At 42.7% G+C, this 243,793-nt stretch overlaps 16 protein-coding genes across 28 annotated transcripts; 5 read left to right on the top strand and 11 right to left on the bottom strand.

The window, feature by feature from the left end:
• Positions 1–455: 455 nt before the first annotated feature.
• On the bottom strand, positions 456–1,635 carry hoxa9b (homeobox A9b). The gene is made up of 3 exons (XM_030102281.1): positions 1,118–1,635; positions 806–813; positions 456–694 (listed from the first exon to the last, which is right to left on the bottom strand). The coding sequence occupies exons 1-3, from the start codon at positions 1,633–1,635 to the stop codon at positions 456–458; spliced, it is 765 nt and encodes a 254-aa protein (XP_029958141.1).
• Positions 1,636–4,135: 2,500 nt separating this feature from the next.
• On the bottom strand, positions 4,136–6,083 carry hoxa10b (homeobox A10b). Its single transcript, XM_030102562.1, has 2 exons — positions 5,306–6,083; positions 4,136–4,410 (listed from the first exon to the last, which is right to left on the bottom strand). The coding sequence occupies exons 1-2, from the start codon at positions 6,081–6,083 to the stop codon at positions 4,136–4,138; spliced, it is 1,053 nt and encodes a 350-aa protein (XP_029958422.1).
• A 4,024-nt stretch (positions 6,084–10,107) lies between these two features.
• On the bottom strand, positions 10,108–12,063 carry hoxa11b (homeobox A11b). The gene is given in 4 exon segments (XM_030102565.1): positions 10,108–10,340; positions 11,306–11,950; positions 11,953–12,048; positions 12,051–12,063. Coding segments are annotated over 4 exon segments (987 nt in total).
• Positions 12,064–18,012: 5,949 nt separating this feature from the next.
• Positions 18,013–19,073, bottom strand: hoxa13b (homeobox A13b). The gene is made up of 2 exons (XM_030102569.1): positions 18,440–19,073; positions 18,013–18,251 (listed from the first exon to the last, which is right to left on the bottom strand). The coding sequence occupies exons 1-2, from the start codon at positions 19,071–19,073 to the stop codon at positions 18,013–18,015; spliced, it is 873 nt and encodes a 290-aa protein (XP_029958429.1).
• Positions 19,074–22,392: 3,319 nt separating this feature from the next.
• Positions 22,393–30,186, bottom strand: hibadhb (3-hydroxyisobutyrate dehydrogenase b). The gene is made up of 8 exons (XM_030102563.1): positions 30,095–30,186; positions 27,990–28,150; positions 27,790–27,899; positions 27,588–27,709; positions 24,010–24,143; positions 23,759–23,835; positions 23,521–23,677; positions 22,393–23,031 (listed from the first exon to the last, which is right to left on the bottom strand). The coding sequence occupies exons 1-8, from the start codon at positions 30,162–30,164 to the stop codon at positions 22,873–22,875; spliced, it is 990 nt and encodes a 329-aa protein (XP_029958423.1). The 5' UTR covers positions 30,165–30,186; the 3' UTR covers positions 22,393–22,872.
• A 4,168-nt stretch (positions 30,187–34,354) lies between these two features.
• Positions 34,355–49,556, top strand: tax1bp1b (Tax1 (human T-cell leukemia virus type I) binding protein 1b). 6 transcript variants are annotated; one of them, XM_030102518.1, is made up of 18 exons: positions 34,355–34,492; positions 36,034–36,227; positions 39,834–39,936; positions 40,400–40,590; positions 41,158–41,316; positions 42,057–42,205; positions 42,600–42,690; positions 43,413–43,598; positions 43,763–44,014; positions 44,736–44,906; positions 45,858–45,930; positions 46,049–46,167; positions 46,249–46,374; positions 46,857–46,943; positions 47,782–47,983; positions 48,360–48,514; positions 48,606–48,691; positions 48,819–49,556. In XM_030102518.1, exons 2-18 carry the CDS (start codon positions 36,090–36,092, stop codon positions 49,015–49,017), a joined length of 2,487 nt encoding a protein of 828 aa, XP_029958378.1. In that variant the 5' UTR covers positions 34,355–34,492; positions 36,034–36,089; the 3' UTR covers positions 49,018–49,556. The 6 variants fall into 6 exon arrangements, with proteins under 6 accessions (XP_029958378.1, XP_029958374.1, XP_029958376.1 ...); XM_030102514.1 differs by having other exon boundaries at positions 45,855–45,930; XM_030102516.1 differs by having other exon boundaries at positions 44,733–44,906.
• Positions 49,557–49,902: 346 nt separating this feature from the next.
• jazf1b (JAZF zinc finger 1b) lies at positions 49,903–65,890 on the bottom strand. The gene is made up of 5 exons (XM_030102573.1): positions 65,546–65,890; positions 54,201–54,273; positions 53,319–53,515; positions 52,323–52,492; positions 49,903–51,827 (listed from the first exon to the last, which is right to left on the bottom strand). Exons 1-5 carry the CDS (start codon positions 65,658–65,660, stop codon positions 51,651–51,653), a joined length of 732 nt encoding a protein of 243 aa, XP_029958433.1. The 5' UTR covers positions 65,661–65,890; the 3' UTR covers positions 49,903–51,650.
• Positions 65,891–73,336: 7,446 nt separating this feature from the next.
• On the top strand, positions 73,337–110,722 carry creb5b (cAMP responsive element binding protein 5b). 2 transcript variants are annotated; one of them, XM_030102534.1, is made up of 11 exons: positions 73,337–73,399; positions 78,559–78,636; positions 78,960–79,053; positions 81,256–81,377; positions 82,802–82,959; positions 94,753–94,879; positions 96,201–96,311; positions 107,176–107,499; positions 108,764–108,991; positions 109,267–109,375; positions 110,292–110,722. In XM_030102534.1, the coding sequence occupies exons 2-11, from the start codon at positions 78,583–78,585 to the stop codon at positions 110,444–110,446; spliced, it is 1,482 nt and encodes a 493-aa protein (XP_029958394.1). In that variant the 5' UTR covers positions 73,337–73,399; positions 78,559–78,582; the 3' UTR covers positions 110,447–110,722. The 2 variants fall into 2 exon arrangements, with proteins under 2 accessions (XP_029958394.1, XP_029958393.1); XM_030102533.1 differs by having other exon boundaries at positions 73,365–73,451.
• Positions 110,723–114,323: 3,601 nt separating this feature from the next.
• On the bottom strand, positions 114,324–120,926 carry cpvl (carboxypeptidase vitellogenic like). Its single transcript, XM_030102541.1, has 13 exons — positions 120,794–120,926; positions 120,502–120,680; positions 118,650–118,771; positions 117,367–117,478; positions 117,230–117,288; positions 117,056–117,135; positions 116,878–116,944; positions 116,555–116,677; positions 116,333–116,464; positions 116,127–116,225; positions 115,739–115,912; positions 115,441–115,623; positions 114,324–115,336 (listed from the first exon to the last, which is right to left on the bottom strand). The coding sequence occupies exons 1-13, from the start codon at positions 120,796–120,798 to the stop codon at positions 115,238–115,240; spliced, it is 1,434 nt and encodes a 477-aa protein (XP_029958401.1). The 5' UTR covers positions 120,799–120,926; the 3' UTR covers positions 114,324–115,237.
• Positions 120,927–122,893: 1,967 nt separating this feature from the next.
• chn2 (chimerin 2) lies at positions 122,894–144,477 on the top strand. Its single transcript, XM_030102543.1, has 13 exons — positions 122,894–123,441; positions 129,647–129,685; positions 131,302–131,357; positions 134,227–134,258; positions 134,567–134,680; positions 134,844–135,114; positions 139,640–139,723; positions 140,757–140,841; positions 142,151–142,324; positions 142,528–142,605; positions 142,801–142,938; positions 143,015–143,120; positions 143,579–144,477. Exons 1-13 carry the CDS (start codon positions 123,393–123,395, stop codon positions 143,748–143,750), a joined length of 1,398 nt encoding a protein of 465 aa, XP_029958403.1. The 5' UTR covers positions 122,894–123,392; the 3' UTR covers positions 143,751–144,477.
• Positions 144,478–151,972: 7,495 nt separating this feature from the next.
• fkbp14 (FKBP prolyl isomerase 14) lies at positions 151,973–153,286 on the bottom strand. The gene is made up of 4 exons (XM_030102574.1): positions 153,000–153,286; positions 152,771–152,922; positions 152,563–152,690; positions 151,973–152,472 (listed from the first exon to the last, which is right to left on the bottom strand). The coding sequence occupies exons 1-4, from the start codon at positions 153,194–153,196 to the stop codon at positions 152,314–152,316; spliced, it is 636 nt and encodes a 211-aa protein (XP_029958434.1). The 5' UTR covers positions 153,197–153,286; the 3' UTR covers positions 151,973–152,313.
• Positions 153,287–153,514: 228 nt separating this feature from the next.
• plekha8 (pleckstrin homology domain containing, family A (phosphoinositide binding specific) member 8) lies at positions 153,515–161,040 on the top strand. The gene is made up of 14 exons (XM_030102529.1): positions 153,515–153,703; positions 154,133–154,249; positions 154,372–154,527; positions 154,640–154,758; positions 154,994–155,152; positions 155,247–155,287; positions 155,449–155,567; positions 156,783–156,827; positions 157,030–157,372; positions 158,120–158,205; positions 158,942–159,000; positions 159,285–159,486; positions 159,559–159,620; positions 159,726–161,040. The coding sequence occupies exons 1-14, from the start codon at positions 153,664–153,666 to the stop codon at positions 159,921–159,923; spliced, it is 1,746 nt and encodes a 581-aa protein (XP_029958389.1). The 5' UTR covers positions 153,515–153,663; the 3' UTR covers positions 159,924–161,040.
• A 1,739-nt stretch (positions 161,041–162,779) lies between these two features.
• colq (collagen-like tail subunit (single strand of homotrimer) of asymmetric acetylcholinesterase) lies at positions 162,780–171,867 on the bottom strand. Its single transcript, XM_030103569.1, has 17 exons — positions 171,045–171,867; positions 170,380–170,489; positions 170,048–170,146; positions 169,132–169,176; positions 168,978–169,004; positions 168,023–168,094; positions 167,725–167,787; positions 167,597–167,623; positions 167,475–167,519; positions 167,359–167,394; positions 167,185–167,265; positions 166,592–166,688; positions 166,044–166,174; positions 165,344–165,463; positions 165,097–165,238; positions 164,895–164,997; positions 162,780–164,813 (listed from the first exon to the last, which is right to left on the bottom strand). Exons 1-17 carry the CDS (start codon positions 171,139–171,141, stop codon positions 164,744–164,746), a joined length of 1,365 nt encoding a protein of 454 aa, XP_029959429.1. The 5' UTR covers positions 171,142–171,867; the 3' UTR covers positions 162,780–164,743.
• A 77-nt stretch (positions 171,868–171,944) lies between these two features.
• hacl1 (2-hydroxyacyl-CoA lyase 1) lies at positions 171,945–177,079 on the bottom strand. 2 transcript variants are annotated; one of them, XM_030102254.1, is made up of 17 exons: positions 176,937–177,079; positions 176,649–176,753; positions 176,515–176,555; positions 176,345–176,425; positions 176,183–176,255; positions 176,027–176,104; positions 175,786–175,880; positions 175,536–175,648; positions 175,299–175,434; positions 175,013–175,118; positions 174,734–174,817; positions 174,487–174,588; positions 174,084–174,238; positions 173,797–173,955; positions 173,613–173,720; positions 173,310–173,496; positions 171,945–172,415 (listed from the first exon to the last, which is right to left on the bottom strand). In XM_030102254.1, the coding sequence occupies exons 1-17, from the start codon at positions 176,985–176,987 to the stop codon at positions 172,383–172,385; spliced, it is 1,707 nt and encodes a 568-aa protein (XP_029958114.1). In that variant the 5' UTR covers positions 176,988–177,079; the 3' UTR covers positions 171,945–172,382. The 2 variants fall into 2 exon arrangements, with proteins under 2 accessions (XP_029958114.1, XP_029958115.1); XM_030102255.1 differs by lacking the exon at positions 176,345–176,425.
• Positions 177,080–177,684: 605 nt separating this feature from the next.
• On the bottom strand, positions 177,685–198,570 carry ankrd28b (ankyrin repeat domain 28b). The gene is made up of 28 exons (XM_030102253.1): positions 198,383–198,570; positions 191,559–191,642; positions 190,410–190,488; positions 189,826–189,896; positions 189,517–189,717; positions 188,784–188,871; positions 188,522–188,664; positions 188,179–188,391; positions 187,946–188,024; positions 187,689–187,803; positions 187,452–187,534; positions 185,125–185,188; positions 184,953–185,021; positions 184,735–184,875; positions 184,487–184,598; positions 184,352–184,378; positions 183,867–183,941; positions 183,585–183,786; positions 183,406–183,493; positions 183,206–183,323; positions 182,022–182,241; positions 181,671–181,758; positions 181,497–181,580; positions 181,202–181,347; positions 181,000–181,082; positions 180,437–180,519; positions 180,207–180,298; positions 177,685–179,336 (listed from the first exon to the last, which is right to left on the bottom strand). The coding sequence occupies exons 1-28, from the start codon at positions 198,407–198,409 to the stop codon at positions 179,050–179,052; spliced, it is 3,162 nt and encodes a 1,053-aa protein (XP_029958113.1). The 5' UTR covers positions 198,410–198,570; the 3' UTR covers positions 177,685–179,049.
• Positions 198,571–219,037: 20,467 nt separating this feature from the next.
• On the top strand, positions 219,038–242,661 carry hdac9b (histone deacetylase 9b). Of its 6 annotated transcripts, none has more exons than XM_030102135.1 (11): positions 219,038–219,783; positions 226,738–226,979; positions 227,299–227,467; positions 229,063–229,180; positions 229,281–229,402; positions 234,893–235,021; positions 235,366–235,481; positions 236,998–237,120; positions 237,667–237,841; positions 237,959–238,173; positions 240,973–242,661. In XM_030102135.1, exons 1-11 carry the CDS (start codon positions 219,675–219,677, stop codon positions 241,300–241,302), a joined length of 1,848 nt encoding a protein of 615 aa, XP_029957995.1. In that variant the 5' UTR covers positions 219,038–219,674; the 3' UTR covers positions 241,303–242,661. The 6 variants fall into 6 exon arrangements, with proteins under 6 accessions (XP_029957995.1, XP_029957992.1, XP_029957994.1 ...); XM_030102132.1 differs by having other exon boundaries at positions 229,054–229,180; XM_030102134.1 differs by having other exon boundaries at positions 219,039–219,783; positions 229,063–229,186.
• The last annotated feature ends 1,132 nt before the right edge of the window (positions 242,662–243,793 follow it).

Here is a 243,793-nt window from a genome sequence, read left to right as displayed (position 1 = left end):
TGTCTTTTTGGGCTATACAAACTACACTTTATTTATCTTGAAATTAAGAATCACGAGGTATTAACGTGTGCGTAATGGGGTTTTTTTTCACAAATGCATCAAAAATCTAACAGTTAGAAAACATTTAAAGTTGCAAAAACAATAAGTTAAACAATGCAAATAGGTAGCAGAAGGACATTCAGGTAGTCAAGGATCATTTCATGCAAATAACAAATGGCCTAAGTTGGACTATCTGTGTGCGCAAAGTACAACATCTAATATTCTGACCAGACATTTTGTCCTCTCACAAACATTACACGCTGAATAGAAAAAAAAACAAACATCCAGCATTGTTTTAACAGCACTAACTTTACAACAACATGTGTAACAGGTTAGGAATATTAAGGGAATACCCCCCCATCACCCTCCCCCTCCCCCTTCTCTCAGGCTCTAATCCACCATCCGTCCAAACCCAGTTAACTGTCTCTCCTCCGGTCTTTGTTTTCTTTCTTCATCTTCATCCTGCGGTTCTGAAACCAGATTTTCACCTGTCTCTCGGTCAAATTCAGGACTCTGGCTACTTCGTATCTACGGTCCCGGGGGAGGTACATGTTAAACAGAAACTCCTTTTCCAGTTCGAGGATTTGGTGTTTTGTGTACGGACAGCGCTTTTTTCTGGTGGGCTTTGCGTGAAGCCAGTTGGATGACGGGTTATCTGGAGACAGGGGATCAAAAAATGTTGAGACAGCAGAGTTAATGGCCTCAGAATAGAAATTAAAACACAACTGTAGTTTGTTCACTTCATTGGTATTTAAGGATAACACACCCTGGCAACTCTGTTGTCTTAAAGTCTTTGTTATATTATTTATTTATTTTAGTCTGCACTAAGGAATTTGGACATTAGGGAAAACTAGTCACACCAGACATGTTTTTTCCACAGTGCACTGCATCATTCGCAATGGAGAATGTTCACGTTTCATTATGGCTCTGGACTCCCTCGCCATTATAATTATACTAAAGCCATAATGCAAATTGTGCAATTTTAAAACCAGTTCTCCTCACGCTCAAGCAATTACTTGCTGTTTACGCCATCTAAATCAGTCCAAAATGTGAGTACAAAGAAATAACACTTCATAACCTACTTGCATCATTCTCCCCCTTCTCCTCTCCTGCTGGGTTTTCTTCAGTCGCTTTACCGGACGAGCTCTCGCAGGGAATCTCCGGCAGGGACGCTCCGTTTTCAATGTCAGACAAAAGAGGTGTGTGTGTATCCAAAGTCGTACATTCAGCACTCCCAATCAGAGGCTCGGGCTTTATTTCATAATGCATGCCTGTCGATGGTAATCCCGTCAAGCACAGGGACGCAGAGACCGGGTCCAACGCCCAGGAGCGCGTAAACATGCCATCGCTGTCCCCGCTTGTATAATGGTGATGAATATAGGTCGGGGCTGTCGTGTTTGGCGGGTGGGAAGGGATGGTACTCCATGATCCACCAAAAATAGAAGATTTCGCCTGCAAAGGGCAAGACTCCTGTCCGCCATATTCAGTGACCACAGCCTGCTCCACCCCTGCAGCTGATGAGTACCTCGGTGCCATATCTTCCTGCTCGGGAAGAATGCGCGAGTCAACGTAATAACTGGTTCCTAACGTCGACATTGCAAAGCATGCAAAGGCTTAAAAAAACCCCCAACAACGCGTTACTGTCCTGCAGTGTTTGGAAAAGCCGTCTTCATTGCATGATAAGGCGCCGCTTTCGTTCACCAGCAAGACGCTCAATGCGTCCAGTAAGTTGAACCTTGCCCAAGACTGGATAGGGCGCCCCAAACACGTGACCGTGGGACAGAACAATAAATAATAAATCAGCCTACTCCTCAGCTAAATGGCCACCATTTTCCCCACCATATTTTAATAGCAAATCCCCGCGCCTTTATTGGGAAATATTTGGTTTTATAAGCAATAAACGTTATGATTTTTGTCAGACGATCCTCTGTGAGTGCAATCGAACACAGTTGAGACCGGGGGCAGGGGCAATATTACTTTAACGCGTCCATTTGTGAAATCATCACACACTGTCTTCCCTTTAAAAGTGTATCTACATAAAACCCTAATGGGGTTATTAATCCTCCAAAATAAAAAAAAAAAAGAAGAAGAAGCTTGTAATAATTTAACGACCTCTGATTATAAAACTCTTTCTTTGGGAAAATCTGGTTACTGGTGTGACAAATATTTCAAGACCTTCACTTCTTTTATGTAACTAAGATGTCATTGAAATGTGGATTTTTTTTTCCCCCTTCTTTTTACATAATCTGAATGTCTGGGGACAGATTCCAAGATGCACAAAGCTCCGTCTGGGTCCACTTTGAAGGCAATCCTTAACGGAAAGTGGGGTGAGGTTATTTGGGTGCTATATAACGGTCCCTTTTTATCACGGGCAATTGGGTTGTTTTTCTTAAGGTTACAACCTGGCTGTCTAAGCTAAATATCACCAATAAAGCTCAGCCTTTGTGTCCTTTCTCTGGCGCAAGCAGACGCATCCGGCATTTCGAGGCAACTGGCAGACTGCAATGATCATAACCGAGGCCTTGTCTGCCCTTCCCTCTCCTCCTGGACAAGTCTTAATCCTTTCATTTCCCAGCCTACATTCTCACTTCCTGCTGTTGGGATCACACACATGCACCACATGCACCCCAAAGCCTACAGTTCGCCTCAAACACCCCGAACTCATTGTATCTCTTCAAAAAAAAAAAAAAAAACAAAAAAAAAACATAAATGTAATCAGGTCCAGAGAGTACTATGACTTCATCTGATAATAAAAAATAAAAACTACTTAAGAAATAAAGAAAAAAAAAATCTCAGAAGCATTCTTTTTACGCACGTCAATAAAACGTTATGGCACTTTTTGGAATACTTATTTTTATGTGCTTGAAGGAGTCTGTGTCTAATTATTAATAAATGCAATCAGTAATTAAGAGTGATTCACTTTTCATGATGCGACGAGTTTTACTGAGGTAATCAAGGCAGTTTCGTGTTGTGGGAGAAATAATATAGCCCAACAACATGAGACTACCTAAACCACTCAACAGCCCGATCTCCTCTTCAGGGTTTTTTTTGGAGTGCAAATTATGTCGTTAATCGGTGCAAAAAAAAAAAAAAAAAAGGAAAAATCTGATAGAAACCATTATAGCAAAGAGATAAAGGCGCAGGAGACATTGAGTAGACATTTTTCATTAGTTATATAGCAAAAAACATAAATGACTATTTCATGCGCAACAATTTCTCAGACGTTTCAGTTTTTTTTTTTGTCAAATAAGCCATAATATTCTTTAGGCTTTAAATTAATTCATTTTAACATTGAAAAAGTGTAACTAGTATTTTCTTTAGGTTTTTACTACAAGACACAATGTATTCGTAATTTAAAATACTTCAAATTAAAACACTGCACCATTTTCTGCGCACTACATTAACGTCTGATGTCAAGGACAAAAAAAAAGCAGCTTCGAGTGCACAGCGGCCGCAAATCTATTAGTGGCCCAAACTATCAAGGACATAATCCACTATACTACTGCAACAATATTTACTGTGCACGGAGCGCACCCGGTCCAAACTCAAAGGCATTTGCACTGTACCTGTGCCAGCTGCAGGATTTAAACACCACGCAGCTCTTAGTCTGTCTCTGTGAATGAAATAAGAAGTCTGCAGTCGCAGGGATGGTTTTATTAATTTGACCAGCAAAAATGTGCAAATATTCATGAGACCTCTTGGGTTCTTTAGCTGTCACATGAAGGCCTACATGGAACTGTAACACAAGTATTACCAAGGGTTCGTCCAGCATGCAAATTCCAATGGTTCACTCAGGTTGAATATACAATATGTACAAAGCCTGACGCTATGAAACATTGTGGTCACATTCTGAACATCTGAAATGGATCAACGTTACAAATGTTACCATTTATAAATACAAATCCACGACAAAAAGAAAAACAAAAAATAAGAACCAGACGTGAAAAACAAATTATTCTCGAAAGAACAACAATCAATAAGTTAGCAGTAGGGTCCTATTTTCCATGGACATTCTCACAGTTGGGTGGGTGGGTGGGGGGCTCTGCACAGGCGTCCTTGCCATGGATGGAGGAGGGCGCCAATAACACAGACAGTCTCATGAGAAACTGAAGTTGCTGGAGAGCTCTCGGATCCTGTTCTCTCGGCTCATTTTTTTCAGTTTCATCCTCCTGTTTTGGAACCAGATTTTGACTTGCCTGTCAGTGAGGTGCACACTGCGGCTGATCTCAAGGCGACGCTCTCTAGTCAAGTACATGTTGAAGAGAAACTCCTTCTCCAGCTCCAGAGTCTGGTGCTTGGTGTAGGGGCAGCGCTTCTTCCGACCACTCTTAGCTGTGAGCCAGTTAGCCGTACTTTCCATTTTTCCATCTCCTGAAATTGAAAATAATGAAAAAAGAATAGGTCATTAGGCAACAGGTGTGGTAAACATCATCCATCCAGGCTTTGCGTGTTGCTAGAAGGTCAACTCTAAACACATCCAAACACCATAAAATCCTAAAACATATATTAATTAAATCTGAATGAATCCAGTGTTTTAATATAACATTATATTCGCAGAATTTGTTGAAGGTCACACCAGCTATACACCCAGACCGAAAAAGCCAGCAGATTGTAAAGCGTTTGTGTCTTACTTCTTCTTAAATAATATTTTACGCACAATCAAATACATCAGTGACTACTGCAAATCAGCATTTTACCGGAAAGTGGCGCTTGCCCCGTTAAGTTGCGTTAACCACAGCTGCCTGTAGCCAACTGCATCTTTATTAAGACATAAAACACAGCTGCATAGTCTGCTGAAAGTGTAGCCTGTAACAAGGCCTATGCCTTTGATGGCTGGACACGTGAAATCAGAGTCGCGCACAACATAAGTAGGCAGGATCGGATTGGCCTTACATTGGCCTTGCTGATGAAAACAGTTACTATTAACAGTTATTTGTTATTTTTCTGAATGCACATTTTTTTTTATTATCCTGTCTAAAATGTCATATTGTTTGGATTTGGTATAAATGGTGCGCACCCTTTATATAAAAGCAACCGTGTCAACACAATAGCACATATCCTCTCCTCTGATTGGTTCAATCACATTCAATTTCGCCTCGTGTCCGGTAAACCGGTAAATACCAGACATGCACAGAAGTGGGAATAACCTAGAAAAAAAAAAGCCCCAGCCTTCCGCATGCATTGTTGTACAGATGCAGAACAATAGACACGTGAAAATGCCACGTCGGTGCGGTTCGCGGCACATTTTCTACCGCGAGCTCTTCACCTTTGACGGGCTTTTCTGGACACTCCGCACCGCACGTCTCGGCGGGCTCGGGGGAGGATGAGCTCTCCGAGGAGAGGCGGCTGTCCTCGTCCCTGGCCGCCGGGGCGCAGGGCGCGGACACCGGCGCCTCCTCGTGGCTCTCCGCGCGCTCCGGCTCTGCGGCGGCAGGCGGCGGCTGGGAAGGCTGGCTGTCCAGGCGGGCAGGTCGCTGCAGACTGAAGTGATTCATGTTAGGCTGGACGTCATGGTAGAGCCGGGAGGACGCGTATGTCTGAGACAGGCGGAAGTAGCCCGGGACCGGCACGGTGCTGCCGGTGACCGGGCACGACGCAGCCGAGTAGGATATGTCATCTACCGTGGCTCCTTTGGAACATTTGTCAGACTCATAAAGGCAATACGCGCTCTCCTCCTTTATGCTCGGCGAGAACGAACACTGAGCCATATGCTGCGCGCTCTGCTGGTCCACCCGGCACGATCTCGACGTTTCCAGCCACGTTTCCATCCCTTGCACATACGGAGCAGAAGAGGGGATCACGCTCTGGGTCGTTGGCTCGTTGCGTTTACCGATCCCCGGGAAACAGGCGCCACCGGAGAGTCCATATGAATATTCCGAAGCCGGTGGCAGATACACGCTGTTACTTTGGTAATAAGAACCGCTGTCGGTTCTCACGTTGATTAAAGAGTCCACGAAAAATGAATTTCCAGCCTGGTTGTTGGGGCATGTCATCGTTGTGGTATAATTTGACGGAGGATGAAGATAGCCCTTTCTGGCTGACATTTCTTGTGCAAAACATTGCTGAATAATTACTGATACTCACGCTTCTCACTGTAGCCTGCAGCCAATTAAAACACCAGGAGACTACAGACTCCTCCCAGTCCAACCGGGCTACTCCACTCTGCCGTATATTTTGTTTTAGGCTAAGTAAAGAGAAAAGTGTGAGGGAAAGTGGCGCATCAGATGAGCTCCAGGAAAATATTTTCATCCCCTTTTTCATATTCCTCCATCAGCCTCTGCGAGCCCGCCGCCGCCGCATATGTAAATGTTCACCACAACAACCCCAATTTGACAACACGGCTGTTGAAAGCTGTCCTTTACAATTATGTAGAAAGCATAGCTTTATGGCCAGTTTTACAGCACTGTAAAAATGGAGGGTTCTGGAGGTGCCTCCGAGAAACTCGGGGCGCATCAAAGATCCAAAATGTCCTGAGTGACTCTTTTGCCGAGGGACTGCTAACCTTCCTCGTGCTGCTCTAATGATTATTATTGGCCTCTACTTTTAAAATTCCTCATGGACTGTCCAACAGCGGTGTCGACAATATTTCATCTTGTCGCATTGCTGCTCCTGCCAATACAAAGTCACTTCTCTCAGAGCTATCGAGCTTATCTAATTGCGGTGTGAATATTGTGGGTGCAAAAAGCCACGATTGAGTCCAGACAAGTTTTATTGCAAAGTATAAAGGTGACACGCAGGCACAGTGAAGCGCTGCGCCTGAACAATACCCTGGAGCTACATTCGCTTAATGATCGTCTAATTTTGGCAGGACTGCACAGAAGTTAGCTCTTTTCTGATTAGATTACATTAGAACTTGTTAATTTGCCTATATGTCCTCAAAGTACCGCGTGAGATTTCCATTACGCATTTTCAGAAAACACACACCTATGCGCTTAAATCCCACTGTCTCGAATCGACTTGAACTCTTATATCGAGACTTGAATTTAAAAAAAAATATATGTTTGACAAAAAAATCATCACAATTGATCTTTCTGTAGTATTTATTTTCACGATTTCTCTTATTTATTTTCATTGGGTCCTTTGTTTTGTGAAAATACAGAGTTCATATTCATCCAAATCAATTCGCCTGCAAGAGGTGCACAAAACCTTCTATTACACAAAATTATTGTGTTTTTATTTTAATTCTACCTATAAAGGAAAATCTTGGACACAACACCACCTTACATGCAAAAAAAAAAAAAAAAAAAAACTCCATTAGCAGCTTTTAATCAAAGAGGCAAAGGCAAATCACTGGCCTGCAGAGCAGCTTTTAAAAAGAAGAAATACACGAACACAGGCCTCCTTTAAATACGGCCAGGGCTGGAGGTTTACAGCCAACACAGGCCTGCAGATTTAGGTCAGCCTAAAACGTGTCTGAAGGTGGGGTTTGCTCTAAAATACAACACCGGTTACGTCCATCTTCACTTTAAGTCTGGAGCCATAAAGTCTAGAAATCAGTGCTGCAGTTTATGTACAGCCATTTAATATGGCGTCAAACCTGCAGCAGTCTAGCAGCAATGAATCAGAATAACCATTAACCCCACCGGATTATTTCCTGTCATGTTTCAGAGTTGGCTGTGGGTCAGATGTCCTTTCATTATCACCCCCTACATTAATCCATTATAAAAAATGAATCACAGAGCGAAGGTTGATTTGATTTTAAATACGCGCAAGGATTTTGATTTAAATTCTAATAGATTTCGTGAAATGTTTCACACCTGTATTTACCAGCGATTAAACACAATAACACACAAGGTCACACACACGGATGAACTCAACTTTCCATTTTTAATGTTTCTGTTGTTCTCAGCACAGCCACGTAAATCAGATTTAGTCTACATAAATGATGCATCGCCGACCTTTCAAACGGTTGGATGATTATAACAAATATTGGGCACTAAAATTCTTGAAATATGCAAACTTTCGGGTTTATTTCTCAGTCGCCATGCCTTTAAGTTCTGTAGTTTACAACCCGAGAATCCACCACAAAATCTGATGTCCAAAGAAAACATCTACTGGCTCGTTTTTTTTTTTTTTTTCTGGCTATTTTCCATCCATGCTTTCATTACTTCATAGTGCACAATGAGAAACAGCAGATTAGTGATTTACAGATGGAAATGATCAGGGATATTAAGAGATTAAAAAAAAATCTCCTAAAATCAAATTTTCAAAAATAAATCCTGCACACGACAGCATTGCTGTGCCTACCTTAGTGAATCCCTGAGACGGTGATTTAGTATTTTAAAGCAGCTGAACGGCGAGTCAAACTTCTGTTATATCTCAATTCACGGCAATGACATTGATCTGAGGAGCGCCACCCAGTGGCCGCGGACGCCGCAGCACAACACGGGCCGAATATTCCTGCCACTGTAAGATGCTGAAAGAAATGACGCAGGAAGGGTCCGTGAACACAACTTTCAATGCTTCCAGCCGTTGTTTTGCAGCCCCTTAGTCACAGTTAATAACCTTGGTCTCAGACGCTTTATTGCACTACACTCCAAATGCTCCAGACGAATCCGCGTTTTATGGCCAAGTTACTGGAGCAACTGGGAGGATGTGCTGCAATCAAAGCGGAATTCCTGGGAGCCTCACAGGATGCACAGTATAAGGAAGGCACAAGGACCCCTATTAGCTTATGACAGGCCATTCAAGCTCTTCTCAAGAGCCTGATGGTGGACAGTGACACAAAGCCACCTGAAACCAACGTTTGCATTTTTTTTTAAATGTGCCATTTCCTTCATTTGCAAATTAACACACTTATTCATAAAGTGACTTTATTGCTTGTTCATAAACAATTTTATTTATTTTCTTTTTTTGTATTTAAACCCTTCAGATAATAAATGAATGAGGAGTTTGTTGTGGCTGCATGAATGATGGAAGGCTCTGCATTTATTTTTATTCATCTCAGTGCCAATGCTTGATGGATCAAGATTCAGCTTACTCTTGATTTTGAGAAGATGTGTTTGTTGGATGTGAAACGTGTGTCAAAACTGCTTCAGTGGGCTCCAACAGTCGTGGTAGGTTTTTAAAAAACACAGCCAGTGGACACCCCACCCCCCAAAGAAATGAATCAACCCTTTGTAATGGATATCAAAAAATAGCTTCAGCAGATCCTATTTCCAGCCATTAAGGAATAAAAAAGCATCAGACACAGATCTCACGCATCTGATACAATCCACGTGCTGGCATATAAAACAGAATATGGGATTATGTTTCATTTGGGGATTTTGTCCTTTTACCAGCGGTTTGCCCTTTTGGATGAAGTTGGGGAATAATCCAACTTTACGGCGAAGAGCTCAACAAAGCGCTTGTGTTGAGAATGAGACAAAGATGTTAAATATCACATAGTCTTATATTTAAATGCAGGAGACGAGCAAACTGTCTCTGTGTGGGATTATACCTTAACTCGTTTAATTCTGACCGGTATTATTCGAAGCGGCTGCGTCACGATGAGACTCCAAAAATACGCAAAAAAGATTTCCACCAAATTTGTATTTGCGTATTGACCAAGGCTTAGACGAATGAAAATAAATGTCCTCTTGTACGTTTCGTGTTAAAAATGTCTTTCTGAAAAGATGCATGTGCGTGCGTAAAGTGGGGAAATAAAGTGTCAAAAGAAGTTGGACTTTTTTTTAATGAAAAAATACAAGAAAAACGTGTAAGTGCGCAAAACTGGGAAGCAAATTTTAATTTCGTGGGGAAAAATCGTGGTGCTTTTTTTCCTTTGAGAAGGAAATACACACGTTACTGTGTGTTATTAAATAACGTCAAGAAAATTCAAAGACACATCTGGTTTTCTGCGTAAACACAACATACACACAACTCATTTCAAAATGTGGAAAATAGCTGTCAAGTAGAATAATAATAATAATAATAATAATAATAATAATAATAATAATAATAATAATAGTTTGGCACATTAAAACCTGATCATATCTCCAGGTAATGCTAATGGTATAGATGTGTGTCAATGAGTTGGGTGCGTGGCTGCAGTCTTTGTTCAGTTTTTTTTTTTTTTTTTTTTTTTTTTTATAGGAGGGGGTTCGTGGTGTAGTACTGTAAACGGTCTCTGTTCAGTTTCTTCTCCTTCATCCTCCTGTTTTGAAACCAAATTTTGACCTGGCGATCTGTCAGATTGAGCATCCGTGAGAGCTGCAGACGCTTCTCCTTGTTGATGTAAACGCTGAAAAAGAATTCCCTCTCCAGTTCTCTGATCTGATACTTGGAGTATGGACATCTCTTCTTGCGCGTCCTCTGGCCATCTGTAACACAATGAAATAAAAAAAAAAGACAGATTCAAAGTTCACGTTGTCAGATATCACATACAGTCAGTGTGGAATCATTTGTCACTTTGACTCAGTGGTGGTGGTCTCTGGAGTTCAAGTGTCTCCCTCTCCTCTCGTCTCGGGCCCTGCAGCACCGGCGTTTGTAAACAAAGCTTGATAGTGGAACATGTTGGGCACGAGGGATTGTGTGTCGGAAGTTGTGAAAACTTGGTTAAAAAAAGAAATATGTAAAACCATACTTGGGTTTTAGGAGTTTGGGCATGGGCCTGACCCAAACATGGGGGATCATGTATCTGATACGCTTTTAGGGTGCGTTTTTTATTTCACCCGGGGTATAAGAGATGTTGTTTTAGTCTTAGTGAAGCAAATTCCGTCACGGAAAAACAGTTGTTGGATTAAATCCTCGCAAATCCAGTGAATGTGTAAATATTTGTCTTAGGAAGCTGAGTTAAAACTCAAATCTTGTCCAAAGTCAGGGGGAAATGCTTACTGAGCTATCCTTTGCCCAGCACGAATAAATCAAATCCTAAATGAAAAACTAAACACATGAGACGTGCTTCAGAAATCCCCTCAGCCTACACACACACACACAAATGTGGCAGACTTCGCTGGAAATGTTTACATTGTTGTTTTACTGACATTTAGGTAAAAAATAAACAATCTAGCATGAGAGTTGTTTTTTACAGGCTCATTTTACAGGCGGACATATGGAGGTAAACGTGGAGATCTTGTTTGAAATCTTCAAGACAAGCTTAACGCCAAAGTCTTCACGGCCAATTTCAATCCCAAGCACGTGATCTTGTAGTTTATAACATAGTTTTGTTATAGGGTAAATCTGCAGGCCCTCCATAAACCTTACGTGCTTATAAAAGTGCATATAAAAGGCTTTTAAGAGCACCGCGTTGGGTTTGTTTCTGCGTGCGTGAAGCAGGTCGACTCACTGCTGCTCTTGCTCTGCTTCTCCTCGCTGTGTCCGGAGGAGGACTTGGGGCTGCAGCTCTCCGCCGTGTCCGAGCCCGGGTGCGCGGGAGCGGGGCTCGCCCTGGCGTGTCTGTCCGTGTCCGCCGCCGCCGCCGCCGCCGCCTGCGCCGCGTGCGTCGCCGCGCCGCCGGTCTCCGCGCTCCCGTAGGCCGTGTCGAAGAACTGGTCGAACGCCTGCGGCAGGACGCCGTTCCTGCCGACGCTGCCGTAGAAGCCCGGCGCCGGGTTGGAGGAGCCCGGGTGGCTGGCGCCGGAGCCGCTTTTCACCAGGATCTCCCCTCCCCGAGAGGCCGGGCTCGTCCAGCTGTCCCTGTGCACGATGTCCTCAGCGTAGCAATGCGATAGGCTCCCCCTGCTGTGGTGCCATTTACTTGAAGTATCAATGCCATAGTCTCTGAAAGCCACATCTCTGACGGACGGGACCTGTGGCAGCGCTGAGGACTGGTAGGAGTAGGTCATGGGGCAAGAGGACTGGCTCTGGGTTAAATAATGAGGGAGACCCGGGAAGTCCGCTCCGGAGACGTAGTAAGTGCAGCTCGGTAAATACATATTGGAGCCAGAAATCCGCTCATCAAAATCCATATTCTGCTGTGAGAACCTGCTATAATAATCCGCGCATAGTTCCTCCGCGACGCTGCGCTCCAGTCACTTTGAGGCAGACTGGTGGAGCAGAAATCCTTAGACGTACAAGCTGACGTGGGGATCCATCTCTATCCATTCCTGAGGGCCAAAGCCATGTGACCACTGGCACAAAATGACAGATAGCCTACGTCTCGACGTGTAGACTACAAGAGAGTCAAAGAGTTTATAAAGTAGACCTTTGCCTGTGTGGATAAATACTGAAAGGGAACTTTTTGCTCAGGAAGATTTTGAGAGTTATTGAAGGAGCCGGATCAAGCTTTGACTGTGGATTTTTCTCTCGGGATCTTTATTTCTGTCCGTGCCTGTAACTGTTGTTGTTAAAATTATCATATTACACGGTGGGAAAAGGCTGGGAAGTGTATTTAATTTCACGCCAAGCTGCTTAACCTGGAATTTATGCTGATAAGTTTTTAAACCTAACCCTCAACTTAACCCTCACCTTAACCTCCGAGGACACATCTGATCGCTTTTAAAGATGAAGATCGCTTTTTTTTTTCCACCATGAAGGCAACAGCATGATGCAGACTTTGCTTTTCAGACTTTGTGGCACAGATGACAACCATAGCAGATCCATTTTCGAACTTGAGGCTTTACCACAACACACATGCGCAGTTTTTTTTTGCGAGATATTCGGGATTAATTAAGTCTCGCTTTTACTTAGAATTATTTTAATTGCGCTGCCACAGAAAGGTTATGAATCCGCCGTGTGACCATGAAGATTTAATATAGTTACCAGGTTATATATAGACCAATCTAGTGCACAAGTGGTGGAGCAGTGTGAGTCATACTGCACTTTTGTCAGGCACCAGTCCAGGTTCGTACCCAGGAACAAAAAGACAATAGATTGTAAAGTGAGGCTTGTTTATCCCCTTCTCATTGTTACTGTGCGTTTGTCTCCATCGGCATTTTGAGGCTCACTGAACCATCCCAGGTCTAGACTCTTGCATTATCCTTACATATATGACCACATGCATGAGAATTTATCTGTTTTTTTTTTATGCAAAAAAAGAAAAAAAAAAGTGCACGCATGTCTGTTTTGAACGGGTAAACTTGTGCGCAATGACGCGTTCAGCTGGATTCCTTGCATACTTAAATAAAGTGTCTGTGTAAAATTAGAAGAAGGTCAGGGGCACTGTTGAAGAAGTTCATATAAGGTTAATCCGCTGATGGTTTCTTGGTGAAACAGGCATTAATGTAGACGCATATAAGCTGTTCACGAGCTATGAAAAATAGAAGCATTTGCCGGAGGGGCTCCGGTCTTTGCATCGCCTGCTCTCTCTTTGCAACGCCCAATATATAAACCTTTGGACACGGGCTATTTCCCACACTCCAATCCATTTTCATTTGTCATCACTGTTGAGTGTAAGTGGACACATGTGTCACATATCACTAATCCTGTTATGCAGCCAATTTTGGAATTTAGTCGAAATTCACGTTTTGCACATCAAAGCCTGGGAATTTGTCATCTGCAGGGAAGCATTAGGAGACTGTAATATTTCACTCTGGCCAAGTGCTTGGCTGCTTGGCTTCAAGGGAGTGACCTTCACCCATTGTGTGGGTTATAACTGTGAAAGTGCTATTCTTTAATCGAAGAAAATGGTGATATGTGCATTTTTTTGTGTGTGTAATCTTGACATAGGCAGCAGGAGGAATACAGCAGGAGATCAGCAGTTTGTCACAAGTAACTTTTTTTTCTGTAGTTGTACCCACAAAAGTAAATTAAATGCTTATGAAGTCCAGATATTTACTTTGTTTGAAATAAATAGGACATTTTGATGATTGGGTGAGCCACAGCAATTTTATACTCACTCTAGGGTGGGAGTGACAGGATATGTAAATTTATAGTTATTTCAATCTTTTTTTTTCTCACTGGTTTCATTTCATTGGATATCAAGTCGAAATATTATGAAAAAGTTTCCTCCCCTCCTGTAGCCCAACAATAATACAGTATGGACGTTTTTCTAAATTGGGCTACAAAGAAAGTAGATGGAGGCCGCATGTGGTCCGCGGGCCACCGGGTGCACGTCTGCTATAGGAGGAGTGAGCCACGTTATTAGTCGCAAGCTGCATGGGCATTTTTTTTTTCTGGACTCAAAACGGTCAAGATCTTTTTTTGAAATCACGTAGATTCATTTCGCCTTGGATAATAATCAGGTGTACTGCCTCAAAAAATTAGGACGCATTAAAGCAGATGATCAGATTACATTTTACAGCTCCCCAAATGTTGATATTAAAATATTAATATTGATATTTTGTTAAAATATGAATATTAATATCAGAAAAAAGTGAAAGCTTATCTTATCAATATTTTCACAACACACAAAAACGTGACACTCACTGTTGGTCAGTGTGAGGGGAATGTTTTTGAAAATACAAACTGTTTACTTGGGTTTCCCAGAAATTTGGGCCCACACTTTGGGAGGAATGTGGTTTCTTTTAACGGCCTGAAAAAGTGGCCTGCAGCTCCTGCTTTTCCTGGCTCCTGGGGTTTGTTCCACAACGGAGCCCTTTCTAATGTTTCTGCAAAAATCCCCCGAAATGTGCGAAGTAAACCCAGAACAACAGAGAGATGATGGAGTGATTGTTGGTTTTTCTTCAGATCTGTGACACATCTATTGTTTCAAAGCAAAAATAGATATATTCAATATATTGCTGTTTTTAAATTACATTTCAAATAGTTTAAATGTTTAAAATACTTTTTTTCGATGCAGTGTTTTGCACACTTGTTAAATAATGTGAATTTTGTGCGTTGTGTGCGACTTCAAGTAATCGTTAAAAAGAAAAACAAACTTTTCAGAATTTTGAAAAAAATCTCAAAGTTATTTAATGAATAAGAACCAAAAAAAAATGTCTTGACGATTCTTCTTTTTCTGATCGTTTTCATGCGCCGAAATAATAACTGCAAAACACACAAACTTATGGAAAGCCATCTTCTGCGATCAGGCTGCAGAGACAAGCAGTAATAGATGGAGGAGTCTGACAACATCTGGGGGGCCGAGGCGGAAACTGGGCACTTTTTAGGAGGTGGGGGGGTCACAGCTGACGCTGCACGCTGTAAAAAAATCACCTAACGAGAAGCCTTAAAAAAAAAAAAAATCACCGATTCTCTGATTTATCCAGAGTCGAGTGTGTCATAAAAGCAGAAACAGTGAGCTCAGTTTAATGGAGTAGAACAGAGAATGTCTTCACTTGAAGTGTGATTTTTGGGCGTGCGCCTCTGTTGTGTTTGCGCGCTGAAGCAGCTTTATTGGATCACAACTTTGCAGGAAAACAAGTTTTTGTGTATGGAAATGAGGAGTTTGCAGGTGGACAAAAAAAAAAAATCTAACACTTTTATATTAAAAAGATGAAACAGTAAATTGGCATCTTTCTCGTTAAAATATGTTCTTTTTCAAATACTCTGCATTAATTGTTTGCATGTGCTTGTATTTGTGGGTGTACTCTGATATTTAATATCCCCACTTGCAATAAACACTTTATTCTTGCGTGAAGTTCATTTGCAATTTAAACAACACAAAACATTGCAAAGTGTCATGAATACATATAAAATATTTATAGATATATTTGTTTGATATTTCTATTACTGTATTCATCTTAATTTGAGGGCTTTTGTTGCTGCGTTGAGACTTTTATGAAGTTATTGTGCATTTTTCAATTCCTCTATTTGCATTAAACTAACAACAGAAGAAATGCTGTCTCCCTGGAGTGGATTTTTATGAAAAGTTTATGTTTTCAAGATGATGCCTCTGTGCTCCTCAGGCCAGCAGCAGCGTGCAGGATGGATTTTGAGGGTAAAGATGCAGTTTTCAATGTGACTGTTAGGTGGAGCAATAACACAGATCGACATGAGAGGACCCCATATCTGCAGAGGATCTCACACACAGTCAGGTTTTCTGACTTCACCTCAAGATTAAATAATATTTACTCCAGAAAACCCTCCCATCTGGAGCCCGAACAAGCCCGCTGAAAGCAGCTGAAACACTTGATAAACCATTTGACGCCCCCCGAATGACACCATGGAGAAGGCCACTCTATCCAAAGCAGCCTGGCCTTGAGCGAGACGATAAACTTGTCTGCGTCTGTTTGTTTGGTGACTTTAACATTGTGCCCGAGCTGAGAGGGTGACGCTCACCAGAGGGTGCTGCCTGGTTACTGTAAAAATATGCCCCTCTTTAATGGCCCTGCTTCATCCTTCATACTCAGCGCGGGGCAGAGCGAGGAGCGGACACGGTTATTTTTACCCTGGCACCCCTTCTTTTTGGCCTGGAGCACCATTACATGATTTATCTGCTTCAAGACAGAATTTTTTTTTTTAAGTGAGGGGCACGAAATTATATTTCCCGGTACAAATAGCTGAGTTGGTTAAGCTTAATTCAACTTTGATTACTTGAAGTGTAACCAATCATGAGCCGAAAATCTGTGCGTAAAAGTCAACACGCAGTTCCATGATTGCGCACGTTTGCTTGGAAACATTTTACTGTTTTAATGTTTGATTTTGATCTTAAATTTACAAGACAAAACAAAGTAGTACATCTTTATCTTAAACTGATCTAATCTGAAAAAGTATTACATTTTCAAGCGCCGAGTTTTGAAAATTACGCAACAAATAATTATAATTTTGGACAAATTTTAGGGTTCTGATTCAGTGTTCATTTATTTTAGAATAAATTAGCCTTAGTTATTATTTAGAAATAATTATATATACATTTTAATAATCACTTGAAATGAAAACGTTTTTTACAGTTGCATTCGCTTTTAAGTTAATTTAGATTATGAGATTTGAAATGAAAGCTCAAAACAGAAACAAAGAGAGAAGAAGAAAACAGCTGTTAATGACTTCACAATTTAGCATTAATCAAGACTTGTACTTTCCAAAGTAAACAAAAAGCACATAACGGAGGTTCTTTCTCTCACACACGAAACTTTTAAAGAGGTGCTGTACTACCAGAGTCTCGCCACTAGATGGCGACACACTCCTGCCGGCTGCAGGCTGCCGCTCTCCTCTGCAGGCCCACATGACCACAAACACCATTTTCACCATAAAATATCGAGAAGTTGCAAGTTTAGCAGACATTTCCCACTGAGGCTGATATTTAGTCTGTTTTCGGATCGATCGAGCATTTTTGTAGAATTTCGAACAAAAAAAATGAGGAATGAAAAAAAAATAAAAAGAAGCTCACACTGCGTCTCTCAAAGATTTATTTATGGAAAAAAACTTTGGCTATTTGCAGTCAAAAACTGGAGGATAGATAATTGCAGTCGTAGTATTTACAAGTTTAAATATAAGCTTCGGCATTATTCTGTGAAATCTTTCTTCAGTGAGAGGCAGAAATTGTAAAAGGCTGGCAGGCAAAGTTATTCTGAGCGAGAACAAATATCAAAACCCTGTATTCAGAAGGAAATCATGTGGAAAAGTGTGCATCAAAATGTTGAAGTAATCTCAGAGATTTCTGTTTCATAATATGAAGTTATAAAAGCTGTTTTTATGTTGAAATGGTTAAAATTTTAAACTTCAAGATTTCAAACTCAGCCATTTAGTTTTTTTTCAGAAATTGAAATTGTTGTGATGAAACAATTAATTTAATTGTGATTTTTTTTTTCTAACTTGATTTTTTTTTGTGCTACAGTAACCACGGAGAGGATACCTTTGTGTTTACAGTGCTATCAACTCGAAAAACGAATCCTTCGTTTCTCTTTTGGCTTCGTTAGATTAAAAAACAAACACAGGTCGGAGGATCTCGTGTTTACAGGCTGAATATCTCATTGTTCAGTGGAAATGATTGCGTCCCACGCAGAGAACCTTAACGATCAGCATGATCCAAACCATTTCCGATCTTCTGTCAAACAGGCCCCATCGACTGGTTCCAATTAAAAAAAAAAAAAGTGAGGAGGGAAATGTGAGGATCAAAAAACAGCCGCTCTGATGGCAACCAAATAGTTCATAAGGTAATAAATTAGAGCAGAGTTTCTGGATGAGAAGGGCATCCGTGTCCGCCTTTCACTTCCTGTTACAGTGTCTCCAGAGCTAACTGGAGCTCTTGAATTTATTGACGACTTTTTTCTCCTTTACGCGCCGGTTCTGGAACCAGATTGTCACTTGTCTCTCTGTCAGGTTCGTCTGCGCGGAAATCCTTCTCCTTTTGTCCTTGGTGATGAATTTATTGGTGGCATACTCTCTCTCCAGTTCTTTCAGCTGCACCTTAGTGTATGGCACACGTTTTTTCCTCCCACGGCGCATCGAGCTGTCTCCACCAGAAATAGAGTCTGTAGACAGAAATGCAGAGTTAGATTTATACCTGACTGGACAACATAGCAAAAGGAAGAATTAAAATCACATATTAAATGTGCTTTTCCCAAATATTTCACTCTCGCTTTGCATGCACGTGTTCTTGCAGGGATTACTGCACAATTTTTTTAATTTTTTTAGGAGGGATTAAAAACACCCACAGTACCTTGTAGCGAGGATTTCCACAGGGGGTTTGACTGTGGTTGCTCCTTGGTGCAGTAAACCTGACCGCTCCACCCGTTGGTGATGGTCCACGGCTGGTAAGGCTCCATGGGCAGCAGCGACTCGTGCCTGGGCTCAGATGGAGCGCTGAGCGCAGGTACGACGGGGACGTCCAGGTAGCTGGGCTGGTACGGGCCCGAGGAATAACCCTGATAGAACGCAAATTCTTTCGCCCTGGTGGAGAACTCCTCACCGGAGACCGACGAGTCCACGTATTTGTCGCCATAGGCGGAGGGCTGCGCGCACGCCTTGACGCCGCTGTGTGACATCCTGCACGGGTAATAGCTGCTGCCAAAGTATCCGTAGGGCAGAGATGCGTTGGGCGAGCTCTGCGTGGCAGAACAGGGGCTGCACTGTTTGCCAGGCTCCCCCATGCCAGACACTGGCACCTCGCTCGCTGTGTAGGTGGTGCTGGGAGCCAGCGAGGTTGGATGCGCTAACAAATTCCTGCACTGGTTTGCAGCAAAATTGCCTCCGGTAAATCCCTCCATGTTCTTGCTTCTTTCATCCAAGCCGTTGTCGTAGAGAAACATCACCGGGTCAATCCAGTGCGAGTGGAGGAGCAGCGAGGCGGTCATAGCATGCCCTACATTGAGACGACCAACTCTTTTTCAAAATCCCCTCGACTGAGCAGAGACAGGGACTCCGGCAGAGTAACGATACCAACACGCCTGAGTACATAAAGATCGCGAGGTTATTGGCCGGGGCCAAGCACGTGATATGCAAAGGAGATGATAAACGTCTAGACATCAGATAATGCAGATCAGGCTGCGTGTTAGTGGAGATACTGAACATCAGTGGGGTTTTTTTTTAAACCAATAAGACCAGAGAGGCTTATAATTTCAGAATATATTAAGATATGGTATTTTGATAGGGATTGAATGTCAACACTTATATTACTGCAAAACAAACGTTTTCTTAATAAACTGGTAATAGATAACCAGAGAAATAAAGAGAGTGATATATTATCTGTATTTTTACGCAGGTTTGTAGTGAAGTGTGCCAGTTTGCTCCTTTTGCGGATAATGTGTAAAAGCTTTCGAATGCCACTTGTTTCTAGTTTCGCATTAAAATAGTTGTACTTTCTTGCACTTCAGGGAAGTCTGCGGATTTCAACGACACTTCATTTTACGCACTTTATTTTTTTTATTTTTTTGTGAACTGGTTGTTAAGTTGTGGATGTATGCGCAATCATTACGCAGGGATATTTACACAATTTTAATTTATTTAAAATGCGCTCTATGGAATCATTTCTAGTATAACTCTACCCCCCACATTTTGCGCAACGACGGGCAGACGCAAATGCGAGTATATTGTTACCAAAAACGTGTCCACATTTTGCTGAGCTCTTTCTCAGGCGAGTTTGACGCGTCTGGAGGCCAAGGTCAAGTTGAATGTTTCAGCCTTGCCAAGCAGGCACTTTTAGAGAGAAGGGAAAAGAGCAAAACGCACGACTGGAGCCTACATGGACAGACTCAACTGGATTTCTTTTTCTTTCTTTCTTTCTTTTTTTTTTTTTTATGACGAGTAACTTTAATTCGGCTCCTTCTTCATTCGGCAGACTTTGCAAATAAGCAGGCCGGAGAGGAAAATCCAGTGGCACGACAAATGCAAATTAAAGCTGAAATATTTCTGAGTAAAAAGAGACTTTGGGGATTAATGTCATTCCAGAAGTTATTTAGGTGGACTCGTTTAAAAAAAAAAACTCCCTTAAATCTTACATTAAAACCACACATAAACAACACAAATACACACAAGCGTTTGCATCTAAATAAATTCCTTCAGTTTTTTTTTCTCACAGCTGCGTGGGAGCACTGTGTGGTCAATATGGGCCTGAGTGACTAACAAACTGTTTTACCATTCAAAATTTCATTTTTTACCCCCACATCAGTATTTAAAGTCGAGACCACAGAAGCAGGCGAATGTGTACCCAACTAAATTTGAGCACCTTTTTATTTTTAATAGAGTTTTCCCACCTTTTTAGGCTGTAAATCTTTATGGCCCAAGTTCATAGCTCGTAGGCAAGAGTGAGTAGTCCAGTCTGCACACAGAAGAAAAGAGCATCATGTTTTTAGTATTTTTTTTTCTTTTTGGTAAGTGCATGTTCTCGATTTTTTTCGGTTTTTATTGCATTGTCTTGGTAAACGAGCCGAAAGCCGCTGTTTATTGAACACTACGCCGCGTAGGATGTAGTGAACAAAGCGGACGCACGGGATAAGTTTGGTTATAAAAGCGTCCGAGAGCAAAAAAAAAAAAAAAAAAAGAAAAAAAAAAGAGTGAGAGCTGGATGAGAGTGAGCCAGGATGTTCACACATCTGATGGCTTTCTGGACGCAGCGCAGCGCGCGCATGGCGCAAAGCGTGCGCAATTCATCCAAGAATCAGTCCCCAAACAGGGCCCATTTTATATCAACACACCACACACACACACACACACACACACACACACACACACACACACACACACACACACACACACACACACACACACACACACACACACACAACTCACTAAATGTTAGGCTGCTATGGAAGCACAGACCAACACAAATATGATCCACGACTAAATTTATCACACGCAACGATCAGATTTCTGATTTATATGTAATCATTAAAGGTGTTGTCTGGTTTTTAAAAAGACGTATCAATTTAATCTGAGACATTTCGTCACGTTACAATCAATAACATGTTGAACTCGTGGAATCAGACAACTTAACACTTTTTTACTTGCGTCAAAAAAACACATTAGACTTTTTTTGCGGTTTATATCTGCAAAGTTCATAAATCCAGCAGAATTTGACACTTTCAAAACCGGATTAAGAAACAGATAATTTATAAACGTATTTAAATCCTGCAACAGTAAATAAGTTTCTTGACTTGTTAGGATGATTTTTTTCCCTTCCACATAAACTGTTTGACCAACATTTCTGCAAAGATGCGCGTATTTTTCGGCACACGTTTGAATTTCCATACAATCATGTACACCAGCAAAGTTTAGGAAACACGATCAGGCTCGTGAATGCAGATCCTGTTGAAAACAGTGAAGATGATATAACTTGGAGTGTGTGTGAGTGTGTGTGTGTGCGCTGGAGGCCTGAGACCAAAGTGCTGCTCTGTTTGCAGCACCCATCAAGCAGATGACAACCCGGCTCTCGGCCAACAGTGCTTAATGGACTTTTTATGGGTTTGTCTTGTGATCGGCTGACCTGTGGCACCTTGGCCCCTCGGTGGTTCTTGGGGAGCTGCAGATCAGAAACATTCCGCCCTCCTTCTCTGGTGTTGGGGACAGAAAAGAAGAACAGATCCCCAAATTAATGAGGCGGGCTGCACGATGCAAAGGGAGACGCCTGCACGGGTTTGGAGGTAAACTGAGAAGGCCAGGATGCAAAAAAAAAAAAAAAACAAAAAAAAAAACGGGGCACATTTATATTAGAAGGGACATCGGCTTCAGATTTCTATCAGTTTGGGGAAATGAAGGTAAATTCTTACCTGTGATCCTAAATTAGCACAATGAAATCTAACATTTGAGAACCATTTACTGGCTCTCAGACTGACTGGAGTAAAATATGTGCAGCACCAAGCTGAACAGACCTCATTTACAATTTAAATCGCCATTGTATGAAGCAGGAAGGGTTTTTCTTCGTCTGCTTTTGCAGTCTGGCTTCATTTTGATGAAAGTTTGTGGCATACAATTGTTCAGGATTTCCAAAAAATAAGAAAAAAAAAGTTCATCCAAAGTCTTTCTGTATCAGTTGAGAGACAAATAACCAAAAATACTGAAAAAAATGAAGTTCAATCTTCTTTTTATGTGTATGTAAACATTTAATGTCAAGTAAACATGAAAATGAGGACAGTGAAGTCATTCATGTCAACAATTAACACAAGTGCAAATTTTTTTCCTTATTTATTAATCAGTAATGATATGACACACAGAGTAACAATTCCAAAGTCATGTCCCCTATGACCAGAGAAAAACAAAAACAGGAAAAAAAAAAAACAACAGCATAAAGAAATGACAAACAAATGATAAATATGTGACAGACTGAACTGTTTGTAGTGGTGCAGCCTGCAGAGACAGTGACCGGGGAGCTGAACAAACATTTCCTAAAACCTGACAATCGGAGTGTTTCGTGATTTCTTTTCTTTCCCTAAAAATCTATATCAATATATGCGTGATTTCTCACGAGAGAGAGAGAGAGAGAGGAGATCTCGTTAGCTGTCACACAGTGTGGGGAGCTCTCCGGCCTTCATTTCTTTCACGACACCTCGGGGAAAAAGAAAGAGCTCCCTGTGGTGAAACGCACCCTGACTATGCTACGTTAGTCCTGTGCACGGCTGGGCATGGCAGAAAAGGCTGTGGACGGAGTGGAGGCGGACTTCACTGGCCCTCCTCCTCGCGCAGGAACTGGAATACGGAGGAGAAGTCTTTACTGGCGTAGCCGCGCGCGCACATCATACGGTAGATCTGATGGGCCAGGGAGCCCAGCGGGACCGGGGTCTTTGTGTTGGTGGCTGTGTTCTGCGCGAGGCCCAAGTCCTGACGGAGAAAAGCAAACATACATTAGAAGAGCCGACTCAACTGAAAATTAAATTCTGAAACCAAAACCACAAGTCCGCACACACCAAAGAGCGTCGCTCTGTGTTGTAATAATTCGGGGCCTGGTCCCTTTCAGAAGGCATGTAAACGACTGCCGAATAGCTCAACGGATTATTTTAAGTATTATGGCCGACATAGAAGCTCTTTATTGTAACACTGTCAATGAAATAACTATTAAATACACAATATATGAGACAAGTGTGCGCATGCCCACACACACACACACACACACACACGCACACGCACACGCACACGCACACACACAAACGAGAGCAGGGTTATTTCATGCAGAATTAATACATTTCCTATCTTGTCTGGTCCAAAAATAACACAACCTTCAACAGTAAAGTCTCTTCAGATTACTAAGAGGAAACTGTAAGTTTTACAACCACAAAATCATATCTGTGCTGCCAAGATTTGTCAGCGGACCTTCGCCATGAGCTGCGTGCCAAAGCCTCCCTGGTAGTTGTTTCCCGAGGGGACGCCCTCCATGACTCCCGGCACCGGGTTGTAAGTGTCGCTGGACCAACACCGGCCTGAACTCATGTTCAGGATTTTGGCCAGAAGTTTTGGATCCAGGCCAAGTCTGGGAATAGAAATAACATTTAGCTTCACATCATGATGGTTTCTTATCAATTCAGCGAGAGCAGAAAGAAGTTTGAGTCACCTGATTCCCAAGTTCATCGTTTCTGACGTCCCAATCATTCCAATAGCTAAGAGCATGTTGTTACAGATTTTAGCAGCCTGCAAAAGCAGAAGACCATAAATTGTAAGTAAATAAGTCAAGCAGTCAATTGAAGAATACATTAACCGGCTGAATAATGGCTTACAGACACAACCACTTATGAAACCACGCAGTCAATCTGAATTACAAATCCATTCAGACAGTTCCTGGCCAACATGGGTTTCTGCTCACACCTGTCCGGTTCCAACTTGACCACAGTAGACCACATTCGCTCCCATGCAGCTGAGCAGCTCTTTGGCAGCAGTAAATTCCTCCTCTGCTCCTCCGACCATGAAAGTCAGTTTACCCGAGCTGGCAGCGCCGACACCTGGGAGGGGGGGGGAGACACGCAGACGTTACGCATGCTTCAAGTTCAAGTCAAATAAACAAAGTGAATATAATCAGATTATTGAGCTTAAAATAAATACTGTTAATCAAAAATAGTTTTCTAAAGTAACTGCATTTGTTGTTTGATTAGCAGAAGCAGGGCATGGTTTGAATAGGTTGTGTTAGCAAGGCTTTATTTACGTTCAAGTTTCAGTAAAATACAGATTCTTGAACATGAAAAGTCCGTTCAAGCTCTCCAGGAACCAAAGTGCTTTCACTATATTTCTACCTTTAAACATAAAATGTTTAAGACATGTTGTGAGTAAAACCAGCTGGAGAGTAAAGTAACACACTACAGACATTATAAAGGAGAGTCTTTATATCCTCTGACATTCTATAGTACCACGAAAAACTAATGGGGAGAAAAAACCTGCAAACAACCACAAAAGTGACAAAATAGGTGTGTGCACTTTAACATGAATTAGACTTCATGATTTTAGAGTGAAAATGTGTTTATACTTATCTTTATAGGAAAAGCACATTATCAGACCAAAATAATTCAAATAAAGTATAAAGTATTTTCTCTGCAAGTCTGAAACATAAAACAAAGAGTTTGAAAAAAAAAAGACAAAGAAAAAATAATTTAGTTATGCTAAATAAATGAAACCAGATGAACCTATATGGTCTGATCTCACTCTGCTCATTAAAAAAAAAAAAAAAAAAAAAAAAAAAGTTCAGTCATTGTTTCCTGAATCTGGAAACAGCTGTGTCTGCATTTCTGGGTACGTCTGAGGATGCATTCAGGTTCACATGGGGTTAGATGCTTCTTAGCAATCGACCAAAACCAGGTGGAAGCTAACAAGGCTGCCAAGAAATTAACCAACGGAGTCTTATAATTAATGTGGAACTTTACAGGAAGCCAACGCGGAGTGGCCGAGATGGGTGCAAAGCGTTTCCCCTCCCTAATCCGCCTGAGCGGTTTGCCTGCAGCATTTTCAATTCAAAGGGTTGAAACGCAGCCTGAGCTGGACGTTATGACAGGAAGAGGTAGAAGAGAAGCACGAGTAAGGGATTCAAAAACCATCTTGAAGAGCTGTAATTCCACATAGAAGAAATCCAGAGTTGTAAATTCACAAGATTGAACAATTGGGTTCATATTTCTAAAGCTGAGGTTTAAGCTTTCAGCCGTTCACTGCGGGGAAAAAAAAGTACTTTCTATCTTTAAGAAATTAAGACAATGAACCCTCGCCAAGCAAAAAAAAAGTCAAATTCAGGGATGAAAAACTGAATAAACGTGTATTTTTCCTCAAATGTAATTCCTTCATTAAAACATCTTTCTCAGTTAAAGCATACCAGAACATGTAGGAGTCCGTCTCCACTTCAGCGAAGCCTTCACCTGAAGTCTGCTCGTCACATTTCAAACTCAACCCTCCTCCTCAGATTTCACCCAGTAAAAAAAATTCCTGCTGACACACATTTCTCACCTCTTCCTTCACTATAGTTGATCATTACCAACCTCTACTGTCGCTATGAGTAAATCAACTAGTTTTCCCCAAGGGTCAAATTGCCATTCTGTCAACTGCATCAACCTAAGAAAACTACTTCGAGACACATGCTGTCTCAATTATGTCGTCTTCTCCATATGTGCTTTCAAGTTTCGGCCTCGACCACACTGCCACTTCTTTTGATTACTGTGAGACGACCGGAGATGTTCGGGCCGTTTCATTTAGGCTCTAAGGGGCTGGTGACTGACGTGCGGTATCAAAGTATGACACGCAGTCGGGTTTGCACCGGTTAAAGTGCCGCCACCGCACACAGAAGTTCAAGGGAGACAGCGGGGCGAGTTTAATCCATGTGCACTGCCATGGGACGGAAGTGTATAAATCATTAGTAATCTTTAGAGCCAGACTTAAAAAAAAAAAAAAGGGCGACTTTGACTCGAAGAAAGTGGCTGTCTTGACATTGACGAGGCCAAGTTCAAACAAACTGTGAATCTGTGTGGAACCCAAAGAAAACCAGAGCGAGTTCTGCAACTAGACGACTGATGTTGCTCCTCTTCTTCCTTCACTGCTGGCTGCTGTTGATACTTTAATAAGCAAACACTTTCACACACTGCGACACTTCACTTTCCTCAATAAAACTTTTAAACATGCTTTTGCTCGGTTACATCAAGTAAAATGAATGAAGATGTCGATGAATCTGCATTTTAATAGTGTAATATTGCAGAGTGGTTTAGGAAAAAACTTGAGAAACATCATTATGATAAGAACGAAGTGACACAAGAAAACCAAATGTAGAAATGAGCTGCAAAAACAAGAAATACGGCCAATAAAAGGAAAGTGATGCATATGGGAAACAACTTAACTAAACACAAAATACACACAGCAAAAATTAAATACTTAACCAAACACAGAAATACTGCCAGCAGCACATAAAACCGAAATTTGTTTGACATCAATTGTTCCCATGTTTGTTTCAAAAGAGAAAAACTTAGCAGCAGATTGATGCTGCAGCGGTCTGTGACTCAGGATTTTAATGAATAGGGGCAAAAACCTAATAACTCTGCCTCATTGCAATAGTTTTTAAAAGCAATGTGTCACAGATTTGTTTTTTAGACCTCCTCCAGTTTAATTTATTTGCATGTTTATTGGTGATGTCAAGCTTTAAGACCCATGCTGGGATGTTTTTGTTCAAAGGCACTTGCAAACTAAGACACAAAGATTTGAATGTACTTCTTCGAAAGTTAAAAAAAAAAAATAATGTATAAAAGCATCCGATAACTACAGAAATGCTAAATTTAACACGCTGTTTTTGTCACATAAAAAAAGGTGCAGTTTCAGGTTTTTTTCTTGTTCAGCTTTTGACAATACCGAGTCTGGCTCTTGAGATGTGACAATAAAAAAAAAGATGCTGCCTGAAGGTTTTCATTACTGCACAATAAAAACTAAACAACTCAGAGTTTTAACACCTGCTTCATGTTGACATTTTGGACTGAGAAGTCACTCGATCGGACCTGGGAATAGTTGGGCTCATTGACCATCAATGAATAGCTGACAGACATCAATGACAAGTTATGAGTGTGGTTAAAACTTATGTGCCTTCTATCTGTAAAGCCACTGGTTTGCACTAAATTTGAGGGCAAACAAAGGTAATAATCCTTAGTATTCCATATGGCCCCACTGGTTAAATGAATAGCGCTTCCCTGCACTGGATCCTGGAGTGACTCAGTATATCATCTTGTGGTAGACAGTGGCGTTAGAAGGCCACACAGTAGCTTCCTACCCTCAGTTTTAAATTGCTGAAGCACGATGCAGAGTTAACTTTTATTCTTCTGGCAAACTTCTTGCATCTTCTAATTCTTAAGGTAGAGATGAGGAACACAAATCTGAGCTATTTCTTTTTTTGTGGTTGCAGAAAAGCATGATTACACAGTGAAAGACATCACCTCCTGATACTGGTGCATCCATAAAAACGGCCCCCATCTTCTCTGCAGCCGCAGCCATTTCTTTGGAAACTGCAGGATCGATGGTGCTGGAGTCAATAAGCAGGGAGCCTTTCTTTACCTTCCTGTTGAGAAAGACAGAGTGTGTTGAATTTAGAGAAGGTGCATGCCATTATCAGCCACGCAGTCTGAGAGCAGTGCGTACTTGAGAATGCCATTGGGTCCAGTGTATACGTCTATGACGTTGGGGCTAGAGGGAAGCATGGTGATAATACGGTCAGCCTTGTCCGCCACCTCAGCAGGATTATCCACAATCTGAGAAACAACAACATCACAGCATTAGAAGAGAGGAGTAAGGAGGAAATCAGTATGCAGAAAGAAGTGAACTCATTCAGCTTGCACTACCTGAGCGCCCAGCTCTTGCAGATCTTTGCAAGACTCTGGAAACACATCCGTAGCAATGACTGGGTATCCATGCTTCAGCAGGTTTTTTGCCATTGGGTTTCCCATATTTCCAAGACCAACAAAGCCCACCTGTGTCTTTGACGCCATAGATCTTCTGGAGACTAGAAAATAAACGCCAAAGGAATTAGAACCAATAACCTGGATCATTATACAGAGAAAACACAGGGTGAAAATTGACACGCATTGAAATACTCAATTTACAGCACGAGTGTCAAAAAAAGGTCAGAAGGCCAAAAACTGGCCCACAAGAGGTTCCAATCTGGCCTGCCAAACCACCAGGAAAATTAATTAAAAAACATTCAAAGAAAAAAACTTTTTTAAAAACACTTTTTTTTTTGTATGAGTAATGGAGACAACAAAACACTGAGATCTGAGCTGAGATACTGGTGATGTTGTCATGAAAATTAGCAAACTAATCTGAAAGACATGCTGTCAGGATGAGTTTGTGAAAAGATGCATAATGCTACTGCTACAGGAGATATTTTTAGGAAGTTTCACTATATTTTACACGGGAACGTTTCATTAAAATGGCTTCATGTTTAGATTGTAGTCTTAATTGTGAAAATATAGACATTGTGATCATGTGTAATCTATGCCAAAGCAAAGAAAAACTTTCAAGTTTAAATTTAAATGTTATTATGGCACCATTTTACTGGTTCGGTCCCCTCAAGATGAAACTGGGTTGTATGTGGCCACTGAACTAAGATCAGCTTGACATCTGTGATTTGCAGGGTTTGAACCACGTGGTAACCTCCAGACCTCAACCCTTGGCATAGCACAAAGCTTTGTCTCCTGGAAATGACCGTTTTGTCATTTCCATCAAAAGATATTACTCTGTAAAGTTGTTGGCATCCATAAGCAATGAAAACTTTTACTCTTTTCATCCTCGATACCATTTTGAAATAACTGATTTCATTGTCCATTAATTTGATGGCAATAGTTTTCCTAAGTAAGAAAATAAGCTTGAGTCTTTTGTGACCCTAAGTTGGAAAAAGCAGCATAGAAAGTGGATGACTTATTCTCGAAAAGGTAAAACAGAATGAGCATCTCAAGCTCCCTGATGCTTCGCGGGATGCGTGGGAGGGTGCAGGGCAGTTTATCACACTTTAAAACCCACCAAATTGAAACATTTATACTTCCTTGAGCAAGAAAACATGAAACTCTAGAATACAGCTGAACAGCGTCAAAATTCTAACATGCAGACTTGACGAGAGGTAGGACAAACATTTTGAATTCAACTGAATTTGGCCTTTGTGAAACAATCTATTTGTATCAAAGGTTGCTTTTCACTGTGTGCTCAAACATGAGTTCACTGAGGGACATTTGACTGGTACACTCCCAACCGATCACTTGTTCATCCCAGGACAAACACAAACAACCACACATGCACATACACACACGTAGCTAGGGGCAAAATAGAGTCACCTCAGCCCCAAGCACATGTTTTTTGGAATGGGAGAAATTCACATATGCACAGGAAGGTCGTGCAAACCTCATACATCCACCGCGAGCTCAAAATCACACTAGATATCATCTCTCTGAGGTGGTGCAAAACACTGCAGCACCATGCCTGCTCTTGGGTTTTAGTAAAGATACAACCGGCCTGAAAGCGGGTTGAATTTGGTAATAAAGTGATAGTATGCTAGTATGAAGCTCCTCTGACATTTCCCATAGGTTCCACTGCTTCTCCAAAGTGGAGGTGACACTCATTACATAACATACCTCAAAGGAAAAACCCGCAGCAAAGATCATGTGGGGATCATTTAAACCCGTTTTAAAACATCATAAACGATAAACTCAACCAAGCTGTCGACCAAACAAGAAGCATGCTGTACAGTAAAGAGTCGTAGAAAGTACACACTCACACACAAGAACACACACATGAACACACACGGACCGAAAAGTAACTTAAACTTCTCTCACAATATTTCAGACTATCCTCTAGCTTTTCAATTCACAAAGGGTGTTCAAAGAGCAACTCGGGTTTCTAGAGAAGGTGTAGAGAGTCGTATAACACGGGCACGGTGTCAGTTTACTCTCCTTACCAAGTGCAAAGTCAACATGCTTGCAGCAGCTCCCCACCAGGAACCGAGACCCTCTCAACACAGCGGCCATGCTTCTTTCCTCTTGACCTGACGCCTGACGTCACTATGCGTACTGTAATGACGGCGGCTTCGTCCAATCAGGTAAGAGATATTTACAGTTTTCCCGCCCCCTTCAGACATTTTCATCCAATCAGATACTGGGGAGGGTTCACAGAGTATTTACTGTATAATCCCAGTGTACACAGAATCAACTCTAGAAAGCAGACTGGAAACGGAACTCAGTTCTTTAAATAATCAAAATGACAAACTGAACTAAAAGCAGGTCTATTCATGGATAAAATATAATGAAAAAATAAAAGAAACATTTTAATTTATAAAACAAGTAATTGCTGTCATTGCTGCTATTCCCTATTTTTTCAAGACATCCTAGAAAACAGTTATAACTGTTTAAAGGCCCTACCTACAAGATCAAAATACATACTTCAGCACTGGTTGTCATGCAAATACAGACAAAATTTGAAGACAAAAAGAATGATAAAATGAGCTCCTCTGAACAACCATAAGTGGGACAGGTATGACAGTGGGAGGCTCGTTTTACAGCAAGTGTCCTGCACTGCCTGCTTTTGGATGTCAACAGCTGTTTGGTAGTGTAAAGTAAAATTAATGAGTAGCTCATTAAAATTCTGTTTTTTTCATGCTTGTTAGGAAAAGTACTTTTAATCACTGTGAGATGAAGATTAATTCAATCTGATATAAAATATATTAAAAAATTGTACCCTGCACACATGCAATCAGATGTATACAAATAATTAATTACACAGTCATATAGGGACAACAAGCACAAAAATAGTTGTAATAAAAAGAACTCAGCTGTAATACTGAGTTGGGTGATAGATAGATAGATAGATAGATAGATAGATAGATAAGACTTTGTAAAAATTGAGTTTTTCACATAATAAATACAAATAATTCATACAATAAAATAATACCACCAATTTACAACAGTGGGAAACACATGACGAGGTGACTATTTTCAAATGTGCAAATGCAAATGTGGAACAGTGTTCCGATAATAATAATAATAATAAATTTAATTTCACAGCACCTTTCTGGGCACTCAAGGACACTTTACAATAAAGATTAAAAACACATTACAAATAAATACAACAACAGACAACATGACACAGAAAACTAAAAAGAGCGATTGAGGCTACAGATGATAAGCAGATTGAAACAGATGAGTTTTGAGTCTGGATTGGAATTGAGGGAGAGAATCAATGTTGCGGATGTCAGGTGGGAGAGAGTTGGGGGGCAGAGCGGCTGAATGCTCTGCTCCCCATGGTGCTGAGGCGGGTGGAGGGCACAGAGAGGTGGAGAGAGGAGGAAGACCTGAGGGAACGTGAGGGGGTGGCAACATGTATGAGATCAGATCGGTAGAGGAGGAAGAGATTGTGGATGGCTTTAAATGTAAACAGAAGTATTTTGAAAATTATCCGGACTTTGACAGGGAGCCAATGGAGCTGCTGGAGGACGGGGGTGATATGGTGAAAGGAAGAGGTTTTGGTGATGATGCGAGCTGCTGCGTTTTGGACCAGTTGGAGCTTATGGAGAGATTTGTGGGGGACACCAAAGAGGACTGAGTTGCAGTAGTCGAGGCGGGAGGTGACGAGGCTGTGAACCAGGATGGCAGAGGTCTGAGGGGTGAGAGAGGGGCGGAGGCGATTTATATTACGTAGGTGGAAGTATGCACACCGAGTAATGTTATTAATGTGGGAGTGAAAAGAAAGTGAGCTGTCGAGGATGACACCCAGACTCTTCACCTGAGGGGAGGGGGACACTGTGGAGCTGTCAATAATGAGGGAAAACCTGTTAGATTTGGAGAGTGTGGACTTGGTGCCAACAAGAAGAAGTTCTGTTTTATCACTGTTTAATTTAAGAAAGTTTGAGGTAAACCAGGATTTGATTTCAGAGATACAGAGGGTGGAGTTTGGTTTGCTGGAGAGATAGAGCTGGGTGTCATCCGCGTAGCAGTGAAAATTAATGCCATGTTTCCGGAAAATGTTGCTGAGAGGAAGGAGGTATATGATGAAGAGGAGGGCCGCAGGACGGAACCCTGGGGTACACCAGAAGAGACGGGGGAGGGCTGAGAGGTGAAGGACTTGAGCTGGATGAACTGAGTGCGGCCAGTGAGGTAGGAGTGAAACCAGTGAAGGGGGGTGATGCCAATGGAGGAGAGTGTATTGAGCAGGATGGAGTGAGAAACGGTGTCGAAGGCTGCACTCAGATCGAGGAGGATGAGGATGGAGATCAAACTGGAATCAGCTGCCATTAAAAGGTCATCTGTGATCTTTATTAGTGCTGATTCGGTGCTGTGGCGGGGACGGAAACCGGACTAGAAACGTTTATAATGACTGTAGTGGGTGAGATGGGAGTGGAGTTGAGAGGCAACAATTTTCTCTAAGATTTTGGAGATGAAGGGAAGGTGAGAAATGGGGCAGAGGTTATTGAAGTTGTTGGGGTCTAAACCAGGTTTCTTCAGAATGGGGCTGACAGCTGCAGATTTAAAAGTAATAATGGACAACTACCATGAGGACTGTGACAACAAACAGTGAATTGAGTGTGAATTTGGTGGCATACAGGAAATGGAAGTTCAATTTAAAACTGCACATAAGTAAATAAGTATTGTCAGCTGTGTTCACAAGCATTAAGGGCTGCATGGTGGTGGTGTAGTTAATGCTCTCGCTTTATAGCGAGAAGGTTGTGGGTTCATAGGCATAGCTCTCTGTGTGAAGTTTGCATGTTAGGCCCCTACATGCCTGGTTATTTTTTCTGAGTATTCTGGTTTCCTGTTACAGTCCAAAGACATGCCTATATGAAATTGACTGATTTCTTTAAATTGCTGTTGATGTTAACATGAGTGTGTGTGTGAATGCCTGTCTCTCTGTGTTTGCTCTGTGTGTGAGTGATGAGTTGTCCAGGGTGTGCCCTACCTTCACCCTTTGTTAGCTGGGATTAGATCCAAAAGCTGGACGGATGCAAGGCTACACTGATGTATAGTGTGGTAGACAGGTTAACTTTGAGTATATGCCAGTCAACAAAACAAACTGACGGCGTCTTGTAATGGTGTAGCTCCACATATTTAAAAAAAAAAACACTAGTGATTAAAGGTGAAAAGTGAATGGAGTGATGAATTGTGTACAGAGTTGGAATGTATGGCTCAGTTGCTTGCAGTCCACAGAACAGACTCATTGGGCATATACCCTGGGGAACAAGGAGTTAGACAGACCTATCCTTAACAACAAATGTGACACATTTCATAAAAAAAAGCCAAAATGTTGTGGCAAATAGATTTAAAACAAATCGAAATAATCCCAATAAGACTTACGGCCCCTTGTGTGACCTAAACCACATGGCAGACTGGCTAAAAGAAGATGGATGTGGATCTAGCAATCCTGTTCAAAGAATGTTGAACATTAAGAACAACACAGTCACAGAATTCAAATGAAAAAATATTAACATCCATCCATCCATTTTCTACCGCTTATCCGGGACCAGGTCGCGGGGGCAGCAGTTTAAGTAAAAAATATTAACAGATATGCAATATATGCAAAATCGGCATATCAATCAAGTTAAGCAGCTCAAACTGTTGTGTTTTAACTGTAAATCAATTTCCATGCATTTATTTAAACCTTGCACATATTAATATTTAATATTTCAATTTTATTCTGATTTATTCTATTCTAATTGTTATATCCCATCTATAAGATAAACAGCAGATATAATGAATCACATAGAAATGCATATAAATGTATATACATATACATGACGGACACAAATTGACCAACTGAACCATAAAATGAATACTAAGAGATTATAAACACTCAAAATAAGAAACAAAATGATGGAAGCACATAAAAGTATTCATTCATCCACTGTGAGATAAAATGATCAAAAATCAATCGTGTGATCATGAATAATTGGCTGCTTCTTTTTTTTGTTTTTGTTTGTGTTTTGTTTTTTTTTATCAGTGGTAATTTTTATGTTTTGTAACTTTTGCTAGGGAGGTCAGAGCCCAGGGGACAGCCCCTTTCATGATCCACCCATGATTGCAATGATAGATAAAACATATTCAAATAGAAAAAGAAGCATTTGAAAAATATTATCTTTAAACCACAATGACCCCACGATGTGTATTCACCCTGTGATAGTAGTTATTAACTGTTTGTTTCTGGGTTTATTACAGTATTGCAGTGTTTCTGAAGCAGGCCCAAGTCTCCACCGGAAGTGACGCAGTATTGTTATTATTCCAGGAAGAGGACACGGGAAAGCACTGAACTGCGTCAACAATTGTTTCTGTTATACATTTGGGTTTTAGCTTCGATACGGCATGTCAGCCAGGTAGGTTCACTCTTAATCCGAATCAATGTGTCTGAGATTTGAAGAAGTGACGGTCCCGGCCGCTCGACATGTGCTCGGAGTCGCACCGTGCGGAGTGTTTACGTTAGCTGTAACCTTGTCCTCCAGCTGATACAGCTCCCGACTCAAACAGGCTGCTTCGCTTCGGTCCGGGGCGTCGTGCTCGGGGCGAGGTGAAACGTAACCTATTTGAAAACCTAGAGTGAATATGTCGCTCGGGGGGTTAAACATTTCTCTGGCCGGTTAGCCTCGCTATCAACGTGTAATCGAAGTACGAAGCTAGCATTAGCGAGCTAGCCGCCAAGCTACGTTAGCCTGATAGGATCGCAGTTTTCATTTTTAGGCCTCGAAGCTTGTTTCAGACAGTGTGATCGAAAACCACAGACTTTTACCCAACTATCCGTCATCATTAAGCATCAGGTAGAGATTGTTATTATTGCTGTTGATGATAGTTCTGTAATGAGATATTTGGGAGTGTTTTGATGGTTACAGGCCGAATTACGTCGAGCTAAAATACATCAGTTTAGGCCCAAATCAAAAATCCCACCTGATATAGACCTTTTTTCATGTGTTTTGTCAGTTATTAATTTACATGAATGTTTGCTGCTCGATGACGAGTGCGTATCTGAATATTTGTGTAATATATAAGCTGGATACAATCTTCTTCATCTTAATGGTTGACACTTAGTTGGACTCAGTGTGAAGTTATCTTGTCATGTCGTTAAAATTCAATTCATTTTTATATTGTAAATGGGTTATTTAAGTACTTATATATTTCTCACAAACCTACCTTATGAAGCACGATTATAACAAAGAAGTCACATCTAATGGCTAAATCACGAAATATAGGATTGTCAAATTGCAGCAAAACAAATTCAAAACAAAGTATTCTCACAACCAAACTATTTGTTTATCTTTTACAAATCACTTATTGCTGCAGAGTGTTGATTTGGAAAAAAGGCATTTAGCAAAACATATAGCACTGAAAATATTTAAAATGTTAAGGGAAAAGTCATTTTACATTACAGTTAGTAAGACTTCATCAGTCGCGTAAAACTACTCTGTATTACAACAGTCTATTCAGATCCTCTGTTATCATGTCAACAGTCTAATCCTGACTGACTCTAATCTTCACTGAAATTCCAAGAGAAGACAGAAAAAGTTCATGGTCAGTTTTTAATAGAGGATCTCATAAACGACATTATGAGTACACAGTGTGCTGACTGACAGCTTTTTATTCAAGTATAAATTTGGCAAAAATGTTGTATAAGAGTTAACAATAGCAAATACCATAATCTTGTTGCTGTACCGGTTGTTTTGTGTGTTGCGTGATTTAACTAATACATTGTGACGTAGTTGAAAGCTTGCCCGTCATGTGACTTCTTTGGGTTTTTTGAAGCAACTTAGTCTTTTGGGAGGCAAATGGGACACAACAGCAGACTCCACACAAATACTGGTGCACTCATTTGACTATGTCCAAATTTAAAATGCAAATGTCTCCATTGTTGTTTCTTCCTGTACAGTCACTGCTGAGTAATTTACGACAGTGTTCCTGGACGGGACTTTACCAAGCAACGACATGGACACATCAAACTTTGCCCACGTGATTTTTCAGAATGTGGGGAAGAGCTATTTGCCCCATGCGGCCCTGGAGTGTCACTATACCCTGACACAGTTCATCAAGCCACATCCAAAGGACTGGGTTGGCATATTCAAGGTGAGAAACCCTCTTGTTGTGCTATGAAAAGCTTTGAACCAGGCACAAAAATAGACACAGTGATATTTTAGTATGTGGCGCAGGAATAGTTGAGACTTGTGATTCTTATAACTTGAGTGTGTCATCATGAAAGGTGAATTTGCTGTCTCTTAAATATCTGATTCGTATTTCAGAGCCATGACTCCCTTCTCATGTGATGTCAAAATTGGAAATCTCTGCCAAGACCTGATTGAGACAAGATTAAGCTGTTTTACACAATTGAGTGTAATTACGTTATATTTACACACATAAAAAATAAAGATTATAACAAAGTGTTAATATAGTTATAAGAAAGACTGAGAGGCGTTGAGCTGGAGCCATTATCATGTTTAAAAAATGGGCTTGGCAAAGGGAGTGGAACATTCTGACCTCTGTAACAAGATGGAGTGTCCCAGATGGATCTTGTTATTGAAGCATGTTAAAATCCAGCACAATGGCAGCAATACATTGTAGCCTCATCTGCAATGAATTGTGAATGGTTTCAGGCTGTTTCAGAGAAACACACCCTCATCTACCGGGGATGACATGGAAAGTTGGGACTAAATCACAACACATCAAAAAAAATCTTCGCCCCACGATTTCTCTGTTTGCTTAACATGTATCGAGGATTTAATGTAAACAAAAGGAATGGATAATCATCAGAAATCCATAGCTTTGCTTTTGCATTATATTTCTACATTTGTACCAGCTAAAGCATATTTGGTGACTGAGATGAAAATAAAAAAAAACAAACCACATTGATATTGATATGCAAGGGTCAAAATGTTTCCTTGGTTTCAAGAACAAGTGTCTGCTGGTCGGACCAGGCCTGTAAGCATGTAGTAATCTGTGTTTTCGATATTGCTATTTATCTGAAGGGTGAAGAGTGTGGTGTTTCCTCTTTCAAACATTACATAGACTAATTTTGAGAACACAGACATTACGCCACCCCACATTTTCAAATACACGTGCCTTGTTGTGTGATTGTTGTATTGGATTACTCTGGCTTGTGCACGTGTGCTTGATAAACTGGTGTATCAAGTAATGTGCATGCAGTCACGTGTGACTTCATACACATTGATTTAGTTTAAAATGATTTAGTTTTGGACATGAAGTGGAGGTCAGAATACATCTGTTTCATGGTTTACTTTTAATTGTGTGCTGTGAAATCATTTCATATAGTCTGCAGATGGGAAACTTTGTGTTGATGATTCCTATGTCAGATGCTTGTGATTCTTAGTGCGCAGGATTTTCCCTCAAACTCAGTCAAAATTGAGGTCAGGTTAGGATAGAGAAGGTGGATCAGGTATTTTCTCCAGGCTCTTCAAATCCTAGATTCAGCACTCTTTTGTAACTGGATACCACATCACATGGCGATTAGCCGCAGGGTAGGCACCAACTGGCAGTATAGATCTTTAAATCACTAATTTCTTTGAGTTTCCAAACTACAGAGCTTGACTGGAAGGGGCTGAGCGCTCAATAGTAAATCTTGTAAATGTTCCTGACAGTGATGACAGATCAGACGCTTGCTGCCAAGCTTTTTTTTTTACTTGTATGCAGAGAAATACCTGGATAGGTAATGCGTCAGTGTTTGATCCATGAGTCACTCCTAGCTGCTTTTGAATCCAACTCGGTTGAAACTGAATTTTCCCTCTATTGTTTGGAATATAGAGTGTCATCTCTTTTTTGTTTTTTTGCTCTGAATGCACAGTTGTCATCAGACTAGTTCAGGGACATATTATAGTTGTTGTTGTTGACATTAAAAAAGGTTTAGTTTGCTGAAATGGTTTTCCTGCAAGACAGTCTGTGCAAAAAAGTGCTCAGACAAAATGTAGTGCTGAAGATAAATCAATGTGGGACAGATTTTTTGTTGTGGTGTGCACAAAAGCAGCCTTTGACCCTGTGTTGTTGGAACGTTTGAGCTGTGAGCTTGCCTTTATACAGGAATGTTGTTGGGACAGGTTGTCAGTGTGGCCTAGGAGAAAGCAAACCCAGCTTTATAATTAACCTGTCTTTGAGCACAACCTCTTTGCGTGATTCATGATCAAGTCACTCCTGAATTCAAACAGGCTGACTGGCACACGGACAATACATTACCTCCTGCAGCCATATCACCACAGGCTCTTTCAGTTTTCTTGCACAAGTACGACTCTGTTGGAATGTTGCAGAAAAGTCAAGTGGAAACTGGAGCGTTCATTCCATCGATGGCTCTGTTTAGCATGCAAAGCTTAGGAGCTTGTCTAATCCATTTGTTGTTGGAATTATGCTGCTATGTTGATAGACGGTGATATGCACCCTTTCAACTCGTCAGTCTCACAGAGCGCGACAGATTGAAATGTGTTGCCCTTCACAACAAACTCCGCCAGGTTTCTTCTGTTTGTCTTCCTACGTGCTGTTTGTCTTCCGTATCAGGATGTGCAGATCACCTCGCCCCGCTGCCGTCTGGCGGCTCTGTAAACATGAAGGACTTGATCAACTCAATTATGTTTATTTGTACTTTTTTCAATCTAGTTTCAGTCAAACTAACACAGTTAGGGTTTTTCTTCGATGTTCTGTAAATGCAATGGGTGTTGCGCGTGTTATTATTTTAGTAACCAGTCCAGTGTTTTTTTAAGTGTGCAGACCAGTCGGTGGTGAATTCCTCTCAGAGCTTTCACCCACCACCTCTCCAACTCTAATGAGTGGACTGGTGAGGGCTAGCCTTCAGTAATGACACTCACTAACTAGGTGCATGTTTTAATTGCTTCCTGTTCTTTACTGCTGGAGGCTGGAGCTGCAGTGGGAACAATTGGGGGTTTTGGAGCACCACTGCCTTCTATCTCTGGCTCTGATGAACACTCGCAGTATTGGAGCTGTAGGCTGTTTGGACTCATTTGAGAAAACAAGCCGCTTTCCTTGCAAAACAAGGAAGTACTACCTGTTTTAAACTGCGCAAAAGATAAGTAACTTGTCTTCGCACGTAACTTTTTTTTTTTAAGTAATGCCCAAGTCTCACCACATGATAACGCTTTGGGGCAGAGTCTGGTGTAATAGGCGAGTTTTGCCGAGCATGTTGTGGATGCATGTGTGTGCCTGCGAGTGCTCACCAAAAACCAGCCAGCTGGATGTGACACTGATTTTGTTTGACAGTTTTATGGCACCAGTCTGAAGTTATGGATGTATTTTCTGCACTTCCCCCTCATCAGCCATCAGTTAACAACACATAAAATACGTATAATTACATTTTGGTTTTCATTTTCAAGTCGCCTATGTATAAAATTTTCACCTATTTCCCTCTTCCTGTTAGGAGTGAGTTGTAGCTGCATTTCCTCAGTCGGGCTTGTTCATGACAAGGCCCAGGCCACATGGTGACCAGGAGTGGTTTCCAGATGATAATTCCTCTTCAGACATCTCAGTGGGCGTGTTCCTACACTATCATCCTGACATAGATTAAAAAGCTCACGATTACTGTAATAAATCCGAGGGAGATAGTTGGAAGTGACACTCGGTGGATTCGGGGAAGTTTCCCAGTTCGCTCTTCATTGTTGTTTTCTCACACTGATGTGGTGAGCGTGTCTGCTTGAATGGATTCCCCTCCATGTCTCACAGGTTGGTTGGAGCACAGCGAGGGACTATTACACATTCTTGTGGTCGCCTCTTCCTGAGAACTATGTGGAAGGCACCGCAGTCAACAGAACAGTGGTCTTTCAGGGTAAGATCATAGCATAGTTTTCTATAACTTTGACACCTTTTAATAACCACAAATCAGAGGCCTGTTTGGAGGATTGTTAACATTTTAATACTGAGTCAATGGACAGATTGTAATTAGACACTTTTCCATGGACCTTTTTTTCTGGTGTTAACGACATTGAAGTTTATGTTCTTTTTAAAATTCTTTTATACCACTCTTTTAAAGTCATGGAAACTGATACCAAGGAAAGAAAGACACATCTGATTTGTTTTCAGATTCAGATCAACGGCTTGACAAATATGCAATGTGTGCTCCAGATGACTCAGTTTCTGCATCGCAGCTACTTCTGCCTGTTTTTCCCACTTCTTTGTTTCAACCTTTGAGATAAACGTGTTTGGACCGAGAGGTGTTTAGGATTGTCTTTTCCTCTCGCTTCCCCATCACGTGCGTTGAACCCGCTGCCTGCGCTGTGACTCTTCATCAGGATATTATGTGCCCAATGACGACGGCGAGTTCTACCAGTTTTGTTACGTGACCCACAAAGGGGAGATCCGGGGGGCCAGCACGCCCTTCCAGTTCCGCGCCAACAGCCCGACAGAGGACGAGCTGCTGACTGTGGAGGATGAATGTAACTCTGACATCCTGGTGGTGACCACGAAGGCCGGCTTCCTGGAGGTACAGTCCGCCTGAGCATCAGCAGAGAGTTCAGAAGCGTTGACGCGTCTTCTTTAACTTTCATGTCCAGCTCTGCCTGTTTCAGTCACGTTTGAGGAAAAAGTCTCTCCAACTGAGCAGCATCATACAGACAAATCTCAAAACATTTGATTGCATTGGAGGAGTGCAATTATTTCCATAACTGAATTCAAATAGTAAAGCTTCCATATGCTTGAAATGGTTTTTTTTAATCTTTTAATTAAATTCTGTATCATTTTAGCTTATGAGTCACCAAAATCAAAGCTAGTGTCCCATGAGATCAGATGTTTTTCCCATTCATTTTAGACACAGGCTGTAGTTATCATACATGAAATGTAAAAAAAAAAACAAACTTATATGCATTTTAGTTTATATGAGTGTCCATCTGACACACTCACATTCACTCCTGTAGCAATTTAGAGTCACAGATTGAAACCAAGCTATCGTCAAACTGGGGACCCATTAACTTTTCAATGATATTCTGAAATGCAAAGAAACAAGAGGTTTGATTTTCTTTTGCTATCTTCGTTTTTTTATTCTCGTTTGCAGCAAAAGGTGGAGGAAGCCCAGAGAGAGAAAGATGAGCTGCTTAAAAAAATGTCGCTGGTGCAGCAGGAGAAGGAGCAGCTGGAGGCCGAGAAGGAGAGTCTGCAGAAGGAGTGTGAGCAGGAGAAAGAGACGTGTGCCCAGCTGAGGAGAGAGAATCAAGTAAGCGGCGAGCTCGCCCAGCCGGCGTTCAAAGCCACTCTTAAAACCAGTCAAGAACACCCTCTTTAAACTTTAATATTGTTGTGGAGCACATAAGTGTATGAGTGATAGTCTTCTTTCTCAGTGACTCTCTGGACTTTCTTTAATTGGCTGAACAGTCTTTTAGCACCCCCTAGTGAAGGAGTCCAAGCCTGCAGAGATACACTGAAAGAATAAATCACCCTCTGACAGATATGCATGTCTGTATTATCAGAGTTGTAATTCCACTTTTTATAGCATAACATTAGGTCCTAAAAGCATAGTCAGTAATAATTCACGTCGTCGTCCTCTGCAGTAAATCTGCGAGTTTCAAAACGACTTTCAGATGAAAGCATGATTACAGATTTTCATGGCTGTTAATTTTATGACTATACTTTTATGTGATTTTTTTTTATGTGGTGTGAAAATAAAGATTCCAAAATTCAGACTATAAAGAAATTGCTGGGAAAAAAAAGTTTTGATTTTTCTCTTTTTTTTCTCCTTTTTTTGATGTGATCTTTCAACTTTGGAACTCTTCACTGAGTTGTAATGTTCACATTGATTTACAGGCACAACATTTTAATTTTACATGAATTTGGAGTCAAAGAAGGACATAAAAATTTAGACACTAGTATTATTTTGTCATGGAAGATTTTAGATGAATACAGCTGTTTAATCACAAATGTTTGGTATTTTACACCATCTTTTTTCTTTTCGCCCAGGAGGTACATCACTCTTCACAGGCCCTGCTGGAGGAGAAAGAGGAGATCAAGACGAGACTAGAGGAGGCCACTGCGAGAGTCGTACAGCTGGAAGAGGATCTGATCGGTGTGACACAGAAGGGCCTTCAGAAAGAAACCGAACTGGACAGGTGAGTTTTCAGTGAAGAGGCTGCTGCACATTCACTGGACTGCTGGTAGCAACTCACTTTATTTTTCTCATGCCGTCTTAATAAGTCAGAGGTAATCATTTCTTAAAACTGGCTTGTTCCATCTTTTAACCACTAGAGAGGAACATTTAACGTTCCAGTGATTGAGTCAAAGCAGCTGAAAGTAAAAGTTATTTATACTGAAGCTGCAGAAGTTCACAGATTTAAATCAAACATTCAATAATCGTTGAATTCCAAAACATCCTGTTGCAGTTTCACAAATAAAAGTTCAGCATTTATTTCATTTAGTATCCAGACAGTATTTTTTTTTTGTTTACTGCTCCATTTTTTAACAATGACTCTGTGAGATGTAAAATGATTATTTTTCTGTGCTTAGCCTCAAGGACAGGTTAAAGAAGTTCACTGCAGAGAAGGAGTCACTGGAATCCCATCTGAAGAATGAAAAAGATGAGAAGGAGCTCTACAAGGTAAATTCGCTGTTAAAGTTTACAAATATCTTCTCTCAAAATATGGAAATTTGAATAAATACTTCGTTCTGTGGCAGTCCTGAAAGAAATGCAGTTGTCACTTAAAGATCAGTGGAAAATAAAGACTTGGAGGTCCAAGCAGGAAGCGGCTAAATCATTTCCAGTCACACATCCATGGTGTCAGTGGCGCAGTGGACTGCTAAGTTAGCGACAGCTTTGCAGTCTGTAATTAAAAAAAATTCAGTTTCTTTCCTGTTTTTCACTTGGGGGATTATTTTGCATACCCTTGCCCAACGTTTAAGTCTAAACAGGGAATGCCTTATTCCGTCCTCCGGGCCGTCTGGTGTTTGTGTGTCTCTGTTGTGGTGAGCGCTGCACAGGAACTGGGAGCGCCACACACTGCACTGTCGCCACAGTAATGTAGCCAAAGAGCCATACCTAATTTAACCCTCGCCCTCACGTGGCGCTCGTTCACTCGAGGATAACTTTCTTTTCCAATCTGAGTGTCTGTCTTGAAAATTGAGGTCGTGCTAAATTAACTTAATGGTCCCTTTTTTATATCTATTATTTCATGTAGAATTGTGATTGATCTCTTGTCAATTATGGAAAAGTCAACAACTTTATCTTTTGTAATTGTGTGTGTGTGTGTGTGTGTGTGTGTGTGTGTGTGTGTGTGTGTGTGTGTGTGTGTGTGTGTGTGTGTGTGTGTGCACGCGCTTCAGATTCACCTGAAAAACCGGGAGCTGGAGAACACCAAGCTGAGCGCAGAGCTGCAGATGCTGAAGTCTGTGGATGTAAACAAAGAAAACACCATTGCCCAGTTTAAAGAGGAAGTGGGGCGGCTGCAGACGTGCCTCAACGAGAAAGAGAAGCAGTACAAAGAGATCCTGGCCAAAGTTTCTCCTTTGGTATGAACACTTCTATTTACAGGTTTCCAAAATGAAAGTTGACCAGATTATGAAAACAAAGCACTTGTTTTTCTTTCTTTTTACCTCATTGATGACGTAACGGGCAATAATAGGATACATGTGCTGCATTAGAAGTCACCTTTACTGTGTTTTGTTTCTGACAGGGAGAAATGAAAGCCCTGAAAGAGCAGTTGAGACAGAAGGAGGAGCAGCTCCAGGCCAACCAGCAGCAGTCCTCCTTGTTGGCCGCCGAGCTGCGGGACGCCTCCAGCGCACGTGACCGGACCATGTCGGAGCTGTACCACATGAAGCTGGAGGTCGATGCCCTCCGCCAGGCCAAGGCCGAAGCCCAGACCCAGTGCGCCCGCCTGGAGCGCCTGGTGGAGCAGATGAAGGCCGAGGCCAAGCAGGAAGCTGTAAGGATGCCGACCGCAGACTGTGGCAGGATTTTCGGTTTCATTTCAGTCAAAATAACACATTTAATATGCAGTACTTTTATTAAAGAAAATAATCAACCTTGAGAGAGCCGCTTGAGTCTGGAAAATCTCATAATCATTCCAGAACTGCTCTCAAAAATAATTAGAATGCGAAAGAAAAGTTTATCTTCCTGTAATTTGTTCAGTGAACTCTTCATATATTCTACATTAATTACACATTTTTTTAATCTGACTTTGACACTCAAAATCGTATAATTAGCAAATGAAAGGAAAATTCTCTTCAACTAATATCTGAAAATGATGATAATATCCTAAATATCAAATCAGAATACGGAAACATTTAGATTTATATGCAAAATATAACAATAAAATAATTGTTCAGCAGTCTTGCCATGGTTTGCTGAAGACATTTAGACCTTTAATAGGTTGCGTAGAGAGTTGAAGAGAAAGTTTCTACCTCATGGGGTTTTACTGCTCCTCACTTTAAAGGAGGCTGTAATTCTGTGTTTTATTGATCGGTAGTCATCTGCTGAATATAATGGCACCCCTCAGTATTAAAACGTGGTTAATGATTCTAGTGATTCATTGACAAAATGTGTTTTTTTAATTTATTTTTTTTAATAGGGATTTCCCTTCTGCCTGCAGTGTCATAGTGATGTCGTCTCATTAACGTCTGATCTGTAACGTTTCACATCGACAGGCCAAAGCTGAGGAGGAAGCTGCGGCGGATCCCGCGGCCGTCGCCGAGCTGCAGAGAGAGGTGGACGACCTGAAGCTGCGGCTGCACATGGCTGCCGAACACTACAAGGAGAAATACAAGGAATGCCAGCGGCTGCAAAAACAAGTGCTGAAACTCTCCGAACAGCAAGGGGTAGGTCCCACCCGAGAGTCCAGAGCTCAGGGCACGAGCTGCATGGGGTGGTATATGTCCAGCGGCAGCCCTGTGTATGTATTCACACTGCTAAATTATTCATACAGCAGGGGAAAGATACTGTTCATCCCTACTTCATAGTGATGAACGCTTCTGCACCAGCAGATCAGCAAAAACTGCAAGTCTTAAAGTCTCTTCCAACTTTCCCTCTGAGCTCACATGCTGCACACACTATTTCAGGTTGAATTGTAATTTTTTGGCTTGATGTGGGAATTATGTGTATTTTCACAATAAAAATAAAACACTAGTTGTGGCCTTTGGTATCCAAAGAGAACAAAACAGCCAGCTAGAGGCTTTTAAGGAGTCAGATTTATCTCGATATGAAGCCTGTTAGAGATTGGATATGTGAGTCCTATGGTTTAAATTATTTTTATGTTTACAAGATAAAAAGTGCTGTCAATGCCTTTTATTTTATTTGTATATATGTGTATATATATATATATATATATATATATATATATATATATATATATATATATATATATATATATATATGTGTGTATATATACATGGAACTCTTCCACTCTGTAGCATGATTCCTTCTTAAAATTTACATCAGGAAAATGGTCTAGTCCCTGATTGGATGTTTTTACTGCAGTTTCTCTGCTTCCAGTGTAAATACTGGAGGTTGTTTTTCCCCTTTATTTCCTGCTGGGGATTTCTTATCTGAAACGATCAGCAAAAACCAAACAGCTTATTTGTATTTGCATTAAGTTTGTCAGGATGAGATGTTAAGTTGCCTGTTTTGAAATTATATTTTGTTTATGTTCACTAACATGCATTTTATGTTAATATTTGGAGCCTCCACACTCATGTGAGAGTTTAGCTTGCTTGTGACATTATTTATCACTAGTTGGGTAAGTTTGTGTTTGGTTTCTCTGTTTTCAGCAGGAGTTGAAGAGAAGCTCAACACAAGAGGCCGCAGCCATCCCTGCATCAGTGAGTCCGGACACTTCCGTGCCAGGTACTTTGGTCTCATTATCCTAAATTGTGCGTTCGGTGTTTAACCACTGCACTCAGATTGGATTCAGCAGGTTACAGCAGCGCGTCTTATGTTGGTTTTCAATGGAAAAACCTTGCAGGGAGTCCAGGTTCTGCTGATCCCATGCTGGAGGCCATCATCCAGGAGAAACTGAAAGGCATCAGCAGGGAGGCGTCCGACAGGAACGACAAGTACAGAAAATGCAAGCAGATGCTGATGGTGAGACATCTCTCTACAGATTCACAACACATGATGCGGTTTGATACAAACTGGCCCCGCTCACTGCCTGTCGCTCCGCAGGAAGAGAAAGAGCGAAGCTGCATGTTCGCCGACGAGCTGGCCAAGATGGAGGCCAAATTTAAGGAACAACTGAAGACCAACGAGACCCTGAAGCTGCAGCTGGCAGCGGAGGAAGACCGTTACAAGGTCGGTACAGAGAAGCTCAGGCTGTCCTCAGACTCTCCCGTGCCTTTTTACCTCTGTGCATGGCTGGTCTAGCTCAAGCACCGAGCCTTTGATGCTATCGCTCCCCTTGAAAACAGTTGCTCTGACATTGTTGTTTATGAGCGGGCCGATCCGCGAGACGACGTTTTACTGCTGTTTATGTCAGGCTCTGGAGACAAGCAAAGCCGGGCTCTCAGGAGTCATCTCTGGTTGCCTGGCTAATGCCGTGCTTGGCTCGGGTCAGGCGGATATTTGCTTAATGTCTCGGAGGGATTCAAACAGGTTGTTTTGCTTTGAGCACAATTGTACATAAATCAGCGCGGCTGCGAAGGGAAGCCTTTTATGGCTCCGATCAATTAAAGTCGCAGGTGAAACTCCGTCTGCGTTTCATTGATGCGTTTTTCAATCGGCAGCAGATGATGGTTCGAGAGCGGCGATATTTACATTTGTTGTGTTTCCTTCAGAGCCAGGTGGCTGAGAAGGGACGCGAGCTGAAGGAGGTGAAGGACACGCTCACTCTCCTCCTGAAGGAGAAGGACAAACCGGAGGGGGTCAGTCACAGCCGTCATCGTCTCTTTGCTACTCTAAAAATCCCCTGAAATGTCCCATACCTCTGCCCCAATCTGGTTTGTGTGCGTTTAATATGCTTTTAATTGTAGAAGCAAAGTAAATGAGTTCTTATTTTCCATTGCATTGCTTTGGGTCGTAGTCAGGGTCCTCACTGGCCTAAAATATTGCTTGGAGGTAATGGAGTTACAGTCAAGAGGAGTCGAATGACCCAATTTGAGGTTTAGACTGTAAATTAACTTGGCGTCTGCGAGTAGCATCCATAAAACACAGTCTCGTTCCCTTTGAAAAGGAAAACAGTTTCTTTTTTTAATTAGGGTGCTAATTAAACTGCTTGTGTGAGCGAGACTGAAACCCAGTTCTCAGCTCGGCTTCACGTCTGCGAGCGGTGATGTACGGCCGGCCTTATCGGACGGGGAGGCGCGGAAATCGGATCTGAGTCAGTGGCGGCTTCAAGGTTATTAAAGCGAACGCGTCGTCTGAGAGGCTGCCGCTTCCACTGAGATCAGCGACTTGGTGGCTTTATGGAGAGACTGAAGCAGTTGCTGTGGCGGTGCCGTGAATGTGAGTGAGACCTTCCTGAAAAACATGGAAAAAAACATTCAAAGTGGAAGATGGGGAAAATTCTAAAATCACTTGGATAGCACAGGCGATTAAATAAGTTATCAGAACATCTAAACTCAGACGTAGGAAGAAGGAAAGACTGTATACTGAACTCTTCACAAACTAGCAAATAAGAACATCGATGAATAAAGTGACCAGAGAGGCGGTGGCTGTTTGAAGGGTCCCATCGGTCTGACTCTGTTGCGTTTCTTCCTCCAGGACGTCCAGAAAGGCGGCAGCAGCAAGAAGGCCGAGCAGGGCGGCAGTGAGAAGAGCAGTTTGGAGAACCTCCAGTCCAGTGTGCCTTTGTTCCTGCAGTACCCGGTCCCCTACGCCCAGGACGCCCCCACCCCCCTGCTGGTCTCTCAGAGCCCCAGCAAGCTGCAGTTCGGAAACCCGTACTCCGTCACCGACTCTAAAGGTCGGTGCTCCTTTAGTGTTAGTAGTATCAATGCTCCTCATGAGCACCGAACACACAGCCGAGTCTTGATACGCTTTGAACAGATTCTGCTGTTTTACATCTTTTATCCGTTTCATAATGTGTCAGGGAAACGCTGAGCTGCTAGAAGCTCCACCACAGTAATCCGGCATGCACTGTGTTGTGTTTTCTCAGCACTGTGAATGTTGTGAGTCTGGTTGAGGACAGCGGTCCAGCATGTCCTCGTCTCCATGTATTTTGTTGCGATGCCAGTGTTGCGCGTGAAGCCAAACCAGACCCGAGTGCAAACATCTGGCAGAGTCCAGCGCAGCGCAGCCTTTCTTAACGGCAGCCGCTTTTCTCCCGCCGCTCCCCGCAGACGAGGCCGACGAGGAGTTCTCAGACGAGCAGCCGCTCAGACTGCCCCCAGTCGGCCCGCCCTCCTGGGACAGCAACGTGGTGTGTATCCAGCCCACCCGCAACCACAGCCGGCCAGAGGGCCACGAGGAGTCAGAGGAGAAGCAAAACAACAACGTAAGACGCGGCGGGGAACCGTCGGCTCGCGTTCTTGTGTGCGGACAGTTTTATGTCGTCGTAACTGAAGATGTTTGTCTCCGCTTCTCAGGGAAATACCAATGAACAGACCACAGCAATCGAAAGCCACAGTCCCTTTGTAAACGACGGACAGACCGCCTTCTGCTTTGATCCCAGGTAACCGTTCTCCACATGCGCCGCAATCGCTGAACCTGTGTTCAGTGTTTAGAAGCAGCAGCCCACCTACGTCGCAGTAGACGCACACCCTCCCCCCGCCTGTTAACCATCTCCTCCGTCTTCCCAGCATGGACATGAAGCGGTGTCCACTCTGCGAGGTCATCTTCCCGCCCAACTACGACCAGAGCAAGTTCGAGGAGCACGTGGAGAGCCACTGGAAGATCTGCCCCATGTGCAGCGAGCAGTTCCCGCTGGACTGCGACCAGAAGGTGTTCGAGAACCACGTGCTGACCCACTTCGACGGCCACCCGCTCAACTTCGATTAGAGGCGCGCAGAGCCAGCACATCCAGTCTGCCAACTTCCCGTCGACCACTAAAAACAAGTCTCTCTCTGCACTCTCCTCTGCATGTAACGGTGTGAAGATCCTCTTTAGGATTATACTGACTCTCGCTTTCTTAATCGATTTAGAGAAATACTTTGAGGTGACCTTCTAATTCAGTGTTTTAACGCAGGGCTACTGAATTCATTTGCAAACCGAAAGGTTTTGTTTTTTTAAATAAGAGAAAATTTCTTTCCATTTGGATTAAAAAAAAAAAAACGGGGGGGGGGGAAGACTGTTGTGCATAGAGAAATTGACTCGTCCCTCACAGATCTGTTAAACTGCAGGATGTAATGAATCAGGGAAAGAGATAAGTGTTTACCAAACTTCCGTTTAAAACATGCAAACAAATGCCCCCAACCCCCCGCCGCCGCCCCCCCCAGCATCACTGTACAAGTCATCTGGTCATTCTTTCTAGAAAGCAGCCTTGGTGCACTATATGCAGTCAGGGAGAATCTTCACTGATACATGATTATACAGTATATCATCAGATCATCTATTTTAGAATAATTAAAGCCAACAATATTGTGACAGCCTTGATACTTTGTGTATGATATAGATTTGTTTTTGTTAAGTTTCCTTTAGTTGAGATTTGAATCCTTCAGTACTTTCTTATTGGTTAGCTGATCAGTGCATGCTGAGCTTCTGTTCGATTTCCCTCTTCTTTTCTCTCCTCTTTTACAGTATTAAGTTATTTCATTCGAAGAAACGTCTCACTAGTTCAGTGACTTTCATGTATCTAAAATGAACTAATAAAGTCTGTTTGAAACTCAACTGTGTTCCAGACGAGTAAATAACTTCAGCAGTCTGAGGAAAAGAGGAACTTTTATTCTGAATGTAACCAAAGTTGACATGAAGCAGCTTTTTTTTCCCCACGGAATACAGTTTATCACCACCTGTGGTTTCACCTTTTAAAACACACATTTTCATACTCAACGTCTTTTGTAACCTCAGAAACATATGAAAATATAAAGCTCTTAAACACACGACAATACATTCACTGTACACAATATCAAATAGGTTTGTCTGCACTGGCAGTACGATACCGATACAGTTCTCTCAGGAGATCAACATCCATGCTGTGATTACTCTCGGTGATGATAGCTTTAAAATTTTGTGGCATCTTTTAAAATCTTCATTATAGTCGGGTCTTCACAGATGACTTGCGTTACATTATGGCACAAAGGAAGAGGAGGCTCCTTGGGTTTGTCCTCACAGCAGAACGGTGAGATCGTCGCTGTGCTGAATGAGCGGCTCCTCTCATCTACGACAACGACAATCAAACAGTTCGATGGAGCCGCCGAGCAGCTGGAAGATTCACTGCATTTTGGAATGGTTTTACAATTCAAGGCAACGACTGTCGGTACAGAAATCTCACAATACTGAAAATGTCTCAGGACCGTTGATGATCGCGTGCCTGTACACACACACACACACACACACACACACACTGTAATTACACCCGGAGCAGGATATTGGCAAAAATGCTGATTGGTTTGGCAACTTTTACAAAAAGTGCATCAGTTCTTTGTTAAAACGGCGAGAAGAGCCCGCTTCAGACGTGAGGGACTCCGATGACGCACAGATTCCCTGACCCCAGCATCAATACTATCAGAAGACTTGGGCAGGACTGTGGTGCTGAAATGCTTTCAGAAATCACCTGAGATTTTCAATTCATGCTCACACACACACACACACACACTTGCAGTTTACCTAATCAAGAGAAGTTTTGAATTCTTGTGATATGAAAGGTAAAGTAATATCAGCCGGTCCAACTACAGATAATTCATGTCTGATGGAGAATGAAAAATATACAAATGTTTTTCATGATGACTCATGCCTGAACACACATTCATGTATTTTTTTTTTATTTGCCTCTGTCACAGTCTGGGCTTCCTCTGGGCAACATCTGACAGAGGCAAGCTCTTGGTGCCTTCATTTAAAAAAAAAAAAATCAAATAAAAAAAACATCACCGCTCCTAAGTTTCCCTTTACAACAGAGAGCCCTCATGAACATACAAGGCTGCTTGTGACTTGGCCTTTATGGAGTGACTGCAACGCGCCCCAAAGCAGCGGTTCCCAACATGGCTGTCCTTAAAGCTCCGCCTCCAGAAGAGCGTTTGAGTGAAGCCAAATACCGAACGCTGCCGCCTTCACTAACGTTAACGGAAAGTAACTGGAAGTTTCCCCGGGTCTCCTTGAGACCCTGGAAAGTCTATTTCTCCTTTCTCTGACGTGCAAACTTAACTTTTAGAACGAGCTTCGTTGTTCAACAGTCACCCTGAACCTCCAGGTGGGAACGGCTGCTCTGAACAGCAGTGTGAGCACCAAATGAGAGGAAAAAAAAAAAAAAAAAAAAGATTGATAAACGAAAGCTTCGATGTGCAAAATACAAAACTGTGAACAATATAAAGCTTCAACACTCCGAAATGAAACTAAGGTGGAGTAATAACAACACGCCGTGACACCATGCAGGGGGAAACCGTGTCGTACTGTGAAGTGGAGGAGGAGGTGAAGGAAAAGTGCGCAGAGGGAGGTTAAAGGAGGAGGGAGGAGCGGGAAACTCGCTCGCTCCGGCTCTACTGCTGCATCTTGCGGATGATGTCGGCGGAGATGGGGGGGTGGAAGTTGATGGTGTGGTGGCGGAGGCCCTGAGACGTTTTGTAGCTCTTCCCACACCGGCACTTGAAGGGCTTGCGGACCCTGATCTGGGTCCGGTGGCCGTTCTTGGCGTGGTACTTGATTCCGTTCACATTCTGTAAAACAAGGAGGATTCAGCACACTTCTGTCAGCGCTTGCAGGTTTTTTTTTTCTTTTTTTTTTTTTTTTTTAAACAGAAAAAGTTTATCAGTCTAAATTAGGGAAACAAAATGCCTCTTTGCTCCGAACTGATCTCTGTCTGCCGCCAAGCGGATGCTGAACGCTGCCTCAGAATGAGTCCTCGCCTGTAACTCTGTCATTCACGTCAGCAATGCAATTTTCTCAGGCTGCATGTAATTTATTCCAACCACACACACACCAGATGTGGATGGAAAATCCCATAAAAGCCCACATCACTGCAGTGGACGAGATGTATGCATTTATGCTGCTGTAACGCTCCAGAAAGAACCGTTTTCCATCGACAGCAGCACATTTGATATGATCCATTTATTTATATCGCACTCAGTGCAGAGGGAGGCAGATTTATCCGCTGTCCGTCCTCCTCTCTCTCTCTCAGGTGAGGTAAACACATCTCCAGAGTGACGTTTTACCTTATATCTCTTCTTACAGCCCGGGACGGGGCAGGCGAAGGGTTTCTCGTCTCCTCCGTTCATGCACATGGAGCTGAGGATGGACTCCGAGCTGATGGCGCTCTCGGTGGTCCACGACTCGTCGCTGTCGGACTCCTCGAAGTCCACCTCCTCCTCGTCACACTCGCTACCTGCAGGAGGATTATTGCCATCAACGCGCGCTGGGAGACCTGATTTAAGAGCATCGCTGACTCATCTGTGGCAGCAACATCCTGGCCTCGGGGCCCTCGGGCCCCCCGGGCCGCCGGGCTGGCAGACCCGGGCCGTTCACAGCGCCTGTCCTCAGGCGCAGTTCCCATAATCTGTACTTCATGAGTTTTTTGAAAAGACTGAAGTGTGCCAATCGTGGGAAAGAATTCAAGCATTTCGCTGAGGTCTGGGGGCAAGAAGCAATTCATTAAAGATGTTTTGCCAGAAGGGTGCATACTTTAAGAAAATAAATAAATAAATAAAAGGACACAACTACATGGGAATAAGATATGCAGAAGAAAAAAAAACAAAAAAAAAAACGGTTATACAACATGCACTGTAGTGAATTCAACAAGTTAGCTGGAAGCGGAGCCGTCCCTGATTTCCCTTGGCAGGAGAGCAGCTCTGTCCAGCTGCAGGTCAGGAGTATTTACTTACAGGATCAGTCATGTGGACGGCCGCATAAAGACGGAACAATACGATCCTAACATCTCAAACATGTGTGAAAGTCATTTATTAGTGAAATATTATCTCTTGGAGTAGAAATCAAAACCAACTGAAAGAACTGAAAGTTGCTTCCAAGCAATTAAAAAACAATATATCTTCATTTTCTGGGGGGGAAAAAAGAAATGTGTGACGTGAAGACGTTTCATTTGGGAAAATTCATGATGAGAACCTGGCAGGTTCTCATGGTTCTAATCGGCAGGAGACGTCTGCTGTCACTTTCTGCTTGATGGAGCAACGCGGCACGTTCAGCGCGGCGATTACCTGTGGGCGTGCTGCTGCGGAAGGAGGAGGACGGCGTGATCGGCGGGGTGACGGGCGGGGTGAGGTTCCCGCTGGCGTGGCGGGGCGGCGTGGCGACGCTGCTGCGCGACAGGCCGCCCGTCAGGGGCAGCGTCAGCTTGGGCTGCGCCTTCTTCTTCAGCGTCTCGTGCTCGCGCCGCGCCGCGTCCGTCATGAACCTGGCGAGCGCAGAGCAGAGAACATGTTCACCTCGTCGGGGTTTACGGCCGACATCTTGCCGCTCCTGGTTTCTCAGACACGTTTGCTACTGTAGAGCACATGGAAAAAAAAAAAAAAAAAAAAAAAAAGCCGGCTGGCTACCGTCCCATCAAAGAAAAGCTCTCGGGGTTTATGATGGATAGTAAAGTCTCGGCTAAATGTGTATCATAAAAATGAAATGTTAACATAGACATTGTTAAAGCAAAAGTGGAATTAACAAATTAAGTGATAGCCACATCAAGATGTGTTTGTGAAGGCAGGGAGACAGAGGCAGGCCGTCTTGTTCGCCGGCTTGTTGCATAAGGCTTTTAAAAGCACCATATCAAAGACAACTGGGATGAACCCCGCGCAATAAAACAGAGAGAAGAAGAAGAAAAAAAACACCAACTGCCTACTGCTGCAGAAATTTATGTAAGTAATCCAGCAGACGACATTACAGAACCTCACAGGAGCACACACACTTCACAAGATACTGTAGTAATGCTTTGTGATGTGGAGACTTTGGGAGATAAATCTTTACGGCCTGGGAGCATCAAGGTTATATGAGCATGTTTGATTTTTGGAAATGGATCGAGTTGATTTATATAAACATAATAAACAATATTCAGAGAGGTTTTTTTTTTTTTTTTTTGTCGTCATCTTCACCTGTTGATGTAGCTGAGGGCAACATATGTCGGCTGCTGCTGCTCCTGCTTCTCCAGAAGACAGGGGTCCGTATCTGAAAGTGTCGGAAAAGCAGAGAGGGAGAATCAGACGACGCGGGGATCCGACAGAACTGCACATTTCACAATCAACCACAGTGGAGAGGAAAACAATCCTTTGTAAAAGAAACAACTCCAAGATTGTAGCAATCGCAACTGCTTGGCGTTGCGAAAAACTGTATTTCCATCACACACACTCAGCACCACAACAAAGAAAAAGTTTAAATTTAAAGGGAATTATGGCGCTGTTTTACCCATCAGGCCATTCAGGACAGAATGTGCTTGACAACTCCCCCCCCCCCCGGTTTACACAGTTAATTGAGTAATTTTACCAAAATGACTGTTGGGAGGCATGAATGTCATGCAGTGCAATAAAGCGGACGATGCTGGACTCTTCCAGACTCACAGCTGTTAAATGTCTTTAATGACAACAATAACACATCATCTCAGCTGGACAGCAAAACCATCATGACATGTTTCTCTCAATTGTTGCACATGGAACAGAAATACATTGTAAAAAACGTATACGACTCACAGGAGCAGTGTGAAGTTGTGTCGAAATACAAAGGAAAAGGAATACTTTGAGCTTTAGTGTTTTTGTTGACAGAGACAAAAGTGATCTTTGTTTTTGCTGCAGTTAACCAATAAATAGCATTACTGTAATTATTGGAATAACTGTGTTGTTTTAGTGCAAATCTGAATCTCATTCCAGTTGATCAGTATGCCATTTTGATATTTCAATAGTATTTTATTGATTGTTTTCAGTTGACAGTTTTTGACATTTAGACTGGATCTAAGTGATTTTTCTGATAATCCATCATTTATTATAAACCAAATATAGTTTTGGCCCACGGGCCTTATGTTTGACAGCCCTGCTCTAAGGACTGGCGGCCTTCGGCTTCCAGTCGGCTCGGTTTGGCGTCTCGACTCTCACTTTGGATGAAGAGGTACTGAAATCCGATGGTCGGATTTCCAGTTATAGCTTTGAAAAACTGGTATTACAGCAGGTCAGTTAATCGCCCCATAAAAATAAAACTCTAAAACCGCTTGATAAGTTCATAAATGTGAAGGAGCCACTTTAAAGGCCTGCATATATGTAATGTCATTCATGTTTTATGTACTTTTACAAAATTATACATACCTGTAACACGACTAGAGGTCTGTCAGAGGAATGGATTTTCAGTGAATTTAAAGAGACAAGTTAACTCAGTTCGGTTATGGGTGATTAAAAGCATCTCGCTGAACAGAGACTGTTGTGGGACATTGTGGATATTCAGACCTCCCTGCACCATCAGGCTCTGCTGCGTGGTGCCACATCCACCCGCTCCCTCAACAAGCACATAAACCCCAGCAGGGATGACTTGCACACAGTGGCGAGAATCCCGGAGCGCTTTACCGCCAGCCAGCAGTTTTCAGGAAAGTGCCGGGTCAGGCTGGAAGTGGTGCTGCTGCCCAATCTGCTAAAGCCTCTGTGGTTCAGTGTTTCTGGCAGGAACAGAGGAAAAGGTGCAACCAGATGCGTTACTGTGCTGACTTGTTGGTTTATAAAGAAGGTGGAAGCAAGCTTTACAAAGACTGAAACAATCCGCTTACATGCATGGAACCAAAAGGCCAAAATATTTGAGTCGAACCAAACAAAACGGTGCCAAAGACCAAAGATCTGAGTCCACTGATGAGTGCAGGTACACTAAACCAGCTTTTATTAACTTTACCCTTTTCTGCTACACATGGGAGGCTCTCAAAGGGGTGTCAAACATAAGGCCCGTGGGCCAAAACCGGCCCAACAGATGCTCCAAACCACCCTGTAAATTGTAGAGATTTCTAAGAAAGAACAGATTTTTTTTAACAACTATCATAAGAGTTTTTGTGAACAACACAATGCTGAGCTATCGATGATGCTGCCATGAAAACGAAGTATTAGCCTCAAAGCTGTGCTGTCAGAGTGAGTTTGTAAAAACGTGCATAATGCTACAATTTTTTTTTTTGACATTTTATTGCATTTTATACCAGAAAGTTTCAATAAAATTGGATTAATCTTGAATTGTCGCCATTTTTGGTAGTACTGTTTTGCTTTGCTAAAATACAGACGTCTTTATCACGTGTGATCTGCTTTTGACTCTTCTGATCTAAAGAAAATTAAGAAGCAGCTGGTTTGATCCTTGAACGTGAAATACCTGTGAAGACTTTATATAAAGCCCGCGACTGCCACAACTGTTACACTAACTGTTCTGCTCATCGATTCTTACAGTGAAATCAGTTCCAAAACTATATTTTATCAACATAATTAATGTTTCACCCTCCACTTGTTTCTCTCAATTGTCCCAGTTTGAAAACCACTGGTTAAAAACACAGACAGTTGCATCTTAAGAGCCTCTCTTTTTAATTCCCCTGCGCTTTTTTTTTTTTTTTTTGTATGTGTTGAGCCGCTCAGTGAACGCCACATTGCTCACGCATGACCACACTGGAAACACACTGCGCCGCTTTGCATGCGGGGCTCCAGACATTCATCCCGCTCAGCGGTGCTGGATGAGCAACAATAGCCAATCTCCACACCCCGAGGTGCAGCGGGTCCCACTTCAAACGCTCTTCGCCGCCGCTGTCCATGTGGGAGAAGAGAGACGGCCCATAAAACAGCAGCTTCTCCCGCCTCCCAGCTGAGCCGCCCTGCCTACCTCTGACAGCGCCGTGGAGGCCTGCCACCACCGCCATGTGGCGAAAACTACCGCTTCTTTCCGTCCGCACGCCGGTTTTCTGCTTTAACGGCTTCGACTCATTGGCTAAGAAACAGTGATGTCTATAACAATGCTACTATTAATACTCCGACTGATATTAATCTTGAAAATCTGGTTCCAGTTGGAATAATAAAAAAAAAAAAAAAGGGACTGCGGCGATGAGATAAAAATACGTGGAAAAAGTATAATTAAAGTTCTTGCTGAAGGAGTAAGCAACACCTTAGATGGGCTGTAATAAAAATCCTTGAGTCACACTCATTATTGGCTCCATGGCTTGAGGCTTTTACTCATGTTTGTTATTTGTTTCTTTGCTTATATAGTGCAGCAAAAAGGAAAGAAAAAAAAAACGATAAACTGATTTCCACGAAGAGTTTTCTTTCACACAGGTGTTTCCTATTAAGACACTGATTTCTGGCTCACTTGGATTTTTTTTTTTGAAGCAGAACACTTGAATGGAAAAAGATGAGAGTTTAAAAGAGATGAATGTAAAATCCAGCTGAAACACAGTAGCTACAAGCCTGAAGGAATGGAAGGTGAGGCACTTTCCCCTTTCAGGGAATGGACAGTATAGACGACACACTGCATCTTTAAGTCTGTCATGAAGTTATAACGGGCCGGTAAAGCTCATCTGCAGCACATCGAAGCATCCGTGAGAGGGTTCGATCCACGAGAAATTAAAGTCAACACAGCCATGTCAGCACTGCTTTAAATAGACGTGGGTGTCAAGCGACAGGCCGCAGTTTGGATTGAGCGCTTAGAGCCAAACTTCTTGGTTAGCTTGGATAAAATAGTGGCAGCGTGTTACGACACTGGCAGATAGAGCAGCTCAAATCTCAGCGCCTGAGACCCGGGAGGTTTCCCTCAGCGCCTCAGTCGTAAGCAAGTGTTTCATTAACAGTGGATTTATCCCGAGCGGGAGGGACAGCACACCTCTCTTTGCTCTGCAGCCAGAGTCATGGAAACGCAGAGTCGGAGAGACACATTCATTACGACACCGCTCAACTGCCAGAAACCAAAGGCACTGTAGTGGTATATGTGTGTGTGTGTGTGTGTGAGTGTGTACCAGAAATCCCTCCTAACATCCCTAATGAGCCTCGGGGAGTGGAGTGGCTGCCTGCTCAAACAGCAGTGGATCAGTCTGCTCCCACACGCCGTAAATCACACACACCTCAGGTGGGGACTGGGGAGGAGGCCTGCAGGGGCCGCCCCCCCCCCCTCGGCCTCCGCTGTTCCTCTGGGGCCACCGGCAGGCAGCGATCAGGATGGAGGCGCCTCCGCTGGAGATGGGAACCCCTCTAATCAAACTACACAGGTGGTCCACCATGGTGGCCGACGCCCGGAAAAAACAACAAAACAGGGCATTTATCAACCGCGTCACGTTCCAGAGGTAAACCGACACCTGAAGCAAGCGGGAGACTCGGGCGTGGAAGAGAGAGGATCGGGAGACAAGCAGGATACTGCTCATGTGGAGCATTTGGTGTTTCATAAAAAGGTTTCAATTTCAATTTTCTCTAAAATCTCAACTATTTTATCTCTAAAGAAATAAAACATCTATTTTCATCTAATTTCAGGATTCTTGTAACAAACAGCAGGATAAATTACCTTGACAGTTCAAATAAAAACCCTCCATGTCAAGCAGTGAATTTTTTTACTTTTTAAGAAATATCTTTAACTCGTTTTCATTGATCAGCTTTGCCTCATGATATGCCGGACACATCTCACAAAGCAACCTTTATCGTTTGCGTCCATGAATGAAGCTTGTTCCTCTGTGCAAAGTGAATGAAGCAGTAACACACTCCAGATAGGGCGCCTGCGATGGTCTGCTACAGGAAGCTGAGGGACGATCACACAAACGGACCTTCCTGAGGCTACGGGGGGAAGTGACGCCTGCTACCCGCTCGTAACGCCGACCAAGCTTCCTCACACACACACACACACCAGACGCACAAGTCCCTCTCTCATTTCCACCAGTGTCTGGCTCTCCGCCCTCGTGGCCAAATGCACTGTGGGGTAGAGTGGAGTGGTGAGCATTATGGTGACATGTTTATGGCGGCTCTGAGCAGCGGGGAACATTACCAGGAGTGGTGGCACAGGTAATTCATTACAATGTGACCTCTGAGGAGGAAATGAGACAGAGTCCAGCTCCGTGTGTAAGCGGCCTTTGCGGGTTACTGAAAAAACACGAGGTTAAAATGATCCATTATAAATAGGGTTCGCGCACACGGCGAGTGAAACGCACTCCAACAGACCTGTTTGCACCAACGCGCAGCGAAGCACACAAAGGTACACATTCATTTCCACGACTCCAATTCATTAATCTGTTGAATAATCAATATTCTTATGGGGGAAAAATATTCCAAATAATGAGCTACAGCAATTTTGAAGATGCTTGTTTGTCATGAAATTGCTTGTTTTGTTAGATGAATGGTTTATTAGAATTATGTAAATCAAATGAAAGCGAGCAAATGATCACTACGACAAAGAAGACCACTTGTAGTTTCGCAATTTTACTAGAAAACAGCTGCAGAAATAAACTGATTTCAGTCATTACTGTAAATTTAAACAATGAATGAAGTAATCTCTGGACATGCTCATTCAGTTTGCCCTGTCTGCTTTTCAAAACAGATTCTATTCTATTGAAAGGAAAAGAAAATGCCATCTATAAATTGGATTTATTCACGTTCCAATTGCTGTGCTCTGGTCTCTTTTTAAAGAAAATACATCACTGATTTCCCTGAAATCCCAAATTGATTCAGTGAGCTGTCACTCCCCATTTGCACAACAATAACTGAAAAAATAACCATAACCATTAAATTATTAAAAATACTGTTTCAGGACAGCAGTAAGTTTCTTGAATACTACAGACTGCACCTAAATCTACAATCTTAATCCCGGGCAACAGTGGTTCAAAAACTTTTACAAAGAGAAAAACATTCCGTTTTGTTTGAGCTCTTTGTGCAGATTTTAACTGAATTTTATGTCATATCTGATGCAGTTGTGGGTCAGACTGTAAGGAAGCTAAAATGTTACAAACCCAGTTCACTTTGATGCAGCTGCTGTATCGCAAATTCAAAAACTTTGGTATTGATTGTTTTTACCTGAGTGGATTTGTCTAAATATTGTGTTGAAACATTTTTTTTCTGTCTTCTTCACTTATGACATATGTTTGGTTAGTGTGCATGGAGTTACCTGGGATTACAATCTGAATTTAGCCTGTTTATGGAATCAATTTCTCCACATTTGTTGCATGTTGAGAATTTTGGTGAAACCTCAGTTTCAACACACGAAAATTAGCCAGTAGGGGTCAATTCTGGCATATTTCAGAATTTAATTTTCTTTTAATTGATGAGCATAATCCTTATCAAATGCAATGCATGATGGAAAAACTGAATCTTGAATGATGATGAGAATATAATGAGAAAAAGGTATAGCGTGTGATATGAATACAAGACGACACTTCATCCACAATGAGAACAAAATGGAAAACAAACTAAATTCTTCACAGAAGAAAAAAGCAGTAAACTTCCTGATCACACGTCTTTGCTGTGTAATGTCTGCTCGCTGTCTCTTGTAAATGCTCCATCAAGTATGGGAACCGCTCACGTCTCCGTCCCCACACAGGAACAGGAGCTGCAGTGTCGGGGGGGGGGGGGGGGGGGGGGGGGGGGGATGGGGAAATGTAATTAGGCCCACCAGGTGCACAGATCAGGGAACTAGTTACCGTTTTCCCAAATTTATTACTTCCGTACAGATTTTGGGGGTGCACAGCAAAAGTGAGGCTCCAGTGAGGATCGGCAACAAGCGGACTCATTGTTCCTGCGGCGGGACGCTTCAGCCCATCAGTCCGCTGCGCACTCACAGCTCTGAACAACACGATCGCTATTTGCTTCTGGACTACTGTGGCCCGGTCGTTCAGTAACAGAGTAAACATTTCAGTGTGTGCTGTTTTTATACCACACAAGAGCACAGGGCCATTGAGGAGCACTTTCAGGCTTAACAGCTTTCCTCTGGTTCTGACGCCGCTTTCTGGGCCTCATTAGCATGTGTTCTCTTAAAGTTCAATGAATTTGTTCACAAAGGTCTAAGCAGACCACCCAACACTGGTGTTATCAACTGGAAACTGCTGGGAGAAACGAAAAGCTCATCACTAAATCTGAGCTGGCTGTTGACATACAGTATATTTAAATATCAGTTTATATTTCTTTAAATGGAATTCTATATTTTTAGAGCCAAGTGTTTCTCTAACAGCTTTTATATACATACAGTATTAAAATATGACCAAATAAATCTTATTTTTACAGAAAAACAGAATTGTAATCATCATTTTCATGATGCGACTCATCCTAAAGCATTCCTCTGGTTCTGATCCAGTTTTCTCTTAAGGTTTGCTCAATTTGTTCTAAGATCTTAGCTGATCACCTAGTGTTGGTATCATCAACTTGAAACTGCTATCAGAGAGGAGGATGAACCACACTTCAGTTCACCGAGTTAGAATTTAAATATAATTTGGTTTTGTTTAATGATAGAGAATTGCACAGTTAAATTGTAAACCCAAAACTATGATCAATTAAATCTCATTTTAAGTCAAATTTGACCGTGAGTCATCTGAAAGAAACTTATATCAAATTCTTTTCATTAAATTACATTTTGCTTGCGCAGCTCTCGCCTCCTTGATGTGGTTACTGCACGAGCAACATACATGTGCTTAAAATAAATTGTGGAAGTAACTTCTGGCACCTTATATCCGCCATAGGCTTTTGCTATACAGATCATTTAGTTAAAACAAAAGGGGGGGATGGGGGGGATTGGGGGGGGGGGGGGGGGGGGGGGGGGTGTTGTTAACCTGCAGCAGAGCAGCGCCACCTCTTGGCCACAGACCCGACCTGCAGCCTGTCTCGGGGACTCAGGGACAAGAATGTGTGCTTGTTTTCCAGGCGCCTAATTATAAAGGAGAATGTGCTTTAAGCAGCAGGCCACCAGATGAGGAGGAAGACATGCCAAATCAAGCACTCTCTCTGTAATTATGCTTCACAGGCACTTGGCACAACGCGCAAGATTTCGCACTTTTCAGAGTGAGCGCAGGCCAGCAGACAAAGGAGGGAGGGGGGGGGGAGCAGCAGAGTTTTTCCACTTTGAGCCAACTAATTGCTTCATTATTCCCCAATAAGTCATTTGGAAGTGCTTTTTTTTTCCCTCTTCCTCTTCTTCTTTCTAAGGCTCACACCTCGGACACATGTATATTAGCACACAATGAGTAAAGTAAAGGATATTAAAGCCATCCGAGCAACAAACAAGACCAACAGCGTCTAAAGTCACAGTCTGAAACGTTAGATTAATGTTCAGACAGATGTAGCAACAAGCCCCAGGTCCAACAGCGAGGGGAGAGATTTACTATTGAGGTTAGACTTAAAGCCCGTAACTCATTTTGAAATACTCAAATAGAATATAATGATCATAAAGTCCAGGATGAAAACAAATTAGCTCGTTGTGTCACACATGTAAAGAAAACGTCACTGAAGCTACCTGAAAAAACCCATCTGAATTATTTTCAGCAGTAATTTAACAGAAGAAATATTTTCCACCTGTAACCTTGAGCGTGTAAAAATGACATCTTCAACCCTTTCACTATGACACTGAATTTAATCAGAGTTTAAATCTGGAGCATTATCCAGCAATGTGTAATGAGTGTGTGAAGCACAACTTCAATGTTCAGATTTTTAATATTACTGTGTGTTGGCTATAATGAGAAACTCATGGTACAAAGGAAGTCCTGAGGGGCAAAGCAATGATTAGTTTATGAGTATAAACCTGTATTTCTCTACTTTCTGTTGGTTTTTACATTTTCTAGATATCATAAATTGACTGTAAGAGTTATAGTTATGGGAATAACACGTGATAAATCTTGCCAGTGGTGACAGGACAGCAGTAAAAAGGTTAAATGCAAGTGAACTGTAACCATTTCTGTGAACTTCACATGACTTAAGGAGCATTCACATCAACCAGTTCAGGAAAGCATACATGGACAGGAGATGGTGACTGACTGGGATTCCACCCAGACTTTTTAATTACTTCAGTCGACACCATCTGAAGCTGTAGAAGTCAGACTGTTGCTCTCTAACGGTGCATGAACAAGAGGAGGCGCTGTTGGCTGAGGGAGGGTTGGTAATCTATCAGGAGGGCTGCAGTAATGAGCTGCTGATACCTTTAGGTCTTCAGTAATCATGTGGGTCTGCGCATGGTTCAAATAAAATCTAAATGTGACAACACTGAATATGTTTTATTGACCTGCTACATTTGGCATGAAGCAAAGTTAAGTGGAGACATAACAGCGGGAAACGCCGCGGTCTAAAAATATCAGCTGTGATTTCTTGTCACAAGTTTTTCCAAAAAGTTTTTATCGCATTACCAGATAGGAGCATTTACTATTTCTGCCAAGCCACAGCTTTTTAGGTGGATTGCTTCAATTATGGCTCAAAAGCAGTTGGTTTTAAGGTTAGTTTAGACAGTAATAGCTCTGTAGGGTTTAACTTGTTAAGTAAATATCTGATTAACTACACTAGTTTAAATGAAACAACTACGTTATCAATTTAATACTGGACTGTTTGATGCCGCGTGCTTTTATTTTTGGAGAAAGACATTTCATTTTTTCAGTGTAAAAATTCATGCTTGAAAGCATGTGTTATATGATTTTGAGTCATGGACAAAATTTTATAAGAACACCTCAAGAAAACCATGTAACTAACACCACTTTACATTAAGACATACATTCATAAGGATCACAAGTTTTCACATTCAGGAAACTGACTACCAGAGGCAGACTGATGTGACTGATGTGGTGTTTAGACATCACAAAGAACACACTGTCCACTATTCCTAATTTGTTTAAAAAGTGTGAGGACAGAACAGAACACTAAGACAGAGAACTGAACAACAGATGGCAGCAATGTCTGCATTCAGACTCAGGGAAACCCCACAGCTTCTTTACATGTTTTAAGCTTATGGAGTTGGGGCCCTCTCCTGCTGACATTGGGTGAAAGACCGAGCTCACCTTGAGTAAGACCACCAGAGTGTAACATGGAGGAACAAACAATCACACCTACAGACAAATTAGAGCCACCACTTCATCTAAAAGGCTGCTTGGGATAAAGCGAGAATAAATCATGATCAAGCTGCTTCGTAACTGTGACCGTTGGCTGGAAAGCACAGGCTCCACCTGCAGCATCTGTCAGATCAATCAGTGTGTGTTTGGTCTCCAGACTCCAGAGAATTCCAGGGACAACATAGCAGGAGAACTAAAATCAGTTAGGGGAATGTCTTGTCAAAGCAGGTTTTGTTTTTCTTTTAATTTTTTGTTTTAGATGGAATCAGCTGTCCATCTTCCTCATCGCTTTATCAAACAGTGTTGTGTGCAGGAGCCGAGCCCAACTGAGGACAGAAGAACACAGCACATCATGCACAAGTCATCAATCCATTACTGAGTACACACAGAAAATAACACCCTTGCTCTGGTCGATTTAGAGTCATCAATTAACTTTACACCATGTGTCTGGACCCTGAGAAAATCCATGCATGCACAAGGAGAACATGTAAACTCTGCACAGAAAATCCTCCAAACCTGTGTAGTTTTGTATTTTTGCTGTGTAGTGTGAGTACTAACTACATTAAGAGGGACATGACAGAATAAGTGGATGAATATATGAGGAAGGTGGAACTGTTAATCATTCAATTAATACTGACAGCATGTAAACTGAATTTGGAGATTAATCAAAGCAAATTAAAACCATAAGGTAAAATCAAGTGACCAAAAGCTACAGATGCTACAAACTAGATTATTTCAACTGAAAGCAACAGTGATACAAATTGCTTATTTATGCCATCTGTTCAGTTTTTATACCAATCCAAGCTGACTGAAAAAGCAGGGTACAATCTGGACAAGTTGTCAATATATCACAGTCCAAAACTACTACAGAAAACATGGGAAAAACATGACAATTAACTCCAAATTCATGTTTTTAGACTGTGGGAGGACATGCAGGCAGGACATGCAAACTGTATCAGATAAGCAGTGTTGTATTGGTTCCTGGAGGACGAAAGGTCGCATGTTTGACCTCTCATTGCTCCGACAGACCTGATGTGACGCACGGCGATCAGAAACCCTGACAACTCGTTACAACCACGCGTGCAAGAGCTGGGACACGCGCGGCCCTCTGGGATCAGGATGAAGTGAAGCTTCACGCCACTTTCTCCCGCAGACAAGTTCACACATGACGCCCCGTGCGTGCGCGCGCGGCCCTTTTAGCCACAATAATGTTGCGCCCTGCGGAGCTCCATAAACGGTCTCCTCTGCCACCGCGCGCACGCTGTCCAGCCTGCACCGCAGCCGCGCCGCCAGTTCAGCGGCTCGGATGCACGAATGGAGAGAAACTACCCAGCCATCCACAGCCGCCGCCACCACACCTAGCAACAGGGTTGCCAAGACGCAGGAAATAACTCGCTAGCTCGGCTAAGCTAGCTCCGGCGGCTAGCCGCGGCGCCCGGCCCGCAGCGCGGCTCTTACCGATGTGGTTATCCTCGATGTGCACGATGAGCTCGGACAGGGAGTCGAAGTGAAGCCCGCAGCCTCCGAACCTGCAGGCGTTGGAGAAGAAGGAAGCGGCGGCGATGCCTGTCATGGTCGCTGCCGCATTGGAAACGAGGGCAGGCGGCGGCGGCGGCGGCGGTGGCGGCGGGCGGCGGGGAAGCAGCGGAGGGGGGCGGCGGCGGAGGGGGCGCAGCAGGGGGAACAGCTGGGGGAACAGCTGGAGCGGCGCGCGGACTCCTCCGAGCTGCGTCAGATCAGTTTACAAGACGCGCGAGGAGGGCGGAAGCACGGAGGTGGGACTTTCAGTAGAAAACTGCTTTTAAACTTATTTCGCTTCACACACAAGCTGAAAAACAAATTACAAGTAATGAAATATATCCCAACCCGTAAATATACATAATTTGTAAGGTTTCCTAAAATATAATTTTAGAAAATTTGAAGTAGTTTAGATTTCACAAAATCCTGCTTTATGCAATTTTTCATGATGCAAATATGTCCTCTTTTACTATTCGTCTCAAAAAAACAAAACAAACAAACAAACAACCTAGCTTTGTGCTTTGAGGTCCTGGGTTCACAGATTGGTCAGGCCTTCATGTGTGGAGTATGCATGTTGCGTGTGCTTCCTCAGTGAGTGTGGCTGTCTTGTCTGTCTCAGCGTTTGTCTTGTGATGGAGTGCTGACCTGTCCTGTCTGTAGTGTGTCGCCCCATAAGCTGAAATTGACTTCAGCGCTGTACACAGAATAAACGTGACAGAAGATGTATGAATCTATCTGCCGCAGTATGTACCTCCCAGGGCGATGTGTGTAAAAGCCTTCTCATTTTGCATAATTTCTGCAGCTTTCAGCATGCATGTTTTTACAAATTCACAGTTTAGATCTGTTAATTATCGAACAGTAAAGTGAGCCACCTCCCCCAGCAGCACCATTGATTTGTCATTATTATGTCCATTTCTCTTACTCGGTTATTATAAATGACATGATCAGAGACTTGCAAAAGAAATATCAAATACAATCCATATTTTGAGATTACTTTTTCAAATTTTAAATGCACCAAAACTACCTTACACTGCAACTTTACTCCTTTCTTTTGCCACTCTGGTGCTCTGCTTTAAATAGTCACTGATTTCTAACTTTAAATATACCTTGATGCTTGATTCGAATGCATGTCTGTAAAAATGTAATTCTAATTGTAAATAGCTTGAAAGCATAATCATCAGTTTGGAGATTTTATTTGTAAAATACTAGAGAGGAAGTTGTTTTTTATTTCAGTCTGGTCAACTTAATGCATGCAACAGCTGTCAGCATGCAGGAAGAAAAGAAACTGAGGAACTTTCATCCGAATCAGGTTTTCTATTTATTTTGCGATTATTTTCGAACTTTCTTAGTGTTTTTTAATCTGACTTTGCAGCTTATTGCTGATGCAGTGTCTGAAGGCTGCAGGTGTTTCAACAAAAGCCAAAGCATCTTGAATCGAATGGCACCCATGAATGTATCTTTTACTGTTTTCACCCTATCAATGACTTCAATTTGCATTAAATAGAGAAGCTATTGTTTCATTTGAAAGCAAGATGTCCATTGATCCCGGATCAGTATAAGGTTTAAACGCATCTTGTGGCCACAGAGAGGCAGTGTTGTTCAGGAGATGAATATGAGTCACGTTAGAACTTGATGTTCAGAGAAAAGGCCCCTCTACATTTCTCCATAATAAGCCATGGAGGTGCATGCATGAAGACAAAAACGAGCACTCCCGTATTAAGTTTTGGCCCAACATGTTTTTCTATGTTTTCATTGCATAGCATATTCAATATGCCCAATTCTGTAATAGTATTCATCAATGTGTTTCAGGTAGACAAACCAAAAGTCTTCCCATTCAGTGATCAGTTTCCAGAGTCACGGCTTGTATATAACGGATAGTCTGTGAAAATATTGCTTCAAAGATTAAATCTGACAATTTTCCTGTTTTGATTTGTTTTCAGTAGAGATGGTGAGTTGGAATCACTTGCAGCACGACATCTGTACAATGAATAGGCCACATAGTGACAAAACATTTTACTGCTATGCTGACATTAAGGGTAAATGTCACATTAGACGTAGAAACATTTTTGTCCAGATCTTCATATGTTTGTTCTAGTTATGATCACCCAACATTAACTTTCAGTGTTGACTCTCTTCTTTGCATTAACTGTTCAGAAACCTTCACTGTGTGCCCGATCATGGTGTAATGGCTCATCAGTGGGTGCAGCTTCATTTAGACCAGGCAGGTACCATAGTGATTATAAAACAATCTTTCCAGTAATGCCCGAGAACACTGGGACATTGCTTTGAAAACATTACATCACATGCAGCCTCTTGTTTGAGGACACTGATGGTGATCTGCTAAAATCCTGGCGTCGCCTGTTTTCTTTAATTTGTTGATGGTTTTGCTTGATGGATGTAGTTTTGGCTAATTATTAGTCTTTCGATTTGTTACAGCACATGAACGTAGCTGAGGTAATAGATGTGTTTGTGATTTTCTCGGTCTGCAGAAGAGGTTGTTTAAGTTCTGCGTGGAAACACATGCAAAGGCTAAGTCACATTTAACAGCTGCTGGTAAGTGACCAAACCCTTCAGGTTTGAGCAAAACCAATAACATAATAATTTCCCTACTCCCACATATTACAGTAAAGAAGAGAGCCCAAATTACTCTGGCACCGGCACATTCTCAAGGAGTGGACGCTTATTTCAGCTTACCAAATTACAGTGAAATGAAAATTAACCTCACTTGAATGTAATTCAAGTTTGAATCATTAATGTGTCAATTTAAGAAGAAGCATTTCTAACATGCAATGTTGAACTATCCCTTTTTTGTGTCTACACTTCTTAATGTGCTTTTCTGCTCCCAACACAGCTTCCAATGCTCCGTAGGCTTGTGTTTCTATTGCAATTCCTTGCCTCTCATCTTAATTGCTGCTTCTTGGTTATTTTTATGCTTTTTAGTGTCATTTAATGTCAAAAGTCTTTACACCATGATTGCTTTTCATGTTACTTTTTTACAGATGTGGTTGATCGTCCATTTAAAGGCCAGTTCAGTCATATTTTTGGACAAACTTCTTTTAAAAAGATGCAGACTACTCATATACGAATGCAGAGTATAGGGAAGACAATCTTCCATTGTTATAAATCTATCTGACATGCAGCCACCTATTGTAAACGTTGAGTGTTTAAGTGTGAAGCCATCACTGAGGTTATCTGCTGGAAACCTCCCTGCACATATGTTACGTTGTATCAGCTACTTGGGTGTATGAGCTGGCTCAGAGTGGTGATAGTTGCTCGGCCATATTTCTGGCACAGATGTTTCAGAGTCACGGCACCATGTCTTCAACGATGAAATGGAAATGTACTAAAGCAATTGCATGTACAAGATTGTTTATTTTCAGGTTACCTTATTCTTGTTTTAATTGCTGTATGACTGTTTCCCTTCATAAGGCATGGTTGTTGTTTCTCCGTTTATAAATGTACACACACTATTCTTTTACAAAGAGAAACACATGAGTAGGTTTTTGCATCATAATCCAGATTGACTGACTACAATGTGGACTTTAATACTCTGTAACAGTCTTAAGGTTTGACTCACAATCCATCAACTTACGATCTATTGAACAGTTGACATTTAGAAAAATCTGGGGGAGTGGGAGTGGGGGTGGGGACCACCGCTCTTTCAGTGTCACGTCCATGGGCCTTTCTGCGTGGAGCTTTTATGTTCTGTCACGGTTTCCTCCAGCTACTCCGATTTCCTCCCAATAAGGTTTCACAGTCACAAATTGAAGACATTCTCACAATGAAGTGACAGTTTTGCCCATTAGTGTTAATGTTATCAGACCTCAGACTCCATCCATCCATCCATCCATCCAAGGTGAAGAAGCAGGGTCTTGCTGTGAGGCAGTGCTATACCCCCTTTGGCAATCTTGTTAAATATTACTCTGCAGCTAAAGTTTAATCGTCCTGTCTTGATCCTTTGCCATAATACAATGCTCCAGAGGAAGGAGATGGTTGGATTAAAACTGAATTTGACTGGAATCCTTTGATGGAGCAAACATAAATCAGCTGCTCTGAGATTATTGTTATTATTTCTTTCTTTTTTTTTTGCCAAACTCAAATTCAGGTTTTTTTAAGTCATTCTTTTTGACAATACTGATGACCATGAGGGCAACGTAATGAAGGAGAAAAAGTGATCTCTGTATTACACCAAAACAGTGCAAGCACAAGTCGCAGACAAAACAGTTCTTTGCTGTAATTTCAGCTATTCTTTTGAATCACTTATTATATTTGTGCTGCACTTATAAACCTGACAGCTCCAGATTTCCATCACTTTATCTTTGTCTGCGACAAGAGTAGAAATATCCATCTGCAAATGTTGCATAAAGTATTTGTCAAGGTATTCTATATTTTGTTGACAAATTGAGAACCTGTGCCACACTGACATTATTTTGTCTCCTTAACCCTTCGCACCTGCTGCGACAAAGCATCCTCACCCGTTTTTATCCTCTCAAGGTGATCTTCCCCAAAAGCCTTGCACAAAGGCATAATAATAAAAGGTTTAGTATAATATAGATCAAATCTGCTTTAGTGTGGGTCAGTGACCCAAACTGTATCGGCTCTTTCCTACCTTAATAGTCTGCTCCTCTGGGAGCATAATGTTTGGATTGGTTGGGAAATATATTGGCAATAAAGAGACAAAAGGATGTCATAAACGTTGATTAAAGCTCTGGTTAAAAGACAGAGGCGGAGAGGCTCTGAGTTATGAGGGCTTTTCAGACTGCGTTATTGTTTCAGTGACAGAGCTCTTAGTGTGTCTCGTGGAGTGGTCGCAGGCGAGTGGTAAACATTTCTCAATGTGTGAGGAGTCATTAATCCCCGGAGTCCAGGATGGCTTCACTACCAGCGTCTCTGGCCCTAGAAATCACAGCCAGTTGGCACCAGCAGGTCACGCAGAGTTCCAGCATAAACGCTTTGTACTCCAACGCTGATTGAATCTCGTCTCATGTGCTGTAACTAAAGCACATAGTTTAGCAAATAAATGATCGAACATTAAGTATTTCGTTCACCGAGTGAGCAGTTAGGAATAAATGGATGTTTATGTTTGAGATCTGGGTGTCGATATGCATTCTGCCCTCTTCGACTATAGTTAGCTTCCTTTGGCTCCGGCGCTCAGCTACTCTGAACAGGATGAAGTGATATGGAAGATGGATGGATGACGATAGATTCCAATATTCATTACATTTCATGAGACATAAAAGTTGCCTTTTGTCTTTTTTTTAATTCTGGGTTGGGTTTCAGTATTTCAATTTGTGCTCACAGGCTTCACATTTCTAGATTACTTTATGATTGATTAAATTACCACACAGCAGGTCTTGCATTAAACCATATTACATCATAAAAATGCTTAGTTTCAGTTTCATATGCTTACTTTGAATCCACTTCTCTTATTTAAAAACTTCCATACAAAAAAATGCAACCAAAGGTGCCCTGCATGCAAGAACCAATGGAAAATACAAAAAAAAAAAAAAAAAACATAAGCAGACTTTCTTTTTCAGTTCTCTAACTTCTATTGACTCACAAACTCACAATACAGGCTCGTGGGGAAACCTTTACCACAATTCACCAACTACTTTTGGCAGTAACAAGTTAGTAACGGGTAACTTGGTAACTAATGTGAAATTTGCAACAGTTATTAATACCGTAGAGCTGCTGTCTTTAATGCTCAGTTATCCATCTGTGAGCCTCAGCCTCAGCAGAAGCTGGAGTGTCCAGTAAAAAGCAGCTTTTTGACTGTTTTACATTAAAATCCTCCTCTGGAGAAAGTGATCTTGATTGGTCCAAATGTATCTTATGTCCTCTAACACCAACATGAAAGATATCTAACATTATGTTACATCATTAATATAAACCTCTTCACACTACCTCTCTTACATTAATAACCTTAAACATTAATTCATGTGTCCTGTTGGTTTAAATATTTCCTAAATGATTCCTTAAAAAAAAAAAACCCAGTAACATCCAGATTATATAAAGAATCTTCCTTTAGTCGACTGATGCAACTTTAGTTGTACTTTTGTTGTTTTTTAGTTGCCTTGGAGCTCAGGAATATGAGCTGTTTTGTGTGTTGCAGAAGAAAATACTGTAAAATACGAGAAGACCTTAGGGTTGGGTTCCCAAGGGTAAACTTGAGATCAACATCGGGGCGCAAGAGTTTAATTCTCAATATAGATGCACGCAATGAGACGAGTTAGCATAAATATTGTTCCATTCTTGTTTTACAGCACTTAGAGGTTTTGTGACTGTTGCGATGACTCGCACACACATCTCTACCAGTGTTTTGACACTAGCTTTGAAAAAGTTCTTGCAAAAAAAATATGTCATGTTTTTATTTATACACAGGAAAACGTCACATAAGACAGGAGTAACTCATGTCTTGTCTCTGTTTTCATCCAATTGCAAGAGTGTTTGCTCAACTTTCATCTCACATTTGAGCCCATCGCATGGCAGCCATTGCCACTGGTGTGTGAGAGCGCGCATGAATGGGTGACTGTGGTACATGAAGTCCTTATACCATTCAGAAAGTTGGGCTCTGACACAAATGAAACACCACATAGTGTGGGAATCAATCATAATACAATACAATAATAGAAAAGTGTTAACAGTTGAGTGAGAAAGACAATTACAAGTAACTCAACAGGTCATTCCCCAAGTAACTCACTAATTATTATTTGAAAGGACTCCAATTACTGTTGTTCTTTTAGATAAATAACTGTAATCAAATACTAGTATGAAGTGTGGATGTTCCACTTTGTTTCACGTTGAGGGTAGTGCAGCTCTTCTTTGGAAAAAGAATGAAGAAATGACACACTAATGCTAAAATAGTGCTGTTCCTCTTTTTGCATGAACTGCTGGGGATTCTGTTGAACAGCTTACTAACAGCATTAAAGAAACAGATGTTGAAGAGAACAATGTAGCAAAGAGACAAGTCCAACCTAATACTGATGTGGACAGTGACAATTAAAAAAGTCAGAAGTGCCCATTTAAAAAAAAGGATTGGGAGGAGAGTTCAATTGGTTAGGTGATCCTTACTCAATTGGAAGGTTGCAGGTTCAATATCTCTCTCTCTCCTGTCCACATGTCCACATGTAGAAGTGTCCTTGATCAAGACAGTGAATCCCAAACTGCTCCCATTAGACAGATTAAACACGGCTGCCATGTAAATTTTTTGAGGAGTTTGTCCAAGGGGAAAAATAAAGTATGATCAGTTTACTTTATTAGATAATGGATGGATTGTGCAGGTCATTATTTTTGTCTGGTTTTGCTTCAAAACCAATAGTTTTTTTTTTTGTTTTTTTTTTTTGCCAATTTCAAGTTGGAACATGTGCTGTCAGTGTGAAACAAATATTTCAAGTGCAAATAAATAATAAATTTAAGCGGACAACTCCCTCTCCCCCTCCTGTCTCTCTCAGAGCTGAGCTCCTGCGATGACTGCTGCTGTCAGATGATGCGGCGCTTCGCCCTCCCGGCCGGTACCGGAGATCCGGACGGTGCCGCCGCGCCGCGCCGCGCCGTGCCACACCCACCCCATGTCGCCCAGCGTCCGGCCATGCCTGTGGGCGTGCGTCTCGCGCAGACTCCGCCCCGCTCGCGCCGCCCCACGAGCGGACCGCAATGATTTAGAAGTTCAGGAATCCCACGTGACGTCACCCGGGGGGTGACGTTATGCTTCTCTAAATAGATCGTATTGTAATCTTTTCTCAGTCCAACGTGGTTTCTTCTCAGAGACTGCTTCACATTTTCTACACTTGTTTGGTAAGTTGAACGCCTTGCCACCATGCAGAGGACCGTGCACGCGCCTCTGCAGGTTCGTTGTGTTGGTTAAAAAAGCGTTTCTTCTCACTTTTTTCCTCCCTCCTTTTTTTTTTCATGCAACAGCTTGTTTTCTCGTTCGCTTCAGCGGTCCCGGTGCAGACCTTTTCTTTTCTTTTTTTTTTTTTTTTCAACTCCCATCATTTTGCCCTTGTTCCGAACTCGTCTCGTGTGTGCATCTAGCAGAGATCCGATGCCATGTGAGTTTTGTTTGGCCTGTCTGTTGACTGTTGAAGTTGAAGTCAAGTGCGGCTGCAGCTCGGTCTGGTCCGGTCTGTCTGTCAGGTAGCAGCGGAGACAAATCTGCAGGAATTCAACGCAGAGGATGCTTTTCGTTGGACTTTACGGCAATCCATCTCGTTTCCAAAGTTGTTGTTTTTTTTTTTTTGTCCTTCTTCAAGCAGTCCCAGAGCTGGATCCCCGCATCAGTGTCATGCCTGTCCCATGTCGGGATCCGGAGCCGGTGCTCCGTCCCGGGACTGTGCGTGCTGCGGTTCACCAATGATCGTCTGGAAAATGATAGCCCGGCAGTTCCGCTGTCACGCCGCTTCAAAAGAAAGATTTCACGCGTCTCTTTGCACTAAATTTCCTTTATTTATCCCCCCTTTAACAGCGATGCGAGCAACATTACGTCATTCTGCAGGCTCGTCGATATTTGATTAGATGTGGAGGGTTTTACTTTCAGGAAGGTTGTGCTGACGAGGCGCGCTGAGAAAAAAAGAAGAAAGATGTTTTAATTATTTGATTGCTCTCAGGCCGCTGTCATTATGTTCAGACTGTGTGACAGCACTGTCAATAACCACTTGTTTCTCATGCATGCTCTCAATTATCGTGCAGGCTCCCCGTAGCGTGGCGTCTCTTTTCATTAGCTGTGTTAACAGTAAGTCTTAATGCACTGCTTAGATGGGTCTATTATTCACATTTAATCCAACTTTTGTTTCTAAAAGCTTTTAGGGAGCCAGCAACACAGTAATTGTACATTATAGTGTGGAGGTTTACAGTTTTTCCACACGCAACAGATAAAAACTTTTCTTTTTCTTCCACCTCTTGCACTCCTATAGCTGCAAAGACCTTAACCTAAATGTGTTTTCAATTATCCAGCAAAGCTGATTAGAGCCATATACAAATCCCCACCCCAAACAGTTGGTGACATATTAATAAATCACATTTAAATTTTCACCAAGGTGTCACTTTGTGTAAGTGGCTGAGATATTCAAGGAGAAATGAATATTGCTCACAGCAATTTTAGTAATTCAAATAAAAGTCAAGTGGCAAAGACTGAAAAGTGCTTTTAATTTGAACTCACTTTTGTTTTCCAGATGTATTTCTTCCTATATTTGTCACAATTAAGTTGCAGCTGTGCAATACAATCAGAACAATGTAAGAAAGGACAAAATGCTTTTACCTTAAAATATTTTGCTGTCATTTCTGATACTGGGACATGTTTTACTTGCGTAGACGCGTACAGCTGGAGTAATATGAGTAGTGTTAGTGGTATACCTCTAACAGGGAATTTTCCTATTTATCATAAGTTTACATTTTGCGGAGGAGCTCAATAATTGGAAGCTATTGAGTTTAACATCACAGTAGACTTTCTGTCAAGCATTCGGCTCAATAGCCAAAGTTCAGGGCAGCCATTGTCTGAGAGGGCCGAGCTCCCTGCCTCAGGGCTCGCCGTAATCCCGCCTTGAACTTATGCTGTCAAAAACCCAGGCTATGGGGACCTGGAGATGTGAATTGCTCTGCATGTTTGTGCTTGCTTTAACCTCATATGCCTTTGCACCCCAACCTCCTTTCTTCCCTCACCATATTGTTTAAATTCTAAAATGCGGTCTACCTGGTGAATTCCTCTCCAGTTCCTCTTGAAATTGAATGCTGGACCCTAATCCTTCCCCTCGCTCACATCAGGATATAGTTAATGTAAAGTGTAACCAAATTTCCTTTGCTAAACTAAAACATCTATGTTAAATGAGAGCCAAGTGCCCTTTCCAGGCAGAGGGCGTTGAGTTCTGATAATTTGAAGTGTGAAAGCTGTTGGATAATTCACAGAGGCATTCAGAGAATTAATGCTTGAAAGTTTTATGCATCATATGGTTTGAATTTTCTGGCAAATGTAATGAAATGATCAAGTCCCATTTTAGAAACTGGAACAGGAAGGTAAACATATACTTTTTTGTTACTTTCAAAAAAGTCATGGAAACAATTTTGCGTTTCTCATCTCATTAAAGCTTTCTTGGAGGATCGGCTTCAGTTGCTTAGTGTAACACGTGAGCTTTGTGATGTTTTAGAAAAGAGCTTCACGCAAAAGTGACGAAGAAAACTTGGATTAAAAATATACCCTAAAATGAAATCATGCACGATTGGCAGAATTTCCACGGGCACTCATTCCGGTATTGGTTTTCATCCTTGAGATCAGTGTTGGTTAAGCTTTTTTTTTTTTGCGTGTGAACGGCGGCCAGGTGAGTTTTTAGGGCCTCTGCAGAAGAGAGAGCGAGTGGCCTGGTGACAGAAAGAGAGGCCAGGGCTCATTGCTCCCTGACAGAGAGACCCTGTCCAGACCCTGTTCTGCAGGCTCGGTTATGAAGTACAGCTTGTTAGGAAAACAGCCCTGCTTAGCATAACACAATATTTGAGTGTTTTGACTGTGCTTAAGGAAATAGTCTGTACCCATGAAAACAACACACATGTACACAGTGTATGACGGTATTCATGCTCGGCACTTGACATGTGGCGCTGGCTTGGATTACAGATGCTCTGCAGTGCTTGTCAACTGATGGAGGAGGCAGGAAAAAGAAATAATAATTAAAGTAATAAATGTGCATATGGTGAGTAATAAAAGAAAATTAATGATGTGGTGTCACAGCTGTAAATACTTCAGCGTTTCAGTGTTTTAATCATCATCAAGAGCACAGATGATAAATAAACCAAGCATCTAATGCTAATTATTTCATTATCTGTCTGTCACCACAACACATGGAAGAAGTTGTTTCGATGGCGGAGAACCTACATTACATGTCATTTTTCAACCTAAACATTTTACTCAGAATAGTTCGTGCATTTTTGAGCTTAAGTACAGAATGGCTGTTCTGTGACATCCAGAGCCCAAGTGCTCGTGTGGTCGGTGGGTTTTGAATTCAGGCCTCACGCTGACAGACTGTGGCTTTTCTCTGTGGCTTTTGATTGTGCGGAACCAGAAGACTGATCTGGTGGCTGAGATCACTTCACAGGCTCAAAGCTGTAAACAGTTGTTGGGCGCTGTGCCGCTCTTAGGTGCGGATTAATGATACTAATTTAACATCTGGAATGACATCTGTCTGAACGTGCAGCGCATCAATTGTTCTGGTATGTCTGGAGTACTTGGAAATTGTTCTTTGATGTTGGTTTACATTGTTGTGCTTGACTGCAAAAAGGTGGCTGTCAGTGCTCAGTGCTGATATGATGTACAAAGAATACACATAGTGGTTTATGCTGACTTATTTTATTAATGACAAAAATGACGTCTAATACAATGAGTTTATCTTTCCTCATTCTATTGTTAAAACTGTTATTCTAATGAAAAAAAGTCTGTTTTTACTATTACTGAACAAAAGTTTATTTTCTATTAAATGGAATCTTTTAATGCTTGACATGGTGTGGGATCATAATCAAAATAATTGGACTTGTCTGAATCGCCTATGGGCATTCTTGAGAGGCCAAAAAAGGCTTTTAACAAAAAAGTTGTCTTCTTCTTATTAATTCACCAACTTTGGAATTGCTATGCAGGAATAATCATGAAAGATATTTTTTACAAGAATATGGTTTAAGCATATAAAAGGATCTGTGGCATCATGAATTCGTTAAAAGTTATGATTGATCAAAGGTCGTATCAGAGCCTGTGAATGACTTGTTCCTGGCATTGTTTGAAATCTCTAAAAGCGAGTTAAATTCCACCTATTTTATTTAACATCTTTCAATAAATATATATGAGGGATTTAAAAATATGTTTGTGTTCGAGTTTTTGACTTTGTCTTGATGGAAATGAGGAAGACAGGATGATATTTATTAATTTGTTGCCTTTTCTCTGATTCTTGCTGTATTTTCTATATAGAGCCCAGGTGTGAAGCACACTTCTTTTATGGGAAAACTGTGTTTCACTTTGAATCATTAAAGCTGAAATGATAGCTGAGACCACAGACTTTTGACATAATGCACAGTGATGACTCCAGGGTACTTAGCAATTAATTCTGAAGTACACTTTTGGCAGCAGACGCAGGTGAACAATTATGTTGAGCTCCTATTTGCAATCTTGAAACTTGTATGCATTGAATAACTGCTATTATACACTTCTCTCCCACCACTTTCTTTTCTTCTTCTCACGAAGGCATGTACTCTAATCGAAAAACGAAAAAAAAAAAAAAGAACGGATCCTTTATATGAAGGCCGTATGAGTAAAACCTGAAATCATATCGCTGTAGGAGTGGATATATGTACCATCCACTTAAATTCGTCTTGCACCAGCGCATAGGTACATTACTGAAAAAGAGATTTTTACATTACTGAATAGAAGTTGCATTTGTGTTCGTGTCAAAGTTTTGTGTAAAGTGTTACTAGTCATATCCTGATGGTTGACTGGAAATTGTAAATGCTTTTTAATGTTGTCACTGCAGGCACATGGATGCACTTCCTTTAAACATGCTGTGTTTACATTAATGCTAAATTAATTTGACATTTGTTGTTTTATAAAGTGCATTTATACATTGTGCTTTATTCTTTATTTCATTCATGAATAGCTTTATAGTCCATTATGGTTTAAATGGCTGTATAAGCTAATGGCATTGACATAAAGAAATCAATCCATGTAAGCATGTTGAACTATTTAAAGTTTTTCCTCTGGATCAAAGTGTCTAAATGCACTGTTTCCACGGCCTTAGTGTGAATATGGCTTTAATGGCTCCCCGGTTACCGGAGTGTGAGAAAACCAGTGCAGGTGTGGTGGCAATTTAATGTCTAGCATGACACAAGGAGTGTATTTTTCTTTTTGCGCGCTGGCAAGGAAACTCAAGTCATTCATTTCCACTCCCTGCTTTCTTTTTCTGGTCTTTTTTTCCCCTTTTTCTTTATAGTTTTATGAGAAGCTGGCCAGAGGGATGAACTCGGACCAGGAAAGGCCGTATGTGTGCAACGCTCCTGGCTGTTCCCAGGTGAGGATGTCGACGCAGAGCGACCTAAAGTGAACATCTGCATGCGTGCATGTATGTCTGCCTGTACTGTAATATAAAGAGGAGCAATGAGGAGGCCTGAGGAGTGAGTTTCTGCCTCACGCACTGGGGAGAAACAGAATAGCACGGCACTGAGAGAAACAAACTGTAAATAACCCTTCAGGTTTAAAAGCCTTAAAAAAAAGAAATTTCTTCAATTGCAAAATACTGAATGTAATTAGAAACCTTTGAATTCTGAATTCTTTTGGCAAATGCAGCATACGTATTTGTATGTAGCTCATTCTTACATTCTTCTTTCTCAACAGCGATTTCCCACAGAGGACCATCTAATGATACATCGACACAAACATGAGATGACCCTCAAGTTCCCTTCAATAAAGAATGACAACATGTTATCAGGTGAGTTGCGTCTGCATCAATACGGCCTCAGTCACTGCTCGAGCGGGGATCACAGGGCCCGCGGAGTTTGTTTGCAGGTGTGTGCCTCAGTGACTCACACACAGACACACTTATCTGTCGTCAGACAACTTTTCCGGCGTGTCTACACAAGTTGTTTACAATAATGTAAATGATATGACGCACGTTACCATGGAGTCGAGCTCTATTGGGCGCATGCCACTTGCGCATACTTCAGCAGGAAGCAGACATGCTGACATATAACAGAACAAAGTGACATGTTATGTAAAATTACTTTTCCCTTGAGCTTTTTCCTGTCATTCAAGGCTGTCATTCGTCCAAGGGTCTGCAACCACTTCAGCCCTCCCTGTAGGAGCTCCTTTTAGCTTTCACAAAAACACATGTAAATAAGCTGACAGAGAGTTTGGGGTGAGGCAAATGGAATTTTATACAATGTGGACAGATTTCACTTTTTTCTATCCACATTTTAAGCTTTGATGCTACATTTTGTATTTATTTCATGGATCGCTTTGCCGAACTTGTTCTTGTTCTTGTTTTTTTTTTATATATATATATATTTATGCATTTCTGATGACCCAAATGGGCCTCTATATTTCTGTTATTTTTTTCTGTGCATGTGTTTGTTATCTTCATTTTGAAGTGGAATTTGTTTTATAGTAGTTCCAGACAGATTTTATTTGGTGGGAGGGGTCAAAATCAGCTCAGTTGATTGTCCGCTCTATACAGTGAGAGTCTCGGGGATGCTGAGGCATCAGATCAACAGATGACATGCTCCACATTTATTTATTTAGAGTTCACAGAAACCTCAAATCAAAGAGTGTGTGTTGGCGATATCAGCTCGAGGCCAACTTTTAAGCGTGGTCCTCCATTCCTAGAAGTGACCCTCCCCACCCTGCTCACATTGTCTAGTGATCGCCGCTCTTGCCGAGCCTACTGAGATTGCGTCTTCTTCATTATTTACACTCGGTGGAAGGCCGGATCAGATTTTCTAGGCCAGGTGTCTTTATCGCCTGCTGTCTGACTTACAACTCTGACCACTTCTCTTATAAAGACCTTGAACTGAGGATAAAACATTCAGTAGTTGTACTGTGAACTGCAGCGCCATGCTCCAGTCTGGTCACCAGAACCTGTTGACTTTTAGTAGAACAACTCTTGATCCAAAATTCCCCCTACTCTTGTTTTTGCCTTTCTTTGACTCATATCCTTATCTAAAGGCTGAAAGACTAACATAAAAAAAAGAATCATTTCATTGCAGCCTGTAAATTTTGAAAGGGTGTTTTTGGAATAAAGTGTATTTTGGGTATACAGGTCGTGATGAAGGTTTGAGTCAATCCCCAGTCTAGCCAGAATGGATAAACAGTCCATGAAGTATGCTTTTAGCCTCTGAAACAATCGAGATCCTAAAATCACCTTCGACTGTCTGAAACCTGATCCCTGTGTAGCCCCCACCACGTCAAGTTGAATACCGCAGCTTAACTGAGCTCCGCAAATGAGACCCCCTCTTGGTAGGTGGGATCTGTACTTTGTCAGCTGAAATGGGGCTGTCAGGGTCGGTATCTCTCGCTCGCTAAGTAAATGGAAGTAATGCCTCCCTGAAAAACACAATACGGCAGTGAACATTTTGTTATTCCTGAGGTGGTTCTCCATTCGCTCGCTTCAGGTCTGCACCAGCGTGACGCAGATGACAGGAGATGATAGAAAAGCAATTTGACTTTGTGCAGGAATCAATGGGGATGAGAGATTAATCTCAAACTGCAAACGTAAACAGTAAAATGTCTAATCTGCAGAGTTCAGTGTAATTTCAAACATTTCAGATGTATTTGTTGCTGTGTGTGCATGGTATATTGTCATTGTGGCGTCACACATTTCAGCATTTGTGAATGATGGTGTCCACATGCATATAGTATCTCCTTTATTGGCTTCATCCACTTTTGGGTCCATTCGACTGGAACCTGTCCAAACTCACACTGAGCAAATGGCAGGGGACATGTTGGACAGGTTGCTAGTCTAGCACCGAATTAGACATCACACACACTCGCACACACACACACACTGAAACGTGTTACATTAACATTAAAAGAAATTAATCCAACATCATATTTGCATGTCACTCTACTTATACTTTCATAATATAACATAATATAATAATCCAGGAATAATCAATACTGGCTGTTTCATTTTCAGACCAGACACCCACGCCGACACGATTCTTGAAGAACTGCGAGGAGGTGGGATTGTTTAGCGAGCTGGACTGCTCCATTGAACAGGAGTTCTGCAAAGCCCAAGAAGAAGAGGACAGTAAACAGGTACAACGGAGCAGAGAACAAAGCCCCAGATAAAAAAAAAAGAAAAAAAAAGAAAGAAATACTCAGAAGAAAACAAACCCACAGCCGACCGCAGAAGTTAGGTGTAGTGATGATCTGGTGCGATCATCAGTCATGTCACTAAGAGCTGCTCGCACGGTGAGATGATAAGGCTCTTTTAATAGCTTTCAAACAGGCAGGCCTCACACAGACACACTCTGCTCTCTTGTCAAAAGGCTGATAGCCACAAGTGCTTGTACACCTCAGATATTTTGGGCATATTTTCTTCTTTCCTTTCAAAGTACGCTCATGTGTTGCATTTGCACCCCAGACGCGGCGCACCACGGTGCTCTTCTGTCATGTCAGCAGTGACAGACAGACGAGCAGGTGGAGGTTTGTCACCCACCGCAGGTGAGGAGAGCGGAGATCAGGTTTTCCACCTGTAACTTCAAACAGCTCCACAGCCATCTCTTCGCGAGCGAGTCCTGTTTCACGCCAGAAATATAGACAGAGACCCCCCCCCCCCCCCCCGAGACAACTCGTTGGCAGCAATGAAAGCCTCGGCCTGTTTGTCTCGAATGCGAGCGGAGTCACCGAGCTCTGACATTTGACAAAGGACGTGATCATTTATGCATTATAGATCTGCCCCTGGGCACCTTCACCTGATGCATGGGTACTCGTCAAATCACCACAAGACAGACTGCTTATCTAATGTCTGGGAAGATGTGCAGTGCATGCTGTAGCTAAGCTGATGTCTGGGCGGTTTGGCTCTGCAGCTCGTCTGTGCTCAGGTCAGCCGTGTCTCGCCTGCCCAGCCGGTGCGGTTTATGATGGGAGGCTCTGCTAAGTCAGCAGGAGGCAAGTCAGAGCAAAGCTCCTGGAGTGTGAAATACAATGAGGAGCGATAAGAATTGACAGCAGTCACCCGGCATGAATATAAAATATTCATATTTTCATGTATTAGGAATATTTTAAGCTTTAGTAGAATAAAGAGAGGCCTTGCTGTGGTTGTATTTGTTATTAACATATTCTTTGCTTCTTCATTATTGTAAAGGTACCTATCTTTTTGACTTGATGCAAACAACTTAACTCATGGTTTTTACCTTCTTTTGTGCATTAGGTTCGGTATCAGTTCAGTTGTATATCCATAAGTGTATCCTGCTGGATACATTTTTAAAAAACATGATTGTTTCCCCTAAAGCGACACAAAAAAGCCTGTACATTGTTTACATAGTTCATCAGCTGCTAAAGCTCAGCATTTTCAGCCCAAGGCCACACAATTGCAATGCTTGAGCTGAAAAAAGCAAAACAAAAAACACACTCAAAAAAAAAACAAAAAAAAAACTGCTAGAGGGAATGTCGCACTCAAAACATATTCAGTAACCTTATATGCTCTGATTGCTCTTCTTCTATCTTCCTCGGTGCAGAACATTGCATTGCATGGCCAAGGAGGCCAAGCCCAGCACCAGCAGACCCACTCACGCATGGGAAACCATGATACCAGCATAGTGATCCAGCAGGCCCTGCCCTCGCCTCAGTCCAGCTCCGTCATCACTCAGGCTCCATCCACCAACAGACAGATTGGGTGAGTGGGAAACCAAGATGAAACATCGTCATACACTGCATCTGATTCGTACTGGACAGTGGTGGGATAGTTTTTTTTTTTTTTTTATTTTAACCCTTCCATGGAAGCTTCTCTTTGGTTGTGATGGAACTGCTGCAATGAGTGCGGTGGACAGAGTGTGTCCGCTCACCTCAAGTGTGCCCCTGTTATGGTGACAGCCTCAAGCTCAGCCCGGCCCTTTGTGTTTGTGTCGGCTGTCATCTCTCAGTAGTCTCTGAGGTAATGTCAGTGTTCTGTTACATTTGGAGCAGTGTGTGGAGGCCTGGCGGTCCATGTTTTGCTGTTCATTCAGTATTGTCCCGTAGCGGAGCATGCAGATGAGGGTCCCAGAGGACAAGATGAAGTCACTGTCGTGACGGCCTTTACAGCGGTTTAACATTTCATCTTCTAAAATAGTTCTTTTCACACTAGGGGAATGTCAGACACCTCCAGGCTTAGATTCTCTGACACTTTTGCAGAAAGAGACAATAATTGAATACCAATCTGTGTAGTGTTCTCCTTTCTCATTTCCTTCAGTGTTGCATGGATCCGTTTGTTCATAGTTTCAAATATTGTTTTCATAGCAGCCACAATGACACTGTGTTTATGAGCCACATTTGGAAATTATATGTGATGAGACTATATGAGGCATTGATTCTTTAACATCTGTCAGCTGCTTTGCTGCTGTCAGTTCTTTGTGTCACTCTTCTCTTTCCAACCTCGATATGCCCATATTTCTTTGCTGTACATCAACATAAATGTATTTTCATGAACCTTTATGCAGACATTCTCTTGACCTCAATGCTTCCTCCGTGCCTTAACCTCAAACCTGTGCCAAGGCTTTGTTACTGTAAACCAGGCCTGTGGCGAGCTGGTTAGACATCGAGATGGCTCAGTGTTAGGCCAGCCACTCCGCTGAGCTTGTCCTGTGTAGATTTACAGCTCGAAGAGCTGGTGAATATTGGATGGGAGGCCCATCACTAAGCCTGACTGACGTCCCGTCAGGCTCTTTGTCGAGGACGGGGGTGGAATTTCATCCCCTTGGAGGAGCTGCAATCACTGCCAGTAACGGAGACTTTGCTGAGCCCGCTTCACCTAAGTTTACCTGTCACTGTAAACTCCATGCCTGACGAAAGCGCTGGCTCACTGCTTCACTTCACAACCCTTTATGATCACAAAGCCTTCAATGACTCGTCAAGAGAGTGGCGGTGTTGTAAAATCACGTCACGTGAAATCCAGAGCTGCTGTGCAGTGTGACGGCGATCGGCTGCCAAAAATGACAATCGAGCTTATGTTGTCCATCAGTCTTAATTAGACGTATGCTCTGAGCGGCGTTGTGTCTGCTTCGAGGTGCAGAGGTGTGTGTCACAGCTCAGGACTGGGGAAACCTGACATCAGTAGCATGAGTGGATTCTCACGAGAGAAAACTGATGGGGAAATGTTCATATCAGCAGGAAGGCGGGCTGAGGAAACCCCTCCACTGAAACGCAGTGCTTCCACAGGAAGCCATTAGAGCCTAGCAGAGTCTCCGAGCGCAGGGTCTCTCCACAGGAACTTCCTACACAGAGAACGTGTTGAACACTTCACAGGCTGGATCTGACCTGAGCGGGAGGCTACTGGAGGTCACAGCAGTGGCTCCTTATTGCGACATGTGTTCTAACTGCCTTCTTATCTTGTCAGGTCGCTAAAATAATCTTCATTGTGCTTGATTTCCAATGTGTTTGCGAACATGAGACTATCACGTAAAACTAGAAGCACGGGTTCTTGCTGTGGAAATGTTTGTCTCTAATTTCAATCATAATAATCAAAGAGACACTTAAAAACCAGTTATCCTGGTCGGGATTGGTACAGTTTGTATATGTGATCACTGCGGGCGAATAAATCTTCTAATCTTGACACCCTTTATGGAGCTCTGTGGTGAATATGTCTCCAAATGAGACAAAATCACCAAACAAAATCAGTTTAATCTCACTTCCATCTGCTTCCTCGATCCGTTCCTCGGCTGCATTGAGAGCGCAGCGTGAGCATCCAATGAATTAGGATAACAAGTCATTTTCATTGCTCCACAATGTTTACTAAAGAGCTTTGAGGCTTGGAATCAATTAGGATTGGCTTTCCTCAAGTCCATTTACTTTAGGACTGAGCTCGGCCTGCAGCTGTGAAACCTGAGGACCTCGCTCGCCCTCTCTCTCGCTTGCTCTCGCTCGCTCTCTCTCTCCTCAAACACGATCTTTGGGGAGGTGCACTGACACAAACCAGTGTTAAAATCAGGTATAAGAAACAGCCAGCAGATCCTAATGTCACGGCTATCATTATCATACAAAGGGAAGCTATGTCCAATACCGCTGGATGCTCTCTGCTTTCCAATTATAAACATCTGGTGCTGAGTTATGTCAGAGTTAAACACATTGGACATGACTAGTCAACCATGTGAGATGCAACATTTTGTGGAAAAATCAACTTTTTTTCGTCCTGTAAGTGAGCTGAAGAGAGATGGGTGTGTGCGTAATATATTAGAATTGACAGTCTCGTATTGTGGCTCGTTAGTAGAATTCAGTCAATTGTTTCCATTACATAGTTAGATTGAGCTGAATGCAGCTGGGTTAAGTACAGAGTGATTACAGTACAGATGTGGTAAAACGTTGGAGAGTCAGTTTATTATGATGTGGTCCTTTAAGTACCACTCTCAGTTTTGGCCGTGTATGAAAACAGGTGTTTTTACTACACTTTCTGTGTATAAAAGTGTTCAATACTCTATGGGCCTAAAAGGTGCAGTCCTCAAAACCACAGGCGGTTGATGTCAGTGTTGGTTTTTGATCACTTAACCAAGACAGCTGTTGTCAGATTTTCCTGGACTTTATGGTCCACTTCAGAAACAGAAATTATGTCCCTCTGTTCTTGGACAAATGTCACATCACACTTTATCTTACTTAAAGCAGTCCTCCATATATCCATTTGCAGTTCATTTTGTGTATGCAGCGAGTAACTGAAACCATTTTTCAGGTTTATTGAGCTTTAAATAGATATATCGTTGATGCTTTACCATCCTGGACGTGCAGCATGCGTCTTTTACATGTGGCTGTTTTTATCATTGTGCAGATCTTTGAAGGAAGTAAATTTTTGGTTTTGTTTCCTGCTTTAAATGCACTTTAAGTTCACACCTCAGGGCCCCCGCGGCCTCTTGTGGTTCTGGTCTTTGACTGTTAAGGGAAGTAGCACAAATAGCTGTGGATGTTTTTGCCTTGTGAAAAGCAGCGTTTCCTGCAAAGTGTCTGGTGATACAGATGCAGGTGTGAGCTGATTGTGTTTCTGTGAGGACCTTTGTTGTTGATTGATTTTTAGAGAGTGCTGTGTAACATTTTGCAGATGATCTTTTTCTTTTTGTTAGAACGCATGTAATCTTTCCTTTGTTCTGTTTCATAATTAATGATTGATAAGCTTACCAGATTTGGTTTCATTTTCTAACTATGAGGCTGATGTTGAAACAAACTGATGCAAATTGATATGCTACATTCCACTTTCCTCATGCTGGACTTCCAGGCACTTTGTGTATTTAGTTAATTTAGTTTTTCATGAAAACACCTCTGTAACACCATAAGTACCAGGTGACATAGATACATCTGCACTGTAAGCTTCCATGATTTTGTTATAAGATTTTTTTTTGCAATTCATACTCATGTAGATGGCTTGCGAACCGTTTACGAGGGGGGACCCAAAAGTCACCGGACTGTGGTTATTAAAAAAACCCAAGAATGATTTCAGACTTTTGGCCATTATATGTCGCTATAGCATAGCCTTAAGCATAACTGTGAAAAATTTCACCTCCCAAAGACACACAGGCAGCTCACACGCAGTGTTTATGTTATTACAGTCCCGCCCCCTTCTTCAAAAAATTCGAAAATGGCGGAACCCATCACAGCGAGACCAGCGCAAGACCAGCGCGCTAGCATCAGATTTTGTTTTCTACTGGGAAAAACGGCAACAGAAACACTCACCATGTTCCAGACAGCATACAAAGATGAGGCTCTGGGGAGAACACAGGTCTTCGAGTGGTATGGGCGCTTTAAGAGTGGTCAGATGTCCATTGAAGACTGGCCTCGCTCCGGCCGACCCTCCACCTCCCGCACAGAGGAAAATGTCCGCATAATCGAAGCTGTGGTCACGGCAGATCGACGCAGGACCATCGATGAGATCGGGCATTTGACAGGGATCTCCTGGAGCTCCTGCCAGAGGATCCTTCGTGAGGATTTGGGCTTGAGGCGGGTCGCTGCCAAAATGGTCCCGCGCCTCTTAACCACAGAGCAGAAACAGGCTCGCGTGGACATGTGCCAAGAGCTGAAAAGGCAGCTGGAGGACGATGGAGGGCTGTTTGAGAAGATCATCACTGGGGACGAGACATGGTGCTATGGTTATGATCCGGAGACCAAGCAGCAGTCCACCCAATGGCGCCATCAGGGATCACCACGGCCGAAGAAAGCGCGTCAGGTCAGATCAGCGATTAAGACCACGCTGAACTGCTTTTTTGACATCAGAGGGATGGTCCACAGCGAGTTTGTGCCACCGGGGCAAACCGTCAACCAGGACTTTTACCTCGAAGTGCTGCAGCGGCTCCGGGAGGCGGTCAGGCTGAAGCGGCCGGCGCTGTGGGAGAGTCGGGACTGGTGGCTCCATCATGACAACGCGCCTGCGCGCAGGGCTCTGCGCGTAAAACAGATCCTGGTGAGAAACGGCAAGGCCCTGCTGCCCCATCCGCCATATTCCCCCGATTTAGCCCCGTGCAATTTTTTCTCTTCCCAAGAATGAAAAAGGCACTGAAGGGGCGGACATTTGAGGACGTGGAAGAGGTGCAGAAAAAAATCGAAGGACGCTCTTAAAGCGATCATTATGCACGAGTTTGCAGACTGTTTCGAGCAATGGAAATCCCGGCTGCAGCGCTGTATTCAAGCCGAAGGGGAGTATTTTGAAGGTGACAGTTTTGATTAAATGTGAAAATAAAAAAATAAAAAGTTATAAACAGAGTCCGGTTTCTTTTGGGTCCCCCCTCGTAAGTTGTAAAACAAGTTTGCTCATGTCTTGTAAATTCAATGTAAGTTAAAAACAAACAGGTTCATGCAGACGTTGTCCGTAGGTGCAAGGCTGCTCAAACGGAAATCAATCCATGTTGACGAAAACAAAGTAGGTCTACGTTCCATTTTTATGTTTGCGTTTGTGCTTTTAATCTGATTTCACAGCAACTTGAATGAGGCTTTCGAACAAAAATGTTATTTACGACCACATCTGCCACCGCTGAGTCTGATTGGTGGAATTCACATATAAATACGGGTGTGTGCTGTTTATTAGAAGAAAATAATATTGTCCAGCTCAACATTTGTTGAGGCTCTAAGCACGGTTCGCAAATGTTTCTATTCAATACAAATACTGTTTTACCTATACTGACTGAATTAACCCTGGATAGCTTGGTGGTCCATCACAGGGCAAATCATGGGGTAATGTAGATATAGAACTTAGCCTCAAATGCATGTTTTTGGAGAGGAAAACCAGAGATCCTGGAAAAAAGAATCCATACGTGCACAGGGAAAACATGCAGACTCCACCCACAAACCCAACCTGGACTCAACCAGGGATAATGTCATTATGAGCTGAGAGTGCTAATCACTACATCATTGTGCAGCCTTAAAAATATAGTATGTTCATTGTACCAGTGCAAACGCTGACCTTGAAAGCGCATTGTGGGCATACTATGAACAAAATTTGACCTTGTGAATGTCACAATTGAAACAAAACATCTGTTATTATTGTTTGTGATTACATTGCATTCACAGAGTTGAGATAAGGAGGGAGGCGTGTCCTGCGTGCCATAATGTGGGACCTCCAGGAAAATGCCCGCATGTTCCAGCTTGATAAAAGTTCTTCTGCACAGTTGAGCGTGTGTTGACAATTGGTTTTTAAATTGTCGGGGAATAGAGAAGCAGTAGGTAGACAGAAGTAAACAAAGACACAGAAAAACAAAAGGTGCATGCTGCAATCAATTAAAACACCGAAGAGTGAAAAAGAAAGGAAGAAACCAGGATGTACATCTGAGCTGAATTAAGATGAGCTCATTGTGTACTGCAGTGGGTTTAATAGTGCATTTGTAGAGGAACGCCCAGACTCTGTTCCCTCTCATTCCAGCGGGTCTGTGTCATCCCTGCCCCGAGGCCACCACACATGCAGGCTCCTGCACAAGCAACTCACACACAGGGACATGCCTCACAGCTCTGGGGAGCGCAGGGATCACAACTTGGGGAAGTGTGGAAAAGGGGGATCAGAGGTGGACAGAGAAGAGGAAAAATAGGATCAGAGGTGGATGGAGGAGAGGAAGAGGGTATTAGGAGGTAGATGGAGGAGAGGAAATGAAGGATCAATTGGGTGGAGGAGAGGAGGAGAAATGTGGAGGACGTGCGTTTATACCAGGATGGTGGCTGGCGGACTGGGGGAGAGGATGAAAGACGTGTCTGTGCAAGGAGAGGAAAAGATAGATCATGTTTGGATGGAAGCGTGGACCAATGGCATCAGAAGAATGAAGGTGTGGGAAAAATGTGCTGAGATTATGAAGGGAAAGCGAGGATGGAAAGTTGAATGAGAGGCTGACGGGAGAGGATGAAACCCGCAGGACGGGATGGAAGGAGAAGCTGGCCGAGGAGGAGAGGGTCAAACATGCTAATAAATAGTCAGGTTTTTAGTAGATTAAAAACGGAGGAGGATGAAGTGTCATTGAAAGTGAAAGACGTGGCATAAGCCAAATGTTACAGCAGCAGTCATGTGCTGCTGATAGATGCCAGGTAGGCTCAGAACAAGATGACACAGTTGTTTCTGAAGAGCGTTTTCTGATCCGCTGCTGATGTGACTGCATCGACATGCTTTCCTGGTAAGTGATGGACAAGCCACCGCTGCGGTCTTCGGCCAGCGGCGTCTCGTGAATCAAAGCAGCATCATATTTGGTGAATAAATACCACGACGCTCTTGCTAATTTGCTCCAGAGGATCGTTCGGCACCATTCCTCAGCTGTGCTTTGGCATGGCTTTACTCAGCTCCAGGCACCCTGATGTGAGGACACCCCATCCCAGATCCATTCCGCTGAAGCACCCTCCCAGCATCCATCCCCTCTCTAGCCCGCTAATAAAAGTCAGCCCGTGTCGTAACCCATTACTGCTGATTTATTTGATCAGATTCGTATTATTTCCTCAGTCCAAACCCCATGGCACTCTCCTCCCACCAGTGATTAAAGGCAGTAAATCAGGGGCAGGTCCTGTGTAGTGTTTACTCAGAGAGCCAGGCAGCTGCAAGCTGTTTGAGGCCCTTGTTTCTCCCTGTGTTTACCTCCGTTCCCATGGCGACTGCACCACCATCTCCCAAATGTCTGGAACTTGGCCCTGGGCTGTTTTGGTTACGTTCGAAAGTTTTTAGCTGCTGTGTCTACCCAGAGCTCACAGTGACTTCACCCGGCGAGGAGTGAGAGCAGCGATGTTGGAAGGAGTTGAGGAGGGAAAGAGAGGGAAAAGTGAGAGGACGAGAAGAGGGAGGGACGAAATCTGGGGGTAGGCAGGCACAGGGTGGGGGGAGGGCGAAAAGCCAAGAGCATTACATCATTTCTGGAGCAGAGTCAGAAAGGGAAGGATATGAGTCAGTGGACTGACTGTGCCTCTCTCCCTCGCTCTCTCTCTCTCTCTCTCTCTCTCTCTCTCTCCCCCTCTCTCTCTCTCCCTCTCTCTTTTCTTGGACGTCAGCCAAGCCCCTTGTGCTTTAAGTCCTCAGTACTTGAGCTGGAGTTGGGACTGAGGGGGATCGGGGCGGTAAAGCCTCGTGTGTGTGTGCAGACTCAAGGATTTGTAGGTTAGAGCAGGTAAGTCCAGAGAGGCTTGAGTTGAGGTGTGGGCACCCTGAGGGGTCCAAACGAGAGTTATAGAGGGGATAAAATGAACAATGAACAATTGTTAGCCCTGCTTCATCGGCGCAAGAAGAAAAAAAAAAAGGAGAAAGAAACAGAAACAGCATGTGGAACATGACAGAAAAGCATGAATTAAAAAAAAAAAAAGTTAAAGAGGGATTTTGGGAGGGAGGAGATCTCCTCATGATGTCATGGCCGGGTGGAGGTGGGTGGGTGGGTGGGTGCGTTGGTGGTTCTTGGGCGGGGATTGTGGAGGAAAGCTGAAAGCAAGGCACTCAGTAATGTGAGAGTGCAGGGTCAGGACTGCAGAGTGTCTACCTGCTGTCCCCCGGGGCCCGCAGCCCAGGCTATTATCAATCCCCTCAGTGGAGCCACAACCTGTCATTATTCACTTGCATACACGCACAAGCACATGTCCACACACTGTCTAATGAAGATTCACACTCTGCACATTTTTTTCTCTCCTTCTCCACGCAGAAACACTTTGAGCACGCCACGCTGTATATGTCTTGTGAACGCAGATGTAAACAGAGCAGCTATGAGAGTCAAAATCAATAAACATTCTGATCCCACAATGGACATTTTATTCATAATGGATACCAGTAAGTAACATTATGTACATGTTGTTCATCACTGCATAATTTAAATGTACAAGTTAGTTTTAAGACCACATGGGTTTTATCAGGATGGGGGGAAAAAAAGAGAAACTAATTTGGCCTATAAAATGTTAGACGAGAGAGGACAAAAAGCGCCAAACTCCCATTGTGACATGTTCTGATTTTATAAGAAACAGAGAGAGTCTGGAACCAGACAGCTTTCTGTATAAAGAAATAGGAGATAAATTGTTTTCCATAAGTGGTGCCAAATATCTCCAAACTCTTATGATATCAAACACGTATACGTATTTTATGTTCATGTCATGACATGGTTTTGGATTATTTGTTCTTTTTTAAAAAAAATAAATATGTTCATTGTAAACTCCCATGAACCCCAGCAGTTTTTTTTTTGTTTTTTTTTGGCATGCGTGCATGCATTCAGTCTGAACTGCTTTTAGTTATTAGCCCAGTCAGCAGAAAGCTGCGTTAATCCCCAGAGGAAGTGCTGTCAGATGTTTGTGTTGTTTTTCCTCACGCTGGACAAGCAGGTTGTGTTTTTTTGCTGTGAGCAGTGGTCCTGTTCACATTTCTGACAGACAGGTGCAGACGCACAACCTGTGCCGTCTTCAAAGGAGCCTTTATTCTCTAGGAAGCAAGAATCCCACGTCCTGGCCTCGTGGATCAATTATAAAGTTAAGATCATTAGATACGATATTGAGCAGAGGTCTCTGAAGTGTGTGGACTGTGGTGGGGCAGGGAGAAGGCCTTTCCTCATGTGACCTGTCTTGTTTCATTTTTTCCCATGTGGAAATGTTTGGATTCGCCGTGTTGCTCAGATGTCATACGTGCTGCTAAACGAGTGTGATTGTGATAAATTGGGATGTTAGACAGGCATGACATGCAGTCAGGACGGTAATAGTCCTGTGTGTATGCGGAGCAATCTAAAATGTCTGGAGCGTAAATGCACATATTTAGGTCTGGGAAAATATAGGTATTTATTCAGGTGGTGGAGCGTTTGCTCTGGTACAGCCCTTCATTTGACCATCACTCCTTCACTGCTCACTATTATGGTAATCCAGGCTATGATGTGGTCAGTTGATCACATTAACCCGTTGAACACAGAAAGCCAAAATGGGTCTTGTTTGCCCTAATTCCTAAATGCTGAAGGAAATGGAGCTTTATTGACCCGTGAGTGGCAGCGCTCGTCCCGATGATGCTGATAACTGGAGAATTATTGATTTTTCTGGCGAAGATTATTGAAGAATTATGTCGTGAATGCTGTTGTTTAAGGGTTGCAGTCAGTGGAAGTGACAAATTACTTTTACATAAAATTTGCGACATTTTGCTCAAAAATGAGTATTTCAGTAGTGTCACTGGTTCCTTCTTTAAAACAGGTTCGAGAGATCGTTCATTAATTATTATAATGTAATGTTATCTTCTTTTAAATGCTGTTAAGAACTTTGCGTCGCTTTTATTGTATGAAAGGTGCTTTATAAATAAAGGTTGATTTGATTTGATTTAATATTTGCAATAATGAATTCTATTCCCAACGCAGCGATGTTACCAGATCTGGGCTGTGCTGTACTTGAGTACAAGTGTTGAGTACTCCTCACCTCTGGCTGGAGAGAGTCAACAGTCACAGTTTGGGCGTAGCTGCACCCTGCAAATGGGAATCGGCGTTCTCACAAGCAGGGATTTGGTGGCAGTTGCATCAATGATGTCAGTGTGTGCAGACGTAGCGGTCTTGGATGGCTGCAGCCTCCAGCTAGTGACTGAGACGGGAGTATTGTGAAAAGTTTAAGCTTTTCCTGGACCCACATGTGATTTATTCAATGCGGCCCTGAGTGTGGATAGGCCCGCCGGGCCACACCGTTCTGCGGTCACTGAAGGAGATTTTCCCCACAGGGCTCCCAAAAAGCTGTAGCCGTCTCTAAATGTGATCCTCATCATCTACATCTCATGTGGTTATTGTGACAAATATTATTCATTCGTCGCCAGGATCATTATTCATCCATTGTACTTCATAACATATGGTTTTGTAGAGTGCATCCAAAAACTCCCCAGATGCCCGAACTCCTTAAAGTGCACCCCCCCCCCCCCCCCCCCCCCCCCCCCCCCACACACACACACACACACACACAAACACACACACTTCTTTCTGTGCTGAGTTTGTGGCCACAGAGGTTTAAAGAAACTGTAAACAAAACGAGTTGTGTTGGATGATTTGAAATGACAGATTAGCAATTCTGCTAAATTTGTGTTATGATGTAAGACAAGTTTTATTTAACCGACTCACATTGAAGATTTACAGGAGTTCATTTCAGTGTTTTGCTTGAGAGCCTCTCCTCCGCTCGACAGCGGCATGGACATTTGTTATGTGATTGTGAAAAAAATACGCTTTCCTTGCAACAGAAAATGATTACCGGGAAACTCCTTTTTGGCATCATCTGCTGCGTTTTAAACTGAGTAGTGTTTGGGTGTGTTGAAACCGTCACTTCCCTCTAAACTCTTTTAAGGCAGATTATCAATGTTTGTGGCACTTTTGGTTTTTTTCAGTTTGGTGCCATTGTCTCTTTTATCAATTGTTAAGCCTGTTATAACTCATTCCATTGTGTCATAGACCACGGTTTTCATTGAAATCTATTTAAAAACACATCAGTGAGCAACACAGTTGCACCCCTCGACGCCTCATCTGCAGCTGAAAATAGCCTCTCATATCTGCTGGAAACAGCTCGGCTGTGCAGCTTGCTGTCTCAATGTAAAATGTTTTGGCCTCTGAAAGAGAATCTCTGTCGATAAGAAGGAAAATGCAGGAAAATCGCCTCCTACATCTATGATCAGTAAGTTGTTTGGGAAACATGGTTTATAGAAATTAAGTTGTCGAAGTGTAGCTTTCACAATTCCATGTCCAAGTGAATAAAGAAGGCACTGACTGTAATCTCTGGATCAATGAGATTTAATATTTAATTTCAACAGAATGTACTATAAATCACCTTTATTTACGAATCCACTGTGATCTGGGATAATGTGAAGGCATTCATCTGCCTTTGCTGATGCTATACTGTTGTTTTTCTTCAGATTGTCAGAGAAGTTTTATTTCAGGAACAGGTTCATTTTAAAGGTTGTTTCTTGGTTTTCTTCGTCCTGATATTTGGTTTTATGCTGGTATTTGTCCAAGCAAAACTTCAGTTATTGACGACAGTGCAAAACATGTAATTTTTGGCACGCGTGTGTGTTTGTGTGCGCTTTCAGGCCTGTCCCCGGCTCTCTGTCCTCACTACTGCACCTACGGAACAGACAGAGACAGCCTCTGCCAGCCTCCATGCCTGGAACCCTGCCAGACCCAACCATGCCTGGCTCCTCCGCCGTGTTGATGCCTGTGAGTACAACAACGGATTACAGAGCACATTCACTTACGAGCGCACTCACACATGGAGAGAAGCAAAATCACTCACTCGTGTGATGACAGCCTGCTTTACTTTCCGACTGCGTATAAACTACGCAGGTTCGCAGTCCTGGATGTTTTCTATCACCATTAAAATGACTTACCACGGTATACGAACAAAGTAGTCTTCTGTGGAAATGGACGACGCTTCCTGTGGGTTCGACGATAAACTGCATCACGATTAAGTTGAAAAGATTTAGAAGACCCTTGCTGGAAATGATAACAGCAGAGAAGGCTCCTCCTATCAGGCTTGTAATGATTTAACATATGTTCTCATTGTAACATAAGACAGCCTATGTTTATGGCGAGGAAAAGTCCCTCCCATGTTTATTAAATTAAGAGCTAAGCGATTTTGGGGAAGATTGACGGTTCAGGAAAGGGGTGCAGGTTTGGGTGATATTTTTACACAAAACACACTTACTGCAATTAAGACTGTGTGTCAGGTTCTCGGCCCGAGTCTCCGTGGACCAGGGAGGGGGGCCAGAGAAAGAGGGGCTGCAGAGGGGCCATTCCCCATGGACGGCACCGCACCACCCAGAGTTCAGCAGCTGGGAGGCCAGCGCAGTTCACACATGTGCGCACACACACACACACACACACTCACACACACACAGACACACACAGACGCACGCACACAGGCATGGAGACACTCAAACAAAGGTTTCTTCTTTCCTGCGTACACCACACTGCAAACACTACTCACATTATCACCCGGTGCAGGTGACCTCTCACCCCTGTCAGCTTATCCAGCTGATTTCCTCACATTCAGGTCTCAGCTGTGACACATGACCACACTGACCAGGGTCAGTCGGGCCCAGGCAGCGACCACACAACACACATGAAAACCAGGTTCAGATGATATCTGCAACTAATTCAGCTTTCATTCACTTGTCCAGCATCCGGCTGCGTTGACTGAGGTTTGATGTGCGACTCTGAAAGACGCTCACTGCACTATTATCAGAAATGCACACACCCTCATTGCACTGGCTTCCTGTGTTAAGTCCCTTCGTGCTGGCTTCCTGTTTTGGGTCAGCTCCAGTTATCATCACACAGAGCTGTGCATAGGGCAGCCTGTCATGTGAAATCAGGCTCTCATGTTCTCTCATCTCACGCCCCACCCCACCACCTCAGTCTGCTGGGTTTGAGGATGAGTCTCACACATTAACTACTAGAAACTTTTAAAGAAGCGATTGGATGGGGATTCTTGTCGGAACGATGTGCTTATTCTTGACTGTCGTGTCGCTGTGATCCTCAGATGGAGAGACAAATGTCCATGGGCTCCAACATGATGGGCATGCAGAGCCCGGCCCACAGCAACTCCTGCTCCTCCGCTCACATTCCCTCCATGCACTCAGAGGCCAAATTGGTGAGTATATCCAAGCGCTCGCATGGAGACGTACACATTCGTGCACGCACGTACACAAATGCACACGCGCAAGCTCAAAGTGTTGCAACTTTCTTTTCCACTGCGCTGTGCCAGCAAAGCTGCACTCTTAGGCCTGTGTGGATTTCATCATTTGGTGTGTAATCAAAGCTGTGTCTGAACCTGCCAGTGCAACACTGGAGACTCTGGCTGGAATAATGGGCCCTTTATGTGGTTGTGGCTCGGCTGCCCACCGACTGCCTGATGTATATCTTAATGTACAGAACATGTTCTGTAGGTCCTGCAACTTGTTAGCACTAGTTTAACACAGCGGGGAAAAAAATCAAATGACCTCATCCTTCACAAAGCTGGCAGTTAAAGCAGTGGGAATGAGACTGAGCTGAGCGAGGAGCAAAAACCAAAAAGAAATGAGTTTTGAAAGTTTTTAGAAATACTGAGGAAGAGTGGCAGAGGAAAAGGTTTCATGCGAAGAAACCTTCCACTCGGTTCTTGCATTGCTGCAACAATGATGGCTGACACTGAACTCCTGATTAATGGAGAAAGGCTGAAGAGTTGCACTCAAGGTGATATGAATTGATTAATACTGTAGCAACTGCCAACCTTTGTTTTCAAAATAAATAACGAGAGTGTCACGACTTGGATATCAAAAGAATCACAAACCATAATGAAAAGCTCTGGCTGCTCTTTGTGTTTGGAAAGGTTCAGAGATAGCTAAGTTTACTGGACAGTAACATCTTGGAGAGAGAGAGAGAGAGAGAGAGAGAGAGAGAGAGAGAGAGAGAGAGAGAGAGAAAGAGAGAGAGAGAGAGAGAGAGAGAGAGGAGGTAGCAGAGGTCATTAGAAGAGTTATTGCTCTGATAGAGGAGAGCAGGAGCAGTCCCAGGGCATTTAATTCTCCCTCTTCCTCCTGCTCTCCCAAGATTGATCGTCTTTGTAGTCTTTTGAATCTCTCTTCAACTGTTCCTATGGTAACACACTGGGGTAACACAATATTAGTGTATTAGGCTTATCTCTCCTCTGGCTGTCATCCAGACACATCTTACTTTCCCCCCCTCCCCTCCTATCTGTGTAATTGAATTGTAAATGCTCTGTTAGGCCTCCCATAAACATATGCAGTCACTAAATGGCTACAGGCCCCTTAACCATGCAACTTTCTGGTTAGTTGGCTATTCAGACTTGAGGCTCGGCAACCAAATGGGGATCAATTGAGATTCCGCTCCCTGATGTCTGAATGCAACTGATGGAATTCCATGATTGTGGACAGAAAGTGAGAGACTAATTGTGTTATCCGGGTGCGATCTTCCACCACGGGTTTCATAAGCATAGACGGGGTCTCTAATGTCTGTAATATCCTCGCCCGGGCCAGGTCGATAAATACGGCCTTGCTATCGGATAACTGAACCATGATCAGGCCCATGTGTCCCCTGCGACGTCCTCAATCCGGCCCTAATCGCATTACCCCAACCATGTTGACTTTCCGCCAATGGGAAATCTCCGCACTGTAACCCCACACCTCTGTGGAACCGACCTGGATGCACTCTTCCTGCTCCACGTTTACATTGCGAGTCCAGACAAGGGGATTGAGTGGGACTTTGATAGACATGAAGGAAATAGATAGACAGGCGGAATGAGCTTGGGAGTTGAAAGGAGAGCGATAGTATTGATGTTGTGAGTGCAAGCGAGAAACTGGGAGAATTCTTCCTGAAAACTTGGCATAGCTTCCTTTGTCCTGCTCCGTGCGTGCGTTCAGCGCGCCCGTACGAGTGTGCTTGGGACAGTTTGAGATTTGGTGGTAACTGGAGGCATCGGTAGCAGGATTATCCCTCCCCTGCTAGAGAAAGCATGCCCAGAGCCCGGGCTAATGAAGCCTAATTGATTTTGTGGTGGGCCAGAGCAGTAGGGAGGCCTGTCTCTGGTGTAAATAGTTAATGAGCCAAAGGACTGCTGTGGCCCCTTGGGGACTCATATCTCGCTCTGAGCTCTCTGTTTGTGCTCTCTGGGCCAAAGACTGTATCTGCATCAGTGCCCATCTTTGTTCCCCCGATTTTCTCCTTAAGTGCCGTCGTTTAAGTGGTACAACACAGCCTGATGGTGGAATAATTGGAATGTATGTTTTTCCGTAATGCCTCTGGTTGGTTGTACGGGAGTGTTGCTGAGGGTGGAATGTTTTATTAGTTTTCGTCTGAGTGTTTTTTCTTCTTCCTCTGCTCTTGCGAAGGACTGGGTGCTCACGGTGACGGGTGTGGTTGAGTTCTGCTCTGTTGTGGTCTGGGGAATTGAATGGTGCGTGTTGTGCGCTGGAGGTTGTGGGATAGTTGACCCTCGTAGCGCGGAGGAAACACAGCAGAGAGGAGGCCAAGTTCCACAGCAGGCCGGCCAAAGCATTACGTCACCGCCCGGAGCCAGCTCTCCACAGGGCCTTGCAAACAGCTACACACACGTACACACTCCGACTCACGCTCACACACAATCTGCTGTCGTTTTGTGTCATCCTCCATGTGTAGTGACACATAATCATATAGATACAGACACACCGATGGCGCAGTCCTCAAGTGGCAAATAAGATCAGGCACAGAATATTGGGAGATGCACAAGTTGCATGCAACACCCATGAACACCTGCAGTGCATTTCACTCTAAAGCCTTCCTCTTATTCTCAAATTTCCTCATATCTTTATTGATGTGGCCAAAAGTATTTCCTAGCATTTTTCATCCGCAACAAGAAAATTCCTCGAAAATCGTTATCAAGTTCAGTGCAGAACAAATATCCGTGAATGCCAACTACAGCACATAACTCAGCTCATGTCAGTTTTTCATAGTGGTGGATGTTGGCATTGTTTTTGCCTCTGTTAAAAGCTCTGCACACATCCTACTTGCTCGCTAATTTCGGACAAGAGGGGCCCTGAAACAGTCGGGCGCTTGTGCATGAAAATGTGTTATTTGTTATCTCCCAATTATCTATTGTTTACATTGTTACTAAGGACAATAAATTTGTCACTAAGCATCAGGCTAGGTGCTGAGATTTTTATGAGGTAAACAATACTATATGTTCTTTCATTGTGGGCCGCTCGGCTGCGGAGTTGGCACTGGATTGGTGGATGACATAATTCCTGGCATGCTCTAAATATGCTCCTTTTCACTTGAAAAAGGGGGGAAAAAAAAGTGGTGCGTCTCTTAAAGAAACACTTTTCATTGCACACAGGAGGGCCAATAATCAAAGTATTTCTGCTGCACGAATGTTGCTTTTTATGTGTCTTTTACGCAAGCCTCGCTGCTCTCGTGTTTCAGTACAGTTTCAGGACTTAAAGATCAAGTTTTTCCTCAAACAGCAAACAAGCGACAAAGAGTTGCATGTGTGTTTTGTTCACAAACGCCAGCAAAGTGAAACTTGTGAAGCTGCCACAGATGTGCCAGCTTTCTCCTTCTACTTTCTACCTGCTGATTGATTGAGAGATTAGTTCAATATGAAGTCATTTGTAAGCAGTTAAACCATTAGCCTACATGGTAACCCCATTACGTGTTCCATTCATTTTCTTACACCGTAGTAGGGAAGCACCTCTGGCTACACGTCTTGTTGTGAGGAGGAGCAGCGCGAACAATAGGCGTCTAACTCCAGGTTTTGTAAGCAACATCTGCATGAATGGTGGCATTGTCAGGGTATGAAGTCATTGAGCAGGGACGGTGAGCTAAGAGCACAGCTGAATGCGCAGACTGCTTCGCAACATGTGTATGTCCACTGTATACGTTCATGTGTGCGTTTCTGATTGTGTGTGCAAACAACTCCTTTTCAGTGCAATGGCACCCTCTTTGGTACTCATTGTCCTTGGAGTCAAAACACATCTGCTGCCAAAGTGGACTGAAACAAGCCACAGTGCGAGAGCATGCACGTGGTTTTTGATTCAGATCAGTTACAAGCATATGGATGATTAGAGACACGGACCTGCAGTCAAACGGGGATACAGGACACACGGAGACAGCGTCAGATGCCAGAGCTGCAGCCAGTGCCGCACATGATGAACACACGTTCACATAATTCTCATAACAGTCATAAAGACTAGTGGTGAAAACATAAAAATGGATCAACAGCTACTTGAAATTCTTTTTGTTTTCACCGCTCTAATAACAAATCCCACTTTGAGTTAAATCCGTTATTGCTGGACTGACATAGAAAGGTTTTGTGTAAACATTTTAAAACAAAGTTTAAAAACTGCTGGCAAGTGTAACATAGATACGTTTTGCATATCATACACTAAAAACAGTAAATGATGAGTGTTCCTTAATAAATATAATCAGGTTAATTTACAAGCAAACATTCCGACGATACGTGCAGCAAGATACAGAAGTAAAAGGCAAGTTGTGCTATTTTGTCTTATTTGTCTCACATGCATTTATAAAGTAGCTGCTAAAACAACTGCAAAACTTTAGCAAAATATAGTTTAGAATTAGATTTGAGTTTTAAAAACTATAGTTTTTTTTAATATTAGTTCAACAAATATATGTATATATATATATATATATATATATATATATATATATATATATATATATATATATATATATATATATATATATATATATATATATATAAACATCCTCCGTGTTTATCACTAGCTATTGTTTGATGTACGGCATCTGTGTTGTCATTGCCAAACCCTCTTATATACATGTTGCAACATAAATATCCTGCATAGCCATTATGATGGTGTAGTGCTAAGACATTTTATCTGTTCGATTGATAGAGGACAGTATGCCACAATATTTCATTCACTCTTCCTGTAGTTTATATCCCTGTGCTATCACATAAAAATACTGGATCATTCATTTTATAAACCACTTGTATGTTTGTTCAAGAGTTAACTTGAAAGAAATGACGAAGTGCACTCCTGAACACTCAAAAAGTGTCTTTTTTATCAGTTTTGTGCCTCCGAGTTTAACCCTTTGTACCCCCATTAAAATGACTTTGATCCAGCCCAGAAATTACAAGCAGGCATTGAACTTAGGTGATATTTTGATGCCATACCAGTCAGACCATGAGTTCATATGTGAATTATTATGTAAATTCCATGTAATTACTATTTCTTTTGCCAATTTTTTAAATATTCTAATAGTCTTGTTTTTGTGCTGAAACTCTCATGTGTTTGTTTTCTGTGCTTGGAAACAAGAACAGGGAGGTGACAGTTGTTTCACAGTGTTGCATCTGTTTTTTTTTTTTTTTTTCTTCTGGGATGTTTGTGTTTGGATTTAAGTCTGCTGATGGGGAGGTGTGTGTGAAGGCCATTTGGTCATGGTTCAGAGACAGTGAATGGGACCGGAGTTCAGCAGAAGCCAAGCTTGGGTAAACCAGCTGCCATCACCGCACGGGCCAGACTGCCACCACGAGCCTCCCTCCTGGAGCCAATAAACAAGCCTTTAGAAGGAAAAATAACCTCTGAAACACTGCAGGAGTGATTAGAAAGCGCCTGTTGATTGTCAGACGGATGAGGTTTATTTGATGTGGCCCTCTGAGGTGACAGCCTCATCTTTAAAACAAACTCATGCTTACAGGTTGGAACCATTTTTGTTTTCACTTTGAGGAGAAAATGAATGAAGCCTTAGATGTTTTGACATGTTGCAACACTTGAGGCATCTCATGCCTGTGGGCATCTGAACAATCTGTCGGTCCAATGCAAATACTTATAGAAACTACGTGAACAAAAAGAGCATTTGAAATCACAGGACATGTAAACAGTTGGTGTTTAGTCCTTTTCACACAAATGTAGAAGCTTTAAAGTATGATATTTGAAATCTCTTCAAAATTACATCTATTTCAATCCAATTTTTTTTTACATTTGAATTAATTATATTATCAGAATGTTGTTTTCCTGTCACTTTGCTGTCTAGACTTCAGGTTGTGTTTGTTATTGCATTTACTGTACACACACACTCTGGGGCATTCTCTGCATTCAGGATTGTGACAGTGGGTGTAGTGATAACCATGTAGGCAGCACTTGAGCAGGCTTTACAAGAGAAGGGAACAGTGTGGATATGCAGACTGGAGTCAGAAGCCCATCCATTAACTTGACAGGGTGCAGAAGCTGCCAAGAGTATGAGCGCATGCTTTGGAGCGTTCTCCTCGGTGGGCGTGTGTCTCGCTGCGCCCATACCGCCGCGGTTCCTCTGAGCACCACCAGAGCGTCTGGCCCTGGCAGAACAGCCAGTCTATGTCCATCTCGCCGTCTACGTCTGGAACCACAGGCGAGCTCTCTGTTCAGCTCGGCCCTGATCAGCTTGGCCCAGAACCGGAGGGAGGAGAGAGGGGGCGACATTACAGCCTAGCGCTCCCATCAGACTGTCTGCTCCACCATTCCCTGAGGAAATCAGTTTAACAGTCCCCAGCTCTTGGCAAGCAAAGGGCGAGGGGGTGGAGGAACAGAAAAGAGGTGTGTGCACAAGAGAGGGAGTGTGTGTGTGTGTGTGTGTGTGTGTGTGTGTGTGTGTGAGAGAGAGAGAGAGGGAGAGAGAGAGAGAGCAGGGAGAAGGGGGATGTTACAGCCTCTCTGGGCGAGAGGGAAATCTAATAAAACAGAGCTAATGGGGGAGTGGAGGTTTAGGGGACAGGGAGTGGGTTTTGCAGGCAGGCACTGGTGGGTAATGATGGTGGTGGGGATGAAGAGGATGGAACGGGATCCTCTGAGTGCTTGGCACAGCAGCAGAGGCGAGCTCGTGCTTTTAACTGCAGATGGTGAACCCATGTCGGGTTTAGAGTGTGAATTAAGAAAGCCAAAGCTCACACTGCCAGGAAAGTTAGCAGCTATGATATATTATACAGTTGGAAAGCCGGGCACTAACACACAGTCGCTCAACAAGTTTTGTGTCAGGAAAAAGCTGACAAAGACCCAGGCTTTATTGTTTCTCTGTGGACTCCTTAATGGGAAGCGGAAGATCTCTGTTTGAAACTTTGATCTTTTTGCAGTTAAACTCTGACTCCGCAGACTGGTTATATGTTTTGAAGCCTGCCGGTAGGCGCCATCGGGCCACAGGTCCCCTGATAGTACACTGCACCACTTTTAAGGGGAATAAAAGTGCTCACCCTGACCTCACTGAATTTGATTTACCCATCCTCAGGCAGGCGTGGTCTCCTCCTTTTGTACCTGCTCCGCGCTCTTGCTTTCTCCTCTCAGGGTTAATAGATATGAAGTCATCTGGTGAAGAGAAACCTGAGTGTGTTCTCAGGATGTGCCCGGAGCACTCACAGGGACATCACTCAAAGCACCTTGTGTCAGAGAGGAAGCGACCATTAATAAATATCATTAATGGACAATCACCCGGTATCTCTGAAACCACATAAATGAGAGAGGCCTAAAAAAGGAGTGGGAGTGGAGAGGTCAGAGGGCAAAGGTCTGAGAGAAGATAGCACCCCTCTGGGCAAAAGACGGCTGAATCAGGAAAGGTGCTTTAACACAGTAAAATCAATAACAGCACTACTTTCTGTGTACTGTCAGAATGCATGAAATGTAGCGTGCAGTGTATGTTTTTTGTGCTGCTTTTGGCAGAATTTATGTTGTCACTGAGACCCCTAGGTCTTATTGTCCTCTCTGTGTTTTTTTTTTTCTTCCCCATTTCTAAGAACAGGCAGACAGCGGCAGGACAGGCTCTGTGCCATCCCATTTGCGAGTGCTCTGTAGCGCCACAGGCTAACACTTGCATCAATTTAATGACTGTTTTCTGAGGCAGCCATGTTTCTGCAGGAGAAATGTATACGTATGTGTGTGTGTTATTAGAGTTAAATACACATAGCGGTTAAGTTCTTTTGCTCAGCACTGTCTGGGGAAATACAACCATGTGTTAAGGAATCATTAGGGAGCTGATGAAGGTGTTTGCGCATCACAGCCTGCTCATCATCACTCTGCTAACGTCCCTCAGTTGCGTCACTGTGGTTCTGGATACAAAGACTTAAGTTTTGCCTGAGCTGGGTTTAACTGGGCTGTGTCTACACTCCAGATGGAGCAGGAGCAGAAACGTGTGCAGAGATAGCTGCAGGACTAGGCTTATCTCTCCCGGTAAGGGTTTTCTCTTTTACAGGCCTGGCTTCTCCTCCACTGTTTATACGCGATGTCTTGATCAATTACAGGCTCTTCATTTCGGATTCTACATGCTCCTTTGTGTGCTCAGCTTTAAAATGTTTAAAAGAGAATGCAAAGCCTTAACAGGTTAAACAATCGCAGCCACATGCTGCATCAGAGAAATAGAGAAAAAAAAGATGTTGTTTTAATGCTTTCAAGTTATGAATTTGCAGTCCTGGACTTTTCCATTGATAGTGCGACCTTGGAATAAAAGCAGTGATCTATAGTTTCAGTGTGTTGATGAATTCTAATTGTGAGCTGTGTCAGTTTTTAGATGTTTTATTTTTTTATTTGCTTGTTTTGTAGGGCGGGCTGTTTTTGATCGACTGTACGAGAACGAACCTTTGTCGCATTTCTTTCGGTCGCCTCTGCTTTGTGTCTGTCCTGCTCACGATCATCGCCGCTCCGCCTTGTGGAGCAGCCCCCTCCGCTCTTTGACCTGCGTCTGTACTGTGACACTCCCCGGCCTCTGTGGATGCGGGCTAATTCAATTAACAAACAGATAGCGCTGCGCTGCCAGCTGGACGGCTCTAAAAGACACTGATAAACGAGCAGTCGCCGTCCCGGGCTGATGGTGTGTGGCAAAGAGACACTAGAACTCATCTAATCTCTTCCCACCTCTGCTCTCTTTCTCTCAATACCCTCATTCACCTCTCTTTACCGCCTCTCTCTTTCTTCCCTGGCTCAGGGCTTGCAGGGAACACCGAAGGAGCACACAACTTTTCTCAAGCAATAGAGACAGAAAGTATGAAGGTTTGCATGCAGCCAGCAGACTTCTCTGGCATCTGCTCATTCAGGTGATTGCTATGTGAGTGGCAGGAGCTTGTCAAACCCTGATTGGTTTCCTCTTTCACAAGAGAACCGGACCCCACCTCTCTGGTGCATACTGACAAGCAGATGAAGGAAAGGTGTTTAGTGAGGACTGTCACACTCAGAATTCATGCTGTGCTACGCAGAGGATGCCCTTGTCAACGCTGGTGACTATGATTGATCTGTAAGCTTTTAAAATGCATTTTTTGCTTAACTTTTATTTGCATGTCATTGATCTGACTGTGATTTGTGTACTTTCTTTTCCGTCATGCCAGCTATTCTGTGCAACGACAATTCAAAGCATATGCAGACTGTGACTTGTACAGATCTTCGTAACACAGTTTATTATGCAGTCAGATGCTTTTCTTCACTGCATATTACCAGCAGTAAGCCTGCGATGCTGCAGACAGCTGCAGGCCTGAGGACACCCACTGCGTGTTAGTGTCGACCCTGTGGTATTTTAACACCCTGTCTTGCTGGTCACAAAGAGGAAGAGCCCCTGAGAAGTGAAGCGAGGCTGTGGTGAAGGCGCTTCGCAGGTGAAGGGTTATGACTGTGTTGAGGTAACATTAAGATGTACCACCCATGAGATTCAGCTTCAGAATCGCACTCACATAGCATCAGAAATGTACCTGTGTCACAATGTCAGGCGTTCCTTGGAATGACAAACAGAAACTACGCTCGACCAAAACTGGCTGAGCAAGATCATAATTTCACTGCGCTGGTTTCATGCACAGCTGTGAAGACAACCAGCAGACTCGTATCCCAGTGGAGTTTTTGCTTCGTTCTGACTTCCCCATCTTCCAAAATGATTGATTTGAGTGTGCCTCCTCCCTGCTTGTAAAAAGCTTTCCACTCGCAGACAGTGTGAGAGAGGAGTGCGGGGCTGATGTTTTTGCTCTGGTCATGTCCCAGCATTGTGATCCAGACCAGCTGGATGCCATTCCCTATGGGAATCATGAATGTGAAGGTTGTTAAAAGATATGGAGCCTTGGACTCAGCGTGGACTTACTGACAGCAGCTGGGAGAAGGGGGAAGGGAAGTGAAAGAGAAAAGAGTGCACTGGGAAAGAGAATAGAAAACTTTGTGGAATTCATAACAGTAGCTCTGGTATGAATGTCTTTTGTTTCATTTTTGCTGGTTGATTCTTTGTACAAGTGATTAAGAAACGAAGTGCTTTCTAAATCATTTCTTCAGTAGGATATAAGTTATTAGTTACATCAGCAGAGTGACTTGAAATGTATGTAAATGTAAAATGTGCGTGTCTAGAACATCTACAAGCCTATTAGAAGTTGATGAAATGAAAATACCTGATGCATCTTTTGTTTATGTCTGGGTTTGTGCTCGGTCTCTGCCCCTGTGGTTGTGTCTTAACTCATGCCCAGAAAAGCAGACCCGTGAAGAGACGTGCGTTCAGTCAACACGAGGAGCACAAGCACGCCTTTTAAACAGCCTTTCTCTGGTCTCCGTCCCAGACTGCTTGAAGAGGTGTTACAGTCGTGTCCTAAGTAGACCACACAGTTAAAACAACAAACCTGCTGCTAGGTCAACACCGAGGGAGCCGTCTAAAGCTTACACCTGACCCTGAAGATCCTCTCCTCACCAGACAAGCAGACACATGCACAGACACAGAGGAAATCAGAGAAGCTATTAGGAATATGAATAGAAAAGACTGCTGGGACGGCAATCATGAAAGGTAAAGAGCAGGAACGACGGGATTGAAGGAGAGACAGAGGACAGCCTAAGTGGCTTTGATTTGTTCGCCTGACATGTGGATTTATGGAGTCATTTTTCATGTCATAGTCAGCACACGAATCTGCTCTCTAACTCCTAATCGCCGCCACGACAGAGGCGAGGAGGCACAAACAGAGAGAGGAAACGCTCGCGGAGAATGAAGCCGAACGCTGACTTTTGTGTCCTCTCTCGTCTGCCCAGAGGTTGAAGGCTGCACTTTCACACCATCCCGGTGCCATCGCCAACGGCAACATGAACTCCATGGGCCACATGATGGAGATGATGTCGTCGCGGCAGGAGCAGGGCGCCCACCACCACATGCACTCGCATCCGCACCAGCACCTGCAAGCCCCGCCCCACTCGTACCAGCACCACGGACACCACCATCACAGCCAGGGCCACGGCCAGGGCGGACACCACCACCCGCAGGGACACAATCACCACCACAACTCTCACAACCACCACCTCCACCCCGGGCATCCACACCAGACCTCGCCGCACCCTCCCATGCACTCTGCATCACAGGTAAGCAACGCACGCTCCCAGGAGAGCCCATGCTTTCAGACAGTCCAAAGCCACAATTCAATAACACATTAACTACGCTGTACATTAAAATGTCTCTTGTTTGTGCCATGACTAAAATAAGGCGGTGCTTTAGTAGGCCTTTGAGTAGTTCTGAAGTCAGCTATTAGTGGTTTAGCATAGATGCATTGCTTAAATTATGCTTACAATTCACATAAGTCAGCGGGCAAACTCATTTTCCCTCGCTGTAGTCATAATGCCAAGTAGTTTCCTGGCATGCACCTCAAAGGTATGTTTTTCTCTGTGGTTGGTCAGCTACAGGTCAGCTTTGGACGAGTGCCATAGAGGGAAAGGGTCATAAAGAGGTCGTAACGTGGCAATTATCGAAGATACTCATGGCTGTCTTTTGGAAACTTTGCTCCACACCCTCCTGCACCGCTAAGTTGCAATTATGTAGCCACAGTCTGCTACAGGTACAGAAGGAGTTTTATGAATTCTGGTCCTGGTGGTGACTTGGCCGATAGTCTTGGAACCTCTTAGCTGTGAATATATTTGGTTTGATTTTAATTGAAAGTTTTAAAGTATTGCTCGCAGCATTACGACTAATGTTATGCGGAACACTTTGTCCTTGCATTGTCAAATGCTCTTTGCAATGCCAGGCATTTTCTCATGAAGGACAGTTCGACATCGAGAATATGCAATTCACTGTATGTTCCAAGTGTACCATTAAGGCATTAAAACAACACTCTATGTATGCACAGCGGCCATTAAAGCAACTTGTATTTTCCATGGTTCACATAAAAATGGTAATGATCTAAAGGCTGAAAACACTTGACCTTGCCAAGTATATGTCAAGATCTGTCAGTGCATAGAAATGGGCCTTTTGACTGCGTCTGGCGGTGTTCGTCTGAGTGGAAGTGGGCGTTGGAAAACTGCCTCCTGACACCTCTTTAACAAGGTGGGCAGGCTAGTGAATCAGCCCAGTCACTCGCTCCCAACGCCCAGTTCACAGACATGTGGTGCAACCAGATGTTGTTTTCGGGGAAACGGGCAGACATGAGATAGCCGCAGGGGGTACGGTATAGATGCTTATTTACAGGTACAAAGGCTGAGAAGAAGCAGGAGTGGTGACAGCAGGCAGGTGAATGGGACTGTGGACTGTTATCAGCTGTTTCCTAAAGGGTATATCAGAGTTCGCGTGACGATGAAGGGCAGCAGTCTGATCAGAGACCTCAGCGACGCTCACGCTTCCGTCCGTGTGTTTCAGATGTCGCCTGCGACCCAGCAGATGCAGCCCACGCAGACCCTGCAGTCTCCGCCACCCAGCGGCGGGCGGCGCAGGCGAGTGGTGGACGAGGACCCAGACGAACGCCGACGGAAGTTCCTGGAGCGAAACAGGGCGGCCGCAACGCGATGCAGACAGAAGAGGAAAGTGTGGGTGATGTCGTTAGAGAAGAAAGCGGAGGAGCTCACCCAGACCAACATGCAGCTTCAGGTACATACGGAACTAATGACTCCCAGAGCTTCTAAATCCAAGCGAATTCCTACAAATCTTCTGTGACAGAGATGATGACATTATGTTGGATGAAAGTGAAATGCAACACAGGCTCACTTTCAAAGTGTGTTAGGATGAGTTCTTGAAGCACATTGTGCAACTGCATCCCCACAAAGCTCTCTGTGAGAGGAGCCCCAGCCCGAGCTTTGAAACTACCTAGCCCGAGCTTGGACCCGCTGAAATCATTAAAGTGGTTTCTGTGTTTTCTGTTTCAGAATGAAGTGACCATGCTAAAGAACGAGGTGACCCAGCTAAAGCAGCTTCTCCTCACACACAAGGACTGCCCCATCACCACTATGCAGAAAGAGTCTCAAGGTTACCTCAGTGAGTAACACAAGCATGAATACAGACACACAAACACTCGAGAATCTGATCACAGACACACCTTCATCTGTGTGTCTCAGCCCCACGGCGGAAATGCATAAACCCGTCAGACCCCAGTCTGATGGACGCAACGTGACTACCAAAGTCAAACTGTGCTGGTATCCAGCTCCCACGCTCACTGCAGAACTCCTCCGCTGACATTTGGCTGTAGCACTCCGGTAGCCGACTTGGATCGGTTTTATGAATCCCTGAGACTCATTTTTCCGTCTGACGGCACCTTTGCGCACAGAGGCCGCTCCAGACTCAACGTGAGAAAGACGTGACAGGCTGCACTGTGGCATCCAGACTCTCACGGACGCCCCGGATCTCACCGATTTTTGGACGGTGCCTCAACGCAGACGCACACGGCACCGGAGCCCCACCCTTTGATACGGACCGGAGCGACATGTCAGTGTAATTAGGATGAGGCACCTCCCTGTGTGGCTTCGCACAGGAAAATGCGTCTCACTTCCCCCTTGGCTGAATGGCGCTTTTATACGGGAGAAAACCAACTCCCAGACTGGGCTGGACCGGCTTCGTCGACGAGTCTAGCTTGTGTACAGATGTCACCTTCAATGTGTCCAAAATACATCAGCCGTGTTTATGGAGTTGAGTGATTCAGTTTTCCGTTTTCATGCTATCCGTTACGGTCTATTCTGGGAGGACAGATGAGAGGCTGGGTGGGACTTGACTCTGTCATGTGTATGCATATATGTCTTCATGCTAATAAAACTGTGTTATTTTTACCAGTAATGGAATTTGGTCTGTGTTTATTTTGACATGTTATCCTCTTTGTTCTCGTCTCAAAATTTTGATTTATATTGTACTCGCACAAACTCGACGCAGGCCTTGAATAGTGTCTCTGCTGTCTCCTCAGGTCCAGAGAGCAGCCCGGCAGGCAGTCCATCCCCAGCATGCTCCCAGCAGCAGGTCATCCAGCACAACACCATCACCACCTCCACCACGACCGTAGGGGGCGGCAGCGTGCACGGGCAGGCCAACCACCGCACAGATATTAACCCCATTCATTAATGACAAGACAGAACTATAACCTCAGCTGCAACCAGGAACCCCACCAACCCCACCCCCAACCCCACCCCCACCCCCACCCCCACCGCCACCACCCTTTGCTTTCGGAGGGTCACCAACTGACTTGCTGCCTTCATCCCTCCATCAAAAGAAAAAAAAAATAAAACCTCAAGGGCCTGAGAGGTCGTTCTTTATACAGTAGCTACAGTATCTATTTTTATAGACAAACTCAGTTAATGCATACGTGTTGAATGTTTTTTTTTTTTTGCTTTTTTTTTTTATTTTGACTTGCTTAGAACAAAGGGAGTTTTGCTAACCTCACACTCCATTTCAGTGACATTTCTGTTGTGCAATGGTACAAAAATTGAGAGGAAAAAGTCTCAGACTGTCATCTCTGTAAACAGATCCAACATCTCTTTACGCCGAGTGGACTGAACGAGCAACACCAGAATCCCTGTCACATGCTGACAGTATGTGAGGCATTCGCAGCATGCTAAACACACACAGAACTCGGAACATGTGACTGATGCGTTGCTGCTTTTAGGTCGTTTGATGAACTGAGTCTTGAAGACGAGAGTATGCAAGCAAGTTGTCGTGATTCCCTTTTTTTTTTTTTTTTCCTCCCTAGAAACAAAAAAAATGACTGTTAAGATTCTCCCTGTCAGCAGTATTCTGGAAGAGCTTCATGATATACTGCGTGGCAGAGGAAATACCATATGATCAAGTGGAAGCAATACATCACAGTATCGATCATCTTCTATACTGTGTGCCCACGTCACGATCAGAATGGCCAAGGATATAGGATGTCTCAAGGACATGCGATGCTGTTACAGCTTACAGAACTGTACACTGTGATACCGGTGAGGCAGCTCAGGAGTCGAGAAGGACTCCTCCGCTCTCCAGGACCAACTCAAGCTTTAATCTCTGAGGCCTCTATTTTTGTGTGTGCCGTACGTTTGGATCCACAGTGTGGATTTGGATTTCCATATGTGTCTGCATGTGAATACTGTATATTATGTATTTTGTTCCTTCTTTTCTCTGCAGAACGAAGTTCAGCAGGTGTTTTGAGAAAGAAAAAAAGTGAGGATTTTTGAACGTGATTGTTTTGTTGATTGCCATCTCATTTAAAGAGGAGCAGTTCATGTCTGTATTTTCCAAGATGTCACAATGTGCCTGAATCTTTCCTGAAATGTTTGTCGGTTTACTATAGACAACGTATTTATCTATGCTTTTTTTTTTTTGTCTTTTTGTCTCTGTTGTTGTATGTTGCATGTCAGGCCGAAGCTCCTCTTCCGTTCCTGCCTGACCTTTTCTTTTTTACTACCAGCCTTGCAAAATAATCCTTTCTCACGCTGACCGCGACATCCTCTTTGTTTCCTCTTCCCGATGACCAGGAATGTCAATGAATTAGCATGATGACCACAATGCACTGTGTTTTCCAGTAGGATGAATGAAATACATCCCGCTGAGAGGTGGAGCGATCGCAGAGCTGTCTATGCACTTTGTCCCCTGCTGTGCCAGAGGGCAGAATAGCCATATTAAATTCAGAGTTATTCTCTGTGAACACCCCCCGTTTTAACACACCAGCGAGAAGACTTAACTGGCTTTACCTAGTAGAGTTTGCCTGGCTTGCATCACATGCTTGCAGAGCACCATTTAATGAGTGCTCTCTTTTAGTCCGGTAAATGAAAAAGCAAAATATTGTCAGTGAAATATTGAGAACCCTGAGATGTGATTTAGAAAAAAAAAAAAATCATATTGTGGGTCACATCCTATGTCTTGTGGAGGTATTTGAAGTGTTTATGTAATTTCTTAACGCTGAAATCTGAGTGTGCAGGTCAGTGTGTGTGATGATGAGTCAGAAAAACTGTTGAAAAGGGCTTTGTTGTACCAACCCTCTGAAACTGGACCTTGCCTTTTTGTTTTTTTCTTTCCAAGCCACATTTGGATTAGATCATTGGGTCATGCCTTCATGTATGGGAGAGAAATTGCAATTAAAAGTAGAGAGGAAACTCTTAATTATTTCATTAAAATATCGGTGGGACAGGAGCAGCAAGGAGCAGATGGAAAGTTCTGATATTGTCCATTGATCCCGGCATCCGTTAAGATTAATATTTTACAATATGAAACACATTAGGGAGTCTGGCGTTCAACCAAAAATTTCTACTAGTGTTACAAAGCATGTACAGGGTGAGCGTTGTGGAGAGTGAGGGGGAGGCACGATGTGTTTGGAGCTCTGTGAGTTTGGTGCTTTTCTTCCCATACTTTAAAAACTCCTGCACTAACTCATTCCAAGACCTCAAAAATACTTTCAACTGGAAAAAAATTGGGAGAAGTTAAGGGTTTCCTTTGTGGTAGTCCATTAAAATCCGCAGGCAGACAAAAAAAGGACAGGTGGACGAGCAGTATGAATGTGTGTGTGTGAGTCTGTGTGTGAGGTGCAGAAACATTTCCTACGTATTAACAATGTTGTAATTGTATTATTTTAAATGTAAAACTATAAATATTGTACATAATATCATTAATTTCTATAATCCTGTACATGTAATGCAACCACCTTTCTTTTTGAAGGGAGTATAAATGTGTGGTACGTTTGTACATAATGTTTGCATAGCACTTGTTGCCTTCTGTTGTGTGTCAAGGCTCATTTCAGCGCTTAAATGCATAATGTCAAATACATGTCGTTATGTAATGAACTGATGAATCCATTCTTGCCTGCATAACTTTGTACATTTTTTTTTTCTTTTGTGTGTGTGTCTGTAATTACATTGTCTCCATTTGGTTTTGTATTTGTACAGATGTTAAAGTATCACAGCAGTTCCATTACGGTATGAAAATAAAGCACTTGTTCTGTAACACACAGGTAACTTATGTGACTTCAAGCCCACCGTTGTTGAAATCCTGTGACGGTGTTACGGCCTGCCGGGACTGATCCGCGAGAGGAAAGTGATGTTTCAGTCAAACAATCGACAGCGTTGTCCAATGCTTGTCCTTGAAAAATAACTGCTCATTAAATAGTTAGATGCTTTAAAGGTTTAGAATACTCATTAATTATTGAGCCGTCTAGACAGCTTGATAGATGCCTGATGAAATAACATGGCAGTTAACTTCAGTACACAAACATCTTTGTGGAAACCTGTCAAAATGCCAGATCCCCTCAGATCGATGGATGCAGAACGCCAATTAAATCTTAGCCACAACAACGAAACAAACAAGCAATAAAAAAAAGACTCCACTGTGTAAGAAATTCATTTATTACTGCTTCTGTTGAAACACAGCGCAGCCACTGCAGTCTCTCCATAAACAAGGAGGCCTATTTATCATATTTCAATGCTTACATTAAAATGATGAAAGATGCAATATTATCATAATGTATATGTCTGAAAGCTGTTCTGGGGTTAAAAAGAAGAAGATCCTATTTTTTGTGTTTGCACAACACTGAAACTTTAGATGACAGTGACCCCTGGTGTTTATTTTGTTGATTTAAAAAAAAATCCATTCAGCCTCTATGTGTGAGAGTGGTGTCAACTCAAAACTCATTTTGGTTCAGGGGCCAAAGAGAGTCCCACTGGGTCTCAAATGGAAAATATAATAACTTATTAGTAGCAGTTTTTGTTTAGTGGAAAGGAGCCTTCAGCAGACATATTTCCACAAACTGGAACACAACTCAGTTGCAGTGTAGCACCTCGATTTAATAAAGCATTGCTGAGCTCAGTGTTCTGTCTTATCTATATTGAGGTTGTCAAACATATGGCCCGTGGGCCAAAACCATACGTTCTGGACAGGCCTCCAGTCTATCAGAGGAAGAGTCAGTCTACATTCATCTGAAGAATCGCTGCATGAGGACTCAAGACTGAGAGGATAAAAACTCCACGCAGCATCAGACGAGGCAGCAGCACTAAACCACTATGTCACCGAGACGCCCCCATTGTGTCATTAAAGAAAAACAAACTAATGAGTGCATCACTTCCCTGAAACTGTCCAACTCGGAGTGAAATCCACAAACAATATGGCAACAAGGTGAGCTCCAAAAACATGAAGCACTAAACACGGCAACCGCAGGGCCGATGCCAGCACAGACATCTGCAAACCATTGCGGTAAAGACCGAGTCTTCCCATCGCATGAGGAGAAAGGTTATCGACAGAGAAATTCACGCAGATCTCTGAGAATTAAAAGTGAAGCGGCAGGACTCCTTCACCTCAGAGGACACCAGCCAAGACTCAACAGAAGAAACCTCTCTAGACTGAGGCTGATCACAACTTCTTAACAAACTCAAATGACCAATGAAACCATCTTGGTTGGAGATGCATGACAACCTGATTTAGTTTTCAGTATTCATGACAGATTATTTTTAATTTTATTCATGTTTTTATTTGCCCATTTGAGATGAGAGCCATACTACCCCATCCAAACTGAATTTAAAATCACAACAGTCATGTACCCACAGGGTTGTGTCTGCATCTCTTCCTCATGCACGTACAAAACACACACCCCAAGATCCCAAGAGAGAGAGGAAAAAAAGCATTTCAGTAAAATGTACCATTGACCTTATAATCAGACTGTTTAGTTAATGATAATGGCGTGATTCCAAACGATGTATGCTTGTTTGATCTGGATTTACTCCAAAAAGAATGTAGATTGAAGTCTTCATTCGCGGTGCATTTGGAAATCATCTGTCCCGATCAGGAGGGGAAAAAAAAAAAAAAAAAAAAAAAAAAATCAGCCTCAAAATGTGTACAAAAATAAAACCACGCTGATTTTCAGTTCATGGATCAACATGTTTGATCAGCGTTTCACACCCAGCTCCGCGTGGACAAAAATCTGTCGATCATGTCGAAGGACCTGGCCGGTTGGTCGTAAGGCAGGATGTGGCCGCCCCCTCGTATGATGACCTGCATGACAGGAGGGAAGATCAACACTGCTCATCTCACGTCCTGGTAGATACGGACAAAGACGCATGGATTGAATGTTTTTAGCGTCCCGCCTCTTCGCTCACCTGGTAGAACTCCTTGACTTGTCTGACGTATCCTGCCACCTCCGTGTCTCCCGGCTGGATCTTCCAGTGGAAGCGGGGCGCCGTTTTGTACTCGGCCGCCCCGGTCCAGTTGACCGTCAGCAGGAACCTCTCCGTCAGCGGCGCGGCGACGATCACGTCCAGCTGGCCGCTGTACATCAACACCTGCACACGCAAAATGTATCGGATTGCATAAATGTCTGCCTCAAGTGAAATATCTGTGATTATGCGCTGAAGGCACTCAGAAACCGAGCTTTGTGCGCCCCGCCCTCCTCCTCACCCTGTAGTTGTCCATCAGCACGGCCAGCCACGGCTTGATGCTCTTCATCACGTCCTCCGTCAGGTGCTTCTCCACCTCGGAGCCGTCGTGGAAGGTCAGGTTTCCCACGTGGATGGCCCGGCGCACCCACGGCAGCGTGACAAACTGGGAGAAGTACTCCTGGTCTTCAGGCTCCTGCAGCCGACACGAGGAAATACAGGAAGTGAACTCTGACTGACTCAATCACACTCAGCAGCAACAATTAAAATCTAGTCCAAGAGGAATTATTTTACCCACTTGTTCCTAATAATGTTGCAGATTATTTATTTTACTTGGTTTTAATGCATTGTATATGTAATGTATTCTGTGAATTTTCCAGTTTTTATAAAAAAAAAAAAACCCTGAGTACCTGACACATCAGGTAGTTGTAGTAATTGGTGCAGCCTGTAGCGTTCTGGAAGAAGGACGGATACGGATCCACATCACCATTCAGCAGACTGTCAAACACCTGAAACCAAAGAGGCAGTTTGTGGAATAAACTCAGAAAAGTGTAAGAACTGATTCAGAACTTTGGATTAGAGCAAATCTAGAGGACAGAAACGCAAATCGTCACACCTTAAAGGCCTCCAGCCACTTCTGCTGCCGGATGAGCTGAACGCCGAGGTCCGTCTGCTTGTTGACGTATTGTTTCTGGAAATCGTCGATCATTCCTGTTTGATACAGGAACTCGCCATAGCCGCCCAGCATCTGGGGGGAAAAAACAGATGAAATGTCGCTCTGTATTCACAGAGATTAAAGATCGGTTGTCGGGGAAGAGAAACACTGCTGGACTGGCACCTCTTCTGGATCACAGAGTCCGTCGCCAATCGCCATGCCCTTAAAGTTGATCTTCACCTTGGCTATGGGGTTGTTTTTATGGATGTAATAAGAAATAGCCGGAACGTACTTCCCAGCGTATGACTACATGAAGACAGAAAAAACAGAGAAAAGTGAAAACAAAGATGTGATGATGAAAGTGTGAAAATCAGTGATTCTTCACACATTCTAAATGCAATTTTAATTTAACAAAAAATCTGCGTCAGGTAGTTTCTTCATGAGCATATATAAGACACCACATAAGCCTTTAATCACCACTTAGATAATAGGCAAAAAAGATGTACCTCTCCAGTTGCATAGAAATCATTGGATTGATACTCAGGAAAGATCTGGAAGAACTGTGTCAAAGCACTTGAAAAGAACATGAGAAAAATAAAAGTTATTAAAAATAAAATTAAAAAATTTGAAAATAAAGTTTAAAAAACAAAGGGACTATATCCGAGGTCCCTGACAGTATCTCACCTGTACAGATCTCTGCCAACATCATCCTGGTTCTGAGCAAACCCTTTGTCATCGTCCGTGAAGCTGAAGCCAGTTCCAACCTCAAAGATAAAAACAAAACCACAACTTTTAGTTATACCCTGAGATATATTGGCTTCTTCTTTTTTATCAGTGTGAGATTAAATATATACATACTGGATTATCAATGTACAGAACTGAATATCTGCTGGTCCAGGCATAATCCCTCAATCCAACTGTGGAGACAGAAAGAGAAAGAATTGAACAAACACCATTCATCCACGTCTGCTGCTGTTTGACCTCTGACCTCTGACCTGTCAGGTTCTTGTAGACCACATAAGGTCCATGTTCCACGAAGAGACCGAACAAAGACGTCCCACCGGGTCCACCCTGCAGCCAGAGCAGGACCGGAGCTTTCGCCTCCCCCTGTTGGTCCACAAGAGCAGAGATGAGGCTGAGATCCCAGCACCACCTGCTGGCGGCTTCATTTGATCAGAGCTAAGGAGTTCCTGTGCTTCAATCTGGACTCTTCTGGTTCCTGCTGTGAATATACAGGATGTGAAAAACACTCAGATCTTAAGCATCTAACTTTGTCACCCTACATGTTTTCAAAAAAGTCCTGAAGCATTTCTGAAGAAGAAATCAAACTAAGCAAAAACATTTGTCCCCTTCCTCTCTAGATAACGAAAATGAGGGAATCAAGAAACGTTTCACACCTTTCAGTGTCCGCAGGGACATGTGATACTTTGTATTGTGCCACAGTAAAAGATCAGATATTGGTTACATATTTACAGATATAAAAACCTTCACTTCCCAAAAAAAAAGCTTGCACAGTACAACACACTGCTAACTGTGCAAATGCAGCAGGCATTCAAACGGCAGCTGACCGAACACACACACAGTCTGATCACACGGCGGGACAGGTTTGTTCATAAACACTCGAGGTGCTTCACAACACCTTGGAAAAGTTGAAAATGAAACACTGGAACAACACTTAAAACTGGTTTTGAGCTCGAAAGCTAAAAGTAGATTAGTAAATGGTTAAAATGTCCTTTATAATTTGTATTTATAAAGAAAATGTAACTGCTTCAGATGATTCTGAGAAAAACTCACACATCTACATGTAAGATTGTATTTTAAGCCCCAATTTAAATATGCTGAGAGTTTTAACCAAAATCAAACATTCCGGAGGTTGTTTCGACAGTGATCGCACACAGACTCTGAAAGCTGGACTTTAGAAGTACATGTAACTGAAACCCATTTTCTCAGCTGAATTAACACCCGGATAATGACACTGAAAGTCGATCTGTACTCAGAGCAGTCTGACTGAAACAGGAGAAGGTGATATGCACCAAATTCAGACCTGGAAGGAGAACCAAGTGTAAAATGGTAAACAAGAGCTCAGAAAGAATAAGATTCAGATTATCAACTGCAAACAGAACAAAAACTGGTGCAGTTTGTTTAAACTGATAGTAACTTGCTCGCTCGGTATTGACAGCGGTTGCAGTGTGATGTTCAAATGAGCAGAAAGAGCGCACTGCACTGCACGGACTGTACTGTAACAGAAGCCAGGTATAGAGAAGAAGCTGTGCTTTACCGTGAGTGCGGGGAAGAACCAGAAGAAGAGGTTACTGTTGTACTTCTTGTTGACTGTGAGGTATCCAGCATGGCTCTTCACGTCGGCTCCTGGCAGCTTTCCCACCAGACTCAGCTTCCTGGCTGCAGCAGAGCGGCCGTGCATGAGGACATGAGACGTTCAGGTGAAGCTGACTGCACTTTACTGTGTGATTTGCAAGGTTGGAAGCAATAATTTACAAATACATTAAAGGAATTAATATGTTTAAATGGTTAAATGTACAATTAACATATGTCTATATATGTACTTCTTTGCATTTGTGTCAAACATACAGAACAGGGGTTGAAATCAGGATGGTGATATTTCTCTAGTGCTAGAAACTGTTTCTAGTCAGCTGATGACAGTGAGTTTCTAAAGATATGGCCTGATCACACATAACCCCGAGGTTTCTGACGCTGGGCTTGACAGAGAAACGCAGAGGTTGTAATCCGGCGGATCTTATTGTTGTCAGGTGCAGTGATCAAAGTTTCTGCTTCGTTTGAATTTATCTGCAGGTAGTTTGAGGAGAGCCCGTCTGCGATGCGTGACATAAACATTCCAGGAGCACAGATAAAAAATGAAACTCTGACTCAAGCTGCTCAACCAGCACAGACTGAGCTACAGTATCAAATACAGAGGACGAGTCCAGTAAGGCCAGGACTGTGCAGAGACCGGAGTCTGCAGCCGTCATAATATAGAGCAGTTTCGGTGAATTCTTCAAAATCCTGATTGATATTCATCAAATATAATGTGCTGCTCCAAAAATGAAGTTAGCTGGTTAGCTACTACTTTTTCCAGGTGTTTTTTGACATTTTCTGATATAGGCCTGTAGTTTTTCGGCTTCCCAGGATCAGGATTTGGCTTTTAAAGGATCAGGTTCACCACAGCATGTCTGTAACTGAAGGACGTGTTTGCATATTATGTAGATTCATTTTGGAGTGAAGATTTCAGTGTAACAGGGAGGTAATTCAGTGTAACAGGAAGGCGTCTAAAAAGAGGAAGTTTCAGCCATTTTTCCTCCTTTGGAGCATTCTGGGGACACTAACGGTGGATAATCACTGGAGGGAACGTCGTGAAGAGTATGAAGTGACAGAGCTTCTGATGAATCTTTATCTGGTCCGCTTTGTTTTTTAGTGCAAAATTTATTATATTACATGAAAGGGAACAAAGAGAATGTAATAGATTCAAATGTACACTCATCGGTGATGTATTAAAAGGAAATTGTGGAATTGTTGTAGATTTTTCTTATATACTTTATATATACGAGTATATGTGCACTGGCACTGTCTTCTTGACGTCTATTTGTGGCCCAGAATTTATTCCATCTCTGATTTGTAATCTGATGGAAGATTTTATTTACAGATAAATCAACTTAGATCTCTGCTAAACACCCAAAAGGTTCAAAGGTTACTGACAGCAGTATGTACTCTCCGTTTATACATGAAATGTATGTCGATACAAGAAATATACCTGGCCATCCTGTGTCTTTCTCTTTTTATCCCCTCACCTCAACCAGAACAGCCGAAAGCCGCCACCTCTGAGCCTGGTTCTGCAAAGGGTTCTTCCTTTTAAAGGGGAGTGTTTCCTTTCTACAGTCGCTTATGTTTGCTCATGTGGGTCTGTTGGGTTTTCTCTGTAAAAGTGTCTGGAAATGACTATGTTGCAAATGACACTTTATAAATAAAGCTGAATTGAATCGAGTTGACAGTGACAGTTTATTTTACTGAAAGCCTGAAAGGGTCTCATTTGTGACTGGGACCATGTTCAGCAATGCTACAGCAGATATAGTAAGATTAGAAAGCCGCCCACCCCTCTGAGGCGGTGTGGCTGTTACCTTCATCTATGGCTCCTTTCTCCAGGTAGGGCGTGAGGAACAGCGGGGACCCGGGGTCGACTCCCTGCAGGCCGCTGACCAGCGGAGCCTTCCGGCAGAAGAACGACGAGCAGGGCTTCGACGCCGCGGACTGCAGACACGTCCAGAGCAGGAGGAGACCCAGAGAGTCCTCCAGCAGCCTGCAGAGGTCCGGAGGACGGAGATCAGACCGCAGGGTCAGCCTCCAGCCCCGCAGCTCGCGCTGGTTTATAAAGGTGAAATAAAGAAGTTTGTTTTCAGGATCTGAACTCACCTCATCTTCTCTGCTGTTCCTGAAGCGACGAGACAAACTCCAGCTGGCCGACGGGATCAGGTCAGCCGGTTAAAAAGTGTGTGGAAAACCGTCAGCTCTGTCACATGATCAGCGCTCTCCAGGTCACGTGACATACGGGACCACGTGGGCCGTGATGGTGCAAATGGTGTAATGGTGTACCCTCAGTTTTGTCTCACAGGTAAACTCTGCTCTGAAGGATGGGTGTTTTGTTGTTGTTGTTGTTGTTGTTGTTGTTGTTATATTTATTCCCTAACCAGCAGCTCAGATTCAGCCTTTTGTTCCTTTTGATGATTTTGACTTTGCTCCTTCATTCTTCTTCCTCACGGCTTCATTGTGCAGCTCTGCAGGATGGAGCCACATTGTGAAGCAGCTTAGGAATGAGCTTCAAGAGGATTTCATGGAAATGAAGGGAGGTGTGGGCAGCATTTTCATGAACTGCTACAGTTTATCCACGTTAGATATACACGGGCAGCCCTGTGTTTTGTCTTGCAGGGAACTCAGGTTCTATTCTTACTATGGACAAGTGTTCTGTCTCTCCATTTTTAAGCGTTTTCCACTTTTTACCCACAATTAAATGAAAAACTCCAGGGGGGAGTGGGGTGAAAGTTGGTTGCTTCAGTGTAATTGATTGATGGGGTTGTATTTATAGTTTAGCAGCCTGGCACAGGCAGCACAGATGCACTGAGAAAATAACTCTTTGAAAGATAGCAACACATGTTGCTTCCTGCTTTTGGACACAGTGTTAGGTCTGTTATGCTTCTCATTGTCACCTGAGAGGTTAATGATTTGTAAAAGGAATTTGATGGGAGTGAATGTGATGGTTGCCTGATGATACATTTGAGTATCAGACAAATTCCTATCATTACAATGAAATGTCAAGTTTGGAGTGATTCTACGGCCGGGAAAACGGCCTACAGCTGAAGTTGTCCCCTGCAGCTTTGGTTCATCCATTTTAATACAGCTGAGGTTTATTAATACCATATTTATTTACCATATTTCTCCATTCTTAACATGCACTGTGTGTCTCATCAGTATCTTCAAATTTTTAACATTACACAAAGACACTTTTGAAGAAAATCCAATTTCAAAGAGCAAATATACTATTTTTCTTTAAAAAAAAAAAAAAGTCAATTTATAATTGTTTACTATGGCACTCAGTCAGTTTGACCACTGTTAAAGCTGGAAGTGATTGCCACAGAAAAACCTCAACTTCATGAAGATACATGGAGGTGTGATCAACTTTTCTTTTCTTTTTTAAATGTGTTGTTTGGACTGATACAAATAAAGATACATCTCTCAACAGTGTTGTTTAACAATTGCTGACTGAGATAAGGATGAACACATGAGGATACAGTATATACATACAAAACTGAGCATTAACAGCTGATATGATTGATTTCTTTGGAAACTGATTTTAATCCACCAAATATTGTTGTTTTGTAATTAATTTAGCCAGAAAAACGTTTTTTCTGATACAGTTTTGATGTGAAACAAATATATTTTTCATTTTATCACACAGTATTCACATAGTATTCAGTTGACCCCTTGAAATCAAACACAACTGTAGAGCACAAAGGGAGTTCAATTCAAAGCCACATGCTACAACATTTTCCTGTAACTCATACTAACGTTTATGACCTTTTTTGTGTGTGTAGATATTATAAATGCTGTATTCAAATTCACTTTCATTCCAATCTCTTTGGAAGTTACAGTTCAACTTTTCTCCACCAATCACTCAAAAAAGACAGAAATGCACGTGGACACATGAAAAAATATTAAAGAAATAAAATTCATAGAATCAAATCACATCAAGCCTCCCTCTGCACGTGTTTTTCATGAGTCAGTGCTCTCCCGATGCTGAAGAAAATCCGGCAGATGGCGCAAAAACACTGACATTTTTGTGGGTCTTTGATCGGTGTGAAAATATGCGGAGCCAAATCTGGATTATGCGCTTTCACCCAGTTCACCATTTGGCTTAATTTTATGTTCGCGCGTTTCAAAGAAAAATGTAATAGCTGTTGTGGATTTTGCTGACAGGACTCTATTGGGTGTTTTTTTGGGGGGGAGGATTCCTTACATTGGACAACGCTGACCCAAACTTTCACTTTAAGAAGGCGCGTCTGCGCTGCGGTGTAGTGTGTTTATTACAAATCTTAAAGTGGCACATGGAAACCATCGCTGATTTCTGCACGGAACGCGAATCTACTCCTCCAGATTCTGTCCCGCGAGAGGAAAGGCCTTTGACTAAGTGATCCGGAGGAGCGCGATCCTGTGAGCAGCGTGTTTTTGTGGACGGAGGCGGCGGCGCTGTCAGTGTATTGCTGCAGCGTGGAGCGCGCCTCGCCAGGACGCACGGCGAGCCGACACACACACACACACGCACACACACATAGACGGAGACAGAGGAGAGGGGGATCAGCACAGTCTGACTGACTGGGGGTCGGTGCTGGGCTCCGGAGAAATAATGAAAAGTCGGCCGTGAAGGGGAAAGCAGGGATGGAGTCGCCGCCGGGGAGCAGCCGCCGCTGTGAGCCCAGCTCGGCCAGACGGGAGTAACCGAGTCCGGAAAGTGGCTGGGATGGCAGCATCCAGCAACTCAAGCCTCTCCGGTTCATCTCTGTCCTCTGGTAAGGTTCACTACGCTTACACTGAACAGGAACCGACGTCTCCTGTGGTCTGATAATAATAATAATAATAATAATAATAATAATAATAATAATAATAATAATAATAATAATAATAATGATGTGTTGTCACCACTGTTTTACAAGTTTGCCTTTCTTCTCTGTGTGCTTTGACATTTCTGCTATATCATTAATTGTGACTTCAATGAAAACTTTTTTTTTAATTGCAGCGTGTAATTTAATGCCACCCAAGATATAATATAATTGCGAAAGAAAAGATGTGGCATCTTCCTGTTTTTCCCCCCCCATGCATTACACAACTGCTTCATTTCATTCAGGTAAAATGTGGAGACTGCTGAGATTCGGGCTGAATGGCAACAGAAATGCATTGCCATCTGTCATAACTGGATGCAGCAGTGGAAATGTGAGAGAGAGCAGGAAGCCTCCCATGTGCACCAGGATTAGAAGGCTGTGAGACGCAGTCAGAGGCTGGTTTTGGATGTTATCGTTAGATTGCCAATCATCTTCATAATTCCCTTACCCACTTTCCACTTGGCTGGCTTCAAGGATTATTTTTGGCCTGTGTAGACGACCATTTTCCAAAATTGCAGCAGCAGCAAGATGAGATGCTTTCTGACATAGTAAGAGTCTAACATGCAATGGTTCGGTGGCATGATACAGATCAAAACTTCCACAGTTCTATTCAAATCCATTTAGCATAGAAGGAGCAGGGGGGATTAACACCTACTATATTTTTGGTAAAAGGCTGTTTTCTGTGCTCGTATTTCACAGCAATGAGAAGAGAAAGTGGGTTAGCAGCTGTTCAAATAAACCCTGAATGAGAGAACAGCACCATGCTTGCACATATCCCTCCCTGTGTTGATAAAAGTGCCATGCACATGTTTGCCAGGGTATAAAGTACAAGCTCCACTATCACTGCTCTGTTTGATGTGGAAGCCCCACCAGCAACCAGAGGCTGTGGTGTGTCACAGGGGTCCTACTGAGGGGGGAGGGGGTGTTTAATCCCAGACTCACCACATTAACTTTCTGTTTCTTCTCTGCAAATCCACAATTCCAAAATATTCATAGATGCTTTTTCAACCTCCAAACGCCTGTAAAAACCACAATGTGTGTTAGAGGTTAATCACTTTGTTTAATGGGTTTATTACAGGAGCAAACACACATTCCTCTGTGTTTATTTCACTTTCTTATACCGTCTGTGTGTCCCAGCCACACCACACTGCAACGTCACATTTCCCAAGGTGCTGCCCAGTGGGAGGGACAGGCGGCCGTGTCCAAGCTGATATAGCCGGAGGGAACAACATGCTTCACAAAGCATTATCTCATGTGTGTGTTTCAGAACGCAGTGAGTTTACTGTTTGACCGCTGCCGCTTTAAGAGGAAAGTCTTTTCTTTCTGTGGCATTGGAGGGTTGTCATTACTTTTGGGCTCTCAATATAATTATCAGAGGTTACAAGCTGCGCTGCTGCCAGGGATAGAGTGGTTGTCACAGGGGTATTATTATTTTCATGCAGAGGTCTTTGGCAGCCAGACACAACATTTGAATAATCTTGTCTATGAGGCATACGACCAAAAAAAAAAAAAAAAAAAAAAGAATCTTTATACAGTTTCTGCTCAGAAGTGCTTGTGGTGTAGCTATTTGTGCTCCTTCTAATGAAAGACCCATCTCATAATCTCTTTGGGGAGCTGCTATTCGGGGTCTAAAAAAGTTCTTCCATATTGTTCGAGTGAACAGTGATGGTAGCCTTTTGTGTTGTGGGAATGGTGGCATAATAGTCGAAAGTATTCCTTTGTTTCTGCGTTTTTTAGAAATGATTGAACTATGTGAACCGATATAGTGTAAGTAATGCATTTTATGAAGTGCATTGTTGATACAAAAACAGAATATCAGTGATATTACTGATAAATGTGCCCTGTAACTTTAACCCAGCTATAAAACATTTCCAGACCAACCAAAAAGATTGCGACATGGTTGCAGCATTACGTATATGTTGCAATCCCATCCTTCCCTTGGAAAGATATTTTTCTGGCTCTTAAGTCTTGATCGGGAAGATTCCTTCACGATCTTGGCATGGTGGGCATTGAAGCATGTACTGTACCAGCAGCGCTGCATTTGCCTCACTGCTCCAGGAAAGAAAAGAAAAGCAAAAAGAAAGCTTTGAAAATAAATTGAGGGAGCGAGCATGAAGGTATGTCTTCAGCTCCAACCATAAATGACAAAATTGGTGAGGGAGGCAGAATTACAACCACGTAGTACAAAGCGGCCGTCTGTTTGACACAATCCTGCCACGCTCTTGACAAACGCTGCAGCTCCCTCCAAATTCTTTCCATTACTTAAATTCCCTGTTCCCTTTATGCTGAATGAGATTTGTGTCATGTGCACTGGTATCAAGGTGAGATGGCCCTGTTTATAAGTGCCTGTAAAATTCATTGTAAATCCGTGCAGTGCTAAAAACCAAGAGAGACACTCTCAGCAGCAAATACAAGGAAATGTCAGAATCAGGTTACAGGAACTGCACTTTTCCCATTTCCAACATACCTACTGTTCTTGGTAACAGCACCCTTTCCCTGCGGGTGTCCAGCCCTGCAGCATCACACTCACACACATACACACACACACACACACACACACGCACACAGTAAAACACGGGCACACACACTCAGGAGAAGCACCCTCCATACCTGTCACATGCTATTTGGTCAGCTCTGAGGCAGTTTTCAAATTCTTGTTTTGGATCAGAGCAGTACGCAGATGGTCTCCCTGCTGCATCTCTGTCGCATCCCACTGACATGAGTGTGTGTGTATGTGTGTGCGTGCGTGTGTGAACTTTAAGATGTGTTATTTCTCTTTGCCAGAAATGTATGATTAATTCTCGCCTATATGAGCGTTCAGTACACCAACATTAAACGGTGTCATATTTCCAACGAACACACCATGAAATAATCACTCAAAACACCGTTTCTCAAGTTTCAGCCGTTCAAATCATCCATGCCAGTGTTTTGCAGTTTTAGAAGGTTTCACAAATCAGTGATATGAAGGTGATCATTCATGCTATCTTTGATTCTCGACAGTTGAAATTTGGGAATAGTTTTGAAAAAAGCTGCAGTTCAAAGAGGATTAGGAAGTGAAGGCTCCTGCTGCAGGATCCAAATGCCAGTTCCTTTCCAGAAGTGTGGGCTCTGCACAGTTCATGTAAAGCTCAAAACTTGTTGAAATCTTGTCAGCCACATACGTACTCAATAACCCCTACTGCAAGTCACTATTTCATGGGCAGTTTTTTTTTTTTTTTTCCCCCATGTGCTCAGACTGTAGAGCAGACGTTATCTCCAGGGATGAAAGTCTGAGCTTGATCTTTATTCATCACATATTCTCTTTGTCACCGAAGCAAACACCCGCCGGTAATTATTTTATTGAATGCTTCTGACTGGTGAGTAATGGAGGGCAACACAATTAATAGCTGTTTCTTCGGGGGAAGAGCCCCCTGGCTGCTCCAGAATTTTAAATTCACCCTGATCATCAGACGCCACACGAACTCTGAGCTACTTAGGGATTCTTTTTGATGTTCTCCGGGTTTGTGTGTTCACGTGCTTGTGTGCGCTTGCGTATATGGGTGTGGGTAGGTACCGTGCAGCCCTATGCGTATACAAATATGTATGTTTGTGCAAGCTGGTGCTGGTGTTTGCATCGGAATCAACCATAAAGAGCTGCCTTTTTCTGCTGCTCAAGCTGCTGCAGAATTCCACACTGAAGCCATTCGTCATTAATAAGAATTAGATTGTGGAGGGAAAAAAAGGATATTTGGCAGCTGACCAGACAAAATCACATTCTTTAAATAAGCCGCAGTGGAATAAATCTTTCAGATTGTTGCCAATGCAGTACACAGTGACAAAGCTTCGATGTTAGGACAATGCATTTTCCAAGGCAGCTCAGCCACACAGCAGCAAGCAGAGCCTGAAGGTTGCTCGCTTGTATTTGATCGCTGATGAATACGTGGAACGCTTCAGCTGCAACGTTTATCTTTAAAACAGGAGCGTCTTGCTCTGCCAATTTGTCTTTCCGTCATTTACTCGATTATTTATCTTCTAGTTACATGTAGCTGTCTCGTCTTTGTCATGAAGCGCGCTCTTCCAACAGCAGCGATGACACGATGCAACGAGCAGGTTCGTCTGGATAACACTGCTCTCAGCCTGCAGTCAAACGGCTGCTGCAGTGAGCTGATACGACATGATTTAAATACTCTGATTACATGCTGCGCTGGTGTCATTGCTTAAAACAGATCTTTCAATTTCTTTTTTTTACATTAATGCAAATCTACTGAGTTCTTACTGACAGACTGGCTGTCCAGCACACATATCCAACAAGTACTCACGAGTTGGATTCCCGTCACTTCTGAGGTGTGTTTGAGCTGTTCGCCCTCAGGCTCGGGTGTGGTGCTGCTGATCTGCTGATGAGTACCAACATGAACTACATTTATCTTCTGGGCCAATATTGTTTATTGTTTGCACATGAAATTGAACGTTTCAGGGATAATTTCTCAGCAGTTATTATATATTATATGTTCAAATTCTTTCCAAATGGCCACATACAGGAAAATAAGACTGACATGTAAAGGTGCTGCCCGTTTCATGTGGAACGTATACCTCTTAAGATTCAGTTTCACTGAAATGCAGGTATATTATTGTTGATAATTGCTGGGACTTTGTTCACGGTCACACTGTGACATACCAGCATATTAATGTTGATGATTTTGAGTTTGCAATAAAATGTTTCTTATTAAATAGAATTCACCTGTAAAGCAGGTTTTCAAGGTATTATATTTAGCACCATTCATAACTAATAAATGTTCCTAAATGGGACATATTCCTGTAAACGGTTCTAACATTCTGTTTTGACGCCCCCATTTATAGAAGCCTTATCTAGAGTAGCATGAGTGCTGCACAACATAACGTATGTTTGCCGTCATTGTGATATGAGCCTGGGAATTCAGATGTACGGAATTACAAAACCCAAGCAGAAATTTACAAAAACAACAAAGCCATCACTCTGCTCTGCTTCTGAAACACTGCTGTTGGAAACTGCAGATGGACGTGTGAAATAAAACAATAAAACAACAAAACAAATCATGTTCCAGTCACAGCTGATGAATAAGGACCAAGAGAAAGATCATGGTTAGTTTGAAGTAAAAAATCTCCAAAGCAAAACATAATGTCGTGTTTTTATTTGCAGACTATTGCATGTTTAACTGATACCATGCAGTCTTAATTTGCAGGTATTAGCATGCATTCCATTTCAAATATATGTATTTGTGATCAAATGTGGTCGAACAACTGATGAAGCATTGATCCCTTAAGTATGTTTGATATTTCTACATCTTCAGAGTACTGTGGCTTTCCTCACTTTCTGGAATTTCTTTGCAATGTGACTAAAAACTTGACAAATAATAAGTTTGCCCCTGTTGTTGAGTGATTTGCATCGCAATTGTTCAGATGAAATACACAACAACACTCCATGGTAGTAAGTGTACTACTTTTTAGCATGTTTTGCAGCATTTTTTGACGAATTTAGTGGCACGTTCCAAGACTATTACAAGCCATTACTTTACACAGTCTGAGTTCCAGTAAATTATGGCTTGCTTCAGGGCATTTACTCTCACCTCATGCTCTTTCTCAGGCTAATGTAACAGCACGCTCCATCATATCGTCTGGAGTGAACCCTCACATAATCATAACTCAGCCGACACATTTCCCACAGGAGATCAAGCTGTGGGTGGCGAGATTCAAACTCTGTTTACTTGTGTTGATTGTGATGGACTTGTTTGTATAATCTTATCTCAGAGCGTGGATGTCATGTCATGCCTGTGAAGGTTAATATATAGATCGGCTGTGTTGTCTGCGCTGTGTTTAGCAAAGCGAGCTGGCATTTGTATTGATTGCACGTGAAGCGGAGGTGCTGATTACAAGTGCATTCAATGGCACATCTCAGGCGGCAGCCGCACAGCGTGACGCCAAATGCATAATTATAACAGAGAGATAAACAACGGTGACATAACTATGGAAGGGCTATGTTCAGTCCACTGGGAGACGGATCCAAAATTGAGTTTTTAATGAGGGAAAACAGGGGAGTCTATTAACACGACTGTGAGTTCATCATAGAAACCTGCCTCTTTTTTTTTTCTGTTATCTGCAGACCCGGAGGATTACCAACCGCCAATATGGAAGTCCTACTGTGAGTAATTCCATTCATTTCATACGCTGATTAACTTTAGCCTTCAGTCTACCTTTTGTTTAACTAAAAAATAAAAATAATAAAAATCCTGCACTGTCATGTGTGGCTTGTGAATCACACATAAACCATTTCTAAACTTTGCTTTTGCTATGCATGGTGAAGTCAGATGCTCTGCAGAATCCAAAAGGCTGCATAGACATGTTCGTGAGGCACACACCCGCCCACAGAACGCTTTCACACACGCTCAAACGCAGAGCAGCCGATTCCCAATCTCTTTGTAAAATAGGTTACCAGCACCCAGAAAAATAAGATTTTCTACCTGCAAAGAGGCTCGGCTAAAATAAAGTCCTCAGAACACCCACCTCATTATACAATGTTTCTGCCATGTGGGAGGAAATGGTTTGACTCTCAGTGAATATGTAACGTATTTACTGAGGCTGAGAGGAAATCATTTCAGCTGGAACTCTGCCTGTTTATTTTATTGCAATTGTATTTTTTTTAAAACAAATATTCCTGTGATAGCAGGTCTTATCTAAATATTTTTACAATCAGAAAATCTCCCATCAGACTCCTGTAGTCCTCTGCTGGAGTCTGTTTAGAGGTTTCTGTGTACCATGGGAGTGGAGCAAGCCCACAGCTTGCTGGTCGGCTTAACTCAACCTGACAAAACATGAAAATTCACCGCCAGGACTCCTCCTCTGTCTGTGTGGAGACTGTGTGGCGATGCCTGAGCTCGGCCTCATGCAGCAGTTTCTCTGCTTTTTTTTTTTTTTTTTTTTTGTCTTCTACCCTCATTCACATCTAGCTAGGTTGCCAAACATCGTAGTGAGTGGCTGACAGTGTAAACAGGGAAGATTGTTTTTTTCCATTATTGTCACACTAGTCTGTGCCAGCTGATCAAATGAAAGAGAAAGTGCAGTAGTGGGCACGTTGGACACAGAGAGAGAAATCACATTTCAGCTCCTGATTCGTCTCTTGTGGGAAAACAATGTATCCTCTTTGAAAGACATCCAATTGTTTGAAGAAAAAAAAAAGTGAAACAGTAAGGACTACTTGGCTTCTCAGTTTTTAATCATTAATTAAACATCCTAAATCTTCAAAGTTCCTCAGATGTTTATGGTGATTACTCTTCCTGCCACACATCTCTATGACTGATTTCCAATGAAATCCTGCTGTATGCAAACTGCACCGGTCATACAGAGGCATTTGCACCCTGTGTGTCCACATGTAACACAAAGTACCTTTTGTTATTGAAGTTGCAAGGAATGTATTTAGTTACAGTACACTTTAGCTAAATGGATAGCAGGTCTTATTTCATACAAATGGCTTTTAGATATACAGCCCCTGTCCTGTAAGCCACTCACTGTTTAGCTTTGCATAAATAAGCTAATGGATCCTCTTTTTTTTTTTCTTTTTTTCTTTTTTACCTTGTTACCGCAGCATTCAGAGCAGGGTTCAAAGCCTCATATGGTGGGGGTGTTGTTTCATGTCCAGTGTCTTACGTCTTAATTAATTTTCTTCTCTCTGTCTGCTAACCTTGTTTATTTTTGGAGGCCAGTGTGCAATGTGCATGCAATGGCAGAGCACCTTCATTAACATGCATGTTTCTCTAACAGTATACCAGCTACAGCAGGAAGCCCCGAGGCCAAAGAGGATCACATGTCCCCAGGAGGTCAGTACATCTGTATTTTTACAGCAGAGGACACTTTACAGGGCTAAAGGCGGTTCAGTCATTGTTTATTCACCGCTCAGCATGTAAAGGAAAACTAACAAACAATGAAACAGCTGATCGCAGTGTCAACTTTACTGAAAAAACTCCAGACCACATGAGAGAGATGAAACAATCAGACCTTCAGACAGACATCGAGCAGCGTCTGCACTGAGATTTGCTTGAGCTGGTCAGATCACTAATGATTGCTAAATTTTGCAAAACTGTGAAAGTCACTGAGCAAAAATGTATCGATTAACTGATAGCTATAAACAATGAAGGAACAGTTGTGCTGACTTTTTAAACTTTTTTTTCTTCTTATGCATTAATCATTTTATCGATGATCTAACTGACTTGGGCTTGTTGTATATTAGGGAGTAATTGGCGTTTATAATGCATGTTTTGTTGTTTGATGGCATTCCATTTTTGATGACACTGATAAATCTTCTGATCAATTATTTATGCCTGATATCTGCATATATTTGCTTTGACACAGTGAGAAAGAAATGCAGTTCATTCTGGAGGGAAAACTGAGCGAAATACATACTTTCTCTTATTGTAATTGTAATACAGATGTTAAATACTAAGTTTAATTTGTACACTTTATCAATTTGGCACCTTTCTCTCTATATAATCATCCACTTTCTATATCGTTGCCAACGTTTGACAATGCAAGCGACTTGCCAGTAATATTTGGCATCCCAGGTGTTCCTTATTAAATGAGCTGCAACTAAATGATTCACTATGTTATTAATCCACTAATTCTGGCAGCATGGCAGCCATGTACAGTCTGTAAATGACACGGTCACATAAAGTTGTAATGCACTAAACTATAAACGTTCTGCAGGATAGGTGAGCCAGGCCTTTGCAAACATCCCAATAATCCTTTCTGGATTGTACAGCCAACCTTCACCTGACAAATTAAGTTTTCATCCTCAGGTTTTAGCTTGGAAAATATTCCCTGAGATATGATTGAGTCTGGCAGCTGGAAGCCCGACCAATCAGTAACCACTGGGGAGTAACTCGCTGCTTCTGCAGGCCTCATGAGTAACTGTTTAAAGCCCGCAGTACGCTGGTCTTAATGAATTAGGTGTCATCTACTAACTGAATGATTTATTTTCTTCCTGAACGTTCAGTGGAAACAGATTTTGGAGAATGAAGTTTTGAAGAAATGTGATTTTTAGTGTTCAATACGTCTTTTCCACTTGAAACAAGTTTAGTACGCAATGACCTGACAGCTGGCGTGTTGCTTTCTCTTGTCAGTCGAATGAAAGGTTAGCGCTGACGTCTGTGTGATGAACTGCCGGACATCTGTTGTGTAGCTGTAACACTTCTAAAGTATAGGCTGATCAGCCATAATAATAAGACCACTGACAGGTGAAGTCAGTAACACAATATGTCTTTATTAAGGCCCCGACGTGAGGGTGAGATATTTTCATGCAGTGAACGTTCATTCATCCATCTTCTATACATGCAGGAAGCAGGAAGCTGGAACCAGTCCCAGGTTATAACGGGTGCATCCATACAAAAAGACAACCACACACTCTCTGTCTAACCAACGGTTAGTGTAGAGACAATAATTCACCTCATAAGCATTTGTGCAGAGGAAACGGAAAAGCCCAGAGAAAACCCAGGGAGGGAATAAGAAAACTACACACAGGAATTTATAATACCTTGCTGCCCACACATGTACTTGTTGTCCTCAAAGTTGAGAGAATTCATAAGTTTAATGAGTCGAGCAAGTTTGGAAAAAGCAAAGTAGAGATTGTTAAAAGAATGAATCAGAGAAACTGTAAAGCTGAGACTCTTGCGGCATATTCCTGGTATGAAGTGGTCAGCGCACACCAAAATTCAATTATGGCCAGAGAAATCGTCTCTGTAGCTCAGACTGCTGCAGAAATCACTGCTGATTCTGAGAGAACGGTGGACACACAGTGCATCAGATCTGCAAGGTATCCCATTCCCGATCAGTCATTTTGTTACGGTCGACTGATACACACCAAGGAGAGTCACAAGTGTTTTAGTCGCAGAGACAAAGCGAGAGGACTCCTCGTAATGACGGACAGTAATGCTTTTATTCACTCAGCTGTGTTAATAAAGCTGATGGAACAAGTCGGTACACTTGTCCCTGAAGGTACTGTCAATCTTCTATTATACAACCCACCAGAAACGATGCATGGCTCATCCCATTTTGAGTTCCTCCACACTCTGATGAGCAAAGTGAAAGCTGAGGGCTGGTTATGTGAGATTAGTGGTCCTCCAGCAATTCAATGCAAAATACTGTTTCACACATTTCTAAATCCATTATGGTCATAGCGATAAATTATAAGAGAGGTCCTGCACTATCATCTGAATAACTGCGTGCAGAGACAGTCTGCATAATAAAAAGAAAAAAAAGGTCCATGATTCATTCTTCTTTTTACCTTGAGCTGTAAAATATCAAATCTTTTCGTATGATTTCTGAAAGTCTTCACGGTGACGTCTGTTGTTTTAAATCATCTTCACAATACAATTAGATTCAGATATACAGGATTTGTAAATTGGCACGATGCAGTCCGGAGTGACACACTAACATGCTTGGTGTTAATATTTTGCAGCTGGCCATCCATTACCAGCTGTTTTACTGCGCTGCCTCTAATTCGTCTCCACACTCTGTGATTTGGTTTTATGGTTTGGTAGCTACGAATAGACACAGGGGCACAGATGGAGATAATCTGTCTTGTGGGGCACAGCCCTTTATCTTTTACACAGGCTGTAAGAACAATTTGCAAAGCTATTTAATCGAGCTTTCATATCATATCACAGCAGCCAATGTTTCTTCTGGTTTTTACAGATGGAGAGCAGGCCCAAATTCTATGGCAGAGAGTGAGTGTAACTTAATTACTGTCATCATTTTTATGTTTTTTTTTTTCCCAATATTACTGTGCAGAGAGTGGTTTTATTCATCATTATTGCCTGGCATCAAATGGTGGTTAGGCTTTGAGTGGGTGGATATGTATTTGATGTGAATGTGTGCCTTTGTGCTTTGGCAGAGTGCTGAGAGTAAGACCGAGTCTCACATCAATTTGAATGTTTGTACATGTAAAGATTAAATGGCTCATGTCTGCGTTATAATTATTAATAATGTTATCTTTAATGTCATAATCATTACCATATTATTTTTTTTCCCATAGATTTCATGGCATGATCTCTCGGGAGTATGCAGACGAGCTGCTGTCGGGAGCAGAGGGTTCTTACCTTATCAGAGAGAGCCAAAGACAGCCGGGGTCACACACCCTGGCCTTAAGGTACCTCCATCATCAACATGCGGCCCAGATTCCCTGACGGCTCGGCTCCATCGGCAGCCCGCCGTCACTCTGTCAGCACCGTATTCGCCGGACCTGCTCAAACTCTGCTGTTTTCCTCTTTGTCTCCCCTCAACCACGTCGTCGTCCGTGGATCTCCGTCCAGGTTTGGGCACCAGACCTTCAACTACAGACTGTTTTACGATGGGAAGCACTTTGTTGGGGAGAAACGGTTCGAGTCGGTGCACGACCTCGTGACGGATGCTCTCATCATCCTTTACATTGAGACCAAGGCAGCGGAGTACATCGCCAAAATGACCACTAATCCCATCTATGAACATCTCGGCTATACGTCGCTGCTCAAGGACAAAATGGTGCACAGGCTGAGCCGGGGACGCACAGAACCGCGCAGAGTCACCTTCCAGAGAGACGAGAAGGTGAGTTTTAACAGGTGTCACGGCCACATGCCGGTCATACTGCAGAGGATAAACACATTTAGGTGTTGACAGCCTCAGTTATGACACGACATGTTCAGAGTCCAAGATAAATTCTGCAGAAACTTATGACAATAACCATAAACACAGAAGCAGTGATTAAAAGAAAAAAACCTAACAAGCCGCATGAGTCGTTCAGTATCTGTGATGTCCCGATCTCTCATCTCAGATTTTATGAAGAATGTGAAGACAAAAAGGCTGATTATATGGAGGAAATGAAACATGTTTTCAGGACTGTTCCCACATGTTTATATTGGAAAACAGGGGCTAATTTGGCAAAGACCAATCACACCAGATGAATATTTTACTTTGACTAAATTAATGAATACATTCAGATTATTTCGGGTATAAAACTTTCACACTGGATCACGCATTCTTGTGCGCGCAATGAAAGTATCAATTAAAGTCCAGTTTTCTGCCATGACCCAGGTGAAACAGTTTAATGAGGATGTGTGAGGTGGGAATGAGTGGGAGACCGCCTTTCACCCAGTGTCAGTGGTGATAGGCCTGAGCACTGCTATCCTAGTTTAGATAAGATGGGTTTTGAAGTCAGAGGGATGCAAAGACTTTGGTTTCTCGCAATGCTTCAACATCGCTGTCCTAGCTTACTCCTAATTATTAAGATTTATTTAAGAAAAAACATTCATATGTTGCAGTCCCTGCTACATTTCACCCGGTGCAAAATAAATAAAATAATCCTGATATTTCCAGTAGATTTACAGTAGCTGAGAGTGTTGCTGGGAGGGCACTTTGCGCTGTGAGTAAGACATTCATCCAGCATGGCACTCCAGGGTGTGTTCACTGCGGCCATGCTTCATTGCTTCCTCTGAAAGGTAATGATAACCAAGGGGACCGGGACTTTGCTCAGCCTGCCATCCGTATCAGACACACTTATCATGGGCGGGACACACTGCACATTGTTTTCACTGGCACTCACGAGCTGTTGTCACAACTAATTAATGATTTATCAATGAGGAAGCCTCGTCTGTGAGGAAAACTCTCGTTGGACATCCACTAGGTGGCAATCTTAACTTGCTTCCTTCTGTCTGCCCAGAGTGACGAAGGCTTAAGTCTGTCCCAGGCTCCTCCTTCCATCAGATCCGTGTGCTTTCTCATGTTTTCCTGTCACACTTCATGAGTTGTATTTGTGATTTATCACTAAACTTCGATTGATCGCATCAGGGATTATTAATCTTCAGCATGTCAGCGTACGGTTTGTCAATCAGTGACAGACAGATGACAGTCCTGTCAGTAGGAGCATCATCTGCAGTATTTATATAATCAGTCGTCAGTTTGTGACTGGAGACATGACACATCAGTGCCAACACTTTTTTCCTTGAAGTCTCCCATTCAGTTGGTGGTCCACTAGCTTGTAATTCCCTTTTTAATTAAACTTTGGACTGCCGATGCCCGTGCCAACCCCGCAGGAGGTTCTGGGAGCAGAGAGCTGTCCTCAAAAGTCTTACAAGATATACACACTAAGCTACATTTGCTTAATGCGCAGTGCTTAATTGAACAGCGTCAAGCACTTGTCCCCTCCGCTTGATTTGCGGCCCAGCTTGATGTTCGACATGTCATGGTCTGCTTTCTCCAATAACCCCCCCCCCCCCCCCCCCCCCCCCCGGCAATTAACTCTACAACATGTCGTAAGCTAAATGTCAGGTTGTCAGCTACCGCAGTGCTTTTTGTGGACACAAGGAGTGATGCAGTGATGCTGGCGGCCTTATCGGGCAACAGAACGGCCGTCTTCTGCGTGATACATGGAGACGTACCTGTTGGCTCCAATCTGTGGTCCCTTTTTGAACTTTATGTTTACCAGCCACACCCTGAGACCCTGCCGCCACAGTGGTTTTACTGTAGAGTTAAAATTCACGTGTATTTACTCAGTGTCGGGTTGATACCTATATAATACCATGACTGAGAATGCTTGTGTAATTAAATTGCTGCCGGAAAGTGAAGGAGGGCACTTGACTTGAACTAAATCAACCTCCTCAGGGTTTTCCTTTTTTTTCTTCTTTTGCATGCGCAGGAATTTGCTCTGTGGAGAAATTCTCGGCCACGGTGCTTCTAATACTCACCACACTGCTTTTATCTGAGTGACACCAGTCGGCCTGAGTGCTGTGGAAACCTTTTCAATGAAAATATCAAGTTTTTTAGGAGGATAATAACATGGTCTCCTCGAGGTTTCATTCCATGAAATTGCAAAAAGAGCTATTTATGTCATTTAGCTGTGAAATGTAAAAGACCAATCCAAAAATCAATCCCAGTGTATTTTTTTCTACAAGGTTCAATCCATTATTTTTTTCCATGCACAAACATAGTGGATGTGTTTTCAGTGAACCAGTGCAGACAAAAGTGGCAATTTCCTCCATTTTCAATATCTGCGACTGCTATACGCTTCACAGTACGCCTATTTTTCTATTTGTTAGAGATGTTGTTTGAGCCGTTTTGTCTGCGCTGTGGGTAGTTATGCCCCGTTGTCTCACTGTGTCAGCGCACACTGTGCCGTTTCCTCATAATTCCACTCACAACAGAGTCCACTCAGCTGTGTTCCCACAAAGCCGCGCGGGAATAAAAGAGCCAGGCTACTGAAAAGAGAAGCGGAGTTTGTTGTGTGACCACCTTTTGTGTCCTTTCTTCCAAGCCCTTCTTTAAGAGACAAGAAGCCATCTGCCTGCAGACAAAGAGGCTACGGCCCCCGCCCCCCCTCCCTCCCCGCAGAGCGAAAATATCTCCAAGTGCTCTATTCCTCGTCTGTCCCCACGGACTGAACTGCTGGGCTGAATTGTTTAGCGTGGCATGTGTAGGTCTCTTCAAAGAATGTCAGCCTCATTGACAAATATGTTCACCTGTCCTGTCAGTCTTTCAGAGATGAGTTTGTTCGCCCATACACCCTCCAGACCCACCAGACAAAGCGAAATGTCTGCTACACAAAAAGTCCACAGTCCTATTTCTGCCGTCCTCCTGTGCCTGTCGCCCAGTAAGCTGCCAATCCTTTCATTTTATCTTGGCTTTGCAGTTGCCCTTTGGGTCTTTTTGCTGTGAGCCTCCCCACTCAGTTTTTGCTCCAGTACTTTATCATCCCAAATCCAGTGGCTACCAGCTTCCTGACCTTTCCTCCCCGTGTTAATAAATTAGCTCAACTTTTTTTGCATGGTCTTTCCATGCACGGCCTCAGCTGGGATTGCCGTGTCGTGTGGAGTGGAGGTTGGATTTGTCAGTGTTGTGTATTTTTGACCTTTTTAATGATCACAGTAACATCAAGTGTTGTTTACAAGCAGAGCTAATTGGAACCGATTTGGTGTGAATATTGCTGCAACTCCCCAGGTGCATAGAAAACAGAGCAAAACAAACCCAAAAAAACATATGCCTGCAGACCTCCCAGTGAGCTTCCGATGGGATTTTACTTGGATTTGGGCACTTGGATTATTCCCTGTGTAGGGATTATTGTCGTAATCCTTCCCAATCCGAGTTATTGGTCTGGCGCTGCTGGTCCTTCAAGACAGCTGATGTGATGGGCAGAAGTGGTCTGCAGTCAGACTGTCTGGACGATCCAGTCTGGACGGCCCTGTGGGGATTTCCACCAGCCGACTGGCGTAGCTGGAGGTCAAGATCTGTTTGAATTACGACGACAACACAGCCTGGGCTCTGTCCGGCCGGACAATCTTAGGTCTGTCCCTGAGCAGGCGAGTGACCTGCCTGAACGACCCGGTGCTGGGAGAGCTACCGGCAGTGGAGTATTATACCCAGTTAAGTGAAGTGGAGTGTGTCCGGAAGGCAGCGCGCTAATGGGAGTGTGCTCTGTGCTGTAAAGAGGGCGTCTGCACTATTGATCCAGCTTTAGAGAGCTGTTGAGCTGTGTGAACCGATCCTGACAGCTCCCGACTGCACTCACTCACAACCTCCAGGCCCCTGCCCATTCAGGACCCTGTCCCCTCTCCCTCTCTCTCTCTCTCTCTCTCCCTCCCTCTCTCTCTCTCTCTCTCTCTCTCTCTCTCTGGGCGTGTGAAAGAGCACCATTGTTTGAGGCACACTCCTGCCCTCAGGCCGCCCACTACCAGTCCCGTTCGCCTGCTCTTCTTGCTCTTCGCTGCCACTGGATCCACACCAGATGCAGACTCAGCCCCGTGCTGGTTGTCATCCGTTGCCCTCCCGGGTCAGAGGGGAGTGGAGCGCCGTCGCCGCCTCCGCTCTGGGCTGTTGCCGGCGGCGCCTGCTGCACAGCGCCCACGTCTCCCCTCCACACCTCTATCCCCCAGAGGAGTTGGAGAGCCTTTGGGAACCCGACCGGTCCGGCATGGAGGCTGAGGAGAGCCGGGGAGGCTCGGGAGCAGAGCTGATCACACACAAGGCCAAAAGACAGGAGAGGAAGCGTCAGGAGCTGCTGGCTTTAGCCCTGGGAGTCAAGCTTGGGACCAAGGGGACTCTTCTGTGGAAGCCTATTAAACTGTTGGCCTCTTGTCCACAGATCTCCTCGCCACTGGTGCGGCGGAGTGCCTTGAAAGACACTCCTGAAAAGCAGTGTTTCTATGAAAAGATCCACAACTTCAAGGTAAGGAGATGTAAATATTTAATGCAAACGATCAAGTAAGAGTCAAAATGGAAAGCTTGGTGTTTCTGAGAGGCTGTTTTGTATTAAATTAGTCTGTTAATTTTCTGAATTTCTGATAATAGAGAAAAAAAAATTTCTGCAAGCTTTCCTCATGTAAAGAATAGAAAAATGTCAGAGATTTAATCCATAATTGCACTAAGCCTCCCTGAGTTCTGTGATGAAATGTCGTCTGTTTAGCTGTTTTGGTGAAAACACATGTAGCTGACATCCATATGCACTGGGGGGAACTAATTCTTACACTGTACCACAACCCATTAACAACAGGGCACATTGATTAGCATTGATTTTAAGGCTCTTTGATCAATTCTTGTGTCAGGCCTTTGATTTTTGATAAAAGTGTTATCATTTTGTCGGAGAGTGATGTGAAAAATATAGAACAGAGTTCATTTTTATGGGGAGAGTCGGGGGTTATTTTGCCTCTGGGCACCTCGACATTCTTGCTTTTGTATCTGTGGTTTCAGTTAGCAGGGAGGTTATAAGAACATCCAGCTTTTTGTTTTCTTCCTCTTTGAAAATGAACAAAAACCATCCACACACCACCTGCTGCCTGGCCCTCTCTGACCCATTAGTCCACTGCTACCTATTCAAAGTACCACTGAAGGTGTGTGTGTGTGTGTGTGTACATGTGCACATAATTGTGCCTCCATTTGTCATCTTATCTGTGCTTCTCGGTGCTCGGTGGGTGTACATCTGTTATTTTGACTCTCAGGCTTGCCTCTGTGCCTGCCTGCATGTATCCGATTGCCCAGAAGCAGATGCCAGACACACTGTAGCAAATCCTTTAATCTGTCTTGTATATACAAATGCTCTCATTTGCTGAAGGGTCCCGTCTCATACAGTGGGAGTCACGGTGTAATCACGGTCCTGCACATCCAAGAGGTTCTCCTCTTTGATCTAGACATTGACTTGAAACTGGCCTTTGTTCTTTTTCTTTTCTTTTCTGTTTGAATTAACATGTTATCTTCAACCCCAGGTACACACCTTTCGAGGGCCGCACTGGTGCGAGTATTGTGCCAACTTCATGTGGGGTCTCATTGCTCAAGGCGTCCGCTGCTCAGGTAACGATATTCCTGAACATCAAATCTCAACATGATTGATCGCATTAAAAATTGATGTCTGAGATTCCATGAAACGCTGCTTTAACATGCAAACCTCACTTCCGAAACGTCTTTCAATTTTATTTCAGTTGAATTGAAGTTTGGGATGTGATGAGGTTTCTTTTTTTTTTTTTTTTTTAAATGACAAATCTGCGACAAATAAGTGGAAATCCCCCCGTCAGTGAGTCAGCAAAGCACATTCATTCCCAGTGATGCATAGACGTTTCACTGTAATGAAACTGTGACAGCTATCAGCGTCTTTGAACGATCGTCCCTTCAACAGTTCTTCATCACAGCCAGCTCAAAATGAAAGGAACTCGATGATTTTGCGAGATGTTTTCTGTTTTCCTTGGAACCACGACACTTCAAAGGCACGACATGTGATTCAGCAGGCTGAGAGAAATTCCCTGGAATCGGTCAGCATCAAGGAAGAAGTCACTGAAATGAAAACTGGTCGTTTTTGGATTTTAACCCAGAGATAAACACAGACTAAACACATGTCAGATTAATATAGCAGCAGAACTAAATACACACACACACACACACACACACACACACACACACGCAGCGCAGAGTCCTGAAGCTGAAGTGCACGCTGGTGATGCTCCCTCCTCAAACAGAGTGTTTGTTGTTTAGACATTGGCCATGCTGATAAGCCGGAGGCAAACGCTGGTATCATCAGACACCTCATGTGCTGCGCCAAGCGGGTTACACTTCTTTGTTTTCTCCTACTCGGTGTCTCTCTCCCATTTTTTCTTATCACCTTCTCCCCTCCTTGACTGTGAACGAGGACCCCGATCAGCGGGCCGGCATTATAACACCGCTCAGGCAGTTAAAAACGTCTTTGTGATGAACGATTTGAGGAGAAACGCCCTCGTCTACAAGTGCTGCTTCTTGTTCTTCTTCAGAACCTTCGCTCTGAGCTGCTCCTCCACGCAGGCCCGCGTGCATCTCGCACGCTCTCTGCCCATACCAGCTGTCCTACACGCTCTCTGTAATGAAAAGTACAAGAACCCCTGCCCGCGCTGCCATGTACGCCGCTATCTACCCTCGGCGTGTTACACCAAGACAGCCCTGCTGCAGCTGCGCCGCCCGACAGTGCAGTTTATCACAGGCTCTGGGAAACTTTCCCAAAATGCTGTGTGAATCCTGCAGTGACGATTGTGTTATCGTTACTGTGAGGTCAATCTCTCTCTCTCTCTCTCTCTCTCTCTCTCTCTCTCTCTCTCTCTCACCCTCCCTCTGTTTATCTCACATCTCTGTTTGCTAGATTGTGGGCTGAATGTACACAAACAGTGCTCCAAACTGGTTCCCAGCGACTGCCAGCCAGACCTGCGCAGGATAAAGAAAGTGTTCAGCTGTGACCTGACCACGCTCGTCAAGGCTCACAACACCACACGGCCCATGGTGGTGGACATGTGCATCCGGGAGATTGAACTGAGAGGTAGAATGCCACATTATCAGCCAACACGTTGCTCACCGGCCGTTTCTTTTTAAGTCAGTGCTAAATAGAAAAAGTTTATCTGTAAATTCTTTGAATATAATGACGTTCAATCATTGCAGCTTTTAAAAACATGACTGACCCTTTATTTGAAGTATCTTTTTCTTTTATTTCTTGGAGACATTAAAGAAACTTTTCTTTTGCAGGTATGAAATCTGAAGGTCTCTACAGAGTTTCTGGATTTTCAGAGCACATTGAGGATGTGCGGCTTTCTTTTGACCGAGGTTTGTTGATGACACATCTTTTCGCCTCAGCATTCATTTTTTTCATTTTTTTTTTTTTTTTAGTTCACACAATCTTAACTTTAAATAAGACGATTGTTTGGCACTGCACGAAATAGTCCTCATTATTCCACAGCTTACATGATAATCCTTGAAAACTCTTGATCTCTCTAACATTTTGGTGTTTTATATACCCAGATGGTGAAAAGGCCGACATCAGTGCCAGTGCCTATGCAGACATCAACATCATTGCCGGTGCTTTGAAGCTGTATTTGAGAGACCTCCCCATCCCAGTCATCACATTCGACTTGTACTCCAAGTTTATTCAAGCCGCAAGTAAGAGCTTCTCTCCGGACATCGCCATACCAAGGACCTGTCTGAGGCGTCTAATCATTCTACTTGTGTGATTTAGAAATGCCAAATTCTGACTCCAGACTGGAGGCGATCCATGAGGGGCTGCTGCAGCTCCCGCCGGCCCACTACGAGACCTTACGGTACCTGATGGCTCACCTCAAGAGGTCAGTCACACCATAAATGACTATATACGTATGATCAGGGGGAGATTTCATTTCTCATATACAAATATGTTGTTATATTGATTGTTATGTGCTTAAATCTGAAGAAAATGATATCAGTCTCTTTGTCATAGAGCTCAACACTATTCTTTTAGTAGCATTAACATCATTACAGTAGGTTATTTCGAGTCACTTTCAGTTCAGCTACCATTGAAATCTGGGCTGAATGTGCTAGAAAGAGATAGATTAATATACTGTGGGTTTTAACCATTTTATACAATCTGTTAAAATGAGAGAATGACAGAATAATGTCCGTATTACCCTTGAATTCAATCTTTTTCAGGTGAATCACCACTGTGACCCATGAAAAAAAAAAACTTAAACATTAAATCATTCAGAAATATTTAAGAATATGTCTTCATCGCACTCTCCTCACAGACTCATTATCTCATATTTTTCAGGGTGACAATGTTCGAAAAGGACAATTTGATGAATGCCGAGAACCTGGGAATTATATTCGGCCCAACTCTTATGCAGCCACCGGAGCTGAATGCTTTGACAACCCTGAATGACATGAGGCAACAGAAAGTAGTGGTGCAGCTTCTAATAGAGCATGAAGATGTCTTATTCTGAGAACCGAGGCATCGGGTCCTTGAAACAGAAGCGAAGGACAATTATTTATTCCGTCAAAGAGGAAACTCAAGCCACCATGACTCCAGTGAAGATTCAGAGACTAGTTTGTGTTGAATTGCTTTTCTTTTCTCGCATGAAAATTTTAGTTTGAGTTGGTTTTAGTGTCAACCTTGTCTTGTTACTGTAAGTTTTGGGTTTCTTACTTGGCCAAGACCATCATTTTTATGAAAGGAATGGTTCCTGTGTTTCTAAGTACCTGCGATGCTGTTGGCCGCACTGCAATTTGAAGACTGCCGCTACCTGGTGTAGTCTCAGTCCCGACGGCGGTGCTGCGTTAAATCTGTGCTGAGCAGATTGTCAATCAGTGAGGAACTGGCAGCCTCACAGATCAGCCAAGCTCACGTTCCCACACGGCGTGTCGGGTCCGTACGCACACATTTGTGGGAACACTTGTCAAAAAAATGAAATGGAACAATATGGATTCTTTCATTGTAGATAAAATTAGATCATGTAATGATCGATACTTTACCGTGTGTTCTAAAAGATGAGAAATGAGACAATTTGGCGCTCATGAAGCACTTTTTTGCAGCAAGTGTAAAAAAAATTTTTTGTAAAGATGTTTATTTTGTCTTTTACTCTGCGTTATTCTTTTGTCACAGTAATATATGCTGTTGAGATTAATATTTGTTCAATTGATGTCTGAATTACACAAATTGTTTGCAAAAAATATGAGTCAGAAGAGCAACAGTTTATGGATCTATCACTTCCATTTTCCATTTGGTCTTTTGCGAGAATACGTATATGCAGGTGGGTTATACATACAACACCTCTCATTTCATGTCTGTTTCAGGACTGTAACTCATGAACAAAGCTCGTCTTGACACTTGCCGCTTGGCAGTGTTACAGTGTTTCTGTGCATTTGCTGTGCTTGGGATTATTCTCAAGAGGAAATAAGATTATGGTCCCTTTTTTTTTTCTTTTCTTTCACGCCAGTATCAGTGCTTGGTGCAGCAGGAGTTTTCATTCGTTTCACAAATGCCATTAAAGTTAACTGTGCTATGAGCGCTGTACCAAGCATGTTCCTCTCACTCTTAGTTTAATGTCATTAACTGAATCCTTTCTACAAATCCATCTATCAAAATGTATTTTTGTGACGGTTGCAATTCCAAAAATGTAATTTATGAAATGATGATTTATTAAAAGATGTCAAACTTGAGTTTGAACCGGCGTGACCTGTTTTAGCTTCATGACATCAGTCTGTGTTCTGTTTCAGAGGTATTATGAAAGCTCTATCTATATTCTTTGGTTCTCTTCAGCCCATTAATTCACAATTATTTTGTAAAATCTTGCTTTACCTGGAGTGTTTGATCTATATACAACCCACCCTCGAGCCACATGCACGTCCTGCTGCTCCAGTTTTACCTGCTGCTGCAGTCGGCAGGGTGGAATTTTACCACAGCTGAGGAAGTGATAACATTATTTCAATTCCAATAGCAGTGCTACTTTTTGTGAAAATCGGCATATTTGTATCACAAATGTTCCGCTCTGCCTTGCAACTTACAGGATCATACTCCCCCCTCTCTCTGAAGTGTGTTTGCTGATCCTGAAAATATCAGCAGTCGTGCATGTCAGCCTTAATCTCTGTGTTTGTTCAGCAAGAAAGGGTTGCAGAAACAATGACACCCTCTTTTCTCATACCTCTGCCATGCCGTGAAACGATTAACCCTTTATTGTCCGAGTGACCAGAATTAATAACTTTAGAATCGCTTCTGTGTCTTCAGCATTAAAATTGTGAGTACATGGCAGCTATGATTAGTAATGCATTGCTGCTGCTGTTGGGTTGTGCATGACTTCCTTCCAGTCAGTTAACATGTTGCATTTCACTTGAAAATATAACAGAAACTACTGTGTCATTTTCCAAACATACTCATAAGGGTTCATTTTTGCAAAAAAGGTTCATTATATAAAATAGTGGGACGGTGGTGGTAAATAGTAAATCTCATACAGTAATCCAGTAATAGATGTGTGCATGTATATGGAACAGAAATGTATGTATTCACACTTAAATAACCTTTGAACACACTCTGAGAAGTATTTTGATGGGTGCCCTACAAAGGGTTCTTTCAGAAAGTGAGCGAGTGAAAAGTCACGGTCCCGTGTCTCTGCACGGTGGTGCTACTTGAAAGGGCTCTAAGTTTAGTGTGCTTCGTCATCAAACTGTGTTTGCTGCTCCACACTTAGGAATTGATGGTTGTGTTTGCCTTTGTTAAGAGGAAAAAAGAAACCCTGGATTTACAGCATCATCAGATGACACCTAGAATAAACTGAACCTTAAAACTATCAAGATAAACACCATTAATAGCTGCGTTATCTATGTTCTCTATTTCCAGTAGATCGAGACCGAGGAGGACTATACTAACAGCTCGCTGTATTCTATATTCTCTTCTTTTCTATTCATTCAAAAGATGTTGTTGGTGTGGAGAGAGTGCATGCACAGCCTGCTGATTATTCCCCAAGTCATTGGAAACTTTGAAACATTTGTAGGTTAAATGCAGCTTCAACACCCCTGAAGGCCATTTTATCAATACAGTCTTTTATAGCGGTTGCTCTGGACGATCGATGTAGCTACTGCTTTCTCAAGAAGCATAGACCACTTCCAAATCAACAATCCCATTCACTTAAAAAAAATAACTATGGATTCCTGTATAGAACTATGAACGTGACAAAAATAATTTCACATTAAAGCCGCAAGCGGCATTGGACGGGACCTCGCCCTCTGGCAAGGTGGCCCGACTGAGGTCGTCCTCGTACCTTGATGACCGAAGTGCAAGTCACTGGGAACCTTGCTCCTCCATAGACTTCCAGCACCCTCTCACCCACTAACATGGAGCTGTTAGCATCTCCTATCCGCTGACATGGAGTTGTTAGCATCTCCCGTCCGCTAACATGTAGCTGTTAGCATCTGTCATCCGCTAACATGTAGCTGTTAGCATCTCCCATCCGCTAACAGGTAGCTGTTAGCATCTCCTATCCACTGACATGGAGCTGTTAGCATGTCCCACCCACTAACATGTAGCTGTTAGCATCTCCCATCCGCTAACATGTAGCTGTTAGCATCTTCCATCCGCTAGCATATAGCTGTTAGCATCTCGTATCTCTCACCCGCTAGCATGTAGCTGTTAGCATCTATCATCTGCTAACATGTAGCTGTTAGCATCTTCCATCCACTAACATGTAGCTGTTAGCATCTCCCATCCGCTAGCATGTAGCTGTTAGCATCTTCTTCCCCGCTAACATGTAGCTGTTAGCATCTCTCATCCGCTAACATGTAGCTGTTAGCATCTCCCATCCGCTAAAATGTAGCTGTTAGCATCTCCCATCTGCTAGCATGTAGCTGTTAGCATCTTCCATCCGCTAACATGTAGCTGTTAGCATCTCTCATCCGCTAGCATGTAGCTGTTAGCATGTCCCATCCACTAACATGTAGCTGTTAGCATCTCCCATCCGCTAGCATGTAGCTGTTAGCATCTCCCATCCGCTAGCATGTAGCTGTTAGCATCTTCTTCCCCGCTAACATGTAGCTGTTAGCATCTCTCATCCGCTAACATGTAGCTGTTAGCATCTCCCATCCGCTAACATGTAGCTGTTAGCATCTCCCATCTGCTAGCATGTAGCTGTTAGCATCTTCCATCCGCTAACATGTAGCTGTTAGCATCTCTCATCCGCTAGCATGTAGCTGTTAGCATGTCCCATCCGCTCACATGTAGCTGTTAGCATCTTCCATCCGCTAGCATATAGCTGTTAGCATCTCGTATCTCTCACCCGCTAGCATGTAGCTGTTAGCATCTCTCACCCGCTAGCATGTAGCTGTTAGTATCTGTCATCCGCTAAATGTAGCTGTTAGCATCTCCCATCCGCTAGCATGTAGCTGTTAGCATCTCCCATTCGCTAGCATGTAGCTGTTAGCATCTTCCATCCGCTAGCATATAGCTGTTAGCATCTCGTATCTCTCACCCGCTAGCATGTAGCTGTTAGCATCTCTCACCCGCTAGCATGTAGCTGTTAGCATCTTCCATCCGCTAACATGTAGCTGTTAGCATCTCCCTTACGCTAACATGTAGCTGTTAGCATCTCCCATCCGCTAGCATGTAGCTGTTAGCATCTTGCATCCGCTAACATGTAGCTGTTAGCATCTCTCATCCGCTAACATGGAGTTGTTAGCATGTCCCACCCACTAACATGTAGCTGTTAGCATCTGTCATCCGCTAACATGTAGCTGTTAGCATCTCCCATCCGCTAACATGTAGCTGTTAGCATCTCTCATCCGCTAGCATGTAGCTGTTAGCATCTCCCATCCGCTAACATGTAGCTGTTAGCATCTCCCATCCGCTAACATGTAGCTGTTAGCATCTCCCATCCGCTAACATGTAGCTGTCAGCATCTCCTATCCGCTAACATGGAGTTGTTAGCATGTCCCACCCACTAACATGTAGCTGTTAGCATCTGTCATCCGCTAACATGTAGCTGTTAGCATCTCCCATCCGCTAACATGTAGCTGTTAGCATCTCCCATCCACTAACATGTAGGTGTTAGCATCTGTCATCTGATTCAGCAGGGGCCACGGCATGGATTGCAGTGCGGGAAGCTCCATTGTTGTGGCCCCCGCTGAATCGGTTGGATTTAAATTACTTCTGAAGGAATCCAAGCTGCACCATGTTTGTCTGAGTGAGTATATGAGCAGGCACACACCTATAAATAAGGTCCAGGTATCAAAAAAACCGGAGTTGCCCTTTAACACTGTTGAATTTGAAATTATCCCTGTGCTTTGTTAAAAATGTCATATTTTGCAAAAATATGGGGTGTGAGGCTCTTATTTTGATAGTCATGTCTGCTCCACTATGTCAAACACCAATATATCCATGTGAGTGTGATTCCATACATTCATTTGCCTGTTTGAGCAGCAATCCATCACTCGTGTGATTTATGGTCACGGAGCGCCATCTACTGTGGAAAGCAGGGACAACATGCAGAATGTTTTACAGCAGCTCTCAGATCAGCCCTGAGGCTCAATGCCCATATATGGCTTAAGTAGGTCACATGATGTTAGAGTGTGACTCGGCAGACACACAGTTTCTCTTTGGTAAAAACAGCTGGTTATAGGCATTCCCGTTGCCCAAAATGAAAAAAACACCCTCAAGTTTGATAGGCATTTTAGTTGTCTTTACAAATGTCAAGTTTTCAGAGCATTCAGACTTATAATTTTGACCATGGAAGCCTTAATTGGTGAAGAAGGAGAGAGTTTTTGAGCAAAAATGTACAATAAAAGTGTGAATGAGGCCGCTAGCATGTAGCTGTTAGCATCTCTCACCCGCTAGCATGTAGCTGTTAGTATCTGTCATCCGCTAAATGTAGCTGTTAGCATCTCCCATCCGCTAGCATGTAGCTGTTAGCATCTCCCATTCGCTAGCATGTAGCTGTTAGCATCTTCCATCCGCTAGCATATAGCTGTTAGCATCTCGTATCTCTCACCCGCTAGCATGTAGCTGTTAGCATCTCTCACCCGCTAGCATGTAGCTGTTAGCATCTTCCATCCGCTAACATGTAGCTGTTAGCATCTCCCTTACGCTAACATGTAGCTGTTAGCATCTCCCATCCGCTAGCATGTAGCTGTTAGCATCTTGCATCCGCTAACATGTAGCTGTTAGCATCTCTCATCCGCTAACATGGAGTTGTTAGCATGTCCCACCCACTAACATGTAGCTGTTAGCATCTGTCATCCGCTAACATGTAGCTGTTAGCATCTCCCATCCGCTAACATGTAGCTGTTAGCATCTCTCATCCGCTAGCATGTAGCTGTTAGCATCTCCCATCCGCTAACATGTAGCTGTTAGCATCTCCCATCCGCTAACATGTAGCTGTTAGCATCTCCCATCCGCTAACATGTAGCTGTCAGCATCTCCTATCCGCTAACATGGAGTTGTTAGCATGTCCCACCCACTAACATGTAGCTGTTAGCATCTGTCATCCGCTAACATGTAGCTGTTAGCATCTCCCATCCGCTAACATGTAGCTGTTAGCATCTCCCATCCACTAACATGTAGGTGTTAGCATCTGTCATCTGATTCAGCAGGGGCCACGGCAATGGATTGCAGTGCGGGAAGCTCCATTGTTGTGGCCCCCGCTGAATCGGTTGGATTTAAATTACTTCTGAAGGAATCCAAGCTGCACCATGTTTGTCTGAGTGAGTATATGAGCAGGCACACACCTATAAATAAGGTCCAGGTATCAAAAAAACCGGAGTTGCCCTTTAACACTGTTGAATTTGAAATTATCCCTGTGCTTTGTTAAAAATGTCATATTTTGCAAAAATATGGGGTGTGAGGCTCTTATTTTGATAGTCATGTCTGCTCCACTATGTCAAACACCAATATATCCATGTGAGTGTGATTCCATACATTCATTTGCCTGTTTGAGCAGCAATCCATCACTCGTGTGATTTATGGTCACGGAGCGCCATCTACTGTGGAAAGCAGGGACAACATGCAGAATGTTTTACAGCAGCTCTCAGATCAGCCCTGAGGCTCAATGCCCATATATGGCTTAAGTAGGTCACATGATGTTAGAGTGTGACTCGGCAGACACACAGTTTCTCTTTGGTAAAAACAGCTGGTTATAGGCATTCCCGTTGCCCAAAATGAAAAAAACACCCTCAAGTTTGATAGGCATTTTAGTTGTCTTTACAAATGTCAAGTTTTCAGAGCATTCAGACTTATAATTTTGACCATGGAAGCCTTAATTGGTGAAGAAGGAGAGAGTTTTTGAGCAAAAATGTACAATAAAAGTGTGAATGACGGACTTCCTGTTGCATTTAGGTCATAGGCACGAGTGAGTAAGTTGTAGATCTCGATGAGACGAACGCGTGCATATGTTTCTTTTCTCTGTACCACACTGTGAAGGGTGAAACAGTCCATATTAGTGGTTTTTGAGTGAAAAGTGTTTTGAGGCACATTTGATTTGACAGGAAATAACGGACTTCCTGTTGGATTTAGGTATAGGTATGTCTCTTGGTAAATTGTAGAGCTCGATGAGACGAACTCATCCATGTTGATTTTATTTCTCTGCGACATTCGTGCGGGTCGCACTGTCCATTGTAGTGTTGCAAGTGCGTTTTCAGACTTCAAACTTTAAGGGTTAATAAAATCCACACCCTGAGACTTTTGAAAAAGTTTTTATCAACTTTGTGAGAGACACTTGTCCTCTTTTATTTGGCACTACTCTGACGTCTCCACGACAAGCGGTCTCGGAGCAGATAATTTTTAAAGGAGGAGTCATTTTTTGCCAAATTTTACACTGAAAGGGAAATACCGGACTTCCTGTACGATTTAGGACATTTTTGTCAATGAGAGATTTTTAGATCTTGAGGAGTCGAACGCATCCACATCAATTTGATCTCTCTACGACATTCCTAATGGTTGCTGTGGCTATTTTACTGTTTCTAGGTGGCGCTAGAGAGCCAATTGGGTTATGGGGTTAATTTTTCCACTTTATAAAATTTTTCACCAGTCTGGATGTGCCTGCCAAATTTGGTGAGTTTTCGTGCATGTTGAGGGGCTCAAATAGGCAATTTACTTCCGGGCAGTAAAATAATAATAAGAAACACCGGAAGAACAATAGAGGCCTTGCCCTCAGGCAAGGTGGCCTCAGTTGAGGCCACCTCGCCCTCGGGCTCGGTCCCTAATAATAATGTCAGATGGAGTCCAGCAACACTGCCGTTTATGCATTGAAAAAATGTTCCTTCTTTTGATTTTAAGAAATTCATATGATTTTTTATAAATCATTTTTCATAGAAAAGAATGTTTTTGACACTGCAATGACACTAGTCTACAGACGTCAAGGGCGAGAGTGCCCTCTAGTGGTGACAGAAAGAAAGGTACAGAAGAAACCTATTGGGTATAGAATCACAACAGAGACTCACTGCATGAAATTTAGGATATTAAACCTTAATTATTTCACCTTTTATTTCTGTATTCATTAAATATGAAGTTTAAAGCGTTTCAAAGGTGTTGATTTCATTATGTGTGGCTGCTGGTAAAAAAAGGACAGAAAGTAGAAAGAAACATCTGATATTCTCAGATATTACATTTGGATCTAAAATCATCAATAAAATAGCAGCAAAAGCTTTGAATAATACAGCTGATGTGAAACCAAAATATTTGCTTCACAGTTTTAATTGAATTACATTTCCTGGGGGATGCCAACACATACGTATTCCCTCCTGAGTAAATAGTAAAGCCAATAAATATTAATTTATTTACACATTGCTTTTTATTTCAAAAAAGCATCTTTTGTGAAGACAACATAGAAATCCAATACTCAGCGTGTCTCATTGAAATGATAATACTTTACATGGTCAGTTTAAATAAAACAACACACAACTGAATCAGTGTATCAAACCAATGTAGAAAACTGCAAAAACAACTCATTAACAAATTCACAAATACTCAGTATGCTGTCAATGTGCTGAGTCATCAGTCATTTCAAAAACCTAGAGTAAATGAGTTCGTCAGAGTTCATCGTGCAGGGAGGTGAATTCTCTGACAGATATAAATCCATCTTCATCTTCGTCTTCGTGTTTGAAGATGTCTTCCACCATGTCTTCGTGATGTGTGTCATTAGGTGAGTAGCCATGTTTCTCAAACTCCTTCTTCAAATACTCTTTCACCTGAAGCGTGGACAGACTCAACAGATTAGTGTCACAATGTCTGAGTACTTTTCATACAAACTGTTAATGGTTAATGGAAAACCATCACACCTCCAGTTTGGAGAGTTTCCAGTCATCATTGAGATCCATGTCCCGGAAAGACTCGTGTGATCTGGGACCATTGCGGATCTCCATCAGTTCAATGTCAAAAATGAGGGTACTGCTTGGAGGGATCTTGCCTGGAAGAAAAGAAAAGCACACAGTAATACAGGAAGAAGAGGAGCTTTTCACTTCAAATAAAGGTGTTTCCTTGTGGTACCTTGTCCTTCTTTGCCATATGCCAGTGATGGAGGGACTGTCAGCTTCCTGCGCTCCCCTGTGCACATGTCCTGCAGACCTTTATCCCAGCCTCTGATCACCTCTTTGGTCCCCAGAGTGAACCAAATTGGATTTTTATCCCCATGGGTGCGACTGCAAATAGTGAAAATGAGCCACTGACGTCCAGCACAGGCATTGTGCAGCAATACATGAAGTCAGAGTGCATTTACCTGGAATGAAACATTGTGCCATTACTCTCCAGGAATCCCTCGTAATGAACCAGAAGCATGTCTCCATACTTTGACTTGCGGGAACACAGGAAGGGTTTGTGTATCACTTCAACGTTCACCTCGGGCTCGGGCAGTTTTCCCCCACTCACAAACATAAACAATGACAGCAAAAGCGAACAGAAATTGAAAAAAATCATTTCTCCAGCCCGTTTACCTAAAAGCCCTACAGAAAAATGCAACAAAATAAAGAGCTTAAAATAAAAAATGCCATACGTGGCAGACAACTTTTGCATCTAATGTAGCCCACCGTGATAGTCCGCCCTTCGTCTTCGCTGATTGGATAAGATCCTCCAAAGATCCCGCCTTTTTACCAATATCACTTATTTTATTGGTGAATAACCATGTCAATCAGAAATAATCCCCGCCCTTTTCCCTTAAATCCCTCTGACGTGTGGGGGAGTAACGTAGAAGGCTCGCCTAGTGATCGGTCAATGTGATATTCAGGAAAAAGTTTACGCACTTTAATGTGCGTAGTTGAAATTCACGGCCAGTGTCGCTACTCAGCAAGTTACACTCGGGGCCCGATGGAGTTGCTGCAATCAGCTGAGCATCATAACTTGATACGATAAACAAGTAATGAACGGAAAGGACACATAATAAAACGATGGAGGGGATGCTGTATAAGTGGACCAATTACATAAGTGGTGAGTTCACGGCACAGTCGCTGCCCGTTTTCTGTTTCAGGGCTCGTTGTCAACGCAGCTAGCTAGCATGACAACGAGTTTGCGATAAGGCTGTTACTGACAGGCTAACGTTAGCTTTGAGCTTGTGGAGCGTGCTGTAATTCAAAGGATGTATGATTTCAGAATGTCGTCTTTGGAAATGTTAGGTTCTGCGCAGCAGACGCTGACCTTATAAAAAAAGTGTCACCAGCTAGCGCTTTAGCCAGTTTCTACCATCTGCCATTATAATCGGACTAAACTGATTAGTTGTGGCTAACATAACGCAAGGAAGCGGCGACTCTTATCAAGTTTAAGAGCTAGACAATACTGTTTTTCCGAATAGGTTTTATTCTGACAAAACCTGTGAAACACCACAACTATCCCGATTCACAATTTGAACGACTCCCTCAGGTTGGCAGCCTCGTTGGTTTGTGCTTGATGGAGGAACTTTATCTTACTACGACTCTCAAGAAGATGCCTGGAAAGGCTGCAAGGGCAGCATTAAGATTTCAGTTTGTGAAATCCAAGGTCAGTATAATCCCTTTCCCCACTTGTACACAGCTTTTCTCTCTTTCTTTTCTTTTTTTCTTTTTTTTTTTTTTTTAGTGAGTACTGACACGTGTGCCATCTTTTATGCGTGTGTGTTTTAGTCCATTCCTCTGACTCCACTCGAGTTGACCTGATCATCCCAGGAGAGCAGTATTTTTACCTCAGAGCCATCAATGCAGCAGAGAGGCAGAAGTGGCTGGTGGCCCTGGGGACTGCCAAAGCTTGCCTTACAGATAACCGAACCAAGAGAGAAAAAGGTAACTGGAGGCATTACAACATAAACTTTTTGGATAAAATACCTTTTGCTCAGAAAACACCTGTAAAGCTCTCTAAACTTGAATTATTTCCTTGTATGTGCTTTGATTCCAGAGCTTCAGGAGAACACAGAGGCGTTGAAAACTAAAATGTCAGAGCTCAGATTGTACTGTGACCTTCTCCTCCAGCAAGTAAACAAGATCAAGGAGGATGATGAAGGAGAAATGGCTGAGGTAAGGCAAAGTTTTGGACGAGCCACTGAAATAGGAGAAGCCGTTGTTTGTCTGAATCTGCAGTACACTGTATCCCATTTACAATTTGCTGAATATAAAATTGCTGTGGTAGACCAGTCAAGCACATTTCATCCTCACCTTGTTGCATAACTTCATACTTACCTGTAAAGGTGTTTGAGCCGTTGACAATATGTGTGTATTTGTGTGGGTGTGTGCGCGCATGTGGCTTTTTTAGACGGGCATAGACACTGGAAACATGGTAAAGTCTACATGCACTACCTTCCTCAAGACTCTGGAGGAATGTATGCAGATCGCAAATCGTACTTTTAATACAGACATGGCAACTCAGAGCCCACCAGGAACCCCTCCAGTAGCAGCTATTAAACCTCAGAAGGTATTGTTCTTTCAGTGACACTGAACTATCATTACAGCACCTCTTGTATTATGTTAAAATGCATGTAATTACCTAAAACTGTTTTTCTCAACAGATTAAACCTGTCAATCATTTGAACCAAAACCTTGGAGAAAAGTAGGTTCCTTCTTGCTATTAATGTTTTATGATGTTGCATTGTCATACCCTTCTTAATTTTACATTTCTGTGAAGTCAGACATCATAGCACACCATAATTGTCACCTACAAATGTAATTCCACGATTCTGGATTAACATGTTGTCCCGAAATCGGTTGCAGGTTTCAAAATCTGTCTGAAACCTCAGGAGAAGCAGTTGCACATGACAACCAGAGCCTTGACTCTGGAGCAGAGGGACCAGAGGAACCAGATAAACCAGAGCACCGCGGTTCCCCATCAGGTAAGTCAAGATTCCCCGACGACTCACTTCTCATGCTTCAGGGGTTCCTTCATTCACAAAGGGGAAACCGCAGAGCAAAAGGTTCCGGTTGTTGTTTATATACCATGTGGACTGAAGCGAATAGAATATTGCCGTTTAGTGTGCAGATCCCACAGAAGCTATAGTTCCCTCCCCTCCCATTATGGGGTCAGCAGTTCAGATTGATGCTTTAACTGGCCTGTCATTGATGGCAGAGTCATTTCCCAAAATCAATAAATCATTGGTTTATGGAGTAATGGAAGGACGAATGTCATTTCAATCTGAAATCATGAGAAATACTCTGATTACTGCTTTAATAAATGGATTGGAAATGACAAATGTCAGGGGCTTGCATGTTGATTTAATAAGCATAATTAGGAGACACATGGTTAGTTTTGAATTGAATTATTGGTCATCATTGTCATGTATCTTACTTATTGAAATGCTCAGTCACAATTTGTCCCTCTGGTGATGAGGGTGAAATGTCTGTGGCTCTCACAATGATCGGAGTTGCCCATCCCTGCCCTCAGTGCTCAAAGCACATTGCGTGTTGACTTACCCAGCAATCTGAATGCACTGAGGCAGTCACTGCAGGAAATATAAGCCATAGGTTAATTGTTTAGTCATTCTATTAATCGGTCAATATTTAATTCCTTTACAAATTGATCATGAAAGATATTTGCCAGCATACACACCTGCACATAAATGACTGCAAACACACATAAGCAAATATGGAATCCATTCTAATGGAGCAAATAGTACACAGGCCTGAAGTAGCTGGGCGAAATCAACTAGTCACATAAATCAAATAGATAAATGTATTTCTGAAGCACACAAGGTTAGTGTTGTTTATATATATAATCTCGGAGTTGTTTGATATGATAATGTTACTTAAAACTTGAGATTACAGTAAATTCAAAAGTGACGTAATGAAGTAAAGGTGAACTAGAGCTAAAATCAAAGTAAAAACCTTTATAAAAGACTATAGAATGAAGAAAAATATTGCTGTGAAATTATAAGATTGTAAATTATAAAGTATTGATAAAATCCAGGTTGTAATGTTGCGTTTGGGTTTAGATTTAAAAAATAACTATTATTTATTGTCAGCCTGACCCAGAACGTTATGAAGGCCATTCTAACAGATTGGAGTGTGGAGCCTGAATGCAGCATTACCAAATGTTTTCATTCTACTTTCAGGAACAACTGAGAGCGAGGAACCAGAGGAGCTGACAGGCCGTGCAGGTTTGTAGATCAAGAGAATCAATCAATAAAAATCAGTGTGGAAACAGGTAGTCAGTGTAAAGATTTAAAACTTCTGTTCCCTCGTTTTGCTGTTTTGTTTTTGAATCCGCTGCATTTGATGACTTAACTGCATTCTAAGCATCTGTTTGCTTTTAGTAATATATTTTTTCACATATCCGTGTTCGTCTGTTGTGCCTCGCAGACAGCCACATGGAACAAGCCGTTTCGACTTTACACACTACCCAGGATACCTCTGACAATGAACACTATGACGAACCGCCGGAGGGAGACGAGGAGGACGAGGCCGACGGTCGCACGCAGGCCGACGAAGAGCAGGACCACAACGGTGACCAAAGTCAAGATGTTGAAGTCAGCAGTGGAGAAGGGAATGGCGTTTGTCTCCAGCACCAAGAGGAAGCCCGTTCAGACCAGGCAGAGACTGAGAAAGAAGAAGAAGAAGAGGAAGAGGAAGAGGGTGCAAAAGATTCAGCTGAGGCTGAGGACACAGAGCAGGTGGAAACTTTCTTCAGCACAATGAGTCACAGGTATGAAAATGCTACTCAGGAGGGTCACATCCCTTAAAATGTTTTAGATGGTGTTTAAACATGTTGTACGGTCGTCTGTTACATTTCAGTATTAGGTCAAGCAAAGTTACATGTAGTTTATTTTTAGTATTTTTGTCATTGAGATATTGCACAACTTTTATCTTCTGATCAAACTGTACAGTGAATTCATTTCTTTGAATATATTAATCATAGACTCATTTCAAGACGTTCTGATCAAGTGTTTACGTGAGTGTGTTCTCTCTCGATCACGTGACACAGAGAGGCCCTCATCTGATATTTGGGTTTGTAAATCTTCTTTTGTTAAATCTGTCTTTCAGACGTATTTTACTTTCTATCAGCAACTTTAATGTCAGAGCTGATTAGTGTGTGACGTGTTGTTTCTAATAATCAGTTATGAGGTAAACACTATATTATAATAGAATAATTCACCGTCCCACTAAATCTGTATTTAATAATAACGGCAGAAACATTTCAGAGTTGGTCTTTTAAAGCTGCTGTGACTGTTTCAGCAGCTGTGAAGTGGCAGAGTAGTCTCAGGTATTTTTCAGGCCTAGAATTGCATGACACCCTGTGTGAATCATTTCTCTGGCTTGGTTCTGACGTTTGTATCCTTCCTGTTTTGTTTTCTTTTTCTTTCTTTTTTTTAATCTCTTGCTCAAATAAAACATGAAATGGGATTCTCTCGTCTAATATATTCTCCTGTTTGAATCTGTTCTACTTTTTTAGATTTAGTGATATATCACTGGATGACGACAATGGTATCCCTACACAAGAGTTTTTGGACTCATGCTATGCAATAGTGCCTGTATTAGGTAGGCCGGTTACTTTCAGTCTCTCCTCATCTCAATCTGCTTTGCTCCTCCTTTTTTCCACCTCTGATCATTTCACGCATCGTAACTGACGGAGTAACCCCCCCTCCCCCCTTTGCTTGTTTTCCTGTTATTGGTGCTCGCCCCGTCGTTCCTCCTGTCTGGTATTGATCATGTGGGCTTCTTCTGTCTGGGGGTTGAATTCATCTTTTCCTTTATCGCCCTCATTGTTTCCCCTCTGCACTCGTTTGCCTTTGATTTGAATTGTCGTTTGCAGCCGTTTTATGAGGCAGATTAGCTCGTGCACGTTCCTGTGGCTGTGGTGGGAGTGGTTTCTAAATACAAACACACACACACACACACACACACACACACACACACACACACACACTCACTAAGATTTTCATTCACTGTCATACTAACAGTATGCATAACGTTTATGTCTTTATATAAACAGATTTCTATAAATCAGAGCTGGAATGAGTTCATAGAACTAATAAAACTTCTGTTTTTATATATTTCTTATTTAAATTTGACACATCAGAAATCATCGGCTTATTTTGCAACAGTTAAGTCATCTAACAACTCTTCAGCTGCCTTCGATGCTTGAAGACAAATGTCTGTTTCCTCACTGACTGTTAACCACTGACCGTCTCCATAAAACTCTGCACTACATTAAGATTTTTTTTTTCTCCATTTAGAAGCAACAAAGAATTTATGGTAGATTCTCTCTTCTCAGACAAACTTGGCTCTACAGTGTTTGCTCCGGTTAAAATGGATTTTGTTGGAAATATCAAGGTGAGTGTTCATGAGTTTTCTAAATACTCATCAACAAAATGAGTGACTGTAAAGGGACTTCTTAAAAATGTCTCTAAATATCATCAGACTTTTCTTTTGTGCCCCCTTCTGGTGTATCTTTGAAGTCACCTATCTTTTTTTTTTTATACTAATTCTGTTGCTTTTTCTTTATCATGACTGATTTTGTTTAGATTTATAATTTGCCACATTATAGTATTTTTAAATAAGTCTGATGGGACATGAAATATCTAGCTCACATTTGTCTCGCGACGATCCTCCTGCAGAAGATTCACCAGAAGCTGATGTCCGACCCCGAGAACTACCCGACGCTTCAGTCCATCGTGCTGCACGAGGTCCACACGGGCGTCGCTCAGGTGCGCAACTCTGCCACCGAGGCCCTGCTGTGGCTGCGGCGAGGCCTCAAGTTCCTCAAGGAGTTTCTGTCAGAGGTCAACTCCGGACAGCAGGACATCCAGGGAGCGCTCAGTGAGTCTGTCTTTCCCAGCAAGCTCACGGGGAACGTGGTGAATGTGGAGCTCATCCTGTTGTTTCTCTCAGATAACGCCTACGGAAAGACTCTCCGGCAGTACCACGGATGGGTTGTGCGAGGTGTTTTTGCTGTAGGTTTTTTTTTTTTTTTTTTTTTTTTTGCACTCTCTTCTCGCTTCTGATCTTGAAGGCTGACGGCTCCTTGACATTTTGTTTTTGTTTCCCCCCCCCCCCAGCTGGCGCTCAGAGCGGCTCCGTCCTACCAGAGTTTCACTGCCGCCTTGGTGACGAGAGAAGGCGACGAGCTGCAGAGCAGCTTCGCCAGCGGCATGCACAGAGACCTGGGGGTGTACCTGCCCGCCATGGAGAGGCAGCTGGCCATCCTGGACGCTCTATATGAAGAATACAACCTGGAGTCCGACGAAGTGGTGTGACGCTGGAACAACAGAAGGTGAAAGGTCAAAAAAAGGATTCGTGCCTGTTCGGACCGGTGGAGCAAGAAGCCGACAGATCAACGGACGATACCGGATGCATTTTTACTGCATCTCGTGGAAATGGTGTGTGTGTGTGTGTGTGTGTGTGTGTGTCTGTGTGTGTGTGTTGGGGGGGTCTTCAGTGGATTTTAAACTGTCCAACAGTTGAATGTCCAGGACTGAGGAAGCTGATGAAGTCTGCATTCAGAGGCCCGTCAGGGTGAGATCTTGCAGTAACAAGACATTAAGAGAACTAAGAGATTCAAATCCTTTCAGCCAGAATTATTCATCATGTCATTTGTTGCTGGTTCACAATTTCTTGTAATTATATTGTGGCTTTTTTTTTTAATGTACGCTACATAACCACAAGGTATCCAGTGCCAGTAGCTTCCCTTTTCGATTCTGCGTGGCTCCCGTCGAAGTCCTCAAAATAAGAAGCTACAATTTTTTTTTTTTCTTCCTGTTTTGGGTTTTTCCACAACAGAACTAGCACAAAGCACTCTTGACAGAATATTGTCCCGTTGTTCTAGAACGCCAAGCATTTGCCATAAGTGTGATTAAAAAATGCACAACAGGTCAACTTTTATTTCTTGCACTGGCTTATTAAAGTTGAAGAATTAATAATTATGAATTTATATTCTCTCCTTGACCATGTATTTTAAATCCCGCAGTGTAACAATGTATTGTTGTGTTGAAGGCGTTTTTCTTCTCACATTACTGCTCCGGTGTGTTTCTATGGGACCAAAAAGGAATTATTGAATGGCTTTCGCCTCCGCTGCCTCCAAGTAACAGAACACAAGAATGAAATGATCCAGCCCAGCTGCTGAAGCACTGACCGACTGCTCTCAGTGCGGACAGCCTCTGCACAAACCTATGCATAATGTGCATTTTCACAATGTCTATTTATTGAGTCTTAAGTTATAAAATTCAGAGTAGCGACTTGAGGATCTGTTGTGCGACTGTGTGGATCTTTGAGCATGTTTGTAGACTGCATGTTTTATGTATAAGGTGACTTAGGTGCCAGTGCAAACTGCATATAGGCCAAGGGCTTTAATTTATCCAAGTTACTGTTAGCTAGGATGCATTTGTACTTGAGAATGAGCGGTCCCCCTCAGCTCTGGACTGCTACATCCATCTCCATACAGTTTCTCTTCTCTCCCACCACCTGATCCGTGTCTATGTTCCACATATAGTTGTTACCAGATGTACTTAATCTTTTATGATGTCAATTCAACGCTGAAAGTGAGCGGCAATACTCCACTTTCAGGCCAGGTCAAAGGTTTGAGGTTTGGCCATCGATGCTCTGAGCCATTTAACAAAGCAGGAACATCCACATAGGGCTTTTTTTTTTTCCTTTCTTTATTTCTAATAAAACTTACCACATAGTATTTTTTAAACTTTCAAGTTTTTTTTTTCTCAACCTATACAGTGAAAACATTGTTCAGTAAATGAGTAGTTGGCAGTAGATGTGCATAAAGCTGATTTGCTCTCGCAGATAAGTTTCAGTGTTGACAACATGCTATTGAAAAACCATTACTGAGTGAATTGTTTTTTCTATGATTGTATATAAGATGCTATTTGATTTTTACATAATAAATATAACTGAGTCCTCTCGTGTTGTCGAATGCGTTGCTGTACATATTGACTGACTTTACGGCAAACATCACAGCTTCAGCTCTCACTCGATCAACAAGGCCCCTAAAATAAGCGACGGGTAGTAAATGGTGCGCCGGCATTGCGGGTCGTGTAAACAACGCTGGCGCGGAGCTTCAATAACACCTCGTGTCTGCGTTACAAGGCTGTTCTGCATGTGCAGCAGCGTCTGCTCTGCCAGCGCCACAGCGCTCCGCATGCCAGTGATTCCAGCCTATAGGTCAGGGATTTTCACTTGGCGCGGGCCAACTGCTGGGTCCCGGCCCGCTTCCTTTGCATCGGCCCCCTTGTTCCAAAGCCGTAACGCTACACCGGTCAGCGTGAACTAAAATAACCCCTTTTGTTGGAAAAAGTGTTGGATTTCAGCTCGTCAACCTAATACCTCCGGGGGTTTAAAATAGAAGAAAACTTGATGTGTCCCTGAGAGAAGTGCTCGGAGAGGAAAACCTGTGAAGTCCTCACTTTGTGTGTGGAGTTTACAGGTTCTCTCTCTTGCATGTAGGATGGAGAGGAGCTCTACGGTCTCAGATTCCACCAACTCTCAGCTTCACTTGGAGGATTCCACTGCGGCTGCGGGCCTTTTCATTACAGCTTCTGAGGAATCCGTGTGGCTCCTTCATTTCAGCAAACATTTAGTGCCGTACGGAGACATTCGTGCAACAAATCTGATTGGTCTAGTCGGGGGAATGCACATGATGGGATAAATACGCTAAGGTAGGCTTTTACTTGGGCATCTTGGCAGACAAATGGTTGTGATGTGATTTAGGAAAAGGGATACGGCATGCTAACACGGTTATAAATCCACATCCAGCCTCAAACATTGTGGGTGCTGCACTGGTCAGTTGCCTCGTCTCCAGGAACAGGCTCAGCTCCGACGGGCTTCGATAAACAGGATGGAATGCTTCAAAATCCAATGCTATGTCTGGAAAAAAAAAAATTCTAGTGTCTGGTCTGTTTACGGTTTAGTCTAATGCAGCAGTCTGTCAGAAACTGCTGACAGCATCCTTCATCCCCTGATAGATTTTTTTTTTTTTTTTTTTTACAGTTGGCACTCTGAGAGAACATCAATAATATTCCCAGAGCAGGCAAACCCTGGTTCACAGTATAAAACAGCACAAGCGATCCATATTTCAGATTTTATTTTGCCATTCTTTTTTTTTTTCAAATTGTTCACAGCTACTGTAAAAATCATAACAAAACAAACCGTTTTTTGTACTATCCCAGTCACAGTGCATACTATACTTCACAAAGCCTTACAGTACATTACCACATGCATGTTTCGGCGTCGTTGTGCGTACGCGGTATAGGATAGAGCGCAACAACGCAGCGGCACGGATCACAGATACGACATTTCTGCTTTGTGCATGGCACAGTCCAACACTTATAGTTTGTCACACATACAGTACTCTACAGTAGTGGGCAGAGCAACACACACGTTTCTTAAGACACCGGCTATGCTGATGAATGCAATGTTTACAAAATGATGTCGGACAAAGTCACACCCACTGGAAGATTTACACAAGCATGCGGACACAATATATTAACAGTCTTTCTCTTTTGATTGCTTTGAGTAATCGCTGACAGACACGGACCTGACTACATCTAAGTCTGGCTGAGAAAAGGTCTCCCTTTGGCACTGCCGCTTACGCAGTAGCTTATGGAAAGGGTCAGCTTATATATCGGCACAGTCGTTTGCAGCTTTGGCGCCCGACACACAGCAGACTACATCTACACTCTTAAGTTTACTGTTGAGTTTCTCTGTTGCTGGATATAAGACAGAAAGACTGGATAAAGAGGTATCAGAGTAAATACAGTAATGACCACAGAACAGCCTGGAATTTCCATTCCCCTCCCTTCTAGCAGCTACAGAATCACTCCAGCCTTTCCTGTGCAGTGAGAATATTAAGAACATAACAGTTTCAAGCCTTCACATATCGTGTATTTCGTTTCTTGTTGAAGCACAGGGAAGGAGCCCGATTCTCCGAGGATGCACATTGTCGATGCTTTTAAAGCTTTTTGTGTGAGTTACCTGTGCGCCTCAGTGTACAGTCTCCGTCGACTAACTTACAAAGAGATCGGTGAAAGGATGCATGTGAAAGGTGCTGTGTCGAGCAACATTACCTGTTGGTTCCTGAGACGTTTTTGGATTTATCTGAACTCAATGTCCCTGCAAAGTACAGTACTACCATCACTACAATAATATATTAAAAAACAAAACAAAAAGCAGCTAAAACAACTACTGATGTTTTACAACGAGAGACTTCAAGTTTGGCTTCAAGGTTTAACAGTCTGACTCAGAGATTACATGTGCATAATTCCCTATGTGTACTGTATATCAGCAACGCACCATGACCGCCTGGATAGAAACCCTACTTGTACATTTCCATCTTTACTGTGGACTCGGTTTGAGCTGAGAGTTCGAACTCCTCGCTGTCAACAGAGAAAAGTTGTTGTGACATTAATAAGTAGAGTGATAGGTTACATGCGTGGGTAGTGACAGCTGCCGTCACGGTCTCGGTAATCCCAGCCTCATGCAAAATGCTGCGCGCTGTCATTCGCGCTCCAGGAGAGTACCTGGGGCCACGGCTCTGGACGTCCGACCGCCTCCATTTCTCAACGGTAAACTGGGTCAGGATTGATTTACCCTTCGGTGCCGGCGGCGACCGCTCCTCCGGAACTTCTCCCGCTGGCACCTGACGGAGTCTCTGCATGGCTGTCACACAGCTGTTGCATTCAGAGGCCGGTTCGGGTCCAGTCAGGCGCGGTGGCGGGGGCCAGTGGAAATCCCGCTTCTTAAGACAGAGTGCAGTTGTTCTGTGCATTTTCTACGTTCGGATTTTCCCCCATTCACCGCCTGACTCTGTAACTCCAGGGAGCCTATGTGGCATCTCAGCAGCAATACACATGAGTTCTACGTACGTGTATATAGAAATATATATATATATATATATGTGTGTGTGTGTGTGTGTGTAAGTTTTCTTCGTTTTTTTTTCACCATAGGATGGCTGCCTCCTCCTCTCAGAGTCTCTTGCTTGGAGCGTTTTTGTTCTCTTTTTTTGCATGAAATTCCTGTTATGTGTCAAGCAAACAAGACGCAGACGATCCTGCTGCACCGTCCAGACTCCTCCTCAGGTGAAGTACTTGCAGTTTGTGGAGTCGATCACGCAGTATGGCGTGCACTTCAGGTGACCGTACGACCTGCAAGTAGGAGAAACACTCAGTCGTTCTTACGTCTCGATCTTTTGTCTCCGCGTGCGATCGGCATTTTGCTGCTCTTACCCTGGAAGATACGAATTGCACGTCTGATAGCCAAAGTCCTTCCCGTCGCACTCCTCGGCCCCCTCGTATCGGTATCCGTCCCCGCAGTAGGCGTGTTTACACTCTGGGGTAAGAGGAGACAGCGGCGGTGTGGGGGTCATGTTCTATGTGCACAGCAAAGTACAACTTATGGATCTATTAAAAAACCAGACATATGACTTACTGACGCAGCCGTCTGTGACGACTCTGTTTCTGTCGTCGCACTCTTCCCCGGTGGAGATCTGCACGATCCCGTCGCCACAGTAGCCCTCATCGTCAGGGGCGTTTTCCATGGACTGGAAGGGAGTCAGCTGGAAGGGGAATGTCTGAAGCAAAGTTTTAAAACTTGATCAAAAGAAAATAGTAAATCAACGAGCCTTCATTCCTAACATGAGGTTCTGAAACAAAGGCTCCGCAGCATGCGGTGATACCTGGATGGGTAGCCAGCCGTCGATGTCTTTGAAATACAGAGATCTCTGGTCTTTGCGGAAAGCGAGAGCATTGTCTGTGTGAAGACGCTCCAGCTCCTCCTCGTTGCTCACCACGAAGATCTAAATGACAGGAAGAAGTATGAGGTTGTATTTTTAAGATGGAACACATTTTAAATAAACACAGCCACCTTTTTGGAGTGTGGATTAGAAAAGCTGAAGATCAACATTTGATATCACAGCAAGAAGCATCTGTCTCAGAACACCATACTTTTCATAAAGAAAATTTATTAACGTGTAGTATTACTAATATTATTATTATTATTAATAACTAGCCTCTTTATAAGGCGCTGTTAGGAGCATTTCAAAATAAAACAATCATATTGTAGAGAAAAGACGATATATGAAATTTCCAGGAAATGTGCAAAACTGATCAAAATCTGACAGTCATGCCTCATTCATAACTTACAAATATTCCCTAATGATCTACATTTCTGTAAAGGGTTCTACAGTTACATTTTCACATCCCATTTATAAAAACTACCTAAAAACTTGATTAGCAGCAGTAATAAATAATAATATATATATATATATATTTTTTTTTTTTTCCCCAGTAAGTGTTGTCTGCTTCTGGCTCATACTTCCAAACTAGAAATCACTGTTGCCACTTATATTCAGTAATGTGATGCTGATAGCCCCTCACCGCCGGTACTTTGGGGTAGTTTCCTGTCGACTGATAGTCGTCATACGGAGAAGCACCGAACGAGCCGCAGTTACACTTTCCAGGAGGTCCTGGAGGCCCACGAGCACCTTTTGTTCCGACCATGTAGAGTCCTAAACATACACACAAACAAGAAAAAAAAACGACACAAAAACATATGTTAGGCAGGATACATCATTGTATCTAAATAAATGCGATGTTATTGAATACATCTCAGGTAAATCAGCCTCATTCACACAGAAACGTGACCAAAATAACAATTGTCACTTTAAAGAGGTGGTGACATAATATTCTTGGGGAAGGACGCCATGTGAGTCCATTTTAGCCACATTACATCATGTTGAGAGCGTCCTGTTTCAGCCTGGGAGGTTAAATTACTCCGGGGCTAAATAAGACGACCGGACTGAGAGAAGCTGCCACTGCTCTGAAATCTGCTTTCTTTTGCTGACTCGGCTGTTTGTGTTCCTGTTCACTGGCTGCACAGCTTCTCACACACTACGCTGAAACACATATTTCAGTCGGGGTTTCACCTGTGGCAGGTGATCCGGGTGGTCCGGGGTGTCCCGGGGATCCCTGTGGTCCTGCTGGGCCCATTGGACCAATGATCCCCGGATCCCCCTTTACTCCCTGAAATACAATCAAAACCATATCGGACTGAAACGTTTTCACTTTAAAGTCTTAGAAAGTGACAAGTTCACAAAAAATATCAGTTGCAGATTTGATTAAAGCAGGAAGAGGAAACAGTTTCACTGACGCATGCGACTTTTTTATAGACTGAAAGTTGTGTCAACGCTTCACATTCCGTTCCTTTTGTTCTTTTTGAGATTCTGACTCAGTCTCCCATTTCAGCCTCCTTATCTTCCCCTCCATGTGAGTGATTCTTTCCCTGCCCTGATGTGTTTCACTTGTACCTGTGTGATTGTCTTCATTTTGCGTCTCCTGTGTGAACAGATCCTGAGACTTTTTTTTGTTGGAATAAAAAATGAGTTTCTGTTCCATCGACATGTCTGTCATCCTGAGTCCTCCTCCGAGCTTAATGAATGCTTAATTTCTTTTTTCCTATTCTCAAACAGGTATAACTCTCCAATACTCTCGCACCACACCTCAGAAGCTCCTCACTCACCTGTTTGCCTCTCTTCCCCGGTCGGCCCGTCGGTCCTCTGTTTCCTGAGGTTCCAGGTTCTCCTTTTGGACCCATTTCACCCTGCGGGACGAACCAGATCAACTCAGTCATCAAAAAACATCGGATTAACTCGAGGAGCAGTATTCAGAGGCAGCGGGGAAACCATGAGCTTACTTTCTGTCCAAGCATTCCTGGGAAACCCATCGCACCCTGCAAGTGAAGAACAGTTAAAATACTAAGCACAAACGTCAGATTGTGTTTGTGCAGTGCTGCGGATGCCGTCTGCCCACCTTGTCTCCCTTCAGTCCATTCTCACCTCGATCGCCCCGAGTACCCTGGAGAATCACAAAGCCTCTTAATTTGGCATAAAAACACTTAATTCTTACTAAATTATATTTAAACAGTTCCATACCTTCTCCCCTTTGTATCCAGGTAAACCCTGCAGGAATATATTTGAAAAAAGAAATAAAGGTGAAACAAAGATTGAAGAAGAAAGCTGATGTAATTCAGCAGCAGTGAAGCTTATAGCTCAGATCATACCCTCGGCCCAATTGGTCCTCTGGCTCCAGGCAAACCCATCAGCCCCGGGTCGCCCTTCTCACCCTGAAACACAGAAGAATGATAAAGTTAAAATCAGTGTTCTCCATCTCACTTCTTTTGAACATATCTGGAAAAAAAAAGAGAGACTTTGAACTTGGAAGGTTTATGATTGTGACCAAGAAAAGGTAGATTAAAAAAACAAAGTATTTGTCAGTATGAAAAATAAGACTCTGACACTGCTTCATTCTATTCTCCCTTTATATTAAACGATCTACATGATGGGATCTGACTTACTCACTTTGGCCCCACTTGGTCCCGGCCAGCCAGCTGGTCCCGGCTTCCCGGGGAGTCCAGGAGGCCCGGTCCGACCCTGAGAGCAGACATCAATTTGAACGCGGACCGACATCCAGAAATACCTTACAAAGGACTAATAAAATGACTGCTGGAGCAGCTGAAGGAGCAGTTAGCGCTTTATAAAATCAAGGTCCCTCATGGCTGCTTGCTTTGCACACAGCAAAAGAGAAAACTAAGTGCGGTATTTGCTGCATTAGCTGACAGGCAGCTCACTACAGTATATATATCACACACCGCTGCACATGTAGGGGAAAAATGGCCTTAACGAGCCCTGTCACTTTGCTCCCTTTAATTAAATGATGGTCTGTATATAGAACAGGAGTCTGTGCTTGTGGGAAATAAAATGATTAATGACCTGGCTGAAGCACTAAGCTAAATTGCACTGCAGTGCTGCAAAGCTGCTCAGTCAGGCCGCCGGCCGGCTGGCGAAGCTCTCCCACCGGACCGCTTCCACAGCTCCATCACGGCGGCCGGCGACCGACCGCTCGTGAGGTCTCCTCCATTCTACCTGTGCTTATCAAAAACCGAGTCATCGGCAGGCAGCAGCGCATATCACGGGGCGAGGGTCACTGACAGGGACGTGCGATGCTGGATGGAGATAAGAAGGGAGCGTGCCTCCCCTCTGAGCAAAGGGAGACCGACAGCATGTTAAAGTCCTCGGTTCCAGAAAGAAAAACAGCCTCTCTCAGCAGCCCTGCGCCGCTTTGCTTCCTGTCAATGTGTCTGCTCTGTCTCCTGTCAAGGTTGTGCTTGTTCACAATTTCTTGATGGCAGCGCACATCGAGACCGATGTGGGCAGCGCTCTGACTCGCAGAGAGCCGGCGGGCGGAGGCACTGGATCTCATTTTTGAGTAAATCCACTTAGCTGAGAATATGGAGTGATTAATGGAGACTCTCACCTTTTGCCCAGGTCGTCCGATTTCTCCCTGGCAACAGATGTGGAGGAGGAAGGAGTCAATTAATACACTTTTATTTATGTATTTTTCATTGTGTCAGTCATGAGCAACCGCTCGATTGAATTTACAGCTTATAAAAACCCTCGGGTCAACTCACCTTTTCTCCTTTAGGCCCTGCGATCCCAGGTAATCCAGGTGGACCCTAATAAAGAGAAATATAAACATCCACAATATGCTCATAAATCACAGAGATAATCATTTCAATTACCTGCCCAGAACATCCCAACACAAACTCACTTTACTGCTGAAGCCAGCCGCTGAAGTTTCAATTAACTAAACGCTGAGAGGCCTCTATTGATTCACAAAAGCCTCTCGTGGGTCCCTCACTAAACCGAAACGCTGCTGCAGACGAACCGTGCAAACAACTTAAGGCGAGCAAATACAGCAGCGAGTCAGTGGATGTGGGTTCTGCTGATAAAACAGAGGGGGGGACACTCCAGCCACGTCTCTGTGTCCCCCCATCGGCAGAGAATACAAACACATGGGCACTCGCATGTGTTGGTAATCCCTGGAATTTACGCGACACAGTACGCCCCTCCAAGCAGACCGCCCGTCGAACCATTTCTGAGAATGATGTGTGGCACACTGGCAGGCGGTGGAAAAAGGCTATTTGTGTCCCGGCTAAATGCGGAGCGATAATGGGCTGCTGTGCTGCATGGGAAGGAGAAATCCCCATCTCCTGCCCTGCAGGAACTATCAGGTTGGAAAGGAAGACGGGGAGGAAGACGTCGCCGGAGCACTAATTCTCAACACCTTGAAACCGGAGGTGTTGCCGAGAAGCAGTGAGGTCTGAAGAGCCGAGGTGTGGGAGATGGGTACGAGTATGAACACAATGGCGAGTCCTTACATTTGTGTTTGACATAACTATGTTTTTGCTTTTTTAAATACGACTTTTGAGTTGTATTCTAATTTGCACCCAACCCCCGACGAAGACTATAGAGTGAGAGTCTGACAAAGCAAAGATCACAGGTAAGCGTGAGGACATGAGGTTTTAGATGAGGCTGGTTTCTTACCTGAGGACCCGGGGGACCGGCCGGCCCCAGAGGGCCTTGCACACAGGACGAACCCTTTTCCTGATTAGATTCACCCTCATGATCTCTAGAATCTTCATTCTGTAAATAAATACATGAATTAGGACGTAACAGCTGGAGTTTTTTTGGACTTTGACCAAACCAGAAATCTGTTTCGCCATTGAAATCATCCTTCGATGGCTCCATGGTCTCATTCTCTCAGCCAACATGTTTTGGGGTCAAAGGTGTCTAAATCAAGGGTCCTTTGGATAAAACCCAAGGACACATCAACAGTCAGATATTCCACAATAGAAAGTCACATGACTGGAACTCACATGAGCGTGGCGGCGCCAAAGTGAAGGGGGTGGAGGGAACAGCGGGGGTGGAGGTGGACTCAGTAAACAGCATGGGTTGAATCTCTTCTGCTGCTCCTGGGATCTGAGAGCTGTGCGAAGCGTGCACGCAGTCACAAAATATACCGGGAGTCAAAGTTGGGGAGAGACGGTCAGGGTCATGTGTTGGTTTAACTTCTGCGCCGGCTGAAAAGGGAATCCTGACCTCATTGTCAACATGAGAGCAGAACTGTTGGACTGGTGGGCAACAACCCCAAGACGTCCAGTAAAACCTGGACAAACCGACAATGTGGCGAGACGCAGGAGCGGCACAAGCCACGGGGAGACAGGTGCAAAATATCAGATCGTGACACCCATCCAGCAGGATTCCTCGAGCTGGACACAGATATGAAGCGCCTGTGCCTCTGACTGGAGCACCGGAGCTGGTCTTCTGCTATTTATAGAGGCATTTCCAGTCTACCTCATGGGCAACCAGAAAATATAAACAAGCACAGTGCATAAAGAGGATCTGAACCTTCGTCCCAAAGCTGGATATTTAGAAGCGGTGCTCCAACAGTCCAACCCCCTCAACACCTGTCCCTGCAGAGTACTGTATGTACAGTAGCCTGCAGCCACATGCAAGCCCACAACCACAGCAACACTCTTACCTGCCGGGAGCGGAAGCAGGCTGTCCAGAAAGGAGGACTGAGCCAGGCCGTAGCAGAAACACAGCGGCAGATACAGTCCAAGTGCGAGAAGAGTCATGCTGCTCCCGATAGTTGGCCGACTTTAAATCTGAGCCACAGCAGCCCCTCAACACGCTGCCTGTTCCTCTCGCTCTCCGCTCGCTGTCCTTCCCCTCTGCTCCCCTCCCTCTCGGCTCACTCCGCTCTGTCTCCTTTACGCCCTCACAAGAGGGTACGCTGACCAATACCCATTAAATCTTTCCTCCGCATCAGTGTGCGCTAAAATTACAGGAGACAGCCCGCCAGCTGCCTCTGGTGCCAATATTAGATCTCTACTACTGTAGGGGGGAGCCTTTTGTTGTTTCCACTCCTCTGGGGAGAAATGACCACAGACAAAGTCTCAAAGCAGGATATTGAAATGCATGATGCACACATGCATCCTTTGGTATTTAAGATAATGTTGATTAACTGGGGTTTGGAAAATTTTGAATATATTTCACAAGATGAGAGGTTTTTGTTCTAAAAGATTGATATTTGGTAGTCTCTACAGTTTGACAGTTTACAGATATTTTTTACTATTTTTCTTTTTTATCTTTTTTTTTTTTTTTTTTTTTTTTAACCAGAATTACCACAAATCAGATTTTAGAAAATTAGGAAGAATATAAAAATAACAGATGAAATGATATTCGATTCACATGTTCATGTTGACATTATGGGAGCTCATAATTGTTACATCCATCAGCTGAAAGTAAACATTTGCATTTCACACAATATATGCACGCCATGAAACTGCAGTAGTGTAGAGTTAAACACACAGAATCACATTGTCCAGGTCTGCAAGAGAGACCTGATCACATATTCAAATGAGAGTTAATTTGCTAAAAAAAAAAATTTCCTTGAGCTGATGTAAAGAAAAGTACAGATAAAATCCAGCAAATTAGAAAGTTAAGTTTTATTTTTATCATTCTTTCCACTCAAGCTTATACTTCATAAGAAATGTTTATGGTTCAAGGTTTTCTCTATTTTCCTTTTATCAAAGCAAATCAAGACAAAGTCAGATGTATAATGTAGTGAAATGTATTTACTATTTATTGACACTACATGTACCAAACAATCAAGACAAAAACTGTTCAAGCTGCTCGCAGCTGCAGCCCACTTTATACATATTCTGTTAACATTTGTGCTGCATTGTATAAAATGTCTTGTTATTTTTTATAGTCTAGTTAGAATTATTTCATGGAAATAAATCACATACATGCAAACGCAGCTTCATTTTATGAGTTTCCAGAAGAAAACCGTCACTGTTGTCCTGGATGGAGTCTACAGGTTGGAGCGGGTGAGCCAAGGAAACTCCTGCAATTACACAAAACACAACTTTATATTAGATTATATACACAGCATGGCAAGAAAAAACTATTTATCCTCGAAGAATTTTCTTTTAAGCTTCATCGTAACAGGAGAATTCAGATAAAGGGGGGCGTTTCTGCCGGCTGCAGCCTGCACCCACACGGAGCTGTGCACCATGGCTACAGTCCTCAATACAACCTTCAGCCATGTCTGCGAAGGGTTGCGTGGATACATTCAACATAAACACAGAGGGCCGTGCTTTCTAATTATGGGAGCCCTGAAATAGAAAGGTCAGGTTGGTGTGAGATGGAGGGATTGTGAGGGGAATACAAAAGTTCTGCGCTGCACCTGGACTGGAAAGATTAAAGCTCAGTGATGCACGTCAGTCACACACTGCCCTACAAGGACCGGACACAAGTCGAGTAAACACCAAGCCGTCGGTCGCTGCTGCTTTGCTCCTCTGTGACACTCGACATCGTTCGCTTTCAATTTTACATCTGAGACACATCAAGCAAAAACATCAAAGCCTCGGGCCACTGATACCTCAGCACGAGGATAAATCAGAAGACAGATGGATGGATGGATGGATGATTGGATTATTATATAGACCTATGTAACTTTAGTAGAGGACAGTAGATATTTGATAACCTCTCAATAAAATGTTTTTTTTTTTTTAAAATACAATCCAAAGGAGCCATTCTGACATGGGGAAGTTAACACCGAAAATCTAGTCTGTGGAAGTACTTCAGCTTTCAAAAACTTATCGCAGGTTTCTTGAATAACTGCCCAAGTGATGCTGCATTGTGTGATTAAAAACAAACTGTTTACACTTTATTTCTAAAGGGAGTCTTGCAGCCCATCTTTATAGTGGATCATCACACTCCGAAAAGCTGGAGTTACCTGCTGCTTCCTGTCTGATGAAGGATCAATCAGGACATTGAGGAGGCTCGGCCTGTCCCAGTCACTCAGGCTGCGCTGCAAGGCGTCACGCAGCTCCTGCACCGTCCTCACCAGGTAGCCCTGGCCTCCAAACGCGGTCATGATGAGATCGTAGCGGGCTTCTGGTAACAGCGACACAGGAGGAGCTCTGAGAGGAACCGCAACAAAAGGCAACGATGAATTTACAGCTTCTTCCACAAATGGAAAAAAAAAACCAATCAACTAAATCTACCATTGAAATTTACCCAATACTGCATAACTCACATTGCGGTCAGATCTCCCATCTGTGACATTTCTTTCCACGTCTTAGGATCCATCCCACTGTATATTCCATTATTATTGACCACGATGATGACAACAGGAAGCTGATACCTAATAAAAACCAATAAACATGTAAGACTGAGATGCGTTATGGAGTTAAGATGAAAGAGAGAGAAGTGTCGCCAACCTGCACATGGTTTCCACTTCCATGCCAGAAAATCCAAAAGCGCTGTCTCCCTCCACACAGACCACCCGCCGCCCGCTGTTTGCACTTTTCTCCAAAGCAGCTGCTGCTATCGCAAATCCCAGGCCGACGCCCATCGTGCCAAAGGTGCCCGCATCCAACCTGCACAGCAACAGGAGTGCCATGATAACACACTGAGACTTGGTTTCCTGAAGAGCACATTTTCCTTTTACATTAGTTGCACTGCTGAGACTGAAGTTGTGTGACTAAATCTCTCCTTCCCGCCTCACCTGTGCCGGGGCAGGTAGTTATTCAGCATAGTGCGTCCGATGTCCATGGTGTTGGCGCCCTCGCTGACGATGATGCAGTCCTGGGGCAGCAGCTGCGAAATGTGATGGAACACCATGTAGTAGTTCATCGGCACTCTGACCTCAAGAGCAAGAGCCTGGTGGAGAAAGAGACAGAAGCCCAGCTGGTAAACGAAAGCAGAAACGCATTCATCCATTCCAATAGTTTATTTCTGCAAATGCCATTTTAATAAACAATATTGCCTGCCCTTTTTCTATAAAGCTAAAACAAGTAAACAACTCAAACACAAAGCAAGGATGCACAATGCAGCATCTGAATGGAATAAAAGTATCTTTAAGTTATCAAAAATAAGCACAAACTTCATGTAACTGCATTCTGTGTTACCTTTGATGCTTTGGCATTAGAAACAATCTTCTCCTTCAATGCGCTCCACCACTCTGTGTTTGAGGGATATCGCCAGCCGTCCTTTTGGACACATTTAAGGAGCTGAAAAGATACAAAATAATTTTAAGAAACAGCTCAAACAGGACCGGTCAAATTAAGAGCGCAACTTAAAAATACACAGTAAGTTTAACATGAAAACGACTGCAGGGGAACCAGAAGCCTGTGGGCAGAGGCAAAAACATCGTACCTGGTTGACGATAGCATTGACGTCTCCCAGGAGAGAAACAGCTGGCTTCACATTGTTGCCCATCTCCTCTGCACAAAGGTCGACCTGCAAACAGGAACGGACCTGTTTCGTCATTGAACTAACATTTGTAGCAGAGCGATGCAATGGCAGCGAGCAACCCAAGAAAATGAAACAAAGTATTCACAACAGAGGTGAAATAAGAAATAAATATACTCTGTATAGTTCTGTATAGTTCTGTATGTGCACGAGGATTAGCAAAACAGGATTCATGGAACACACCTGAATGACTTTAACATTTGGATTAAATCTGGGCGGCAGGCCAAAGTGCAAAATCCAGTTGAGTCTGGCCCCAAGCAGAAGCACGACGTCGGCCTGGAGGAGAGCTCTTTACAAAAGACAAGAAAAGATCAAATACTAGAGAATTAAGAATATAATAAAATACTGCACAGCCTATAATAATAATGCATGACAATTCAGTCATAACATCAGCAATGACTTGAAATGAATTTGAAATATAAGCCAACGTTTCGCTCCGCAGCTTTCTTTGGCAGAAAGTGGGGCAGACCTGGAGCGAGCAGCTGCCACACAGTTGGGATGATCATCTGGTAGGACACCTTTTCCCATGGGCGTGGGCAGAAACGGCAGACCAGACATCTCCACAAACTCTCTCAGCGCAGCCTCAGCTCTGCCATAGGCGGCTCCTGTTGGGACATAATTAATCCTGTTATCCTGATTCACCCATTAAACCACACTTATTGAGGTGTAATAGAGTGACTCCCAGTGAATGTTTGTGTTATCTTACCTTTTCCAACAATTACCAAGGGTGATTTTGCTGCTTTTAGCACAGACACGGCTTCTGTGACTGCCTCGTGGTCAGCCACACTCACCGGTGGAGGGGGACAGCAGGACACTTCTCTGGAGGAGAGACATACTTGAATTACCCTGAATTGCCTTACATTTTGAGATAAACAAGTCGTCTCATTGAAACTCATCAGAAATAGTTCATCCTCTCTAAAAAAAAAACAAAAAAGGCTGTAAGGACATCAACAAACCTGACTCTGCTCCTGTCCACTTTAGCATTGACCATGTCCCCAGCAATGTCCACATAGCAGGCACCTGGGCGTCCATATATGCTTGTCCGTACAGCCTGTTAGCAACAGGATACCACAAAGCTTAAGCCCCATTTGTATTTAAATCGTATTTTTGTCTGTATGAGAAAGCAATGTAATACAAATCTATAGGACACATCAAACAAGATGAAACAAAAGGAGGACAATGAGATGGTTCAGATACCTTCTCGATCACTGTGGGAATGGCTTCTAGACTGCTGGGCCTTGCAGAGAACTTGCTGTATAGTCGACACGCCTCCACCTAGCAGCACAACACAACAGCAGCGTTAATGTTAGAAAAACATCACTCGGCACATATCTCCCTGAAAGCATGCATTACTTGAGGGAACTCCTGAAAAGCGCCTGCTGTCTCTTGATTTCTGTCCGAGGACCCTCCAATAACAACCACTGGCCTGAAATAAAATAAAATAAAATACAATCACACTTGAGAAACAAGAGAAGCATAGACCAGATGATGTGACTGACTGAATGAGAGTTATACCAGCAGTTCACATTTGCATTGGCCATTCCCCCCAGAGCATGGATGAGACCTGGTCCGGACACGACCAAGCAGGCACCTGGCCTGGATCCAGACAATCACAGAAACAGGACATGTAACACTGATAATATTCATACATTTGTTTTAAAAATCTGACTGACTTGAGCTTTTACCTCCCAGTCAAATATCCAATGGCACTGGCTGCATAGCAGGCCTGTTGAGTGAAAGTTTACTTGATCAGAACATAAACAGTGTGTGTTAATCGACCCAGAGGTCAGTGGGAATGAAGCAGAGATTAATGTTTTACCGCTTGTTCGTTGCGCATTCCCACAAACTTGATGCCAGCAGCCTGAGCAGCCATGGCCACCTCAATGACAGGGACCCCCACAATCCCAAACATGTAGTCCACTTTCTGCAGGAGCACACAGTAGGTCAAACAAACTTATTTACAACGTGGTTAGTTGACTGAGAATGGAGGCATTAACGATTTATTGTCCACGAAAAAGCAACATGTGAACTTTGACACACTCTCTGGAGCACGTTAGGTACAAACAAGTCTGCGTTTTTCGTGTTAAATGTTTACAAAACAGGTTACCTGCGCTTTCAGCGACTCAGCAATCAGCTGGGCTCCCGTCACTTCGTCCATGGCTCCGTCGGAATAAGCAGATAGAAACTGTTGAATATTAAAAAAGCTGCAGCTTGTTTCTAGTTTTTATGCTCTGACTGTTTCCACATGGACCCGCCCCCTTCGACTCATTTCCGCATTACACACCAATTAGAGGAGTTCCTTCATGTGACGTCACACAAATAGCGCTCCTCCGCCTCAGTGAGGAAAAACACTTCATAACATTCTCTTTTCTTCAGGTTCCTCCTCACAAACAAACGTAAGTAAGAATGACAACCACGGAATACAAGAAAAAACAGCTGCAACATCTACATTTTTATTATTGTGTACGATTTGTAGATTTCATTAAAGAAGAAGATGAGACTCAGCTCGCGAACAGAGCCCAATTATGAGGTGTGGTCTATTTAAATATCGATTCTGATTTAACCAGGAAAATTATTGGTTGATTCATGACTCAAACAATTGTGAACTTTACAACTCAGCTAATTAACTGGAGAACAGAACATTGTGTAGAAAAGTTGGACATATGCCTTCAAAAGTTTAGATGAGAACTCAAAAGTTAACCTGTAACAGACACAATGCATTTTATTTTCATCCTGAAATTCTACTCGAGAGCCGAATGTTCCAAACTTCTTGTGTGTGCATATCAGCGGTTTCTAAATGGTTTACTGTAAATGCATGAAGAAAATGAAAGACAATACTGCATGAAGGACTCACATTCAATATTAAATAACTCATTTCTTTATTACTCATAAAATATACAGCAATCTCAGTACTGAAAGAATTCATTGGAACTTTGAATTCACAGTCAATTTCTATATACACGCTAGTTTCATTCTTCTTCAAGAAAAAGCAAGGAAAAGAAAAAAAAAAAATCCTTTTCACTCTAAAGAACCTAGCAAATGTATTGTACATATTTCCAGTTAAAAGGATTCTCCAGACAGAACTGGGACTTTTTTTTTTTTTTAAATCAAAGTGTAATTGAGTGGTTTCTTCTTTTAGTCATAATTAAAGCAAGCAAAACCTGTCAACGTCCATTGACCGGCAGAAGAACAAAAATATTCAGACCAAAGAAAATCAAATGCCGCCCTCTCATTGGTTTACAGTGTTTGTCCTCACAACGCTGAGCGAAGAGACCTCAGGATTGGATCAGTGCTTATCACAAGTGTTTAAATACTTACCTAGTGCGCATCACTGTACTGTCACAGCTGCCTCTACAAACCCTCGTCTTCGCAGTAAGTAATGAAGGCACGAAATTAACACATGAAAAGAAACCCAAAGTACACAAATAATTTATTCTTCAAAGACTAAACCGCGGATGGACAGGTCAATATACAAAGGTGGGGTGGATCGACTTAATAACCCGGTGCACATATCAAATGTTTCCAACTTACTCGGGACAGTAAGTCAGGTGTTTTTTTGTTTTGTTTTGTTTTTTCTTTCCAAAGAGGAAATTTAAGACATGTAAATGGGTTTATTAAAATTTCTGATTTAAAAAAATAAACGTTTTCCCCCTGTATGACTTACAGACTTGAAGGACAAGTGCATTCTGACAAATGTTAGTGTGCGATTTTCAGCCAATGACAACTGACCCCCACGCCCCCTCTCCCTCCTCCGTCTCCACCGAGCGGTGGACCTGAACACCTCGCCGAGCGTCAGCGCTGCAGTTAAAACTGGGTTAAAATGCATCCGAGTCGTCTTGGTCCCTGCTGGCTCAGCTCTCTGTAAAGTGCGACCGCCCCTCTTCAGCATCTTATTGCTGTGAACAGGTTGTTGTTGCTCTTCCTGACCGGTTTCAGGAAGTCCGCGCTGGTGACGCAGTGGTCTACAGAGGTCCGGGGTGGGCTGGATGAGGTCGGGGTGGGTGTGGACCGGCCTGCTGCACCTCGTCCCTCAACTCGCTCTCTGACCCGGAGGGGAGACGGGGGACTCTTAAGGCTCCTGCAGGGGGAGGGGCTTGTGTCTTACTCTGCCCTCCCAAGCTTGCGGTGGGTGATTCTTTAAGACACAGTGTGTGTGTGTGTGTGTGTGAATGTGTGTGTGAGTGTGTGTATTGATGCATTTGTTGCTTCCTCCCCGTTCCTCAGTACGTCTCCGAGTCGGAGTCATTGAGCTCCTCGTCCTTGTAGAAGCCGTCGTGGTGGCTGATGTTGTTGAAGCTGCAGTAGGAGCTGTGCTCGCCGCGCAGCACGGGCAGGCTGTCGAAGGTCACGCTCTTGGATGGGCTGGTGGTGTAGTGGTTAATGGCACTGAAGGGGAGGGAGGTGGGCGCCGGGGTGCAGGGGGACACAGGCATCATGGTGGCCAGGATGAGGGCGAGGCAGTCTGCTACGTCCTTGTTGGGGGCACAAGCCAAGGCGGGCGTGTAACCTGCAGATATGGCGTCACGTTTACTAGAAATTACAGCTTTAGGATTATCAACGCAACTATGGAAGGAACAAAGAGCTTCCAGCACATTTATGGCTACAATAAAAAAACAACAACTTTTGTTCCAACATAAATACCATAAAAAAGTGGCACATATTTAACCAAACATAAAATAAACAGTTTAACGAGGAGGTAGGAGTACCAACTCAGCTTCCTGATCTTTTTCTCAACTTTGAAGAAATGAACTGTCTTCTTCAATCTCGTAAATTAACAAGAAAAACAATCTCACACACTCACAAAACCAATGAACAATTCAATAAATTATTAGCAAAATGTTATTACATGACTAAGCTGTAGAAAATAGGACTGCATTTCTTAAGAAATCATTTTTATTTCTCTTTATACCCTGAAACAGTCATGATTGTAAAAAAAATATTTTATGACTTTGTTGGCAAGTTCTTAGTAATTGATTTTATGACTATTGGTTGAATCAGGGAGCTCTGGCTGCTCCAGAGTTTTAAGATACACTTGCATGTCTGAGAAAACTCAGAAGATTTTAAAATCCATTTGAACTACACTGCAGGGAGGTTTAACTTCTCAGTATTATTGCGTTCACCTTTTTTTGGCTTCAATGTAAATTATAATCTGTTTCATTTAGAAAAAAAAATCCCTTTTTTCAATTTACTTTAAGATAAAGTTGAATTAAATACATTTCAAAATGCAGAGAGGACCTACAGCTGTTTGTAAGAGCAGTTTTACTTGAGCTGGTCCTTCACTGCTTCTCCACGTCTGTTTCCATGGATGCGAGCGACAGCGGCGCTCGCCACAGCACAAGATCAAGTCACATAAAAGAACAAGCGAAAAGGAATTTACCGTTCTCATCGACTGCAAGGACGCTGGCTCCCTTGGCGAGCAGCTCTTGAACCACCACAGTGAGGCCGTTTCTTGCAGCCACGTGAAGAGGCCTTGAAGGAGAGATACATCTTAGATGTGCCGACAGGCAATCTGTCCTCCAATCATTCAAATCCACACATCCATCGCACCGCTCTGACACTCGGATCCATCAGTCAAAAGGCAGCGAGAGATGCGAGAGCGATACGTACGTCTGTAAGGCGGCGTTAGTGGCATTTATGAGGTTTCTGTCTGTAATCTTCTCCAATATCAACAAGGCACTGGTTTCATGTCCCTGAAGGAAGAAAACACAATCATGTGCATGATGCTTCAAAACGCAGACATGCTATAATTGGACACTGATCAATTACAGAAGCCTGTTTTTAGGATATTTTTTTTCTGAATTAAAAAGTCACAACCCTCTAAACATAAATTTACATGAAGATTTATTTTGAACCCTAAATTAGAAAGTGACTGCTACATGTTATTCTTGTGGCCCTGCCTCCTATAGAACTGTCAAGATGTGTAGAAGTATTATTAAACATCTTAAAGGTATTTTAATAAAATAAATTGCACAGATACAGAGAACATGTGACTCTTTCAAGTTTCTGAAACAATTTTCAAGCGTTTCTTATAGATACAAAAACACCCTGTCGAAACAAGCAATAAAACCTGATGCTGTTATTCCAGGAGAATAATGCAATTGTTTTATTTTTGAGGAGATGTCAAAGTATTGAAGTGTAACAGAACAGTGCCACCACATGGAAACACACACCTTACTGCAGGCCAGATGAAGCGCAGTGTTCTTCACAGCATCCTGTAGAGTCAGATCTGCCTTCGCGCTGCTCACCAGCAACTCTGAGCGAACGGAGGGGGAAAAAAAAAACACAAAACATTTCAGCACAGCACAGTTTATTCAAGTGACACCGCTCGGTGTGCTCCTCTGTGATACGGCTCGAGTGGAAAAGCACGCGCACCGACAGCATTGGTCTGGCCGTTCTCGGCAGCCATCATGAGTGGAGTCTTCCCTGCGGCGTCCACGCAGTTGACCTGAGCGTTGTGGCTCAGCAGCAGCTGGAGGCATTCCACATGGTCAGTGAACGCCGCCGCGTGCAGGGGAGTCCTTCAAGAAACAGCATGAGAACAGATTACAACCCTCTTAACTTTTAATTCACTTGGCAAAATCCCCAGAATTGAGGCGCTTAAAAAAACCAAACAAAACATTTGAGGCTAAAACTGCAGCTGGGCCGGTCTTGGTCGGACTGTGTTTACCTGTTTTTGCTGTCTTTGGAACTGACGATGGCGGGGCCCAGAATGTCTATCAGCATCTCTGCAGCACCTTCATTATCGTGGATCCTAAAGCAGAGGAGGAGAAACCAGCACAGTTGAATAATCCCTTCCTGGCGTTGTCCATCGATCAACAGAGAAGACAGCTCAGGATCTTACACAGCGCAGTGGAGGGGGCTGAAAGAATTGCCGTCAGCCTTGTGAAAAACCTCTTGTTCCAGCAAAACCTCCACACATGTATTGTGACCTGCGGGAAAAAAAACACAAAGCATCCATCACAAGGTGCTTAAAATCTCAGCTCGATTCAAATATTTTTTTTTCCTCAAGGTGCAAAAACAAAGACATAAAACAGAAACTATAACTGTGCACGGCCACTTTAAACGTAGGTTTGCTCGAGTGCTTCATCAGACTCATGACCGCATGCTTGCATCAAAGACTAGACATGACACATAACATTTCTGTAACAGCATTGATAGTTCTGTAAGAGGTGGTCGACCCTCTTCTCTGTACCATTGTAGCAGGCCCAGTGCAGTGGGGTGTAGCCTTGGTTGTCTGTTAAGACAGGGAGTGTTTCCACTGATTGGGCAGCATGCAGAAGGCCTCCCAGTACCCCTAAGTGTCCGAACGCTGCCGCCAGGTGGATGGGCGTGCGGCCTTTACAGTCTCGCACCAGGAAGTTGGCGTTGTGTTGAAGCAAGGCCTCCACACATTCTTCATGACCGGTCACAGCCTGAGGACAGAAAACACTTTAGCGAAAAGGGTGAAGATAAGGCCCACGGACCAAAACTAGCTCACGAGAGCCCCCCCCTCCATGCTTAATTTCTCAAACAGCTGCCTATTACATGACATGTGGCCACATTGCATTTCTGATGACTCCTCGGGTTGAAAACCTGTTTCTAGAGTTTGTGTGCAAACACAGATCTCGGCATGCAATGTTTGATGGTAGAAAGGTTAAATTCTCTTTACATCAGCAAAAACATTTAAAAACTGCACGCAAGGAAAAACATTCCTTCCGACAGAACCTGTAAGATGAAGAAATCAGGTCAAAAATTCAATTAAATACCACCACAAACATATAGTCCATGTTGCACAGCTAAAGAAGAAACACTTCACCCTCCCGCTGCTAGATGGCAGTGTTCACCTCTAAGCATTTCTATTCCTGACAGACAAGGAACCACCGGAGCCAAGAACCCAGACTCTGAAAGCCTTTGCGACACAAGGTAAATAAAACAAGACGGCAGACATTGATCAAAAGTTTTTGGGAGAATAAAATGCTCCAGTAATACTGTGAAATGCAGGTGTTTTGATTTTTCAACCGAGAACATGTTGAGTTAATGAAGTTGCATTTTTCAAGATGGACAATAACTTAAATCTACAACTGGCATGTGCACTGTGAACTTTAAAAATGTTCCTGACTGTGATCTTTCTGAATACGAAGAGAAACACACACTGTGTTCATGGTTCGTGTGTAACACCGGTCCATCCAAAACAAACTAAGCTTTCTGATCAAGGCCGCTGCTACTTGCTCTAAGTAAAGAACGCTTCACAACTCGGTGCACTGAAGCAGTCTTCCACAAATGGAGGTATGTAATGTTCACAACCAAAAAATAAACAAGACAGTTTTTTTTTTCTTAGATGAACAAAAACGTAGAAAACTAAATAAGTGGTGTGAGAGAACATTAGCGCCTCCTTACTCCTCTATGCAGGGCCGTCCTGCCCCACTTGTCTTTGGCTTCAACACTGGCTCCTTTATTCAGCAGGGAATACACACAATCTGTGTGTCCGCTCAGGACCGACAGCATCAGAGGAGTCCTGCAAGACAACCGGTGGCAACATCAGCGTTTACTGTGGAACAGCCGAGTAAAAAAATAACTACAGACTTCCTTTTACTTACTGTCCATTCCCATCTTGAATGTCGACTGCACTTTGTAGATCAGCATTTCCAATTAGCAAACGCAAACATTCCGAATGACCGTTTGTAGCTGCAGGGGGAAAACAGACACTGGGTGTTACTCATTATGGATTCCATCTGGATTTAAAAATGTGGATCCAGTGATGTTTATGAGTCTCCACCTGCAGCGTGTATAGGGGTTCGCTTCAAGGTGAAGTCTTTGACGAGTATGGAGGCTCCCTGGTTGATCAGGACGTCCACACACTCCACGTGACCTTTGAAAGCAGCCAGGTCCAGAGGCGTGCGCCCTTGGCTGTTTCTCACATCTAGATCCAGCAGGGATTGCACCAGGACCTCCATAGCGTGATGGTGACCGTGGTACGCCTGGAAGGTGACGAGAAAGTCCAGATTAATGAAGCTCATATGCACTTGGAGGCCGGTAAAGACGGTGAGGCGTGACTCACAGCGAGGTGCAGGGGGCTGACGGGTGCTCGGACATCAGAGTCGTTCAAGATGTCCGTCCCTGAGGTTTCCATGAGCTGGAAAAACAAAGGAAATTCAAATTCTAATTCAATCGCTTTGATCTTATGTCCATGGGCTTGTTGTCAAAGTTGCCTCCATTTCTCTCCCTGTTCAGCCGAGTCAGATTTTGAATGACTCATCCTGCGCTTGCAGGCGTTCACTGATGCTGCATCCGTTAGATTTTCACATGTAACTTAACGTGTGTCTCTTCCGCATCGACTGCAGTGCTGGCTTCAGATCACAAGACGCACCAACGGCATAAAATTAGCCTTGGAAAACAGCCCCTCCAGTCTGAAGCCTTTTTACTTGAATTTGAAAATATATGCCAATTGCATAACTCTGTGACTTCGTTTCACACTTGTTACATGTGGCGTGTGGTCTCATACATCGGAACATGTTCAGTGGAATGTTATCTGAACGAACTCACCACATCCAGGGGCGTTTCACTTGCAATCTGTGGCAGAATGCAGAGGAAAGGTTAATGTATTAAACCTGACTTTAACAGAAACAACGAAGAGGTGCTGGATGTTCCATGGGATATGTTGGGCAGTGAGGCTCTCACCAGCTCGAGACACAGGCGGTGGCCGTACGCCGAGGCGTAGTGCACGGCGTTGTAGCCCTGACTGTCCCGGATCCCTGGATTCGCATCATTTCTCAGTAAATATTCCAGGCACCTGGAGACACAACAAAGGAGCTGTTGTCAAGGAAACAAGATGCTGCTTTCTCGTGTTGGACTGTTACTCAGCAAAAAAAAAAAAAAATTGATAATTGATCTTTCATCCACAAATACATTAGCTGTGAAATACTGACTTTCCATCTGTGTCGGAGGCGGCGGCGTAGTGGAGAGGAGTGCAGCCCCGCTCGTCTAGGTCGTTGACGCTGGCCCCCGAGCCCACCAGAGCAAACAGGCACTGGTAGTTACAGTTGGCAGCTGCGTAGTGCAGAGGGGTCCTGGAAAAGCAAACACGGCTCGGGTCCTTGTTCAAATTTCACTCTTGATGCAAACAAACCTTTAAAATAGTGCAGACCTGCCAAAGCTGTCCTTTCTGTTGAAGTCCGCCCCAGTGTTGAGGAGAAGATTGAGACATTCCAGGTTTCTGAGGGGCGACGGAGATTTATTGCAGTGAGGAAATCATTAACCAGCTCAGAGTCGAAATCATTGCCGACGCCAGTAACATCATGACTATGTCCTGTACTGACCCTCCTGCTGCGGCGGCGTGTAAACAGGTCCTTCCGAAGTCATCAGGAGTGTCAATATCAAAACCTGCACAGAGGAGAGCAATGGATGCAAAACAATATATAGTGAGTGCTGTGAGCTGAGAAAAATCAAACTAATTCACACTCACCCTGACATTTTTAATAATGGATCAAACAATGTAAACCAATGAGGAGCACTGTACTTATAATGCAACCCCTGTGGGAGATTCTTAATTGTAAAAAGTAACAAAAGCAGAATTCCCCATTACTCTCTACAAAGCAGAGACCATTCTTCCTGGGATCCATTCTTAATCAAAATAAAAGTTTTACATTCATGTGTACAATGACAGAGACAGTTCACAATGAACAATCAGATTCAAGTCCACTTTTGTAAGACTCAGTGATAGAGCGAAGGCGTAAAAGGTTTGAGGCACAAGAAGAAGAAACATACAACATTATATACAACACAATATGTTAGCTAAATTAATACTATAATTGCATTAATTTAACATAATTTCAGAAGTGATTAATGCGTTCTTTAGGTAAGTTTTAAAGACATCATTGGTTATTTGTCATTTCTGGAGGCAGCACATTCCAGTGTGAAACAGCTCGGTATATAAATGTCTTTTTAAGTGCATTAGTTCTTAGCAGAGGAAAGGAAAATCTAGCATTAGAGGCTTGTCTCGTATTAAACCCATGTCTGTTACAGGTGGGCTGTAGTTTACAGAACAGGCTAAATGGTTTGTGTGAGGTCCAGCTTTTATGCGAAGACAGTACAGACCAACATGCCAACCTGTCCTTGACTTTCATCCAAGACAGGCTTTGATGCATTAGATTAACGTCGGTTCTAAAGAGACGGCTCAGAGCGAGTCCGGCTGCACGATTCTCGGCTATCTGGAGTTTGTCAAGATCTTTATGAGCAGCACTCGACCACATGATGGGACAACAGTCCAAAAGACACAGGACTAGAGGCTGCAGTACAGCTTTTCTTGTTTCTGTTACATGAAAGGGGCATTGCAACAGATTAGTGAGGTGTTTCTACTCATTGGGGTTAAAATATAGTTTATATGTGTTTTCCATTTGATCCAAAGTGACACCTAGCAGTTTAATCTCTGTTACTTGTTCTAATAGCTGGCTGCACAGCAAAACATTCAACTTTAGAGCTCCACACACAATATGTTTAACACCCAATGTCATCCACTTTGTTGATAACACATTCAGTTTTATCCTGTTCACCACCACCCACTCTCAAGTGGACACTAGCTCTCGTAGCATGCCTTTGACCTAATCCAGTATAATATAAAAGCAGTTCATCCATAATTTGTTCTTTTATGATTGTTCATGAAAGTTGATTGTCTTATCCTAATAAATGAGGATATACTGCAAAGAAACACTGCTTTAAGTCAGTCATGTTCTGTGATTTGTCCGTTTACAGTCACAATCCTACTCCAACTGCACTCAAGTACATCATCAGTCATATCACGAACTTACGAAGTGGATTCACTCTGCTTGTATATTTAATAGAGATAGTGCAACATCAGAAAAGTTCTCTGATTAAACTGGATCAAATGCGACGGGCATGAACACACTTTGACAGAGTAAGATTTTCCAGTGCAGATGCATTGTGGCCTTTTGGACTTAAGAACAAGATTAGCAGCAACTGGGGAAATATTATGTCAGTTCCTTCAGAGTTAGAAAATTAAATAAAGAGCTCCAGTGTGTTCTAGTAACTTGAAATTCTGTGTTTTTCCAGTGTTGCTGTGCAGAAGGAGTAAAAGTCTTTCTCCCTTGAGGTCTGTATTCCAGGTTTGAAATGAAAAGACATTTAAACACACCAATTTCACTTTTCAACATACTTGCATACAGTGGAACATGTTGGTAGAAACACTATTTTAATCTTTTCATAGGACTCAAGCATTTATTTTCTCATAACGTTCTGGGCTGGACTTCTGCACTTTAGACAGGAAGTAGTTGGAGCTTCTCATGCACAGATTATCACTGCACCAGCTTCCTCACTCCGGCCCCAGGTTCAATTCACAAGAGATTCTAAAACTTATATCTCTGACTTGTTAACATATTTATTTTCATCAGCAGCTCATTATGGTCAGTGGATGAAACTCTCCTGGTCACCCAAGATCGCATTCTAGGAATGTGGTGAACTTTTTTCCAAACTGTTTGACCTTATGATGAGCCTTACCATCTTTGTCAATTTAATGTAAACTTATGTGATTTAACCTATTCAAGCAACAAGTAGCACATTAAGTGACTTGCCTAGAATGCAACAAGCCAGCTTTGCCAACAAGGAAGGAAAAAAAAAGAGTTTCCCTCACCTGAAGACAGGAGCTTGCGGCAGCAGTCGGAGAATCCACTGAGAGCAGCCAGATGCAGCGGAAACATGCCGTGAACCCCACGCCTGGAAGGGACAACCACTCAGTTTGACCTCATGTCATACAGACACAACGCCGCTCGGCTGCTACAAGTTACATAATTATGCTTTTGCTTGGAAAACATGCAGCTTTCATGATAGAAGCAGTTGAAGGAAACAAACAGCAGGATGGTTCACTGACTTTGCCGTGTCAGCTTTGTTGGTGATGAGGGTGTTGATGAGGAGCTCGTGTCCGTATCGAGCGGCGATGTGTAGTGGTGTGTTTCCGTTCTTGTCTTCACAGTCAATCTCAGCACCTTCAGAGAGGAGGGGAAAAAAAAAAACAAAAAGCAAGCACTTAGCTGCTGTTACACTAAAAAGCACTTTGTGGCTTTACAGTTCAGCAAGAAAAATGAAGTCTGAGCCAGCTTTTTTTTTTTTTTTTTTTAAAGAGCTCACCATTCTCAATGATTGCTTGGGACCTAGAAAACCTCCCGTGGATGGCCGTCATGTGGAGAGGAGTCTTACCATCTTTACTCTGAAGTGACACAAGAAATCAAGTGATATCACAAGGTCGGCCAATATCTCATTACCAGCTACGAAGCTGACTGACAGAAGTTCCTTTAAGTTCCCCCTGCTACAATTCCCCAAATATTCAAGACTGTGAAATAAACCGTATTTTAAAAACTAACCTTGATATTGACGTCGGCCCCGTTGCACACCAGCAGCTCCAGGCAGAGCGCTCCGTGACGCGAAGCGGCGGTGAAATGCAGCGGCGCGAAGCCCTTCTCGTTGACCTGGTTGACGTTGGCGCCGCACTCTATGAGTTCATTCACGACCACGTCCTGCCCGTTGTAGCAGGCCACGTGCAGAGGGGTGTTACCGTACGCATTGGGCTCATTGATCTGAACGGCAGAGGAAGCAGAAAGCGGCCATGACGGCCATTAGGATCAAAACAAACTCCTACCAACAAGAGCGATCTTTAAAATGCATCCGATCATAAGATAATGACAATACGCTTTGAGGGAAACTTACATCCACGCCTAAGTCCAGGAGGTATTTAACAACACTGATCATGCCACTGGATGCGGCTGCATGAAGGGGAGTGTAGGATTTCTTATCTTTGCAGGCCACTTCGGCTCCATGAGAAGCCAGAAGCTTCACTACCTCTATGTGACCTGAAGAGCAAAAGACACAGATTTAATAATTACACAACATTCAAACCTTGTAATAAAAAAAGAATGTTTTTTAATCTAAATTCTCGAGGCTTGCTGACCACAACAGAGAGGAACTTTACCCATATAAGCTGCCCAGTGGATTGCACGGCGATCCTTCTTGTCAAAAGCATTGATGTTGGCTCCTCTGGACAATAAGAGCCTCACCATCTGGCAAGGAAGAAAATAAAATCTTCAAACTGAACGTTACTGATGACAGGTTGCAGTCGTCGGGCCTTTTACTGCACTGTATATGTTGTGTTCAATTCTTCAACACTGGAGCCGCTGGACGCTTCTGGGCTATTCTACTCAACACCACACTGACTGGGTTTTACTGAAATATGAATGGAAAATTAAAAGCAGCTTTCAAATGCTCGATCTAGATTAGAAAAAAAAGAAAAAGTATTATTTCCAGGACTTGTTCTTGTTGATGATCAGGTCTGTACAGGACTGGATTCCCAGGTATTAAACCCTTCAGCAGAACTATGAGGAAATTGACTGTCACCACAGGCTTCACACACAAACTTGCAAAAATGCAATTGTTGCAAGAGTTGCACGCGGAACAATGGCCATTATTACGAGGCAAGCTGAGACTTCCTGTTAGTAAGAGACGATCTGCAGATCAGGAATCTGAACTTAAAAAAAAAACTAAACACAAAAGCACGACCTCAAGCCGAATGTGAGAGGCTGCCAATAAAAACAATACATGCGGTGCAGTCCGGGTGCAAAGGTCCTCATTCTGAGGGAAGCATGTTCACTTGAGACAACCCGTGTTGAAGCCTTTGCTTGAGGAAACGTAACTGCAGACATTATTACCTCCAAATGACCACTGAAGGCTGCGTGGTGCAGCGCGGTCCGGCCGGCTCTGTCTGACACATTCACATTACTGAGCAGCGGGACGAGGGCTTCGGCACAGCGGACCGCCTTATTGGCTGCGGCGATGTGAAGCGGCGTCTGCCAGTTCTTGTCTCGGGCATTTACGTCCGCCGAGTGTTTCAGCAACACCTGGACGGCCTCCTGCGAGAAAACAGAACGTGTCACTTCAAGCTTGGCGTTGCTGGGCTGTGTTGAACAGTATGTGGAAGTGTGTGTGACGGAGAAGCAGAGGAACATGGAAGAACGTACCTCGCTGCATGAGGCCACGGCCCGGTGCAGAGGAGTGAGCCACTTGTTATCTTTGGCGTTTACTCTCGCACCTACAGAGGACAACGGCCATCAGACTATTGAAAATCACAGTTTCCTGACATGTGGAGCAATTTTTAAAATAGAAAGAAATGTAGCTTTTCTGGACTTCTACAAAGACCAGAGAGCAGGCCGGAGAAGACGTGTCTGGAGGCATTTCAGCTTACTGAATGCATATACACCATCTGGTCAGGGGAGCCACATTTCAAAGGTGTCATTATGTTGAGGAAAGGGGAACACTGAGCCCGAGATCACGAAGAACTTCTCTTTAGGAAGCAGAATGATGAACATGCCTAAACAGTAACCGCGTCATTTTATGCTCATTCATGTGACTGAACAAATGAACAACTCACTCAGGCCATTTCACAGATAAGCTCTCCAAAGGCACAGAAACACTCAGCATTTCTCCCCTGCAAAATGCAGCCACTGTTTGCTACTTAAAGCACTTTGCTTTCAGACAAATGTCTGAGTGTTGGGTGTTATTTCTCAGGAGAGAGAGAGAAAGAAAGAAAGAAAGAAAAAAAAACCTGAAAGAATCAGCAGCTCGATGATTTCTGCATCCCCGAGATAGGCGGCAGCATGTAACGGAGTTCTCTTCTCATTGTCCTGGAATAAGTGAAAACAAAACAGCTTACACTTACAGCACTTCACAAAAGTTTTAGGCTGGTGTACAATAACGCCACTCATCCATCGTGTGATATCAGCAGGGAGGCTGGTTAATTTAGAGCCTGATCATACTACAACATTACTTTAAACCAACCAAGTTCCAGGAGAGTACGGACTGGGAGTCATGACACTGTGGAGGCTGCCATTGTTAGTGTCCATCTACTTGTTCATGAGTAAATTAACTATTTACTTTGTCTATGGCGTGCATGTGCAGCAGCAGCCTTTTTTGAAAAAAGTAGGATTTTTCCACCATCTACACACATATAGAGCGTTCTGAAAAAGTTCCATTTTGTCAGCTATTTTCACATAGTTGTGTTTTCAGTGACTCAAAGCAGTGCCGTTGTGTAAACAGACCCCCAGAATGAGCAAGGAAGAAGAAGGGGTCCTGGAAATGATGGTGTGGCCACCACAGAGCCCTGATCTGTCATAATGAAGTTTGTCTGGGTTACATGAAGCAGATGTCATCCACAACAGCCAAAAAAAGAGCGCCAAGTGTGTTGAGAAGAGCTGATTACTGACTTTGTAATTTGCATCAAGTGATAAAATCTCCTTTTTGAAAGCAGTTTTTTTGTCCCTGCACACCAGGCTAAACAATTACACAGTTCTGTTTATCTTCCATGTGTTCTTCAAGTTTTACAGAAGAACACTGTTTTTTCCCTGCATTTAAAGGAGATCTTTTAGTGACAAACTGGCAATTGCCACTCATGGCACAAACTGGGTCAAACAACAAACTCAGAAAAGCCTCCCAGTGAAAATTTACGCAAGTACAAAGCAGCCTTATTTTCCAAACAAACACCCCCACCAGAGCAGTAACAGTGAGGAATGCAATAAAATAAGCAGGGCCAGATCATGCAGTGGAACTGCAAAAGCCAACCATGTGCTGCTGTTTTGTACTCAGCAGCTACAAACTGAAAGTGCTGCACGAGGCCTTTCAAGGACAGTGTCATTAAACTTTCTGCGGTCATGTACGAATGAGGAAACAAACTGAAATGGGTGGCAGGTGGGATTACCTGTGCATTTACATCCTCTTTTTTGAATATGAGTGAGCGTACTTCATCCGGGTCCACATTGAAGATGGCTTTCAGCAAAGCAGGCTGCGAAACAAACAAAAGAAAAACAAAAAAAGTCAGAAATAAGTTTTCAGTAGTTGCCTGGCTGATGTGGGACTAACATGACCTCACGCTCACATCTTCAGCATTTGCAAATATTTTCTAAAGTGACAGCCCAGTTTCAATGCAAATAATAGTCAAATTCAAGGAACCATCGAGACCTTTGGACTGGGAGAGTCTTCAGGACATTCTTCATCATAGAGCACCACGATGCAGACGCGACTCATTTCTTCAAACATTAAATATACTTTGATGAAATTGTTCAAAAAAAGGGCACAAAAGTTTATCTCAAGCAAGTGGAAGGTTTGTCTGAGAAATCCATGGACGTGCAGTACAAGCTCCACTCAGTCCTGTGCTAACAGTCAGTTGGCAACAATCCCAAACACACAGATAAATGTTGATCTTGAAATGAACACAGGTCTGGATGAGGGCTCCAAACTACACAGGTGCTGCCCATCCTCTCTGTGCCTTCAGACAGACTTTCACAAGTATGATTTTCTTTGTGTCTTCAGAGAGAAAAGACTGGGGGAAAAAAATGTCTTCAGCTTGTCCAGGATGTCTACAAGTGGCAAACACTTCGTTAAGTTCCAAACGATTTCAAGGAAAACCAAAGTGAAACTTCGAAGTGTTGACGTCCTGTGTGAAGTCTGACTCATGTCAATCCTGCCTGACCTGAGATTCTTAAAGAGTAGTTAAATTTAGCCCCTCCCTCCGTTGGGGGTGTAAAAACAGTGTAATAAACCAATGGATGCGACACAGCTTGAGATGTGTCGAACAGGCCGTGCATGACGATATCAATAGCTGAGATTCAATGACTAACCGTGTTTTCAGGAGATAAAACTGAAGCCACATTAAGCTTTATTCACTGTGACACTGCAATACTGGAGGACTTGGCCTGATTTCCAGTGAGACAACACAACGCAACACTTGTAGGATCCCTACAGAGCAGGTGACAGGGACTGTTTCAAACACTTACGCCTCGTTAACGCAACACTTCAAATGAAAACGCATCATTTTCACGTTTTTGTTCCAGAGAAGTTTCACATGGAAATGACCGTGTAGTTTTCATGTTGGGGTCACCAGTTAAACCGTGCTGTTGGTTGTTCTTGTAATGGAATGACACACGCGCAGAGAACAACAAGTTAAAACTACCAAGTCGCAGGAGGACATGGACTGGGATACATGACACTCTGAAAGCCGCCATCCAGTGACTCGAGCACGTGCAGAAGAACTATTTACAACACCTGGGACGTGCTGCAGCAGCATTTTCCCATGAACATGGAAACGTAACATTTTCAAAAAGTTCCACCTCAGAAGCCACTTTCAAACAATTGTACTTTCAGTGGCCACATGCCAGAAGGTACAGTGCTACTTAGAGGCTGACTAAGGCTTCAGCTATCCATTTTGTTTTTATACCGAGTATTCTCCTGAATATTTCAGCGATTAGTCAAGTAATGTTATAACAATAAACTGCACCAAGTTGGAAGAGATCCCACACGTCAGACAATTTTGTCAACCGAGTCACTTTTTACAGTCCATGTAGAACATAATCCCTATGGTGGAATAGTGAGTGATTACTTCAACAAATACTAGTATTTTCAGCAAATTAATTACTCAATTTCCACAGCTTTAAGGATGACCATAAATTAAACACAAAGACATAAAAAAGTGCCTGCTACTTCAAGTACATCCACTCGGAGGGAGACCCGGGAAAATACAATAGCAACATCCAGATTTGAACCGTTAGACGACAGTAACGTTTGTAACGACGCATAAACTATCTAAGACACTGCTCGCAAACTAGCAGCAGCATGAAGCCACACGGAGGTGAGCGTGTGAAAACATGGAAACTTTACACTGTCAATCGCATTAAGTTAAACAACACTACTTTTATTGACTTCAGTTCATACAAATGAAATACAGTGTACCGCTGGTAAAATGAGGGTAATTAACTTTTAATTCCTTTGTAAATAAATAACTTGAATGATTAAAAACAAACAAACAAAAAAAACCTTCTACAATAAACATTCATACAATAAAACATTCAAACAACCGGAAACTGCCAAAATCAGTCTGGAGTGAAAGATGACTTTATTAAGGTTGTTTGAATTCAGTTTTGTTAAAGAGTTCAAGAAACGTAAATAATACAAGAATTGACTATTTTGTACAAAAAATTAAGGAAAAAAGTTATTTTCTCCAGGTTATGCTGTGTTTTAGCAGATTTTGCCACATTAAGAACAAAAAAGGCATCTGAACCAAAAAGACCGAGTCCTGATATTGAGCATGTATTTCATATCAGATTAACAATGACGCTCAAGCGTTTCTAGTCATCTGCAACTATAAAAAAAAAAAAAAAATCTATAAATAAGCACACAAAAAACACTTTCTGGTGAAGGAGAGTCGAGTAACATCAAAAACAAAAGGGTCAATTACAATTATTAATTCATGTTAGACGGGGAGCATCGAGCAAGCAGCTAAAAATCAAACATCTGCCTTTTTCAATTGGACATTCACTTTCTTCAAACATTTGTGCTACTGATGTATCTCTGAGACTCATCTAATCCATGTGGAAAGTGTGCTGAGCTCAGTGTTCCTATCAAAACTCCGGAAACGTGTGATTAAGAGTAATAACTGGCCTCCATGTGTCACATTGGAAAGCTCAAGACTGCTGCACTCCCCCGTCTCATCCAACACCACAACACCAGCATGGAGCCTTTGATCTGGCTGTTTTCCACTTGCCTGCGGGGAGAGGCTGGTTTGGCCATGGACAACAGCGAGTGGAGGGGATCCCTTCCAGATGGAACATTCCTGGCTTTCCTCAAAACTTAACTCTTCCCTCACTTTGGACAACTTTTAGGGGGTCCTGCAGTTGTAGTCACAATCCAAAGTACTTTCTGTGAGCGGTAGCTGTGAATCGTTTTAATAGGGTTCACTGTCAGTTGAGATACGATGTTGCACTCGCATGTCAAGGGAGCAACGGAACCCATTGAATGAGCAATGTGCAGCAACGTATCCAAAACAAAGCACCAGCTGAAGGACCTGGAGGATCCTGTTACAAATAGTGCAAAAGGAGAACAGGTTTTAGAATTAAGGATCGACCGATATGGCTTTTTTAGGGCCGATGCCGATGCCAATTATTGGTACTTATGGAAACCGATAACCGATATGTTGAACCGATATTCATTTGCAGCAAAAATGAACATTTTGGCATCAAAATGTAGCTGTGGGTGGGACAATGTTCCACAGCCCAGAGTAGTGACTTAGTAGTGAAGTGACTAGTGAAGAGAGATGTGATGTGCTCAGTGGAAAACACTTCTACATTCATTATACTCAGGCCTTTTGTTTTCGTTCAGTTTATAATTGTGCGATTACTTTATTATTATTGTTATTATTATTATTATTACTGATACATGTAATTATATTTATCACACACACACACACACACACACACACACACACACACACACACACACACACACACACAATAATGCAGTCATCTCATCCATAACTTCCCCAAAACTCCAATATTCAACTATCTGTCGCTGCTGATAACACAACTCTTTCCTTCATTTTCTTGTATTTTGTCCCCTGTATGTCCTGTACTGCAGGAATCAAAAATAATAATAAAATAAACAATTGAGAATTCTGGTTGAACTAAAGTTGTAGGCTACTGTAACGCTAAAAAATATGTTAAAATCAATGTTATCACTAATCGAGGCGCGCCCCCGTGGGGGGAGTCATTTTTCGGCAGGCAGTCTGTTGTCGGCACGGTAACCAGTCAACCCCCGGTCGCCCCGACCGACTCGGCCAGGCGTCTTCTGTCACGCACTCACGCCACACATTGAAAACTGGAAAAAAAAAATCACCGGTAGGTCTGTGACAGGCTTGTGTTTGATTCCTCCCGGTTCCACAGCAGCGCACCAGACACATTTACCGGTATTTTTTTTTTTCAGTTTTCAATGTGTGGCGTAAGTGCGTAACGGAAGATGCGTGGGGCCGACTTGACTGTAATCCGCTGCCGGCCGACCGCTCCCGGCGTCCCAGCGAGCGGGCCGTCCGCCGGCGTCGGGCCGCTCCTCGCGGCTGTGCAGTCGCGTGCCGTGCTCTCCAGTTGGGAGACTTGAGGACAAACTGTGTGATTCTGGTGACTGACGGGTTAGAGGCAGAGAATCTGCCTCAAGCTTCATATTTGCCGTTCTTTGGAACTGGCTAGCTTAGCTACAAGCAAGCAGAAGTTGTTTGCTCATGTGATCACATCACAATGCATTATGGGAGCCGTAGTCAAGACAACTGACTGACAACCGAGTGGTCTTTATTACCGTATTTTCTGAAAAAAAAGGCGCACCGAAATATAAGGCAGGCCGTTGGGCTTTGAGACAATTAGAGGCTTTTAGGTGCACCTTATAGTGCGGGAAATACGGTAAAAAAAAATTTTTTATCGGATATTGGTGGAAAAAAAGGCCGATGCTGATTATTAGAAAAATGCCCAATATCGGCCGATATTATCGGCCAGGCCAATAATTGGTCGATCCTTATTTAGAATTGCCAACTCGTGTTTTCCTTAAATGAAGCCTTCATTTCACTGAGTTGACGATAGTTTGCTTAATATAAATCCATCCATCACAATGCTTAATTCAACTCAGGGTGGAAGCAGCTGGAACTGATCCCTGCAGCCTATGGACTAAGGCAGGATACATTTATATTCACATCGATGTGCAATTTCAGACTCATCAATTAACCTCAAAGGCATGTTTTCAGGCTGTTATAGAGTGCCAACTTATACAGGGAGAAGACCCACAGTCCATCGAGAAAGACCTTGAAGCCCAACAAAGACGCGTACCAGACCATATCACTGAGGTGAGAGTGCTAACCATCATATCACTGCATTGCCCCTGCCTCTCATAGACTTCTGATTGGAAAAAGAACGGCATAAACTGACGATGAATAAAATTAGTGAGGGGTCAAAAATACCTAAATAAGTTTATACCTTTAAACAATCCAAATCTTTAAGAGGAAACTAGTACTCAGATGTTACAGCATGCAGGGTGCAGTTTGTAGGGCTTTGGAAGCCATGGACAATAGTTTATACTGCATATTTTGCGACACATGCTTCCTTTAGGATGAGCTACAAATCAACTTCTTTTATCTTGTTACTCTGCTTCCCAAAATACTTTTATGGATTACAACTGCACCTGGAAGATTCAAGAAAGAATATTAGTGAAATATTAGAACAGTAAGAAATTGAACATCCAAACCAATTGTGCAGTAGAAGAATGATTCAAGTTGTAAAGTGTTAAAACCCTCAAATCAAGGTAATGTGGGTTGCACGAGACATTTCAGCAGTCAGATCGATGATAAATGGAAAGACAAAATGTACCATTGCTGTCAAGAAAGTAGCGCCAAACAGTTGCTTTTAAGAAAAACAAACAAGCAAGCAAAACCCAAAAGACAAGCCTCTCATTTAGCTCTTATAATACCCGTGAATGTCTGCAGGGTACAATGAGGGATAGAGTTTCTGACGATGCATTCACAAGCAGTCACTTGTGCTGCTTACATTAACGCTTTCTGCATTTCCTATTCGACTAAAAAGGAAGAGCAAATGCGTATTTTGTTTTTCGGTTCTACAGTGCTGCCTGAATGGTAAAGGAGATCTGCTCTGCTCTGCTCCCGTCTCGCTGCTCCACTGTGCACCTCCTCTCCCCGTGCAAGCCAGGCTGGTTAATACAATCACCATGGAGACAGCGGCTCACAGGAGCTCACAGGAGCCAGGGCACACGATCATTCAGGCACACAGACAATAAGAGACACATGCACGTACTTGTGTGACAAGAATAGCAGGCATGTGCAAAACAAAATCATTGAATGATAACAGAGAGCTATTCTTGTTTCCGCAAGTAGGTGTCAGGAGTTTAATATAGCAAACAAAAAAAGAGACACGTGTCTAATACCGTCTCATACATTTAACAGACGTCGGTGCGTACCACTTGGTAGAATTACCTTTTAAATGCACACACTCGAAACTGTTTAAAATAGACTTAATAAACGAGGACTCACACAAAGGACATAACTAATTCATAGCGCCATTGCATATTTGTTTTAAGTGGATACATAAGCCTCAGATCTGGCCAGATCCCTACTTCAGTCCTGCACATCTTTAACAATACAAGTCCTGCTTGTGTTCACATGTTTCACAGCTGACTCAGACACATCCAGTAAATGCTGCCTACATAATGCATCACAATATTGTTAAAAATCAACTGATCGTCTAATGCTGCTGTGGCAATCATCTCACATCACACTGCAGAGATTTAGCGGTAATTATCAGATCACTGAGCCGCATGTAAGCGGATGTTCTGCCCGGTTTACAGCCGTTTTGTCTCAGTATGCTAACAGATCACTTCCCAGATGAGCAGCTAGTAGCATGTCACGCAGGCTCCGGCTAATTGCTGGAGATAAACACTGTGAAGCTAACATGATGACATCTCAAGAGTGTGCGTTTTCACGTAAATGTGATCCCAACGTAAGTATAAAAGCAGCTTGAATCACGCTACTTCATCAGGCTTTTCTCCCGTATGTGTCGCTTTATTTTCTATCCCACAGAGAGGGATTGATTTCAGAAAGTAGCCAGAAAGACTCGGATTACATTCCGCTGGCGGAGCTAGCCAGCTAGCTAGCGTTAGCCTAGCTCGCATATATATCCGTTTTTCGGCTCAATAATCACTTACCTGGTCTCGAATTTTGAGAACCACCATATTTCTGGGATTTTAACTGTTCTCATGCAGATTCATACAGGATATCAGTGTCAGTAGCTCTCCCTCCGCTGGTCTGCTGGAGGCCTGGCGTGGCTCTAGCTTAGCTCTCTCTGCTAGCAGCTGTCTAACCTGATGGCATGTAGGCAAGCAGACGAGCAGCGGAAACTCCATAACATTGCCGCCGCCATATTTCACCTCGCCAAAAGCTGGGATTTGATTGGTTGAAATCACGCAACGTGTTAGTATGGGGCTTCATGATTTGCTGTAGCTACCATCTCTTGGTGACAGACGCACTGTGCTGGACGTGGTGTAATTTCTCATTTCAAACAGTTTGAAAGTATTTGTCACATTGAAGAGCATTTTTATTCAATACCTCAAATTTCTTAAGTCATCCACCTAGTTTGGCCATCTTTTAAAAATGTTTCGTGGCAGCAGTGACAATTCTCTCTGAGGCAAACATTGTTTTTCCTCCAAAAACTTCAAAATATTCAACTGTTGACTTCTTTCTCCTGCACAGTTTCATTGCATCTTCTTGTAATTGTGCAGTGTTTTCTTACGTTGTGCAAAGAAAGAAAGAGAAATGCATGAGAGCAAATTTGAATCACTGAATAATAATATAAAAAAAGACCCGGACAAACCAGCAAAATGTTTCTGAATTCAGAAACAGAAAATGTGTGATGTATACTTTGGAATGAATTCCCAACAATTACATAATCGTTCTTATATAAATCAGGGAAAATCTCTGATAAAAGCCATTTGATGTAGCTTGCATCGAAAACACGAGTTTTCTTTCAAACGAAATAAAATTCTGTAGGCTGTATATAGCCACAAAAACAATACAGTCACACTTTGTAAATCATTTAATAGGAATCACTCCCTTCAAAGGTCAATGTAATGATTGCTAGTTGGATTTAGCAACAGCTGGCTATTCTTCTATTTGAACAGAGTGACTCATCTTCATCTCATCGAGACACAATCAGAGAACTTCCCATTGCACCGCTGAGGATTAAAGTGTTGATAGCAGAGAGGCTCCCTCCTGAGGACAGGATGATGGTCTGATGACTGACTCACTCAAGCAAACTTTAACGCAGTAACAGCTCGGAACCCTATGCTTTGAAGCAAGCTTATTTTTTATTTATATTATTTATGTATTCAGTACATATAAATTATGCCTTTGCTTATATGTGTGGATTTTCAACAATGAGCCTGCAATCTGATACCAAAATGTGGTAAAACGTCTCCTCCTAGTGGCTAACTTTTAAACTACATGTCAATTAAGTAATCTAACGGGAATTTAGTAAAGCGTTTCACTTGATAGTTGTATGACTTTTTCCATCTTATTCTTGGATAATAATATGTATCTTGTAAAAAATAAAAAAAATCAGCTTAAGCATTGCAACAGTAGTTCAAGCACCGTTCAAGGCAAATCATCATTTTTATTCCACAGCTTCTAAAAAATAAAGACAGGTTTTTGACTTTATGATCTTGGAAATGAGGGTATCTACTGTTGGATGAACGACTACAGCAGCATCAGTTGATAATGTGTACAGTGATGTCCTCTGTACTGTAAAAATACCACAAAGTGGAATGAATGACATGATGGAAGAGAGCCAAAGATGTTGGACACAAAGCTGAAGTCTGTTAACTGCATTCAGTGACTCAATGGTCTTGTCAAAGACACGAGCCTAATACATTAGAATCAAAAGTTCTCAAAGTGCAAAGCTCACATATCTGCTGTCATGTGATGCTTAGCAATGCCAGTTCAAGGTTCAGGGGAGATTTTAACCAAATACATCAAGAATTTCGGGCTGAGAGAACATTGCAGGATAATTATGTATGCAATATTGATATTTTGCTTGGTATATAGGGATTTTTTTTAAATCCCTGAATTTTTTACTAGTTTGATAACAGTTTATACCATAGATTAATTTTATTTGGGAACATTTTCACAGACTGGCATCTTTGCTTGTGAGCATTGCCACTGTGTACTGGCAACATGTTCTCAATTACAAGTCCTGTTTCAATGACTGAATTGTGCTCAGTTAGAGTACTGTTGTTGTAATGGGATGTCTATTTAACATTTACAAGTATTGTAAAGTTGTAATTACTGAAACAAGACAGCAATCATTACCAAAATAATTCTATTAGTTTCACTGATAGAACATAGAATAGAGAGAACTTGTTTTCATTTGCTACGGGTGTTCCATTGTTCAAGTAATAAACTTTATACACAAATACAGAAACAAAGCAGGAAGTGTTATTTGTTTAAAGAATACATTTATTGAGTTCAAAAATACAGCTGAAAAGGGTTGATGCTAAATTTAATTGTGTTTCTACAGGGTGGAGATTTAAAGTAACACATTATGTTACAAGTGACTCTTTTTTTAAGTTGAATTGATAAACTGGCTTCAATTTCAATACAGTATCACTCAGTGAAATGTGAATTTGCAAGAAATGCAAAATGTATATTTTTATTTAGTTGAAATGTATACTTTTTCTTCACCTTTACTAAAAAAAAATGACTGCAAATCTTTATTATTGGTCACTGACATCCTCTCTAGAAATTATCCCAGTGCAATCAAGTCACATGTGGCATCTGTGCCACCACAGTGAGAGGGCAGAGGGTAGCAGGGCAGTCATTAAAGAATGTGGGTTATGTTCACCAGCTTTCCATGGCAGTCTCACATTTCAGTGGACAGAAAGAACAGGGAGTGGGAAAAGCGCTGTGGAAGCTTTGTGGACACTGGTCACCTTTGCTGGGGGTAATCCTCCTTGATCTGTCCCAAAGCCCCGTAAAGGCCAAACTAACCCCGGCAAAAATACTTTCTCACCGGGGAGGCTGTGATGGAGAGGGGTTCCCACAAATGCAATTAAAAGGAGAAGAAACAGTATAGTACAGGCATTAATGGGGAAAACAAATGCTCACACACATACCTCCACAATTTCCACCCTACTTGAAAATTCACCCTGACTCTGTATTTACAGCTTTCTTGTTTGCGTGACCCTTTGTGTGTCAGAGAGAGAGAAGTGAATGATTTGTACTGATTATTGTATGAATAAAAGCCAAAACGTATGTTAACATGTACATCTATTGTAATTATCGTATATGAATTTAATGTTTTGTGTATTAGTCCTCATTACAATAAACAAATCTACAAACCAGAGTAAATGTTAGCTTATATCACATAGTAATTGTTCATTGTTATTGAGACAACTTTGTGTGTAATATAATTCCTGCTAATTTCAAGTGGACCCAAACGTGCCATAATAAATACTAACCTTTTAAAAGTTAGAAATTTGCAAAGATTATTCTCTCTGTGTTATTTACTGCAGATTTTACCGAGAGCAGGCTGAGGCTGGAGTGGAGATGCCAGCTGTGGGCACCTGGGAGAGGACGAGACAGCCAGAGTGACATGCATGCAGATCGTTGCCTCGGATGCACTGATGCTTCACTGTGACCCTGTCCGTCCACATGTCAGGATGAGAGATGGCACACAGCTGGACAGTCGGGATCCTCAGATAAAACCGCTGTCACCCACTGTGTCAGTCACAGCAGCTGAAGAACAGAGGCATGATGGGAAGAGAAAGAAATAGCTCTTAGCTACCCACCAGTTGTGAAGGTATTAAAATATTTCTGTTGTATACTGACTTCTAGAGGTTCATTAAAGAAAAAATAAAGGGAAATAATGCCGATAAAATTAAAATGAATTGAATAAAAAAGCATTTTTTTATAGGGAGTAAGAAAAAACTTACTAAGGAGAAATGCAGGAAACAGGTGAAAAGTAATAATAGACGCTGTTTTCCTCCTCTGGAGGGGAGACATTTGTCCACTGCTCCAGAAAGCAAAACAAGAAGAATGCTTTGAAGTGACAAATAAAAATGTGAGTCCATGGACAGCTGTAGATTTACGACATTGACAAATCTGCATAAAATTTTTTGCTAATCACAAACTCAGGCGGGCATAACTCCCAGCTGAGATAAAAGCCTGTTCACCATTTTTAGTAGGTATTGTATCTGAGAATGGGAAAGTGCTCAGTCGGTGGGTTCACAGCTCCATTGTTCCTTCTGAATGTTGAACTAATGCACCAGTGCACGAACAGACATTTTCTGTTTTCCTTTAGTGAAGAATTATAAATCCTGCCTGACAACCTGACATAGTCTCCTTAGTAACTTCATTTGGTACATTTTATACGGTGACTCTGTTCTGGACCCTCAAAGCCTTCTTAATATTAAATGTAAATCAGAATATTTTTGAATTCTGGAATTTTTTTCTTATCAGTTTAAACTGTCATAAACAGAAAAAAAATTGTCAGCAATATCCCAGTTGTGGTTAAAATATTCATAAATCTAATATTAACCATTGGTTTTGGGTTATACATTAAAAAGGTATAAAAAAAACTGAATACAGTATCATCTTGTTTGTTGACGTTGTAGTATGTTTTTGTGTCTCCAAACAACTTTTCATTAGTGGGAGGGGGCGAAAAAGGCTCTTTTGATAGTAGAGACTGCTGACTTGAGAAAACATGTTAATTTTGATGTAAATCCACCGATGGATTGTTAATTTAAAAATTTGAGGGTAGACTTTTGGTGTTGTGCTGTTAGATCTAATGCATCTAGAGGTGTCTCAAGGTATTTGGAGATTGATAGCATACCATTCATTTAGATAAACTAAATAACCATTCTCACATATAAATAGAAGTAGGGCTCTTCAAAATAAAAGCATTTGCTCGATTTCCCAAGTCTACACAAGAGTCTAAAGACTGCTTTATTATTTTAAAAAGCTTCATTTGACATTTGCAATTGTCATTCTGGCTTTCTCAGATTAGGTCTCATCTATGATCTCTGGCGGCCTCCAAGGGACCCCCGGACATCGTGTTGGCAACCACTAAGTCAATTCGCCAGCAGATGGCACTGCTTTCATTGTAATGATTAGTTGTGGACCTGCAGATGGTACAGATGCTATTTTTAGGCGGTGCATCGCTGCAAACTGTACGCAGCTGTCAAAACACTCACACTTGGAATTTGAGGTTATGCAATAACAAGCAAATAATAGGTTCTCCACAATAACAGGGTCATCCCAGCCCCGCTCATCTAACATTACACGAAGGCCCTAAAGACTGAAACTGCTTTGAATATTACAAATGAGAAAATAATAAAAAAGTAAGACAAAGTGATCTTGTGCCGCCCGCAGCACCAGAGGTACGAAGGCGGATGATTGATGAAGTTTGGAGGCGCACCTGCTGAGGACAGTCAGCGGCCGGAGCTGCCCCCGTCTCCCTCCGCCACTGCGATTATCAGAGGACAGAGGGAACAGACAGTGCCCACACTCTGTCGCTACCTTACGCAGGATTTTTTTTTTTTTTTTTTTTTTTTTGACCAGTGGTGCTATTTATAGCTTCATACCGCCGACAGACAGCGATAACATCCCGCGCGTCAGAGACCCGACCTGCCCTCCAGGTACACAGAGAACGACTCCTCCGCAGCATTTCTCTTTAAAAAAAAAATCTTATTACAACATCAGATATTAAATATTTGCAGGAATGTTTAATGGATGCATTTTGGAGACCATGCTTTCATGAATCAGTTGAACCACTGAAAGCTTTTTATTATGATATTTTCCTTATATAAAGGCTATGCATTGCGTTGATGAACTGCGCGCATTGATCTGAGAGGTTCTGCGGTCACAGGTGATGATTGGGTTCTTAATTGTCTCAATTACGACCGGATTGTGACTCTACCGGTAAAAGTGGAAGTGTCTCCTCTACAGCCGGGTAATGTTTTATTTTTTCCCTTTAAGTACTGACCTCATTATTAGTGGTTTCACAATAGCTCATCAAGTCCCAGATGTGAGGTATTGTTGTGCGTTTTTCTTCTTTTTTTAATGTTTGCTTGCGACTGTATGAGCTCATGAGACGAGCTTGAAGTGTGAAAGTCCTTATTGAAAAAGAAAATCGACAATTAACACGGCTGCATCACCCTCTGTCACAACAAGACACTGATGACTCAAAAGGGCTGGCATTCAAATATAGCTCTTAAATTACAGCTTGTCCATGGGCTATAGGGGCTCTGCAAATTACAGCCATGAAGACTTGTCAAACATCTCTCCACAAACTCTACTTAGATGCAGTTCAGGCCTGCTTTTCATTACAACACATCAAAAGTGAGGAGATGATGTATTACAACAAATTGTGCATGTTATTATTGTGATATATTATTTGCTAGTGTTCAATGTTATAGAACAGTAGTAGTGATTTAAGTGATGCATTCGTGTATAAACGTTACTTCAGTGTTGCAGCTAGTGATGTGTGAGCTTATTTAGCCTTGTGTATGCAGACGTGATAAAAATGAAAATTCTAATTCCTTAGTGTTGTATTTTAAAATTGTTCATTGACATGTGGTTAAAGGTGTAATTGTCTCATGATCTCTTATACTAACTATCTGTTTTACAGATTCAAACTTGTATTGGCAGAACAGACAAAATGTTACTGCACAGAAAAAGCACAATCATGAGTAGGGGTAGTGGTTAGCACACTTGCTTCACAGCAATAATGTCCCTGGGTTGAGTCCAGGCTTCGGTGCCTTTCCATATAGTTTCATGTTCTTTCTGTATTTATGTGGGTTTACTGCAGTTTACCCTCACAGTCCGAAGTCATGTGAACTAGTGCCTTTGAATTGGTGTGTGTTTTTTGCTGGACTAAGATACATGGATGAAATGCCTTGCATCAGGTTTATTGCTTGTGTACTGAGCATCCAGCTACATCTTTGAGTCTATATTACTGCTTATTTTACTAAAGCCAAGGAGCTAAAGCTGGAACAGAGGCTGAAAAAGCCACAAGTGTTACTGTGTTGAACACAGGTTACAAGGTTTTTCTGTTGTGAATGTTTTTTTGTTTACTTTGTGAAGAAGCCAATAAGAACATGAAAATTAGCACAGTAGTGAGGAGAATCCCAGCGTAGCTTCATCACCTTGCAGAAATTTATGAATAGGTTGGAGTCCTAACTCGGGGCTTTCTTTCAGGAGTTTGCATGTTCTCCCTGTGCATGTTTTTGTCTTTGCCGGGGTATTTTGACCTCCTGTCAAGCTGTTTGAGGTAATTAGTTGAAGTCAAAGTTAAAAGCCTGCATTGTCATTGTAAAATAATTTGTCCAATGAAATTATTGAGAGCTTACTAAGGTGCTTACTAAGAGATAATAATAAAGATAGCAGAAAATGATAATAATTGTAATTTTTGTGTTTTAAGGCACATCTTGACATTTTGGGATATTGAACACAGTATTGTATATTGTTTGTATATTGTTTATGTGTGGTTCAGAGCGTTGATGGTTTTGTAGGGAAAAACTCTCCGTGAGTCCATTCGTGCAGGTTTTGTGGGACTTGTAGCGTCGGCTCGAGGGCAACAGGTTGAAAAAGTGGTGGCCATGGTGGGAAGGGTCTCTGACAGTATTTGTGACTCTGCTGGACCAGGAGAGGTTGTTGTTGAGGTGGACATCCAGGAATTTGAGGGACTGAACCGTTTCAATGCATTGGCCACTGCGACTGATAGCGTGAGATGGACGTCTGTCCCAGGTGTATTCTACCTTTAATAAACTGTGATCTGCTTCATACCCTGCAACATTATCTTGTATTGATATCTGGGTGAAAAAGCTTGTAAATGTAATGTATAGGAAATGTACACAATCTATATTTATAAGATCAGATGTGTGATTAATCTTTTGTATATGCAACATGAAACTTTGAGTCTCATTTTACTGAAATTTGATCTTACAGAAACAGAACAACCTACACTGGAGCGACTGCAGATAAAGCCAGAAGTCTGACCGTGTGGAACCAAAAGCGTAAGGTACGTTCTTCAGATGAAAAGAACCAAAAGAAAACTAATCAGCTCAACTATTTTCATGAGGGTTGCACTGAAATGTTGGTTTGTTTCTCAGTTGTGGTTAACACTGTCATTCCTTAAAAAAAAAAAAAACACGGACGTGTTTGGCTTGACGTGTTCTTTTATGTGATGACTTTGGTAAGCAGTGCTCTTTCCACAGATGTCATGTGGTGACAGCATTTCAATCTTCGCTTGGGAAGGTAATGGGAAAACACCAGAACCGCAGACCCTGCAGTGTACACACAACATTTTCACTTAGACGGCGACACAAGAAAAACACTGCTCAGACTTGACATGAAGGCCTTTCACTGCCTGCCCGAATGACCCTTCAGCTGTCTTTCCATTTCAGAATATTTCTGATATTTTTACATTAGCCTTGTTCTTGGCAGGTTAATGCTCACAGATGTCTGCACTGCTCAGATGGCTTGAGGGGGCAGGTACCATCTGAGCAGTGTCAGAGAGAGAAAGTCATTTTAACAGCACCTTACACTTAGCCTCACACATAATTTCATAGTACCAATGAATGTGTTAATGAGACAAAATGTTTTCGATAGAACAAATTTTGGCAGGCATCTGTGAATTATTCACCGGACCTGATAAGTTATCAGCTATTCAGCTGACAACAAGTGTTTACGTAAGCGGTGTGTTGCATGGTATCCATACTGTGTAATTCATGTGATATATAGTCGATTTAGATTATTTTTATTGTTCCCAAAGTTGGCGTCTGGCAGATTTGTATCTGTAAAAATATTCTGAGGACACGACAGAATAATCTGTCAGCTACGAGCAGAGATGACACAAGGAGTGGGAGTGAGCCTGTTTGTCAAAGTGGCGTTAATACAATGGCTTTTCGTTTTTTTTCCCCCCATTTATTTTTCACAACTAAAGTGACGAAAGTGATGAATTACGCTTTGTCACCGTGGATTTATTTCCTGTGTTTGAGTGCCATCCTTGACTGACCGTGACAGTGTGAAGGCAGCCTTCATGTCACGCAGCAGAAATCACAGTTTCCAATGGAGAGAAAGAGAGTGCTGTGCTGTTGTGTGCTGGGAGCTGGAAAAGTATGACATGACAAAATGATTGAGCCAATCTGCTGCCTCAATTGAGCACAAAAGAATTGTAGGAAAACACAATTGTAAGCTTGTGTGTGGAAAAGTATTTCAAAGCCTCTGTGTGTGTGTGTGTGTGTGTGTGTGTGTGTGTATGTGTGTACTCAGGCATCTAAATGCTGCCAGACTGGTACAGCAATACACAAAGATCCTGAGTGCATGACAAGAAGAAAGTTGGTACGATACATTCAGAATATGTGCTGTCTGATGCTTGATGGAATTTGATTTATCGCCTATATACGCTGAGCACACTCACAGTGAGGAAACGCCTGGTTATATTTCTGTAAGGGAGTCTGCATGTTCTCCCACTGAGTGTGTCCTTTGCCTTTAGATAACCTGGCTTCCTCCCACCGCCTGAAAACATACATTTGAGATTCAGCGGTGACTCTGAATTTCCCATAAGCATAAATATGACTGAGTGTGTGTTTGCTCCGTGATGGACCGTCCAATTTGCACTCTGCCTTCCTCAGACTCGGCTGGGTTCGGCTCCAAGACACCGTCGAACTAAGTTGTGCATAACGGTATTGAAGATAGATGCTGAAAGCTCTTTCAAAATGGGACTTGTTTTTATTTTCATCATTAACTTTAGAAAGGGAATGTAGGCAGAATACCCCCCCCCCCAAAAAAAAAACAAAAAAAAAAAAAAAAACCTTAATTGATGAGATCATGTTCTGAAAAAAAAAAGGAAACAGTTCAGTTCATAATTTTTCATGAAACCATGAATAATAGTAGTTTCCATTTCAGCTCATGTTGATGGTTAGGTTGGACTGTTTTCATAGATATACAATATAAGTATTTTTCAAGTGTTTGTATTTCCTAAGTAGTTAACGACGTATGCAATTTTGCTTTTATCTATGAAGAATTTATACTTTCTACTTTGATTCTCCTGCCTGAGCATGAATGCAGTGTGATTAGATATCAAAACCTTTTGATCAGTTTTTTTTCCTTTTTTCTATCTTTTCTCTTAGAACACTTGAAATTCCTGATTTATATCTACATTTGTAGCCAACCTTCTAATTTTTTTAAATATTTTTTATCCAAAAATGCTTTGAACTTAGACATTTAGACATGGAAATGGAGACAGATATTTCATTTAATGGATGTTATTGACAATTTAGAAAGTAACTTTTTCTTCTTTTTAATCTCTTCCTGCCTCGCTTTGCACAAACAACTTACGTGACACAGAGTTCAATTCAGTTTTTCTTTTTTGTGGTATAACACCAGTTATGACACAACCATAACATTTTATCAAAAGGACTTCTGGAAAATGCAGTAGTTACTCTGAGGACACTGTGCTTTTGTAGCCACTTGTCCTTTCTGGCTGGCTGTTTTGGCTGAAGTTGACATAGAAATCTTTCTTATCTCAGATGTTATTGTTTATTTACCCCAATTCCTTTGAGTCGATGCTGAAAATGGAGGTCATACACAGAGATATTTGGCTGTAAAATGAGTTCTAACCTCATAAATGGCCTCACTCAATAAAATGTATTGCATAACCAGAGCAGATACACGCACGGTACAGACGATATTCTTCAAATAAAAAAAAATCAACAACAGCAGCAGCTCAAATGGTGCTGTAGTCTGCAAAGATAAGGTTTTCATGTTGAAGTTATTTAATAAAAGCAACCCTGTTCACGCAGCGTTGATTAGCTTAAGGATGCAGCTCTATGAGATGCTTGCATGGATAAAAATGTGTTTATTAAATGTTGCAGCCTTGATTGACACAAGTCTGGAGGAAGCGCAATTTCTGTTATTGTCCATGATCCAAAGGACTTAAAGCCAGCGTTTGGTAATTAACACTCGGCAGCAGCCTGTGCCAGCCAGTATAATGTCTTCTTTAGCTGCATTTCACACTTTGAAATAAGCTCTCAGTCTTTCCATCATGTCACTTGTATAATGACAGATGAATAATAATTATATAATTTCACCGGTATTAAAGAAACACTTCCACAGAAAAGCGCTCACTTTGAACGGAGATTTGTTTCCTAAACATACGTCTCTCATGCTATGTTTTTCAGCTTCACTTTGGCTGTGCTTGTTGACACCCTTAAACTATTTTTTGTGTGGTCCAGGATCTATTATTGGCTCTGGCTGTAAGTGTTTTCTGTTCCATAACAAGATGAATCCCCAACATGGCATTAGGTTACCAGGCAACAGTGTACACTCCACTGCTCGGTTATAATTTTCTTTGTATAGTTATGATGTTTAATAGTAAGTGACTGCATGGCAGGCAGCCAAAATTAACCACTGTTAGCAGAACCCGAGAGCCTGATATATGTCAGGAGGCGTAGAGCCTACCAGGCTATATTTGGCTGCTATGTTCCCGTCAAAGAGGCGAGTTTTAGGTCTGGAGTTGACATTTCTCTTAGACTGGAAAAAATGGGTTTGGGTCAGTGAGTTTTTGAGGGAGGAGGGGTGTTGTTGATGCCCAGAGGAAGGTGCTGGTTTCTGTACCGCAGTGGCTCATTGTTGAAACACAGTACGGTTTTTATTACACAAAAGGTGGTTGTGACTTTCTGCTCACAGATTAATGTTACTGTGATTCACATAAGGCAGCGATAACAGTAAAGCCTATTTTCACCATCTATTCTTTTTCGTTTCGTTTTGAATTTTACTTTATTTCATTTAGTCTTTGTCATTTTAACATCATATTAAGCTCCTAAAATCTCTGTTTCAATTAAATAATTCTGATTTCCAATTTAAAGCTATACTAGGAAGAAGCACGCCTCACCCCTCCACTCATGCGAACATCCACACAGCCTGGCTTCTTCACAGATCATTAAAGGGACACTCATCAAAATACTTGGACGTTGAATCTTTCATTTCAATAGTGTGATTAAAGGATATTTCAAGACTGAAAGGTGTGAATCAAATTTCTTACGCAACATTTTAATTACAAAAATCTGTTAAAAATGATTCAGCTGGCCAAAATGACACACAATTGATCATTTCAAGATTTCTGTAAAACGATTGGCAACATTATTAACTACATCTGTTCTACTATGTAGTGCATTATTTGTAAAAAATAATACAAAAAAATCGTTAAATGTCTTTTCATCAGACCACTGATCAGAAATTTAAGAACTTGCACTATTTTTTTGCACATTTCTTGGTATCTATTGTATCAAGTGAAATGCGTCAGTCAGATGTCCTGGCTGAAGGAAGCCGTGCATTACCAAAGGTAAAGGGGGCAAATTATGTCAGCATCTAATTAAATATTTAGTGTAAATATTCAATCACATTTTCCTGGACTGTCATGTATTGGTAATCATCGATTTACATAAAACAAACCATTTTATTGGGGCTGAGCCATGCTGACGAGCTTTGATTTTCTGAGGTTACTTTAGGCATCTTCACTAAATGAACATTTGCATTTTCGGAGCAAAGGGGATATTTCTTACCTGACAATGCAACGTAATTTAGCATTATGCAACATTGCATCATACACTGCATTGTATCAAAGTTCTGTTTCTGATTAGACTCTCGTGTGCAAGTGCTCTGTGTCTTGAGGTTAAACAGCATCATGCAGCAGCCAGTCCTGGACTTTATCTCAATGATTTGCCATGAAAATGAAATGGAGAATCTTGTTCACACCTTTATTTATTTTGCTGCTCTTGGCTGTTTCTCCACTGGAGGCAAGAGCGTGGCTGCACGGCAGACATTGTCCAGACAAGCTGAATTTGGTCCAGGTGCCACAAATCCATTCTGACTTAAATATGTTTTTCCCCACTTACAGTCCGAGTGTTTGTTGTTTCTATTATTCACAGCAACTCTGTTCACCGCTGAAAGATTGTGCACGCAGAAATCCTCTGAATAGATCCAAGCTCAAAGTGATGACGTCTCTTGTATAACAAATTCTAACTTATGCTCAGTGGAGCCAAACATGCTGCTTTCCTGCATGGTGAACAAGTCTGGGTGCAAACTTGGAGCTAGACTGTCTGTAGATATTGTGCTAGCTGCTGGTGCATGTGTGAGGAAAAGTCTTCTCTCTTTATAGATAGTAAGAGGAGAGCTGTGGCCCTGGGGGAGATTTTGCTCCTGTTGCAGCTAAGACAGAGAGCTCGGTGGGTTTAGCCTGGTGTTCTCGGTGTTGTTCATCCAGCTCCACCGTAGACCCCCGGGCTCCCTGGAGGATCCCACTTCCATTTATTTTCACTTCCTGTCCAAATGGAGTTGGAGGGATGAATCATTCATGTGTTTGAGAGGCCTCTTGTGTGGATGAAAAATGGGGAGATTTAAGACTCCTTAAATGTTGCGTGTATTTCAGCTAGATTAATATGCTAAGCTTTTTCTCAATGTGCTGCATTTCTGAGGTATACATTTTCATTCTTTAGTTCAAGAGATTACTTTTACGGCTTTGCATTTTCCACTGTTTATTTTTACTGTGTGCGCGTGCGTGCGTGCGTGCGTGCGTGCGTGCGTGCGTGCGTGCGTGTGTGTGTGTTTTGCTTGTGCACTTGCACCCATCTGCTTGCCTGTCTCTCAGTATGCCCACTGACAGGCTTCACGTTGAGTGCCCTTGCCCTAACTCGCTTCAGGTCTGTCAAATCTGCGAGGTGAAATCAGTGAAAGTGATAAATGAGATGTGCGTCAGAGTCCTTGGTTTGCCCAGACTGATGGAAAGATTGTCACTCGACTGTCACAGGGCGGGGCCTTTTACCTTGATGGCAGAAACAGACAAACCTCAGACTTCACAGGCCCATTAGTTGTCACTCCTTGCCATCCCGTCGTCCTCTGAGACCCAGACTGCGCTGTCATGCGTCATGCTAAACATCTCTTTGTTGTTGCCTTTCATCTCTGGGTGCTTGCCTCTTCTCTCAACCCATCCTGTGACTTATGGGTCTGCAGGAGGTCATGGCCAAAACTCCTCCCCACTTGGCGTGAAATATGCAGAACAAACGGATCCAGGAATTACACAGAGATTGGACACAGTGGCTGTATATCTAAGAGCAGAGCCTGTCTAAAGGTCCTGGTGGCCCAATAGGTGTTAAAGGGTTACCAGCCCATCTGTTTTGATCACCGATTTTTTTTCCCTTCCCTTTTTTGAGTTGACAGCCTTGGAGGCCACTTTAAATTCACCCTTTTAGCTTTGAGGAGCATTATCTCATCCTAGCTGCTGACAGAATTTAAGACTTCTAAAAGGGGAGGCTTAAAAGCAGCACTATAGTCTCTTTACAACAACAAAAAAAAATGGAGCATCCTTCAGCTGTATTGTAAGGCTCAGAAAAAAAAAACATCAATGGAAAGCATATTGTGTTATGAAGCAGATCAGAAAATGAATGAATCTACCCTGGATGCCAGGAATCTCCCTCTCAGTCTGTTTTTGTCCTTTAATGCTACAGATGTTCACACTTTGTAGTTCAGCTGGAAACATCCACATTTTACACATCTTTGTGGCATTTGAATTTTCACAGTGTCAAGGAGGTCACAAATTATTAACATGTTTTGTTGCGTTTGCACTGGATTCTGCTTGATTTCTGCGAGAGGCAGCCGAAGCTTGTTAGGCTCTGTGTTATTGGAGCGGCTGGGTTGAAAAGTCGGTTTGGTTACTGGATCTGAGATGAAAGACAGAGGTCAGCCCCTCCCAGCAGGATGGCATTGCTATGGGAAACTTTCTGAGTGAGTATCCTTGTATGTGTGATCATTGGCAGTTGTCTATGTTTAAATATTCATTTGTGGAATAAATGTCTTGTATTTTTGTTATACTTTGACTTATTTCTTGGTTTTGCTTTTGTAACTTGTTAACATTTTTTATTTTTTTAAGTTTATAAATGTGTAGTTTCTGCTCTTCATCTACCTGCAGGGTGCACTGTTGTTGAAGGATCCACCCAAGGATTTACCATGCTAGTCCCAGTGTCCCACAATTACAAGTCTGGCTCTCTTGGTGCAATACTTTACACTTAGAATCAGGCCTGTGAAACTCGCAAATGCCAAAGCTAATTGTCTAGGCAAATGAAATATAGTTTTACAGTCTCCATTATTAATGTTCAAGTTAAGGAAGCAACAGAGTTGCGTTAATTTTCTATAAAATATGAAACACAAACTAAATATTGAGGAATAAAGGGCAGATTTAACACATACGATAGTGACAACTGCAGCAGTACAGTTGTTTTTCCACCAAACAAGTGAAGTGATCCCTGAAATATTGCTTTGCCTGTCAGGGGAAAAGGCAGTCTCATATTGCGAGATAACACACAGATACAGTGTCCTTTGGAGTTACAGAAATATGTCTGTATCTTCAGCTGCATAAAAATACTTGAGCTTGTCTGGGGGAATTTTTATATGGTGGGGCAATGTATATAAATATGAAGCTGTAAAAAGGTACAGAAACCCAAGGTCACCCCAGTGAAGTGTTTAAAAATACATCTGGAAGCCCTCCAGCTTTATGCATATGGAGCAGTCCAGACATTAACATTGTAAGAGAGGTGACGGGAGCACTGTGGGGCATTTCCTGCCATGCATAGTGCTACCTTAATAATCAGAGGAAGAGCTATTTTTCTGAGGTATTGTTGTGTCTCAGACCTTTGAGACACCACAGGAGGAGAGCAGTGCAACTATTCTGTGGTCAAGCAAAGAAGTGATGGCGTAGGTGGAAGTGGCTTGGACAATAAGCGTCAGCACACCCTTCCCATTGTAAATTTGATTTCCTGCTGCTTTTTCGGAGGTGGACCTTTGAAAACCCATGAATGAAGTTTTGTTTGAATAGTGTCATTGATAAATCCAGCCAGGCATCGCTTGTTATTTAACGACAACAGTTTTCCTTTTGTGTTGCTTTGATGACTGTGCCCAATGCACTTCAAATTCAAGTCTGGGAACAGGGTGAAAACTGCATGTACTTTTCCTGTGGCTGAAATGGAAGCCGAGTCTGATAAAATGCGCAACACAGTGGCGATCCACTCATAAATAGGTTTGACAAGCCGGATGTGGATAGGAGAAATGCCTCTGAACAGGCAACCTTTGTTTTTAATAATCCCTGAGGTATTTTTCTAAGGTCAACTGAGCCTGGATTGATTCCATTTTGAGTCGCATGTGACTCCTTGGACCGTGCGTTTGTATGATGCAGATGCCACATTTGACTCCAGCAGGCTTTTCAGTGATGTATGTCTCTGATGCAATGAGTCTGCTCACTGTGGTTTCAGGCAGAAAATTATACTCTCATGTGCTTTGCTTAATAGCTTACTAAATGCCAGTGACACTCCAAGAATGATCTTTCAAAGGCTGTAATCAATGCTTAGCCTTTCGCTGCTAGAATATTGTTAGATGATCAGTGCTTTGTAGCACTTTGAGAGAAGCTGCTGGGCAACAAGGACAAAGTGGGCTTGTCATGAGTGAATGTAGGGTGGAAGTTGTACAACAACATGGTCAATCTGATAAAAGCAGTGGATCAATGGTTTCCAACAGAGATGAGCACATTGATCAGTAAAAATACTGAGAGCTGTCCTCTGTTTCCAGCGTGCCTTTGTGCTACATAACTATTTTTAGAAAGCCTGTGGCAGCAGATGAAGGCATGGCATCAAGGACCTATTCAAAGTTAGAAAGTAAAATGACCTCAAGGTCGTCTCACAGTAAGTGGATGCTTTGAAATTGTGTTTTTGCTTCAGTCGAACTCTGGCGTTGTTCAGCCTGCCTCTCACATCTCAGACAGAAGGCTCAGATTTTCCAGAACGGTTTTTAGGTATACTTTTATTCATCTTTCTCTCTGAATTGTATCGTCACATGCATTGCGCAAAGCTGCATGAACTGTGTCTAACTCAGTGGCGAGCCTCGCCGCAAAACTTTTGTCAGCAGAACTTGCTTCAGGATTAAGTGCAAAACATGACTATCTTTTAATGCTTTTCATGTTATTTGATCCGCCTTGTTAAGTGCAACTTATATCACCCTGAAAGTCCAACAGGAAATTCCACAGGATGCCAGACGGAATAACCCAATAAAAGCAAGAGCACCCAAATCATTAGTGGAGAAACCTGCTCGCATAGCTCACCCAGATGTACGGCCTAATTGGATTTTACTATCAAATCAACAGTTGTAGTGCCTCTGTGCTTTTATGAGACTGACCGTAAGGTAAAGTAGAAAATGGAGTGTTTGAAGTGACAAAACTTCAGTTGTGGCTTTTAGCGGGTCGGACGGCTGTGCTTGGCTGCCAGCTTGGCTGGCTTCGTTCTGTAAATCGATCCAGGATCTCTTCCACTGTTGGCGCTGGTGACTCATCTGGGGCTGATGTAAGTAAGGTGGTGGGCGCTGAGGTAATCTGCGTGGAGAGGTAATTTCCCTTCTGGGCCAGGGCTGCCCTCGGAGTGGTGGGGCGGCCACGAGAGGGAGAGACGGAGCTCAGGGGACGCAGTGGTGTGATTGGGGCGCATGGTAACGTGAGAAGTTGCTGTTAGTAAATGTCTCCACCCGGGGGTGGAACGTCCCTTCTGAGGGGCAAATTCAGCACCTGACAACGAACACATCCGCCTCAGTCCTCCTGAGGCGGAATGATGAAATATATATTATTACAGGTAGGACAGCCGAGCGGTGGATTCAGTGAATTGCGTTAAAGCAGATGCTATGGAACCAGATTATCAATTAGGGTTTTAAGACTCATTGTGCGATCGCTTCATTTTACCATAGTCCGCCCCCCCTCTGACATGCATGTGGGCTTTGAAGTTCAGAGAACACTGAACAACAAAACAACCCTGACTCACTCCCTCCCACACACGGGTCATCCACTATTAAGGGGAACAAAACATTTTCTATCCAGATCAAATTAGTCCTGAGGAGTGGCGTTTGTCCACCTCTCATATCTGTCGCAACACTTAAGTCCTTCTCTCTTCCGTCTCCAGTCTGACTCCCTGCTGGGTTTCATCATGCACAGTGTGTCACAAGGCAGCAGTGTTATGATGATTAAGCCAGGGAACTTTGGGAGTTGATTTGGACCTGGTACAGTAATTGTGGTAATGTGAGTAGGCTCATTTGGCAGGAAAAAAAAAAACTTAATCCCCAGGTTATGACCAGAGTTCTCAAAATAGAGCGGAAGAAGCCGAAGTTCGATGGCAACAAGTTTTTCTTTGTTCACACTCTAATCCCAATAGGTGATTTCAATTGACTCAGTTCTGTTTGAAACAACAACATCATGATTCTGTCTCTGAGTGCTCTGCGCTTTGAAACAAGAAAGAGTAGCCTTTGATTTTGTGAAATGCAAACGGCGCTCTGCTGGTCTTGCTCTTTGTTCGCTCGTTTGTAATATCCCCCGTCCCCCCCCACCCCCCACCCCCACCCCCACTTCATGTCTGGGGTCTGGTACCAAAACATGTACGCACACACACTGACACACAAGTTTATGTTTGATGTGCGGGAGGTGACAGACAGTTGAGCTCTGGCCCTGGAGAGCAGAGCGGAGTGGCTCTCCAGCAGGGACGCTGACGTTCACACTTAAATGCTTTAATAGGACTAAAGTAGACAAAGGCCGCCAGTGACGCAGTAGGAGCTATAATGGGCTTGCCACATTGCAGGTTTACTGGATCCTGCCTATTGGACAGAGCTATTTCCAATCCCACAATCTCTCATCAGCCTCAGGAAGCTAGTTATAAATAAAAAGTGTAGGTTAATCGCTACTAACGTGTCCCACTGAAGAAATCTCTCTCTCTCTTTTTTGTAAAGTAGGGCAAGCTGATCAAATTATTTTTAGATAAATAATGTTGCCCAGTTATTAACTCATGTCTGCGGTAGAAATGCAAAGAAAATATTATAAAAAGAAAATATCTTATATCTTTTTAGGACAAATTAATGTAAAAATCAAACACTTGCAAACAAACTATGAAAAAACAGATAACCCACCAAAAAATGACTAAATCAGTTATGAATCATCAGCATTGGAATGCATCAGTATTTCACATTTGCACATAATCTAACAGTCAAATATGACGGGAACATTTCAACAACAGTTTCATCGTGTAAGCTTTTATATTTGAGAATTTCTCCATTTGCACAAAACATGACCATGCTATAAAAAGTAGAGATTCCCTTTGAGTTTTTATAATAAATGTTACTCATGTGACAGCCTTGCTTCCTCTTTTGATCAATTGTGCTTTGATAGGCCGGACTGCCGGGTCACAGCACCTGGTCCGACAGATTCAGTGACAGATGGAGCTCCGAGTCTTTAGCATCATTACCTTGGACTTGAAGGCTTGTTGTCACTCACACCATCTTATAGTACGTGGATGCCAAAACTAATTCAGGAAGGTCTGAAAACTACTGAATCTGTAATACATCACTCCACTAAGACCTTGTATTTTTTTTCCAAAGTGTTCTATCACTTAAACTAACAGATGGAGCACATTATAAAAAAGCCACAAAAAAAATATATAGATATTTTGTTTCTTTTAGCTATAAATTTGTTAGAATCATGTCGTTATTGTAGCAAAAAAAAAAAAAAAAAAGGCCATAGTGATCTAGTTATGTAACATGCAGTTTATCATACGCCGGCATCATTTGTGTCTTGTCTTTGGGGTGAGCCTAAAAACTCTGCATTTCCTTCTTGGCTCCTTGGTTGTGCTGTGATAAAAGGATTGAGGGGTTAAATGTTTGTCCAGCTGAAACAACACAGTAAAACTCCTTCTCTGTGTCTCTGTAGCCCAGTCGTCAGAGCTCAGGACCTAAAAATAGCCTCGCTGGCTCCACGCCCCTGGCTGGGGGACAGGTCAAATTATGAAGGAAGATGAAAAATTTAAAGGCACAGGCGGCTTGTCCATAAACCCAGCCGCCCTGCATCATTGGTCAGATAGAACATTTGATTTGGCTTTTATAGGCTAGAGTCAGATTATGTGAACAGATAGACCCTGGTCTTGTCATATTGATTTGATCAACCCTGCTATCTGTGTTTAGTGAGAAAAAATTCAATTTTATCAAAGAGGCACATTTGTAAATGTGGACGATAGCATTTTTTTTTTTTTTTTTTTTTTTTTTTTTGTAATTCCTTGAATTCTCCAGTAGGAAGGGTATTTTTGCGGAACAGGGCTTGTAATCCCGGAGAAGTGTTCTTGACACAGTTTGAGAGGTTTATGTAATTGCGATCATGCTGTTATGGCATCTTACAGTTGGCTTCCTCGGTTCGCTGAAAGCATGCTTCCTGAGCAGCAGCACTGGCCTGGATACACACTGAACCTCACATCTATACTGAGCTAATGCAGTGAGCTTACACTGTGCATCTTAAGTGAACACTGTGTCCATTTGATGTCTCACTTATCCAACACATCCTGTTGGGTTTTTGTCACACATGCAGATTATATCCAAATGCTTTTGCATTAGAGTGAAGTTGTCCTTGTGGAAATGTATCCCTGCAAAAAGGCTATTTGTTTTGCTGTGTGCATTTTTTCCTCTTTTTCTTTTTATTCAAACAAGACTTCACAGTACTTTTGTGTTTTGTGTTTGTTTTATAAAACCTCCGACCTGGAGCACAAATGTGATATTTATGTGAGTCTTTCAGGTGCATCTGAACTAAAATGGATCGTTGTATCCATGTACATGAGAGAACAAAACTAAGACATAAATAGAGTGAGTGCCAGAGACTGGTTCAACAATTCGAGAGAGAGAAAGAGGGAGAGGGAGAGAGAGAGAGAGAGAGAGAGAGAGAGAGAGAGAGAGAGAGAGGAATCAAGCCTCCATCTGCAGCGAGGGAGTCAGGAGACATGCCTTCTGGCAGGAGCTGAAGAAGACAGCTGTGTTTGGTGTGGTATTTTTAAACGCATCAATGCTGCTCCAATCCCTGCGCCTCGCCTGACCTATTTTTAGCCAGGGCTGGCCATTGTTCTATTTCTGTCACCTGTGGGCCACGCAGTTGTTGATTCACATGCAAATGAAGCTTTGCTCCCTCCCTGGCTTGCGTTACTGCCTCTGCGAGGTGCTCAGTACACAGCACACGGCTTTCGCGGCAACTCAGCTTTCCATTTCTCTCAGTCTCTGCTCAGACTCCGTGCAGAGGAGAATAGAAAAAAGTACAGACCGGAGACGGAACAGGAGAGACGCAAGTAAGGAAAGAAGCTGGATTTGCCATCTCGTCCAAACATCGCGTTAGTGTTTGGACCAGACCGAAACAGCACGCCCTGGAGAGCAGCAGCCCTGCAGAGAGTGTGTGCAGTTCGTGTTATTGCTCCACAGTGAGAGTAGTTTCTCAGAGGAGGAGGCAGAGGAAGGGAGAGAGTTGCCTGTTGTCGTGGTCTCTCCCCTGAGTGGCTGAGGGCTGGCTCTTGGTGACAGGAAACGCAGGGCTTGCGATGAGACCTGAGCGCTGAGTGGAGTATGCTGCAGACGATTTACGAGGGCGAGTCAAGTTTCTCCACAACAGAAGGGCGCGTTGGACACCAGCAGCTCCCCAGCCAGAGCAAGATGCACAACGTGAACAACTCAGGTGATCACATAGTCCCGTGTCTCTTCTCCCACTGAGGAATCTCCTTTTTTTTTTTCTTCCTTTTCATTTTTTGCTTTTTTCGAAATTATTGTCTTTGCCTTCCAAACTCGATCTCTCCTCCATCTCTAAATCTGCTGCCGCTTCACTCCTATCTTCCATCCTCTGTACCTCTCCTGCACGCATTCACTCTGCTCCCCCCTCTCTCTCGTGCATTACTCTCAACTCTTTGCGCTCACCCGGTCTCTCATTCTGTGTGAAACGAGAGCTCGAATCCCGTCTGCACAGCAGCGTGGTAGGACCAGGCGCTTCTTCCTGAATCAAGGTATTTACTTTTGTGTTGACATGCCCAGCATCATGTGCTGTATTTCAGAAGAGTCTTTTATTCTTCTAAGCTAAAATGAGGAAGCGTTTTAACCCTAGACCCTGAAATGAGTCACTGTGGACATGACAAGGATGTTGTGTTTTGCGAGCTTCCATGTCATCGTGCACTTTCCAGGCAACAGGAAGAGCTGTGACAGAAATACTGCGGGTACTTTTCAAAGGTTTTTCTCTGGATATTTACCACAGACACTGGATGTTCTATTTTTGACCTGAGAATTGAATTGAAGAGTACACGGCTGACATCAGTATGAGTAACGTCTATTCACCGAATTGACTCAAGATGAGTCACACCTCATTTGCTTGTCTTTTATAACATTAGGCTATTGATAAGTACACTGTAGAAATGTGTACAAAGTTGAAGCTTTGCACTCTGTACTCGTTGTGTCATGTGAGTTTTTGGAAGCATTTCCAAAATGTCACAATGATGCTTAAATAACCGATAAAGCTGACTCCAGTCAGTCTTAATCCACTGAAGGCACAATGTGATGTTGACTCACTTTGTCAAACTGTTGCATGCATATTTGGATATTTTACACCGTGGGTCAAATTGCTGTTTTTAATTTTCAAAGCTCAGTAAAAAAAAAGAATACATCTCAGCTAAAATATGTTTTAAAAATTGCCTGAAGTCTGACTTTAGGTTATCAAAATGAGGAAATGAAAACAACCAGAGGCTGTGGGTTGAAGATGAAACGATTCAAAAATGCGAGGGTAGGATGACACAGGGATGACACATAGCATGCCTGTCAATAGAGTAGGTTATTTGACAATTAGGCTACAAGAGCAGGGCTTTCTTCTTTTGCCTAAGCAGCTTGTGAACCAAACAACAGATATAGTGAGCGCCTGAATACGGGCTCCTTGCTTATTCTGTGGGTCAGCTATTCTTAGGTGAGTTATTTTCAGCTTATGGCATTAGCCTGCTAAGATTAGGCGTCTGTGCGTTATCATTCCATCTCGGCGTGCTCCTGATATAACAGCGCTTTGGAACAGATATTTATAGAGAATTCTGTCATTTGCCTGTTTAATTTGTTCTTTCCATTTTGTGGTAAATCACTTGACAGTGACTAAGATTATCTGTCTGAAAATGCCTCATCAAGATGCCTTTCTCTGTTTTGACAGGGCGGTAAAAGTGTTGTTGATAGAGCAGATCCTTTCAGGACAAACATGCGGATGTGCTGACATTTTCATTGTGAAATTTCAAAGCTATTTTTGTGCTTAAAACCCAAAGTATTTGTTGTTGAAGAGATCATCGTGTGTGCTGAACAGGTTATATGTAAATCGTTTTGTAAAGCAAACTTCTTGACCTTTTATTCGATACTCTTCTACTTTTCTGTTGCATTTCAAGTGGATCAGCAAAACAAAGGCTGTGATATAATTTTTGTTATGATTAGCATTAGCATCGTGAATGTTTTGACAAAATTGGTCCTCAGATGAGCTCTCCAATGAGAAAAAACTAATTAATATCATGGAAAATATCAGTCGGGACCTTTTACACAATAATAGTGATGCACCTTTCAAGTCCTCTTGTCTGTATTCTTCATCTATTGAAGTTGCCCATTTGAAGTGCTGATAGCTAAAGAGACATTGCAAAAGGACACAGAGAATATAGGATTTCATCTTTGTGCTTAGTAAAAAGGACCCCTTAATGAAATGATGTACATTTCTGTTTGATAATATTATAATAGTATGAAGGAGAGTGAAGTAAAAAAAAAAAAAATCCTTTCAAAATACACAGGCCATTTTGTTCATTTATATTTCCCTCCCTACAAAGCCTGTCGAAGAAAGCAGAGTTTACTGTGTGTTTTTGGTCGGGATGCTTTTCTGTGGTGTGAGCTGTTGCTCAAGGAATCAAGCCAATTGACTCACGCTGATTGATTTGTTAGGAATGTTATTGATGGTAGGATCTGCTGCCAATTCCGCTCATAAAGAGAGGCAAGATTACTGAAAGTCTAGAAGGAATTCTCAATTATCACCCACCATTTTCTGTGCTTTCCATCCCCTGCCAGGACCAAGCTCGACTGTGTTTTGTTTTTGTGTGTTGTTTGCTGGACGCCACGCTCCCCTCAGTGAAAGCCCGTTGTGGCTCAGCTCAGCTCTCTTTGTTAGTAGATAGCCTGAAAACCGCAGCTCTGGCTCAGCTGCAAGGACGAGCCTGAGTCTTAAAAATAAAGACCTGTTTCCTGCTTTAGACATGCCAGCTGCTCAAAATAACAAGGCACTTAATGAGAGATCCAGCACCACATTGCAGTCCCAAGCATCAGCTTATTTTTGCCCTCAAACATCTTCTGTATCTCTGGTTCTATTTATACAGTGAGACATGGAATGTAGATCAGCAACCATCTCTATTTCACACTAAATGCTGGCAACATACGTGTTTAAAGCGCAACTCAAAGTGTTTCTTTCCATTTACTGCCGAAACGAGTGTTTACAGGCACTTTTAATTTTTTTTTTACTGGCTTCAAAACAGTTCAGACTGAAGTTTATTATTTGTAACATTTTGATTTAAGTGTTCATTCTCTAAAAATACAGCCAAACAATACAAAACACATGTGAACAAGTATCACATAATGAAAAAATATAACTTTTTCGTGCTAAATCTTTTATGGAACGTGTACACAATTAGCCACTGTTATTCTTGAAAGCCTCAAAAACTATTGTTATTAAAGTGTTTATTAAATCAGCGTCCAACTTTAGTGTTTCAGCAGCATTTCAGTAGTTTTTGACATAACTTTATTCAGTTTATATCTGTGATACCTTCAGTTGCACAACTAAGATGTCAAAGTTTAAAAATAGCCCTGCTATTTATATTCGGGGGGTAATGTTTACAATATTAATGACCCTTTCCTCACATGAGTAGTCACTTTTGGTGTGATCAGAATTTAAAAAGGTTACTGTGAAATGTCAAGCTGTTCTTCAAATCTTATTCCCCACTCCTAATATGGTGAGTGATTTGCTAAATATATTTGGGTATCTGTGAATTTCTGGCTTGTCACGTGTGGTAGTAATGTCACTGGCGATGTGTTTTTCTGTCTAGGATGGGAAGCTAATGTGACCTGAAGCGAAAAAAAGACTGCCGTCCAACATCTCAAATTAAGGCTGTGATTGTCACTCCAGCCACCACCAAGGCTAATGAGAGGCAGATCGGTTATAGAAATAAACACTTTGGGGACCCTGGCGGTGCGACGGTGCCCTGGGAGTGTAGTCACAGGGCATGAGTCACCGCCCCCACCGGCAGGTCCTCCACAGGGAGGAATTTGGGCATAGGGCAGGGTGCTTGTTGCTCCCTTGTGCTAAAAAAAAAAAAAATTGGGACCTGTCATTCATAAATCTCATGTTTACCAGCGCCTACAGACACTTGTGTGTGCGCTTTCCACCAATCACAGGCGGCCTCATTTTCACCCAAAGTAAATTAATTGCATGTGGCGATCGTAATGAACAGTGGCACTGTACGAGGACCACTGAAGCTCCTCGGTTGCGAGCGATCGTTTGCAAAAATGACCCAAAAGTTACATAAATGTGACATGACGCTTTTATTTTTGCCCGTGTTAAATCGAGCAGGCGGCCTCACTACTGTGACAGTCTTTCGCACATTGTCTATATTAAGACCCTGCTCAGAACAGCATTTATATTTAGCCCTAGTTACTGGTGGTTCCGTATTCTTTTCTGCCGAAGGAGTATTTTGGTGATCCAGAAACTACAGATTTTAATTTGGGTGTTTTCAGGTTGGATATTTGTGGACATAAATGAATATATCTAAGCTACTCTGTCGGTGCTCGTTCCACCGAGGAGAGTGTTTTACTGCCTCTCTGTGTTTCCAGCAGCGCAGACAGCGATATCAGTCAGGAATAAGTTGTAAATGATACATCATACATGTGGATGCGTCAGTGTCGCTGGAACATTGTCTGCCTACCTTCAGGACCTCATTATGTTCCCTCAGCATTGTCATTCCAGTCTGCGCCGTTCTCGCCAGCGCAGTGGACGGAGAGCGGACAAGAATAGAACAGGCACATGAGGTTGTTGTGGTTTCCTCAAGGGCCATTTCATACAGCCTTGGTTATCAAAGGTGGCTTAGGCTTTCACACTCCTCCTCCTCCTCCTCCTCCTCCTTCCTCTTCCCATCCTGTTAAACCACAGTCTGAGATTTTCTGATGGAGGCTCAGCTTGACGTGCTGATCAAAGTGGAGATCCTTAATGCCAGTCACAGTGAGGGTACAGAATGAAATATGAGATTAATTAGATATCACAGTGGTGAATTCTCCCAGGCAGCAGGTGTGTGTGTGTGTGTGTGTGTGTGTGTGTGTTTTTCGCTATATTTAGGTCCATTAGGCAAAAAGTAGCACTAAGACTGTCTGACTCTCTGAGCCCTTCAATGGTTCACAGGTTGGCGGCTGCTCCTGGAACGGCGCCCGCTACAAAAGAGTCCTTTGTCAAGTGCTTACAAGCTAAGATTAATATTCCCTGTCAGAAGAGAAGGCTCTGTTCTACAGGTGCTTGTTCTCTGCGCCTGCCGAGCTGCTGCCCTCCTCTGTCATTTGATTGGAGCTGTTTTTAGAATACAGAGAGGAAAATTACAGCACAGGAGTCCCCTCTAGCTGTCTTCACTTTCTCAACATGTTTTAAGACAACTTATCACTTTGCCAAAGATTCTCCATCGTGCGCGTGTGTGTGTGTGTGTGTGTGTGTGTGTGTGTGTGTCTGTGTTGGAGGGTTTTGTAATGCTTTCTTCTCTCTCTGTCTCTCTCGACTGGGGACTCCTTTCTTATATAAGAGCTGAAAAGCTGATATAATAGTCAACATGTCACAGTGCCACTGTAGGCAGGAGATGACATGCAGTGAGACTCGATATCTGCAGAACGGGGAGACATAATTACGTTGCCAGCGTTGCCATGGCAGCGGCAAGTTAGGGTGGTGGATACTAGGGTGTGGGGGTTGTCACAGACCAGGATTGCGCCACTTGCTTTTATGTTTCTATTTATAATCATCGCCGCCGCATACACATGGAATGGTGGCAATGAAAAACAGGCTACATGACAAAACAAACGGGCGCCAGTGAGCTTCACAGCATCCGAGAACAGGAGGCGCCGCTTCCAAATTGATGGCTACTGTACAGTGGCACTGCTTCTACTGGCAGTGTTTTTATTGGCGTTTTGTTATAGTCTGCAATTATAAATCCTTGACCAAATCCATACAAGTGTCCTAATATGAACACAATCAGTGTACTTGGACAGTTTTTTTGCTAGCTCATGCTCCCAAGGAAATGGTGAAGTAGTAACAGTGTCCTGATTTGTTCTCTCAGAAGTGACCTTTGAGAAGATTAAAGCAGTGAATGCAATTCGATAAATCTGCTTCCAGCCTCTGGGAATTCACGTGTTTGAAAATTTCTCTCGTCTCAAAATGGAGGAGACGTTATACAGTCTGGACAACGCACAGTGTATATATAGTCAAATTTGTTTTAAAATATGTCTAAAGAGTTCTTTTTTTTCCAGAAGTTATTCCAACAGTCATAACAAACTAAACTAAAAAGTTTCAGACACTTTAGAAAAAAATAGTCTCAAAATATCTCAACTTGTCATCATATTTTTTGAGGTAGTGTGGTTATGATTTTCAAAACTTCTGAACAATGAAACAAAAACTTGCAGAATTATTTAAGTTTATGGCTTATAAATTTAACTCATGGTGCATCATGATCAGCCTTACTAATATTCCTCAAGGTTTGAACAGGTTTTTTCTCACAATGGTCAAATTCTTTAAAATTTAAGGTTATTTTATTTGATATTTGAAGAAGTCTTGCTTTATAAGGCCGTTTCAATGGAAGCAATCATAGCAATGACCAAAAAAAGTTACACAAGCATTCTTTAAGAGGCAGTGAGATGAAGTGGCCATGTCTCCTTGGTCTTAACAGACAATCGATTTTCTCCCTAGAAGAGATTTTTATAGAGCTGGATACCAAAGGGATGTCCTCGCACTTTGATTCTGACAGTTTCTTATAATAGAAGCAGGTCTTACCTTTGTGCGCAGTGAAACATCTGCACTCAAGAACAGAGATAGAGAATCATACAAACATGAATTCCCAAACACACTTGGGTGCGCAATTTACTTTTCCTTTATTATTTATGTTTGGAAAAGATATCTACATGATGTTCTGGTACAGACGGAGGGGGAAAAAACTGTGTTTATTTATCAAACAGAGGAAAGACAGGATTTATGTAAATACTTCAAATGACCACTTTAGCATTTCGTGCCAAACGTCCATTGGGCCTTTGGTACAGCTGCTCCCAGGGGACTCACACGGATGTAATTCCGTGTTTGTTTATAGAAACGATTATAATTGCAGGTTTCAGAGGATCATGGGAGAGAAGGATATGCCTTTCCTCTCTGAATCCTATTTTTCCCCTCTCTTAGTCATTCTGTAAGTTTTTTTAATGTCTTTTTTTAACCTGTTTAACTCCTGATATGTTTGGTTCTGGAAACTCTATAGATAGAATTGTACAGATAGAATTCACGGCCACTTCTGCTTTTCTAATTTGGCATGTTTTTTCTCCCTTTTCTCTCTTGTTTCCCATGCCGGGGCTGCAGTGGATATTAAGCCAGAAGTGCCATTGGTTGTGGAGCCGTTATTGCCTTTGGACCTGCGCACAGACCTGAGGATGCTGGGGCCAGGCTCGGACCCCGGACTGTGGGAGAGACAGCTGCAGCAGGAGCTGCTCCTCATTCAGAAGCAGCAGCAAATTCAGAAGCAGCTACTCATCAGCGAGTTCCAGAAGCAGCATGAGAAGCTGACCCGTCAGCACCAGGCTCAGCTCCAGGAGCATCTCAAGGTTAGCGCCGTGCGCTCAGAAGTTGGGTGGAGGACGTCGCAGCAGCGTGCACAGCCGCACAGCACAAAACAACAGAGCGCAGCCCAGCGTGGCACGGTGCAGATCAGTAGAAAGCTCCGCAGCTCAGGACAACATCACAAAGTGCAGAAAAGGAGAAACAGCTCAGCGCAGCGGGGCAGCGTGTTGAGTAATACATTACAGCTCAGCAAGAGTTTTGTTTTTACAGTCAGAATAGTCCATCGCAGCGAAACAGAAACCACAAAAATATGTTTATCAGTGTGTTTTCCCCATGCTGATGTGAGGCCTGTGCGTTTCTCAGCTTCAGCAGGAGCTGCAGGCCATGAAACAGCAGCAGGAACTTGCGGAGAAGGAGCGCCGTTTGGAGCAGCAGCAGCAGCAGAATCAGCAGGAGAAGGAGCAGGAGAGGCATCGGAGGGAGCAGCATGTTTCCAGCCTGAGCCTCAGGGGCAAGGAGCGCTCTCGAGAGAGTAAGAGCTTGACACCGTCATTGTCACTGCCTTTTCACTCCCAGGAGCTGAATTAAACATTTTTCAAGGCCTCGGGCAAAACTGAGCATGGGGCGACGAAATTAAACCCTCCACCTTTTCAATCATTTTTTTTTAAGTGCATTAAAATATACATAAAACAGCTGGGAACACCAGGAAAGCGCTAAAGTAATGGAATATCCCTCTGAGAAAATGCTCAGTATCCCATTTGTGAGATACACATATTCTGTTTTTATCATTATTTTAAGGATAATAGCCTTCAAGTGAGACATCATGCTTGTGTTTGCGGGTGCAAATAATTCAACCATGTGCTCTTATATGAAAAGACTTATTTAGTTGCTGTACACAAACGCTGTTTATCTACAAGCACGTCCTTAGATTTTTCCATTCGTTGGAACACCAATGAGTTCTCCTACTTGAGTTCACTTCAGTGAATTTAATTTAGTGCAATGAAAGTGCCAGTGAACATGGACAAAAGATTAACAGTAAAAAAATTAAAGCAAAGATTGAAAAACAAAAGTTAATTTGCATTAATATTGTTCATCTTTTAACTTAATTATGCAGCTTTTTTGGATTGTTATGTGTGAGACGATGCTGAAGATATTCAGTGGTAAGTTGCTACAATACAAAATATGTGTAATTCTCAGCTAATGGAGATATTCATAATTATTCAGGCATACATAGGAAATCAAAATTACCTGTGAGTAATTTAAAGAAGCAAGAGAATCTCCTTTATTTTTTTCGCCGAAGGCGCCTCAAGACCACCTCTATTCACTTTATGACACTCGCAGTCAGATCACATTTGAGACTGTTCAGAGTGATGCTGAAAAATTCATGAATGCTATATTGTTCTCACCACACGGGAGAGTCTAACTGCTTTTCATAAAGAGGACAAACTGTTCTGATTTCCAGTCTGTGGCTTGTACAGACGAGATTTCTCCATCGGAGACGTAAGCGTCTTTGTGAATGTCTTCAAACAAGGCAAATAATCACATGGCTGAAAACGGCTTTGGACGCCTGATGAGGAGAATTGTACAGCAGGATAATGACGATGGTGACACGACGCTTAAACAGTAGACGCAACCGATGACATACAGTTGGCCAGTGACATTTAGGTTTTGAAATTAGGAGAAAATGTCTGTGAATAGCAGGATGAAAAATAGCAGAGGGGATCGTATTTCATTCTGTTTTTACCTTGTAACTAATAATAGATTAGATTTATGACTATTTCACATCATGTAAACTGAAACTGTGAGCTGCAACAGTAACCCTCAGATGGAAAAAAAGACCCTGTCTGCAGTGTCACTTTCACTGAGACAAATGCCCGGACACCACTAGGGGGAGATCTTCATACATAAGTTTGACTGCTGGAAAATGGAGTTAACTGAATCACAAGAGATCATCAAGGGATCAAAATTTAATTCATTTGTGTAATTCTGTTCAGAATCTCAAATGCGATGCAGAAACGAAGCTGTGAAAATCTGATCTAATGAGTTTGTGATTTAAACATTCTTATGTTGTGAGTCAGAGCCCTAGGGTGACCCCAATCCCTTTGTTTCTGTCTTTTGGTCTCACAGGTGCAGTGGCCAGTACCGAAGTGAAACAGAAACTCCAAGAGTTTCTGTTGAGCAAATCAGCAAAGGACCCCGTCAGCAACGGAGCCAATCACACGTTCATCCAGCACCCGAAACTCTGGTATACGTAAGTACTCTTCGTCACGGACGTTTGAGGATATTGACCGTTGAAAAGTCCGCATCCTGTCGATTCTGAGATGTGAATGTCGTCTGGCTATCAGGTCCTCTCACCACACATCACTGGACCAAAGCTCTCCTCCTCTGGGCGGCACCTCCCCCACCTGCCAGTACACCCTGCCGTCACCCATAGAGAGCAAGGACGACTTCCCCTTGAGGAAGACAGGTCGGCTCATTGACACGCACACAAGCACACTTGCACGCACACACACACACCTGATTTGACAGACTTCAGTGTGAATGCTGTTTTTTTTACATCAGTGTATTTAACATTTAACGTAAACTGGGCTATAAGTCAGCGAGCGTCTTTTTGACCCTTGTCATTGGAGAGGTGGAGCACCGCTTAGTACTTCCTGCCGCTGCTGATGACCTGCTAACAGCATCAGTTAGGCTCCTTATGACCCCTGCTCCCCTCTTCATACCTTGAGGGCTTGACACAAACCTTTACTGGGACTTGGCACATGCCAGGGAGTTAACCTGAGCTTTCCTTATTTCTGTTTGGATAACTCTAATGCCGTGCGACTGCACTACACATTTGAATTTCTTCCTCCGCAGGTTGAAATTTTAATGACTGTTATTTGCGCTAAACTTACTTTACCGTCATTTAAAAAGGACCCTCATTTGTCTCCGTGTTACACAAATAAACCTCGTTCCAAGGCCTGCTTGAAGGAGTTCAGTGGTGAATGGGAGAATTAGGCCAGATTAATTTCTCCTGAGTTATGGGCTTTAAAATCTATTTTGAAAAGACACAGGTTCCCACCAAAAAGCAGCTCAGGTTTGTTGGTTTAACGTTTGAGGAACCCGTTGGGGATGGCTGTGTAAATAAGTATAATTCCTCCCTCTCCTGGTTTGCACAAGCACCGGGGTTTGCATACCGAAAGCTTCATGATTCGGCAGTGAGGTCACCAAATTATATTATGTTCTTTTCCCTTCTGTGTCTCTTTTAATTACATTGGAAAACAATTATACTTGTTGAGTTACTTAACTACAGACCTGTCATGTTGTGTGAATATACAATTTAGAGATCAGGCAGAACGATTAGATGTGGTAAAATAAAGGCGCTGCATGGCAAGAACAAATATTAGAAGGTAAAATGAAAGCTTGAGAAGATTTTATTTATTCGTTGTAATCTGTCTGAGCCACACCATCTTCACAAAAGAGAATATTTCTGTCTAAATACCTAGTTTTATGTTTGGTAATGTTCTGGTCTCACAAGGTAAGTGGTGTAATAAGTTGAAGGCTGGTCTCTGAAATAACAGAGAGGCTGTTTAGGGTTGTATTGTTTAGGCCTCAGTGTGAACACAAAAAGGCAAGGTTTAAACAAATAACTGGAAGAGTAGCGTTTCAGCCTCGCACTGGGGACGTCCAACGCTTTCTTTTACAATTCAGCCTCTGAGCCGGCCACACTTGCACTGATAAAGCTATTTCTTGCCCTTTGGATTCCTGAATCTATATGTGGTCATTTCCTGCTCAGTCCTTCCTCCCCCACTTCCTGTCCGTCTTCATTAAAGTCCTCAGAGAGCTTGGCACGCGAGGGGGACACACAAAGGCAGCGCTGTTCTCAGAGCCGCTGCTTGTCACTGATAGCTGATTGGCAGGTGTTGCTGACTTAGAGCGGGCAGCGGCAGGACGAACCTCGACACGACTGTTTGTTTAAGCAAAGATAGCTCTCTGAAAACAAAGTGGAGATGGCTCCGATCTGTGTGCGACTCTCTGCTGCTTCATGTGGCCGGAGCGCTCAGGACCGTCTCTCGCTTGGATCAAAATGACACTCATGATATTCATGTGGACTGCCAAAGCTTACAAAATCAGCCAAACTTTAACTACACATATATACACTTTTGATGTTTAATGCAAGTGGAGCAAGAGGAGAGAGCAGTTTACACCTGTTCCTGCAAAAGCTTCAACATTGGTTCCCAGGAGGTTTTAGGATTAACTGTTAAATTACTTTATGGTTTTTAATGTCAGGCATGATCTTGACCTGAATATAAGACCTGTATGCTCATGTTGTCACACTGTATGAGTCAGTGCTACCGCTCAGATCCTCACTTTGGACTCTGGTATACATCTAAAAATGTAGACTAAAAACTTTAAATAAGAACAAAACACGGCAAGCTTTAACTTCCCTGCTATAAGATGTTGTAACCATCTGTGGCAGAATCTCATGGAAACTATGGGCGTTTGAACTAAAGATTTTTGCTTGTGTTTATGTATTTAAATCCATTTATTTTAATTTTTTTTTTTAATGAGATTTATCTTTTTATTCTTTATGAATGTTTCCTAATAGCACTTTGACATTTTCATTGTCATATTAATATTTCATCTCTTCAGGTTGTCATTTTAAGATATTTTTAAGCCACTTCTTTTCTTTCAGACCCAACATTCATTGTTTTCCATTCCTGTCTTGTATGTTTTATTTTTCTTGCCCCTCGTTGTTTGACTTGTTGTCACTGTATACATTTTCTTTTGAAGCACTTTGAATTGCACCAACCTGCATGATACCTGCCAAATCAATAAAACTGAGTGATGATAAGACAAAAGAAGGCTAGATAAGGGCGTTTAAATGAAAAATTAAGAGTTATTTAAACTGAGAGAAAGACAACCTAAACAACATAAAACAACATAAAACATAAGAAAGACAAAAGGAAGATAAAACTATCAAAAAATGAAAATATGTGAAATATGAGGATGAATTTTGATTATGAGAAAGGAAAGGTAAAACTGACTTGGTGAGATGAAAAACATAATAGAATAGCAATAAAAACACAAAAGGTTAGAACCTGATACACTGAAAATAAGGAATTTGCATTTAATTAAAATAATCTTTCCACATTTATTCTGCTCCCCAGAAATAAGAAGCCTTACTCTTTCCCAAATTCAACTCTTTTGTGCTTTGGAGGCAGAAGAGATTAAATTTAGATTTTTAAGTACACTGTTTAAAAAGTTCAGGTAGTGTAGAAAACTTGGAAAACTGAAAAAAATCCAAAAAATTAACGGAATTAAGAGACACCAATTTAAGCTTTCAATAAAAACCTCATTTAAAGATTAAATCTGCTTTTATTTTTACTGTGGAGTCGCTAAATATTAGTTACATAATTTCTTTAAGCACAGATTAGAGTAATTCCCTCTTTTTTTATGTTTTTCACCCCAAAGTATTTTTAGAGAATTTTTAATGTGATTAAAGCTGTTTGCTTGATCTGTGTCCCCTTTGTTTCAATTCCTGGGACTAGAATAGCAGCAGGCCGGGCGCGCACGATAGTCTGTGGCAAGAATAGTTGCAGCTTAGCAGTAAGAAGTGCAACACCGTCCCTGGTCATGACCCAGTTACCAAATGTGTGCATTCAGCAGGTGCAAGACAGATTTTCAAAAATAATCCTGCAAAGGTAAAACTGTAAAGCCCAGAGCGAAGCAAAGTGGAGTTTGTGCAGACACTTTTTTTTTTTTTTTAAGAATAAAGTCAAATCTTGAATGTCAGGAACGTAAAGGAAGAAGAAATGAAGTTGCTGAACTGATTACTTAAAATGGAGCTTTTCAACAAGTCGTGTTATATGGGTGAAGAATGACTTTTTTCAAGCTTTAGTTTGAAACAGGATGTCAGCAGAAAAACGCATTGCAGGCATCTTTATGCACAGAACACACACCTCAGCTTTCCAGGCAGCCATCTGTTCAGGTCCGGGCTGTAACGGACACAGGCCGTCACTGTGGCTGCATACTTAAAATTCTGATTAAGTGCAGATAGCATAGCACATAAGGATTTGTGGCTGCGGCGCATCGCTGGCATTGCCGCATGTTTTTGTTGAGTGAGACGTCAGAGCCGGAGTGACCCAGGTGCTCGCAGTTTATGCTTTTCCGCTGCCATCCTTGCCTCCTGTTGCGCCTTGCATCAGGGCTTCTTTTTTTTTTTTTTTTTTTTTCTTTTTCCACGGAGACCAGTGAGAAAGTGTTTGTTCCCGTGCTGCTGTCTGGCGTTCCCGTGGCGACCAATTGGGATGCGTAGCTTGGTGGCAGCAGTGTGTAAAAATAGAAAGCAATCAAGGCAGCAGGGCGTGAAGCAGATTCATACGACTCCCAACAGCGTTTTCTCTCCATTTATCTCTCCTGCCTCTTTTCTTCCTCCCTCGCTCTCTTTCATTCTACCTCACACCCACAGGATTAGAGGTCTGTGTCACGTATTAGGGAAGAGGGTTTTGCTGCTTTTGACAAAAGCCAGGAATAGCAGCATCTGGCCCACTCTCCTCGCTGTGCCCCCATCGGCGTTTTCTCTCTCTTGCTCCCTGCAGCGCTCCCACGTCATCGCTGCACTTCCCTATGTATAGCTGTATGTTGTACACATAGCAAATAGCCTATTTAATTATTGATCACAACTAAATAATTGAAAGAAGTACACTATTGTGTAACACTGGGTTTATATAACTCCAATATAGCGTGGTGTTCTGGCTCTCAGTCAGAGGACCAGCTCATCCCCGCTTGTTTATTTGAGTATGTACAGCGAGCTTTGGGATTTCTTGTCTGCAGGGTTGATGACCAAGTGAGTCACTGTCACTGTGGCTAGACAGCCACGGTTCAGCAGCCAAACACAGAAACATCTACATGCATTCACATAACCGATGTCTTCGTCGTGAAAAAATAAACACCTCTGCTTTGATTCAGGACCCAGTCCTTTTTCTTTCCCTTTGCTTAATTTTCCCTAAGTCAGATTGTATCCTTCAGATATATTTTTCGATCTATGCCACATTATTTTCATTCAATTAAAACTGAATTTTTTTGAAAGATTTTAAGAAAGAATTGCTTGATTTTAATGCTTATTTATATTTGATTAAATTTTTTTTGTGTGTTGGACCACAACTGATCTCAACACAAGCAAAGTACAGGTTAAATACATTGTTACTCATATTGTTGCCTGTTTCATCATTCATTTGTTCAGATTTAAGTTTTTAGGAAAATTTATAGAACACATTCATAAAAAAAGATAAATAAATAAAAAAAATATATAAATAAAATTATTCAACCATCTATTTGGACTCTCCAAATCCATCATTAAAATCCACTTGAATCCTTGAAAGGACCATATCTGCTTTCAAACTTGCTGCATTGTGGTCATTTGTATTTTTGCTTGCTGAGCGCTGTGTGAGTGTGACTGTGCAGCAGTGTATTTGGGTATCTCTGGTTTGCATTAGGAGGAGGGGGCGTGGGGAGAGCGCCTGAAACATCTGCCATGTTTTTGTGTTAGTTTAACTGTTGCTACTGTATCAGACTGTGGTCACCAGGGCGGCAGGTAGCGGACTATTTCACTTAGAGCCTGTGTGTTGCTCGACCTAATTTAGTCCAGATGAGGTGGAAATGGGCCCGATCCTGACTCATTTAATTTATCTGAACCCTCCTCTGCATTTCTGTGAAACTGAAATTATAACTTGTCACGATATGACAACATTGCTTGATTTATTGTCTCTTAATTTCGCTGTTATTTCCTTTTTATTTGTGATAGATTGTGTTCTTTTCTTTTATTACCGATTAATCTTTTAGTGTAGGGTTACATTAAATTGTACAATATGTTTTAATAGTTTTTTTTTTTTTATCTTATGCATATGATAATGGGATTTTATTCAAAATGTGAATGGGAACTTACAGAAAAATCTGTGTTTTTGCTATTTTTTAGCCTCAGAGCCCAACCTAAAGGTACGATCCAGACTGAAGCAGAAAGTGGCGGAGAGGAGAAGCAGTCCCATGTTAAAGAGAAGAGATGGAAACATGACCCCCTACAAGAAGAGGGCTCTTGAGCTGATGGGTATGCTTTAATTTTTCTGTCATTATTTTGCTCCCAACGTGAATAAAAACACTTCGGCTGTATATCTGAACATGGAATACTCTCTGAAAGCTGCACGGGCCATAGTGTCACTATCATGGAGCTGTGTACTAATCAGTCATTTTGCAAAGCTGTAGCTTATAGTGGTCATTGCACTGTCATGTTGAAAAAAAAAAAAAAAAAAGACCATTGTAATCAGGCAGCCATGATCATACACATTAAACTGTTGTGGAGCTGCAGCTGTTATGTCAAGCCTCTGTGTATGCGTGTTGTGTTGTGTGCAGAGTGTGAGCATGCACACTGTCTAACTCCTTGATGTTTCATAGACTCTACGCCCACTAACAGTGCCCCTGGCTCTGGCCCCAGCTCTCCCATAGGGGCCTCCAGTGCCTTGGGGGCTGAAAATGGACCCTCCTCTCTGCCTACCACAACAAAAACTGAGGTACGTTCATAAATCATGAGCGCTGCGATTGATTTGCCAAAAAAAAAAAAAAAAAAAAAAAAGGAAGAAGCTAAAAATAGCTACCGTAATAGGTTAAATTTTAGTGCTTCAACAAATACAAATCATTTTGTTTATCAGAACAGTCATTACACGTCAGAGCGCTAAATGCTTGTCTTCAGTTTTACTTGCAGCTATGAAAACAGACAACCAGTTGTCCTCAGTCTTGTTACACTCCAGTGAAAATGACTTCCCACACCGACATTAAAGAGGCACAGCTTGACCCACATGTCTGATTACTCTGGTTTTGCTTTTAAAGGGTGATGTCTTGCTGGAAAAACTCTATTGAAGTCAGTGTCAAAATGCTGAATCTGTTTTTTTTTTTTTCTTAAATTCCAGATGTACTGTACATTATTTTTAAGTTCTATTTGTTCAGTTTTTTCAAAGCATGAAAAAGAAATTGCTGTCATTTGGTGGTAAGGTTACTGTTGGCTCGTCCCTGTATTTCTGTCATTGGTCTGGCTGCATTCCTGTGCTGAGTTGTTCTGAGGCGTTTCCCAATAGATTCATGGCTGAGTTACTGACCAGAGCTCCCCTCGGACTGAGCTCACAAAGCACACCATTATAGAGTGTGGCAGATATGACACATCTCCAAGCAATCTTAACCGAACAGCTGTGTTTTTCTTAACCATCACTGTTTACTCTCCCAGGGACCTCCAGCGATACAGAGGAGGGAGAGACGCCCTGACACCGGGCTGAAGGTTGGGGCTTAGGGAGAGAAGCAAACTGTGGATTTTAATTGATATCCCAGGCACTGGTAGCCAAAGACACCCACATGCTAACAACATAAACACACAGGATTGCTATTGTATCGGCCCAAGCTGAGGCCTCTCTTGAAAGCCATTGGCGGACAGAGGGGGGGCTGCTCATTGGACCTCATGCCTGTTGCAAAAGCAAGGCGTGTTTGTGCACCGTTACATTAGGTATCCTTTTTCAGAGGGAACTGGTCCCTCGGGTCAAATATGGGCCGGATATCCACATACAGGTCACTGCGCACTGGTAGGGGTTGGAAGATAAACATGGCTGTTCCAAAACCACATGCTGGTCTGCTGCTCTGCTGGGTACAGGAAGTATGCCCCAGTGCTGATGTTCTCTCAGAGAGTAGCCTGAGGGTGGGGGACAGGAGGAGAAACAGGCGGTGGGCTGAGAGCGGACTGCCGGAGCGAGGATGGAGCGCTGGATTAGAGGGTTGCAGTTACGCTAAAACAGTGGATCGTCTTCACTGGCGTCGTTCCGGGAAGATCTATGAGACTTTTCTGTGACTGTCTCTCTTTTGTACCTTAAAAAGAAAAAGTCGTACCTTTCTGTTTCGCAGTAAGGTGGGCTGCTGTTCGTCACAGTGCATTACCGTTTGCGCCACTGCTCATGTTGCCTTTTGAAATCATCCATAGTGGATTCCTAAATCTGCCACCTCCTCTTAAAGCTGTCTCTCTCTCCTGCTCTGTCTCGTTTGATGTAGAGATGGCCTTCCCAGCCGAGGTTATTCCGACCTGAAGGCTCCGTGTCGATGCTGAGCTTATACACGTCTCCCTCCTTACCCAACATCTCTCTGGGGCTTTCAACTGCATCTTCACCCATTAATGTGAGTACACGTGTTTACAGCCTTCTCAGCAGTCATTTGGAGAATGAACGTTTTCCAGCTCTGTCTACGCGTCAATAATTCTGCCATCGGTGGCCGTCTGGATTTTTAGTACGATCACAGGTCGCTGACCTGTGGCCCCTAATGATTTTATCGACCTTAGATAAATATTGTTCTGCAGTGTCTGGTGTCAGGCATGCTCTTATCCTCCCCTATTACCTCATTTATCACAGCTTTTAAAAACCCCAAGTCTTCTCAAGTGCAACTCCTGATAACGCAGCACGTGATATATCATCTTTGAGCTCCGTGTGCATTCCAAAGAGGCCTGTTCGTCCGCTTCAGACCATTGACGCGCTCCAATTCCACCCGTTTTTATCAGTTCATTTCAAATTTGTAACTACAAGGAATATTCTCATTCACAAAGAACATTTTATCTCACTGAAATAGTTTTGTTTAAAACCTTTAGATACCATGTTCATTTGAGTTCAGAGCTTGTGTAACTTGCAGTAACACATAACCATTACTTAAGCACCATTTCTTCTCTGTTAGGCTATGGGCTTGAAAGACAGATCAACAGAGGTCAAACACGGGCTGCCGGGGCATTTGCTGGGTCCCGTGCCGCTACACTCAGGCCTGGAGTCGAAGGTGAGCCCCAGTCACCAGGCTCTGCTTCAGCACCTCCTGCAGAAGGAGCAAATGAGGCAGCAGAAGATGCTCTCCTCTGGTAAGACTGCCACTTTTATTTTGGTGGGAACGTTACTTTACTTGACGTGTCACGAGAATCTAAAAGCTTTTGTGTCAGAAGTTAAACATCAAGAGTTTGTTTTCATTTTATTCCCAGGCCAAGGCTCCATGTCCTCACACCCACAGTCCCCGCTGGCCATGAAGGATCGCCCCTCCAGCAGTCGGCCTAAACTACCCAAACACCGACCCTTGAACAGAACCCAGTCGGCGCCGCTGCCTCAAAACACTCTTGCTCAACTTGTCATCCAGCAGCAACACCAGCACTTCCTGGAGAAGCAGAAACAGTACCAGCAGCAGGTCCATATAAACAAGGTACTGTGCCGATCATCAATATTCATTCACACTGGAGCATTTTGACTTTCAAATCGCGTTTCACAGCATCTTATATTCCTTCCCATGTCTCATGAGGTCTTATTTTACTGCAGGGAGTCCGATTTAATCATTTTAAACACACAAATTCTGATCTATTTTTAGCCTTTTCTGAAAGCATCTGTTGCAGCTCAAGTTTACAGACCTGGGTCAAAGTCTGTTCTTCCCTGAAATCTCGGTGTTATTTCTGCAAAGCGAAGAACTTCTGACTGACTTCAAATAGGGATGAAATCCTTCCCCTACACTAATTCTGTTATCATAGCTTAAGGCATCGGTGCTGTTCACATGCTAGCTCGGTGAAATTCAATTCATCGAAGTTCAAATGGAGAAAGAAAAGCGCCCAGAATGCATTTTGTTCCTCTGTGGCAATATTTGTGTTTCTGTAAGCTGGCCGAGGTGACCTCGCTACACACAGACTGTAATTATTCTGGTGAGGGACGTGTGTGAGGTGGCAGACACTGTGAAAGGCCGCATTGTGTGAGCGCACATACTGATGTGTCCCAACGCCGGGCCTTGAGCGAGCCATGGGAACCATCGAGCGCGCTCATACCTACGAGCCATAAAAAGCACAAAGAACCACAAGCATTTTTTGAGACGTATAGTACTGGTGTATCGTTCCCTCAGTTTCTCAGTAGCATTCGAATTAATTAAAATCCATCACAGCCAGCCTGACTAAACTATGTTAATGAGATTTAATTACTGCCAAGTCCTGGGTAAAGCTGATTTGATTGAGGAGAACAGTGGAATAACAGTAACTTCTTGTCCAGAAACACGTGACCGGGCCGTGCTCTGGTCACTCAGGCCAATGAGATCGCAAGTAAAGCCTCTTTAAGTGGAGGTTATAAATGGCCACTAATCAGGGATGAGCCCTCAGTGTGTATTGAGAGAGATTTCCGAAACATCGCCCTAATTAATTTCCTAGCAGTGGCTTGTCTACAGTTGTTTTTAAATGTCCTACATGGCCAGCAGCAATAGGGGGCACTAATAGAAACTTACAGGAGCTTAAGGATTTTAGGAAAAGGTATGAGCGGTGTTGACTAATTCTAAGCTATGTAGGCTAATTCTTATAGCTGAAAGGATATTTATACAGGGCCTAGATTCTGTCTACAGTAATGTTTGTTACCAGCTGCCTGTTCTTGGAGCCCTCTAGTGGTCAAATAATCATGTCTTTTTAGATCAACCAGCTTTTTTTGTGATTAAATTTTACTGCGCAAATGATCAGAATCATCTCATCCTTCCACCTTCTGCACCAGTCTGTCCAACACTTAAGAGTGTGCTGAACCCAATCCCAGGTCAGACAGGTCACCAGTCCTTCACAGTGCCAACACACACACGCACATTCATGCCTCTGGCAACTTTAGGGTCATCAATTAACCTCCAAAAAACCAACAGAAAGACCACATGGAGGGGGAACATGCAAATTCTGTATGTAAAGGCCTGTAAACGATGCAGTCTGCAGATACGTGTCCTCACTGTGAAGCAGGAGCGCTAACCACAACATGACCATTTTGCCCCGAAAAAGCATGTAACAAACAGATGGAACAGAATGTATTTTGAGTACTGTTACATGAGCATATGAACTGACATTTCATCTCTTTAATAGAGCTAAAAAACTTTATTGATGTCGTAACTATAATAATTACATCCTCCAAACACTGAGCCTGTAGCTCCAGAGGCTATTCCAAACAAATTCTGCATTTCCCATAGGCAGCACATTTACTGTTCTGATGTACGTGTTGTGCTGCATATTAGCGAACACTTTAGGGACCTAATTATTATCAATACATGTTTATGGAATCTAATAAAAAGAAAAGAACTTCTTCTTTCAACCCTTTTGGAAATCACAGAAATATTCTCAAGCTGAAAATTGTTGGAAGCAGTTTTGACACCGAGTAACTATGTTAGTGTTGATAAATACCTTGATGTGAAAATAAATGATATGGAAAAGTGTCAAATTGACAATCACAGCTATTTTACAGTTTCCAGAATGATAATGTTTCTGATGAGATGCAGTTCTTTCAAAGGTTTTACAGTCCTGTTGGCACATCTTCTCCTCCACTTGCTCCTTCTCTCCTGTAATATATTATATTTACATAAAAGTACTCTGTGTTTGACTAGCTGGGTCTGTATTATGAAACAGACATATTATCTGTTGCACTGGTAATATCTGGGGTGTATATGATCAATTACGTTGGCAGTGTTTTCCTATTTTTCAAGAAAATTGCCTCAGTTTGGTGTACTGATGTATATTGACTGGAAGGAAGAGAGGTGTTCCCACACTCAAGTGCCAAGTATGCCATGTTGTTTGTTGGGTATTATGAGAAAAGTAAAGTAGATGTGGTAAATAATGTTAGAATTTTATAAGATTTTAGAACACATGATCCACTGTTTGTTCTGTAATTCTTTATTTGAAGTTTTTAGCATAAATCCATATTTACACATCAGTTTTGATGTTTATCTAGCAGCATAAAATCATGATATCATGATAATCTCCCAAACTGAAGCCTTTGAAATTTGTGATTCCAAAACCCAACAGGTAATTTGAACTATGATCAGAATTCATGTTGCAAAGACGTTACCTTTCTTTATATTCTAAAAAGGAGATCATATGTTTAGACACATTTGCTTCATGTGCATACAGGTGTATGCAAACTTGATTTGGTTCCCTCCTATTGAGTTTTGATTGGAAATGATAATTGCTGCAGGACATTGTCGCTGATATGGATCTGATTTGTTTTGCAGCTGTTGTCCAAGTCCATCGAGCAGTTACGTCAGCCCAACGCACACCTGCAGGAGTCAGAGGAGGAGCAGGAGGAGCAGCACAGAGAGGAGATGGAGAGCATGCAGGAGGACAGGCTGCCCCCTGGAGGAGTCATCCGGAAGCACACGCTCAGCAGCAGCAGCAGCGGCTCGAGCAGCGAGCTCCCAGACGCTCACTGCGGGGTCATCAAGGTCAAGGAGGAGCCGCTTGATAGCGAGGACGAGGCTCTGACCAGCCAGAGCTTAGAGTCGGAGCAGAGCGCCTATCTTCACCAGGTCAAAGGCAGACTGGTGATAAGAGCCATGATCTGAAAAGGGAAGAAGACGAGATCACACACTTTCAACATTCACAAATAAAACAAGCCTCGACAAAGCATTTACATCTCTGCAGTTTACACACAGACACACACCCGCTCACACACAGCAGCCGTTGCACAGTAGGCCAGCTCCCTCAGTCAGGACTTATGACCCCGTTTCACTCAGCTGCAGCTTCACTCGTCCTACTCTCTTAAGACTCTGTTTGTGATCTTTGCGTAGTGATCTCTGTATATTCTGTACGTTTCACATGTGTAAATACCAAGACAGTTTAGACCGTTCTTTTTAAGAGCTGCTTCGGTCGCCTCGAGTCAGTTCAGGTGACAAAAAATTGGTTTGTACATAGTATTGTGGGTTTAGCATTAAGGATAATTTCTAGAGGGAAGCTCGAGCAGGTGTACGGCTTTGAAGCACCACCCAGTTCCCACCGTGTATAATATTTTCCCCGTAAAATATTTGAATGCGCCTCTCTCCACTCCGTCGGTGAGTCCTCACGTTGCGTTAAAGGATTTAAAACACTACAAGCTCTCAATAATCTGTGACGATGTTTCATGGTAAACCGACTCAGAGCTGAAATAATGAACGGCTGTCTTAGAAAGAATGTATACTTAAATCCTAAGAGAGGGCGCTCCCACGAGGCAGACTTTAGTGCAGGGAGTGATATTGCCATTGGAATACGGTCCGGTGCTCATATTGCAATTTGAAGGATAAAACACTAAATCCCTGCTTGGGTGTGCAGGCATCTTCCAACACATCCCCGAGTCTCCGTGTCTCTCTCAGCCGGAGCGGTCCCAGAGCCAGGGCCCTGTGTTAAGCCGAGCTCTCCTCCCTCTCTCCCTCTGGGTCCAAATCAAAGCTCGGCCGAGTTCCTGCTCAGCTTTCAGCAGAGGAGCGAGACAGAGAGTAAGAGAGAAAGAGAGAGAGGGCCGGGCAGGAAATGCCTTCTAGAAGCCAGGAGTTGGAGTGATTCATGTGTGCAGGAATGTTGAGAGAGGAGGACCTAGGGTTGGAGGAGTCCAAGGGGCCAGGCTTGAGAATTGATTTACTGTCAAAGCGAATTACAAAGTGAGTGGGGATATGGCTAAGGGAGTCCTTTTTAAAGGGAATCGCTTCCTTCGTATTCCCCAGTGGCGTGCTTACCTCAACATGCAGGTTTGATGTTACTTCAATAAAAACCCTGGATGAGACCTTGTTTCTTCTTCTTCTTCTAATTTTTTTTTTTTTTTGTGAAACCATTTTCCCCTAAAAGTGCCCATTGCGACATCTATAGTCTGTCTTAAAGTGATCAATCAAATGTATTGCATAGCTGTAAACCTTCCTGTTTCATTTGTACCGTCAACTAAATGTTATTAAAAACAGCTTGTATAAGGTTCTGTGTTTGGATTCATGTGGGAATCAGAGTTGTCTGTCTTCTACTGTACATTCAGATTGTCCAGTTTTAATGTTTTTAGTGTAAGTAAACACATTCAGAACAATGTGAGTCTTGTTCTCTTGCTCCTTTGATTTGGTTGTAATTAGAACCCCTTTGCTGCCAGTGGGGGGTGGAGGTGGTGGAGGTGGTGGGAGCTCCTGGTCCTGTGGTCTGTTCATAGCAGTCTGCATTTCTTCTCTTTGTTGCCTTGCGTGATAAACCTTTCTTTTTTTAAAAAATAAAGTTCATTTACCTCTGATGTTCTGGGCTACTTATTTTCGTTCTCTGGCTGGAAGGATCCGAGTGAAGTACAAACATCTATTTTGGAAAAGCTTTTTTTTTTGTTTTTTTACACATTTTGCCTGAAATTCATTCAAAGTTTGGACAATGGCATCTAAAATAGACACCCTCTGAATCATTAGCTCAGCATGCTTTTTTCCCACAATAGGTCCACTAACACAGCTCTTTTATTACCAGGAGATCCATGTAACTCTTTAGAGGGAGCTTAAGGGACTTTGAAAATATTTCTTTGATGTGAGCAGGCCAGGCTTCTCGCGGTAGTTTTGGAGCAGTGGAGATAAGGTGAGCTTGGAGCGGGTGATATATGACTTGCATGAATACTTTCAAACCAAGCTTTAAGCAATTTCACAGCCAGATTATTTCATGAAACTGAACTGATACACTGATATACTGGCTACGCACGCAAAGATGAGGCTGGAGCGGCTCGCTCGTGTCGTCCAATGTTGCTTCCAGCAAAACACCAGTTTCATTTGACACGAGGTAAACGCTGAAATTAGAGGCTTGTTGGTGGTGATTATGGCTTTTGAAATACAGCACAGGGAATATCACAAACAATACATTTCATCTGAAGATTCATAGTCCCCCAATGAAACCTTCCCGACGGCTTCGAGAGCATTTTAACTAAGGTGTAGAGTTACTTCACATTAGGAAGTATTTGAGTTAAATTAGACACTGACTCTTTCTTAAGTAGAATCCATCTGTCTTGCGCTTCAGGCCCTTGTGATTTTAAATGAGCTGTTACGACGGGAGAAAAAATAAAGAAGCCCCAAATCCATC

Source organism: Salarias fasciatus, chromosome 11 (assembly GCF_902148845.1).
Source record: "Salarias fasciatus chromosome 11, fSalaFa1.1, whole genome shotgun sequence".
Taxonomy (NCBI): Eukaryota; Metazoa; Chordata; class Actinopteri; order Blenniiformes; family Blenniidae; genus Salarias; species Salarias fasciatus.
This window is presented reverse-complemented; position numbering and strand designations above follow the sequence as displayed.

Coding starts and splice junctions, on each gene's coding strand:
- ankrd28b (XM_030102253.1), bottom strand. CDS start 198,409: ATGGTGGTTCTCAAAATTCGAGACCAG. Junction 188,872..189,516: donor CCTTCAGTGGTCATTTGGAG/GTAATAATGTCT, acceptor CTTCCTTGCCAG/ATGGTGAGGCTCTTATTGTC. Junction 181,581..181,670: donor AGCCCCCTCCACTGCGCTGT/GTAAGATCCTGA, acceptor CCTCTGCTTTAG/GATCCACGATAATGAAGGTG.
- hibadhb (XM_030102563.1), bottom strand. CDS start 30,164: ATGGCCGCTGTGTTGAGAGGGTCTCGGTTCCTGGTGGGGAGCTGCTGC. Junction 28,151..30,094: donor GCATGTTGACTTTGCACTTG/GTAAGGAGAGTA, acceptor TTTATTTTCTAG/TCTCCAGAAGATCTATGGCG. Junction 27,900..27,989: donor TGCAAGAGCTGGGCGCTCAG/GTAGTGCAAGCT, acceptor GTTGTTTCTCAG/ATTGTGGATAATCCTGCTGA.
- plekha8 (XM_030102529.1), top strand. CDS start 153,664: ATGGAGGGGATGCTGTATAAGTGGACCAATTACATAAGTG. Junction 155,153..155,246: donor CAGCTATTAAACCTCAGAAG/GTATTGTTCTTT, acceptor TTTTCTCAACAG/ATTAAACCTGTCAATCATTT. Junction 157,373..158,119: donor TTCAGCACAATGAGTCACAG/GTATGAAAATGC, acceptor CTACTTTTTTAG/ATTTAGTGATATATCACTGG.
- chn2 (XM_030102543.1), top strand. CDS start 123,393: ATGGCAGCATCCAGCAACTCAAGCCTCTCCGGTTCATCTCTGTCCTCT. Junction 140,842..142,150: donor TCAAGGCGTCCGCTGCTCAG/GTAACGATATTC, acceptor TCTGTTTGCTAG/ATTGTGGGCTGAATGTACAC. Junction 142,606..142,800: donor GCGGCTTTCTTTTGACCGAG/GTTTGTTGATGA, acceptor TTATATACCCAG/ATGGTGAAAAGGCCGACATC.
- fkbp14 (XM_030102574.1), bottom strand. CDS start 153,196: ATGATTTTTTTCAATTTCTGTTCGCTTTTGCTGTCATTGTTTATGTTT. Junction 152,923..152,999: donor GGCACAATGTTTCATTCCAG/GTAAATGCACTC, acceptor CACTATTTGCAG/TCGCACCCATGGGGATAAAA. Junction 152,691..152,770: donor ATATGGCAAAGAAGGACAAG/GTACCACAAGGA, acceptor CTTTTCTTCCAG/GCAAGATCCCTCCAAGCAGT.
- hdac9b (XM_030102131.1), top strand. CDS start 219,675: ATGCTGCAGACGATTTACGAGGGCGAGTCAAGTTTCTCCACAACAGAA. Junction 235,022..235,365: donor GAGGGCTCTTGAGCTGATGG/GTATGCTTTAAT, acceptor GATGTTTCATAG/ACTCTACGCCCACTAACAGT. Junction 237,121..237,666: donor CTGCATCTTCACCCATTAAT/GTGAGTACACGT, acceptor CTTCTCTGTTAG/GCTATGGGCTTGAAAGACAG.
- jazf1b (XM_030102573.1), bottom strand. CDS start 65,660: ATGACAGGCATCGCCGCCGCTTCCTTCTTCTCCAACGCCTGCAGGTTC. Junction 54,274..65,545: donor CATCGAGGATAACCACATCG/GTAAGAGCCGCG, acceptor CGACACTTTCAG/ATACGGACCCCTGTCTTCTG. Junction 52,493..53,318: donor CCGCAGCAGCACGCCCACAG/GTAATCGCCGCG, acceptor ATCCTCCTGCAG/GTAGCGAGTGTGACGAGGAG.
- hoxa10b (XM_030102562.1), bottom strand. CDS start 6,083: ATGTCAGCCAGAAAGGGCTATCTTCATCCTCCGTCAAATTATACCACA. Junction 4,411..5,305: donor TCCAGAAAAGCCCGTCAAAG/GTGAAGAGCTCG, acceptor TTTCAATTTCAG/GAGATGGAAAAATGGAAAGT.
- hacl1 (XM_030102254.1), bottom strand. CDS start 176,987: ATGGACGAAGTGACGGGAGCCCAGCTGATTGCTGAGTCGCTGAAAGCG. Junction 176,754..176,936: donor CTGAGTCGCTGAAAGCGCAG/GTAACCTGTTTT, acceptor GTGCTCCTGCAG/AAAGTGGACTACATGTTTGG. Junction 173,956..174,083: donor AACTACCTGCCCCGGCACAG/GTGAGGCGGGAA, acceptor GTTGCTGTGCAG/GTTGGATGCGGGCACCTTTG.
- hoxa13b (XM_030102569.1), bottom strand. CDS start 19,073: ATGACCGCCTCGCTGCTCCTCCACTCGCACTGGATTGACCCGGTGATG. Junction 18,252..18,439: donor GTGGAAATCCTCGCTACAAG/GTACTGTGGGTG, acceptor TTCTGTCTACAG/ACTCTATTTCTGGTGGAGAC.
- hoxa9b (XM_030102281.1), bottom strand. CDS start 1,635: ATGTCGACGTTAGGAACCAGTTATTACGTTGACTCGCGCATTCTTCCC.
- tax1bp1b (XM_030102513.1), top strand. CDS start 36,090: ATGGACACATCAAACTTTGCCCACGTGATTTTTCAGAATGTGGGGAAG. Junction 44,907..45,854: donor AACTCTCCGAACAGCAAGGG/GTAGGTCCCACC, acceptor CTCTGTTTTCAG/CAGGAGTTGAAGAGAAGCTC. Junction 47,984..48,359: donor CTCCGTCACCGACTCTAAAG/GTCGGTGCTCCT, acceptor CGCTCCCCGCAG/ACGAGGCCGACGAGGAGTTC.
- creb5b (XM_030102533.1), top strand. CDS start 73,422: ATGCAGAGGACCGTGCACGCGCCTCTGCAG. Junction 94,880..96,200: donor CCTCCGCCGTGTTGATGCCT/GTGAGTACAACA, acceptor TGTGATCCTCAG/ATGGAGAGACAAATGTCCAT. Junction 107,500..108,763: donor CCATGCACTCTGCATCACAG/GTAAGCAACGCA, acceptor CGTGTGTTTCAG/ATGTCGCCTGCGACCCAGCA.
- cpvl (XM_030102541.1), bottom strand. Junction 117,136..117,229: donor TTCTGTACATTGATAATCCA/GTATGTATATAT, acceptor TTTATCTTTGAG/GTTGGAACTGGCTTCAGCTT. Junction 115,337..115,440: donor AAGTCAAGGAGTTCTACCAG/GTGAGCGAAGAG, acceptor CCTGTCATGCAG/GTCATCATACGAGGGGGCGG.
- colq (XM_030103569.1), bottom strand. CDS start 171,141: ATGACTCTTCTCGCACTTGGACTGTATCTGCCGCTGTGTTTCTGCTAC. Junction 169,005..169,131: donor CAGGGCCTAAAGGAGAAAAG/GTGAGTTGACCC, acceptor ATCTGTTGCCAG/GGAGAAATCGGACGACCTGG. Junction 167,266..167,358: donor CAGGAATGCTTGGACAGAAA/GTAAGCTCATGG, acceptor TTCGTCCCGCAG/GGTGAAATGGGTCCAAAAGG.